This window comes from Schistocerca serialis, chromosome 1 (genome assembly GCF_023864345.2).
Source record: "Schistocerca serialis cubense isolate TAMUIC-IGC-003099 chromosome 1, iqSchSeri2.2, whole genome shotgun sequence".
NCBI classification, from domain to species: Eukaryota; Metazoa; Arthropoda; class Insecta; order Orthoptera; family Acrididae; genus Schistocerca; species Schistocerca serialis.
In genome coordinates this window covers 864,274,074-864,562,431 of record NC_064638.1, presented here as the reverse complement: position 1 = coordinate 864,562,431, position 288,358 = coordinate 864,274,074, and the positions used below count along the sequence as shown (strand labels likewise).

General features: G+C 42.7%; 1 protein-coding gene and 2 non-coding genes across 3 annotated transcripts; 2 read left to right on the top strand and 1 right to left on the bottom strand.

The window, feature by feature from the left end:
* Positions 1-69,527: 69,527 nt before the first annotated feature.
* Trnas-acu (transfer RNA serine (anticodon ACU)) lies at positions 69,528-69,599 on the top strand. Its single transcript has one exon. It is a non-coding gene; the product is annotated as a tRNA-Ser (tRNA).
* A 300-nt stretch (positions 69,600-69,899) lies between these two features.
* On the bottom strand, positions 69,900-203,824 carry LOC126440939 (follistatin-related protein 5-like). Its single transcript, XM_050090678.1, has 15 exons — positions 203,794-203,824; positions 195,632-195,876; positions 181,597-181,797; positions 171,634-171,774; positions 171,090-171,222; positions 158,673-158,963; positions 150,938-151,035; positions 143,907-144,105; positions 119,330-119,451; positions 114,958-115,095; positions 111,510-111,725; positions 98,728-98,878; positions 84,787-84,972; positions 78,685-78,831; positions 69,900-70,129 (listed from the first exon to the last, which is right to left on the bottom strand). The coding sequence occupies exons 1-15, from the start codon at positions 203,822-203,824 to the stop codon at positions 69,900-69,902; spliced, it is 2,529 nt and encodes an 842-aa protein (XP_049946635.1).
* Trnat-ugu (transfer RNA threonine (anticodon UGU)) lies at positions 85,672-85,743 on the top strand. Its single transcript has one exon. It is a non-coding gene; the product is annotated as a tRNA-Thr (tRNA).
* Positions 203,825-288,358: the final 84,534 nt, after the last annotated feature.

The following is a 288,358-nucleotide window of genomic DNA, read 5'->3' as shown; positions in this document are numbered from 1 at the left end:
TCACAAATTCTTAGATAGTCACTACTGCCGAGGCTCTCTGGAATAGGAGGAGCCTCATTTTTATCTAAGATAATGATGGAAGCTGAAGAAATAAAGTAAAATCTGTGCCACGTCCGGGTCCTGAGCGCAGGTCTCCTTTCTTGGTAATCACCACTTATAATTCATTTCTTCAGCTTCCATCATAATTGTAGATAAAGGTGGGACTCAAATGTCTGGAGGAAAGTTTAACTATAAGATTTTTAGAGTGTGTGGATATTTCATCGCTGTATTGGGAATACATTATGAAAATAAACCATCTGGTATCTGGAACAATAACTTCGACGACTATGGTGTGCTCATCGCACAACTAGGTCACTTTCGTTACTTTTAATCCCGAGTTGAGTACTATTGCTCCTGCGACTTGGCACCTCTCTTGCGTTATGACTTGCGCTATTGCAGACATGTTACAGATCCTTCCTCGTACTTAGTACGTTCCTTGCATACAGATTACATCGAATTTCTGTTATTCTGACAGCTTCTGTAATTGCCCGCATCTCGTGGTCGTGCGGTAGCGTTCTCGCTTCCCACGCCCGGGTTCCCGGGTTCGATTCCCGGCGGGGTCAGGGATTTTCTCTGCCTCGTGATGGCTGGGTGTTGTGTGCTGTCCTTAGGTTAGTTAGGTTTAAGTAGTTCTAAGTTCTAGGGGACTGATGGCCATAGATGTTAAGTCCCATAGTGCTCAGAGCCATTTGAACCACTTCCAGCTTCTGTAATTCCTGTAGGCACCGTCGCACTGCACATTGCACTCAGCTGTGCTACTGTTAACGACTGAATGGCGGGTGATGGGTATAAAAGTAGCGTTGTGGCCACAGTTTTGTATGATCAAAGGCCACGCGCCCGTGTGTGACTACGAATTATTTGTTGGTTGGTTGTTTTTGGGGAAGGAGACCAGACAGCGTGGTCATCGGTCTCATCGGATTAGGGAAGGATGGGGAAGGAAGTCGGCCGTGCCCTTTCAGAAGAACCATCCCGGCATTTGCCTGGAGTGATTTAGGGAAATCACGGAAAACCTAAATCAGGATGGCCGGACGCGGGATTGAACCGTCGTCCTCCCGAATGCGTGTCCAGTGTCTAACCACTGCGCCACCTCGCTCGGTACGAATTATTTGTATAGTTGTTGTAAATCTGATACTTTTTCTCGTCCGCTACACATTTTTTTAATTAACTCAGTAAACTTGTCTACGCAGGTCGGAGTTTTCACTGTTTTAACTGATTCTGTTTACTAATTCGGGAACAGGGAACTTAATTAAATATCGCATGGGTTGCCCTGTGCGCACTGTGTGTCTAAAGGCTGTATCTAGGGTAACGATCACCTCTAGTACAGACACTTTGAGCATATCCTTATAGCTATCGTCTAACTGTCGAGGGTGTACAAAGGTCTACAGGTGTTTTATACTCGCACTATTGTCACTTTGGGTGCTAGAGTCCAGCATCCACTTCCCGTAGACGGAGGGGAACAGCGTGTCAGTTGAGTGATTTGTCTGAGTAGCATAATTAATCATCTGTCTTTCGCCAAGCAAGCACAGTGCCGTTTTAAATTTTGCACCACGCAATTCAACTCTTAATCGTTTAGAACGGAGTTTGAGGGAAGTATTTTAACTATTTGTTAGTTTAATCATGAGTTATTCATTGCGTTATTGTAATTACCCGTAATCTGTCCTTTCTATTTGTCTTTTCAGTAGCATTTAATAAGTAAGACAATTCTTTCCTCTTGCTGTTCCTTCACCCCCTCCCACTCCCCGCCCGCCCGACATCAGTCCCCTGCTTCTTGTAGGCTATACATACTGCTGGACTCATTTACCTGGGACACTTACTCCTTTCATGATATTTTTCCCCAAGATACTCACATACTATCTTATGTGAATCACAGAACTTATACACGTTGCAAGCTAACATATCAAAGATGTTCGGGCTCACATGCGGTTCCTCTTCGTTGAAATGTCTTGGCTCAGACTCGTTTAAGCGTTGAACCGCATGCGTAGCATTACACACCCTAAACTATACACTTGTGACCCTTTGGCTAAATTGTCTAGCTGACAGCAAGTTTGCGAAACACGAAGTTAACATATCACATAATAACAGTAATAATAATATCGGGACCTAACTTAACTACCCATAAATGATGTAGGTCACACACTTACGATTTGGTTAGAACAATGTTTATTCAGAAAGCAAACTAATAGCGAAAGTGGTCGTATTTAGAGTTACTGTTACAGTCGAGCGCATATCAATTTGACACAGTTCGATCATTCACAGTCTCATCGTGAATTACAAGTTCGATACTCCACCTCGTTATCTATGCAGAGTTCACACTAGGCGCGCCGCTGCTCACCGCTCAGAGACTAAGTCCCGCGATAACACATAAAGCGAAATTTTCAAAGTCGTTTCACTTCCTAGCTAACTAAACACTGACTGTCCGCTTTCGCGTCTGTATCCGAACTGTACGCTTTGGTGTCTCCAGCCGAGCTGTACCTCTTGCACCAATGTGCTTTCTGATAAATAAATAAATAAACTACAAAAGTAAGTATTATGCACTAAACTTTACAACAAATATTCTATTACCTAATGATTCAATAAGGTGTCATGCTGTCATCGTTCAGTTTGTTTTTTGAGGAAGAAATGATGATGTGATGCTTAACTGAAAATACTGATAATTTAAATTTAATATATCTTTTAAACAAATAAACTTATAGAATTGATATTTACAACGTTTGTCCTTTTAATTATGCGCTTCTATATGAATTGTCGTACGTTAAGGTCGACCAAAGTGTTCAGATTTTAGCATTCAGGTCTTTGTTACAAAACTTGTTAATTTCACTATAACAGTAAGTCCTAAACTATTATAGATTTGATCACTATTCAAGTTTTATTGGGATCACCATGAAAATTTATGGAGGGTGGCAGATTAAAATTATTGTGGCTTGATTCCCCGAATTTCTACAGAATTATGTGGTGTCACCGCCAGACACCACAATTGCTAGGTGGTAGCTTAAATCGGCCGCGGTCCATTTAGTACATGTCGGACCCGCGTGTCGGCACTGTGTGATCGCAGACCGAGCGCCACCACAAGGCAGGTCTCGAGATACGGGATAGCACTCGCCCCACTTGTACGACGACTTTGCTAGCTACTACACTGACGAAGCCTTCTCTCATTTGCCGAGAGACAGAATAGCCTTCAGCTAAGTCCATGGCTACGACCTAGCAAGGCGGCATTAACTGTATCTGAAGATAGTCTTATTTGTATTATCAAGAGCGATGTACCACAAGGATAGAATAAAGTTAAGTATTCGAGGAGCTGCATACTTTTCTTATTTGAATTCACTACTTATCCTGTTCCAGAATTCACGCCCGTCTGCGTTAGATAGCGTGCATTTAGGCCGCCTCTATCTACAAGGTGTTGGCACATTTACCAACACATCAAATTAAATAGTTTCTGTGGTGTCACCGCCAGACACCACACTTGCTAGGTGGTAGCTTAAATCGGCCGCGGTCCATTTAGTACATGTCGGACCCGCGTGTCGCCACTGTGTGATCGCAGACCTAGCGCCACCACAAGGCAGGTCTCGATATACGAGAGAGCACTCGCCCAGTTGTACGGACGACATTGCTAGCGACAATACGGACGAAGCCTTCCTCTCATTTGCCGAGAGACAGTTAGAATAGCCTTCTGCTAAGTCCATGGCTACGACCTAGCAAGGCGCCATTAGCCTTATCTACTTTGAAAGTTATAGTATAAATGTCTCAAGAAGAACGCTGTATTCATCTAAAAATAAAAGTTAAGTATAAAGCAGCTACGTACTTTTCTTGCTACCATTCAATAGTTATCCTGTTCCAGACTTGACGCCAGTCGGCGTGTGTGTACGCGTGCCTTTCTCTCGGCTACTTCAGTGTGGCGTAACAGTCTTGTTACGTCACAACAGTTTCCATAAATGTTTCCCTTTATGGCCGATCTTAGGTCCGCCATATTTAACACTGCTACGTCTCCTCGGCCACAAATGGCTTCTACTGGGTTTCTCTATGACGTAGGTTCTCGTCTGTTTCGCTCGCACACTACCACGCTTAGGCCTCAGTAGACAATAAGCGCCTGTGAGTTTCCCCATCTCGTGGTGAATCCGCGCCGTTTGTGGCATGCTGTCTTGGACGACTGGGCTCGTTTCACAATTCCTGTAGGCTGACTCTTTCGGCCATATATTTAAATCAGAGCGCAATGCTCGTTAACTCACAACGTGTCCATAATTAAAGCACTTACGACATCTAGGTAGCATCGAGTAACCTTTAACAGATACTGGTAGGAACCCAATGTACAGCCTCCTGTGTTGTTCTACATCTACGTGATAACTCTGCAATTCACAGTTAAGTGCCTGGCACAGAGTTCATCGGGCCACCTTCAAGATATTTCTCTACCGTTCAATGACCACGCTGTTTAGCGCCCGAAAACCTCAAACCACACACACACACACACACACACACACACACACACACACACACACACACACACACGCACTCTACCGTTCAACACTCTTGAACAGCGTGAATGAAAAAAGAACTCTTAAATCCACACGTTAGAGCTCTGATTGCTGTTATTTTGTTATGATACTATGATGATCGTTTCTCAGTAAGTAGGTGAGAACCTACAAAATAATTTCACGTTGTGATGACAAGCCGGCCTGGGTGGCCGAGCGGTTCTAGGCGCTTTAGTCTGGAACCGCGCGACCGCTACGGATGTACAACCCGCCGGCCGCTGTGGCCGAGCGGTTCTAGGTGCTTCACTCCGAAACCGCGCTGCTGCTACGATCGGAGGTTCGAATCCTGCCTCGGGCATGGATGTGTGTGATGTCCTTAGGTTAGTTAGGTTTAAGTAGTTCTAAGTTCTAGGGGACTGATGACCTCAGATGTTAAGTCCCATAGTGCTCAGAGCCTTTTGAATCATTTTTTTGTGATGACAAAGTTGGTGACTGAAATTTCGTGAGAAGATTCTGCCGCAACGAGAAGTGGCTTTATTTTAATAAATGCCACCACAACTCGTGTTTCGTATTCGCAACACTCTCTCCCCTATTTAGCTATAATGAAAAACGAGGTGCCCTTCTTTGGACTTTATCGATGTCCTCCAATCTAGTAAGGATCCCACACCGCACAGCAAAACTCCACAAGAGGGCAGACAAGCGTAGTGTAAGCAATCTCTTTAGTCGACCCGTTGCGTTTTCTAAGTATACTGCCAACAAATCGCATTGTCTTTGGTTTGATTTTAAAACACCTGTTCGAATTTGCATTATTCGTAACTGTAATCCCTTTTAGATTTGTGCGATTTATTGTTTAACCGTAATTTAGCGGAATCCTTTTAGTATTCATCTGTATGAATTCGCACTTTTCGTTATTTAGAATGAATTGACAGTTTTCGCACCAAATAGATACCTAGTGTAAATAATTCTGCAGTTGGTTTCCATCATCTGATGACTTTACAAGACAGTAAATGACAACGTCATCTGCAGTCAGTCTAAGAGGGCTGCACTAATTGTCTCTTAAACTTTTCATGTAGTTAAGGAACAACAGACGGCCTGTAATACGTCCTTGAGGAACGCCAGATACTGCATATGTTTTTCTAGATGATTTTGTGACTGTTATTACGAATTGGGACCTTTCTGACAGTAAACGACGAATCCAGGCACAAAACAAAAACGACGCTTCATGGGCACGCAACCTCATTAGAAGTCGCTTATAAGGAACGATGTCGGAAATCTTCTGGAAATCTAAACTTATGGAATCAATAGGACATCCTCCGTCAATAGCACTCATTCATTCGTGAGAGTAAAAAAGTACTTGTGTTTCACGAGAATGACGTTTTATGAATACATCTTGGCTATTTGTCAATAAATAGTTTTCTTCGAAGTAATTCACTGTGTTTGTACATAGTGTATGTTCCAAAATCCTACTGCAAATCGACATTAGTGATATGTTTCTCTAGTACTGCGAATTATTCCTGTTTCCTTTCTTGGATATTGATGTGATTTGTGCAATTTTCCGGTCTTTGGGTACGAGTTTTTCTACGAGGACCGGTTGTATATGATTTCTAAGTACGGAGCTACAGTATCGGCGTAGTCTGAAAGTGATCTGACTGACATAGAGTCAGGACCGGAGGCCTTGCCTGTATTTAATGATTTAGTCTGCTTTGCTACACCGAGGATATCTGCCTCTAAGTAACTAACTCGTCTTCGTAGTCTGTTTTGATTACAATTCCTGAATATTTACTTCGTCTTGTTTCCTGAAGGAGCTTCGATTGACTGTGTTTAGTAACTCTGCTTTAATGTCACTGTTATCAATAATATCATCACTGTCATTACGTAGTGAAGGTACTGACTGCGTTTTACCGCTGGTGTACTTACATACGAGTGGAATCCCTTTAGGTTTTATGCCAGGTTTAGAGATATTGAGTTTGTTGGAAACATCTCGCACTGTTGTTTTCGCTAAATTTCAGCTTCTGTAATACTTCGTCAGTTTTGGGGATTTTGCATTTTTCAAAATTCAGCATGCCCTGAAATAATTTTTCAAAATAATTTTCTGAGAAATCATTTAGTAGATTTCGGCCGCCGTTTTATGTAACGAGGGGGATCAGTTAATCTGTTTGTAGTATATCTCTGTTGCCGTCGATACTATTTCTTTGAATTCAAACCACGTTGGTCTACGCTTACATAGTTGGTTTGGAAGGAGTGCAGACTGTCGCTGAGGAATGCATCAAGAGAACATTTTTCTGCTTTTGAAAACAGATGAATTTTGCGTTTATTTTTGATGGGTTTAGATGTTACAATATTCAGTCTACAACCACCTTGGGGTCACTAATCTCTTTATCTGTCATGAAGCTCACTATTTCTTCGTAATTATTTGTTGATAAGATGTTAAGAATATTTTCACAACCATTTACACTTCGAGTGAGCCCCTGAAATTATTTTTTAAAATAATTTTCTGAGAAATCATATAGTATGATATCGCCCGCCGTTTTATGCCTACCGCCGACTTGAAACATACATTTTCGCCAAAATACCAAGGGATAATTGAAACCATCACCAACGGGTATGAGTGGGGTACCTATTTGCAATGAGGCTGTTTTCCTTGAACCGTCTAGCAAGTGTATCCTCTGAGTCACGGGATCGATAAATTATTAATTTATTCCGGCTGTCAAGTATAACCTCTACCCATACTAACACATAGGAATTATGTATTTCAATTTCACGACAAGGTATACTACTTCTATCTGCAATAAACATTCCACCATCAACAGTATTTGATCTATCCTTTCTGAACATAATTAGGTCCTTTGTAAAAATTTCGGATGAACTGATATCACTCTTTAGCCAGCTTTGCCTACCTATAACAATTTGAGCTTCACTGATTTCTATTAATGCCTGGGGCACTGGTTCTTTTCCAATTCAATTACGACAGTTTAAAACTACAATACAGATTGTTGCAAGGTCTACCATGGTCCTGTGTTTGCCACGCGCCATTTTAGACTGACACCCTTTCTGTAGATTTCCGAGGGCCTGTAACCTAAACAAGCACCCAGCCCCCTCCACACAGCCTCCACTGCCAGTGTAGTCGTCTTACGTGTGTAGTGGACCCTTGACATACTAAACGGAACCCGAAAACACACCATACTATGGCGCAAGTCTCGCTCTTCCAGTCTCTTTCTCGTGGAGGAGATACTTATGCCACATGATATAACGTGGCTTTTCCCACACATCTTTTCTTAAATTTAAGAGGAATTCCTTCACTATAGTCTTCTCGAATCATTTCTCTGTCAACGCTCAGTTCGCAGGCGTTTCTCATCAGCTCTTCGTTTGCCATGTTGCTGAAAACAGCATACACAGTGACCGAGCGACGGTTTTTCTTTGTGACTCACAGTTCATATCAGTTTTCAGTTTCTCGTTGTCCATTAACTTTTTGCCATACTTTACGGTAGCCACATCCATTATTAAGACGTTTTTAGTTAAGCCGATGCTATTTATTTTTAGTTTTTCTTTCTTTGGATTTTCAACTTTCGAGGAGGTTTTCTTAACTTTGTCGATGTCTTTCTTTTTTTCGGTTTGGTAAATGCCTAAAAGCTTACTCAAATGGTTCAAATGGCTCTGAACACTATGCGACTTATCTTCGGAGGTCATCAGTCGCCTAGAACTTAGAACTAATTAAACTTAACTAACCTAAGGACATCACACACATCCATGCCCGAGGCAGGATTCGAACCTGCGACCGTAGCGGTCGCTCAGCTCCAGACTGTAGCGCCTAGAACCGCACGGCCACTCCGGCCGGCAAAAGCTTACTCACTTGGTTTTCTATATTTTTCTTCACGGTCTGAGATCGTGAGACCACTGTTGTTGCCACCGAGGTATACGATTGTTTATCTTTTTCCCCAGTCTCCACCCTGTCAACAGGCGTCGCCTGCGCAGTATCATACTATGATAGGCGTTCCTTACGTGTTAGCATCTTAGCTGCGATTGTCTTATGTCCGGCAACGAATTCCTCATCCAGAAAGTGGAAAAGCTCCTAGTACTCGCCACGATGCTCACGTCGCTCGACACAGAGGGTCACTCGACTCAGAGGCGGGGCCCGAAGGAAATAAGGGCCTTATAACGAACTTGTGACGTCAGAGTAGTCGGCTTGTCGGCCACACTTGGCGAAAGCTTGGCTCCGTGCAGGGCCCACGGGAAATCAATATGCAATATGTAATTGCAAAGTTACGCGATAAAGGTCTTTGTCGCATGCTATCAAGAGCATGCCTGCATTTTAAACGTGCATTCAAAAATAATTAAACTCGTCTGAAAAAGTTACTCCTCTTCCGCCGGAGACGGCTGCTGGCACTCGCAAGACCTGCAGTGTCACGTGCTGTGATGTACGCGCTGCGGCCTGACCTTCTCGTGGGCATCGAAGCAGAAGCATGTGACCTGCCCGACCTCCCCCTACCCCCTTCCAGCGTCCTAAGTGCTTACCAGCTGATGGACCGCGCTGTCACCGGCTGGAGCAGATGATGCGACACGACGCCCGCTGACGTGCTGCGTTACGCAAGTGATGTGGCGCTCGTAATATGTGACCACAGAGCGTAGAAGTAGAGTGACTTTTAGGGCCGCGCGAGGTGTGTCAAGCTTCGGCCCCCCCCCCTCCCTCTCCACCAACCCCGTCAACCTATCACTCCGCCCCCGCCCTCCGCCATCTGGGTACCCACAATCTCTGACAAGCTGGTCGCTCCACGCAAAACGCATCACGAAGTGCACGGGGTGTGAAATTTCATGCCATCCGATTTGCCTTTAAAAACTGTCCTACATAGATGAAGCAAAGATACATCGGTTTCTGTATTTAGTTTCTCGGTAAAACTTTTAGTTTTCGCGTAAAGAGATAAAAACCACTGTTTTGGGATTCGTGCCTGTTCTCCGCTGTGCAGTCTTTCTCATGCGATGTTGAGGACACTATTTGGCAAGGAAATATTTTGTTTGCGTAACTTACAGCCACATATTGCAGTTTGATAATGAACTTGTTTTATCGTTATGGCTCATAATTTTTGTGACACTCAGAAGTAAAGTAAAACACCGAGCATTTTGAAAAGATTGCAGTCAAAAATGCAGTGCTGGCCAGTTTACATTTGATGGGTTTTGGGACATGGGTTGCTGCGTACGAAGCGTAGCTAAGATATGAAAATTGTATTCAATGTAGGAGGAGGGTCGTGTCTGTTCCCATTCCCGAGAAAATACGTGAGATATGTTGAAGATTCTCCGCGATGAGGTTGGCTGCTACGTGCCACGCTCTCGTCCATTGCCGCCCTGTATGCGGAGTGCGGAGCTGCCTCCTGTTTCTCTTCTTCGTATGCTGCGAACATAAACCGAGGCTGGAGATGAAAGATAAATTTAATGACATGAAAATACATCAGGGACATCAGCTCATGACGCTGACTGTATGCTTTTTGCGTGTATGATGACTTATTCCAGAAAACAATGTTGTTACCTATATTACTGAATTTCTTCGCTCGTTTATGTAAAACCGGTTCACTCTGCAACTGCCGTTTTAGCTGAGCGTGCATCGAACTGTTGACATGTTGTGTTATTGTTTGTTTAGAACGACTCACGCCCTACGTAACTACACTCAATAAAAATGTAACACCGTTCCCAAACAGAAAACTTGTTTTGCGGCCTCACAATGCAGCTGTGCTTCTAGGAGACAACGGTACTTTCGCTTTCAATATATTGTAGAGGAAAGCGTAGGTAATGAAGAAATCACAATGAAACTTGTGTTACCGCCTAATAACTGAAGCGATCGTGTATTACAATGTTAATAAATTCTTCTAGAGAGAAATGGACGAAATTAAAATAAAATCGTTGCTTTACGTCTAATAACTGTCTCTTCGCATCTTCCTCAATTTTACATACTTTTTTTGATGAAGCAAACCTTTCCTTTCTCTTCTGGACAGATGTGAACTACATTATTTATCAACACTTTTCGATATGAGCATACTCTACTGTAATGTATGTTTGCGCGATGGCTGTCCATTTCAGCAGACGATGTAGAAGTAGTAATGCACTATGACTGTATCCCAACTGTACAATGCCGAGGCACGTCTGTCAGTCGCGTATTGTCGAGTATTGTAGGACGCCATCGGTCCCGCCTGTACGTAAAGAAAGGTTAGTTCCGCGTGCTGCCGTCGGCAATTGTAAAATGAACAAGTTACGTTAACAGCCAGAACATTATGACCACCTACCTAACAGCTGGTGTGTTCAACTTTGGCACGGATAAGACCAGTGACGCGCCGTGCGATGGATGCACTGACACCTTGGTAGGTCACTTTGGGAGTTGGTATCATATCTGTACACATACGTCACCTAATTCCCGTAAATTCTGGGGAGGGAGGCGATGAGATCTGATGCCAGGTTCAGTCGCATCCCAGATGTGTTCGATCGGGTTCAGATCTGTCTAGCTGGGAGGGCCAGCACGTGAATTGGAACTTGCCACTGTGTTCCTCAAACCACTCTATCACACTCCTGCCCTCATGACATGACGCACTATCTTATTGAGAAATGCCACTGTCGTCGGGAAATATGATCGTCATGGTCTGAAACCAGTGTACAGTACTCCATGGCCGTCATGGTGCCCTGCACCAGCTCTACTGGACGCATGGATGACCGCCTGAATATTCACCGGAATATAATGGAGCCGCTGCCAGCTTGTATCCATCCCACAGTACAGGTATCAAGGAGCTGTTCTCCTGGAAGACGACGGAATCGCGCTCTCCCATCGGCATAATGAAGAAGGTATTGGTATTCATCAGAACATGCAACGCTCCGCCACTGCGCCAACGTTCAGCGCCGATGGTAACGTTCCCATTTCAGTCATAGTTGCCGATGTCATGGTATTATCATTGGCACGAACATAAGTCATCGGCTGCAGGTGCGCATCGTAAGCCGTGTTCGGTGCACTGTGTGTTCAGACACACTTGTACTCTGAGCAGTTCTAAAGTCTGATGTTAGTTCCGCCACAGTTTGCAGCCTATCCTGTTTTACCAGTCTGTCCAGCCTACGATGTGCGACGTCTGAAATGCGGCGTGGCCGCCCAACACCACGACGTCTGGATGTGATTTCACCCTGGTTTCGCCACATGTTGAAGACACTCACCATAGCACACCTCCTACACCCGACAGGTCACGCAGTTTCCAGAACGCTCCTGCCGAACCTCCATGCCATCAAAATTTGCGCTCGATCAAACTCAAATGTATGGCACGCCTTCCACATTCTACACACGGACCCTGTATGCGACGTGCGTTTGTCTGCCTGGCAGTCAGTGATGCTACTACAGCCTGAACAGGTTTATATAGATAGTAGGTCGGTAGTTATAATGTTCTGGCTGATCAGTGCAGTTAACCTAAAAACTAGCAAATCTAAAGCAACCCAATAGAAAGGCGAGAGCCGGCCGAGGTGACCGAGCGGTTCTGGGCGCTTCAGTCCGGAACCGCGCGACTGCAACGTTCGCAGGTTCGAATCCTGCCTTGGGCATTGATGTGTGTGATGTCCTTAGTTTAGTTACGTTTAAGTAGTTGTAAGTTCAAGGGGACTGATGACCTCAGATTTTAAGACCCATAGTGTTCAGAGCTATTTGAACCATTTTGAAAGGCGAGATGAGGTAGTGAGTGAACAAAGAAACGCAGTGAAACAGCAGTGTGATTGATGCTGCGCTAGGCGCTGTAGATCCCAAGGGGTGGTGGGGACCCAGACGCACGCACTCTGGTCCTTCGCCACGGGAAGGCCCCTATACTTACTTCCACGTTCTGAGTGCGTAACGCACTCCTGCGGCTGCGGCTGCGGCCGGTTCTGCTGACTGCCTCAACACAGCGGGGTTCGAGTATGCTGCTTACACAACGTGGCAATTCGCGCTCTCGTGATGCTCTAAGCCGCCACAGGACAAAACACTCATAAAGTTCAAAGCTTCTTTGTATGAAAACAGAGCGTTTCCGGACAACGTTATTTATCTACGAAGCACAGGCACTTGGATAACAGTATGCACTAGGTAGGACACAGGTGGGCAAACTGCGTTCCATGGACCGATCCGGCCTGCGTTCGATTTCAGTCTGGCCTACGGAAGAAATTCGTGTGAGAGCGTGCTGCTTTCATTGTGCACTGTCAGTGGTCTGTTTTTGGATATTGGCAGTCCTGTGGCTCGCATTTTACAGGTTGGTTTCTGCTGAATACAGCCGATATATGTTAAGTTCAAGCAATGTAGACTTTTAAACTTTTTAAAATGAACAAAGACATGATGGCTTAATTTATTTCGTGTTGTAGAGACAACCCATGCTTATATGATCAGTTTTCAGAGACATTTCTGGACAAATATTAAAAAATGTTTGCTGATACTGTTTGTGGACATTAAGACACTAATTTTCAAACAATATAATGTGCTGCCTGTGCCCAATAATCGCAGAATTGCCTTGACTGCTTCCTGAACAGAACTTCCTGTCTCATTGCCAGATTTTGTTTCTCTATTCTTTCTCGTATTAACATTAGTAAATAATTATTGTCCATTAGAACACTGAAACTGTTGAAATTCAAGGTAATTTATAATGAATTTGCTGCAACCATTTGCTTTTATAGGTGTTCTTTTTTCCACGATGACATTTCACGATGTTCGACACCCCATCTTCAGGTGTTTACATTTATTTAAGTGCCGTAATCTTGGTTTCTTTACCAACGCTGTTGCACGATTTTGCAATGGCAGCATTTGAGGCAGATATTGAAAACGTCGAAAGTGAGGAAACCGTGTGCATGACATGTAAATAAATTGAAACATCTGAAAATGGCTTGAACATAAAAGGAAAGCACTCTCAAAAACGCATGTTTTGAGGCATAGTTTTTAGGTGTGGTGTGTCGAGAAAGGGATGCGATACAGGCCATTCATATCTGTGCCTTACCCCATAAACACTAACGTCACCGGCACTATAGTTTTGACTTTGCGCACTAGGAGCACTGCTGTCGCGTCACGAAATAGCCGACCTGCGAACTTAAGTAAGTATATGAATCAGGGGTCTGCGAGTCCTCATAGGCCCGCGGGTTCCCATAGGTTGCCCATTGCTGCGCTAGGGTCTTAAATGAACGCTGTCTTATTCACTTCGAAACCACCAGTTACTTGGGAGTGGAAGTTACGGTACATCTGACATGACGACCATCTTGTCTCAAGACCAAGTGCCTAGAATTTTGCCGGCAACAGCTTGGTGCAAGGCCCCAGTCCGTTGCATTGGTAGGATGAAGTTCCACATGCAGTGGCACAACGCTGTGCTTCCGCGGCCACCTACGTGACCGCAGATGGCATTGTCACAACGTAGCTGGTAGAGTGATAGTAAATACTTGACGCTAAGCCCCTAGGAGCACTTGTGTTCGTATTACAACTAAACTGCGCAACAGGATTAAATGATCACTTTTTTGAAACCCTGTAATTCTTTCTCATTCCGTCGTATAAGTTTAAATTTAGCTCAAAGGTGCCTGCGACCTTCCTCTGTAGGAGGAGCGATCCTTCACACAGCGAGTTGTCGACACCTGCGAAAAAAGGTCACAGCTCAAAAGCTCATCTGAAGTGTAAGGTGGACATTGGTGCACGATAATTATACTAAACACCATCGTGGACGTGTCACACGATGGAGTCATCACACCTTCTCTTACCAAAATTTCACCCCCTTGTTTTGATACCTCGTCAGTAGAAGTCAGGACGGCGACACCCAGTGTTGGAATTGAAACCCAGGTAACAGGTTCAGGATAGGAAAGGATCAAACATCAACACGTGAAAGGGGGACCCAGCAGATAGTTCGTCGTTTTTACCAAATTAACATTTATATAAGAAAAATATACTTATCAATTAAATTACAGATTAATAGCATGAAAACCATCAGCGTTACAGTGACATATAAAGTGACCAACTACTGGGATTTGCCAACATAAGCGAAACGAAATACTATTCAATAAACACATAGCGTCTGAGTTTATAACAATAAAAATGAAATTTGAATCGCGATTTACAAAGTTCATGAGTTAATCCAGTCAAACTCCACAACCTACAACCCGTCGGCCGCTGTGGTCGAGCGGCTCTAGGTGCTTCACTCCAGAACCGCGCTGCTGCTACGATGTGTGTGACGTCTTTAGGTTAGTTAGGTTTAAGTAGTTCTAAGCCTAGGGGACTGATGACCTCGGATGTTAAGTCAGATAGTGCTTAGAGCCATTTGAACCACTTTTGAGCCTACAACCCTGGCGGCAGTCGCTCAACGCAGGTATAACTCCACCTAGCTTTTACTAGGTACGACAGACGACTCCACATACGCCACAAAGCGCTCGAGCTGCAATAACAGTTCCCCACAGTCGTTTAATGAACAAAGTAAGAGCATATGGACTATCAGACCAACTGTGTGATTGGATTGAAGAGTCCCTAGATAACAGAACGCAGCGAGTCATTCTCAACGGAGAGAAAACTTCTGAAGTAAGAGTGATTTCAGGTGTGACGCAGGGGTGTGTCTTAGGGCCGTTGCTGTTCACAATATATATAAATGACTTTGTGGAAAACATCGAAATTTCACTGAGGATTTTTGCGGATGATGCTGAGGTATATCGAGAGGTTGTAACAATGGAAAATTGTACTGAAATGCAGGAGGATCTGCAGCGAATTGAAGCATGGTGCAGGGAATGGCAATTGAATCTCAATGTAGACAAGAGTAATGTGCTGCGAGTACATAGAAAGATCCTTTATCATTTAGCTACAATAAAGCAGGTCAGCAACTGGAAGCAGTTAATTCCATAAATTATATGGGAGTAGACACTGGGAGTGATTTAAAATGGAATGACCATATGAAATTAATTGTCGGTAAAGCGGATGCCAAACTGAGATTCATTGGAAGAATCCTAAGCAAATGCGGTCCGAAAACAAAGGAAGTAGTTTACAGTACACTTGTTCGCCCACTGCTTGAATACTACTCACCGGTGTGGGATCCGTACCAGATAGGGTTCATAGAAGAGATAGAGAAGATCCAACGGAGAGCAGCGCGCTTCGTTACAGGATCATTTAGTAATCGCGAAAGCGTTGCGGAGATGATAGATAAACTGCAGTGGAAGACTGTGCAAGAGAGACGCTCAGTAGTTCGGTACGGGCTTTTGTTGAAGTTTCGAGAACATACCTGCACCGAGGGGTCAAGCAGTATATTGCTCCCTCTTACGTATATCTCGCGAAGAGACCATGAGAATAAAATCAGAGAGATTTGAGCCCACAAAGAGGCATACCGACAATCTTTCTTTCCACGAACAACACGAGACTGGAATAGAAGGGAGAACCGATAGAGGTACTCAAGGTACCCTCCGCCACACACCGTCAGGTGAATTGCGGAGTATGGATGTAGATGTAGAACTTAGACCTCGGGCGTTGGGCAGCGTGCCGCCAAGGTAGCGGCCAGAAACCACGGTGGCAAATACCAAGGCAGAATTGCGTGTTTCGCAGTCAACTGTGAAGATAAATCACTCGCGAGGCAGCACGTTCAAACATTAACAGAATATACACTCACAAATGATGAGACTCGCTTCAGCAAGGTAAATGCAACCCTACAGATCAGGGGAAACTCTCTATGATTGACAAAGATAAATAGAATGGATTTGCTGTACACAATAAATAGATACGCCTCTGTCTAGGTAAGATGGTAAGCGAGTACAAGCAACTGACAATGTTGACGAAAAGCAGAGCAGCAGGAAAACAATCTTAAGAATAATTAGAAACTAAACAGAGGTAATGCTTATATCGTTAGTTATGTCATCCTAATGCCGAAATTGCGCCAGTAGCCTTGACGTAGAGGTGAAACTGGTGCGCCTCAGATCAGCGAAGATAAGAGCTGTTGGGTATGGTTAGCGCTTGTTGGGGGGTGGGGGCGGGGTGTTCGGGCCTACCTACCGCTGTAGACAAGCAGGGTGCACTCAGTCCAAGCGAAGCTGATTGAGGGAATACTTGACTGAGAAGTAGGGGCTCTGGTCATGAAAACTGACAACGGTTTGGGGAGCGGGGGACCGACCACATGCCCCTCCATATCCGCATCCATGACGCCCATAAGCTGAGGATGACATGTCGGTAGGTCGGTACCGTTGGACCTTGCGGGGCTTGTTCGGAAATTGCAGCCAAAAGTTTTCTACATACGTTTTTGCAAACTTCCTGCATTGAGTCACCCGTCAGCAAAAAGAAAAACACGAAAGAGTATTAACTAGTATAAGGGCCGATCATGAAGTTTCCGTTTAACAGTGTTGCTGCAGTGTGTATGTAACGTAGTGACACTCTGATGTGGGTATATATGCATCGATATGTATGCTAGGGATTAGTGTGACATTCCTGTCTTTTCAATATCTGTGGGGTAATTGCGAAAACGTAAACTACGGTGACTTTATTACCAAATGAATCCAAAGTGGACCTACGTGCTCTTATCGTGACTGCCTAAGGACAAACACCGGTAGACATCCGTAGGAGAACGGAGAACGTGTACGTGGCATCAAGTCTGTCGGAAACCACTATTACGGAATAGTGCTCCAAGCTCTGCGCTGTTGCTTCATGATAACGCTGATATCTGTATCGCAGATGTCGAAATGCTGAAGTTTCGCCAACTCACGTGAGAGACACTCGAGCAACTGCCCAATAGTCTTGGTCTCTCCAGATGCGACTCTCGTGTCTATAGTCCCCTAAAAAGGCACTGAAGGGTCGGCGATTGCTGTCAGACGAGGATGTGTAACAGGTAGCTATGAGCTTCGTCACACAGCAGGACATAGTGTTTTACCAAAATCGCATCATCAAACTGGTGCGTTGGTGGAATGATTGCCTTAATGCTCACCATGATTTTTCCTGATTGGAACACCGATTCTCGACTGTCCGACTTTCTAACATAAAGTTTTTTATCGCCCCTTATATGACGACAGAAATAATATCTTGCTGCTGGGAACATAGCGCATGACATGAATGCCGCAGCCACTAGATTATGTGCTGATACATTTACTTGGTTACTCTGCAATTCAAAATTAAGTGCCTGGCAGAGGGTTCATCGAATCACATTCAAGCTATTTCTCTACCATTCCACTCTCGAACAAGGCTTGGGTGAAATGAACACTAAAATATTTGCTCATGAGCCCTGAATTCTCTTATTTTATGACGGTGATCAACTAATCATGGGCGCCAAAAAAATTATTTCCACATTCAGAGGAGAAAGTTAGTGACTGAAATTTCAAGAGAAGATCCGGCCGCAATGGAAAACGCCTTTGTTTTAATGATTGCCATACCAATTCGCACATCATATGCGTGGTACTCTCTCCCCAAATTTGAGCTAATGCAAAACGAGTTGTCTCTCATCTAATTTTTTCGATGTCCTCCATCAATCCCATCTGCAGCGGATCCCACTCTCCACAGCAATACTCCAAAAAAGGGTGGACAGGTTTAGTGTGGGAAGCGTCTTTGATAGACCCATAGCATTTTCTAAGAGTTGTGCCAATAAATCTCAGTTTTCTTTTCGCTTTCCCCCGCAACATTATCTATGTGATCGTTCCAAGTTAAGTAATTGTAATCGCTAAGTATTTGGTTGAAATCACTGCCTTTAGATTTGTGTGATTTATCACATAACCGGAATATAATGGATTCCTTTTAGTATTCATGTCGATGACTGCACAATTATCATTATTTGGAGTCAATTGCCGCTTTTTACACAATACAGTTATTTTTCATAAATTATATTGCAATTGGTTTTGATTATCTGTTGACTTTACAAGACAGTAAATGATAGCGTCATCAGCAAACAAAGACGGCTGCCCAGGTTGTCTCCTAAATCGTTCATACAGATCAGGAACAGCAAAAAGCGTCTGACACTTCTTTGGGAAGCGCCACATACTGACTCTCTAGATGACTTGCCATTAGTTTCTATGAGCTGTGAAATTTCTGACAAGAAATCACGAATCCAATAGAACAACTGAGATGATACTCTGCAGGCACACAGTCCTATTAGAAGTCGCTTGTGAGGGAGAATGTTGAAAGCCTTCTGGAAATAGAAAACTACGGAATCAGTTTGACGTCTCCTATCGATACGACTCATTACTTTCATGAGAACAAAGTGATAGTTTCATAAGAATGATATTGTCTGAATGTGTGTCGGCTATTTGTCAGTAAATCATTTTCTTCGAGGTAATTCATTTAAAGACAGTATACGTTCCAGAGTCCTACTGCATATCGACGGCAGTAATATGGGTCTGTAATTCTGTGGATCAGTCCTGTCTCCCTTCTGGAGTATTGGTGTGACATATACAATTTTCCAGTTTTTAATTACAGATATTTTGATGAGAAACAAATTTCACTGGTGCAACTGCGTCCACATGTCTGACTGACTTGTTTTCATGTAAGTGATGTAAGTATATTCAATCAGGCCTGGTTAAGATTTGCGCCCCCAGAGCACACTCGAAAACTGAGAGCGCAGCCGAGTCTGCGCAGAGTTCCGGCTTCCCCCACCACTGCGCTATTCGGAGCAGGTGTGCAAGCGAAACGGCTATACGCTGAAGGCTGCACACACAGCAGATTTAGAGAGACATGTTTTCAACACAGCGCGCCTACTTCTAAGTGGTGAATATTGCAGCACACTTTTATTAGGACAATTTTGTCATTACAATTTATTTTCAGCTTCTTAATTTTCCCCCAGAACAATAACTTTACTACTTAATCGAACAAGTGCATTAGATAGTGGTAATACGGCACAGAAAACTACAATAAGCTTTATGTACAGGCATTTAAATTAAGTTGGAACGTTCGTAAATTTATATAAATTACAATTTTGAAATGTGTAATGTATCCGGATCTACGGTTGGTGATTAAAACGCATGGTCTTACAGTGTAAGACCCTTACACAAATGAAAAATCTGGGGATTTTCTCAGTTTCACAGCTAAAAAAAAGAAAATTATTCGCGCACATACATTGATGAAAGAAATGATATAACTTGTCTATGCAGTCCAAGATAGTACTGTCAGGGTAACATTTTTTAAGACCTTGTAAATTTTTGGGCTGGACAAACAGATCGTTGAGCTGGGTGCTACCCTATACACCTGTCAGCTGAAGTTGGAGCAGCCATAAGCGAGAACGTTCTGCCAAACGGACTGAAATCAGCCTTCAAAGTGCAAAGTCTTGGAACCTGTTTGAGAATTCATGTGAAACGCTTGTCATTAAAGAGTAATCCATCATGTCTGGTCCACAAAATGACTGCAGTGAGTTCCAGAAAATGTGCCGTGTCACTAACTTGAATCTAATTTTTCCATGGGATTAATTTTTGTTTCATACCATCAATCTTGTCTGCCATATTTGTTACCAAATTGCATTCCATTAAAAGATTTAATGAAATCAAATAATTTTGATGTAATTTAAACAACATCTTCGGGGACTTCACTTTGATAATGATGAAGCGGTTCAAAGAGACGTGAGTTTGTGGGTCCATCGGCAAACTCAAACATTCCACAGTGACGCTATCAAAAAACTGGTATCTCGTTGGGAGGAATGTGTTTGTCCCCAGGATGACTATGTCGAGAAATAAATATCATCAAGAAAAAAGATGCAGAATGCAAAAAACGTTTGTTTTATTTAAAGATCTGTAAGAGTTTTCACACTAAAAATTGGGAAGCATTACTTTTCATCACGTCCTCCTAATAGTCCAACATTACCTTCTGGCAGTGTTCAACACGCATCATTGACACTGGACCCCGCAAGGTATTCCGAGAGTAGCGCAGACCAGCACCCAGTTACACAGCGAAAATGTAGCTGTGTTTGTGACCAGGAGTGACTATAATGGACAGCTGAAAGTTCTGCCAGAGATACATATTCAGAGAAATTTTTTTCTGACATTATGTAAAATCATTCACAAATGGTTCTCTAAATGTTCTCAATTTGTCCACAGGATTTGATATTGTGTAGAACTGTTTCGTAATGTAAGGCTGTAGGATGGCTGCTGGTGATATGTGCATTGCCAATTTTGAGCTTGTCGGACTGCTTGTCTGAGCGAGTGATATCGAAGGCGTTAGTATGCGTAAGCCCAATAACGTGGCGACCGTTTATATTTATTTGAGTTGATAGAGTGCCACAAAAGTAATCAGTCACGCGGGAGACAGGACAGCCAATCAGTGTACAAGACTCCATAACAATGAAACTAAATTACAATGATAATTGAAAAGTTGCAAGTACTTTTAACAATCACTTTCTAAACATAGCAACAAAAATGGGATTAAAAGGTTCAGCAAGGTACCTAGACTGAAAATGCTATGTATATATTAACCCACAAAATATTATAAACCTTAAATGAGAAAATATCACCAATTGGTGTTTTTTTGGTCGTTCTAAAGCTTTTCGTTTTGCACAGATCGCCTTTACTTTCTTAGACAAACTCAAGTTTTATTGGAGTTGATAGCTTTATACACAGACGTTTTGGATCTCACTTAATGAAATGAAAGCAGAAAATGGTCTCTCTCTAAATTAAAAAAAAAGAAAACTATATCCAGCTCTGTACAACGAATAGAATCATACCAACAACGGACATAGCACATGAGCAGCAGTCAATAAATAGGGTAGAATGCTCCAAATTTCCGGGTGTGAAAACGTGATCTGAAAGAAGCATGTTATGTGACTTCTCAAACAATCAGCTCAACTACTTTTGCTCTTCGTATAATTGCTAATGTTGGGAATAAACGTATCGAGATCTCCATTTATTTTGCGTATTTCTACTCGGTTATGTATTATGGAGTTATTTTATGAGGTAACTGATCACTTAGAAAGAAAGAGTTGATTGCAAGAAAGGATTGAGCAGTAAGACTAATATGTGGTGTTCACCCGCGGACATCATGTAGGTATCTCTTCAAGGAGCTAGGCATTTTAACTGGGCCATCTCAATGCATGTGTTCGCCAATGAAATTCGTCATAAGTATTCCATTACGATTTGAGAAAAACAGTGATGTCCATGGATACCACACTAGAGGACAACATGGCCTATGTTACCCACTATTATAGCTGTCAGTGGTACAAGAAAGAATTCAATAAAATTTCGTCCGAACAGGCCTTGGAAGGACCAATGGTACGGATCGGCTGCGGTGTCATCCTCAGCCCACAGGCGTCACTGGATGCAGATACGGAGGGACATGTGGCCAGCACACCTCTCTCCCGGCCGTATGTAAATTTACGATACCGAAACCGCTACATCGCAAGAAGCTCCTCAGTTTGTCTCACAAGGGCTGAGTGCACCCCGCTTGCTAACAGTGCTCGGCAGACAGGAAGGTCATCCATCCAAGTTCTAGCCCAGCACTACAACGCTTATCTTCGGTGATCTGACGGGATCCGGTGTTACCAAGGCGGCAAGGCCGTTGGCAAAGAGTTCAATACGCAGCAACAAAATTTTTCTGTCGTATCTTCTTGGTATATGGCTACACTAAACTTAGCAGCTGCCTTTATGAATACAGGCAAGACTGGGAATTGTTAAAGAGAAGTAAGCTACCGTTCCGAATTAGCTGTTTTTCGAAATGATGCTTTATCTGGCCCACTGTACAGGGTGGTCCATTGATAGTGACCGGACCAAATATCTCATGAAATAAGCATCAAAAGAAAAAACTACAAAGAACGAAACTCGTCTAGCTTGAAGGGGGAAATCAGATCGCGCCATGGTTGGCCCGCTAGATGGCGCTGCCATGGGTAAAACTGATATGAACTGCGTTTTTTTTAAATAGGAACCTTCACAGTAAACGGTACATTTTAACACGGGTAATGTACCACGAAGCAAATACCGTCCGCACTGGCGGAATGTTACGTGATACCACGTACTTATACGTTTGTGACTATTACAGTGCCATCTATCACAAAGCGAAAAAAGTGGTCCAACTAAAACATTCATATTTCTTTACGTGCTACACGAATATGTAATAAAAATGGGGGTTCCTATTTAAAGAAACGCAGTTGATATCCGTTTGACCTATTGCAGCGTCATCTAGCGGGCCAACCACAGCGCCATCTGGTTTCCCCCTTCAAGCTAGATGAGTTTCGTTCTTTGCAGTTTTTTCGTTTGACACTTATTTCGTGAGATATTTCTCCCGGTCACGATCAGTGGACCACCCTGTATAATATACACTCGACTTCCTACATAAAATGGAAGTACAAACGTCAGTAAAACATTGGATGTCAAGAACGGTGTTCACATTAGGAAGCCATTAATTAAAAGCAGTTACATTAAAGTCTACAAACTTTGTGTTTGCAACCTGTTACAACGGTAGAGGCAGAGAATGACAGATTAGTCAGAAAAGTTAAATAACCTATTAAATTATCGGTCTAACTGCACTCCCACATTCTCCTTTGAAACTGATCGTTACCTCAGTCGGATGAAATTATGATTTCCTCTGGTTGTTGATCTTCTTAAATGTGGCAGTAGCGAATCGATACAGCATGTAGTGATGATAGAAGATATGCTATTTCCCCCAACGATTTTAGAAATTCTGACGGAATATTATCTGTCCTTTCTGCCTTATTTGAACTTAAGTCCTCCAAAGCTCTTTTAAATTCTGATTCTAATACCGCTCCTCTATCTCTTCTAAATCGACTCCTGTTGCTTTTTCTATGACATCAGACAAATCTTACCCCTGATAGATAGAGGCTTTCAATGTATTCTTTCCACCTACCCGCTCTCTCGTCTACACTTAAGAGTTGAATTCCCGTTGCACTCTTAATGTTATCACCCTTGCTTTTAATGCTTGTTTTGACTTTCCTGTATGGTGAGTCAATCCTAACGACAATCATTTCTTTCTCAATTTCATCGCATTTTTCACCTAGCCATTTTGTCTTAGCTTCCCTGCAACTCCTATTTATTTCATTCCTCAGCTATTTGTATTTCGGCATTCCTGAGTCTCCCGGAACATATTTGTACTTCCTCCTTTCATCGATCAATTGAAGTATTTCTTCTGTTACCCACGGTTTCTTCGCAGTTACCTTCTTTGTACCTACGTTTTCCTTCCCAACTTCTGGTATCGCCCTTTTTAGGGATGTCCATTCCTCTTCAACTGTACTGCCACTGAGCTATTCCTTATTGCTGTATCTATAGCCTTAGAGAACTTCAAACGTATCCCGTCATTCCTTAGTACTTCCGTATCCCACTTCTTTGCGTATTGATTCCTCCAGACTAATGTCTTGAACTTCAGCCTACTCTTCAATATTACTATATTATGATCTGAGTCTATATCGGCTCCTGGGTACGCATTACAATCCATTATCTGATTTCGGAATCTCTGTCTGACCATGATGTAATCTAATTGAAATCTTCCCGTATCTCCAGGCCTTTTCCAAGTATACCTCCTCCTCTTGTGATTCTTGAGTAGGGTATTCGCTATTACTAACTGAAACGTCTTACAGAACTCAATTAGTCTTTATCCTCTCTCATTCCTTGTCCCAAGCCCATATTCTCCTGTAACCTTTCCTTCTACTCCTTCCCCTACAGCTGCATTCCAGTTCCCCATGACAATTAGATTTTCATCTCCCTTTACATACTGCATTACCCTTTCAATATTCTCATACACTGTCTCTATCTCTTCATCTTCAGCTTGCGACGTCGGCATGTATACCTGAACTATCGTTGTCGGTGTTGATTTGCTATCTTTTCTGGTAAGAATATCCCTATCACTGAACTGTTCACAGTAACACACTCTCTGCCCTATATTCCTATTTATAATGAATCCTAGTCCCGTTATACCATTTTCTGTTGCTGTTTATATTGCCCTATGCTCATGTCAGGCTCGTACCCGTGGTCTAGGGGTAGCGTCTTTGAGTCATAATCAAAACGTCTTCGGTCCCAGGTTCGATCCCCGCCACTGCCTAAATTTTGATAAGTAATCAGCATTGGCAGCCGAAGACTTCCGGCATAAGAAGTCAGCCTCATTCTGCCAACGGCCTTGTCAAAGAAGGTGGAGGAGCGGATAGAGGTTCAAGGCACTCTCTTGTCCTAGGGGTGGGGAAATTGCCCCTAAAGGCGGAAGAATCAGCAATGGTCAACATGAGGATGCAGAAGGCAATGGAAAGACACGTAACGTGTATTAACAGGACATGTGGCCTGTATTTGAAGAAGTGTCATGATGATCTCTCCATTGGCAAAAGATTCCGGAGTAGTCCCCCATTCGAATCTCCGGGAGGGGACTGCCAAGGGGGAGGTTACCATGAGAAAAAGATTGAAGATTGAATAATCAACGAAAGGATAACGTTCTACGAGTCGGGGCGTGGAATGTCAGAAGCATGAACGTGGTAGGGAAACTAGAGAATCTGAAAAGGGAAATGCAAAGGTTCAATCTAGATATAGTAGGGGTCAGTGAAGTGAAGTGGAAGGAAGACAAGGATTTCTGGTCAGGTGAGTATCGGGTAATATCAACAGCAGCAGAAAATGGTATAACAGGTGTAGGATTCGTTACGAATAGGAAGGTAGGGCAGAGGGTGTGTTACTGTGAACAGTTCAGTGACTGGGTTGTTCTAATCAGAATCGACAGCGGACCAACACCGACAACGATAGTTCAGGTATACACGCCGACGTCGCAGGCTGAAGATGAACAGATAGAGAAAGTGTATGAGGATATTGAAAGGGTAATGCAGTATGTAAAGGGGGACGAAAATCTAATATTCATGGGCGACTGGAATGCAGTTGTAGGGGAAGGAGTAGAAGAAAAGGTTACAGGAGAATATGGGCTTGGACAAGGAATGAAAGAGGAGAAAGACTAATTGAATTCTGTAACATGTTTCAGCTAGTAATAGCGAATACCCTACTCAAGAATCACAAGAGGAGGAGGTATACTTGGAAAAGGCCTGGAGATACGGGAAGATTTCAATTAGATTACATCATGGTCAGACAGAGATTCCGAAATCAGATAATGGATTGTAATGCGTACCCAGGAGCCGATATAGACTCAGATCATAATATAGTAATATTGAAGAGTAGGCTGAAGTTCAAGACATTAGTCTGGAGGAATCAATACGCAAAGAAGTGGGATACGGAAGTACTAAGGAATGACGAGATACGTTTGAAGTTCTCTAAAGCTATAGATACAGCAATAAGGAATAGCGCAGTAGGCAGTACAGTTGAAGAGGAATGGACATCTCTAAAAAGGGCCATCACAGAAGTTGGGAAGGAAAACATAGGTACAAAGAAGGTAGCTGCGATGAAACGATGGGAAAATCAGGAATACAGAAATAGAAGTCGCTGAGGAATGAAATAAATAGGAAGTGCAGGGAAGCTAAGACGAAATGGCTGCAGGAAAAATGTGAAGACATCGAAAAAGATATGATTGTCGGAAGGACAGACTCAGCATAGAGGAAAGTCAAAACAACCTTTGGTGACATTAAAAGCAACGGTGGTAACATTAAGAGTGCAACGGGAATTCCACTGTTAAATACAGAGGAGATAGCAGATAGGTGGAAACAATACGTTGAAAGCCTCTATGAGGGTGAAGATTTGTCTGATGTGATAGAAGAAGAAACAGGAGTCGATTTAGAAGAGATAGGGGATCCAGTATTAGAATCGGAATTTCAAAGAGCTTTGGAGGACTTAAGGTCAAATAAGGCAGAAGGAATAGATAACATTCCGTCAGAATTTCTAAAAGCACTGGGGGAAGTGGCAACAAAACGACTATTCACGTTGGTGTGTAGAATATGAGTCTGGCGATATACCATCTGACTTTCGGAGAAGCATCATCCACACAATTCCGAAGACGGCAGGAGCTGACAAGTGCGAGAATTATCGCACAATCTGCTTGACAGCTCATGCATCGAAGCTGCTTACAAGAATAATATACAGAAGAATGGAAAAGAAAATTGAGAATGCGCTAGGTGACGATCAGTTTGGCTTTAGGAAAAGTAAAGGGACGAGAGAGGCAATTCTGACCTTACAGCTAATAATGGAAGCAAGGCTAATGAAAAATCAGGACACTTTCATAGGATTTGTCGACCTAGAAAAAGCGTTCGACAATATAAAATGGTGCAAGCTGCTCGAGATTCTGAAAAAAGTAGGGGTAAGGTATAGGGAGAGACGGGTCATATTCAATATGTACAACAACCAAGAGGGAATAATAAGAGTGGACGATCAAGAACGAAGTGCTCGTATTAAGAAGGGTGTAAGACAAGGCTGTAGCCTTTCGCCCCTACTCTTCAATCTGTACATCGAGGAAGCAATGATGGAAATAAAAGAAAGGTTCAGAATTAAAATACAAGGTGAAAGGATATCAATGATACGATTCGCTGATGACATTGCTATCCTGAATGAAAGTGAAGAAGAATTAAATGATCTGCTGAACGGAATGAACAGTCTAATGAGTACACAGTATGGTTTGAGAGTAAATCGGAGAAAGACGAAGGTAATGAGAAGTAGTAGAAATGAGAACAGCGAGGAACTTAACATCAGGATTGATGGTCACGAAGTCAATGAAGTTAAGGAATTCTGCTACCTAGGCAGTAAAATAACCAATGACGGATGTATCAAGGAGGACATCAAAAGCAGACTCGCTATGGCAAAAAAGGCATTTCTGGCCAAGAGAAGTCTACTAATATCAAATACCGGCCTTAATTTGAGGAAGAAATTTCTGAGGATGTACGTCTGGAGTACAGCATTGTATGGTAGTGAAACATGGACTGTGGGAAAACCGGAACAGAAGAGAATTGAAGCATTTGAGATGTGGTGCTATAGACGAATGTTGAAAATTAGGTGGACTGATAAGGTAAGGAATGAGGAGGTTCTACGCAGAGTCTGAGAGGAAAGGAATGTGTGGAAAACACTGATAAGGAGAAGGGACAGGATGATAGGACATCTGCTAAGACATGAGGGAATGACTTCCATGGTACTAGAGGGAGCTGTAGAGGGCAAAAACTGTAGAGGAAGACAGAGATTGGAATACGTCAAGCAAATAATTGAGGACGTAGGTTGCAAGTGCTACTCTGAGATGAAGAGGTTAGCACAGGAAAGGAATTCGTGGCGGGCCGCATCAAACCAGTCAGTAAACTGATGACAAAAAGAAAATACTCATGTGATTGAAATCCTTGACTTTTTTCAACTTCACTGACCCCTACTATATCTATACTGAGCCTTACATGTCAGGAGGTTAATACATTGCTTATCTAAGTTTCTGCCAGCTTTTACTGTTTACTCTTCAGTTAGTCTTGCTAGGATGGGTAGAACGTGTGCCTGCTGCGTACCGATGCAAGAGGAGCTGGCAGTAGTACGCAGACAGTTGAGTGTGGTTTTGGCTGCGATCTGTCGCCTTAAGACAACCGTCTCATGATGAACCGGTGGCGGACATAGCGGAGCGTCGCATGGAACACCTCAGGTGTCGCTTTTTCGCCCAAGGCCTCTACTGCCGAGGCACCTTCTAGTGCACCCGACGCGGTGGGCCCGCGAGGTGAGTGGACGGTGGTGACGCGTACGCATCGCTCGAGGAGGAGGGCCAATGTGGAGGCTGGCAGCAAGGCCCTGTGAGTGAACAGGTGGTCGTTCCTTCAGCAGGGTCCGAGGAGGAACACTTGAGCAGGCTTTTACTAGTTACTAGGAGCTTACATACGGGCTCCAACAGAACTCGCAATTTGCAGCATCGTTCCCAGAGTTGATCGGGGTCCTTTGGTCTGGAACCTAGTGGAGGGTCTTAACCAGAGGCTTCAGCGTCTCTGTGACCGTCTTGGCTGCAGATTTCTGGACCTGCATTATCGGATGGGGACTTCTAGCAGTGCCCTTGATAGGTCAGAGCTGCACTACACAAAGGAAGCAGCTACTCGGGTAGCAGAGTACTTGTCGAGTACACATGGCTGTTCTTTTAGGTTAGGCGGTAGTTTGAGGTACTCTCATGAACACTCGCTCGTCAATATGGATTTAGGGAATTCAGACCGGGTTCAGAGCAAAGACAGTTAGTTTGTAAACATTTTGTCAGTAAATGGTTGAAGTATTCGTAACAAAGTTCCCGAATTTACTGTCTTCCATGAAAGTTCTCAACCGCAAGTTATTCTTGAAACTGAGAGCTACTAAAACCCGAACTGAAAAGCTCTGCCATCTTTAGCGAGTCTTGGAATGTTTATCAGATAGACAAATTAGACGCCGTAGGAGAGGGGTGTTCACCACAGTCGACAAAAACATTGTGTTTACTGAGGCTGAAATTGAGTGTGATAGTGAAGCTATTTGGTCGCACATGGCAGCTCTAGGTGAAATCAAGATAATTGCTGGATTTTTTACCTGTCACCTGACTCCTCAGTGACATTTCTATGATCTATGGTCAGTTGCACGTACATACTCAGATCATGCAATACTACTCGTAGTTGGTGGCGATTTAACCTACCGAGTGTAGTTGGTGGCGATTTAACCTACCGAGTGGAGACTGGGATGTGTTTGGATTCGTTGCAGAGGGTACAGACAGACAGTCTTGTGAAGTACTTTTGAACACGTTCTCCGAAACACGCAATGGAAGTATCTTCGACCTTGTAGCTACAGACAAGCTGGACCTTACCGATGGCGTCAGTGTAGAGACGAGGATTAGTGATAATGATGTCATCATAGCGACTATGGTTAAACCAGTCAAGAGGTCTAGGAGAGTGTTTCTGCTAGAAAGAGCAGGTAAGCAATTGTTAGCATCTCACTTAGACGATTAACTGCAATAATTTAGTTCCAGAATGATGCCCATAGAGCAGACCCTTAGGGGTCAGCCGGCTCTTTCTAGGGGGACCGCGGCCACCTTTCACCAAATCATGTAAAATAATAAGTAAAATTATTGAATAAAAATATGAAAATCAAATATATCACTATTTTTTTGTGTGTGAAAAACATGTGTACTTCTACTTCAGGTCTTATCCCCAAGCAGCCTTTGCGGTTCCTAAGTGAGAACGCATACACAGTTTAGTGTCGGAGAATGCGGCTTCTATGATCGACTGTTTCTCACGGCGCTAGATGCGCTGAAACCTTTTACGCACACGCGGAGCGAGCTTTGTCGACCAATCACAGCGCTCGCTGGCATCATTAAATGTTAAACGTGCTTTGTCAGTGCACTACCTATTTCATAAGTAGATTTTTGACCAGTTTATTACTTCTAACATGGATCAGTGGCTGAAGTCAGGATCATTGAAGAAGGGTGCAGTTTCTCCATCGCCTTCAAAATAAGTTTACAGTTGAAATGAATGAGGAGGGAGACGACCAAAGGAAGAATAATCACAAGAAGCTCCACAGCCGGATTAATTATGAGAAAACGCTGCAAGTACTCTACTGGTTGCAATATCCTGTGGAAGTGGAATAACCAAGAAGCGTAAGTACAAGGAAAGCTATTTAGAAATGGGCTTTATGGAGACACAGGAGGGTAAAGCTCAATGTGTAATTTGTGCGCGAGTCCTTCCGAACAGTTCAATGGTTCCAGTTAAATTACGCCGTCATTTTGAAGGTACTCACCCGGATTTCCAGGCTAAAGACATCGATTTTTTCAAAAGGAAGAGTGCTGAACTATCTGCTTCTCAGCATTGCATGGAAACTCATTCAAAAACAATTAATGAAATTTCATTAAAAGCTTCTTTCTTGGTTAGTTATCGAGTGGCAAAAAGAAGCAAAGCCCATGACATTACAGAAAATCTGATAAAGCCTTGTGTTAATGATATTGTTTCTTGCATGCTAGACGAAAAGGTAGTAAAGCTCGTATCTTCGATGCCATTATCAAACAATAGTATCAAGAGACGCATTGTTGACATGTCAAATGATGTGAAAGACACTTTTGTTTTTCGCATCCAACACAATTCATTTTCTCTGCAGATAGATGAATCCACTGATGTTGTAGGATTAGCGATTTTTGAATATTCTGGATGTTAAAGCTTCCTGGAAGATTAAAACTGTGTGCCGGACCGAGACTCGGACTCGGGACCTTTGCCTTTCGCGGGCAAGTGCTCTACCAACTGAGCTACCCAAGCACGACTCACATCCCCTCCTCATAACTTTATTTCTCCCATTACCTCGTCTCCTACCTTCCAAACTTTACAGAAGCTCTCCTGCGAACCTGCGGAACTAGCACTCCTGAAAGAAAGGAGACATGGCTTAGCCACAACCTGGAGAATGTTTCCAGAATGAGATTTTCACTCCGCTGCAGAGTAAAAGTCTCATTCTGGTTGTTTTGAGGACCTCTTATTGTGCAGACCACTACCTGCCAACACAACAGATGCTGAAATATTCCGTCTATTGGATGATTTTTTTAAGGACTAAAGAAGTTTCATGGTCTAATTGCATAGATGGGTGCGCAGATGGTGCAAACGCTATGACGGGTCCTACAGTGAGAGCAATAACGAAAATAAAAGAAAACACCAAGAATTGCAGCAGTAGTCATTGTGCTCTCCACAGATACGCTATAGCTACGAAACAAATGCCTGTTTCGTTCAAGAAATAATTAACTACATAAAATCAAGGCCGTTGAAGTCAAGACTTTACACAGTACTGTGTGAAGATATGGGAAGCCTTCATCGTTCCCTGCTTCTCCATACAGAAGTGTGGTGGCTCTCACGTGGGAATGCACACTCTCGGTTGTACGAATTAAGATTGGAAGTCTTAGCTTTCCTTTTGGAGCATAACACCAAATTAGCAGACCTTATTAATGACGAAAATTGGCAGTGTATACTTGCCTATTTGTCAGATATTTTCTCCAAAATGAACGAAATGAATATATCACTCGAGCATTCAAGAGGAAAATCAATTTTTGGGCAGAGGGTGTCGAGGAGGGGGAGGTCGAGTGTTTTCCTCTTCTCAAGGAGTTCTTGAAAAACAAAACACTGGCGCTTGGGAAGAATTTGTTTCATCAAATCCTGGAACATCTCCGAAGCTTGATGTCATCGTTGGAGCATTATTTCCCAACAGCTGAAGATGAGAAGCTGCAGAAATAAGAATGGGTGGTCAGCCCATTCACTGTACCCAAAAAGCCGAACATTCTATCATCAAATCAATATGAGTTGTTGATAGAAATTGCCACAGACCCTATCTTGAAATCAAGTTTTGACATTGACGGTTACTCACGCTAACAAGAAATAACTATCCCCTTGTTGAAAAGGCAAAACGTGTACTTCTTCCGTTTGCCACAACATACATGTATGAATCTGGATTCTCGATCTATGCTGCCCACAAAACTAAGTACCGAAGCTGTCTAGATGCGGAACCAGACATCCATCTCCAGTTGTCAAGAACTGAACCCAAATTTTCAAAATTGTGTCAGCAGAAGCACCCTCAACCATCACATTAGGATTCCATTATTATTCCTACAGACTCAACTATAGTAAAGAAGAAACCATTTTTCTTCTTAGATGCTCAGTGAACGTGCCTGAACTATAACTCTGTAGGAATTTTGTTCCTGTCTTCTGTCATTTACAAAATAATTATTAATTGAATTCTGTTGGTATTAGTATTTTTGTTGCGAAAATTAAAATTCTCTGTAAAGCTAATTTCTTTTCTTTATAATATATTCCGTCTCAGTTTAAAATATGGCCTGCCTATACTTCAATTACAATTACTTGCTATTACTCTGACACTATATTGTGGCAACTGGCTGCGAGCGTAAACAAATGAGGACTTTTCACGTGCCACCTTGTAAAAGGTAAACCTCCTCTGCCATAATTGTCCCTTTCAGAAAAAAAGTCTTACGTTCTGTGAAATGCTTTGTCTTTTTATATAGAAATAAGTGTGTCTGTTTGTTTGTTTTCCTAATTTGTTTACAGTCGAGGCTGACTGCCACGATGTTGCACAACAGATGTCACAATAGCCCTTTAAAGGCAATTCCTTGGCCTCTTTTCTTTCGTGATGTGTTTGTATCCTGAATCATGGGTCTGCCTCTTTTCTTCACAGCCGCGCTGAATGGCCGCGCAGTCTAGGGCGCCATGTCGTCGTGGATTGCGCGGCCATTCCCGCCGGAGGTTCGAGTCTTCCCTCGGGCGTGTGTGTGTGGGTGTGTGTGTGTGTGTCTGTGTTGTCCTTAGCGGAAGTTAAACTTAGGTTAATAGTGTGTAAGACTGATGACCTCAGCAGTTAATTCCCATAGACTTTACATACATTTGAACATATTCTTAGGATTTCATGAAAAACCACACACACACACACACACACACACACACACACACACACACACACACACACGACTGTTACGAAATATGCGTGCTCCTTTTAAAGAAATATCTACAGGTTATGTTGGACTTAATTTATAATCAACATTTTGAAAATAAAAGTGTGTTTCTTCTTATGATCAGTTTTACACCCCAATGAATATGAAGCAAAAGTGAGTTATCACATTTTCTCGTATGGTTTACTGCATAGTTTGCCTGTTTGTTCGACAGGGATCTAATCCAGTTTCGCACTAAATCCCCACTCTAGAATAACATTATCGGTTTGACACCCCGCCTAGCCTCTCTGCCTCAGAAACATACGACACAAACAGGTAAAACGTTAATACCGATAGAACAATGTTTACACAGTTTTCGGTCAGATGCGTATGAATTTCTTGCCTTCGCTTAGCAGACAATTGTAGCGACAACATCATGTAGAATCAGAATTTTAAAAACAGTACTAGTAATAACACTGTGCAACAATGAAAATGTAAATCGAATGAAAATAGCCAATTCCCATCAATTCTAATGTGATGATCGCCAATATCACAAACACAATTCAAAATTAGCTCTAGTTTCCATTTTACATTGTTTTATTACGGTGATATACTTATATACGGATTTTACGTTAAGTTTAAAATCAAATAATGTAATGGTTTGTGAAAGTCATAATAACTAGTAACAACCGATTATATTATTGCTCCTGGTCTTACTTGTGTGCAATATTGTTGTTGTTGTTGTGGTCTTCAGTCCTGAGACTGGTTTGATGCAGCTCTCCATGCTACTCTATCCTGTGCAAGCTTTTTCATCTCCCAGTACCTACTGCAACCTACATCCTTCTGAATCTGCTTAGTGTATTCATCTCTTGGTCTCCCTCTACGATTTTTACCCTCCACGCTGCCCTCCAGTACTAAATCGGTGATCCCTTGATGCCTCAGAACATGTCCTACCAACCGATCCCTTCTTCTGGTCAAGTTGTGCCACAAACTTCTCTTCTCCCCAATCCTATTCAATACTTCCTCATTAGTTATGTGATCTACCCATCTAATCTTCAGCATTCTTCTGTAGCACCACATTTCGAAAGCTTCTATTCTCTTCTTGTCCAAACTATTTATCGTCCATGTTTCACTTCCATACATGGCTACACTCCATACAAATACTTTCAGAAATGACTTCCTGACACTTAAATCTATACTCGATGTTAACAAATTTCTCTTCTTCAGAAACGCTTTCCTTGCCATTGCCAGCCTACATTTTATATCCTCTCTACTTCGACCATCATCAGTTATTTTGCTCCCCAAATAGCAAAACTCCTTTACTACTTTAAGTGCCTCATTTCCTAATCTAATTCCCTCAGCATCACCCGACTTAATTAGACTACATTCCATTATCCTTGTTTTGCTTTTGTTGATGTTCATCTTATATCCTCCTTTCAAGACACTGTCCATTCCATTCAACTGCTCTTCCAAGTCCTTTGCTGTCTCTGACAGAATTACAATGTCATCGGCGAACCTCAAAGTTTTTACTTCTTCTCCATGGATTTTAATACCTACTCCGAATTTTTCTTTTGTTTCCTTTACTGCTTGCTCAATATACAGATTGAACAACATCGGGGACAGGCTACAACCCTGTCTTACTCCCTTCCCAACCACTGCTTCCCTTTCATGTCCCTCGGCTCTTATAACTGCCATCTGGTTTCTGTACAAATTGTAAATAGCCTTTCGCTCCCTATATTTTACCCCTGCCACCTTTAGAATTTGAAAGAGAGTATTCCAGTCAACATTGTCAAAAGCTTTCTCTAAGTCTACAAATGCTAGAAACGTAGGTTTGCCTTTCCTTAATCTTTCTTCTAAGATAAGTCGTAAGCTCAGTATTGCCTCACGTGTTCCAGTGTTTCTACGGAATCCAAACTGATCTTCCCCGAGGTTGGCTTCTACTAGTTTTTCCATTCGTCTGTAAAGAATTCGTGTTAGTATTTTGCAGCTGTGACTTATTAAGCTGATAGTTCGGTAATTTTCACATCTGTCAACACCTGCTTTCTTTAGGATTGGAATTATTATTATATGAATATAAAATTATATGAATATAAAAATTTTGATGCCAATTTTAGCGATCTTTTTGTCTCCCTCCTCCACAAATTCAGTGACTTTATTAATGCATGTAGTAATTTTTGCACTTTTGTTTTAGTTTAACTACCAGTTTTTCAAGTTGACTGCTAATGAAGTGAACAAAAATACCATGAGTTTGTGTCAACAGTGCTGACACATTCTGCTGTGTGTGTGGAGAAGTGACATTTGCTTCACAAAAATAGCAGATAACTCAATTGATAAAGCAGATAACTCAATTGATTGAAAAAGCTTACAGTTATTATTTTGGGTGCAAAATAGGTGATCAGGATAAACCCTGGGCTCCACATGTGATCTGCAACGCTTGTGCCAGCAACCTCAGGAAATGGATGCATGGGAAAGGACGTTGAATGCTCTTAGCAGTGCTCATGGTCTGGCGTGAGCCAACTAATCATGTCAGTGACTTGTACTTTTGTATGGTTCCTTCTATGAAAAAGGGAATATCTAAGGAGAAGAAGCGGACAGTGATCTGTCCTAACATTCCGTCCGCCGGACCTTCAGTTCTACATGGGGGAAGGATTGACAATACCTGAACCACCGACAGAGTTTGAGATTACTTCTGATGGGGATTCTAAATGTCCTGAACCATCCAGAGGTTCTTCCAAATATATCATCAACTGATCATCCACAAAAATGTTCTAGAAATGAGTTAAGTGATCTCATTAGAGATTTGGAGCTCTCTAAAGCTAAGACTGACGTTTTAGCATCAAGATTGCAGCAGCGCAGTTTTCTGGAAAGCAATATAAATGTTTCATTCTACCACAGAAGAGAGCTACAGTTCACTCCATTTTTTAACATGCATGATATTCTTGTGGCATGTGTAAACATAAATGGTCTAATGAAAGCTCTCAGAATTAATTACAACCCAGGTGAGTGGAGACTCTTTATTGATTCGTCAAAGTTGAGCTTAAAAGCAGTGCTTTTACATATTGGTAATGAGCTTTCTTCTATTCCAGTTGGGCATAGTGTGCATATGAAAGTCATGTCAAAACAAGAAAATTTTACTAGAAGCCATCAAGTACAATGACTCTGAATGGCAGATTTGTGGTGACTTGAAAGTGGTTGCACTGCTATTAGGTATGTAGTTAGGGTATACTAAATATTGCTGCTTTCTCTGAGAAAGGGATAGGCGAGATCGTGCATCTCATTACAGTAGACATGAATGGCCCAACCAGAAAATCGCATCAACCTGGTGTAAAGAACATTAAGAGTGAACTTCTACTAGACCCTAATAAGATCCTGCTTCCACCCTTGCACATCAAGTACGGTCTAATGAAAAACTTTGTTAAGGGAATGAACAAAGATGGTGACACGTTTAAGTACTTAAGGCAAAAATTCCCTTTCTTAAGTGATGCCAAAGTAAAGGAGGGCATCTTTGTAGGCCACAGATTTGAGAGCCTTTTGGAGACCTTCCTTTGATGGAATCATACAAGGTGATGAGAAGCATGCATGCGAATGTTTCAAGACAGTCTGTTTACAGTTCTTAGGGAACGAACGAGCAATAAATTGACAAGAGATTGTAGATAACATGTTGTCATCTTACGAAAAACTTGGTTGCAACATGTCTTTGAAAATGCATTTCTTACATAGTCATCTTGACTTCTTCCCCAAAGATTGTCGTGCAGTAAGTAATGAACATGAGGACCGATTTCATCAACATATTGACAAATTTGGGAAGAGGTATGCCGGAAAGTGGAGTCTTGCTATTTTAGCAGATTCCTGCTGGACTGTCATGAGGGATTCTTCCGAGTATGGGTATAAACGTCAAGCCAAGCGAAAGTTAATTTATATATTTTCTTTTGTGCTTTACAAAGCTCTGGTGCAAAATACACTTACAAAGTATTTTCATTCATGTAATCATTTCTTCTTAATATTTTACTTTTGTACTTCCAGAATGGCACTGAAATTTATCAGTGCATAACACATAACATAATTCAAGTAATTATTCACTTAAAATTTGTTATGTTGAATCTTGGAACATGAATGCATATTTAGTTAGTGAGTTATTTATACAAAAATGTAGATTACTTTGCCCGCATCTCGTGGTCGTGCGGTAGCGTTCTCGCTTCCCACGCTCGGGTTCCCGGGTTCGATTCCCGGCGGGGTCAGGGATTTTCTCTGCCTCGTGATGGCTGGGTGTTGTGTGCTGTCCTTAGGTTAGTTAGGTTTAATTAGTTCTAAGTTCTAGGGGACTGATGACCATAGATGTTAAGTCCCATAGTGCTCAGAGCCATTTTTTTGTAGATTACTTTTTTAAAAAACTAGAGCTAAATACTTATTAAGATGATGATTTTTTACCATTTTGTATTGAAATAAACATAACTAACTCAAAATCATGCAATTTACACACTTTCACTTCAAATTTGTTGTTCACTGTAATGACTGACAGACGATTACCTATGATTTGTGGACAATTTACGTTGCAGAAAGCCTGAAATGGAAACAAAGAACAGAAAATATGTTGTTAGGAACTTAGAAAATCTTATTTTTAATTGAGCTCAAACAGTTCCTCACCCCCTCCCTATTTCAGTTACTGCAGAGTCTGACAGCAATAACTTGCAGAGAAAGGGCTTTTGGACGCGTAATAGAATTGCGTACTGTTGTTGACAGGACAAGAGGAAGAGCTATGTTCGTCGGAAACATTTTCAATAAATGTACTTCAGAAGCAATTTCCTGTTAACTGTCTACGCTACAGTGGACGTTAAAAATTTAGACACTAAAATTGCTTCGTTAATATTAACGGAATTTCCCCGAGTGCAAACTGTCGCCAGTTCATTCATTTAACAAACATTGCAAAAGTTTAATTCTCTCCATGGAAAAGATTAACTCACAAAATACGTAACGAAGTCATTTCTGACAAGCATAGTAGTGAACTTAACAAAACTGCATTTTCACCACTAACAGTAGTCCCCGAGAATATTTAAAGAAAATAAGTGCCTTGAGCTATGTTTGGTCTGTCAATAGGATTGACCTGTTGGTTTTAGTGTTCTCATAGTCTCACGCTCTGAGTGAGGGCAGATCATTACTCTCTCAGACGATACTGTAGTCTTCTGAAGGACGATTCCTGTAGCTCACTTCATTGACGGGAAACTATGAAACTACTCGGTAGGATAACTCTGGGTGACGTTACGAAACTTTTTAATATTGTTTTATTGGCTTTCGGTTAACTTTATTTAGGCACATAAACACATCATTACGCTAGTTTAACAGTGGGTTTGAAATATGGCACACGTGATTAAAAATTCCAGCACTAAAATTGCTTTATCATTTCATGAATGTTACTTTTACTTCCTCTCAAAATGTATTACAGTGTTCTATACAATGAAAATAATGTCTTTTGATGCAAGAAGTACAAAATCGAATTACCAGCGCCGATGGCAAGGCTTTCTGGTACATCCACCAAAGAAAATGTTATTTTAGTCTTCCTCTACGACACAATCGCACAGGAAAAGTGGCATAATGTTGAACCCTTAGAGGAGATGCTTGGATCGCCGGTGATTAAACAGCATGCAGAATATAATGGCGCGACCGCTACGGTCGCAGGTTCGAATCCTACCTCGGGCATGGATGTGTGTGATGTCCTTAGGTTAGTTAGGTTTAAGTAGTTCTAAGTTCTAGGGGACTGATGACCTTAGAAGTTAAGTCCCATAGTGCTCAGAGCCATTTGAACCATTTTTTTGAATATAATGATTAAGAACTGCCGTTGACGGCTTAACGCATGGTATCTATGTCTTGTTGGTGTTACGATGGCGGAATGTAGTTACTTAGTTTTTGGCTATACGTTTCAGGTTTTGTAACAAATATTGCTGAAGAGATACTTTATCTCCGGAGTGGGATCTCTCGACAGTACCAATTTATGCTCTCCTTTGCTACTTTTTTTTTTTTTTTTTTTTTTTTTTTTTAGCAAAAGCGACAGCACTTCATTGCCCAGAATGTTGATATACGCTTTTATGCAATAAATTTTGTGTGGTCACACATTATAGCCAACTGATACTCGTGGGTCAGTATCAGTTAGACCATTTAGAGGGTCTTAGTGCACCTTATTACGCAGGTTTTTAAGAAACTTGATGGGAGGCTGAAGATAAGCAGGGAGTAGGTTATTACATGCTTCTCTGTTTGTAAGCGGACTTTCGTTGAAACGTCCCATATGAGTAAAGCCTACAGTCATGATAGTTGCGTCATTTTTAAATTTGTATTTGGCTTCTAAATATCGTATCTGGTCCCGAAATGCACCAATACTGCCATCCATATTCGCTGAGCCGCTTTCGGACGCTCTGCTAGTAGCTAAAGGAACTCAGTTATATTTAAAACTTTTGTAGTAAAACACGATTACTTTTGCATCTGGCTCAAGAACTGAATGGCAGATTTCTTGTTTGAATTACAGCTTTCGCCGTGGGGACATAGCCGCACACAACAATGATAGCATCTCAACATTCTCTTACAACAGGTGGAAGATTCCTGTTACACCAATACTCTTAACAAAAGTAAACCGAAAATAGTTTCGAACATCTCTAGGACACCACTGGAGAGATGCACCCCCTTCACTCGGAGTTTGTGGTTTAAGTGTTTCCACCACAAACGGGGTGGCAACTCGTTAGCCCAGGCTAATATATCATTTGCTACGGTCACAAGCGTAGCTAGAATTCACGTTCGTATAAGTTCAAACTAGAATTTATAGAGCTTTTCTGAAAAGTATCAGAGACTGACTGAAAATATAGATTTGTATAGTCAAGATATGCGCATATTCGGACGCGATGAGTAGTGATGCTCGTCTAGTGATCAGTTTACAAGCTGGTACCTAATATTACACGGAATAAGTTAATGTATTTTGTTTCACATCTTCCACTACTTGTTTTATGTTGCTAAACCATTTGATTTCTTGACTGATGAGAAGGCTCAGATAGGTTTCCACTCTTTACACTGGAACGTTATATGGCGAACCTAGTGTTCTATCATAACTAGCAATTACAAACGGAATCATCAGAGAAAGCTTCACGAAAATTATGGTCTCAAGTCCCTTCACCGACTGAACGATCAGCTGATGAACACGAGCTCGGATAGGACAAATACTAGGAATGAATTTACAGAAGTGCTTTTAAACATAGCGCGATCTCTTCCAGTCACATGTAGATTCGTGGATTTTAAAGAATGACGACTTCTACTGAAAACTCTGTACTTTTTTTGAAAATGCACAGACTAATATATTAAAGTCAAAACAATGTATCTCATTGTCTTCAAACAAACTACAAAACTTTCTTGTATGAGGGTCAACTAATGCTATAAAATATTGCTTGAAATAGAGATCAGTATGACGTATCCTTCTTTTTTAATTTCTAATAATCAAACCATATAATAGGCTGTATCGTTTTACATTGTCTAGCGTGATCAGAAAGACTCTGGCCAGCTTGAAATGTTCCTGTGTTTATGTATGATCAAAATACCATAAAATCTTTTTTTTAAATTAAAGAATGTAACTTCCGCATTCAGAAATCCGTAGCGTTAACCTTATTTCTCGGTCTTACCGTTGCTCAGTAGCGCCTGCCAGCGTATGTGAACTTCCCGTGCTAGCACACGCCAGACAGCTTTCCGTGCTGTATCATTGCAGCAACCGCAGAGTGTGTATAAATTATCGTCTCATGTTAATTCAAGTTATCTTAGTCCTTTTCTATGTTATAATCGTAAATTTCTGTCACATTCAGGTGTCATTTTACTTGATATAGTCTGCCTTACAAAAAATTTTAACGTATCAATTGCTAAGTCAGTTATGTTGCGCTTTTGATTTTATAAATTCCACACAGATACGGTTGTCGGCTTGTTGCTCAACCAGCCTCATTGTCTTGACATAAGGGGGAGTGAAGGGAGGGGGATGTGAGAAAGCGTCAAGACTAGGGGGAGTGGGTGGTTATTTACCTCGCTAGAGGCCCCAGTTTTGATCTCTCCTTATTTATATCTTTCGTTTTTACTGATTTTATTTACGTGTGATTTTTTTCTCGTAGTACGCCGCCACATTACTCCCTCCGTTTTCCTATTTGAATTATTTTGAAGACTTCCCAATTCAGGGTTTTTATTTTTGACTATGAACGTTGGGAGCGTCTTGATGTGCTGATGTCACAATGTTGTAAATAGTCTTAATTTGTTTTTCCGCCTGTTTAAGTACTTTGGATGCGATCTATAAAAATTAGAAAAGTTCTGGAAATTCTCGGAAAAATTTAGAATTTCTTGAGAAAAGGCATATCTACTACACAGGATTCTTTCCTTCTTAAGTAGTTCACCTGAGGATGCTGCTCTAATACAGCGGAACATTTTGTCTCAATAAGAAATCACCTATTACAGCTGTTAACAGAATCTTCCGTCGGTTCTTGGTAGAACAACATTATTACAGCTGTCTAGCGGTTCATTTTACATCCATTCATTATGAAGTTTAACGACTGTGGCTGCCCGCAAAACAAAGTTCTATGAAACTTCATTCATTCAAAATGGTAGCTCTGTGTAACTTTTAATCTGTATGCCACTACCTGATACTTATGAAGACACCTTGCTACAAAAAATGTTCGTTTCGCCGATAAAGACCAATAACAAATGCTATTTTTATTAAAATTACGCAAAATACACGAGACTTGCAATTATCTTCGAATGTTTTTGATCTCTCTAATAAGTTGAGCCGTTGTGGTGTTTTCAAGGTGGCAGAACATGATTTATTTTGGGTATTAACAACCGACTTTCCCACACACATTCCTCCTCGCATTCAAAATTATTGTTAGCAACACTTATTTGAGAGTCGATTTTGACGCTTCTCCATCAACGGAACAGTCTCACCGTTCAGCGCCAGCGAGTAGGAGTGGGCATCTAGATGGCTACAATCCAGTTTTTACTGTCGACATAATACAATGACGAAAAATAGAAAACACAACACCAAGAAGGAGTTGAGCGGCATAAACGAAAGTTGGTAGGGATGTTTCTACATGTGAAAGATAGTGTCTATTCAGATTAGGCGCCAGTCACATATGACGATAAAAATACTTTAAATACATGCTGTAACTGCCTTGAGTGTTAGTTACCTTGGACATTGAACGTGATGGGTTGATGTTACCCAAGGATGCCTTTAAGGCGACAAAGACGCCATTATCAGCATCTCACTGAGTTTGATCGAGATCGTGTAATAGGGCTACGAGAAATTGGATGTTCCTTCTGAGATATTGCAGAAAGACTTGGCAGGAATGTGGCCACTGTGTATGATGGCTGGCAGTGGTGGTCACGGGAATTTACAGTCGCAAGAAGACCCTACTGCGGACGGACACTTGGCACTACTGAGAGGAAAGACTGTCCTGTTCGGCATATTGCTCTGTCGCATCGTACTGCATCTGCAAAAGCAGAGTGGGCAGCAGCCGGCGCTACAGTGACACAATGAACTGTTGCAAACTACTGCGTGTTCAAAAAGTCTCTCCGCAGTGCCGCATGATTGTTAGCCGCGAGTGCCGTGTGCCACAGTGAATATGCCGAAATGAAACTCAGTGAAATACGTTATTAATTTATTGAATATTCATTTTTACTTACAAATTTTCACATCAAATGTTGAAAGTGTCCCCACTGTTGTTGAATACACAATTCAATTTGTCTAATCATGTTTCCAAACAAAAGCTGTAACATTCCTTCTGTAACAGAAGCAGTGAAAGTGGATATTGCAGTTTTCAATTCATCGATGGATTTTGGACGGCTTTTATAGACAGTTGCTTTCGCTGCACCCCAGAAGGAAAAGTCAGATTGTGTTAGGTCAGGCGATCGTGGAGGCCAAAGTCCCTGTGAAATTATGCGATAACCAAAAACATCAGCAAGCAGTGACAATGAAACGCGAGCTGTATGCGCGGTTGCACCATCTTGTTGAAAATAACCGTTCAGCATTTCACTTAACACAGGTTCTCCTTTGAATGGGTACAGAATATCACCGTAGTATTGTTGTGCGTTTATTGTTTCGTTGAAAAACCCAGGCAGGCGAACAGTCATACAGCACTGCGAAGAGACTTTTTGAACACCCCATAGTCACTTCAAGGACAGCGCCCTTCTTAAACCAACAACATTTAACGATTTCAGTGGGATCAAGCGAGAGCTCGTTAGAGGACAGGGCGGAGGTCTTTTGTGGTTTCTGTTGGAAGCTGGTTCTCCTTCGGTGCCAGTGATGGCTGTTTGTAGGTTAGAAGGAGCCAGCTGAGGGCCTGGAACCAACCTGCCAGCATGTTAGACACACTGCACTTACACCTGGAGTTATGGTCTGGGGTGCGATTTCGTATGACAGCGGGAGCACTCTCGTGGCTATCCCACGCACCCTGAATACTAATTCATGAACAGCCATTCATGAACAGCTTTCGAGGAGGTGTTTTCCAACAGGATAACGCTCACCCACATATCAGTCTTCTAACCCAACATTCTCTACAGGATGTGAATTTGTTGCCTTGGTCTTCTTGATCACCAGATCCGTCTCAAGTCGAGCAGATGTGGGACATCATCGCACGACAACTGCAGCGTCATCCACTACCAGCATTAATCATCCACGTACTGACCGACAAGTACAACAGGCTTGGAAATCCATCCATCAGATTGACATCCGACTCCTGTACAGCAAAATGCATGCATGCTTGCATTAAACATTCTGGCGACTACACAGATTATTGATGTACGAGCATTTCCTATTTACAATGGCTTATCTCGAGTTTACATTAACCTGTGAACTTGCAATGTTAATCGCTTTAATATATTACCTAGACAAATGTATTCCCAAAATTTCATTATTCTAAATTAATTATTTTGTGCTTTTCTGATTCTTTTTCCGTCTATGTATATTGTCTCTCAGGTCATATGATGTAGTTATAACCTAAGATTCACTCTTGAGCCCGCTGCTGATTTTGAACGTCGTTACATTGCTAATACGGACAGCTGTCGATTAGCCGGCCGGTGTGGCCGTGCGGTTAAAGGCGCTTCAGTCTGGAACCGCGTGACCGCTACGGTCGCAGGTTCGAATCCTGCCTCGGGCATGGGTGTGTGTGATGTCCTTAGGTTAGTTAGGTTTAATTAGTTCTAAGTTCTAGGCGACTGATGACCTCAGAAGTTAAGTCGCATAGTGCTCAGAGCCATTTGAACAGCTGTCGATTAAAAGTACTGTGGATTTTGTACACTCGCTCAACAGTCACATAAAAACTTGTGTTTCTTCGTCTGGACTGAATTTCGCTAGTAGCTTTAAAGAGATAACTACAAGCGAACTTGTTTGCAACATGTGTTACAGTTCAGATATCAGAAATTACAAAAGAGAGAAGTAGGTTTAACCCTTAAAATATTTTAAACGGAGTAGTGTGTGTGTGTGTGTGTGTGTGTGTGTGTGTGTGTGTTTGTGTGTGTGTGTGTGTGTCTGTGTGCATACAGGAGTTAGTTAAGTTTGTTATACATTTATTCAACAACGTTTCGACGTAGTATTTAATTTATAATGTAGTGAACACTTACACGTAAGATGTGCAAAGAAAATGTAAGAAAATGTAAAATATTACTGTGGGCTTGTTTATTATAAGATGATAAATGGATAAAGTGTTAAAAATACTGGACAAACATGAATAATTAATTTATTGCATACCGCAGCTCAAAATTGTGTGTTTTTCTATATGGTTCACTGGGAAATGCGAATGCAGCATAATTCATAAAGAAGGTACTCACCAATACGACCCAGCGCGGAATAAAACCTAAAAAGTAGCAGGAACTATGCCTTATATTCTTACAACAAAAACGTGGACATCAGATGTGGTGACACCCGCGGAAACAAGCGAAATGCCACGGCGTTCTTCTCTTCAAAAGTGTAAGCCAAGTTCATGCTACATAATGGATTGTCCATTCATACAGCATAACACACGTGTTTACATACAATTGTTAAAACTTCTAAATAGGAAACTAAATGGAAAGTCCAATAGTCCGCAATAGTAGTATTTATTGAAGTACGTTAGAGACTTTAACTGACACCAATAAATACAGTTATTGCAGATGATCGGACTTTTCATTGTTTTCTCTTTAAAAGTTCCAACGCTCGTATGTAAACGCCTCTGCTATACTGTATTAATGGTCAATCTATTATGTATAATAACTTTATCTGTGGCTACTTTAGTTTTAAAATTGTCTATAGCGAGTTCATTCTCTATGTTGAACGTAAATTATTATGATGGCTATGGAACGCCTGTAAAAAATTCACGGTACTTTTGAAGTGGATCTGTTTGTACTAGCCGTGAAATTAAATCCTAATTCTGCAGAGTGCTTACGAGTAAATCTGACGCCGCACCAGCCCCACTTGACAGTTGAAGTCAGTGTGCGTTGGCGACAAAATTTCCGTTCCGCAGATCTGAATGCTCACTTCCTACTTCTATTTCTACTGTATCATCAACGTTAGGGATACCTGAACTCCCTTGTCTTTTCCAGCAACAGAGTTTTCTTAGATGTCCATAATTCCTTTTTATTCTGTGTCTCAAAATGCATTACTTACATCAGTGTGTAGATGTTGGGAATAATAGGGAAAAGAAGAAACTGGGAAGCTAAAAGGAAAACAGTAACTGTAAATTTCATGCAGATTTTTTCTCGAACTTCAATTGTGCTATCGTATATATATAGCGCAATGTGCTGTCACATGAAATGTAACTAACTTAATAAGTAGAGATGTCACGCAACATTAACATAAATTTGCGGTGAAGCTTTGTTCGCTCAGAAAAGTCTTGAAGATCCTGTAAATACCGAAAGAGGCAAATAGGCATTTGATGAGGCCACCAAATGGAACATTCGCGGGATTGAGTTAAAGTTTTCCCATGTCCCAGGTAAGGCCGTGCCATGACGAATAAGCTAAAACATTATATGAAACCATCTCTTGAGACAGCTATACGTCATGTACCCACTGGTTCATATGTTACAAAGTCTGAACGGGAAAAGTTTGTTTTTTAGGTCTTCGCGAGTTACGATTATGTTCGAGAATTCTCTGGAACGTTTCTGAAATGTTTCTGGTGTTGTGTGCATAGGTACACACGTCGCACTTAAGAGAGGAGACCTCATATCATCCTATAGATACGTGACAAGTCCCTACCTCGAATTGGAACAGAGTCTGACAGTTACAGCACTGCATTATAGAATTACCAGAGTATTCCAGTCAATGGAGAAGTCATACTCAGATTACGGTGCGGCTCTAATCTATTCCTGTCTGCTTTGGGAAAGTGACGACAATTGCTGGTCGATGAGTAGCGGCAGCAACGACAGCCCATGGATGTAATCGGAATGGACGTTGTCTCAATATGTTAGATGTTTGCTATTTATAGGTAAGGGAATTATCATATGACATGACACCAAGTAATATCTCGTCACTCTAGCCAGGATAAAATTGCCAGTAGACCGTATGTGTGTCACTGGTCTCAGATAGATAATGCTTTTGTGGACGCCTTTCCAGCACCTTGAAACTCTTAGTGAATAAATGGTATGTAGTGTATAATAATATCGAGGTAACACATTTTGACATTGTCCTCAGAAATTTTAGCTAACGTCTACTCTCCTACCGGTACTTTTTTTTTTTTTACCGCTGTTGGTATTACACGGAATATCCCTCCTTCCTTGTCGCCAGGATCCGACTGTGCGGTAGCACCCTACCTCCCCTCTCCCCCCCCCCCCCCCCCCCACGCCCCTCTAGCTCATTCTTGTCTTTCGTCCACACGCCCTAGATTTAATTAATGAGGCGAGTCAACATTTGTCCAGGAACACAACTTTTGGATACTCAGGTTGTATATTAGCTGAGGACTTCCAGGATACAACAAGGCATGGTACGTAAGTATAAGGAGTAGCTGTGCTGTAAACCACTACTTCTCAACAGCGATTGAACTTTCCGTGTGGACTGAGTGTGGTTTCGTGGTGATATTAACAGCTTACCTCCACAGAGGCATAATCAGCGTTTTGTTTTTCAGAGTCCAATCCTTCAAAGCTCTGTAATAGACTACACCCATGCCACAGTCCCAGCGGCGTTAAATGTTGAAGGTTCCGAGACACAGGAAATTTTCGCCGTAGACAATTGTAGGGAGTGCAGCTGGAACCAATCTTAAACGGGACCAATCACTGGCATCAACTGCGCGACGAACTCAAACTGTTTCTGCAAGATGCTTACCTGCAGAACTTACAGCTGACGAAGGAGTATTAGTTTCTCTAAAACCGGTACGAGAACAAGTACAATGTGTTGTTACATCAACTTGGCTCGTCCTCATTAGGCTACAATGACACTTGTGTTTGTTACTATTATATCATAATGCTGGGAATAGAGCTACAGAAAGCTACTACGCACTTGCAAGAACGTGAAAATTACCCTTTCTCTTACAGCGATAGCTGCGTTAATTAACGCACGCGTCTTTCTTTATTATAACGCAGGTCACTTGAGGAACAACAATGATCGTAACTCGTAGCGGATATTAAAGCATTTCGTAGCAGCAACTTAAATGGTGCTTCGAAGTGGCCGTGCGGTTCTGGGCGCTGCAGTCCGGAACCGCGAGACGGCTACCGTCGCAGGTTCGAATCCTGCATCGGGCATGGATGTGTGTGATGTCCTTAGGTTAGTTAGGTTTAACTAGTTCTAAGTTCTAGGGGACTAATGACCTCAGAAGTTGAGTCCCATAGTGCTCAGAGCCATTTTAACCAAATGGTGCTTTTACACAAACCTCTAACTTACACTACAAGGTATCCTATCAGCTATCTCATTGTTGAGAGCTAACATACCATAGTAACTCCGAGGTGGAATCGCTAGCGAAGCACTGTATGAAGTACACTGATGAGCACAAACATTATTATCCGCTGCTGAGTAGCGTGTCGGTACATATTTTCGACAAGTCCTGCTTAAGTTTCTTGAGATATGTGGGACCAGATATCTACGCACAGGCCTACAGTTCCCATACATTACGGACCGGTAGTTGTCGTGCCCGGATCTAGTGCTGAGTGGCGCCACTAACGTGTTCCGTTGGGTTCAGATAAAGCGAATTCGGTAGCCTGACTTTCACGCTCTTCAATCCATCTTAGCATGATTATGATCTTATCATCCAGACAGTTATTCTGCTGGGAGATGCCATTGTTGTCAGAGAAGACATCAAGCATCACGGTGTACAGCAGGTGTTCTACAATAATGATCACGTAGTTCTGAGCAGTCATGGTGACTTCGGTTCCTACCACACTGTGAGGTAAAGGGCGAATTGTGGCGCTTTGAAAATCTTCTACGTTAGCGTGGCCGCACGGGCCGCTCGGCCAGCCGGGACCCAGCAGCAAACACGTGGTGGCGAACGTTAGCCGGACGAGATGGGTTGCTCCAGCGCATGGTCCAGCCGCGTGGCTGGGAGTTCCGCTGTGACGAGGGCGGTACTTTGCGTCGATGAAGGAGATGTCTATGCTGGGAGCGCCAAAGATGACGGACTTTGTGAAATCTCAATGGCAGACATCTCACCGTATAGAAATTAATAGTATCTAGATGAATCATGATTACTCAAAAAGAAACATGTGAATTACTATTATTTGCACGACGATTCTGATGGTGTAATCAGATTTTCAATATCTTTATTGGTTTAAAGTTTAGTATCTGACTGTAAATTATACAAGTAACACCCAGCAACGAATTTCCGAAATTTAAACGCTTCATCCGATTTCTTCGATCGACGCTTCTTTAGAAAGCTATTAGTGTAAACCTAAATTGATATATATTACAGGCATGTAACTTGAATAGTACATGAGTTATTGTAGGTCAAAGTGGCAAATTACTATCGATCGCGTAAGGCCATAAGTACTCCACAGTTACACCAAAAACGGTAGCAGCATGCTTTTAAATATATTTATTCGTCTATGTCTTTGTTTGTATCCAATATATACTCTTCATGAAGAAACTGGTTAAATATTTACTGTGTTTTAGAAAGCACAGAGACACTAGGCTACTGGCCTACCTTTTGTTTCTATTCATTTGATACATGTTTATTTAATTTGTTTATGAATCTAATAATGTGTGTTAGAGCGTGTTTATGGTCCAGCCGTAGGAATATTTATTTAATTTCAAGTTATTTAAATGTAACTCCAGTATTTCGTATGTGTTTAAATATGTTTGTCAGTGTACGTTGGATTGAAGACATGGCGCGAGCGCTCTAGCCAATCACAGCTCTCGTGAATGGGGAGACTGGATGGAAGCGAGTTTGGGCGAGGAGGACAGGGGCAGTTCTGGACAGTACGGCACAGAACGGGAAGTGCTGGACGTGGCGGCGCGACGGACGCGGAGAGACTTGGAGTGTGTTCAGCGGTTTGCGCGTGGTCGCGGCAGATAGAAATATTTTGGGGTGACGACTTGTGCACTTGTGAGATTTCCGTGGCTTCTTCAGTGAAGACGTAGTGTGCGTTTAGAAGTGAATATCTCGCGAGCTGAGTTGTTGTTCATAACTAATTACGTGCAGTAGGAATCTACTTTTTCCCCGTTATTCAACTTATATTTCATTTAATTGCTGGACCATCGACACCAGTAAGTGTTTTGCAGAAATATACCGCATTCTCAAAAGTACTTCTACTATTTTACTCATCATTTAACGTCGTTAAGATAGTACCTGCAGATTTTATTTAATTGCAATCTTTCATTTATAAATTTGTATGTTACATTCATAATTCGCCACTGCCGAGTGATAGAAACCTTCGACCGTTCGATTCATGTGTGTATTCTTATCTATACTATAGATTCAGCAGTATTGGGCCTGTAATGCGGCAACTACATATCCCAGCCCCTAGATAACGAAACTAGCCAAAACTTGTAATTTTGCAACTCTGAGTAGGAGGGTACGTAGTTCATGGATATCACACCATTTCATTCGTTTTCATTTATTATTTTGAAAGCCCGCAAGGCGGCCCATGGAAACCCACGTAAATGTATCCAATCCTGCTTCCACCAAGCCTGTGTCTATAGTGTAGTGCATGGCTTGAGCTGGCATTCAAGTTTTTGGCTTTGTACCCTGACACGAGCATCGATCTGGTGTAACAAGAAACGTAATTCATCAGCTCAGCAGACACGTTTCTACTTATCCTCTGTCCTAATTTCGATAATCCCTTGCCCACTGCAATCGGCACCTGTTGAGCAGGCAAACCGTTAATCTCCACGTTGTTTGAGAAGGCGTTGAGGTCCAAGATCTTGTCAGATACTCGTGGTTTTACCGTTCTTCAACTATTTTCCTTCGATGCTCACGACAGTTGCATTCGAACAGCCGACCAGCGTCGCTATTTACGAGATGGCGGTGCCTAGTCATCGGATCCATAACATTCTGCCCTTCATCAGAGTTCCTTATGGGACCTTTTCATCGCTAGAATGATTCTCCATTTGTTGTGCTCCGCTTACGTACTTTCGGTACCTTCTCATGTGCCCAGAGCGTCACCAGACGACGTTCAATCTTTTGGTGTGCAGTGATCATAATGATTTCGCTCACCAGTGTTCCTGGAGTTCTGTCAGAAGGCTTATTCGGGCTTTCTAAGGTAGCAGCAGCAGCAGTAACGCCAGTGACACAGCGAGAAGCGCGGTCGGCAGTTAATACTGTTTTCGTAGCGAGTGCTTCCGCCCCTTTGTCACACGCGACAAAGCCTGGCGGCGCGCTGCGCCTGCGGGGCGGCAACCCGCCGTAATCCGGTCTCCGGCGCGTAAGCTTCCGCCAAGTTGTGCCGGCGCGGCCCCCCCGTGGCCTGGCGAGGCACGACGGCGAGCGGGCTGGCTGGCTGGCTGGTTGGCTAGCGCCGCCTCACAGTGGTCGGCGCGGCCACCGCCGCTTTACACCCGCTCAGCCGCAAATGCCCCTCTCGCAGCAGTGGCGCCCGCAGGCGGCCGAAACCAGTCTGGAGACCACTGCGGGCATCTCCGGCACAGAATGTCTAATTTAGGTGTTGCCGCTTGGGGAAGTCTCATGCAACTGCGCTGTGCCAAGCAGGAGAATGCCTGAGATTCGAAAGTTTTCTCCCTGTGCTTTGCGTGTTACGCTCCTTAACTGAGCCACAGGCAGCTCGCTACACATTAACGAATAGTGCCTGCACGAATACTGCAACAATGACGCGTTGCTGCGCATATGCGGATCGGCCAGCGGACATCTCCGTTAATTTCAATTTACCTATCTACACCTACCTCCATACTGTGCGAAACACTTTGAATTGCTTGGTAGAGGGTACATCCCACTGTCCCAGTTTTAGGGCTTTTTTCCCATTCCATTCACACGTGGAGAGCAGGAAGAATGATTAAATGCCTCTGTGCATGCTGTAGTTACTGTGAACTTGTCCTCACAATCCCTATGGGACAAACATGTAGGGAGTTGAAGTATATTACCAGAGTCACCACTTAAAGCCGGTTTCTGAAACTTTATAAGCAGGATTCTTCTGGATAGTTTACGTCTATCTCCAAAGTCTGCCACTTAAGTTCTTTCAACATCTCTGTGACACCTTCTTCAAGGTCAAATAAACTTGTAACCATTCGAAAATGGCTCAAATGGCCCTAGGCACTTTGGGACTTAACATCAACGTTCAATCTCTTGGTGTGCAGTGATCCCCTGGACTGTAATGTAATGGCGTGTGGCGAGGGCCTCCCGTCGGGTAGACCATTCGCCTGGTGCAGGTCTTTCGAGTTGACGCCACTTCGGCGACCTGCGCGTCAGTGGGGATGAAATTATGATGATTAGGACAACACAACACCCAGTCCCTTAGCAGAGACAATCTCCGACCCAGCCGGGAATCGAACCCGGGCCCGTAGGATTGACATTCTGTCACGCTGACCACTCAGCTACCGGGGGCGGACTCCCCTAGACTTAAACCTAACTAACCTAAGGACATCACACAAACTCATGCCCTCGGCAGGATTCGAACCTGCGATCGTAGCAGCAGCGTGGTCCCGGACTGAAGCGCCTAGAATCGCTCGGCCACAGCGGCTGCCTGTAACCATTCATTCTGCCCTTCTTCGTATACGTGCAACATCCCCCGTCACTTCTATCTCGTGCCAGTTCTACACAGTTGAACAGTATTCTCGGTTGGGTCACACGTTTGATTTGCAATCAATCTCCTTTGTACACTGATCGCATTTCCCCAGTATTCGTATAATTAATCTAAGTCTGCTACCTGTTTTATTCACGACTGAGGTTGTTTAATTGTTCCATTTCACGTCCCTACAAAGTGTTACACTTTTGTATGAGTTTACCCATTCCAGTTGTGACTCACTGACATTAGAGTTGTAGGATACTAAGTTTTTTCGTTTTGTGAAGTGCTCAATTTTACATTTCTGAAGTTTAAAGCAAGTTGTCAATTTTTGTATCACTTTGAAATATTATGGAGATCTGACTGAATGTACGAGAAGATTCTTCCAGACTGTAAGCCATTGTAGATAACTGCATCTTCTGCGAAAAGACTGTTGTTACGAGGTGCATTCAAGTTCTAAGGCCTCCGATTTTTTTTCTCCGGACTGGAAAGAGATAGAAACATGCGCATTGTTTTAAAATGAGGCCGCGTTCATTGTCAATACGTCCCAGAGATGGCAGCACCGTATGGCAGATGGAATTTTACCGCCAGCGGCGAGAATGAGAACTGTTTTAAATACTTAAAATGGCGACGTTTACCTTACTTGAACAGCATGCAATCATTCGTTTTCTGAATTTGCGTGGTGTGAAACCAATTGAAATTCATCGACAGTTGAAGGAGACATGTGGTGATGGAGTTATGGATGTGTCGAAAGTGCGTTCGTGGGTGTGACAGTTTAATGAAGGCAGAACATCGTGTGACAACAAACCGAAACAACCTCGGGCTCTCACAAGCCGGTCTGACGACATGATCGAGAAAGTGGAGAGAATTGTTTTGGGGGATCGCCGAATGACTGTTGAACAGATCGCCTCCAGAGTTGGCATTTGTGTGGGTTCTGTGCACACAATCCTGCATGACGACCTGAAAATGCGAAAAGTGTCATCCAGGTGGGTGCCACGAATGTTGACGGACGACCACATGGCTGCCCGTGTGGCATGCTGCCAAGCAATGTTGACGCGCAACGACAGCATGAATGGGACTTTCTTTTCGTCGGTTGTGACAATGGATGAGACGTGGATGCCATTTTTCAATCCAGAAACAAAGCGCCATTCAGCTCAATGGAAGCACACAGATTCACCGCCACAAAAAAAATTTCGGGTAACCGCCAGTGCTGAAAAAATGATGGTGTCCATGTCCTGGGACAGCGAGGGCGTAATCCTTACCCATTGGGTTCCAAGGGGCACTACGGTAACAGGTGCATCCTACGAAAATGTTTTGAAGAACAAATTCCTTCCGGTACTGCAACAAAAACATCAGGGAAGGGCTACGCGTGTGCTGTTTCACCAAGACAACGCACCCGCACATCGAGCTAACGTTACGCAACAGTTTCTTCGTGATAGCAACTTTGAAGTGATTCCTCATGCTCCCTACTCACCTGACCTGGCTCCTAGTGACTTTTGGCTTCATCCAACCATGAAAGACACTCTCCGTGGCCGCACATTCACCAGCCGTGCTGCTATTGCCTCAGCGATTTTCCAGTGGTCAAAACAGACTCCTAAAGAAGCCTTCGCCGCTGCCATGGAATCATGGCGTCAGCGTTGTGAAAAATGTGTACGTCTGCAGGGTGATTACGTCGAGAAGTAACGCCAGTTTCATCGATTTCGGGTGAGTTGTTAATTAGAAAAAAAATCGGAGGCCTTAGAACTTGAATGCACCTCGTATTATTAATATTATTCACAAGGTCTTTAATAAATAAAATAACAAGGTACACGAAACACATTCTTGGTTTACACCAGAATTACCTTAATAAATCTATTAGTGGAGGGTCTACATGTATTAATAAACAGCCAAAGGGCTGAAAGCGATCCTTCCTCTTAGTCGTATAGCCTCCAAGCCCTCTCTCCAGCTCCCTGGGTCTCATATGATGAATGACGAGAGGCTTATGACGAGAAATAAAGACTTTAACAACTGTATTTGTGCTGAACATCAGTCAGAGAACTGTACTCACGGTCTTAGACGGGGCCTATTCAGAAAGAAAGGTCCGACGGCCGCTATATGGAAACCACAGTGAAAATGAAAAGTGTTCTATCTGCAACAGTTTGGTACACTTCCCAACTAATTCTCTCCTTAGACGACGCTCTGAATTAGGCATTTGTCGTAGCGTTCTACTAACTTTTCAATGCCCTCGTACTGCAGCCGCCTGTGCTTTCCACCACTTCCCTACATTGGTCTGCATTTCGTTGTTTCTGCCAAAAGCGTGTCTTCATTGCCAGCAGTTCATGTGAGCATAGACGAATATTGCAGGGAGCCAAGTCCAGGCTGTATGGTGGGTGATCAAACACTTCCTATCAAAAACGCTGCAGGGGCGTCCTGAAAAATGAACTGCATGACAATTACGTTAGGTCAGGTAGCATGAAATCAGCGAACTCTCTCAGCACGCACCCGTACTTTGTGGGAAATAGTATTTTTCTAGGCACATTTACGTGCTCACTGTGTGCTCAGAACTGAAAAGAGCGACATAACTCGATCGACAGGCGTACTAGAGACACTGCACGACACATCTGTTCAAAATGTCATCAGATTTTCAGTGTCGTTTCTATTTGGCGACCTATCGGACCTTACTTTCCGAATAGCCCTCGTACATACATAATGGAAATCGGGTTGCGAGTATTGAAAGGATGAGAGAAGCTGGTCTAGGGCTGTCGTTAACCCATTGCATGATAATCATGGGATCCTGACCATGGCGACAGCAGTATCGCTGAACGATAAAGTGCTGCCACGACAGGTCACGAGGCATAACACTATCTTCCCACAGTGAACCAACATTGAGATTCAGTTTATAAATGGGAAATTCCTTCCATTGTCTTTACATATATACAGATTATAAATAGCATTTCTCCTGCCTGCTTGCGTGGCTGCGCTGAAATACTAACCATTTCTATACATGCGTGTTGTACAGTTAATGCTGTGATGCCTCCGACTGCTGCCACTTTCGCCAGCTCACAGCGCCAGTGGCCGAGGAGGAGGAGGGAGCTGGATACCCTGCGGCGAGAGCCCGAAGAGAGGACACTGCAGCTATTCTGCAAGCACAAAGCGGGAAGCTGGGCTCACGCCCTCGCCTCGCTCAAGAAGAGGGACCTGGCTGACAATGAGAAGCGTGCTGAGGACTGATGGACACCTGCAGCCATTAGGACGGAACATCGGGAATGTTTGGAAGAGGAGTTGAACTGATGGCTGGATGTGGAGCGAAATCCCGCGGATTGGGCGGAGGGGGGGGGGGGGGGGGAAGAGGGAGGCGAGACGCCACGGAAGCGAAATGAGGGCTCTTCCATTCACCGCTGACATTCCCTTCCGACAGCATGATATCACAGCCACACAAGCAGGCAGGGGAAACGCCATTTATAATCTGTATATATGTAAAGACTATGGAGCGGGATTCCCATTCATAAACTGAATCTGAATGTTGGTGTACTGTGGGAAGATCGTGTTACGCCTCGTACCCTGTCGAGACAGCAGTTTATCATTCATCGGGAATGTACGAGTTTTTCTGGCCTGGCGGCAGTCATTTTACCTCCTTTGGAAAGCAGAAATGTGGCGACAGTTCCAGCACCCGTCGGACACAGGGAGGAGCATACACAAAACGGGGAGGATTTGCGCAGGGACGCGTGTGAAAGAAGTCAGGGTTCTTAAGATGTTTTTCTCGACAATAAGGACGTACCTCATAAATCACTGGCGTCAAAGGGCTTTGGGACGAAGTCCAAACGTGAGTCTGTCCAGGCCTCACACAGAGAGAACAGTTACAAAGAAGCTTTCTGCAGCTGCTCTCACAACAGCTTCTGACTGCAGGAAAACATCGTAAGTACGTGAAATCGTGAGAAAGATGCCGATTCTCAAGGCACACACCACCTCACGCCAGATAGGAAATGTCCACAAAAAAAAGGTTCAAATGGCTCTGAGCACTATGGGACTTAACATCTGACGTCATCAGTCCCATAGAACTTAAAACTAGTTAAACCTAACTAACCTAAGGACATCACACACATCCATGTCGGAGGCAGGATTGGAACCTCCAACCGTAGCGGTCGCGCGGTTCCAAACTAAAGCGCCGAGAACCACTCGGCCACAGCGGCCGGCGAAATTTCCACACTACACGGAGAGGCGTGGCTGTGAAATGGCGATCTGTCATTGGGCTGCATTGAAAATTTTGTCCGCCAATGACAACACCGCAGGGAAGACAGTTTGGAAGAGGAGTTGAGCTGATGGCTGGATGAGAAGTGAAATGGGGTGGAGGGGGGAGGGGAGGGTGGCGGAGAGACTGTGCGGAAGCGAGAGGAAATGAGGGCTCTTCCATTCACCGCTGATATCCCCTTTCGACACCATGATATGACAGCTTCGGTCACGCAGTCGACAACAGGCAGACAACACGGAGATCCTACTAGGACATCGCCGCACAGCCACAATTGCTGAGGGCAGCCGGCTCCCGCCGCACAGCTCCGAGGTGATGCGTCGTACCGACACAGCGCCTCCCGTCTACAGCAGTTCAGGGCGAATGATCGCGAATAATGGCGAGACGATACGTCCCCTCGTCATCCCCTTAATAACTTAGTCGTGTCGACGCCCAATCAAAGCGGCCCTGGCATTTACAATTTTGTTTTGGTCTGTGCAAACAGCACTGAAATAAAAGCATTTATTCCATGTTTTAATCATCAAGTAGTCTGTTAGTTTCATATATCAACACCTTAATGTTATAACATTTCGTGTCTGGTTTCATTTAATAATTGATGTCACTTAATTATTGGCGCCCAGCGTGGGGTAGTCTCATAAATCATCTCTTCGCCATTTCATGTCCGACAGCAGACAAGAATTCTCAGTTTACAACAATGCCTATTTAACGTTTGCTGGTATTCCAGTTTTAATGGCCAGATGTGTGCAAGTGCAGAAAGCTTCACTCCTGCGATATCGACGAGCTTCGATATCTGAAATTCTCTGAGAATGCTGTTATCTTCTTCTGGTATGTCGGACACAGCATGCATAAGGGTTAGAAATCAAATAATTGTGTAAGAAGGACCATATTTGTACTATAAATATTGTTACTGTAGAACCCTAATATGAACGCCGACCGCGGTGGTCTCGCGGTTAAGGCGCTCAGTCCGGAACCGCACGACTGCTACGGTCGCAGGTTCGAATCCTGCCTCGGGCATGGATGTGTGTGATGTCCTTAGGTTAGTTAGGTTTAAGTAGTTCTAAGTTCTAGGGGACTGATGACCACAGATGTTAAGTCCCATAGTGCTCAGAGCCATTTGAACCTAATATGAACACAGATGGTAAAAAACAATCATGAAAATGTCCGAGGAACACGATGAAGGGTTCTGTTGATATGTAGGGTACACAGTCAGAGTATAATTGAACTGAGAGATCATTATAAAACTACGGAAGGCCCGAAGTGCGGATTTTCGGGGAAAGACATTACAGTTGCCTTCAAGGGAAGAATCGATACACACTGGTCATTGACTGTTACTGTCTCTACAGTTACTACTACAGAAAGGTTACCAGAAACCCAAGTCGCAGCTTAATCTTTGGCCTTCGAGTCTGGAAAAAGAAGTCTTACTTTAGATTTTGGGGAAATGACTGTTTTAAGTGTGGAGGCAATGTGACAAAGCCGTGATAAACTCTTTGTAAAAATGTGGTATGGCATTAAGATATAGGACATGACTCTGTACCTTTGTTCGTCCAGTAGGATAATTCCAATCTTTGTTTACTTACGAGCTCAATAGCTTACCTGAAAGCTGGAGATTGCGTCGGTGGCCAGCCAAAATGTGGTCGTTACGGGTGCTAACTCTGCATCCACTCACAATCACACTGCGGAATCTGCAAGAACTGTAACGAAGCACCCATGGAGTAGAGTTGCTTTGTCACAGAATACCTCTAAAATTGCAGCCTGCGAAATCTGCCAGACCGTTTTCACCGTCAGGCCGTCCGAACAACGTACTGAATGTGTCTTCGTAGCTGTAGCTGCACTTAATTAAATATTTGTCCTAACAGTGTCAAACGGAAATAATCACAATTAATAGTGTCCTCTGTCTCATTTTGTCACAGAAAGTCTTGAGTTATAGGAACTTTATTAAAACGGCTCTCCACCTACAGCCATTGGAAATTTGCGCAATGTCATGGTGGACGAGGCCGTTTTTTCTTCTTTACAGTTACTTCACTCCCTTGTCCCTCGATGCGGACTAGTATTCCTCTCTTCATTCAGACAATTTTAAAGAACAAAATATGGTGCAGAATCTTTAAAGAAGAAGAATTTTAGTTTTTTTTTGTAAATGATTAAAATATACACTACCTGAGAAAAAAAAAGAATCATCAAGAAATGCGGCGGATGTCAGTGAAGCTTCGTACATGCACACACCATCGCCTGGTACGTAAACAATTAGCGTTACAGTACTTTTTTGAGGGGTAGAACAACCAGCAGTGTGCATTACAGTTGTTCGTGTGTAGTGGCGTCAGGTTTGGTGTGGTATACAAGAGGCATTAATAGTGTCAATTGTTGAGTGATCACTCTGAAGGACTATGAGATGCCAAGCGCTCGTGCGAGACAGCGTTATCGATACTTGACAGAGTATGATAAGAGATTCATAGTGGGTCTTCATTATACCTGTTGTTCGAATCGTGCAATAGTCAGATCTATGTAGCATTCGCATGTGACAATGGCCCGGTCAACCACGTCTGACCACCGCAAGGGATGACCGCTGTGTTGGGAACCAAAAACATCGTAACCCCGTCACGTCCGCACTTGCCATATGAAAGGAAGTAATGGAGTCGTTGCAACATTCTGTATCACTCTCCATCATTATTTGGAGACTGACAGCAGCCGGTGTAGGGAATTACCATCCGAGGCTTAGGTTGCTGTTAACACAGCAGTGTCACGGCTTTCTTTAGAGAGGTGGCGGGACTGGGAAGCAACGACTGCAGATGAAAGGCGTTTCTCTGAGTTGTGAGATGAATCACGGTACTGCATCACTCCGGATGAACACCGTCTGTATGTATGGCGCCGACCTGGAGAGAGGTCTCATTCTTCCAACATTTAGCAGAGGTACATCAGCCACAGTGTGGGTAGTCATTGGGTATGAATTCAAGTCACGTCTGGTAGTGATTGGCGGCACCACTGCACGTCAGGGATATGCTGCATCCTCATGTGTTACCTCTCATAACACTGTATCGTGGTGCCATTTTCCAGCAGGACAATGCTCGGGAACGTATGACACCTTTCTCTGTGAACTTTCTGCGTGCTGATAAGGTACTGCCGTGACCAGCAAGTTTCCCAGATTTGTCGCCGATAGAACATGTGTGGGACCAGTTCAGACATCATCTCCATACCAGTGCTATTATGCAGGATATCAACGACCAGTTACAACAGTTGAGGGCCAGCTTGTCTCAGGAGATTGTACAATGGCTTTATGACATCCCTGCAAACCGAATCAGCACAAGCATCCAGGCCAAAGCAAGTGCAACGTCATACTGATAAGTGGGCCGATACTGTCAAGTTCTTTGTAAATATGATTGTATTTTGTGAGCACTGAAACAACATCACATAGCCTCTCACCCCCGAAGTTTTATTTCGTATGCTTGTATTTTGTAAGCACTGAAACAACATCGCATAGCCTCTCACCCGTGAAGTTTTATTTCGTATTATCGATGATGTTTCATTGAATGGTTCGCACGTTGACACTTGTTGATGGCCCAGCATTGAAATCTGCAGCAATTTGAAGAAGGGTTGTACTTCTATCACGTTGAACGATTTTCTTCAGTCGGCGTTGGTACGGTCCTTGCAGGATCTTTTTCCGGCCGCAGTGATTTCGCTGAGATATTATGTTCTACCAGATTCCTGATATTCACGGTACACTCGTGAAATGGTCGTACGGGAAAATCCCCACTTCATCTCTACCTCGGAGATGCTGTGTCCCATCACTCATGCGCCGACTATAACAGCACGTTTAAACTCACTTAAATCTTGGTATCCAGCCATTGTAGCAGCAGTAACCGATCTAACAACTGCGCCAGACATTTGTTGTCTTATATAGTCGTTTCCGACAGCAGCGCTGTATTCTGCCTGTTTACATATCTCTGTATTTGAATACGTATGCTTATACCAGTTTCTTTGGTGTTTCAGTGTATAACAATGGGAGAACATAGACGAATAAAACAGTGATGTAGACACTGAAACGAGTTGCAGCAAACTTCAGATTTACCAACTGTACGGTGTGCGGATTATCCATGAATGGTTTGGCGATTAAAACAGTTTAAAATGCTAGTTCAGGTTAGAATACTCTGTTGTCATTGTGATACATGTTTTATATGCACACTGACCCACTTAAGTGCATTGGCCTTTTATTAGGGTATGCAAAAAAAAAAATCATTTTTTGTATGACGATGTTCTGGCTCGGGAAAAGAGAACCCTTATCAGGAAAAAGTGAATGTGAAACACAAGACGATTATTTCCCAAGAGTAATAAGGAATACAGTGCTTTCCAAGTTAATATTGTAAATAAATTACGAGTTTTCGATGAGTAACACGTAAGTAATGTAGTGGGAATTGTGACGGTACGTCACATAAATGGACATTTGGAGAAAGGGAAAGGAAGTTTTTGTTATGAGACGTGTGAATTATAAATTATTTCAAGACTGTGTACGTGTGCGCGATGTATAGCAAATAGTAAAGAACGTAAGCTATTATTTTCAAAACACAAATATCGATGTAATTAACAAAACACAGTTTTTTTTGGTATAATCTCTGTGTAACATAGGCCATGAAGATCAGAGACAATGCTTCGATTAAACTGGCTCTCCTGTTTTGTTTCGTCTAGCGGTAGGCCGCCATTGTTGTGCTGTCTGATAATTAACGTAAGTTTTATCTGTATTTTGAAAAATATAATAGGAATTGTTATTAGAAAGTGTCTATTATTGACTTAGTTGTCACCTCTCATGATCGCAACCATTAATTATAATTAACAAAGTTTTTACAGAACTTCGCAGTACAGGGAGCTCAATTCCCCTAGCAGAATTTGGTCGGCCATTACGCTGACTGTATTATTTAATTAAAATATCATGTCATAATGTTAAATGCAAATGCGAGAGGCTTCTCAATTTTGATCTTTCATTAATTTCAAAGTTAAAAAGAGTCAAAATAGATTTCGTTTATTAATATTTAGAATACTGAGTGAGTTCAGTATGTTTCACTTTGGCCGCCTAACGGCAGATGAGATTCTCTTCAGTTTTGCCTTGCAAATAATGAAAAATAAATATTAAAAATCATTACATTACGCAATATCTCAGTTAATCTTTGTGTAATTTGGTACATAAATAACCAGTAGCCCCTGAGACTCGTATTAATAATTACAGTTTGCGTAAGAATACGCATAATTTCTTTTCTAAATAGCAGCGCTCACGCAAACTATTTATTAGAAGGCGGTGAGTCGCGCGCTGTGTTTAAAAAAATATTATATCGTACATACTTCGGGCAGCCGATATCCGTACGAGTGTTATCGCGGTATAAGTTAATTAAAAGTCTCATGCTAGCCCACAATATTTAAAGCCACCTCAACCAGAATCATAAAATATATAATTATAAAAATAAAAAATATACACTTATATTATTTCCCAAGAGTAGTAAGGAATACAGTGCTTTCCAAGTTAATGTTGTAAATAAATTACCAGTTTTCGATGAGTAACACGTAAGTAATGTAGTGGGAATTCACATTTGATAATACAGCAAATAGAAGCTTCAGGGGAAAACATGTTACTTTTGATTATCCGTGACCTATGTGTAGCTGGGAAATCTCAAATCTGCGTTAACCAGATAATCTGGAGCTTGCTGTTCTACAAAGAACATTCATAGTATGCAGTGAGCTACAGTTATTAATTTCGCAAATGTGGCTGCGATATATGACTCATGATTAATAGAAGTAAAGAATAAATAGATGTATGCTTTCATTCATGAGATATGCAATATAAATTTAGATTGATGTAGGATTGGAAGTCAAGGGAACAATGGATCACTTTTCTCTTAAACTATATATGTGTTGAACGCTGTTCTCGTTTTAAACACTTTTTATTAAAATAACAAAGGCATATAATATGTTGTGAGAACACTTGTAACAGACAGATTCCATCCATTTAAAAAGGATATTTTACCAAAGCATGCATGATCTACGCAGTCTATACGGTTGTCAATCTGAGAATGCAGGCTATTCTGGCATTTAGCACATTTAAGTAGATGATCTGTAGTACGAAAATTTTTCCAAATATTCGTAAATTAATGTACATCGTCACTCAAGTAACTTCCTTGGACACAATACACACGACAACTGTGAAACACATGCTGTAAGTAGAAGACAAGTACATTGACAATAGTAAATTTAACAATGATAAGATGATTATTTTAAGTGATTCTTATGATTGTTCTGATTTATTTTTAATTATACATAAAATAAATGGAAATCAACTCTTGTGCAAAGCTCTCAGCTTCGTTCACTGGCTTCACTGACTGTCAGAATAAAATGATGGACATTCAGATGTGGGAATTTTTCTGCTTTTTCATGGTTTCAAACAGTCAGTCTCACCCACTGCTTTTCTCATGCCCTCACTGACGTCATAGTCCAAAGTCATAATTCTCCCTTCGATTCCATTGGCAACAGCAGGGGGAGGTAGTAAGCTAAAATTACGCACGTGTGTGCCAGTTCCACGTGTATCATACTGGCGCCGCCTTTGGTGCTGTCCTGTGCGTTATTATAGCATTTTAATGTATAGTGTACTCTTGGAACACCTATGCACTGAATCATCTGAGGTAATAATTGCGTCTTCCTCTACAGTATTTCAGCGTCATAATCAGGCAAGTCTCGTTCCAATTTCTCCCTCGCCTATACATAACCTGTAGGTATGTGGGGGCAGCGAAAGCTGTTCCTGCTTCCACTACGTAATTATGCAGTGGGTGGAGGCCTTCAGGACATGACTTCATGCATTGCTCCGCTTTGCCACAATTGCATTTTTCCTCCAGCTCCCGTCTCTCCTCCCTATCAAACGTTAGATGTACGCTGGTATGCTAAGCAAGCTGTGTTGTAATATGCGAATATTATTATTCTTTTAGATATGTGAGTGTGTGAAATCGCTATGTTAAGTACAATGCTGTCCTGTTTCTTTCCAGTCGACGACTTTGATCTTTATTACATGTGTAAACGATTAACAAATGCTTCATTCTATAACTTAGCTACTTATGTACAAGGCAGTGTAACATGTCTTACATACAAAAATCAGTATAGTTTTTTTCATTGTTGTACCATGTAATTACGCTATAGAACTAAACTTGTGCCATGACGTACAGTACTTCACAATAAGGAAAATTTTAAATCTATGTAAAAATATTATGTACACATTTGTGAATTGTAGAAGTTCATTTCTTCTCATTTGCTGTACATCACATGAACACGCAGACAAAACTTTTAGTGAGGAAAAGAAACACAGTGACTAGACAACGAAAGAATTGCGGACACCAGTTGCGCCTGCAATCGGGACGAGATGGCCAGGACTGCACGTCTCAGCAAACGGGCGCTGCGTTTCCACCCACACGCTCTGGGACCCAAAGAATGGAGCTGTGAGGTCCTCGTAAAACTACCACCGCGGACCTTTAATGGCGACAGCTCATATTCGTTCACCATTTTCATATTTTAAGCCAACTGGGTACATAGCATTACATTCAACCTCCGATTAGAAAACTGCGTTTTTGCAGTTGATACTATAGAATAGTGCAAGAAAAATTGTCATCACTACTCCAGTAAGTGCAATGAGTAGGTTAATTTCTTTGTAAACTGACGTTTCAACTCTTCAAGGCAATCTCACTTGTAAAAATTTAACAAATACGAAGTGAGTAACAGAAACTTAATATCTTTACACATTCCTTCTAGGTTTCCAAAATAGAAAAATTGTACTGTAAAAGTACAGCAATTACGGCAGCTAATCCAGTACCAGGTATTAAACATAATGTTTTCACAAATATTTTAAAGTGCTACGTTACTCTGAAAACATAATTTTGTTTCAATGAAAGAGTCAGAGTCCACGCAGTTGGGCTCATAGTAATAGAATGAAAATAATTTTAAAATAAATAAAAATCTTTGTTGAAGGAATATGGGTGCCTTTAGGCGTCTGAAATAGTATGAGATACGACTGTCAGATGAAAATTTCGTCTTACGTTAGTTGAATTAGCAGCATATTTCGGAGTTAAGTAACCATGGCTTGAAGGTAACGTAAAGGTGTGTCAGTACTTATTTGGAAAATTGGCTAAAAGTAAGATGCTGATTCTTCGTACGAAAATACTACGCTAAAGATTAGATGGGTAGATCACATAACTAACGGGGAGGTATTGAATAGAATTGGGGAGAAGAGGAGTTTGTGGCACAACTTGACAAAAAGAAGGGACCGGATGGTAGGACAAGTTTTGAGGCATCAAGGGATCACAAATTTAGCATTGGAGGGCTGCGTGGAGGGTAAAAATCGTAGAGGGAGATCAAGAGATGAATACACTAAGCAGATTCAGAAGGATGTAGGTTGCAGTAGGTACTGGGAGATGAAGAAGCTTGTACAGGCTAGAGTAGCATGGAGAGCTGCATCAAACCAGTCTCAGGACTGAAGACCACAACAACAACAACAACAACAAATCCACATAGCCCATCACACAGTACTGTTATCATACATGCAAAGAAAACAAATTATAAACTCAATACGTTATTGTGAGCGCGTCATTCATCAGTAGCAGCTCAGTTATTGCAGTGTCATCCAACCAGTCAGAAGGTACAAAAGCGAAAAATGAAATTGTGTGGGGTATGAAATTACTTATTTTTCTCTGCATGTAACAAATTTGACAACTGCGACAGATGTCAGTTTCTTACACGCTCTCTATTAAACCCTTTTTTATTCTTTTTGTCAAAGAAGTGTGTCACTATGAGGATGTGAGCGAATGAAGAAGTCTGCAAGGCTCTACACTCTGTGATAGCAATATGGAATCCACGACTAAGTATTTAACACTTTCTGAATTTCACGATCCACAGTCACTCACTTGTATAATAAAACTTCATTTTATAACCAGTTTCGGTCTTACATTTTTTACATCATCAGATACCTGCGTAAAAAATGGTATTACAACATTGCGTATTGATACTGTACGTATAAGTTCGAAGTATATTTCGTCATTAGTTGTCCTTCGTTATCTATATATGGTTTCAGGCATTGTTGGACTAACAATGTCAGTCTTTGTATAAATATTCAATGTTTAGCATGAAATCGCCTGAGCATATTTTTCACATTTTGATTTTTATTGCTTGTTACAAACTGCAAGACTGAAACAGGTTACGAAATAAAAGTTTGTTATACAGCTGAATAACTGTGCAAGAAATCTTATTACATCTGTTGATCGTCGCATACGAAAGTGAAAGCATTATACTGCCATTCTGGAACTGAGACATTAATGCTACAGAAGCCACGTGTAACACCAAACGGATATATAAAAGGCTGTCACAGTTTTCAGCTAAGGTTTCCGTGTAGATATTAATAGTCTACGCTGACGTGACGAAAGAGAGCGATCTGTAAATGGTTCTGGTTTTGTTATAAGAGGTAATATTAGTAAAGATGCCCCTATTTGTCTCAATTTACAACACTGTCAATGAATGCACATTGCTGTCTTACTCATGTAATGGTCTCTACGTGATTAACGACCATCGTGTAAAATACTAAAAACCGTCGACTAAAGCTTTTGAAGACTCATTTGACTGAAAATTGTGAGGCGATTCGCTCTATCTGAAATGTGTGAAGTGCTATTAAGAAACACTAAATCAGCAACCATGGCTATTTGTACGTCAACCACCGGTTCACGGAGACAAAGTGTATCTTTCTTTATCGTTTTGTATCGTTAATAAAATAAGTCTTCATTGTACCCCATCAAGCATGTGGTTTACAGTTTTTCCTCAATTTTTGAATACCCAATGCATTACGCATCTCTGTTAGTTTGTTCAGAAGTTAAAGTGTTAGCGATAAGAAAAACGATCCGACGAAGTAACAATTAACCCGGCCTACACATTGTAACTCTCAAACCACACAGATATTTTGGTCAGATAACTCGAAGAATCAGTTGACTTTACTTTTTCATAAAATTTCATCAAATTCATTAACAACTAGACACTGCGGATAGATGTTGTGATCAGAGAAACTACTAACATCCGAGGGAGATGTCCATGAAACTACACTATTGAATAAAATTAAACGAACATTTTTACGAAACCCCGTCATTGTCTCCCATTGCTAAGCAGAAGTTTGAAATTTAGCTCAGTGGTGTCTATAAAATTCCTCTGTAACTTTGGAAAAACGTGAGGCCCTGCTACGCCACCCTTGGTCTCTGCGATGCTTCAGACAGCAAGGTGTCGACATGTAGGACAGAGCTCAGAAGTTCATGTAAGGGCAAGGTGGGTTAATGGTCTCACACTGATACCAAATTTCGCCACTATTCTGCCCAGTGCCACCATAGGTGTGTCGCATGATGGGGAGGTCTTCACACCCCCTCTTATCCACATACCACCCCTTGTTGTAACGCCTGTGCGGTGGAGGTCAGAGCCACGACAGCCGGCGCTGGTATCATCCGGTTTTCTCATGGGTGAACGAGAAAACATTCTAGACACACCGCTGCTCAGAATCGTCATAAAGGGCACATAAGGGCGCCAATTAAACCACCATTTCCGCTGGGGTGTTGAGTCCCAGACATTTCTCGGTCACTGTTTCCAGTGTGACGAGCGACAGCATGACGTTCTTGATAACCTTTGACACCGCTGACACCACCCGGACGATTCAGTCTTTCTCAAAGGTCATCAAGTGGCTGAAACACCACTGAACGTGATTCGTCCCTTTGGACTGTAGTGCGACCAAAATTTATGCTCTGTCGTACAGTGTGTAACCTCTACAAACCGTTCAACGAAGTTTGAACGTGCTCCGAAACAGCAATGGTTGTTTGCGCTTTTTGAGGCGTGGGCCGGCGGTGGGGGGGGGGGGGGGGGGGATGGGGGGAGTGGAGGGGGGATGTGGACATTTACACTGGCATATGTCTGAAAAGAATGGCGAAGGGTTATTCTAAGACCCCAAGAATGTGAACACCCGTGGTACTACGTGCAAACTATTCTTCAGAAATGTAACACGCAACTCTACAGAGACAAGCTGTGACAGAACGCTAGGTACCTGCAGGGAGGCAATCTTTTGAAACCTTTGAGCTTAGTGGCGCTGCACTGCTGCTATAGGGCCAGCTTGCGGGCATAGCGAATCTGAGGAGTGTCTAATGGGTTGCCTACTTGCTGGCGCCAAGGAACCGTCACAGTTTAGGGTGTTACAATGCTTGGGGTTTTAGAGGAAGCCTTTGCTGTTTTATTCATGCACATGTGAATGTGACTCACAATCCTCTCCAGTCCATGATCACGCTAAAAGTTTGTGCAAGACACAAGGACTGAAAAAGCATAAACACCCTTCTCTGGTTTGGAGAATGTTCACAATTCGTCTGATAGTCTTGAACGGTCGCTAGTGGCTCTTCACAGTACACCAGAGCAAAAATTGGGGTCGCGCATCGCTTCAAATAGATGCAATTATTTTCTTTGTGGCGGCTGGCCAATGACGTCTTTAGAAAAGAGTTGAATGGTCATAGGGATGTCAGCAGCTTCAAAAGTGTTCAAGAACGTCGTCCTGTTGCTCATCATACTGCAAGCTCTAGTTTTTGACTACAAATGTGTGGGAATCAGCACCCCAAGGGAAGGGATGTTTTGCATGACATGATTTACGCCTCCCACTGCCGCCCTTTATGTCGGTAGTGAGCGGCGGTGTGTCCGAAATATTATTCTCGGCTGTCCATAAGAAAATCGCGTGATTTTTACGCTGGGCGTCGTTGTTCAACCCTCCATCGCAGAGGCGTCATGAAAAGGTGTGACATGTGGGTAAGAGACCAACGACCTTCCCCTCGAGTGGCACCTCCATGGTGGCATTGGCAGAATAGGGGTGAAATTTGATGCCAATGTGACACCACTAACCCGAATTACACCTCACATGGACTTGTGAGCTCTGCTCTTTATTTCGCATATGTCGCGCACCATGCTATTTGAATCGTCGCCAAGCCCGAGGATGCCGTCATAGAACGCCAAGTTTTTGCACGTAGAGGAATATTGTAGGCACCGTTGAGCCAAACATGAAACTTTTGCGTCGCAGTGCAAGACAATTACGGGGTTTCGAAAAAGTGATAATTTAATTGCGTCAGACAGGGTAGAATAATGACACTGATCATTCCGCAGATTCTCGCTTCCCAGTTTTATCTCTTGATTTTTTTCCTGTAGAGTTGCTATAAAGTTATAACGCTTCTCTCACGTACAATGCAGATGTCTCTGACCTGCACTGATGAAACAATGTCACAATAGTGGAAAAGAGGTTCTAAAAGAGTTAGTTGGAATAAGTTACATGAAACGTTCCAAAATGGTAAACACATTATCAGAGGGCAAAGATATAGACTACATTTAAAGCTCGCTCTCAAACTCCTGAAATGAATATAGTATACGCTATCATAAAAGGAAATGAGGCATAACTGTATGTTTAAAGGTTTCGCAAATGATTGTTAAGAAAGCTGTCACGTCAGGCAATAGATAGTGTGTAGGGCTGTGAGTACAATGAACGTTAGATTCATGTAGTCTAAGAATTCCAATTCATCGTCATGTAACCACTCAGAAAACAATAATAGAAGATAGAAAATAGACTTACTATAAAGTAAAGCATGTTTCTGTGTCTACTAGCGAAAAAAGCCTGCGTACATTGACGAAACATTCCGTTCGGCAAAGGCTACATGAATATTTCACGGAGACTTGCGTAAATGTTTCCTTTAAAAAATATTGCGTTTTACAGTATGTAAAGTAAGAAATGTGTACTCGTAAAAGTCGTGTGGAATAGTCTGTAAGTAAAACGGAGATACGTTGCCGACTTAAAAAACGGCGCGTCTGTTCAGAGTGTGCTTCGGGCTGCACGATCTGCGTAGCGCAATTATCATGTGGCATAGCTCCATATAGCTGTCTAATTTTTTTCTGGACGCAGCAAACATATCAACAGAAAATTGCCTACGATGCTAAAAGTAATTTGTAAGAGGGTTTAATGTCAGTGACGCTTTAGAGACCCGGCCCTTTTACCATGGTGATAGTCAATAATCTCACAGCCAAACAGAAGAGATCAAATGAAACTACGTTGTTCGGAGCCGTTTTCTAGTCCGAAACATCTATGATGTGTATATGCAGACTGAAGTAACGAATGAAAATTTGTACCGAAGTCAGAATCCGAACCCGGATCTCCTACTCGCTAGGCAGGTGCTGTAACCACTACGCCACCCTGGTTCAGCGGCTTTGCACAAGTGCACGGACTACTATCGCTCGCCTCACTCCTCAGTCAAAATTCCTATTCACGGCTCAGCTCACTTGGGATTCCCCCTGGAGTCGAACAGTATTACTAAGGTGATATTCCAATAGAGTTGGAGAGTCTCTGCAATTCTGTTCGAGTTTCGCGGGAATACCTGGTGGCTGAGGAGTGAATTTGGTTTGAGGAAGGAGGCGCGCTGTGGCAGTCCGCGTGGTTATGCAAAGCCACTGTGCCAGGGTGGCGTAGTGGTTATCGCGTCTGCCTACTGAGCTGCAGACCCAGGTTTGAATCCTGGTCTTGGTACAAATTTTCATTCGTCGCTTCAGTCTGCGTGTATACAATAGGGAGAGTTACGTGAAGGGGCGATGGGGGAAGGGGGGAGACGCTGCTGTGACGACAGCTAATTGCATATTACGTGGACTGTAGACGAAATTATTCATTTGACAGTCTTGAGACACGCGGGTTTAGGCGGGAGAGTCACTGAGTACAGCGAGGGAGGAAGAATTCTGCCAGTCTGGTGAACGGATGCTGCGAGTCGGAGGCCGGGTGGCAGCGGTGAGTGGCGGAGGACGTGTGCGCCGCGCCGAGGCGTGCGGGCCGGCGTCACTGCAGGCGCATCGTGACCCAGACGAGCGCGCGCGGCCGCGCCAGCCCGCCGATCTCGCAGTTGACGGTGCGCGTCTCGCCGTTGATGACGAAGAGCGCGCCGCTGGCCGACGTCACCATGTAGTGGCCGAAGACGCCCGAGGCGGCGATGGGCCGGTTCGGCGCGCCCCACTGCGACAGGCGGGCCGGCATCGCGCGGCCCACGCCTGTGATCATCTCCACCTTGCCTGCGGGCACGAGCGAGCTCGCTGCACACGGCTGCACCCTGACCACTATGCGGAATCAGGCTACTGGATGTGCAAGTTAAACCTCTTATATCGACTCTCATTAAGGTAGGAAGTCCCCTCAAACGTCAGATGCTATAAACCACAGATCATCAATTTTATAGTGATAGAGAAGTTTCGCCTATCACTGAGAACTTTGTCGCTTACACGACGTATCGTGAGGTATATTGTTAAATTAATAATTTTGTTACAATATTTGAACAGTGGTCAAAATAAATGTTGAATATTGCTTTATTGTCAATTTCTGGATATAATAGAAAACAAAACTGATTTTTTTCTGTCATGTACAGTTGTAAGAAAACAAAAATAAAGAAAATAGACACACTTCCGCGTGATAAACACAAAAAAGAACAAAAACAAACCTTACAAAATATTCCACTGCAAACACTAAGTTTCTTTTCATTGTCATCTTGAAAAACACATTGTTCATTAACCAGTTGGCCCTCGTAGTTTGAGACACTTCTTATTGGAGTTAGGCCTACGCCTTAGGAAACTGTCCAGATAAGGCCGTAGAATATTGCCTCACTGCTGCACAGTTGCCTCTATGATGCCGTCCTGAAGAATATGGAGGCCACTCCATGGTGCTCATTCTATGCTCCACTTGGAAGGTTTTTACAAGATTATGACATAAGAGCGTGCATTGTCATCCTCTGTGTGAATCCCATTCCAATATGTTCACCAAATGGGGCCAATGTGTATGCAAAGATGTCGTCCCGATACTTCACACCAGTCATCCTCCAAAATATTTTCACAAGGGGTGTCCTGCGGCCATATACACTATGTGATCAAAAGTATCCGGACACTCCCAAAAACAAATGTATTTCATATTAAGTGCACTGTGCTACCACCTACTGCCAGGTACTCCCTATCAGCGACCTCAGTAGTCACTAGACATCGTGTGGGAGCAGAATGGGGCACCACGTGGAACTCACGGACTTCCAACGTGGTCAGGTGATTTGGTGTCACTTGTGTCATACGTCTGTACGAGAGATTTCCACACGCCTAAACATCGCTAGGTCTACTATTTCCGATCTGATAGTGAAGCGGAAACGTGAAGGGACACGTACAGCACAAATCGTGGAGGCCGACCTCATCTGTTGACTGACAGAGCCCGCCGACAGTTTAACAGGGTCGTAATGTGTAATAGGCAGACATCTATCCAGACCATCACACAGGAATTCCAAACTGCATCAGGATCCATTGCAAGTACTATGGCAGTTAGGCGGAAGGTGAGAAAACTTGGATTTTATGGTCGAGCTGCTGCTCATAAGTCACACATCATGCCGGTAAATACCAATCGACGCTTCGCTTAGTGTAAGGAGCGTAAACAATGGACGATTGAACAGTGGGAAAACGTTGTGTGGAGTGACGAATAACGTTACACAATGTGGCGATCCGATGGCAGGGTGTGGGTATGGCGGTTGGGCGAATGCCCGGTGAACGTCATCTGCCAGTGTGTGTAGTGCCAACAGTAAAATTCGGAGGCGGTGGTGTTATGGTGTGATCGTGTTTTTCATGGATGGGTTTGCAACCCTTGTTATGCGTGGCACTATCGTAGCATAGGGCTGTTTTAAGCACCTTGTTGCTTCCCACTGTTGAAGAGCAATTCGGGGATGACGATTACATCTTTCAATACGACCGAGCACTTGTTCATAACGCATCGCCTGTGGATGAATAGTTACACGTCAATAACATCCCCGTAACGGACTGGCCCGCACAGAGTCCTGACCTGAATCCTATAGAACACCTTTGCGATGTTTTGGAGCGCCGACTTCGTGCCAAGCCTCACCGAACGACATCGATACCTCTCCTCAGTGCAGCACTCCTTGAAGAATGGGCTGCCATTCCCCAAGAAACCTTCTAGCACCTAATTGAATATATGCCTGCGAAAGTGGAAATTTTTTTGAAATTTGTGGTAAGGTCTTATGGGTCCAAACTGCTTTGGTCATCGGTCCCTAAGCCTACTCACTACTTAATCTAACTTAAACTAACTTACGCCATGGCACAACACACACACACACACACACACACACACACACACACACACACACACACACACACACACACCATGCCCGAGGGAGGACTCAAAATTTCAACGGGGGCAGCCACATGGACCGTGACAAGGTGCTAAGACCACGCGGCTAACCCGCGAGGCTGCGAGAGTGGATGCTGTCATCAAGGTGAGTTCCAGCATTACCAATGGATGGCGCCACGAACTTGTAAGTTATTTTTAGCCAGATGTCCGGATACTTTTGATGACATAGTGTATGGTTCCACCACAAAACATAACTGAACAACCTTGATAAGGATGGCTGTCTGCGTACAATTAGGGTGTAAACATTATCCTCGTTGCGTCCACAAACGAATAGCAGTAGCGTCAGAGAGGAGACGGGTACCGGTCTGAGAAAAAAGAACGATGTGGCCCACTGCTACCTCGTCCACAACGAGTGTTTCCATGCCGTTGCGACACGAGCCCCTCTCCAAATCCGATTTAGAGGAGGAGCCTTGAGAGGTCTTCTGGCACGTAATCCCTACTCATGGAGCTTGTGTTGATACCTGCACCCCCAGAGCTGTTTGGAACTGCTGCTGTAGACGTGGAGTGGTGTGTTGAGGATTTCTACTTGGTGTCATACACAGATATGGGTCCTGCACACAGGTTATTTTTCTCTCATGGACACTTCTGTGACGATCCGGAACTGATCCTGTCGCTAGAAACTTGCTCTGGAAGCTAGAGACATCACTTTGTGTGACTGCAACATTGACTGCGATGTTCTTCTGTCTCATTCCCTGCTCCATTGAGTGACGGTACAGCGCCTCTCATCTTACACTATTCCTGTCTGAACCATTCTGAAACAACCCAACTCTCCTAATGACTGAGTTTTCGAAGACAGCCACAAATCGCACTTTGTATTTCATATTGACCTGTTTCGCTCTTCAAATGAACAAGAGCATCATCAGAATACACAGAATAGCGTTAGAAGACAGCATTAAAGATTGGCTTTAGAATTGCCTAACATCTCTAAGGAGTAATCTGGTAGTACTATAGTTCTTAAACTTATGTTTAAACTACGAGGTGAATTCAAGCTCTAACGCCTCCGATTTTTTTTCTCTGGACTGGAAAGAGATAGAAACATGCGCATTGTTTTAAAATGAGGCCGCGTTCATTGTCAATACGTCTCAGAGATGGCAGCACCGTACGGCAGATGGAATTTTACTGCCAGCGGCGAGAATGAGAACTGTTTTAAATACTTAAAATGGCTGCGTTTTCCTTACTTGAACAGCGTGTAATCATTCGTTTTCTGAATTTGCGTGGTGTGAAACCAATTGAAATTCATCGACAGTTGAAAGAGACATGTGGTGATGGAGTTATGGAGGTGTCGAAAGTGCGTTCGTGGGTGCGACAGTTTAGTGAATTCAGAACATCGTGTGACAACAAACCGAAACAACCTCGGGCTCGCACAAGCTGGTCTGACGACATGATCGAGAAAGTGGAGAGAATTGTTTTGGGGGATCGCCGAATGACTGTTGAACAGATCGCCTCCAGAGTTGGCATTTGTGTGGGTTCTGTGCACACAATCCTGCATGACGACCTGAAAATGCGAAAAGTGTCATCCAGGTGGGTGCCACGAATGCTGTCGGACGACCATATGGCTGCCCGTGTGGCATGTTGCCAAGCAATGTTGACGCGCAACGACAGCATGAATGGGACTTTCTTTTCGTCGGCTGTGACAATGGATGAGGCGTGGATGCCATTTTTCAATCCAGAAACAAAGCGCCAGTCAGCTGAATGGAAGCACACAGATTCACCGCCACAAAAAAAAATTTCGGGTAACCGCCAGTGCTGAAAAAATGATGGTGTCCATGTTCTGGGACAGCGAGGGCGTAATCCTTACCCATTGCGTTCCAAAGGGCACTACGGTAACAGGTGCATCTTACGAAAATGTTTTGAATAACAAATTCCTTCCTGCACTGCAACAAAAACGTCCGGGAAGGGCTGGGCGTGTGCTGTTTCACCAAGACAACGCACCCGCACATCGAGCTAACGTTACGCAACAGTTTCTTCGTGATAACAACTTTGAAGTGATTCCTCATGCTCCCTACTCACCTGACCTGGCTCCTAGTGACTTTTGTCTTTTTCCAACAATGAAAGACACTCTCCGTGGCCGCACATTCACCAGCCGTGCTGCTATTGCCTCAGCGATTTTCCAGTGGTCAAAACAGACTTCTAAAGAAGCCTTCGCCGCCTCCATGGAATCATGGCGTCAGCGTTGTGAAAAATGTGTACGTCTGCAGGGCGATTGCGTCGAGAAGTAACGCCAGTTTCATCGATTTCGGGTGAGTAGTTAATTAGAAAAAAAATCGGAGGCCTTAGAACTTGAATGCACCTCGTACGTATAAAGTACAGTAGTAGATGATGAAATTGACACTGACAGCGCGAAACCGGTCAATAAAATATACAATTCGGCTGTCTTCGACAATTCGTATTAATATTTGCTCCCCCTGCAGGCAATACCTGCTCTTGGCAAATCTCGTAATGACACCCAGTACGATTACTGCAATATTTACAGGTAACACGACTACCATAGACTGCAGAAACTGCCCCCTCACTACAGGAACGTGGTCTGTTTCCGCCAGAATTACATTACAAAAAATTAATATGTACATATCATAACATATTTCTGGATCAAAAAGTTGAACATTACAGTTTCGACACTATGCAAAATTTATATTGACCACTGTCTGTAATGAAAACAACATGTATGTCACAAAGATACGGAAAGCGCTGAAGACTATACTTCACATGGCCTAAGTTTATCACTTCGCCGGATTCAGTACACTACTCGTGAACGGCCGTCCACTGTGTCAAGTAGACTGAAGCTATACCTGTGGTGACTATGGTCTTATAAAGGAACAACTGAATAAAGAATGCTTGAAACGAAATTTCAACCACTAACTGAATGAATCACAGATGAAATACGAGACGGAAATCGGTAGATGTCGTATACATGTCCGCACAAACAAATGATTACGATTTCAGAAAAGCTGGATGATTCATTAAAGAGCAAGCCCCTCACAACTTGAGGACGTCAATAATGCGTTGGTCCAACTGTGGTCCTTATAAAAGCAGTTATTTGGTTTGGCATTGATTGATAGGGTTGTTGGATGTCCACTTGAGCGATATCATGCCAAAATCGAACAATTGGCGTGTTTGATCGTCAAATACCCGAGTTGGTTGGAGAGCCCTGTCGGTACATACTGCCCCAAACGTCCCCCATTGGGAATAGATACAGCGACCTTGCTGGCCACCTGTTCGCAAGCACGAAACAGGCAGTAGGAACTCTCGCCATGTGTGGACGGGCATTATCTTGCTGAAATGTAAGCCCAGATTGGCTTGCCATGAAGGGAAATAAAATGGTGCGCAGAATATCGTCGACCTACCGCTATGCTGTAAGGGTGTCGCAGAGGACAACCAAAAAGGTCTGCCTATGAAAAGAAATGGCATCCCGTCCATGACTCCTGGTTGCGGGCCTAACGGCTGGCGACAGTCAGGTTGGTATCACAACACTGTCCTGGTCGTCTCCATAGGCGCTCAGTTCGAAGCAGGTCTCATAACTGAAGGCAGTTCTACTCCAGTCAATGATACTGCAGGCTGAAGACTTGTCTGGAGACGCCCCAGACAGCGATAGAAGGCCAACCTGACTGTTGGCCGCCATTCGGGCAGAAATCTAGGAATGATGGTCTGGGATACCATTTATTTTCGTAGCAGAACCCTTTTGGTTGTCATCTGCGCATCCTTACAACACAGTGGTACGTCGACGATACTATACGCCCCGTTTTGTTGCCGTTCAGGGAAAGCCACCTTGGGCTTATATCTATAATGCTCGCCTGCATACGGCGAGAATTTCTACTGCTTGTCTTAGTGCTTGCCAACAGGTGGCCAGCAAGGTCGTCAGATCCCCCCCCCCCCCCCGCCCCCCATTTGAGAACATTTGGTGCAGATTGGGCAGGGCCCTCCAAGTAGCTCGGGATTTTGATGATCCAACGCGCCAATTGAACAGATTTTGGCACGATATCCATAGGAGTACATCCAACAACTCTGTCAATTAATGCCAAGACGAATAACTGATTGCATATGGGCAAGAGGTGGACCAACGTGTTATTGACTTCCTGAATTTGTGAAGCTCTTTCTTTTGAATAAATCGTCCAATTTTTCTGAAATTATGAACTTTTTCTTTTCTCTGTACGTGTACATCACATCCAGCAACTTACGTCCCATTCGGATAAATGTTTGATTCAAAATTTAAGGCGCCTGTAAATACTTACCATCTTATGCTGAGTTTACGGTGACACCAAAACTGACTAACGCTCAAATAAAAGTTGTAAGAAACATTATAAAGCCACTGGTCGCACTTTCCATACATACCGTTCACTGCTGCAACGTTATCATGTCCCTAACACATTCTTAAAGAAAGAAAAAATTACTTCCTTTGCACTGACCAATTAGAGCTTAAAATGAATTACAATACACTTCACAAAGCAAGAAAATATTTGTTCGAAATGCATGTCTGGCAAATAATTTTTAAATTGTTAGTAAATAAGAACTCTTAAAATGCGTAGTAATAACACATAGAAAAATGGGGAGAAACAAACTCACAAAGCGGGACACAAGTAATGTACATTAGGAGAATTTATGTAAGAATAGGAAACTATTCTAGAATGAAAGACGAGTCAGGTTTAGCCTCTAGTAAAATGCAGTTTAAACAAACGTAAAAGTACGCATACTTAGCAACAGTTCTTTGAGGGGAAATAAAAGATCATCTGAACTGGAACTAGGAAACAGTTAAAGAGTAATCGAGAGTTTTGGCGATACATCATATACACATAATAAAAAAGTATCATGAATAATGACAATAATAATAATAATAATAATAATAATATCTGTTCAGAAATGACACCAAGAGATTGTGAAAAGGCACAAGAAAAATTTAATAAGAGAGAAAGAAAACTTAAACAGTACGAGTATGAAGAAAATAGAACAGAGACATATTTTGGGTAGATATACCCGTAATATTTGAGCTGTCAACACGACAGGTGACGCAGAAGCTGAAACCGTGCAAGGTTTTGATGATTTCCTTAAACATTTACAGAGTGCAACAGACGAATCAGAATGATAGAAAATATAAAAATAAGTAAGAAATTATGACAGGAACAAGAAATGAGACGTATAGTCTTTAACTTCTGTAGTTCACATGACAAAAGAGAGATAGACATAAAATAGTTGCAGACGTATCAACACTCTTTCCATACTTTAGAATATTTCATTCAGCCAAACAAACATTCAGGCCTGAGAAACGGCTATAGTACATCTATGACTTTATTTTGCCTCTGTATGTCTTATTTCTGGGATTCAGAAAAGAATATCCCTGACACATATAGTAGCCTTTTCCCACACACTTTCAGTTATGTCTTCCACTACAGCCTACTCCATGACCTCTTTCTTTTCCTGTGTGTCCTAGTAATTCTACACATGCAACTCTCCATAATTTCCTGTGCAACCTTGAGAGTCTGAAATAGTTTTTGCACTTTAAAATCTATGTCCCGTCGGTTAAGTCCCTACTGGTAATACACACCGATACTAAACTTCCCGACTGAGAAACTTCGGAAGCAATGTGGTTTCCTTGTTGTCCCTCTTGTTTGGAAAGTTGTGTATGTTGAAGCGGATGTGTCTTTGGGTCACCCCACCAGAAATGGCTCTCCTCTGAAGGAATCAATTCTTCATGCGATTTGTGATTGTGTAATAAGAAAACTGAATGCGTTGACAACAAGAGAGCCGTTCTAGGCGTATTGTTAATGTAGTTAGTTACCGGCGGGTGCAGAGCTCGATTCAGGTTTAACTCATTTCGCACGACTATGACCCGTGCTTCTGCTGTTCCCGATCCCAAAGAGAGCTGACATAAGTCTCCGATGGAAATTAATAGTTTTTTATTATTATTTTGTTCGTTTCGTTTGCTTGAATAATCTACTTGCTCGTCCAGAATGCATCATTTTTAACTAACACTTGCTCCCCATTAGTTTCTTTCGTTTATGATTTCTTCGTCAAATCTGCGATTCGTTTCCTTACGAAAAATTCATCCATAATGTTTTCCAAAATATTTTAACGGATTTCTTTCACTTTTGAACGGAAAGACTGACAACGAAAATTTAATTTGTTAAGAAGCGAGTAACACAGTTATTTTTGTAAAACATTTTATATAACTACTAATCAAGCTGGGAATGTAAAGCGATGGAAGTCGTGCGAGAAGAAAATGCCAAGTTTTCAAATAACACATACGCAAAAACGAACACGATTCATTACCTTCCCAAGAGGGTTATTGTTTTGTTTCATTGTTTAGCCTGCTTTTACTTCTCTGGTACACAGCGTCAACAAATTAAACAAGAGGATGCACGGAACTAGAGTAACTACAAGAGGTGTGTGACGTACACGTCAGGCAGCTCACCTGTGACTAGATTCAGAAAGAGTATGTCCTCCTTATCGGTTCCGCTGGCGTACAGGTCGTATCCGTGGTTCGTTCTCGACGGGTAGAAGGCGATGTCACTGACGTTCAACGTCGTCTTCACGTCGAACAGAAACTTGAGGCCGTCGTCTGAAAATGAGGTCGTATACTGATCGTACAGGGAACGTGATTTATGGTTAAACTTCCTCCACTAATTAGGAATCGTTGTGGATTGCTTTAGGTGACGGTAGTCGTTCCAAGTTTGTTAAATTATACTATAAGAGCTTTAAAGTCTTCTTTCGTAAACACTAACTATAATATTTCTTTTATAAGTAAATAACATTCAGATAATACATACTAGTTCAAGTTTAATTCCTATTTACACTAAACATAATGGTGTATTGCATATACGACTGTCATACAGATGCACAACATTGAGATTACTTGCAAATTATTTATAAAATCTAAAGTGCAGTGTGAGAAACCTCTAAAAAAAATTGCACGCTACACAGAAACAATAGGGAAGACATTAGATAAATTTTTGGTGAAGCCGATATCACAACCTGTCCTAAGATACCCATTATTGTTCACTGCCCTAAAAAATTCTAATTGAAAATCATTTATAGCTATTTGCAAAACGAAAATCTAAAATTTTCGGACAGTGATGTAGTGTTAAGCAAACGTATGTAGCGTATTTCAGTTTGGTAGAACGCTTTCAGTTTGACGCCATGTCTGCAGATTCTGCGTAAATTATTTTTTTATTTTGTCATCTACTCATTTCACCTGAAGAAGTGGAATCAGTTCACATCCAGTTCATCCAATTCCAGGAAAATCTCATGTGATAACCAGGAATCGAATCATGAATTCTGTACGGGCCGACCATCAATACCATGGCTGTACAATCCTCAGGTGACCAGTTAAACACAATATCATACGTAAGACATCCGCTGAATAGCCAGCCACTAAGAATATCAAACAATTATATTGAAGGAACCTCAGATTATAGTCTAATTTAATTTGAAAAAAAAAAAATACAGTGCTACAACTGGACATTTGTCCAAACTGACGTGGCTCCAAATGTGGAATTGATGTAACCATGAGGGTAGAAACATTATTTTTTGGTCCCACAAGACCCAAGCTTTTGCTTTTGATTTGTGGTTTCGAATACCTCTTATCAAACATTGATTTAGCATGACTTTCAACACACTTCAGAGGAAAATAAGGTGGCTGTACTATATCGATTGATGGAAATGTTTTCTTAGATTAGTGATGACTTGATCACTGACTTATATGATTTTATAGCTTCTCGAAGGGAGTGTTTATGATACATATATTCAATAACTGAAGAGTAATGGTTCAAATGGTTCTGAGCACTATGGGACAACTACTGAGGTCATCAGCTCCTAGAACTTAGAACTACTTAAACCTAACTAACCTAAGGACATCACACACATCCATGCCCGAGGCAGGATTAGAACCTGCGACCGCAGCGGTCGCGTGGTTCCAGACTGTAGTGCCTAGAACCGCTCGGCCACTCCGGCCGGCAACTGAAGAGTAATATTGCTCTCAAAAGCTGCCTTGACCCAGATGTCTGGTGATCCTATAATTGTAGCCAAGGGGAGAACGTCTTACAGTCAGCTGATGAAACGCGTTCTCTATGACGGATTTAGCAAAAAGACAAGATCAAATATAGAAAGTAGCAGTTTCTACTTTACACCACCCACTGAACTCTTTCATCATAGTCATCAGACTGCTACTAGCCACGAAATAATGGTGGTACACATGAATAATTGTTTCATAGTCGTGGTTATTACTACCATCATCATTGGCAGCATACATGCTAGTTCCAAAGCATGAGCCCACATTTTGCCTTGTCATCTCGTTTTCCTTTTTGCCTATGATAAGTAGCTTAGAACCAGCAGTGACAAATACGTTTTCGCCATTTGTTTCTTATCTTGGTGGGATTCATATAACCATTCATGAGTTCCATTTTTATCTGTGATTAGTAGCTTAGAACTAGCATTGATAAACACGTTTTCGCCATTTGTTTATTAAGTTGGTGGGATCGTTATAACCATTCATGAGTTCCATAACATTTTCAGATCTTCTCCACACATTTATTGAGAATATCGTCTTGGGCAGTCCTTATCTCCTATAAGAAAATTTAAATCAGTTGTCTCAGTTCAGATATTTGTGTTTGGTTTTCCTGTCCTTGTAAAGTGGCGTACAATAGTAAAGATTTCACTTAATATCGTTTTTGTGTAACTTCAATAAGATATCTAAATGATTTAGACGTCTTTGAAAAGTTTGTTTGGTTTTACAATGTTTACCCAAGCTGTCAAACAAAGTATTGAAAGCATATCGGTTGCATTACTAGTTCGAGGCTAGAGAGATACAGATATATTTCGCAATGCAATATCGATAGCTCTTCTTCTGATAATTTCAGGTGTTTGTCTGCACTGCCGTAACTGAACAGCGGAATGTTTAATCATCACAGTTGTTAAAATTATTTATTTCTAAGCAGGAACGCGCAATCCGGTTTCAGGGCCTGTGTCCCATCTTCAGGTGCATCTGCAAATTTATAAGTCAATAACACCAACCCACATTGTTAAGATAAGAAACCCACATTGTTCACATAAGAAAAACTGAACAGAACCAACATAAATTCTTAGAAAAAATCCCTATACGTGCATTAAAAAGAGAGGCCATAAATGATGCTTAATTGAGGTTAAAATAGATTAAAATACGTTAAAATAGTATGTCCGTGGTACATGGGATGAAACAGGATATCCTGTTCAATTCTATGGATGCCAGATAGCCTCTTACAGAGGAGGACTTACATGAAAGGACGAAGATACCCAATTAAAACAGCGAAGCCATTGTTAAATGGAATCAGTTATAAAGTATTAACTGTCCGATATCTCAAATGTCCATCACAAACTGAAAACAGACTGGGCTTAACGGTGTATCACAGATGGATCCGCATGAAGGTAGGTAGGATGTCTTTCGAAGAATGAAAGTCAAAGAAAGGGAATTATATATAATTTATACCTGTAGACGTAACCCCTTGAGTAAAATTTGCGACTCACTATTGCTACATACACACTCATCGGAGCCGTTCCCAGCAGAAACCAATACTGAAGTATCGGTGTGATCGGCCGTGTATCCGAAAACGTAAGGCCGTTGGCACACGAGACGAGTTAGCTAACGCTGACGTGCGCGCTACAAGTTTTGTGACGCCACTTCGCGCTATGTCATGTTGAGAAGCCATTCCGTCAAGTGAAATAAAAAATGAGTTCTTCGATATTTCGGCAACGTGTCATGTAAAGTAGAACCAATAGGAAGTAAGAACATTCCCATACGAAACAAGCAGAAAGTGAGGTGCCGTATTGTATTTTTCGCGTTCAGTAGAAGCATATTCACAGGGTTTTATGTTGTATTTTATACCATGAAAATATAAACTGTTTCTAAGCACGAGAACATTGAACGTCTCGAGAATAAATCGTGAATCGTTATAGATATGTTTTGTTGCAAATGCAAGGATATGCCATTGTAAGGCAATGGACCATTGAAGATTAATGAAAAACCTGTCGATCCTTTCAGAATTTCTTGTAATTAAAAGCCAATTAACAACATTTCGACAATTGAAGCCTTTAGGAGGCTGTAACAGAAAATGTAAGAAGTATACCAGAGGAGTTTCAGCAGAGTGTAGTTGGGAGAGGCTCCACGTTATGGAAGCAAAAAAAAAAAAAAAAAAAAGTGAAAGAGGGTTAGCGCCCTGCTTATGCAAATGTTTTCCCACCTTCTCATTTTATTAAAGATTGTCAGACTTCCCTATGAAATTAGTAGGTATGATTTCTATAATGTTTGGTGTTACGTTGATATAAATACACTCTTTGTCAGAAGTGAGTTTGTTCATTTTGGGGAAGTTTTGTGAGATGATGTCCATGTACCTTTTCTTTTTGTGTAATTACATGTTCACAGATACTGATGTTTTTATTTGCGCACCACATAGAGAACGTTATTAGCTTATGATAGAGGGAGGAAATTTGGGTTTTAATAGAGCTAAACGTAGGAATTTTGTTCACGTCCATTTTCGTGAACAAATTTCATGATTTGCTAGCCAAATAAAGCCTGCAACTGCCGTTGGAGAGCGCTGAGAGCGCAAAATCACGTCAGCCAGCTCGTGCCGTGTGACGACGGCGCCGTGTCTCGCGACGCTGGCTATCGTGTCTGCGTGCATGTCAACATTGCCTGCCTCATTCCATGTGCCAACAGCTTAAGTCAGTGGACTACTCACACAATCTGAAGGTGAAAATTTGAATTAATGTTACTGCTAACCCCAGGTCTAATAAACCACAAACTAGCATCCGTTGCAGTGAAAGATAACTTCTCACACGTATCAGTGAGACTCTAATTACAGATTACCAAGTTTGTGCTAGGCTTAACTGCAAACCAACTAATAGGATCAAACCAAAATAAATAGTCATAGTTCTTGTATTGCGACTCAAGAGTTCGTATAGCTCTCTTAGGGAGCATATTCCCAAACTGTCAGCATTATTTAGTGATGCAAAGTGGTGGAACAACTCGGCAAGAAGAAATCTATAAAACACTCTTAGTCTACCAGAAATTATAGCAAAAGCAGCTACTCATGCGTTAGAGCAATACTGATCATATTAATAAGAGCCATTACAATAAAAATCATAATGAATAATTTTTAAGGAACACTGCTCATAGCAGTACTGACCATACGAATAAAATCTGAAATAAAACGAAAAAATCACTGATAACAACCACATGCCTGAGGTACACAGTATGGTATAACCGTCTTTTTTGGATGTTTCAGTGTTTGAAACATCGCCTACCTACCTACAAGTGGTTCCATCTGTGGTACACGCGCAAGCCCAGAGTGTTGTAAGTTTTGTAATGAGGATTTGGGATGTCGAACTTTTAATACTTCGTATTTGATTCCATTTAAGGGTGGTTTCGCTCTTTCATTTGGGGACTTTTGTCCTTTTATCTAGGTCCTCCTATGCGAGAAGCTTTCTCGCAGGCTTAGGATTGAAGAGGATAATATGTTTCATGCCACGTACCAGGTATGCACTATTTTACCATATTTTAACCTATTCAAACTCAGTTAATGTGTGTGCAGGGGTTCTTTCTAAGAATTTATGTTGGTTCTGTTTAACGTTTCTCATTTTAGCAATGTGGATAGGTGTTATTACTGATTTTTAATTTTGCAGATGCGCCTGATGATGGAACGCAGGTCCTGAAACTGATTTGTGCTTTCCTTTTTAGAAATAAATAATTTTCGTAGCTGTAGAGGATTTTATCGGTGGTGATGGATATCAAATGTTGTCAAGAGAAACATTTGGAATGCTGAATGTTTTACTTCTGGGTGTTCTGCAGAGTTGTTTCCGTTCTCTTCACAATATTTCCGCGACCGACCTATTCGTCTTGTTTAGGTGTTGTGACTTTCACAACTATGTGTACTCGTTCCATATGCTCAAATGACACTGTTGTTCTAAAAACTTCCAAGTTTCCTCGGCACGCAGCTAACTGAGCTGGTGAAATGATTAATAGTGTACTTCCACAGTATCAAGCAATCACGGCGAGAAAACCTAAGATATCACAGGTGGAATGCTGCTTACAGGTCTTCATATTTTTCGCATAGCTTTAGAGCAGTGCAGATTAGCGCACTGAATGATGAATGTCAGTATGTCTCATTAGGTGCTTGATTGTCCTATTCCTTGATTATGTATGTGGTTAGGCACTATGGGACCAAACTGCTGAGGTCATCGGTCCCTAGGATTACACACTACTTAATCTAACTTTTAACTGTAAGGACAACACAGGCACCCATGCCTCAGACTGTGTGGCTATTCCTTGATTAACTTATACTAATAAAAGACGAACAAATCGGGTGACAGGCGACGTTCTTTTGTAACATCGTGGTTGAGTGATAATAATTTTCGTTTAACTATGGAAGACGACAGGAAAGAGGAAAAACTGATAGATGTAATGAAAATGATTTGTAGGAGCTCCAGTATTCCAGAGGCAGAACAGTGAGCGTTCTGGTGGCTTACAGGGCCAGAGAGTGCTTACCCTGCACGCGCTGCACCACGAGCGTGACGCCGTCGCGGCCTCGGTCCAGCGTGACGACGGCGCGGCTGTCGGGCGACACGTAGGGCCGGCCCGAGACCTGAGCCCTGTGGGACACCACGGCGTCCGTCAGGTAGTCCAGCAGCAGCTGCCCCGCCGGCTGCTCGCACTCCACGATGACCAGCCCGTCTGCGCAGCACACGACATGTGGTTACCACAAATGGCGGCACATGGCTACCTACGTACAGGCCAAGTTTTACAGAAGCACGAAGTTAAGCGCGATCGTCAACGCGACATGTTTTAGACCGTTTCCGCATCTAAACTATGTCTCGAAATTTGACAGGAAACCCAAATAGATTCTGGTCGTAAGCAAAACACGCCAGTGGCAGGACGCAATAAATACCTTCACTGCGCAATAACAGCGGTCATAGTGCTGATGACAGTGCCACTAAAGGAGAGTTACTAAACATAGTGTTCTGAAACTCCGAACAAGATTCATTAAATGTTCAAGAATTCGAATCAAGAACAACAACCGCTATGAGTAACTTACAAGGAGATGTCCTTGGTGTAGCCAAGTAGCTTAAATCACTCAATAAGGCCAAGCCTTCTGTTCCTGATTGTATACCAGTTATGTTCGTTTCAGTGTACGATGATGCAATAGCTTCATATTTAGCAAACATATATAACCGCTCAACCGCCGAAAAATCTGTACCTAATGACTGGAAAGTTTCACAGGTCACACCAACACCCAAAAAAAGGCAACAGGAATAGTCCGCTGAATTCTACATCTATATCTACATTTATATTCCGCAAGCCTACCACAGGTGTGTGGTGGAGGGCACTTTATGTGCCATTGTCATTACCTCTCTTTCCTGTTCCAGTCGCGTAGCCTCCTTAGCTCAGGGGCAGAGCACTGGTCTTGTAAACCAGGCGTTGTGAGTTCGATTCTCACAGGGGGCAGCACAATTCTAAATGCCGGCCAGAGTGGCCGAGCGGTTAAAGGCGCTACAGTCTGGAACCGCACGACCGCTACGGTCGCAGGTTCGAATTCTGCCTCGGGCATGGATGTGTGTGATGTCCTTAGGTTAGTTAGGTTTAAGTAGTTCTAAGTCCTAGGGACTTATGACCACAGCAGTTGAGTCCCATAGTGGTCAGACCCATTTGAACCAGTCGCGTATGGTTCGCTGGAAGAACGACTGCCGGAAAGCCTCCGTGAGCGCTTGAATCTCTCTAATTTTACATTCGTGATCTGCTCGGGAGGTATAAGTGGGGGGAAGCAATATATTCGATATCTCATCCAGAAACGCACCCTCTCGAAACCTGGCGAGCAAGCTACACCGCGATGCAGAGCGCCTCTCTTGCAGAGTCTGCCACTTGAGTTTGCTAAACATCTCCGTAACGCTATCACGCTTACCAAATAACCCTGTGAGAAAACGCGCCGCCCTTCTTTGGATCTTCTCTATCTCCTCTGTCAACCCGACCTGGTACGGATCCCACACTGATGAGCAATATTCAAGTATAGGTCGAACGAGTGTTTTGTAAGCCACCTCCTTTGTTGATGGACTACATTTTCCAAGGACTCTCCCAATGAATCTCAACCTGGCACCCGCCTTATCAACAATTAATTTTAATGATCATTCCACTTCAAATCGTTCCGTACGCATACTCCCAGATATTTTACAGAAGTAACTGCTACCAGTGTTTGTTCCGCTATCATATAATCATACGATAAAGGATCCGTCTTTCTATGTATTCGCAATACATTACATTTGTCTATGTTAAGGGTCAGTTATCACTCCCTGCGCCAAGTGCCTATCAGCTGCAGATCTTCCTGCATTCCAACTACGGAACTATAACGCTAACGTCGATTTGCAGTAGGACTCTGAAACATAAACTATACTCGGCCGTTATGAATTACCTATAAGAAAAGCATTTATTGACAAGTGGACAACACATATTCGGAAAATATCGTCCTTGTGAAACACAACTAGCTCTTTATTCTCACGAAGTAACGAGTTCTATCGACAGGGGATGTCAAATTAATTCTACATTTCTGGATCTCCAGAAGGCTTTTGGCACCGTTCTTCACAAGCAACTTATAAATAAATTGCGTGTCTGTGGAGTATCGTGTCAATTGTGCGAGTGGATTCCTGACTTACTGTCAGAAATGTCACAGTTCGCAGTAACTGAAGGAAAATCATGAAGTAAAATAGAAGTAATATCTGGCGTTCCCCAAGAAAGTCTTATTGCTCCTCTGCTGTTCATGATCTACATAAACGTATTATGAGACAATCTGAACAGCCCTCTGATTGTTTGCAGCTGATGCTGTCATTTACCGTCTTACAAAGTCATCAGATGATCAGAACAAATAGCAAAATGACTTAGACAAAATATATGTATGGTGCGAAAAATGGACTTGACAGTAACCAAAAGCAAGAACTCATCCACATGAGTAATAAAATAAATGCACTAGATTTCGGTTGCACGATAAATCACACATATCTAAAGGCTCTGATTTCAACTAAATACCTATGGATTGCAATTACAAATAACTTTAACTGAGGCGATCACATACATAATGTTTTGGGGAAAGCAAACCAGTAAATAATGGTAGTACACTTGGAAAACGCAACAGTTCGGCTATAGAGACTCACAACGCTATGTTTGTCCGGCCTTTCCTGAAGCATTGGAACTTGGTATGGGACCCACATCAGAGAGGGTGGACGGAAAACATCAAAAAAGTCCAAGGAAGGACGGCTCGTTTTGTATTATAGCGAAATAGAGGCGACGGTGCTACGGATATTATATGTGAGGTGGCAGTCTTTAAAACTTAGCCGTTTTTCGTTGCGACAGGAACTTCTCATGAGATTTCAATCACAAACATTCTCCTCAGAGTCTGAGAATATTTTGTTGCCGTCCCACTACATGTTGTTGTTGTTGTTGTTGTGTGGTCTTCAGTCCTGAGACTGGTTTGATGTAGCTCTCCCTGCTACTCTATCCTGTGCAAGCTCCTTCATCTCCCAGTACCTACTGCAACCTACATACTTCTGAATCTGCTTAGTGTATTGATCTCTTGATCTCCCTCTACGATTTTTACCCTCCACCCTGCCCTCTAGTACTAAATTGGTGATCCCTTGATGCCTCAGAACATGTCCTACCAACCGTTCCCTTCTTCTAGTCAACTTGTGCCACAAACTCCTCCCCAATTCTATTCAATACCTCCTCATTAGTTATGTGATCTACCCATCTAATTTTCAGCATTCTTCTGTAGCACCACATTTCGAAACCTTCTATTCTCTTCTTGTCTAAACTATTTATCGTCCATGTTTCACTTCCATGCATGGCTACACTCCATACAAATACTTTCAGAAACGACTTCCTAACACTTAACTCAATACTCGATGTTAACAAATTTCTCTTCATCAGAAACGCTTTCCTTGCCATTGACAGTCTACATTTTATATACTCTCTACTTCGACCATCATCAGTTATTTTGCTCCACAAAAAGCAAAACTTCTTCACTACTTTAAGTGTCTCATTTCCTAATCTAATTCCCTCAGCTTCACCCGCCTTAATTCGACTGCTTTCGATTATCCTCGTTTTGCTTTTGTTGATATTCATCTTATACCATCCTTTCAAGACACTGTCCATTCCGTTCAACTGCTCTTCCAAGTCCTTTGCTGTCTCTGATAGAATCACAATGTCATCGGCGTACCTCAAAGTTTTTATTTCTTCTCCATGGATTTTAACACCTTCTCTGAACTTTTCTTTTGTTTCCTTTACTGATTGCTCAATATACAGATTGAATAGCATCGGGCAGAGGCTACAACCCTGTCTCACTCTCTTCCCAACCACTGCTTCCCTCTCATGCCCCTCGACTCTTATAACTGCCATTTTCTTTCTGTACAAATTGTAAATAGCCTTCCGCTCCCTGTATTTTACCCCTGCCACCTTCAGAATTTGAAAGAGAGTATTCCAGTCAACATTGTCAAAAGCTTTCTCTAAGTCTACAAATGCTAGAAACGTAGGTTTGCCTTTCCTTAATCTTTCTTCTAACATAAGTCGTAGGGTCAGTATTGCTTCACGTGTTCCAACATTTCTACGGAATCCAAACTGATCTTCCCCGAGGTCGGCTTCTACCAGTTTTTCCATTCGTCTGTAATAAATTATCAGTGGATCATTCACACACTAAAATACTTTCATTATCATCTTTCCCACAGAAATTTGTACTCTAAACATTCATACTTCATGTGAAGGTACGAAACTGTGCCGCTTAGTCTGTGATTCGATGTAATGCACCGACGTCTTCATCAAAGGATTTTATTCCACCGATAAAGTCGTCTCCTTCCTCTTAAAAACGCGTCAAATATGACTTGAAAATCTGTCCCCGTTTGCGCTTGTCTGTCATTTGATGTGGTATACAGTGAGCACGGGCACTGCAACGATTTACAGCACTGTGGACCACTGCAAACGCTGAACCTCGGGTAGTGTTCAACTTGCACAAGACCATCAGTTTTGGGACGAAGATCACCACGAATCATTCGCTCAGTTTTCTCACTGGTACTGCTAGCTTTCGAAGTGGATGGCCCACCTGAACGTTCGCCGTCAAAGACAGATACTCGTCCACTTTTGAAACAATTTTTGCATTAGAAAATTTTTCATTCAATAAGGACATGCAGCTACATTTGCGAATATTAAACGCAGAATTAGACCCTTAACAACGTTCTATAGAATCACTACGAAAGAGCTACTGAGTGGAACAGCACTGCTAGCGCACAAGTACAACATTGACCTTACGGTCTGTAGACGTTGAGCCAGCTCTGTCACCTTATGAACTAGAAAAAACTGCCATTGCTTACTGATTTTCCCTCGTAATTAAAGGTATTTTAACACTTCAGCTCTAGCCCTTCTGCATGTTGTCCGCCTGATTTACATGGATACCGGTACATCTTCTCGATCAAGAGTGCATTTCGTACGATACACCGTCCCTGTAGGAGTGAAACTAAACACACCGGATGACGATGAGGGGAACCTGCAGTAAATCAATGCGAGCGCTAATGGAAACCATGTGTTGTGACGGCAGGACGTCACAGGTGGACAGGGCGCAACGTGCGGGATGCGGCGAGGGCGGTGATCATGCATTAGGAAAGTAAATAACGCCCGACAGAAATGATTTACGGCTGGTCCAGTCGCGATAATTGAAAAATGATGTTTGTGGCAATGAAACGGCAACGAGCTTCGAAAATACCAGATGAGTGGGTGGAATCGCAGAAATTCTGCGGGGATAGGGACAGCTCCACGTTGGCGTAAATCTTTCAGTAAAGTCACAATACCACGGAAGCTTGCTTTAACTGGACTGTAAATCAATTATCTGTTTCTGGTTTCCTATGTACGAGACAATTCCTCAGAGTAACAATGCTGAAGCGGTGTTAAGCTACTGCAAGAAAAAAGAATTTGCATAATATGAAAACACTACCGTCGACGTCGTTGCGGTAGGGTAGTTAAAATGGCAATTTCAATCACGGAATTCTCGATACATACTAACAAGTGTTGAATTCTATGGCAAGCTAGAGAAATTTGGAAACAAAGGGAAAGGCAGGATGATCAGGGTTTAGCGTACCATCGACGAGTGTGTCATTAGAGACGAAGAACTAGCTCAGATAGGGGAAGTAAAGCGGCAGCCTCCTACAGGATGGACACGACTTAAACCTCTGTGGGAGCGAATCTGCAGCCCAGATGGAACTTTTCTTATTATTTAAAGACCGTAACCTGCTTCTAGACTCCTGACTAAGTTTGTCTGTTTGCCAAGTCTACTGAAATCTACCTGATAGGAAGGAAGGCTTTCTTACTTAGGGGTCACAGCCTAGATGTCATCCAGAGCACTTACTTGTCGACGCATGGCGGGGAGCTGAGCTACTTGCCAACTATTTGAAAATTCATTTGCCCTACTGCAGACAACTCAATCGTTCAGGCTATATCTGCGATTTTGCGTAACTCGGTGTTGGACTATTTCATAGCTCTATTCTCGACCTCCTCGTCCAGTGATTATCATACAACTACCTAAAGAATCATCGTATGAGACTCTGCAATTAGTACAGTAAAACATCAATTTATGGGCGATCCCTTGCAGATCCATTGTCTACGCCACATAAGACCGTTTTGCTTAGCTTATTGTATGAGTAAACTGCAATCTCACAGTCACGATATCTGTCGATCGCAGAAATGCTCTCTCAGCAAGTTACACAATCAGTTACATTCCAATACTTCGAGAACCGGGGGCTGAGACAGTTTGTGCACAACCTTGCACAAACTACTCCGTGATATGATATGTTTATTACCTTGTAATACAGCACAAATCTACGCATGTAGTTCCCTCCGTCTCTACAGCTTCGTCAGCGAACGGTTGAAGTGGGGGCAAAGATTACCCGGCAGATGATCTTCCTGCCGGCGGCATGCTCCCGTTTCATGGTTCAAATGGCTCTGAGTACAATGGGACTTAACATCTGAGGTCATCAGTCCCCTAGAACTTAGAACTACTTAAACCTAACTAACCTAAGGACATCACTCACATCCATGCCAGAGGCAGGATTCAAACCTGCGACCGTAGCGGTCGTGCGGTTCCAGACTGAAGCGCCTAGAACCGCTCGACCACACCGGCCGGCCTCCCGTTTCATATCACCTCGAATCCTGCTTGGGCAGCTGCTGCACCTGCTCTTGCTATTGTAGTTGTTGCAGACACATCTGTTCCTTTGCTGTCATTGCCGCCGCGTCTGTTCATGGTGTTGTTCCTGCAGCGTTATTTGATGGAGGCAAAGCTACGGACGTTTTTGATTGATCATTACTTGCTTATTCGCACGCGAGAGTATGCCTTGGCGCCTTTTAACGACGCATTACCCTGGTGTGGGACTGCCACTCATCGGTTTTGAGGAAACAGCGAGTGGCTGAAAGGCCCAAGAACTCAACAGCAAAAATTACACATAAATACGAAAGGACAAAATAAAAGAAAACATGAATGTAAATAATCCTTAATAGTATACAAAACAAAGCTACAGAAGCAAACCGAGAGAAAAGACAAGAGCAAGTGAGTAGCGGTGCGAAAGTAGTGTCGGTGATCGGAAAGCTTCGAAAACATCAGCACACACTTTCGTCCTAGCTTACGCCGCCAGAACGCCTATCCAGCAGACATGAAGTCCCCGCCTCTCGCCGATACTGATGTTTGAGTCCGGCAAGGGCACAAAACTTTTCGTATAAAATGGTTTACAGTTTCTATGCATTAAAAGTGTTATGAGAATTACAACCATAGCGTTCTAACATTTTTTAGTCATCCTGTTTCAGTATTGTATTGATAATGAAGGAAAAAAACTAGATAATCTCAAAATGCTGGCGGAGACAAAGTGAACAGTGTTAAACCCTCTTGGGAACATTCGCAAATCGCACGAGAACGTTAGGATAACAAATGCTCTTTGAGAAACACAGCAGTTCGTTTGTTTCAAATCATCACGTTTTCCACTGTTATATGTGTGGGGTAAGTACTAAGAAACTAGAATGACGTGGAACCATTCCCAGTTTAGATAGACTTCAGAAACAAACACAATATATCGCTTTCATTGAATTAAGCTGAATGTTGCTCTTACCCCGTACTATACTATTTTTATCTGCTCTTTATATTAAGTCTCCTATTTTTAATTAAAACCTTTCAGTCGGTTACAATTCACAATACGCAGTTTACTCCACAAATACAACAAACAACAATTTTCCATATGTGGGAAACCCACGACCACTAACACAACCGTGTACGAAGACTCAGACCTACTTACACACACAAACAAACCTGAAGATGCTACACACATTCAATAAAACTCCAGCCAGTGAGGACAACTACAAAAATGAGCTACAGAATGTCAAACAAGCACCTGTAGAGACAAATATGATAGACAAAATGAACCACAACAAGAATTAAAAAGACATCCAATCCAACACACAGCTCGACAACAACTTACAAACAAAAGCGCACAGTACTTAAATACACATAACACAAACCGAGACAACAGGTCTGAACAAGGATCAACCATAACAACAAACAAATGGCAGACACTCGCCCACAACAACAAAGCATCTCGCATGGTTGGAAACAAGAAAGCAACAAGAACTGAAAACAGAACAATCTGGAATCTGTTAGCTCACATCTCAAGAGTGCAACTCAATTCACATTTGGAAAGACGGGTAGAAAGTTTAGCGTTGGAAGCAGTGAACATAGAAGGGTGCTTCAGAGTCACAGCAATCATTCTCCGTTTGCAGAGTCGATATGGATATCAGCCACTGACCAACAGATATAAACACCAATGCGATATTCTTGAATGGAACAAAAGCCCTCCACATAAACTTATAATATAAGAAAATTACCATGTACAAGAAATCATAGTAGAATGAAAACAGATAATGAATCTCTGCAATGGTACCCTGTTCTCCGCTCTAAAAGAACGATCAAAGACCCAAGCACGTGACACACAAACACACACACACACACACACACACACACACACACAAACAGACAGACACACAAACGCCTGCTGTGATTACAATATATGAAATTACTGGTAAAAGACATAAAGCAAGACAACAGAGGTGATTATCGGATAAACAGTGACACAGTGCATATTAGAAAGCACAGTTTACATACCACAAAGAAGCATAAAAGAGCATAAGTACATTCAGTTTATATACAGAGCCCCATCCCAACTCACCGATATACAAACCCACTCACAATCAATAAATCTCGTATTTTCAACACAGCGGAAGCAGTTCTCCAAACGTGCACATTAATTGTCAAAAATTCGACTCCGAGTAGCAAACTGGAGGAAAATAAGATTGTAACAATGTGATTTCGCGTATGTTAGTAGCCAGAAATGAAACATGATTAGAGTAGCAAATTGATTGTATCGTTATCACGTCTTCAGCAAGTGATTTTAGAGAAATATGGAATTTGAAGCTAGCGCTCAGCACTCCGTCTTCAGGCCACAAGTGGGCCATTGGTACCATCCGACCGCCGTGTCATCCTCAGCTGAAAATGCAGATAGGAGGGGCGTGTGGTCAGCATATCGCTCTCCCGGTCTTTATGTAGGTTTTCCGTGGCCGGAGCCGCCACTATTCGGTCGAGTAGCTCCTCAATTGGCATCACGAGGCTGAGTGCTCCCCGAAAAATGGCAACAGCGCATGGCGGCCCGGATGGTCACCCATGCAAGCGCCGGCCACACCCGACAGCGCTTAATTTCGGTGATCTGACGGGGACCGGTGTGTTCACTGCGGTAAGGCCAATGCCTAATTTGAAGCTAATGATCTGAACATCTCTTCTCCCTAACGTGAGTCTATAAATTAACATTTTTATCCCTAATATGAACATGAAATACCGTCCAGAAATATTTTTGTATGACATGTGCCATGATCAGTCAATGACAGATGTACAGTAGACAGCTCAGAAGAATTTCTGCGCGGGGTGAGACAAGGTGTGGGAAAGGAATTCTTTTTTTGCATTCCTACAGTCGAGTCGGTGTAAGATGAACCCTGATTGGTGGCGCTGTTGCCACTTTCAGCTGCAAAACGCAACCGGCAGCAGGCGAAAACAATAGCCGTCTATAAAGCTCCGGGGACACTGAAGCGTTGCGATAGAGACGATTACAGAATCCCGTTCCGTCACTGTTGGAGGTAAGTGTGCGAAGCAGCCCCGCTTAGCCCACTGCAACTGTCTGGGATCTCCATACATCGACTCGACTGTGGCAGTCTTCACTGCCAGCCTTGCTGTGTTTCGTTGATTGTCTTGTATGGTTCTGAGAGTACCCATCTGTTGGTATCTGACTGAGATTACTGCATTACCCAAGGCGCCAATTGCGGCTGTTTGGCATTCTGAAACGACTGAATGAAATTCGCTCATCAGGTTTCTATAGCTCAACGATTCCTCTGAATGAGTCAACCCTCAGAAATCGATGTGCGCTGGATCAAATGGCACCAAATCCTGGTAAAAAGTGCTGATATTCTTATCGTATTTCAATGATCATGCTGTAATGGAAAAAAAACACGGAAATTCGATGAGCCTGGAAGAAAACAAAGGAGCAATTGTGCCAGGGTTTTCCCACGAACGGATAGTTTACCTTCACAGTGACTGCTGTGGTAAGGATGACCTCATTGTCCGGCGTTAAAAACAGAGGCTCATCCGCTGTCGAGACGGCTGCACAACTGTTCCTCTGCTGTGCTAGCCAGACTTCTGGTAGCATTGGAAGTCACGAGTGGCTCCTTTGGCGTATTTCGTGCTTTTCTTTACAACCACTCTCTGCAATGATCGACGGTCGCCCCCCGACACCAGATGGGGTCTGCCTGGTCTTGTTTTAGCTATGGTTATTACTTCGCGTTTCTTCTTCACAATCATTTCACGACAGTCGACCGAGGCAGTTTTAGAAGAGTTGGAAAGTACCTTGTAGGGTTTGTTACTCATCTGACATCCAATCACTAACCCATGTTCGATGGCACTATCTCTCCTGAGTAACCCGTTCTGCTTTTTGCTGCTCCCTCTACTGATAGCACAGCACTCCCCGCGGGTCCCCTTCTCTTGACACGTATTGTAAGTAGGTTGTTTAGGTTTTTATGTTGCTAACGCCACGTAGCGCTCTATATGAAAATCACTGACTGTGCTGTGTGAAGGCTGTGGTTGGTTTGCATTGTTGGAGTATATGCTATTGTAGTGTTGGGCAGTTGGCTGTTAACAGCGCGTAGCGTTGCGCAGTTGGAGGTGAGCCGCCAGCAGTGGTGGATGTGAGGAGAGAGACTGCGGAATTTTGAGAGTGGATGATCTGGACGTGTGTCCATCAGAGACAGTAAATTTCTAAGATTGGATGCCATGAACTGCTATATATATTATGACTTTTGAATACTGTTAAGGTAAATACGTTGTCTGTTCTCTATCAAAATCTTTCATTTGCTAACTATGCCTATCAGTAGTTAGTGCCTTCAGTAGTTTGAATCTTTTATTTAGCTGGCAGTAGTGGCGCTCGCTGTATTGCAGTAGTTCGAGTAACGAAGATTTTTGTGAGGAAAGTGATTTGTGAAACGTATAGGTTAATGTTAGTCAGAACCATCGTCTTGTAGGGACTATTGAAAGTCAGATTGCGTTGCGCTAAAAATATTGGCTGTTAGTTTAGTGTTGATCAGAATAGGTAAAGAGCGAAATGTCTGAGTACGTTCAGTTCTGGTCAGCTGTTTGAAAATCAAATAATGTAAGAGGTTTATCAGCACAGTAATTCAAAAATTTTTCTAAGGGGACGTTTCAGTATTGATCAACTCAGCATTACACAGAATCTCCGGATACTTTCGATCACAAAACGTGTACGCAAACGTTATATTCTCACTGTAAGGAAGAAACGGATGAGAAACCTTACCGCTGATGATGTTTTGATTGACTGAAGCGAAATATGTATCGTAAAGGAAAAGAGTACTTCAGTAGTGCACACACAGTTTGAAATTAATAAACTATATATACTCATACCACACATGCTGTAGCCGCACAAATGGGAAGTCTAACATTATTCTGGTAGTATTAGTACAATGCTGAAAGGTTGGCCCATTTAATACATTTACATCGTTCGAACTTTGAAATGTTGACATAGTTGCATCCGTGAAAACGTTACTGTGTCGTCCGAACAAGACACAAGAACGCAGCTAGCTCTTTATTTGCACGAAGTAATGGCCGCTATCGACAGGGGATCTCAAGTTGATTCCGTATTTCTAGATTTCCGGAGAGCTTTTAACACCGTTCATCACAAGCGACTTCTAATCAAGCTGCGGGCCTATTGGCTATCGTCTCAGTTGTGCGACTGGATTCGTGATTTCCTGTCAGGAAGGTCGCAGTTCGTAGTAATAGAGGGCAAATCATCGAGTAAAACTGAAGTGATATCAGGTGTTCCCCAGGGAAGCGTCCTGGGACCTCTGCTGTTCCTGATCTATGTAAATGACCTGGGCGACAATCTGAGCAGTTCTCTTAGGTTGTTCGCAGATGATGCCGTAATTTACCGTCTAGTAAGGTCATCCGAAGACCAGTATCAGTTGCAAAGCGATTTAGAAAAGATTGCTGTATGGTGTGGCAGGTGGCAGTTGACGCTAAATAACGAAAAGTGTGAGGTGATCCACATGAGTTCAAAAAAAAAAAAATCCGTTGGAATTCGATTACTCGAACTGACAGCCTTGAGAATTGTTCTATTTATCAACTAAGTACCTGGGTGTTAAAATTACGAACAACTTCCGTTGGAAAGACCACATAGATAATATTGTGGGGAAGGCGAGCCAAAGGTTGCGTTTCATTGGCAGGACACTTAGAAGGTGCAACAAGTCCACTAAAGAGACAGCTTACACTACACTCGTTCGTCCTCTGTTAGAATATTGCTGCGCGGTGTGGGATCCTTACCAGGTGGGATTGACGGAGGACATCGAAAGAGTGCAAAAAAGGGCAGCTCGTTTTGTATGATCAAGTAATAGGGGAGAGAGTGTGGCAGATATGATACGCGAGTTGGGATGGAAGTCATTAAAGCAAAGACGTTTTTCGTCGCGGCGAGATCTATTTACGAAATTTCAATCACCAGCTTTCTCTTACGAATGCGAAAATATTTTGTTGAGCCCAGCCTACATAGGTAGGAATGATCATCAAAATAAAATAAGAGAAATCAGAGCTCGAACAGAAAGGTGTAGGTGTTCGTTTTTCCCGCGCGCTGTTCGGGAGTGGAATGGTAGAGAGATAGTGTGATTGTGGTTTGATGAACCCTCTGGCAAGTACTTAAATGTGAATTGCAGAGTAATGATGTAGATGTAGATGTAGACACAGCCACGTAAAAAGCGACACAGGCGCAAATATGCGAGCTGGTGCCGGTGCCGTAGAGACTCGCCACTTGCGCGAGTTTCACCAACGCCACGGGAGGCGCTGAGGATGAAGGTATCGCCTTAACCTCGTTCAACTGCCGGCCGAGTACAATCCGCCAACGAGTGGACGACAACGGACAGAAGCCTACTCGAAAGATAGAAGAGCAGCTCTCGCCCACTTGGTTGTAGATCATCGTCCAGGACTGACTTACACAGTGAGGGTCGTTTGGTGAACTCTTGAAAATGGTTCAAATGGCTTTGAGCACTATGGGACTTAACATCTATGGTCATCAGTCCCCTAGAACTTAGAACTACTTAAACCTAACTAACCTAAGGACAGCACACAACACCCAGTCATCACGAGGCAGAGAAAATCCATGATCCCGCCGGGAATCTAACCCGGGAACCCGGGCGTGGGAAGCGAGAACGCTACCGCACGACCACGAGCTGCGGACATTGACTCTTAGAAGTGAACAGACAGTTATCGTAAATGGCATTTGCTATTTACTGTGAAGTCTAGCTACTATTATTTGCACTTCACGATTGAGAGCTTTATTGTGTTCTATTGCATGCAGTGTTGCAGACTTCATATTTCAACTATTCACAAAGATAAGTAAACCATTTAACTGATTTGTGTGACTTCGTTACTAATTTGTATCCTCTTACCTGCCCTGGGGCATAGCTGTGTAATAGTAGCAGGGAGAAATGTCTTATCGGTGTACTGCACCAGAAGATGTTACACGAACTCACAAACTCGGCCTACCGTTACAGTAGTAGCGACGTGGCCTTTACAAAACTGACTACGAGGGGTTTACAAAAAACATTGTCAGAACAACGTGAACTGTTATTCCCTAGAGTATGTCACAATACACATCCGACTCCTTGCCGCGTTCCTGTTACTTGCATTCTTCTCAGCTGTGGGCAGTACACGCCAGGTGTAGTATTGTGACATATCTGTCACAAACCGTTAAAAATCACAGAAGTCAAAATAATACAGAAAGTCCTACGGGTAAAAATAGTGAGAGCGTGTTCGTAGCAGGTACTTACACAGAGATGAGAATTGCAGATGGCGTGGTACGCAGTTGTAGAGCGAGAGGTCGACGCTTCGGACGTATCGCATGTTGGCCAGGTCGATCTTGTAGAGGCCGCGCTGCTTCCAGTGCGACACGTAGCCGTACTGGAACTTGTAGCGCAGATCCTGCAGGCACAGCGTGCGCTTAAAGTAGCCATCACGCAAGTTCCCTACAGCTATCTAGCAGTTTGTCAGCGGAAATACTCCACGAACATGCGAAGAAACAGTTACGAGTATACTACGACATATCACTAACATCTTGCAGTAACGACCACATTCTCTATTAATTCTTTAAATGACGCCACTTTTCGCTTTTGGTTGTAACTGTTTTTATTGTGCCATTGCTATTTCGGCTTATGTGCATAGTCAAGCGTAAGATTTGATGCCATATTATGGCGTAGACATAGAAACAGATTCATAATAAGAACGCTCCTGTAGGGCTATCTCACTCTTGATGATAATAAAGTCAGTGTTTGTTATCCATGACATGAGTACATGAGCAACGAGATACGTAGATTTGTGTTATTCGCTTGCTGCGTGTACATTGTTATTTATAACCTACGTATGTCGTAAGATGACATCGAATCTTATACTTGATTATGACATGTAACTCGAAACAGCAATACCACATTAAAAACAGGTACATCCAAAAGTGGACAATCATATCATAAAAAACTCATACTTCAGAATGAGAATATCACTCAAGAGCTTTCTCAGAAACCGAGCTATGTGTGTGTGTGAGTGGGGGAGGGGGGGGGGGGGGACGGGTTGCTGTTTATATTAGTTTCGTGAAAGCAGAGGCGTGGAGGGAACTCAGCACAATTAAATGCAGATTTTCAATCACTACAGCATTATTTTTTTATTACCCACTAAACTTGCTAATACATACTTATAATATACGACCAAATGTAGATTATGAGACTTTGGAACATATTATTTTTCTGGCAGACAGATAACATTCAGATGGATCTGAATTCTTGCTGTACTCAAAATCTGGCAGTTTATTTACACTTCCTTGTAACACAAGGAAAACATAGTGAACTGCATCTGCAACGCTACTGTAAGCTTAGATTTCATAACGAATTGCTGTGGGTACACTCGCTGTTAGTCAATACCCATTGCACATTCTGGCTTTCTTCAAGTTTGGCGACGAGGGATGCGATGACGCCGTACGAAGACAAATGTTTTTCTAGTAGGAAGAGGAGAGGTGAGGCAGTTAAGCTGCTTTGCCCTGCCCCTCACTGGGCATGCCTTTGACATAACAAGTTGTCTCCTCTCGTGACACTCTGGTTCAGTTTTTTGTGGCAAGGTCTTATGGGACCAAACTGCTTGGTCATCGGTCCCTAATCTTACACTACTTAATCTAACTTAAACTAACTTACGCTATCGACAACACACACACTCATGCCTGAGAGAGGACACTAACCTCCGACCGGGGGAGCCGCGAGGACCGTGACAAGACGCCTAAGACCGCGCGGGTACCCCGCGCGGCCTGTCCAAGTAGTCTGTTAACGTTTATGCCCATGGGAATGGGTGGTTAAAGACGATAGTCAGTCCAGTCAAACTCTGAAGTAAGATTGTTGTCCACTAAACTGGTGTTGAGTTTAGATTTGTCATATTACACACAACTCTTATCTCTCATGATGTACAGATCTTTAGCGTAATCGATTTTCTCGGTAAATTCTCTAAGCACCAACAACAGCCACAATTTCCTAAACTGTGTACATAATCAAAGCTCTTCATTGCGGGATTGTGCCATATCCTCCGTGTCTATATGTTCTCGAAAATTTTCACTTTTTTCAAATAGTCTACGTGTACGAATAGATTTGCACTGCTTTTGTGACAATATCCATGGTGTCCATAGACCTCAATTTATCTCAGAACCTACGAGTATAAACGTTATCAATTTTTGTGATAAATTATGACATTTCCAGACGTTTTACAGCCTGCTCTTTGTGAGGCCAGTGCACAATTAGCTTGGAACACTACAGTGTTGTACGGGTGGGTCATTCGCTAAAGATCTGTACATCATGAGAGAAAAGAGTTGTGTTTAATATGACAAGCATTTACTAAAAAAGCTTCCATTAGGTAGCTATAAAGTACTAGATTGGTTACCGAAATAATTTAAGTTAATTAACTGTATCATTAATAATGTTTTTGAAAACAGGATAACTATCATTTAAATCAAATAAAGGTTTATTGCAAATAATTCGCACATTTATGGATGGTGGCCTTACAAAATAGCGGATAAAGAGGAACCCAAACATTGTCGCACACATTACAAAATGGTAGACATCGAAATAGACGACAGAGTGATAGAGAAACAATTAAAATCGCTCAAAAGAGGAAAGGCCGCTGGACCTGATGGGATATGAGTTCGATTTTACACAGAGTACGCGAAGGAACTTGCCCCCTTCTTGCAGTGGTGTACCGTAGGTCTCTAGAAGAGCATAGCGTTCCAAAGGATTGGAAAAGGGCACAGGTCATCCCCGTTTTTAAGAAGGGACGTCGAACAGATGTGCAGAACTATAGACCTATATCTCTAACGTCAATCAGTTGTAGAATTTTGGAACACGTATTATGTTCGAGGATAATGACTTTTCTGGAGACTAGAAATCTACTCTGTACGAATCAGCATGGGTTTCGAAAAAAACGATCGTGTGAAACCCAGCTCGCGCTATTCGTCCATGAGACTCAGGGGTTCCCAGGTAGATGCCGTGTTTCTTGACTTCCGCAAGGCGTTCGATACAGTTCCCCACAGTCGTTTAATCAACAAAGTAAGAGCATATGGACTGTAAGACCACTTGTGTGATTGGATTGAAGAGTTCCTAGATAACAGAACGCAGCATGTCATTCTCAATGGAGTGAAGTCTTCCGAAGTAAGAGTGATTTCAGGTGTGCCGCAGGGGAGTGTCGTAGGACCGTTGCTATTCACGATATACATAAATAACCCTGTGGATGACATCGGAAGTTCACTGAGGCTTTTTGTGGATGATGCTGTGGTATATCGAGAGGTTGTAACAATGGAAAATTGTACTGAAATGCAGGAAGACCTGCAACGAATTGACGCATGGTGCAGGGAATCGCAACTGAATCTCAACGTAGACAAGTGTAATGTGCTGCGAATACATAGAAAGAAAGATCCTTTATCATTTAGCTACAATATAGCAGGTCAGCAACTGGAAGCAGTTAATTCCATAAATTATCTGGAAGTAGGCATTAGGAGTGATTTAAAATGGAATGATCATATAAAGTCGATCGTCGGTAAAGCAGATGCCAGACTGAGATTCATTGGATGAATCCTAGGGAAATGCAATCCGAAAACAAAGGAAGTAGGTTACAGTACACTTGTTCGCCCACTGCTTGAATATTGCTCACCAGTTTGGGATCCGTACCAGATAGGGTTGGTAGAAGAGATAGAGAAGATTCAAAGGAGAGCAGCGCGCTTCGTTACATGATCATTTAGTAATCGCGAAAGCGTTACGGAGATGATAGATAAACTCCAGTGGAAGACTCTGCAAGAGAGACGCTCAGTAGGTCGGTACGGACTTTTGTTGAAGTTTCAAAAACGTACCTTCACCGAGGAGTCAAGCAGTATATTGCTCCCTCCTACGTATATCTCGCGAAGAGACCATGAGGATGAAATCAGAGAGATTAGAGCCCACACAGAAGCATACCGACAATCCTTCTTTCCGCGAACAATGCGAGACTGGAATAGAAGGGAGAACCGATAGAGGTACTCAGGGTACCCTCCGCCACACACCGTCAGGTGTGTTGCGGAGTGTGGATGTAGATGTAAATAATAATTAATGTAGTGTAACAGAGAAACGTAAGTGCAAAACATGCTTGCAAAGACGTTTAAAAACCCATTACTCATGAAGCAAACACGAAAAGACCAACAGCAGGAATTTTCAGAATCAATCACGACATAAAACTAAATTTCTTTGTTCTAAGTAATCACTGCAATTACAAGTAAACATGTTTATCACAAGCGAGTCTCAATATTAACTGCAAGAAAATGGTTCTTAGTTGCCTCTAGTTTCACAAACGAAGATGAAGTTCGTGTGGGCGTTCATACTCAATCACCGTAAACTGGTGTCAGACACTCTAAATCGAATGAGAAGTTAGAGATCGCACTCACCCGAAACGGTATTTAACTATCGTGGGTGCTCTGCCACCCAGACTATCTCAACTACTACCAGGCACATCCATCAACACAGTACCACTCGCAACAGACGGAAACCTCCAACAACGACAGAGTACTAACCAAGAGCAGACACCATAATTATGCGTGCCTCGATCGCCTGTAAATATTTTCTGTTAGTTTATACACTAATTAATCTGCTTTAACTATTCAGCAAAGACCGTCATCAAAACTAAGATCGTTTGCACGCATGTACACAGTGTTAGAATAAACCCACAATTACTACGATCACTTTGCGTCCTATTATTATAAAAACAATATAGTGTGACACATAAGTTATTAGGAAAATGCATAAACGTTCATGGATCTGGTTTTACTATATGAGGTAGGTGGGTACGTTAAAATTACAAAGTACATCTTATCAGCTAGAAAGAGCGTACTTCCGGCCTCTAGATACATGTTTTTTCTTGCATATCCCCCCCATGAACCATGGACCTTGCCGTTGGTGGGGAGGCTTGCGTGCCTCAGCGATACAGATAGCCGTACCGTAGGTGCAACCACAACGGAGGGGTATCTGTTGAGAGGCCAGACAAACGTGTGGTTCCTGAAGAGGGGCAGCAGCCTTTTCAGTAGTTGCAAGGGCAACAGTCAGGATGATTGACTGATCTGGCCTTGTAACAATAACCAAAACGGCCTTGCTGTGCTGGTACTGCGAACGGCTGAAAGCAAGGGGAAACTACAGCCGTAATTTTTCCCGAGGGCATGCAGCTTTACTGTATGATTACATGATGATGGCGTCCTCTTGGGTAAAATATTCCGGAGGTAAAATAGTCCCCCATTCGGATCTCCGGGCGGGGACTACTCAAGAGGATTTCGTTATCAGGAGAAAGAAAACTGGCGTTCTACGGATCGGAGCGTGGAATGTCAGATCCCTTAATCGGGCAGGTAGGTTAGAAAATTTAAAAAGGGAAATGGATAGGTTGAAGTTAGATATAGTGGGAATTAGTGAAGTTCGGTGGCAGGAGGAACAAGACTTCTGGTCAGGTGACTACAGGGTTATAAACACAAAATCAAATAGGGGTAATGCAGGAGTAGGTTTAATAATGAATAGGAAAATAGGAATGCGGGTAAGCTACTACAAACAGCATAGTGAACGCATTATTGTGGCCAAGATAGACACGAAGCCCACACCTACTACAGTAGTACAAGTTTATATGCCAACTAGCTCTGCAGATGACGAAGAAATTGAAGAAATGTATGATGAAATAAAAGAAATTATTCAGATTGTGAAGGGAGACGAAAATTTAATAGTCATGGGTGACTGGAATTCGAGTGTAGGAAAAGGGAGAGAAGGAAACATAGTAGTTGAATATGGATTGGGGGACAGAAATGAAAGAGGAAGCCGCCTGGTAGAATTTTGCACAGAGCACAACATAATCATAGCTAACACTTGGTTTAAGAATCATGAAAGAAGGTTGTATACATGGAAGAACCCTGGAGATACTAGAAGGTATCAGATAGATTATATAATGGTAAGACAGAGATTTAGGAACCAGGTTTTAAATTGTAAGACATTTCCAGGGGCAGATGTGGACTCTGACCACAATCTATTGGTTATGACCTGTAGATTAAAACTGAAGAAACTGCAAAAAGATGGGAATTTAAGGAGATGGGATCTGGATAAACTAAAAGAACCAGAGGTTGTACAGAGATTCAGGGAGAGCATAAGGGAGCAATTGACAGGAATGGGGGAAAGAAATACAGTAGAAGAAGAATGGGTAGCTTTGAGGGATGAAGTAGTGAAGGCAGCAGAGGATCAAGTAGGTAAAAAGACGAGGGCTAGTAGAAATCCTTGGGTAACAGAAGAAATACTGAATTTAATTGATGAAAGGAGAAAATATAAAAATGCAGTAAGTGAAACAGGCAAAAAGGAATACAAACGTCTCAAAAATGAGATCGACAGGAAGTGCAAAATGGCTAAGCAGGGATGGCTAGAGGACAAATGTAAGGATGTAGAGGCCTATCTCACTAGGGGTAAGATAGATACCGCCTACAGGAAAATTAAAGAGACCTTTGGAGATAAGAGAACGATTGGTATGAATATCAAGAGACCCAGTTCTAAGCAAAGAAGGGAAAGCAGAAAGGTGGAAGGAGTATATAGAGGGTCTATACAAGGGCGATGTACTTGAGGACAATATTATGGAAATGGAAGAGGATGTAGATGAAGATGAAATGGGAGATATGATACTGCGTGAAGAGTTTGACAGAGCACTGAAAGACCTGAGTCGAAACAAGGCCCCCGGAGTAGACAATATTCCATTGGAACTACTGACGGCCGTGGGAGAGCCAGTCCTGATAAAACTCTACCATCTGGTGAGCAAGATGTATGAAACAGGCGAAATACCCTCAGACTTCAAGAAGAATATAATAATTCTAATCCCAAAGAAAGCAGGTATTGACAGATGTGAAAATTACCGAACTATCAACTTAATAAGTCACAGCTGCAAAATACTAACACGAATTCTTTACAGACGAATGGAAAAACTAGTAGAAGCCAACCTCGGGGAAGATCAGTTTGGATTCCGTAGAAACACTGGAACACGTGAGGCAATACTGACCTTACGACTTATCTTAGAAGAAAGATTAAGGAAAGGCAAACCTACGTTTCTAGCATTTGTAGACTTAGAGAAAGCTTTTGACAATGTTAACTGGAATACTCTCTTTCTAATTCTAAAGGTGGCAGGGGTAAAATACAGGGAGCGAAAGGCTATTTACAATTTGTACAGAAACCAGATGGCAGTTATAAGAGTCGAGGGACATGAAAGGGAAGCAGTGGTTGGGAAGGGAGTAAGACAGTGTTGTAGCCTCTCCCCGATGTTGTTCAATCTGTATATTGAGCAAGCAGTAAAGGAAACAAAAGAAAAATTCGGAGTAGGTATTAAAATTCATGGAGAAGAAATAAAAACTTTGAGGTTCGCCGATGACATTGTAATTTTGTCAGAGACAGCAAAGGACTTGGAAGAGCAGTTGAATGGAATGGACAGTGTCTTGAAAGGAGGATATAAGATGAACATCAACAAAAGCAAAACAAGGATAATGGAATGTAGTCTAATTAAGTCGGGTGATGCTGAGGGAATTAGATTAGGAAATGAGGCACTTAAAGTAGTAAAGGAGTTTTGCTATTTGGGGAGCAAAATAACTGATGATGGTCGAAGTAGAGAGGATATAAAATGTAGGCTGGCAATGGCAAGGAAAGCGTTTCTGAAGAAGAGAAATTTGTTAACATCCAGTATTGATTTAAGTGTCAGGAAGTCATTTCTGAAAGTATTCGTATGGAGTGTAGCCATGTATGGAAGTGAAACATGGACGATAAATAGTTTGGACAAGAAGAGAATAGAAGCTTTCGAAATGTGGTGCTACAGAAGAATGCTGAAGATTAGATGGGTAGATCACATAACTAATGAGGAAGTATTGAATAGGATTGGGGAGAAGAGAAGTTTGTGGCACAACTTAACCAGAAGAAGGGATCGGTTGGTAGGACATGTTCTGAGGCATCAAGGGATCACCAATTTAGTATTGGAGGGCAGCGTGGAGGGTAAAAATCGTGGAGGGAGACCAAGAGATGAATACACTAAGCAGATTCAGAAGGATGTAGGTTGCAGTAGGTACTGGGAGATGAAAAAGCTTGCACAGGATAGAGTAGCATGGAGAGCTGCATCAAACCAGTCTCAGGACTGAAGACCACAACAACAACATGTTTTAGTGTTTATTATTGCCACTTCCACAGCGATTTAGTGTAACGTTTATCAATGGCCATTGACATACGTAACCATTTGAATTATTTTTCATAATAATCTGGGATGATTAGGTGAGGAATTGCCTTAAAGCTATTTGTAGCTAGTGAGAGATCTGGAGAATGTGCTGGCCAGGGCAGCAGTCGAACATTTTCTGTGTCCAGAAAGTCCCGTAAAGGAACTGCAACATGCGGTCGTGTATTATCCTGCTGAAATGTAGGGTTTCGTAGGGATCGAATGAAGTGTAGAGCCACGGGTCGTAACACATCTGAAATGTAACGTAATCAAAGTCGGAAACGTGATGGTACGCATTTCTTCTCCTTACCGAGGCATCACAACAACGTTTCACCAGGCAACGCCGGTCAACTGCTGTTTGTGTATGAGAAATTGGTTGTAAACTTTCCTCATGTCAGCACGTTGTAGGTGTCGACACCGGCGCCAACCTTGTGTGAATGCTCTGAAAAGCTAATCATTTGCATATCACAGCATCTTCTTCCTGTCGGTTAAATTTCGCGTCTGTAGCACGTCATCTTCGTGGTGTAGCAGTGTTATAGGCCAGTAGCTTAAGATTTTGATGTTGTGCTTGTTTCTGTTGTGTTATGTATGTAACGTGTGTAATGTAGTATCCCTGAAAATGTAACATCCATCTTATATTTAGCTGACTTTAGCCACAGCAGCGCCTCACCTGCGCTTGCACGGAGCCACGGGGAAAAATCCCGCGCCCACCTGTCACTCTGCTTAATTGGAGCCAGACCTGCTCGGCAGTCGAGCTGAACGTTGCAGTTATCTCCGCGACCTGAATACTCGTAATGTCATAAAATGTCAGTCGGCATGAAGTAGGGAAAGAAGCTTAGAGCTTAAAGCCCTACCGACGTCGAGGCCATTAGAAATGGAGCACAAGCTCATATGAGGACAAAGCACAGGCTATGTCTCTATTTTAAGGAACCATTCCAGTATTCATTCTCAATGAATTATAGAAACCATGGGAAGACAAATTTTGATTGCTAATGGAAACTCAAACCACTGTTTAGCGAATCCAATTCCATTCTCTTATACCACTGCTCCACCACGCTGCTGTCAACATGACGCTGATTTAACAAATTAGTACAAAATTAAGTATGACTGCGTAATTGCAGTAAGCTCCATTATTTCGTTCTCTGCGTCTTTTGCTAGTGTTTATGTGTATTCAGAAGTAATACGTATGACAGAAAGGAATACTAGAAATGTGTCGTGTTACAGAGCCACAGTGGGATTGTGGAAATTGAAACAAGAAAGAAATGCAAATGAATTGAAAGGCGCGCCTCTGTTTTTTACGCATTTCCATATCATTCCGGAAGACTACGCAGTTGCTCCTTTGGTAAATACAACGAAACTTAAATTACTTTAAAACAATCTGTATTTCATTCGGATGTTATAAATCTCTAAGAAACGGGGAGGAAGGCTTTACTTTCGGAAGGGAACTAATATTACTCACTGGCAGACATAAAACAAAAACTCTGATTATTCACTTTAGTTTTATACTGTTCGTTGAAGTCGTCACAGATACTAGACGGATGCTAGAGTGTGAGTTACATGAACTACTGTTTTGTGACATTTAGATCCAAACTGTCGTACATGTCGGAGGATGCGGAATCTACAACATTATACTTGATTGTTGGTCGAGCACCCAAATGACGATGTGGTGATCCCCAATGTAAATTTCGAACATCAAACTGAGTTAAAAGGTACCTTTTTGTGTTAGCAGAGAGGAGGAGTTGCACGCTCTATAGATTTAACCTAAAAGACAAAATTCACATACTCACGGTCTTTACCGCTGAGTTAAGCAAATGTGTTTGGCTTGTATACAGTGCCCAGTTATAAAGGGCATAAAAATCTTACGTTCTAAGCGCAAGTTCCTAACCTAGAATAGATATCTGCAATGGAAACCTACAGACAAGGTTTTCTACAGATTTATTTCTGGTATGTCACGAAAAGTATCGTAATGGGACTCGTATGATGCGAAATCACCACAGACGTCAAATAAGTAGCAGGAGACTTCAAACACTAAGTTAGACATTTCGTCCCACGCTAAAACCTTTGCGCAACAAGCGTGGTGCAGGCACACTTCAGCGGTGGTGCTGATAAAAGATGCATCACGGTGTGGGGTAAAGTGGTGCGGCAACTGGGAACGTACTCCACAGCTGAAGCGCACAGAGCAGTGCGATTCTTGTTGGCATAGCGTCTAAATTGCACAAACGTTCAACGGAAAATTGTGGCGATATAGAGACCAAATGCAATATCGTATCCTGCCGTAGTAAAATGGTGCTAATCATGTGGCAAAGGCCGTACAGTCGAGGGCTGTGCTAAAGACGTGGTTAATACTGATCGGGAATGAAGGCAATCGACCTCGACCACAGACGCAGTTGTCTAAGCAGTCGAGGAACTAATTCGCAGCAATCACAGGCTTTCTGACAACGTGGATGATCAGAAAGTGGTGCTCGAATGGTTCCTTGCAGATATCTATCGTCGAGTAACTGAATCATTGATAGTACGATTCGATCGTTCTTTACCGTGACCTGGTGACTATGTAGGAAAATACTGTCGTGTATCTGTGTTAATTTGTGGTATAGTGCAGCATTCAATAAAAGTTACTTGGTCTGCCACATTACTGTGTAACACACTTTTTGATGTCCCTTCGTACTAACTGCAACCAACTTCATAACTTTACATTTACCTAATCTGTACATATCTTTCTCCACTCTCATATTTCATTTTGGCAACCGTTCCCTTGTAGTGTGTCGTCGAGCGACCTCGTTTGGACATTCTACATTTTTCAACTTTCATTTTCGGAGGCATTCAAAAGTCACTGCAGGCTCTTCGATAACCTGTGAGGTGGAAAACTAGGCTATTAGATCCAAAGAATTCGATGACAGCATTGCCAAGTGATACACAATGCCGAATCGTTGCTAAAATAGATGCAACCAATCTCTGTCGGTTTCAAAATTTGATAACTGGACATCTGTACTATAAGTTCACGATGTGGATGGCCGTTGGTCAGTCAACATCAGAAATCAGCCTCCTCTGTAGAAGCAATGTGGTCTGCCTCATATGCGGAAGAAAATGTTTTCCCGCTACTTCTACAATGCAGAATGAAGACCATCGCACCTATATTTGCTCCTCAAGCGGCATTCCTTCTCGACCAGTAATACGTATATCTACCCTATTACCAATATTCATCTAAGACATTTGATGATGGATGCCCGGGTGTGTAACCAACGGATAAAGGATGGGAAAGAGAGATGAAGGAGATGATGCAAAACTAGTATTTTCTTTGATTTCTAGTATTTTTTTCGATTTATCGTCTTAAGTCTTGGCCAGCTGTGCTCTTCCGAACAATACCTATTGCAGGTTCTACATATACTCACCAACCATTCTCACAGGACTACGTTAGGACATTGATTAAACTAATAACGTAATGTATTCTCAAAGCGCGAAAAATAAGTCGTATTTTAGGAACCAGAAGTTAATGTTACCTTGGCAAAGCTTAAGGAATGAAACTCAGTACTTAAAGGCAAAGGTACTACTCTGTGATTCCTTACGAGACAAAATTTTACTGCCTTTGTCTGTGATGCGGAAATTCAATGTTATGTTTTGCACGTATCAATCTGTAGCGGCTTTTAGTCTCCTTCGAAGTCCGTTAATAATTCACCCACATCCGACGAAACTTTCCATTTTTGGTAGCAAACTCGGAGCCGCACGCTGTAGCTACTGAAGCCAAAGGGCACGAAGACTTGACACACATTACTTCGTTTCCAGAGAGGTGATTCTACAAGTAGTGAGCGTGATTGATGCTTGTGAGGATATTGAGAGTTAGATAGTGACGTTAAATGAGTAAAAGGTTAATTGTCACCTTATTCTACACACCGCATCACAATTAGAAGGTCACTTTTTTGAAACCACATAATTGTCTTCAGTCGCGATACAGAAGTATGAAATTTCGCTGAAGGGTTCCTACAGCCTTCCTATGTAAAAGCGCAAAGAAGTGGTGCCCTGGGACGTCACCCTCGGGCACGGCGACGCCTCAAACGGCAATGTGTCGACACACGGGAAGAAAATGGTCAGAGCTCAGAATTTTTTACTTAAGGTGTAACATGGATAAACTAAGTCACATTGGCACCAAATTTCACAACAATTCCGCCCAATGGCACAGAGGACGTGTCACACAATGGGAAGGTCTTCATGCTCCCTCATACCCACATTTCACCCTTTGCTTTGTCCGCAAAATACAGCACGTTAGTAAGAGCAGATCTCAAGTTCTTTAATTAACTTGCCTTAATTAATTATTTTTTATTTAATGTTCTACATGAAACTTGGGGAATTATGGAGTAATGGCTACTCATTTTTGTATATCCTGTATCTATCCCTTACTCACATTACACGAAAATGCAGTAGTTTCACTTTGTCTGTCCTTATGGTTTTTTTATTTAGTCCCTCCTCTTGAGCTTTTTCCTTTTACTTCCCTCCTGCTGAATCTGTTACTGAGCAAGTATTTTAGGCAATCTTCTACAATATTTGTGTACTTACAATACACCTTTTCAGTACCTCATCACCTGTATCTCATTCTGTCCAGCACGTGCCCTCCATGCACACCGTCAGACACGGCCCTCCCCCCCCTCCCCACAAACAAACACACCATAAGCCACTAATGAAATGAACTAATAAAAGGTACACAACGTATTTGTAAACAGTTTTAGCAGTAACAGCATCAGACTACACAAAAACAATATCTGTCCCACGAAACCTACGATCCTCCTAGTGTAGAGAGTACTCAGGTACAGACCTGCAGCGGCGGCACGAAGAGCCCCTGGACGAGGTCGAACTGGCCGTCGATGGGCTCCGGGTGCACGGTGTGGTGCTTGCGCTTCTGCGAGGCGTCGCGGATCACCTGGATGGTCTTGATACCGCTGTCGTGCTCAGCGCGCCAGTTGAGCACCCACACCTGGTCCAGGTGCGGCACGTAGTGCAGCTCCACGGGGAACTTGTCCGTCACCACCACCTGCAGCCCAACACCTCATCGTTACCCACCCATACCACTGAGGACAAACTGTTATGGATTCATCCTGAATGCAGCCACAATCACATGACTAGTTAGGGATAGGCCGAAGTAAAATAGGTTTTAGCACAGAGGGCATCTGCGGTAGCGAATTATCACCAAAGTGGCAGCCTAGCAGTTTTAGATTACCGCTACATGACACCTGAGTGGCAGTTTGCGTCTATAGCTGTGCAGTACATTTGGTAGGCTCCCTACAGAGGAGTTTTTTCCCTTAGTAGGACATGAAATTTATCCTTGAACTGGAAATGCTTTGTTCACTCGTGAGGAGAAATGAGGAACTATCTGAAGGAGAATCAGCGGGTGGAGTGTCGTAATCTGATATCAGCGGATGGGATAACATGACACTAAGGTATGGACTTTCAATAATGGGTCCGATGGTGCGTTAGGCACAGTGTGACAAACCAACTGGCAGATTCGTGTGTCTCTCTGGACCTGATTGCGGAGTCAATCTGTAAAGGAGGAGGAGGAGAACGAGATGAGTCTTTAACGTACCGTCGTCAACGAGGTCATTAGAGACGGAGCACAAGCTCGGACTATCGAAGGATGGGGCAGGAAAGCATCTGTGCCCTTTAGAAGAAACCATCTCACCATTTGCCTTAAGCCATTTGGGGAAATCTCGGAAAAACTAAATCAGGATGGCCGAACGCGGGTTTGAACCGATATCTTCCCAAATTCGAAGCCAGTGAGGTAACCACTGAGCTGCCCCACACGGTGTCACTCTTTAAGAACCCGCATGGCTCATTCACCAGATCTCAAACATTTTGTGCGGTTTTTTTTTTTTTTAAATGTGCAAACATTACATTCACCGGAGGCGACAAAGTGAGTTAAGCCGAAAGTAAGGAGACCTCAGCTTACACTAGCAATCTTTCTACACAGCCGCTGTCTAATAATGCCTTAAAATACGGAACTGGTGACGACAGTATGCGATAATCTTCGCACTTGTTGCTCTAAAACAAAGCAGACTTTCCATACGGCCTGGGCTCCATAGCCGCAGAAGAAAATGAAAGTTACTCTATCAGGCCTGAAGATGATTTACTTTCCCAACTTCAACACTAAACAGATAATTTTGAATTCTCTAATCCCAAACCCTACAGTGAAAAAATCTCGAGATCCTTACTTCTGAATTCAGTGATTTCCTAATGCCATTTTGGAGAATCTACTTTCATTTTATTTGGCGGTAAAACTCATTTAACTTACTAATGTTTCGTTTACTACACTTTACCTTTTAGATCACCTTTCCCAGTCTCTTGTTAAATTTCGTTGCAAGCAGTAATTTACTGATTCCATCATAATTTCACTTTCATATTAAGCATGGGATTGAAAAGTCATCTGAAGGTGTATGTCTCTCATACTACAGAACAAAAATTGTATCTACAAGACTATCTTTTAAATTCACTTGTTTATCGACTCAAGAACCTTGTAACCTGGCACTCATCCCTCCTTAGCTGTTGTGCGACAAAGAAAATTATCAGAGCAAATATCGAAGTACTGGCAGATGAAAAACTTAATTTAGATGTAGCTGAATACATGTAAATCCAATTCTCAGTGTTTTCTTACGGAGTTCTTCCGGTGCAACTTACAACAGTTTTCTAAAATGCCCCAGTCGTGAGTTAAATTTTTGTAGTGAGCTGTGTTTAAATTACCAAAATACTACCAATATAGTTTGAAGTATGGTGTTACATATATGTAAAGAAGGCTCGAACATATGATACTCCACCAACGTGGGACGTGTCGCCCAACGTGTAACACAGCTTTTTAAAAAAATGTTGTAACGGAAATATGTAGTTTATGAAGCGAATTATCTCTTGGGAATGTTTATGAAAATATCCAAGGAGCTCAGGAAAATTTATTTTAGAGACATGTTGCCTTTACATTTTATTATGAACCATAGTCCTAAAGTTAAGAAAAAATAAAATTATGCAGTTAATTTTTTGTTTGCTTGCTGGTCCATATCTGCAGTCCTCGTACACACAGCAGAGTGCCGTGGGCCGCCACAAGAGGAGTCAAAAGAAAATTAAGCAGCCCGTCGATGAAATGGAGCATTGTACGGTAATTTATTTTGTGAACTTGAAGGGGAGAAAAGCTGCAACAACCCATTCTGAGTTTATGAAAGTGTGCGGCAACAATTCACAATCGTTTGAGCCAGTCGTTTGCTACCATAGACGGTTCCATAGTGGTCAAACAAGTCTGAATGACGAAGAACGAACCAGGAGCAGCAAGATATGTGGAGACCCTTGTGATCTACGACCGACACACCAGAATCGAGGCGATAGGGGAAAACTGAAGAGAATATGTCTTGGATGAGCTTGCAACATCTTGCACGAAATATTGAACATGACAAAGAGTCACGCGACTGCTCACACTCCTTAGAACTGATCACTGAACTGAGGTATCAGCGGAAATACGGCATCGCTGTCACACCAACAACTTCTCTAGCAGGCCAGTCACTATGGGCGACTGCTACGTCTATCATTAAGACAGAGAAAAAAGCAAACCAAGCAGTGGAAAAATAGGGATTCACTAAAGCCGTAAAAGGCGAAGACTCAACCATCATCGGGCATGGTGACGCTGGACATTTCTTGGGAGTGTCATAGAGTGATGTTAACAGATTATGCTCATAAGTGACAAACCAACACAGGAGCACACTACAGAAATCTCATGGCGGAATTACGGGTCATTGTTAGGGCGAAGCGCCCTGGGATTCGGTTCAAGGAGGTACTTCTGCCCCATGACATCGCACCCGGTCATTCTGCACAGCACACAGTCAGACATGCTGCTTTTTTGGGCTACCGCATTTTGCCTCCCTGCTGCATTCTCCTGACACAGCACGCAGTTACTTCTTCCTCTTTTCTCTTGTGAAGACACCATTGCGTGACAAGAATTTCTATAATAACAACTAGATAATTTTGGAGGCGGAACGTTTGTTTAACACCCAAGATGCAAACTTCTGCTACCAGGTCACGGCCAAGTCATGCATGGTTAAGAAAAATGTGCCACATTGAGGGCTGAATTGTGGAGCAGGACTGGCATCATTACCTTTCAAAGTCGCAAGTTAATTTTGTCGAGGTGAAAATTAAAACTCCTTGACAGTCGCCAGTACGATTTCTTTGTACATTCGATGTAAGATCTGAGAGTACTAGAGGGGAAGCAGTGTGCGGGAGCAAGGCTTACTCACGTCGACGACGACCATCTGTATCTTGCTGATGACGAGCACGCGGTCGTTGCGGGGCTGCGCGACGTACACGTAGCGGTTGGCCACGTTGATGGCCTGCCCCCAGCTGCAGTTGGCGCCCTTGTCGCCGCACACGTACTGCTGCTGGCACGGCACACACACACACAAACACACACGTCTCGCCACCACCAGCTACCGCGCACACCAACAGCTTTGTGTTAAATACTTAACTGTAGCATGTAAATAACAAATGTTATTAACTTACTTCTTTTCTGTTTACTTACGTATTACATATAATTTTGTTTATGTGCGTACTACACATAATATATTAACATGATATTTTAATTACAATAGTGCAACTCACAAGGGGAGGCCACGACGTTTGGAACGCGGATTTACTGCAAACTTCGTACACTCGTATTACCCCTGAGGACAACAAAATGTGTAAGCAGTAGTGCGTACTTCTCAAGCGTTATTGGGCAAATCGCAAGATAGTTTCGGTCGTCAGATATATTTCTGTGCGTGGCTATTTTAACCATGAAGCGGCTGCAGCTGAGTGGTGCCGGCATGAAAGCTCAGCGTGTTCGGTCAGAGCGTTAGCTTCCGTTTCTAATTAAAAAAATCTGAGCGAACGGATGAACGAACAAACTGAGCCAGTGTCATCGGACGTCCACCCTGAACAAATTCAGCGAACAATATAGAACAAATTTTTTTTTTTGTTAAGTGGTTGGCGTTCAAGCCGCTGGATCGAGTTCCGTTCGTCAGTTTTTTTTTTATATTTTCAACACAGTCATTTTCTTTACTATTTATATTACAATTGATATAATGGAAAAATACGTGTAATCGGATGAACTTTTATTAAATTTACAATGTTATTTGGCAGTCTAATAATTATTATGGTCACAAATAATATAATATTCGTAACTATCGACTAATAAACGACCAAACGCATAAAGTGATCCAGCGGCTTGAACGCCAAACACTTAAAAAAGAAAATTGTTCTATATTGTTCACTGAATTTGTTCAGGCCGGACGTCCGATGACACCCGTTCAGTTTGTTCGATGATCCGTTCGCTCAGTTCTTTTATTATAAAAGGTGGCTAACACACTGGCCCAACACGCTAAGCTACAGTGAAGGCACCACTCGGGTGCAGCCGCTTTATGGTTTTAATGGCCACGCACAGACATATATTCGACGACAGAAATTATCTTGCGATTTTCTAAATAACACTTGAGAAATACGCGCTACTGCTTACACATTTTGTTGTCCTCATGGAGTACTACGAGTGTACGAAGTTTTGCAGTAAATCCCTTCCAAACGTCGTGGCCTCCCCTTGTCAGTATATGATCTTAACGAAAAGCAGAAATGTGTGGACAAAGGAGGAATCTTGAGTGGAATGAATACAGAATGTTTGTTTGTTATTTTTGTTTCCGCGGTGGAAAACGCAAAATTAAGGACGAGATCTTGTCTTTTATGGAGATATTTGACGTCCTCAGTTGGACCAACTTCAGTAACCATAACCATACTGTTAAGAAATGAATGTCTGCAGTGAGCAATAAATTAGTTATTTTCTACTTACTGAAAATAAACACTACAGCTGGTAATTATGTTGTTGATTTATTTACACAATCGGTTTCGATTTAATTTCCGAGTCATTACAGTTTGTGTTAAGTACTAACCACGAACAGCACAGTCACATATCAAAATCTATAAGTTTCGAAGGCCATGCACGTTTTCAAGTGGATAATGACCTGGGCTTAAGTCGAAATCATTTGTATGAATAAAACTACAGCGTAACTGCCAAACTCATCATTTCGTTGTAGCACTTGCACCCAACATCCTCAATTATTTGTTGGGTATATTTTAGCCTCTTCCTTCCCATAAATATTTACCCTCTAAAAGTCATATGTTTCAGTCTCTGCCTTCTCCTACAGTCTTATCCTCTACGATTCTCTCTAGTATTATGAAAATTATCTCCTGTCGTCTTAAACCACTTTCTGTCATCTTGACCCTTATTTCTGTCAATGTTTAGCAAATATTCCTTTGCTGAGCAATTCTGTGGACAACATCCTCATTTTTTATCCTTTACAACACACACAATTTTCAGAAGCATTCAGCAGCACCACATCTCAAACCGTTTCATTCTCTTCTTTTCCGGTTTTCCCACGGTCCATGAGTCACTTCTTCCTTAAAAATCTGTATTTTATAGCTGAAGACTTCTTTTAAAGAGTTATGCCCTCTTTGTTTGTTTCTTATAACCTCCATGCTTTGTCTTCATGTGCTAATAGCTTCCAACGAAGTGGCCGTGCGGTTCTAGGCGCTGCAGTCTGGAACTGCGAGACCGCTACGGTCGCAGGTTCGAATCCTGCCTCGGGCATAGATGTGTGTGATGTCCTTAGATTAGTTAGGTTTAACTAGTTCTAAGTTCTAGGGGACTAATGACCTCAGAAGTTGAGTCCCATAGTGCTCAGAAGCATTTGAGCTTCCAACGTAGCAGAACTGCTTCAGTTCGTGTACTGTTAGGTCGAAACATTTTATGTCAAATTTGTCGCTAACTTCATTTCTGCTACTCCTCATTACTTTCGTCTTTTTTCGGTTTTCTCTTAATTCACATTCTGTTCGCGTTAGACTGTTCGTTCCATTCAACAGGTCACATGATTCTTACTCACTTTCAATGAGGCTACCAACGTCATTAGTGAATACTGAATCCTTTCATTTTGAGTTTTAATCTCATCCCTAAAGTTTTTTTTTATTTGCGTCACTCCTTCTACGACATAAAGACTGTAAACTCTGGGCAAATGACTATATCATTGTCTTACACCTTTTACAATCCAAGTACTTCGTTGTGTGTACCGGAATGAAATTGAAACAAGAGAAAAAATTCAAGACAAGACGTTACTTGCTACATGTTCCGCAAATATCACTCCCCTTGAACACTATCCAATCGTCCTCAGTTCGCTGGGAAGCAAATTGATCCCTGAAATGCCCACTCACATTCACTTACGTTAAGAACATGTCTGTTAATGAAACTGATTTTAGGCTCTTTGCAATCAAGTGTCTACTTTTCTCATGAAATGTGCAGTGATATTGTATGTTGAAAATAGAGTGCGTTCATATAGTCCCGATGCCATTTCAAAAAATAATAACATCTCAAAGTATTTTTCCTTTGTAATTCATTGCAGACATGACTTGGAGTGCATCAAAATGGCGACAGGCCAGGATAAGTTGCAATGTGTCATCTGGTATGCAGAATCCAAATCTGTGGAAAGGGTACTGCAGAGTTATCGACGCCAGTGTGGGAGCACACCCTCGCCAAACACAAGCATAATATGGTGGTTCAAAAACCTTAATGATCCAGACAATATCTGAGACTTTCCTCGAAGTGGACGTCCCCCCGTGTTTCAAGCACTTGCTGACAGAGTGCAACCTGCATTTCAACGCAGCTCACAGAAGTCAGTTCATCGTGTATAACGCGAATTGCAGGAAGCAAGATCAGCGGTCCGTGAAGTGTTACAGATGCGGTTACACCTTTTTGCCAACAAAGTGCAAATGGTCCATGTACGGCTGCCAATCGATCGTCCTCTGCATTATGTACTCGTGTGGACAGTACTGGCCTCCACTGATGCTGACAATGACTACCTGAAGAAGTGCTCGTATTCAGACGAAATACTTTTCCATATTTCCGACAAGTGAATCGCCAAATTAGGATCTGGGGCTCCGAAAACCGACACAACAGACATGGATAAATCTTGGACAGCTTAATGTTTGATGTGGTCTAGTACAAGACAGCGTGATAAGCCCATTTTTCTTCCCAGAAAAAAGCGTAACGGAAAATATTTATCTGGATATACTTGAACAGTTGCTGCTACCACGGATCAAGGAGCTGCAACCGTCCATCATCTTTCAGCAAGAAGGTGCACCCCCACACTGGAGTTAGAACGTGCTGGATGATCCAGTGACACATTTCCTGAGAAGTGGATGGGTGCTGATGGTCCCATCACATAGTACCCTGCGCTCTCCCAGTGTCACGCCATTAGATTTCTTTTTTGTGAGGTTACGTCAGACTGCTGCTCATCGTACACGCATCAATGAAGCAATCAGGACTGTTGATGCTGCAATGCTCATATGTACGTAGGCAGAACTGGAATAGCGCGTTGCTACTGTATGAGGGACGAGTAGAGCCACACACGGAAATTCTGGCGTAACAGAAAAAAATCTTTGAAAACTGATAAAAGTTTTGCAGCAATCCGAGGTGCTCTCTCTCTCTCTAATGGTTCCCAAGATAAGATTTGTTGGCATGATATCTGAACTTCACGGACACGCTGTAGTGTGTTCTCTAAAGCGTACGTCGTTGGTGCTGAGTGGCGGCAGTACCTGTGTTCCTGGGATGATGTCGGTGGCCTGTATCTGGTGGTAGAGGCGGCAGGCCGTCGGCTCGTACACGGACACGCCCCAGTCGTGGAATGAGAAGAAGCGCCTCTCCTCGTTGGGTGCCGCTGAAACACAGCACTGACGATCAGGTGATGCGTAATACACTACAGCTCAAAGGTGCTGCACTACAGCCAAAGGAATCTGAGCGTGATTAGGCGCTTACAAAAGTATGAAAATAGAATGTGACATTTAAATAAGTAGCTACAAAGCACAGCAGGCGAGCGTTTTGTGATCAGCTGAATTAGGAATAAATACACTAGAAGAAAATAAAAAAAAAAAACTGAACGTCCCTATACACACTGCAAATAAACAATATAAACTGCCGAAAAAGAAATGCACCTGGAAAGACGACGTCGATTTTAATTCGATGATTTCATATGCCACCTGGTGGAATAGTAGATGTACTGATAACAGCCAAGCAGATAGCGTACTGATTTAGCTATCAAGGCACCAGCTGCGTGTACCCTTTAATAGGGAATGCTCACAGTTACGAGGCCAGTGTGGTGCAAGCGTGTTAAGAAAGCAGGCATACACGCCATGGAGGTGCACTCATGCTTCCCTTAGCCAAACGGAGCGAGCTTGAAAGGGGTCAAACTGTGGCCACCCGAGTGGCGGGACAGTCCTTTCGGAGAACTTACATACAAGTTGGACGTACTGGGTGAGTTGTGCAAAGACGCTGGTATCATGGTCACGTGAACATTTTCCCACCCGTAGACGAGTTTCTGGACACCCACGCAGCACAGTCGCTCACCACGATCGTCGCATTGTAAGGGCAGCAGTGGCAGATCGTACAGCCACCACACCACACATTAGAGGGCTTGTGAGTCCAGACGTGTCAATATGAACTATTGTGAAACGGTTATTAGCTGCGGGACCACTGGTACGGACACCTCTAGCCCGTATTCCACTCACACCAGAGCATCGCCATCATGCATCGAATGGCGCCGTCAGGCGATCGCTTGGAAGACGGAATGGCGCGCCATGGTCTTCAGCGACGAAAGCAGATTCTGCCCGCACGCATGTGATGGTCGTTTCCGCGTTCGGCGTAGCACTGATGAGCGTTGTCTCGTAGAATGCATTCGTCTAAGACAAATCGGCCAACACCAGGCCTTATGATCTAGCATGCAATAAGCTACAACTGTCGTTCAGCTTTGATGTTTGTAGAGGTGACGCGAACGAGCGCTCGGTAATTACAGAATGTTGTTTGACTCGTCCTTTTGCCGTTCTTGCAACAGAAAGCTAATGTGTTGTTCCAAGAGGATAATGCTCGCGACACACTGCCCGTGTAACTCAATGTGCATCGCAAGATGTGCAGCAACTTCCCTGTCCGTCACGATCTCCGGACTTGTCTCCAACCGAGCGCGTGTGGTAAATGATGGGAGGAGAAGCGGCTCGTGCGACTCGTCAAGCAACAACTCTTACGGACCTAGGTGAACAGGACGAGCAGGATGGGCATAACAGTATTCGCAATCTGTACGATCGACTGGATGCCAGAGTCAACACCTCCATTGCCGCCTGTAGAGGGTACACAACGTACTAATATGAGTGTTGCAGCATGGATGGTTACCTGGTACCTCAGAACCGCTCGTGCTACTCATGTGTAAATGTAACCATATCCTGTACTGCATGTCCACTGTTGCAACAATAAATCATGACCGAGTTGGAAAAATCTAAAAGGTTACTCTATTTTTTTCCGACAGTGTATCTCATGGGATACTGACACGGGGCAATAAAGGAATAATAGCAGCGCTGCTCACAGAATAGGGAGATATGTTGTTGTTGTTGTGGTCTTCAGTCCTGAGATTGGTTTGATGCAGCTCTCCATGCTACTCTATCCTGTGCAAGTTTCTTCATCTCCCAGCACCTACTGCAACCTACATCCTTCTGAATCTGCTTAGTGTATTCATCTCTTGGTCTGCCTCTACGATTTTTACCCTCCACGCTGCCCTCCAACACTAAATTGATGATCCCTTGATGCCTCAGAACATGTCCTACCAACCGATCCCTTCTTCTAGTCAAATTGTGCTACAATTTCCTCTTCTCCCCAATTATGTTCATTACCTCCTCATTAGTTATATGATCTACCCATCTAATCTTCAGCATTCTTCTGTAGCACCACATTTCGAAAGCTTCTGTTCTCTTCTTGTCCAAACTATTTATCGTCCATGTTTCACTTCCATACATGGCTACACTCCATAAAAATACTTTCAGAAACGACTTCCTGACACTTAAATCTATACTCGATGTTAACAAATTTCTCTTCATCAGAAATTCTTTCCTTGCCATTGCCAGTCTACATTTTATATCCTCTCTACTTCGACCATCATCAGTTATTTTGCTCCCCAAATAGCAAAACTCCTTTACTACTTTAAGTGTCTCATTTCCTAATCTAATTCCCTCAGCATCACCCGACTTAATTCGACTACATTCCATTATCCTCGTTTTCCTTTTGTTAATGTTCATCTTGTATCCTCCTTTCAAGACACTGTCCATTCCGTTCAAGTGCTCTTACAAGTCCTTTGCTGTCTCTGACAGAATTACAATGTCATCGGCGAACCTCAAAGTTTTTATTTCTTCTCCATGGATTTTAATACCTACTCCGATTTTTTCTTTTGTTTCCTTCACTGCTTGCTCAATATACAGATTGAATAACATCGGGGATAGGCTACAACCCTGTCTCACTCCCTTCCCAACCACTGCTTCCCTTTGATGGCCCTCGACTGGTTTCTGTACAAATTGTAGGTAGCTTTACGCTCCCTGTATCTAACCTCTGCCACCTTCAGAGCTTCCAAGATAAGTCGTAGGGTCAGTATTGCCTCGCGTGTTCCAATATTTCTACGGAATCCAAAGTGATTTTCCCCGAGGTCGGCTTCTACTAGTTTTTCCATTCGTCTGTAAAGAATTCGCGTTAGTATTTTGCAGCCGTGACTTACTAAACTGATAGTTCGGTAATTTTCACATCTGTCAACACCTGCTTCCTTTGGGATTGGAATTATTATATTCTTCTTGGAGTCTGAGGGTATTTCGCCTGTCTCATACATCTTGCTCACCAGATGGTAGAGTTTTGTCAGGACTGGCTCTCCCAAGGCTGTCAGCAGTTCTAATGGAATGTTGTCTACTCCCGGGGCCTTGTTTCGTCTCAGGCCTTTCAGTGCTCTGTTAAACTCTTCACGCAGTATCGTATCTTCCATTTCATCTTCATCTACATCCTCTTCCATTTCCATAATATTGTTCTCAAGTACATTGCCCTTGTATAGACCCTCTATATACTCCTTCCACCTTTCTGCTTTCCCTTCTTTGGTTAGAACTGGGTTTCCATCTGAGCTCTTGATATTCATACAAGTGGTTCTCTTTTCTCCAAAGGTCTCTTTAATTTTCCTTTGGGTGATATCTACCTTACCCCTAGTGAGATGAGCCTCTACATACTTACATCTGTCCTCTAGCCATGCCTGCTTAGCCATTTTGCACTTCCTGTCGATCTCATTTTTGAGACGTTTGTATTCCTTTTTGCCTGCTTCATTTACTGCATTTTTATATTTTCTCCTTTCATCAATGAAATTCAATATTTCTTCTGTTACCCATGGATTTCAACCAGCCCTCGTCTTTTTACCTACTTGATCGTCTGCTGCCTTCACTACTTCATCCCTCAGATCTACCCATTCTTCTTCTACTGTATTTCTTTCCCCCATTCCTGTCAATTGTTCCCTTATGCTTTCCCTGGAACTCTGTACAACCTCTGGTTTAGTCAGTTTATCCAGGTCTCATCTCCTTAAATTCCCACCTTTTTGCAGTTTATTCAGTTTTAATCTACAGTTCACAACCAATAGATTGCGGTCAGAGTCCACATCTGCCCCTGGAAATGTCTTACAATTTAAAACCTGGTTCCTAAATCTCTGTCTTACCATTATATAATCTATCTGATACCTTCTAGTATCTCCAGGGTTCTTCCATGTATACAACCTTCTTTCATGATTCTCTACTACTTTGTCTCACTTGTCGAAATTGTAATGTTCACTTGCTCGACACAGCAAATCAGTCAGATCATGAGGGCTGAAGCATATCATTTCGTGGAGTGAAATGAATTTTGTTGAGGGCCTATCTTGAGTTAGGCAGACGTTGGAGAGTTCCTCAAAAGAATAACATAGCGTATTAGCACGAAGTCTGCTGCTTTCCACCGTGGATGCTGGTGGTCCAAGAAAGGTAAACAGCCTAGTCGATCTGCTTCGGACAATAACACTACATTGAGTGAAAGATCCAAGTAAGACGAACAATGAGGGTTCATGGTACGGCGACCGCAACTACAATTATGGACAACACTGGTCTCAGGGCGTTAGCTGGTACCATCAGGAAGCGTTGCTAGAAGCTGGCCTACGAGCGAAGGATCCGCTCACTTGGATTCCTCCCCACATCACCTTGCAGCCAGCTTATAGCAGTGCAGAGTAACCGGCAACTTGAGGGATCAATGGCACAGAGTTGTGTTTACTCATGAGAGCAGTTTCTGCTTTAGCGTCAGTGCCGGTCATTAGCGCGTGCCGCGTTTGCAGAGAGAACGGCGATTACTGGAATCTATCAGGCAAAGGCGAACTATATCGACTAGGAGTGTGTGGATGGGGGATGGGCGTAGCTGATTATGTCCATGCACTGTGTTGACAAAACAGTGACGAGTCGAGTATATACCCAGCACGTCATACCGCTCTTTCTGTAAAATTTTTGTCGACGCCTGGGTGAAGAACAGTACACACATCTCATGGCACCTAAACTACTTTGGCAAGATGATCGTCAGCTTCTGACAACGAAAGAGCTGATACGGTCATCATTCCTGTTCCTCAAAAGGTAATTGTGGCACGTGATGGTTTCTCTCTTAGTTGGTTAGTTACGTGTTCCATGGATCATTCGAACGATTCTTTTATCTAAATCATGAGGTCGAGTCGGTTTACAGAATATGCATACATGATTAGTGTTAACATTAACGACCACTTTATTATTTTTATTCCAACCCATGCAACTACATTTTTTTGTTGGCTACCAGTTTTTAAGTAAAAATTCATCAGTGAAAGAGAAGGAGTTGTCTACGAAAAGTGTTATGAATTAGATTTAAAACTTGATTATTGGGGAAATGATCAAAAGACCTTTTTTTTATATACTGCGCTTTGCGGAGGGTACCCCCTACCACTACTAGTCAGTTCCTTTTTGATCCACTCGCAAACAGCATGTGGGAAAGACGATTATGTGTTTCTCTATAAGCCCCAATTCCTCCTGTCGTATTTCGTGGTCCTTATGAAAGTATTTGTATGGAGTGTAGCTATGTATGGAAGTGAAACATGGACGATAAATAGTTTGGACAAGAAGAGAATAGAAGCTTTCGAAATGTGGTGCTACAGAAGAATGCTGAAGATTAGATGGGTAGATCACATAACTAATGAGGAGGTATTGAATAGGATTGGGGAGGAGAGAAGTTTGTGGCACAACTTGACTAGAAGAAGGAATCGGTTGGTAGGCCATGTTCTGAGGCATCAAGGGATCACCAATTCAGTATTGGAGGGCAGCGTGGAGGGTAAAAATAGTAGAGGGAGACCAAGAGATGAATACACTAAGCAGATTCAGAAGGATGTAGGTTGCAGTAGGTACTGGGAGATGAAGAAGCTTGCACAGGATAGAGTAGCGTGGAGAGCTGCATCAAACCAGTCTCAGGACTGAAGACAACAACAACAACAACGCGCAATGTATGTTGGAAGCAAGAGACTCCTTCTGCAGTCAGCCTCAAATGCAGGTTCTCTAAATTTAATCAATAATTTTCCTCGAAAACAACATCGCCTCCCCTCCAGGGATTCTCATTTGAGTTCCCGAAGCATCTCCGCATCATATGCGTGTTGTTCGAACCTGCAGTAACAAATCTAGCAGCCCACCTGTGAATTTCTCCGATGTCTTCCTTCAATCCATCTTGGTACTGATCCCAAACACTCGAGCAGTACTCAAGAATAGGTCAAACTAGCGTCCTATATGCGGTCTCCTTTGCAGATGAACCATACTTTCCTAGAATTCTCTCAATAAACCGAAGTCTACCATTCGCCTTTCCTGCCACAATCCTCACATGCTCGTTTTATTTCTTATCGATTTTAAACACCGTGATTGTGTCAAGCAGCACAATACTAATGCTGTATCTGAACATTACGGTTTTTTTCCTATTCATCAGCATTAACCTACATTTTTCTACATTTAGAGCCAGCTGCCATTCATCACACCAATCAGAAACTTTATCGAAGTCTCCTTGTATCATTTTACAGTCACTCAACTTCAACACCTTACCGTACACCACAGTACCATCAGCTAGCAACCGCAGATTGTTGCCCACCATGTTCGCCAAATCATTTACACTATGTGATCAAAAGTATCTGCACCCCCCCCCCCCCCAAAAAAAACATACGATTTTCATATTAGGTGCATCGTGCTGCTACCTACTGCGAGGTACTCCATATCAGCGACCGCAGTAGTCATTAGACATCGTTAGATAGCAGAATGGGGCGCTCCGCGGAACTCACGGACTTCGAACGTGGTCAGGTGATCGGGTGTCACTAGTGTCATACGTGTGTACGCGAGGTTTCCACACTCCTAAACATCCTTAAGTCCACTGTTCCCAATTTGATAGTGAGGTGGAAACGTCAAGAGATACAGGCCGACCTCGTCTGTTCACTAACAGAGACCGCCGACAGTTGAAGAGTGTAGTAATGCGTAATAGGCAGACGTCTATCCAGACCATCACTCAGGAATTCCAAACTGCATCAGCATCCACATCAAGTACTATGACAGTTAGGCGGGAGGTGAGAAAACTTAGATTTCATGGTCGAGTGGCTGCTCATAAGCCACACATCACGCCAGCAAATGCCAAACGACGCCTCGCTTGGTGTAAGGAGCGTAAACATTGGATGATTTAACAGTGGAAAAACGTTGTGTGGAGTGACGAATCACGGTACACAATGTGGCGATCCGATGGCAGGGCGTGGATGTTTTACTGTGTGGTCATGTTTTTCATGGAGGGGGCTTGCATCCCTTGTTGTTTCGCGTGGCACTACCACAACAAAGGCCTACATTGATGTTTTAAGCACCTTCTTCCTTTCCACTGTTGAAGAGCAATTCGGGGATGGCGATTGCATCTTTCTACACGATCGAGCAGCTGTTCGTAATGCAGATCCTGTGGCGGAGTGGTTACACGACAATAACGTTCCTGTAATTGACTGGCCTGCACAGAGATCTGAGCTAAATCTTATAGAACACCTTTGGGATGTTTTGGAACGCTGACTTCGTGCCGGGCCTCACCGACCCACATCGATACTTGTGCTTAGTGCAGCACTCCGTGAAGAATGGTCTACCATTCCTCAAGAAACATTCCAGCACCTGATTGAACGGATGCTTGCGAGAGTGGAAGATGTCATCAAGGCTAAGGGTAGGCCAACACCATATCGAATTCCAGCATTACCGATTAAGGGTGCCACGAGTTTGTGAGTCATTTTCAACCAGGTGTCCGGATACTTTTGATCACATAGTGTATGTATATAGAGAATAACATCAGTTCTATAACACTTCCTTGATACGCTCCTGACGATACCTTTGTCTCTGGGTGAACACTCAATTCCATAGTTTAAGAAGTATTCGACCCACTGACATATTTGTGGACTTATTCCATATTCTCCTACCTTCGTTAACAGCCTGCAATGGGGCACCATACAGCATACTGGGATTGCATCCAGTAATGATGACTTACTTGATTTCAACTCCTCAGCGGTTTGTCTCTGCCGGGAATGCTGACTACTTTGTCGTTCACACGGGAGTCTGTTCGATGGGCAAACGACGGTATGTTTGTACAATTCTCCTGCGTGAACGATCTCTTGAACGTGAAATTTAAAACCGCGGCTTTTCTGATTGCTGCTAAAGGTCTTTTTTTCTCAAATTATGATGGATTAAGCACCTCATCTTCGTGGTGTAGCAATTTTAATGGCCAGTATTGTACTTATTCTGATCATCAATAAACTGACACAGAATATTTTTAGCGCATCACAACCTGACTTTCAAAAATCCCTACAAAATGGCCCTGACTAACAATAACCTATACCTTTCATGAATCACTTACGTCACAAAAATCTTCGTTACTCGAACTACTGCAATACAGCGAGCGCCAATGCTGCCAGCTAAACGAAATATTATAACTACTGAAGGCACTAAATTCTGATAGGCATTGTTAGCCAATGAAAGATTTTGATAGAGAACAAACAATGTATTTACCTTAATAATGTTCAAAAGTCATCATATATATGACATCCATCTTTACAAATTTTCTTTTTCTGGCGGACACACGTCCAGATCGTCTTCTTATAGTGACCTCTCAAAACTCTGGCATCTTACTCTCCACATCCACCACTGCTGGCGGCTCACCTCCAACTGCCCAAGGCTACGCGCTGTTCACATGCAACTGCCCAACACTACAGAAGCGTATATTCCAACACTGAGTCCAACCAGCCACGGACTGCACACAACGCAGTCAGTGATTTTCGTACAGAGCGCTACGTAGCGTTACCAACATAAAAACCTAAACAGCCCACTTACACCGTTTCCTGCCTTTTATGTTGTCTAGAGGACCATCATGTATCACGGCGAATTCAATGCAATAATTTTTATCTTTGAATAAAAGTGTCATTTCTGTCCCTCTCACTGCGTCTTTCTTTCAGTTATCTTGTGTACTATTTCTGGCTGCGTATGGTCTGTGTTTCATCACGCTATATTACTTATCAGTGATGCATCATGCGAAAGTATTGCATACTAGTGTGTAACTGCTAATATAGTGTATTGTTTATTACATAGTTTAGCCAACTTAATACGTTAATCATCGTCATGATTACTTCTGGGAACAGTTAAATGTATTCAACTTCTGTCCTGTCTTGTAAAAGGTTTACGAAAAAACTACCGCTTTATCTTGTGTGTCCATCTCTAAGAGTAAGTTTATTGCCAAAGTGTTCTGCCAAGTATAGACCATCTGTTGTTTATTATCAAGTAACTCTCACTGCTTTTCTGTTTTCTGCCTTTAAACACAAACAGAGCCTGACGAACATCGCTACGTCCCCCACTCCACCCCACCTCACCCCTATGAACTGGTGAAAATATCATCACATTTCTCACTAATCCACCACAGCAATGAAGGGAGACTTCACGGCATATGCTCTGCTGGCCCGTGAACACCTGTTTCGTGAAACAATGAATAAAAAGTGAGGCGGAAATACGGACGAAACACTGGCCGCCCGCACAAAGCAAGTTACCGGAAGAGATAAGCTGTGGTTATCTCTGAATGCATGCCGAATTTCAGATAACATCGTTCCCATATCAGTCTCACAGGCTGCGGTTTCCGCCATATCGGGACAGCGATGATGCGTATTTTTGAATATTTTGCGGAATTATTGTTTACTTACTTCGCATACCTACAAATTGTGTAGAAACCAAATTGAAATTATAAAAGTCGACCGTGACGAACGAGACGCAGTGATTCAGAATGGAGTGAGACAGAATTGTAGGATATCCCCAATTTTATTCACTCTGTACATAGAGCAAGCAGTGAAGGAAGCTGAAGAAAAATTTGGAAACTAAATTGAAGTTCAAGGCGAAGAAAGGAACCTTTAAGGTTTGCCGAAGAAACTGCGGTTTTCTCGTATACGGCAACCGACACTGAAGACAGATTGAGAGGAATGGGTGTTGTAGTGAAAAGACGTTAAAAGATGTACACGAACAAATATATAAAACAATAGTAATGGAATGTGTTCGAATTACATAAGCCTATGCTGAGCGGACTGAAAGAAGAAATGAGACACTAAAACTTCTGGCCGGGTTTTGATATTTTTGGAGAAAAATAACTGTCGTTCTATTTTAGATCCTCTAGTTGGAAACAGGTCTGACCTTAGCTGCACTGTCGGTTCCGAGATGTGGGATTAGTGCTAATGATATCTTCGTAGCGACGACGGTTACTAAAGCTAATATATCCATCGAGAAGACAAGGAGAATTTTTGTGGTAGAAAGAGCAGATAAGCAGTTCTTAGCATCCCACTCAGACACTGAATGGACATCATTTAGTTCCAATATTATGGATTAAGAGAAATTAAGGGCAAAGCTTAAACATATCACAAATCGCGCTCTGGAGCGGTATGTGCCGAGTAAAAGGGTTAACAACGAAAAAGACGCAACGTGGTTTTAATAGCAAAATTTGGAGAGTGCCGAGGAAAGAGAAATTGTTGCACTCTCGGTTCAAAAAAGAACGTAGAAATGTCGACAATCAGGAGTCAGTAGAAATTCGTGCTGCCTGTAAAAGATTGATTCGCGAAGTCTGCAATAGCTTCCATCGGCATACGTTAAGGGAAGATTTTGCCTAGAACCGAAGAAAAATCTAGTCATACGTAAAATCACTAGACTGGTCGACGTCTTTTATTCCGTCACTCACAGACCTGCCTGGCGTGGCAATAAGGTAGAGTGAAAGGAAAGCAGAAGTGTTGAATTTCGTGTTTAAAAAATCATTCACGCAAGAGCATCGTACGGATCGTTTGGCCGTCGCACAGACTCCAGCACGGAGGACGTAGAAATAGCCCTTCCTGGCGCTGAGAATCAGATGAAAGAGTTCGAAACAAATGAGTCGCCTGGTCCAAATGGAGTCCGAATTCGGCTTTATTGAGAGTAAGCTTCGGCGTTGGTCCCTTACTTAGCTTGCATTTACTGCAAATTTCACGCACAATGCAGAACTCCAAGCGACGGGAAAAAAGCGAAATTCCCTTGAGACAGATAAACTCCTGTCCACAAATCAATTCGGATTTAGAAAGCCTCGCACTTGTGAAATTCAGCTTGCCTTTTTTTCGCATGATCTCCTGCGAAACAGGAATGAAGAGGGAATGACGAAATTCATGTTCCTACATTTCCGGAAAGTGTTTCACACAGTGCTCCCCTGCAGGTTGTTAACGGAGATTCGAGCATATGGAATAGGTTCACAGATGCGTGAGCAGCTCGCTGCCTTCTTAAGTAGCAGAACCAAGTACGTTGTCCTGCACAATGCGTGTTAAGTGGTGGCGAGGTTGGGTTAAAGGAGAACAGTCTAGCAACTGGATATTTTCTGCAGCCAGGAAATCTGATATGACCACGCTTCTTCTCTATGTAAGTAAACGTTCTGACGGGTAGCGTGGGCATCAATTTTTGAAGCTTGCTGATGACCTGTCGGCACGAGAAAGTGTCATGACTTTAGAAGGATACATGATGACTTAGACTGTGCTTATATTTAGTGTGATAAATGGCTGCTTGTTCTAACTGTAGAAAAATATAAGTTAATGCAGATGAGTGCTAAAAAAAAACCCGTAATTTTCGATTACCGTATTAGTGGTATGTTGTGTAAAGCAGTCACGTCGATTAAGTATCTAAGTGTAACGTTGCAAAGTCAGCGGTAGGGAATATGAGTGGTCGACTTTGAGTTATTGGGAGAATTCTAAGAAAGAGTAACTCTTGTGTAAAGTACACCGCGTACAGAACACTTGTGCGATCCGCTCTTGAGTGATAATCGAGTGTTTGAGATTCCAACCAGGTCGGGTTAAAGGAAAACAGTCTAGCAATTCAGAAATTTTCTACTAGATTTGTTACCAGTAGTTTCGATCAACACGCGAGTATTACGGAAATGCTCAGTGAACTCGAATTGGAATTCCTGGAGAGATGGCGACGTTCTCTTCGGGAAGCACTGATGAGAAAGTTTAGAGCATCAACATTTGCGTTCGACTGCAGAACGATTCTACTGCCACCAACGTTCATTTCGTGCAAGGACCGTGAAGACAAGATAAGTGTGTGTGTGTGTGTGTGTGTGTGTTGTGGCTTATGGGCGCTCAACGTCGAGGTCATCAGCGCCCTGACACACATTAAAGGGAGCGAATGTGGACAAGATAAGAGAAGAAAATAACTTATTGATACACAACCAACACGGATTCAGAAAATATCGTTCTTGTGCAAGACAGCCAGCTCTTTTTTCCCATGAAGTAATGAGTGCTTTCGACAAGGGATCTCAGATCGATTCCATATTCCTAGATTTCCAGATACCGTTCCTCACAAGCGACTATTAATCAAATTGCGTGGATATGAAGTATCGTGTCAGTTGTGTGACTGGATTCGTGATTTCCTCTCAGAGATGTCACAGTTCGTAGTGATAGACGGTAAATCATTGAGTAGAACAGAAGTGATATCTGGCGTTCCGCAAGGTAGTGTCATAGGCCCTCTACAGTTCCTGATTTATATAAATGATCTAGGTGATAATCTGAGCTGCACCCTTAGATTGTTTGCAGATGATGCTGTAATTTACCGTCATTTAAAATCATCAGACGATCAATTTCAATTACAAAATGATCTACAGAGAATTTCTGTATGGTGCGAACAGTGGCAATTGGCACTAAACAAAGAAAAGTGCGAGGTCATCCACATGGGTACTAAAAGAAATCCGATAAATATTGGGTCTACGATAAATCGCACAAATCTAAGGGCTGTCAATTCAGCTAAATACCTTGGAATTACAATTACGAGCAACTAACATTGGAATGAACACATAGATAATATTCTGGGGAAGGCGAAACAAAGACTGTGCTTTGTTGGCAGGACTCTTAGAAGATGCGACAAACCCACTAAAGAGACAGCCTACATTACACTTGTCCGTCCTCTGCTGGAATACTGCTGCGCGGTGTGGGATCCTTACCAGGTAGGATTGACGGAGAACATAGAAAAAGTGCAAAGAAGGGCAGTTCGTTTCGTGCTATCGCGCAATAGTGGTGAGAGTGTCACTGATATGATACGCGAGTTGGGGTGACAGTCACTAAAACAAAGGCGGTTTTCTTTGCGGGGAGATCTATTTACGAAATTTCAATCACCAACTTTCTCTTATGAATGCGAAAATATTTTGTTGACACCCACCAACGTAGGGACAAATGGTCATCATAATAAAATAAGAGAAATCAGAGTTAGAACGGAAAGATTTAGGTGTTCCTTTCTCCCACGCGCCATTCGAGAGTGGAATGGTAGAGAAGTAGTACGAAAATGGTTCGATGAACCCTCTGCCAGGCTCTTAAGTGCAAAATGCAGAGTAATCATGTAGACGTAGATGTAGGGCTCGCATGGAGGCGTATAGACTGTCGTTCATCCCTCGCTCCATTTGCGAGTGGATCGTCAAAGGAAATGGCTAGTCGTGGAACGAGGCAGCCTCTGCCACGTACCGTATGTCTGCTTGCGAAGAACGTATATAGGTGTAGACAAACTGCAGTTCTATAAGCCTTCTGAAAAAGAGGAATATTTTAACATCTACTGCAAATTAAACTTACAGAACGCGTTTTATCAAAGTATTTATGTGCAGCGCAGCTTTGTACCGAAATGAAAAATGCTACAGAATAATGCTGAAGATTAGATTGGTAGATAAGATTACTAATGAAGACGTGCATAATCTAATCGAGGAGGAAAAAAAAATTAGTGCATCTCGACTGAAAGAACAGACTGATAGGGTAGGTGGAAAGAAGTAATTAATTTGGTAACGAAAGAAATTTGAGGAATATAAACAGTAAATGGATCCCAAGGTTTGACTACAATAAGACAGTTGAAGCGGATTTGGGTTGCAGTAGTTATGCAGGGATGAAGAAGTTTGCGCGGGATAGATTAGTGCGAAGAGTTGTATCAAACTAGTCTTCTGGTGAAGACCATGAAAACAACTCATATCAGTGTTTAACGAAATATTGGCAATAGAACTTGATTTTTAAATATAAAACTTCATCCGCTCCGCTCGCTGCCCCGGGAGTAGCTACACCCCAGGTTGGGAACCGTTGCTCTGTGATATCCGACTCAAATAGCTGGAGTAAGACCTTTGCACATGTCATACCCCCAGTCCATCGACAGACATGCTGAGTAAATACACGTCATTTCGATCGTCGTGCGGTGTATCACCGACAGTGTAGCTGTCTACACGTGTATCAAACGGGTACGACACTGTAAGCGGAGTCTGTCATACCGATGCTGATCGTATTACGTGTACCGGTTACATACTTCCTCATCAGCCGTCTAATCGGCTCCTTGTTCACGTGAGTACTTTTCGTACCACTAACTCATTGCCCCATTCCTGCTTCACTCGCGTATGGCACTTGTGAACAATGTTTGTCGGTAAGCTTGACGACTACTGCACCCCATCTCTTTTAACTCCTTACTCGCAGTCGTTTTACTAGCAGGAGGTGTGGTAGCCCTCGGTAGCTCACGAGTATCACCTCCATTCTCTCATCTTTTCTCGTCGTGATCGTTTCTCGATATTTATGTGGGAGAAATTACAGTGTTTCCCGACTATTCTCGAAAGTGCTGGAGATTTTAATAGTAAACCTGTCCGTCACGGACAATGCCTCTCTTGTAATGTCTACCACCGGAGGTTGTGAAGCATCTGTGTAACGCTCTCACGCCGACTAAGGGAGCCCGTGACGAAATACACCACTCTTCGTTGGGTCTTATCTATCTCTTCTGTCGTTTATACAAAGTAAGAATCGCTGATTGATGAACAGCACTCAAAAACTGGTCGAACAAGCGCCTTGTAAACCACTTCCTTCGTGGATCAGTTACGAGGGTCGCTCCAAAAGAAATGCACACTATTTTGTTAAAATAAAGTTTTCATTCTGCGTGTGTGAAAGTTTTACAATGTGTAGACACATCCTTCCCGTTTGTTTTCAAACTTAGTTCAACCTGTTCCCGTGACTGGTGCCGTCACAGCATGTCTTCAAGATGGCTGCTACACTTGACGTTCGTCAGAAGCAACTCGCTGCCATAGAATTCCTGTGCTGTGAAAACGAGACAGTGGGAAACATCCACAAGAGGTTGAAAAAGGTGTATGGAGATGCTGCTGTCGATCGCAGTACAGTTAGTCGGTGGGCAAGCAGGTTACGTGATGAAAGCGGGCACGGCAATATTGAGGATTGTCCTCGCAGCGGCAGGCCTCGTACTGCACACACTCCAGACAATGTGCAGAGAGTTAACGAATTGGTGACTGCTGACAGACGCATCACCGTGAACGAGTTGTCACGCTACGTTGGGATAGGGGAAGGAAGTTTTGCAGAATACTGTAAGTGTCGGCGTTAAAAAAGCTTTGTGCTAGGTGGGTTTCGAGGATGTTGACAGTGGCTCACAAAGAAACTAGAAAAACGGTATGCAGCGAACTTTTTGGAACAGTACGAGAATGGTGGAGATGAATTTCTTGGAAGAATTGTGACAGGTGATGAAACATGGCCCATCATTTTTCATCAGAGACGAAGAGGCAATCAATGGAGTGGCATCATGCAACTTCACCCAAGGCGAAAAAAAAATCAAAACCACACCTTCTGCTCGAAACGTTATGGCTACGCTGTTTTTCGATTTCGACGGACTCCTGCTTGTGGACATCATGCCAAGTGGAACCACCATAAATTCTGATGCATATGTGACGACACTGAAGAAACCACAAGCTCGACTGAGTCGTGTTCGAACACATCGGCGAAAGCATGATGTTGTGCTGTTGCACGACAATACACGGCCACATGTCAGTCAAAAAGCCATGGAAGCGATCACGAAACTCGGATGGACCTGGCTCCATGTGACTATCATCTCTTTGGGAAACTGAAAGACTCTCTTCGTGGAACAAGGTTTGAAGACGATGACTCCTTGTGCACGCTGCCAAACAGTGGCTCCAACAGGTTGGTCCAGAATTTTACCGTGAGGGTGTACAGGCGCTGGTTCCAAGATGACGTAAGGCAGTTGAGAGGGATGGAAATTATTTGGAGAAATGAAAATATTGTTCCTAAAGGATGTATCTACACACTGTAAAACTTTTAGACATGTAGAATAGAAGATGGATTTAAAAAAAATGGTGTGCATTTCTTTTAGTGACCCTCGTACATTCCGCCGCAGGGATCACACATTTATGGGGTAGCTGTTGTATACTGCACAATTAACCGGAGCAGTCTTCAAGTCGTCACTTTCTATTCTCTCAGCACAGTTCCAAGGAAACTGAGTCTGATCTTAGAATATTCTTCTACAACCTTTTAACGAATAACGAAATTTCACAAAATATTTTAACGAAAATGATAACGGATTAATTTTTGCGGCCAATTTTCTTCAGTGTCATTATTGTTTTGGAGTGGTCCATTGAGTTCCTTGGACACACCGCCGATCAGGTGTATCCTGTGCGGTCTGTTCACTCTTCGACGTTAAGTTTGATGAGGAATGGTAGACCTTTCTTTCTCAAGTGCTGAAACCAGACGACGGCAGCAAGACAGTGTTTGCTGTTGGGATCCTATTTTCTCTATTTTATAAAGTGGAACACGGAACTTTTGTTCCACAGATAACAAATGGTGAAAGGTTTATTGTACGCCAGAAGATGGAATTATATTATTCCGAAAGAGGAGATAATGATGATGGACGCTTGGGTCTGCAACGTAGTCAACGTTATAGTTTATCCTAAAGGAGTTCCATTCCCTTCAGCTCAGTACTCTGGACAGGACAGTTCATTTCAGGGACGTTATTGTCCACAGATGCTGCATTGGCAGGGTGCGCTGTAAAGCAAATACAAACGTTAATCATCTCCTAGATGTTCCTGTGTTGTACGCACTACATAATGCTGTAAACTGTTTTCCTATCCTCACGCATTAAGCATTCTCTTAAGTCCAATAAGGAACCACTCTCTAACCACGGAAAACACTACCACCACAGCCGTTCTTCACTGTTGCCAACATACGAGATATAAGTAACGTTCTCTAGGCATTCGTCATACCCGAATGCTTCCATCTATTTGTGATTCGTACTTGCGCAATCCGTGAGTCGTCTATTGTCCTACAAAATTACGCCAAATATATGTCCGTCATTCGTATCAATAAATTTGTAAGAATTTTCAAAGTTGTAAACTCATTTTTGTAACATCTTGTACTTATTTACGTCGAAAAGCGTTTCTGCTTTTGTATTAAAGGAATCTTCGCTGGATTTAATAGTTATTCGTTTGTCTGATGGCAGGAAACGCATATTTTAGCAGAACAAACGATCGACTAAACATCGACTGAAGACCCTTTTAATACATTAGGAACTTCTGAAAGAAAGTTGCAGAAGTTGTTCCACGCTAAGACGTTTGCACAACAAGACTGGTGCATTTTCAAAGAAGTGTTCAAGTTCCGAGTTTCCTGCTGACACCGTACCGCAGCCCTGGCAATATAGACGTCCCTCCAGCAACGGAGAGAAACGGGGCAGCATAGAAGCGCAGGGGAAGCGAGTTTTCCAGCAAATTCTCTCGGTCGGATGCAGACGTTTCTAGCATCGCGGGACTGTGTTTACGGCACGCATTACGTGCAACTGTTAATGAGGCGCTTAATATGGGTGCACGCTGGGATGCAAGCCGCGCTCCGCAGCTTAACCGGTTGAGTTACTGCGAAGCGCATTCGAGAGGATGCTCTAGATTTTCAGCGAGGTTTTCAACTAGAGCCGGTTCCAGTCGTCGCTTTAGAGCCACTCACATCAAACCGTCTTGCTCGAAGAGAATTCGCCGCTCTTCGACAATACCTTCACTGCGCGATAACAACGGTGAAGTCGCTGATGACAGTGCCACTAAAGCAGAGTTATTAAACACGATTTTCCGAAACCAAAGAAGACGAAGAAAATATTCCTGAATTCCAATCAAGAACAACTGCCAAGATGAGAAACATAGAAGTAGATATCATCGGTGTAACAAAGCAGCTTAACTCACTTAATAAAGGCAAGGCCTCCGGTCCAGACTGTATACCAGTCAGGTTCCTCTCAGAGTATGCTGATATAGTAGCTCCATATTTATAGCAATAATATACAACCACTCGCTCACAGAAGGATCCGTACCTCAAGACTGGAAAATTGCTCTAGTCACACCAATACCCAAAAAAAGAAGTAGGAGTAATCTGCTAAATTACAGGCCTATATCAGTAACGTCGATTTGCATTAGGGTTTTGGAACATACACTGTATTCGAATATTATGAAGTACCCCGAATAAAACGATTTATTGACACATAGGCAGCACGGATTCAGAAAATATCGTTCTTGTGAAACACAAATAGCTCTTTATACACATGAAGTAATAAGTGCTATCAGCAGGGGATGTCAAATTCATTCCATATTTTTAGATTTCCAGAAGGCTTTCGACACCGTTCCTCACAAGCGTCTTCTAACCAAATTGCGTACCTACGGAGTATCGCCTCAGTTGTGCCACTGGATTCGTGATTTCCTGTCAGAAAGGTCACAGTTTGTAGTAATAGACGGAATGTCATCGAGTAAAACAGAAGTAATATCTGGCGTTCCCCAAGGAAGTGATATAGGCCCTCCACTGTTCCTGATCTATATTAACGACACAGGAGACAATCTGAATAGCCGTCTTAGATTGTTTGCAGATGATGCTGTCAGTTACCGTCTTGCAAAGTCATCAGATGATCAAAACGACTTGCAAAATGATTTAGATAAGATATCTGTATGCTGCGAAAAGTGGCAATTGACCCTGAATAAAGAAAAGTGTGAAGTTTTACACATGAGTACTAAAAGAAATCAGCTAAGTTTCGATTACGCGATAAGTCACACAAATCCTAAGGCTGTAAATTCGACTAAATACTTAGGGACTACAATTACAAAGAATCTAAATTGGAACGACCACATAGATAATATTGTGGGTAAAGCAAAGCAAAAACTGCGATTCATTGGCAGAACACTTAAAAGCTGTAACTGGTCTACTAAAGAGACTGCTTACACCACGCTTGTCCGCCCTATTCTGGAGTACTGCTGTGCGATGTGGAATCCGCATCAGGTGGGACTGACGGATGACATCGAAAAAGTTCAAAGACGAGCAGCTCGCTTTGTATTATCGCGAAATAGGGGAGATTGCGTCACAGACATGATATGGGAACTGGAGTCGCAATTATTAAAACAAAGGGGTTTTTCGTTGCGACCCGATCTTCTCATGAAATTTCAATCACCAGTTTTCTCCTCCGATTGCGAAAACGTTATTTTTGCACCCACCTACATAGGGAGGAATGATCATCACGATAAAATAAGAGAAATCAGGGCTCGCACAGAATAATTAAAGTGCTCGTTTTTCCTGCGTGCCTTTCGAGTGTGGGACGGTAGAGAGACAGCCTGAAGGTGGTTGAATCAACCCTCTGCCAGGCACTTTATTGTGAATAGCAGAGTAGTCACGTAGATGTAGATGTAGATGTAGATGAATGCACGGCACTGACCCGCCAGTGCCTACCCTGTAGAGAGGACAGTAGTGTGCACCAACTGGATTTAGCCTCAGTCCAGGAGTGCCACAGGCTAGGGGTATTGTCCTACGATCTCCTCAAGTGGAGTATGTATGTGTGGTAGAACACTTGTGTATTGTCGTGAATACATTTTAGCAGTTGTGTTTATAGGCATTCGTGCCTTATGTTGCTCTTGAGTAGCGCCCCTATTTTACACTTACATCAGCAGCACATAGGCATTTATTGCTAACATCGTATGCTCTCGACTAAGTGTAGCTACAACTCCTGTAGACATAGTGTGCTGCGATACAGATAACAGGTGCGTCATAGTGTGAAATTGACATAGCGTTGTTTCTGGAAACGAACCTCAAATTTAAAGTATCTGGGACAATATGATTCTTTCGGGGGAAAATTTCACACAGATTCTCCTTGAAATTCGGGCGGTTGACGGACCAAATACAATGTCACGTCCAGCCGAAGTGAAATGATATGAACAATGTGACCAAGACCGCATAGACGCAGATAATGCTAACTCGCCATACAGTTCATACCTTGGAGCACGCTATTTCCATCTTTTCGGGAACCTGAAAGACAGTCCGGGGTTGGGGGCTGGGGTATGTGGGAAGAAATTGTCCAACGATGAGGCTGTTGACTCAGTGGTTCTGGAGTGACGCCATGACCAAGAAGCGGATTTCTATCGTCGAGAAACTGAACCACTAGTAGAACGTACCGGCTATTGTTTACAGAGACTTGGTAATTATGCTGAAAAATATTGTCACGTATCTGTGTCACTCTGAAGTGAGCTGCAGCATTCAGTCAAATTTGTTCGGGCGGCTGTGATTATATACAGCTTATACTCTTCGTAACAGGCGGAACCTCGTCTAAAACGTAAATAAATATTAGATTGTACCAAGAAATGATCGTTTAAATTTATTAAAGGAATGATTGCACATCATGCCAACGTATACAGTGGGATGTAATCGGCTAACGGACAGTTTAGAAATAGCTTTCCACAAGTGGTAGTCATGGTGCCGTGAGTAGGCTATTTCCAGTGCAAGCCTCGCCAACTGCGTGAAAGACTACTAAGTACGTGACAGTTACGATTTTTGACAGACAGCTCTCTCCAGCTGCAATGGTGGTCCAGCTAAAGTCCCGGAAAAAATTCTGGGGGTTGTGGCACCTGTCTGGAAGAGCTGGAACAGATTCCACGTGGTATGTGCCTTAATTACAAGTTTCTATACGTTTACAAAAGAGTGTGTTGTTCGTGTGATAACGTGATTGATATAGTCACCTATGACTTCACTATATCCATTGCACTGAGAAACCTGGCAAATCTGTATACTCATCTGAATAATATCAGCTAAAAACTGCCACCTTTGGCAATTGGAATTGTTTGTTCATCCGGGTTTTGTGAGCGTTTATATGAGAAATTGTTCATTCGACCAACTACATCATTGCTGCTGAAGCAGTTATTACAAACAATGACAAATCTGGACGACAGGACAGAACCACCAATGAAGTGTCTACTGCCGTCACCACTCTCGTTGATGAATAGGCCCCTGTCTCCACCTCCCTTAATCACCACCCAGGACCTGCTGATACGCACGAGAATTACCTGTATGTAGTTGTGAAATACTGTGATATAATGTATCCTGGGCTCTGACTCTCTGCTCCCGACGAGATAGGGGAAGCACCAGTATGAGCCATGGCCAAAGTAAGAAAATTCTGGACGTGGTCGATCCTCCTGATGTCGTTCGCCGGACAGATCCACCTCACGAGATCACAACAGGTATCTTTCTTACCGACCTGAAGCAGTAGATTTCCCTGTTCATTGGCCTATCTTTTATATGTATGTGTTCTCTTACAAAAACCATTCATTTATTTTTAAGATTTTTATCCTAAAGTTTATTTTTCTGAAATCTTGTAGGTTGAAATCGACAATTTACAGCAAGCAGAATGTGTAGATGTATGTAGATTCCAGTAAAGACACTGCAACAATGTGACACACCCTAATAAATTTGGACAACCTGGTCTAGGAGAGCAACAACGATCTGATGATACTACTGGGATCACAGTAATCTTTTATTAATGATCGGTATCGACTTCAGTTAAAAATCCTCATCAGAATATGAGCACTGTAAGACCAATAGTACAGCAACAGAAAGTTTCGTGAGTGTGGTGTCAGAGCAAAGTATAATGATGCAGCGATGTAGTATTTACCCATCTAACTGCTGCTGGATGTGAACGCGGCAACACGATCGTAAACTGCGGACTGATGGCTGTAGAGTGACGGGTTAAACAGTATGCAAATTTCTGGCCGAAAACGGATTATGTCAGTCCTGTCCAATGGTAAACGCTTCACAAAATGTGAGACATTCATGTTATATGGAATTTCCAAACATGTTATAGCAAAATGGTTCAAATGGTTCTGAGCACTATGGGACTTAACATCTGTGGTCATCAGTCCCCCAGAACCTAGAGAACTACTTAAACCTAACTAACCTAAGGACGTCACACACATCCATGCCCGAGGCAGGACTCGAACCTGCGACCGTAACAGTCGCGCGGTTCCGGACTGCGCACCTAGAACCGTTAGACCACTGCGGCCGGCATGTTATAGCAAACTAGGTGTAAATATATAAATATGTAAATAGTCACGGATCATCAGACAAGTAGGCTTTTTATGTCAAATTGAAAGAAGATGAAATGCCACATAGTGGCATTGGAACGAGTTACAAGGACGTCGTTCTTAGTAGTTTCCAGCCGATAAGGAAAAGAACAAAAGGAAGTTTTTTTTTCTTTTTATTTGTAAGTGCTGGCTTAACATGACACACAACCAGAAAATAATTGCATTAAATGACAAAAACACTAAAATATGTAGATATCGCTGTAAAGCCGCTAATCACCGTCATCTAGTGAGGACTAGAAGTGATGCCGTTGTCAAGATAAAACAGAGACCAAGGTGGGAACTAAGAAATCACAGAAATATACACAGGGCCGCCGACTGTAGTCATGGTAAAGGCACAGGTCGATATCTTCAAAGACCATTGCGTGGACGACTCATGGGACACATTACTTGAAAATTAAAGATGACATCCAAATAGAGTCGAAACCGGTCACTGATAAAATTTTATTGCGAGCTAGGCTGTTGTTTTAACCCAAGGTGAGACATCCACTGTGGATGAGTTTTGTATGCATTAGGTTGATGGAAAGTTCTTAGCGTTTTTGTTATGCATATTGTATCTGCTTGCTTTGGGTTTATTTATCGATTTCCCTTTCTTATTTGTAGTTTATTTTTGCTACTGAGTTTACATAATTTCATTTTGTCATTTAGAGATAGTGAGTGGAGCTGCGGACGTTAGAAAATGGATGCCAAGTGGAGAAATCAGACCATTTGCGACATATTATTTTGTTTGAGTTCAGCAGAGAGGTGACAGAACGGAAACAGCCAGAAACATTTACGTCGTGAGTGTGGATAACCCTGTTTGACGCAGTATGGCAAGAAAATCGTTTTGTTGTTTTAAGGAGGATCGTTTAGACATTGATCGCTTTTCACTCTTAGGAAGATCTTCGAGATTTGATGAAGATCGTTTAAACGCATTAATCCACAACGATCCACGTCAGTGTACTCGAGAACTGGTAATTGTGAGGAAGTGTGATCATTCCGCCACAGGGCGAGACTTAAATGCGACGGGGAAGGTTCAAAAATCAGTAGTGTACGGGTACCTCATGCTCTAAGCTAGTAATACAAATACCAGTGGGTGGCCATGTGCGCAGCTCTGCTTGCTTGTCATCAATTGGCTCGTGAACAACACCGACCATTCGGACCTTGTATTGTTAATGGTGAGGAGCAATGGTATCTTTATTTTAATATAAGGAAAAGAAAGGAATGGCTGAGTGCAAAGAAAGCAGCAGACCTCCGTACAAAGAGCTCCAGCATCCACAAAAGATAATGTTATGCACCTGATGGAACAGAGATCGTGTGATGTGCTACGAATTGTTTCCTCGAGGTTGATATTTACTGTCAACAACTGAGACGTGTTCCAGACATAGTCCAAGACATGATGCTGCTCCATGATAAAGCCTACCCGCGTTCTGTAAGACTGACAAAATACAGTGTACGGGAGAAAGGTTGAGAAGTCATTCCATACCCACTTTACCCACCTTATTCATCTAATCCTGCGCCCTGAGATTTCGACTTTTCCCACTCTCTATCGAATAACGTTGAAGGAACTTCCACTCCGGTTGAAAATACGCTCCGATCATGCGTTGACAAGTTGTTAGCCTCAAGACCACGTGCTTTCTATTGTCGCGGAATCTAAAAATTACTCCAGGGTTGGCAGGCTGTTGTAATAGTGAGCCGCGCGGCATTAGCCGAGCGGTCTAGGCGCTGCAGTCATGGACTGTGCGGCTGAACCCGGCGGAGGTTCGAGTCCTTCCTCGGGCATGGGTGTGTGTGTTTGTCCTTAGGATAATTTAGGTTAAGTAGTGTGTAAGCTTAGGGACTGATGACCTTAGCAGTTAAGTCCCGTAAGATTTCACACACATTTTTTCTAATAGTGAAGGAAAATATATTATTGTTGACTAAACGCTCTGTTACCTGTTGAGGTTACGAAATTTGTGGGAAGACTCTATGAACTTAGTTACCGCTCTAATAAAATCAAGAGTGTCACACATTTGGGCAACTTACGCTCCCATCATTATGAGGCGCAAATGAAATTTTTCATCCACTCTTATAAGCGACAGATTATTGGAAAACTGGTATTTGGAAGAAGAGATATGTAGCTATATTGAGTAAAATCCTCAGCCTTCCATGGGAAATATCAAAAGAGTTATGTTTAAAATTCCTCAAAGACTGGAACTTCCGGGCAGATTAGAACTGTCTGCTGGACCGAGATTCGAACTCGGGTGCTTTGTCTTTCGCGGGCATTAGCTGTACCGAGTGGGCTGCCCAAGCGACGATCCGAAGGCTATTGCTAAACTATGTCTCTGCGGTAACCTCTCTTCGAGGAGTTCTAGTCCTGTAAGTTCCGCAGGAGAGCTTGTGTGAAGTTTGGAAGGTAGAAAATGAGGTAAAGGTGTAAGTAAAGCTGTTAGGACGGGCCACGAGTCGTGCATGAATAGCTTAGTCGGTAGAGCAACTTCCCACGAAAGGCGAAGGTCCCGAGTTGGGGCCTGTCACGAGGTATGGGAATCGTACGGTGCGCAGCGGCGGCTCGCGCGCGAGGTTACTCACTGGGCGTGGGCTCGTCCTGGACGACGAGCGAGGAGATGTCCCTGGTGAGGCCGCCGACGCTGCGCGCCTGGCACATGTAGGCGCCGGTGTCCGCGTAGGCGATGTGGCGCGTGCGCAGCTCGGTGCCGTTGCCCACCAGGTCGTACTTGGGCGGCCACTGGCGCGCGCGCAGCGGCTCGTCGTTCTTCAGCCACTCCACCTGCGGACGTCCCACCCACTCACTGCCGGCCGTCTGCCGAGCGGGCGCTGCACGGCGCTAAGAGGATTTGTGTCTGCCAGGGCAGTTAAACGGGGACGAAAGACTCCAGAAGGAGAAACGTTCAGGAGGTTGGGTGAACAGTGTAATGGCTCGCTACTGGGGCACGGTTCGAGGCAAAAACACATGTTCTTGTCTTACCGTCCAAATGAATACTATGCTTTTCTTTAAAAAAAAATTAATACCTCAACTTTCATTTCTATAACCAAGGCGAAGAGGAGTGCCGAAGCTTAAGGATGAAATTCTCGTCAGGAACAGGGTGCCGAGTACCGAGAGGCGTAAAACGAATATTTCTCTAAAAGAGATGGCTGGAAAACATATTTCGTAAATACGAGGGTGGATCAAAAAGTAATGCACCTGTGCCATAAATGATTTAATACTCAACATACACTAAGACGGAAGTCTGTATTAACGCTTTAAATATTCTCGCTTTAAACAAAGCCTTCTTCACACAGCAAAATAAAATCACTTAATTTGTTTTCTTATAATGAGCACTCAAATCTGTCTATAACTGCAAATAGGAACACTCATTGCTTTCTTCAAGCTTAATCTGTCGTCCAGTGTTCGGAAAAAAATAAAGCAACAGAGTCATCGACTTTCCTGATTCGTCAGGTTTTAAGTCGATAAAACTTTATTTTCCGTTCGTAGCAAGAGGACATTAAATAAAATCTCTTTAAAGTAAAGGCAAAATTTATCATAAAAGTATATAACCGAATAAATGTAGAATTCTGTAAATCAATCAAGATGAGGAAATCAAACGTGACATCAATAGTCAGTCGTGATAAAACACGTATGTATTCAATGAATCATGATTAGAGTAAATTAATTAGGTAGGGATATAGACACCAATGGGACTTGTGAACAGTTACCTACAAAGGCGAATAACGTATTTTTCTTTGCCCTTATGGAGCTATTACCATACAGTCTGGGTATTATATTGCTCCAGGTACTATAAATGAAATGGATAACATCTGATTTTTTGTTACAAATTTATTTCATGTAAATTATTTCGGTACCTTACAGTGAGGTAACAAAAGTCATTGCTTAGCGATATGCATTTATAAAGATGCCGGTGGTATCGCGCACACAAGGTATAAAAGGGCAGTCCATTGGTCGAGCTGTCATTTTACGCCGGCCGGAGTGGCCGAACGGTTCTAGGCACTTCAGTCTGGAACCGTGCGACCGCTACGGTCGCAGGTTTGAATCCTGCCTCGGGCATGGATGTGTGTAATGTCCTTAGGTTGGTTAGGTTTAAGTAGTTCTAAGTTCTAGGGGACTGATGACCTCCGCAGTTAAGTTCCGTAGTGCTCAGAGCCATTTGAACCATTTGTAGAAGTGAAGTAAATCTACAGACAAACAAAGGATTACAATTTCAGCAAAATTGACAGATTTATTCAAGAGAAAGAGCTTCACAAATTGAGCAAGTCAGTAACGCGTTGGTCCGCCTCTGGCTCTTTGCAAGCAGTTATTCGGCTAGGCATTAATTGATAGAGTTGTTCGATGTCTTCCCGAGGGATATCGTGCCGAATTCCGTCGAAATGGCGCATTGGACCGTCAGACCTCCGAGATGGTTGGAAGGCCCTGTCCGTAGGGCTACAAACGTTATCTGTTGGAAAGAGATCCGGTGACTTTACTGGCCAAGGTAAGGTTTGCCGAAAACGAAAACAAGCAGTAGAAGCTGTTGCCACTTGTGGGAGCTCATTAACTTGCTGAAATGTAGGGTCAGGATCGCTTCCCATGAAGGGCGACAAAACGGGGCGTAGAAAATCGTCGACGTACCGCTATGTTGTAATGCTGTCGTGGATGACAGCCGAAGAGGAACTGCTGTGAAAAGAAATGGCGCCCCAAATCGTCGCTCCTCGCTATCGGCCGTATGGCACGCGACAGTCAGGTCAGTATCCAGTCGATGTCCGGGGCGTGTCCAGACACTTATTGGACCTCGAATCACATTGACTGGAGAAGAATTGACTTCAGTGATGAGTCCCACTTCGAACTGAGCCCCGATTACAGGCGAGGAGGTGCCTAGAGATGCCCCAGCAGGCGGTGGGATACCAACCTGACTGTCACTCGAAATGCGGCCAGACAGGAGAATCGGTCTGGGGTGCCATTTCTTTTCCCGACAGGATCCCTTTGATTGTCATCCACGCCACCCTTGCAGTACAATGGCTCGTCCATGATATTCTACGCACCTTTTTGTTGCCCTTCATGGAAAGCCATCATGGGATTTCATTTCAGCAAGATTATGCCTCCCCACACTCGGCGTGAGTTTCTATTGCCTGTCTTTGTACTTTTCACTCCATACTTGGGCAGCAAGGTCGTTGGGCCACTCCCCAACTGAGAACGTTTTGAGCATTGAGGGCAGGTCCTTCCAACTAGCTCACGATTTTGACGATGTAACACGCCAATTGAACAGAATTTTACATGATATCCCTCAGCAGGACATGCAACACCGCTGTCAATCTATGTGAAGCCGAATTACTGCTTGCGTAAGGGCCAGAGGTGGAACGCGTTATATGTGAAGCTCTTCAATAAACCATCCATTTTTTCTGAAAGTGTAGTTACTTTGTTTGTCTGTAGATCTGCATAACAGCTACGGATTTGCGTCCCGTTCCGTAAATTCCTTCGTGATGCATCGTTTTATTGTGTTGTAGTGTATAACAGCAGAATTAGTGCAGATCATACCCTGAATTCTGAACAATACAACCGTTCAACATTGTCAGCATGCGTTTGTATACATTTGTACCATCGTCGAACCCAGGCAACAAAACCAGTTTGTAAAAATTCAGCTCCTTGATCCATGGTTTTAAAGCTCTTTTAGCCTCATCCATAAACAAAATATATTGAGATGGTGTAATGGACATCAGCAATGTGAGGCGTTGGGTGAAGAAGCTGGTAGTGGAAAAAATGACGCTGCAGATAGACCGTGCGGCCACCGTTCAATTACGTGTATCAATGATGCCAATCGAGGACGCGCTGAAGAGGTGATTCGCGGAGACAGGCGCGTTACAGATGACAGTCACCACCTTTAAAATCATTAAGAGAAAAATGGTTCAAGAAGCCAATCTGTGACTTTTTCAAACTCATTTTGATGCCTGGGTTCAGCGATGGCACAAATGTGTACAAATGCATGACGACTACGTTGAACGTCGTTGTTGTGTGGAGGAGACTTCAGTTTATGACCTGTACTAATTTGACAGGTATAAATTCTTTATTAAAATTTTATGACACAGGAGACATTATTTTTTGATCCACTCTCGTGTTAATTACTGAGTAATGAATATGCGACAAGAGTCTAGGTATCGGTTCGTTACTATCTCAGAGATTTAGTTACTCGCATTTTTTCCTCATAGCACAGAGTTCCTGCCCGATTCGGATAAGGTCGGTAGTGTTCAAATTCTTCCAAGCCTTTGCCTTCAGCGGAATCGGAGAAACCGAAACAATTCGTTACTGGCCTTTCTGCTTCCCACACGTTCGTGCTGACTCGCTAGTTATCGTAGCCTTCTTATTATCAGTGACACGTAGTACCGACTACGTTTAAGTCACTCACCACCATCTTTCCTCGCATGCATGTCGTGTCCGACTCAGGTGAAGTCTGCTATTCGTAATCCTCCAATTCCTTTTACACTCGCTACAGTTTCCACCGTACTACAAATTGCCGCCTTTAGATAGCCCACAACGTTAGGGGGCGGGAGTGTTGAACGGGGCTGCGGCCTTCTGCTGTCCGACGACCGCACTCCGCCTCGCCTTGTCGCTCCAGAGGAGGACAGCCAGGTGGGAGAACTGCCGTGTGTGTGGTAACGGCCTACCAGAAGTAGCAGCGCCGCGATTCAGTTTCGAATAATTTTGACGCAACATAGTTCTACTCTTGCAAGTTCATCAGTAGAGCCACGGTGTGTGTTCATCAGACAGCAGAAGAGAAAAATCGGTACGGGAAAATATCCCACTCAAACGGCATATTCACGAGCTCGGCTATACACACAACATGATAGGTTGGCAAAAAAGTATTTATGTCTAATGACTACATCTTGAATGATGTTCAGTAAAGTATGAAGTGAGGAATACTTCTGTTTCTTGACAATACTGAATAAATATAATACAAAATTTAGTCTTTATTTTTACAGCCCTAGATCCACATAACCTACTTTTCAGTGTAGAAAACAAAGAAGAATCGTTAGTGTTTATTGTCTTGGTGATGACGAGGTCATCGGAGACGAAGTACGTTAGATAGGGCAAATCGCCCACTTTCTTTCCATAGGCATCTGCGTGGCCTTTGTGGTAAGCAGTATAGGGAATACACGGGAAGCCTAAATGTGGTGTCCTACCGACTGCAAACCCAAGATCTTAATCATCGCACCACCTCTTTCAGTCCCATACGCAGAACAGGATTATGAACGCCGACTGGAAACAACAAAACCATAAGTAGCTGCAATATTCAGTGCTGGATAAAGCCCTCTGTAGACATTCCCATGCATTATAGTCTTCAGTAATAAACAGTCAAGCTGATCCTGCACATTGTCTAATGTCATCCATTCACCTCCCATTAGGTCTTTACCCTATACGTTCAAAATAAATGGAATCCCAATATTACAGTATTGGGAGACAAGTGAAAAACCCATATTGCTTCTAGTAGGCAATGTAAATCGTCTGCCATAACAGCGCTTTTAACATGGGGTTGAACGGCTACAGCAAAGAAAAGTAAGATGGTCAATGGGAATGACACAAACCATTCATGCGCCAGGGGAATATTCGGCGGCCGTCGTGTCATCGAACTTTTGTTTACGTATTCTTCTTGTTTTGCTTCTTTTCCCCATCTTGTACTTCACCCTCCCTCTTCCCTTTCCTGGTCGCCTTACTTGATATTTTTCGTCTGTTAGAAAACTGCACACCCTCGGGAATGGTGCCCAGGCATGTATCAACATTACTAGCGCTGTAGCACTGTTGTCAGTTACTCGTTGACTAAACAGTTGAACCACGCTCTGTATCCACATACTCCTCTCATCATTGGATAACTCCAGTCCTACCCTCGTTTGCTATTAGCAGCCAGTACTGTTGTGGCGTGGTAGACAATACGCGGAGCGTCGAATGCCGCGAACGCCACTGGCCACCTCGTACAATAACAACCCAGCTGCTTTGATTATGAAGAAGTAATTCTTGTTTTGCAACGTACTCATGACGAATTTTCATCCAGAATTGTAGCTTATGATGCAGTTCTTGTATTTAATTATGGGAAGGTGGGGAAGATGAAGGTATTAGATAGAATGGGCTTGAAGGTAGAAAATTTCATTCAATACTTCCTGGGAAAAATAGATTTACATTGCCTTTCTGCAGCCGGAAAGGCAGTTGAAAACCTGGTAAAGAAAAGAAGGCAGAAAGCAAGATACCAGATGAGAAGCCTTGAAGGAACAGCGGGCGCTGAGTAGATTTCCGGGACCTTTCAAAGAGGCGACATAATAAAAAACCTTACATTTAACTTAGTACTGAATTTCCTGAAAATTATATTTTTTAAAGTTTATATACCTTTTTCTTAGAATCTGTGAAGCCTAGAATCATGAATTTTTTTAGACTTATTTCTATAAACCCAATAAACGTTATCCCAAGTGTAAACTTTGAAATTATTATTGCAAGCTGAGTGAGATACCGAGCAAAGTACTTGGATTTTTGTATGAATTTTATATTATACTTACAGAATTATAATTGAAAATTATTAAAATTTTCCTGTTCGACGTATTCAAGAAACTTCATGAGAGTAACTTACTACATGTAAGAAAAACAGAGAAATTTTTGTAGAAATATTTGAACAGTTTCTGGGAAAAAAGTCCATATGTTACTTTTGAAAATAAATTTTTTAAGGTCTCTAAAGACGTTTAATATATAGAATACAAGAAACTAAACTGGAAATGAGCTACTTTCATGCAAAGCATGGGACAAAATTTCATACTGTTTCTTCAGAATTGTGGATTTGGATCTTTTAAATAGTGTGTGTTTTTAATGGAAGTCCCTCCTTAAGGGAGTTACAATATCTCATTTTTCTCCTGTTTATAGTCTTATACCCTTTCGCCTGAAAAAGAGACCCAACTATGAAGTTAGAGATTGTACCACTGAGGAGCGGCAGATAGAAGAGCCTATTTCGTAGCGCCCCTAGGACACCAGCTCGTATCTGAGAGAAGTCTGTGCGAAATGCCAGACAATTCACAGGCAGACAAGTCCGCTACGAGATCGTTGAAATACTCGAATCGCATTCAAGACGACAGATGTTCAAATGCCCGTGCGGACGTTCTCATTTAGGTTGTCCGTAACTTTCATAAATCGCCTGAGGCAGATGCCTTTGAATAAGACACGTCTCATCTCGAGCTCAAACTGCATCTCTAATGACCTAGATGTCAACTGCTGATTAATCTTCAATACAGGTTTCTTTTACTCCATAAATAGCAGATGGGCCTTTCACATAACGGCAACTGAGGGAAAGGAATTCCTTCACTAACCAGAAACAGAAAGCACGCCGCAGGACACTAATAATTTTTCCCTACCGCGCTTTCCACGTCAATAAGCATGAATTTTTGAAGAAATTTTGGAAGTCGTAGAGTGTGTGAAATGTATGGGTTATTGAGATATGTGCTCTTCGACTTTATACGTCTTTCGTATATTGAAGTGTGTTCTGAGTCTTGCAAGAAGCATTTCGCAATTTAGCAACTACTACAAGGCCTTTAAGCCACTGCGTAATTCGTAGTAATGGACGCTTCTGCGCAGTTACAGCACGTGTTGGTGTTGCTCTTACCTTGGGGAAAGGCTCTCCCACGACGTGGCAGAACATGGACGCCTGCTCACCAGGACGTCTGTACTGTATCTTCGGCATCACCTTCACTTCCGGTATTGCTGAAAACGAAAAAGAAGGTCCAAAAGTGGTAGAATGCCACTTTCTTATCTAATGGACAAGTGCCATTAATGAAGACAGTTATGTAGTATATTGCGAGGGCAGAAACTTGCAGTAACACTCTAAACAATCTTGTGTGCTTTGTGAGCGAGCAATATTGTCATCCAGTTGAGACAATGACGATGTGAGGTCTTGGAACTAAGCAAGCTTGCTGTATGTTATTAGAGAATAACAAAACTTCCTTTGAAGTACTTACAGAATAGAATATAAGGCTCCAAGTCACTGCTGAGAACAACGCAAATAGTCGATGAGACACGATTTTCGGCTGCCACCGTCCTTCACTTACGTCCACTTTCTTATGATGATGCTAATTATTATCTCTGACTTGGTATAACATCGTATAGTGCAGTGAATTATCAACATCTCTTGTGATCTTACCATTTACATTCAATTATTATTGTTATTAACGTTGATATTATTATTATTGCACTGCCTAACCGATGTAAAAACAATCTACGGCCCCTTCACCCACCAGCCCTTACTGCTTCATTACCTAATGCAGGAGTGACCTCTTGTAAGGACGGCATAAATGTCTGAATATTCGATATTTCACTGACTTCAGCAGATAAGCTGTTCTAATTGCTGCTGTTCCTGCATATGTCTGATGACGATCCAACTCATCCACTACAACGTTATCTGTTTAGAGGCATGCTGATTATTACAGACATACAAGGATGGTCTTTTTCCTGAGAAGGAAACAGTCAAAATCACTGTAGATATTTACGGCCTCTCGTCGGGATGTGTATGGAGTACGAAACCAAAGTCTTGACAAGTGGTGGCCAGAAGAGATATATTATTTGTAGGGTCAACCCAATACTCTGAGTAATTTCTTACAAATGTGTAGGGGTTCAAACAGCAGAAGTTTACACTACTAAGCTTGTCAACAGTATCGAAGGTGCATCAGAACTCTACGGCTGTTCGGGGATACCTTCTGACTATTTTGGTATCAGGGATCCATGGTCACCGGCGACTCGTTACAGAGCTTTTGCATTTCGTTTTGTTTCTTGCCACAGTTAGCCTTATGTCTGTATAGTACTGTAAACAGTGCTCAGCAGTGATAATGTCGACGGTGTGATTATGAATGGGTTTTGGTTGTAGATCAGGCTGATATGCACCTCGTTATGGGTTCACAGAATTCAGTGGGGGGGGGGGGGGCTGGGAGCATAGAGAGCGGTGGGGGTGGGGGGGGGGGAGGGGAGGGACGCACAGCGTCGCTAAGCTCAGCTGTTCCCATAGCGACGGCAGCTACATCACAGGACTTTTGTGCCTGTCTGAGAATTGTTGTATTACTCTGTCTTGTGTGGCCCATGTTTTGGCTGTTGCATATTGCAGGCTTCTTCGCTGTTATGATGATATTTTCACAGGAACAAGGGTGATTTCAGTAACAAACTGAATAAATCACAATTACGTTACTACTCTGTTACGAGCTGCTTGGAGCATGGGTCCCTTGTAGCAAAATATACAGAAGATATCCTCGAACAGCCTCTGAAAGTTTGTCAGTGGTGTTCTGATTCGCTCTGTATGAACACCAACATTAGTTTCCGAAAGACTAAATTTAAGCCTACATTTAGCTTACATACTAGAGGTTAGAACAGTGTCCATTACTATCAGCAAGAATTTATTTTGGCTAATGACTGCCGGTTTCGGTAGCAAGAAACATCATCAGGCTATCCTATTTTGAAAAAATCAGAGTACGTAGTTCTTCAAGAAAGATTTACAAAATATTTTTCTCTGTGATAGCTAACTCATGGTATAAAGTGCAGTCTTAAAATATTGTCAGCTTCTAAACCATCAAGTGCAGTTGTCAAGCTCGCTTACTCAAGTAGTCATGTCATTCACTAAAAGTACTACCGAATACAGTGATTTCTACAGGCGCAAGTTGCGGTCTCAAATGATATAACTGCCCGCTAAGCACAGAGTTCTTTTTTATTTCGCAAAAAATAGTCAGAATGCAAAAGATATCTAAAAATGAAAGTTGCATCAAACTATGGAATGTAAGAATGTAACTAACAAGACAAAAAAAATGAAACAGTCAGGCGGAACTGTAGTGAATCAATAAAGACAGAATTATATATACAAACTGCTATGTTTTCATCCAGCGTTTGTATACGATGCTTTCCGCTACAAAACATCGCTCAGACCATTTTAAGGCATAGAAAAAGCCTCTGCACATAAGAGGCACTTTTATCATCACTGGCCGTACTTGCTTCTATTTAAAGGATAGCATTGACACGTACTTTTAGTATTTGACACACTTGCTTGGGTAAGTGAAGGTGACAACTGCGAACCATATGTAAGAGGCTGCCTATATGTATTTTAACGTTTCACTTGACACCATACTTCAGCTACCATACAGAAAAATATTTAGCAAATGTTTTTATTATAGCGATGCTCTGTTGATAGCTCCTATATTGTAGTCAGAAGTGTTTTTAAAATACCTATGTCGTCTGGCCTCTCTAATCGCCCAACATCAGCAAAAATCACTTCACGATTTAGCCATCTGAGCATAGTCAGATACAATAATAAGCTAAAATATGTAGGTGTCACTTCAAACAGAGCGCTGAAAACCATAGATACTTTTCCAACATAGCTAAGAAGGTGCAAAGACGAGTGAACGTGAGAACCTGGTGAGGAACTGGTAAGTAGAACATACGGAGCAAATGTATCGCTTCACTACGGAGCATCCCCTGCATCGCTATACTCTGCAACAGAATATAGCACACCAGTTTCACTCTGCAGAGCTCATGCGAAGAAACCTGACGTTCATTTGACAAAGGCTATGATAACTGTCAGTGAATCAGTAAAATCTACGCCTGCATGTTGGTTACCAGTACTATCAAAGATCTGTCCAACTCTTCTTCGTCGAACGGTGTCTCCTTACAACCTCTGTAGCAAATTCCTAAAAATAACTCACCCCCTCTTCACGAATATCTACTTTAGCTGGCTAGCAAACACCATAAATTTCTGAATACCAGCATATGAAGAAGATGTCGAAATGATCTCCACTGAGTGCAATTGAGATGCTGAATGGAAACGTCAGTGGCAAGTCACTAAACTCGCGAACATCGACCTTACTGGCACCACAAATGTTCAATTTCCAGTCTTTTATCATTCTGGAGACGTTTGTATACAGCTTAATAGAATATGAGTGCCCTAACAGGCGTTTTACTGGAGATACAAAGAGCCTACATGAAACATCAGCCGAGATGCTCAGCTAGATTGAGTGTTCCGACATTAGTGTGTAATATGGGCTGTTGATTGTTTATATACACTACTGGCCATTAAAATTGCTAAACCAAGAAGAAATGCAGATCATAAACGGGTATTCATTGGACAAATATATTATACTAGAACTGACATGTGATTACATTTTCACGCAATTTGGGTGCACAGATCCTGAGAAATCAGTACCCAGAACAACCATCTCTGGACGTAATAACGGCCTTGATACGCCTGGGCATTGAGTCAAACAGAGTTTGGATGGCGTGTACAGGTACAGCTGCCCATGCAGCTTCAACACGATACCACACTTCATCACGAGTAGTGACTGACGTATTGTGACGAGCCAGTTGCTCGGCCACCATTGACCAGACGTTTTCATTTGGTGAGAGATCTGGAGAATGTGCTGGCCAGGACAGCAGTCGAACATTTTCTGTATCCAGAAAGGCCCGTACAGGACCTGCAACATGTGGTCGTGCATTATCCTGCTGAAATGTAGGGCTTCGCAGGGATCGAATGAAGGGTAGAGTCACGGGTCGTAACACATCTGAAATTTAACGACCACTGTTAAAAGTGCCATCAATGCGAACAAGAGGTGACCGAGACGTGTAACCAATGGCACCCCATACCATCACGCCGCGTGATACGCCAGTATGGCGATGACAAATAGACGCTTCCAATGTGCGTTCACCGCAATGTCGCCAAACACGGATGCGACCATCATGATGCTGTAAACAGAACCTGGATTCATCCGCGTTGGCATCCAGCACGGCGTTCCGTATTACCCTCCTGAACCCACCGATTCCATATTCTGCTAACAGTCACTGGATCTCGACCAACGCGAGCAGCAATGTCACGATACGATTAACCGCAATCGCGATAGCCAACAATCCTACCTTTATGAAATTGACAAACGTGATGGTACGCATTTCTCCTCCTTACACGAGGCATCGCAACAACGTTTCACCAGGTAACGCCGGTCAACTGCTGTTTGTGTATGAGAAATCGGTTGGAAACTTTCCTCATGTTAGCACGTTGTAGGTGTCGCCACCGGCGCCAAACTTGTGCGAATGCCTTGAAAAGCTAATCATTTGCATATCACAGCATCTTCTTCCTGTCGATTAAATTTCGCGTCTGTAGCACGTCATCTTCGCGGTGTAGCAATTTTAATGGCCAGTAGTGTATGTAGGCCGTTCAATAAGTAATGCAACACTTTTTTCTCGGCCAATTTCAGTTGAAAAAATGCGTAATTTGTTTTGGGACATCGCGGAATGTCCCCGCTTCAGCTCCTATATTTCCATGAAATTCCAATAGTTGGTGGCGCTATACGTTACCTTCAAAATGGCGTCTGTAACTGTAGTGCGTTCCAAGCGAAGAGCTGTCATTGAGCTTCTTTTGGCGAAAAACCAAAGCATCGCTGATAGTCATATTCACTTGCAGAATGTCTACGGAGACCCGGTAGAGAACAAAAGCACGGCAAGTTGTTGAGCGAGGCGTCTATCGAGATCACAACAAGGTAGCCCAATCCTGTACCATCTCCCGCCTGCCGGTCAGCCCCAGACGGTTGTGCTACTCTCAGGGAATTGCAAAAATAACTTCAGCGTGTTTGTCACCACAAAAATTCAAAGGAACTTCTCCTTTTCCATGAGAACGTAAGGCCTCGCACAAGGCTGCCCACGCGAGAGAAGCTCACAAATCTTCATTGGGCTGTTCTTTCCCATCCACCCTTTAGCCAAGACCTCACACCTTCCGACTTTCATCTGTTTGAGTCGATGAAGGATGGTGGGTAGGTTGTTGATGCAGCAAGACGTTGGCTCCCACCAGTAGAGTAGTACCATGGATGCACACGAGCCCTTCCAGTAAGGTGGCGTACGTGTGTCGTATTGATGGAGATTACATTGAAACATAGTGTTTTGTAGCCATAATTACTATAATTATTAATAAAGTGTGATCCTTGACTCCTGTAACCGGGGAGCGTACATCGCGAACCGGGGCGGTCAAGGATGCAGCAGTTTGAAAAAATTCAAAACATAGTGCCCCACTGCCCGCTGAGCTCCTAGCGGGTCGGTGACGCAACCTGCCCAATTCGGCGCCAGGCCGGCGCACATGGGGAGGCGTGCCGCTAGTGCGACTACAGCACGCGTACGGGATAATCCCCGCCTGATGGTGCCTGCAGAGTCTAAGTCTGTTATCAGCGCGTTACGTAATGAAAAAATGGTTCAAATGGCTCTGAGCACTATGGGACTTAACATCTATGGTCATCAGTCCCCTAGAACTTAGAACTACTTAAACCTAACTAACCTAAGGACAGCACACAACACCCAGCCATCACGAGGCAGAGAAAATCCCTGACCCCGCCGGGAATCGAACCCGGGAACCCGGGCGTGGGAAGCGAGAACGCTACCGCACGACCACGAGATGCGGGCCTTACGTAATGAAGGTCACACGTCTCCTATACAGGGTGTTACAAAAAGGTACGGCCAAACTTTCAGGAAACATTTCTCACACACAAATAAAGAAAAGATGTTATGTGGACATGTGTCCGGAAACGCTTAATTTCCATGTTGAAGCTCATTTTAGTTTCGTCCACCTACGCTCAATGGAGCACGTTTCATGATTTCATACGGGTTACTCTACCTGTGCTGCTAGAACATGTGCCTTTACAAGTACGACACAACACGTGGTTCATGCGCGATGGAGCTCCTGCACATTTCAATCGAAGTGTTCGTACGCTTCTCAACAACAGATTCGGCGACCGATGGATTGGTAGAGGCGGACCAATTCCATGGCCTCCACGCTCTCCTGACCTCAACCCTCTTGACTTTCATTTATGGGGGAATTTGAAAGCTCTTGTCTACGCAATTTGGGTACCAAATGTAGAGACTCTTCGTGCTCGTATTGTGGACGGGTGTGATGCAATACGCCATTCTCCAGGGCTGCACCAGCGCATCAGGGATTCCATGCGACGGAGGGTGGATGCATGTATCCTCGCTAACGGAGGACATTTTGGACATTTCCTGTAACAAAGTGTTTGAAGTCACGCTGGTACGTTCTGTTGCTGTGTGTTTCCTTTCCATGATTAATATGATTTGAAGAGAAGTAATAAAATGAGCTCTAACATGGAAAGTAAGCGTTTCCGGACACATGTCCTCATGACATATTTTCTTTCTTTGTGTGTGAGGAATGTTTCCTGAAAGTTTGACCGTACCTTTTTGTAACACCCTGTATAAGCGGGCAGTGCACGCCTGCGGAACCATTCCGCTGTGAGCTATACCTGCAACAGCATTGAAGCAGTATGCCTCGTCGACGTGTGTATCGTCAACGCCGCCACCGCACACTCCCGTCTACAAACATATAATCAGCTTCGAGAATAAACTTGAAGGAAATGGAACTGCCCAATCTGTTATATTGAATGTACCTATATTCTTTCGTGGGTGCAGAGTTAATTTTACGCTGGACGTTGCTGCTGGAAATTCCGCCGACGAAAGATGGTGGGGAGGTTGTTGATGCAGAAAGACTTTGGCTCCGACCAGTAGAGTAATACCACAAGGTGGAGTAAGTGTGTCGCATTGATGGAGATTACATTGAAAAATAGTATTTTGTAGCCATAAGAGTGGGGAATGGTTCAAATGGCTCTGAGCACTATAGGACTTAACATCTAAGGTCATAAGTCCCCTAGAACGTAGAACTACTTAAACCTAACTAACCTAAGGACATCACACACATCCATGCCCGAGGCAGGATTCCAACCTGCGACCGTAGTAGTCCCGCTGTTCTGGACTGCAGCGCCTAGAACCGCACGGCCACTGCGGCCGGCTGGAGTGGGGAATAAGATGGTGTATTGGAATCCTGAGTAAACCCAACCTGCTAAAAAAAATTAATGTTGCTTTGGTTATTGACCGCCCCTCATCGTACAAGTAGTTGCACATGAGCATTTTTTTCTTGTTTTTGTAGCTGACGCATATGATAATGACCTTAATAATAATAATAATAACTCCAATCTTTAATCATAAGATGGTCTGATGATGGTACTTTGATCCGAAACCGATAGTCACTAGACAAAGTAACAGTTCGAAAGAGGGCTAAATCAAATAATTTGGGCTAAGTTTAGTATATTTCACAATTCACAACCAAATCATTCATTGTATTAAGAAATATGAAATATAAATGAAGGTTCGAATTTCTTATACGTTTTCGTAAATACATGGTAAGGGAAAAAACGTTGTACTGAAATTAGTATGTAGTTTCTCACTACTCCGTGAAAGTAAGTAATCAAAGCTGCAAGGTTCTGCCCAGAATTAGTACTGAAATCTGTGTTTGTTTTGAAAGTACTTGATAGGAAGAATGGGTCTGGACTCACTGTGCACGGTGAGCACGTGCGTCTGCACGACGTCCTTGTTGCGCTGCGCGTGGCAGGAGTAGTTGCCGGCGTGCACGAGCTGGACGCGCGTCAGGTAGAGCGAGCCGTCGCTGAAGACGCGGACGCCGACGCCGTCGCCGGCGAGCGCGGCCAGGTCGGCGCCGTGGCGCCGCCACACGATGGGCGGCGGGGGCGTGCCGCTCACGTCGCACTTGATCTCCACGTTGTCGCCCACGCGCGCCGACAGCCGGTTCACCTGCAGCGCCTTGTCCAGCGACACCACCGACACGCCTGCGGAAAGCCGACAGGGTGCCCAGCAAGTAAAGAGCCGCCTCTTCTTTTGAATAGAGTATGGCTTATCCTAGACTATTAATTAAATATTGCTGGTTATTAAGTCATAGTCAAATGAACGTCACATTAAAACCTAGTGTTTCGTCCCCACCTACAGTGGACATTTCCAAGGAGGATCTTACTTTCTTTGAGTGTCCGATTCACACCCTGGCTCTCTATTGGCTTGCTCTCGCGCATTGGCGTGACATCACTTGCTTTGAATACCCGAGCGCAGTTTGCTGTTGTCGTTTGCCGTCGTCCGCTGTTGCCATCACGCCACAGTGGAAGACTGGTACCGGGTTCCAGATATCATTCAGTTTCACTCCCTCCTCCTTTCTGTCGATATTCCTGTGGTGTTTAATAATCTCTATGGCCTCTCTGTATAATCATTCATGATGTCTTCTTGTACTTGCCAGCACTTGAGTCCCATCAATTAGAATGCCGTGATATCATGGCTGTAAACCATGCCCCGAAATAGCTGATCTGTCAGTATCCTCTTCCACAGTGCCCCTGTGCTCTTCTTGTCGTTTTTCGACTGTTCTTTTTGTAGTATCCACAAACACCGCCCCCACAACTATATGGAATCCTATAAATTTCTACATTTCTAGGGGTTTTCCAGCATTCTTGTCCAATTTGAGGTGATAAATAACATTCCATCAGAATTTCTAAAATCATTTGGGGAAGTGGCAACAAAACGACCATTCACGTTAGTGTGTTCAATGTATGAGTCTGGCGACATACCACCCGAATTTCGGAAAAATATCATTCACACAATTTCGAAGACTGCAAGATCCGACAAGTGCGGGAATTATCGCACAATCAGCTTAACAACTCATGGATGCAAGTTGCTGACAACAACAGTATATAGAAGAATGGAAAAGAAAATTGAGGATGCGCTAGATGACGATCAGTTTGGCTTTAGGAAAGATAAAGGCGCTAGAGATGCAATTCTGACGTTGCGGTTAATAATGGAAGTAAGACTAAAGAAAAATCAAGACACGTTCATAGGATCTGTTGACCTGGAAAAAGTTTTCGATAATGTAAAATGGTGTAAGATGTTCGAAAAACTGAGAAAAATAAGGGTAAAATATGGGAAGAGATGGATAATATACAATTCCTACAAGAGCCAAGACGGAATAATAAGAGAGAACGACCAAGAACGAAACACTCGGATGTAGTCTTTCGCCCCTACTGTTTTATCTGTACATCGAAGAAGCAATGATGGAAATAAAAGAAAGAAATGTTCAGGAGTGGAATTAAAATTCCAGGTGAAAGGATATCAATGATACGATTCGCTGATGCCATTACTATCATGAGTGGAAGCGAAAAAGAATTGCATGATCTGCTGAATGGAATGAACAGTCTAATGAGTACAGAATATGGATTGAGAATAAATAAAAGAAAGACGAAAGCACTGAGAAGTAGCAGGAATGAGAACAGCGAGAAACTTAACATCAGGATAGATGGGCGCGAAGAAGATGAAGTTATGGAATTCTTCTACCTAGGCAGCAAAATAACCAATGACGGACGGAACAAGGAGGACGTCAAAAACAGAATAGCACTGGCCAGGAGACGTCTACTAGTATAAAACGTAGGCCTTAATGTGAGAAATAAATGTCTGAGATTGTAAGTCTGGAGTACAGCATCGAATGGTACTGAAACATAGACTTTTGGGAAAACCGGAACAGAATCGAAGTTTTTCAGATGTGGTGCTACAGACGAATGTTGAAAATTAGGTGGACAGATAAGGTAAGGAATGACGAGGTTGTGCGCAGAATCTGAGAGGAAAGGAGTGTGTGGAAAACACTGACAAGAAGTACGGATACGATGATAGACACTTGTTAAGACATCAGGGAATGACTGCCATGGTACTACAGGGAGCTGTAGAGGGCAAGAACTGTAGTGGAAGACAGAGATTGGAATACATCTAGTAAATAATTGAATAACTGAGGACGTAGTTTGCAAGTGCTACCCTGAGATGAAGAGATTGGCACAGGAGAAGAATTCGTGGCGGGCTGCATCAAGCCAGTCAGAAGACTGATGTTCGGTTTGTTAAGATTTGTCCTAAGCGGTAAGTAACGTCCTTAACGAAAGGCAGGAAGACTTTCGATTTCACAGGGGCTTGTGCATCACTATGATTTTTGCGCGGCAGTCTCAACGCTCTTTTTACCTCATCGGACGAGTAACCATTCTTGAGCAATGCATTGATGAGACATTTTAATTATGCGTCAAGGAGCTCTGGTTCGCAAACGTTCCTTGCTCCATGCGCCAATGTTTTCGTGATGCCTTGCTTTTGTTTTAGGTGATGGTTAGAGTACCGGTGTAGGTAATGTTTTGTATGCGTGGGTTTTCGGTACAGCGTGTGGTCTAAGCTACCATCTTCTTTCTTATAGCATTCCATGTAGTTGTGGGGATGTGAAGTGGATAATACAAAAAAGAACGGCCCAAAAACGACTAGAAGAGCGCAAGGGCAACTGAAAAAGAGGGGAGATTGACATGCTTTGCATCCAGGAAACCATCACATTCATTTTCGTAGGAGTTAAATACTGGTAGCCACAAGTGGACACCATGAAATGCTGAACAGAGTGGCCGTAGAGCTGATATCGGTGCTGAAGAATATGTGAAAGAGTCTTCCAATCAACGGCGGACGTCGGCAACAGACAACGGCCAGTTGCGTTCGGGTATTCAAAGTTCTAACGGCACGCCACTACGCGGGAACACGCATAAAAGTAATTTTGCAGCAGTCAGTAGTGAGCCAGGGCGTGAGTCGGACACTCAAAGGAGCTACGATCCCCCTTGAAAATGTTATCCGCACATGGGGACGCTACGTTTGATTTTGATGTGAAACCCATACGTCCACGGCATAATACGCCAGAATATTTTATGAATTATGGCTTATTACAGCCATGAAAGGTTACGTTTTACAATTATCCTGGGCTACACAAATAAAAATAAGTTAGTCTTTTATGTCAAATTAGTTAAATTTTTTGGTTGCACGCACTTTGATTTCATCCCTTGCATGGTGTTTCGCCTTCTCCGAATTAATAAAGTGTGTCGACATTTTACTGATATATAGTCCCTAAATACAAAATTGCTGAGTGTGTCCACGATATCTTTCGCGACGTAGTCCTTGGATAAAAAGTTCTCGGTAAACGTGCCGCTTGAAATTGGGATAAGATTCTAAGATTTTGATGACTTCTTCCCTCATCGTCGTCGGAGGCTGGATTACGTAATCCAGCCATCCAGATGCCGTCTCTTGGATATAAAAGAGTAAGTCTCGCCGGTTTCACGACAATCAGACATAGGGGCCCTGACGATGACGATCAAGGCTGTAATCGAAAGATTGGGATTTTATCGGAATTTGAAGCGACAAGTTTACAAAGTACTTTTCATCAGAAATTGTTGAGGAATTAGTGGCAGCTCATTGAATTGTTGGTTGTTAACTTTTGTCTCGGGATCCTCCACCGACCTTTGTTTTATGATTTTTCTTACGTTTCGCCAACAAGATTGGCTGACGTTGTCAGAGTTTCACCATCCATTTTTGGTGGCGTACGGAGATTAAACATCACCTAATAGAAGGTGTCTGGACAGCCCATTGTAATTCGAATCGACCATTCCATGGCACGAGAGACGGACCGCCAGTATAAAAGGAGGCGGGGAGTATTATACTGTTGGTAGAGAAGTGTTAACAACAGAATGGGTAAGTCAATAGAGCCCAGTGACTTAGAACGTATGGTAATCGTTGGATGTCCCCCCCAGTAGCAAATCCGAGAGGAACATTTCAACCCTTCTCATGCTAGTCAAATCAACTGTTGGTAATGTGATTGTTAAGTGGAACCAGAGCTAAAATAAGACCTACCAGATCTCATAACATAAACAGTCAATCATCGTGAACAGTAGTTGTAAAACACCGCATGAAGTCAGCGGAAGTAATTGCCCGTGAGTTCCAAAGTGATACCCCGATTCCAGCTAGCACAATGACTGTGAATAGGGAGTTACAAAGAATGGGGTACAATGTTGAGCAGATCCTCATATGCTATACATATCTGTACTCATTATTAAGCGACGCCTGAAGTGATGTAAAGAGTGACTTCACTGGACAGTGGATGATTGGAAATGAGTGATTCGAAGCGATGAAGCTCGCTATACTCTGTGGCAGTCCACTGGAAGGGTTTGGGTTTGACGAAAGCCTGCAGACCGTTACTTGCCACTACGTGTAGGTGCCAGCAGTGAAGGGAATGTGAGGTGGTGTTACGGTATGGGTGTGATTTCCATGTTTTGGGTGTGGTCCCCTTACAGCGTTTAAGAAAATGTTGAAAGCGGAAGGATACCAACATAATTTACAGCACTGCATACTGCTCACAGTGGAGGAACAGTTCGGAGACGTGGTTTGTGTCTATTAGCGTTACACTGCATCCCGTCTATCCTGTCAGACAGCAGCATCCGCGAGGGAAAGCTTCAAGGACAGTAACATTCCTGAAATGGACTGGTCTCCTCGGAGTCTCGAGCTCATTCCAATGAAATACTTTAGGGATGACTTACAACGCCCACTTCGCTCCAGATCCCAGCGTTCTGTGGTTTCAGCTCCTGAGGACGAATCGAATGTCTTTCGTGCTCAAATATTCAGGCACGTCAATGAAATTGTCCCCGGGACAGTCCAAGTCATCACAATGTCCACGGATACTTTTCATCAGATAGCGTATGTCTTATCCTCCATATCGGTACGTCAATCAGGATGAGTAACCCGCCTTCTTAACAAATCTCTATTTGCAATGCGAATTGTGTCAGACATAGGGGATATAAAAATGAAAAAGCTGGCATACTACGCTTACTTACTTCCATAACGTCATATGGGATTATTTTTTGTGGTAATTCATCAAGCCAAGCTAAAGTCTTCCGGGCACAAAAACGTGCCGTAAGAGTTATATGTGGTGTGAACTCAAGAAGCCTGTTTAGGGAACTAGGGATACTAACTACTGCTTCCCAATATATTTATTCCTTAATGAAATTTGTCATTAAAAATATATCACTTTTTCAAACCAACAGCTCAATTCATGAAATCAATACTAGAAATAAGAATAATCCGCACAAGGATTTAAAGTCACTTACTCTTGTACAAAAGGGTGTGCATTATTCAGGAACACACATTTTCAAAAACTTGCTAGCGGCCATAAAAAGATTAACAACAAATGAAATTCAGTTTCAGAGAAGCCTAAAGGATTTATTGGTGGCCAACTCCTTCTACTCCGTTGATGAATTTCTCAGTAGAACCAACTGATTTGTGTGTGTGTGTCTATATATATACATAAGTACAACATAATTTCTGCACAATTTCAGTGCAGTAATGTGTTCATTGTAAATAAGTGTATGTGTGTGTGTGTGTGTGTGTGTGTGTGTGTGTGTGTGTGTGTAAGTACAATCTAACTTCTGCACCATTTCAGTGCAGTGTTCAAATGGTTCAGATGGCTCTGAGCACTATGGGACTCAACTGCTGAGGTCATTAGTCCCCTAGAACTTCGAACTAGTTAAACCTAACTAACCTAAGGACATCACAAACATCCATGCCCGAGGCAGGATTCGAACCTGTGACCGTAGCGGTCTTGCGGTTCCAGACTGCAGCGCCTTTAACCGCACGGCCACTTCGACCGGCTTCAGTGCAGTAATTTGTTCGTTGTAAATAAGTATTATAGTAGTTCTATTATATGTTTATTACCTTATAAATAAATAAAAACTTTTTTATTTTAAATTCAGAGCATTAGTGTTTGTAAAATGATTCTTTCATTTAGCGTTCATTAAAAAAGTGATGATCGTTCCACTTGGGACCTGTGGAAGGTACATTAGCGTATTTGTTTCAGTTGTAAATATTTGCCATGTATTATTGTTTTTATGACATGTTCTATATCCTGGAGGACCTCCTCACTATGGATCAATTGGAATGAAAGTAAATCTAATCTAATCTAATCGAAAAGTCGTTCCATGACGACCAGTTACTCCGGCTGCATGCTTGAGAGACTTTCAGGGAATGTCGCCCTCCTTCCAACTGTTCTCATTTAATTTCATTCAGCAGTTTCGTTAACGGTTAAACTGAAAGAAGAATGTCAGTGCTTTTGCGATCGCTTCTCGTTGGTGAAGTAAATTAGAGAATTAGTACTCTGAATAAATGGGGTTCAGTGTATAGCGTGGCGATCCTCATTTAGACTTCCCGTGTTCCGGAATTACTTGATGTAAATGGTGTGTTGGTTTATGGAACATCCACCCTTTTTCCAGACGAAATAGAGCTCCATCTCTCATTATCTACACATATATGGCAAGCTGCTAATTTAGGCTATCCTTACTTCTCCTCTTCGACCACTTTCCTTTAGGCCGATCATAAACATTCTAACAGCAATCACAATGAGGGCATATATGAGGACTGTACGATCAGATTTTGTATCATGTGAGTGAAGGCCGTTTATTGCTCTACTCGATAGCATCTACGAAATATTTCATCCGGAAAAAAATGTTCCATATTCTTACTTGAATTCTCACATGGCGCTCTGTACATTGGTGTGAAATTCAGACAAAAGGTTTTTTTTTTGTCAGTGGTATAGAGAGGAAAAACAGAACTTAGAGTTTGGATTTATTGACTACTATAACTTGATGATAATTTTTGGTAGTTCAAAGTAACTGTTAACGAAATAGCGTAGCTCCTTTTTGCACAGTTTTGTTTGTAGCTCTATGGGAAGTCTCGCTCAACTTGTCCTTTCCTGAGCCTGCACCGAGTGACGTGACGCGGTGATGCGGTATTTAAGGTAATGAACCTTCATTTGAGAGGAGCCAGGTATTAATTATGGTTCTGCCGCCCAGATGAAAGTTTTCCGTGAGTTACCCAAACCGATTAAGGCGGATGCCAGGCAGTTCATTTGAAAAGAACGAGGCCAGATTGCTTCCTCAGCCCCGTTCCTATTGTGGAATTTCAATTGCTGCCATCACTGACAGGACATTAAGCCCTAATCTTCCTCTTTATTCGTAATTCAGCATACATAATGCTGTGAACCATTCCCGGTGTTCAGTTATTGAATCTGTTTTGACGTTCTTGCACAACGCTGATAGGTTTCTCATTATCGCATACCGATTAGCTCTTATTTTATCTGTACACTGTGCCACGGAGTAGGAATAGTAATAGAGTGGCCAATGAGATGCACAGAATAGAATTTTTGTGAGAAAGTACCGTTTATATGGCGTTTCTGAAAGGTTGCCCGTAAGCGGCCTGCTGATTTTGAACGCCATTACATCTCTAATAGAAACAGATCCAGCTCAGAAATAATGTGGCTTTCATACACGCTTTTCATATGCAGCTTAACAATTTTCATTCTATTTTCGTATGTCCGTCTTTTTAGCAGGACGTCTCTGGGACGACGGCCGTTTACTATCGTGACAAAAAATAAAAACACCTACAGCCGCCCTTAATATTTTATTTTATTTTGTCGCTACCAGTTTCGACGCTTCATTGCGTCATCTTCAGGTTGTTTTGATGCGGTCGGTACAGGTTGATTGCTGACACATTATCTGCGAATCCAGTAATGCTGGCAACTGATAGGCTATGCATGGGGATCGTATCAACCTGTACCGCATTAAAACAGCCTGAAGATGACGCAATGAAGCGTCGGAACTGGTAGCGACAAAATAAAATAAAATCTTAAGGACGGCTGTAGGGCATTTTTATTTTTGTTTTCATTCTATGTCTATAATGAAACGGTCTTGAGCGTTTGAATAGATACATGTAAGAGTATATTCGTTTTTTTTTTTGCGTCAAATGTCTCAGTTCAAGGGGGCTACTTTTGATGTTGCAGAAAAAAATGATAGTCTCTTTTTTTTTGCAGTTGAACGTAGTGAGGAGTCTTTCCTTAATGAGCTGTGCTGCGGCAATGTTGAGATATTGGTTTCCAATGAGCCCATTATCGTATTTCATTGGCGTATTTACGTACAAGTATCGACTTCATTACAGAATAAAAGTTATGCGAAACAAAGGGAAACTAAACTAATACTCATGTATAATCTTTCATGTATTCATCATCTGTAAGCATTTTCAGGCAGACGATGTCTTCACGAGTGCTTCAAGAAATACTCCTACGGTGGGGACCTACTTGATAGAAAAACATCGTTCAGGTCATAAGTGCTAGTAGCATACACCGATGAGCCGAAACATTATGACCACCTGTTTATTAGCGTCCTGTTCCACTTTTCAAACTACCATTTTCAAACACAGTACAACAGAGATTCTGCTTGGCACGAATTCGACAAGTCCTTGACAGGATTCCAGAAGTATGTGGCACCATATGTCTATGTATAGGTCAAGCAGTTCCCGTAAATTACGGGACTGTGGTATACAGACAAGCAGCTTGCACCCGATATGTGTTCCAGTGGGTATAGATGAAACACATTTGCTAGCCCAGACATCAATGAAAGTTCACTATAATGCCCCTCGAGTCACTATAGAATGATTATAACCTTGAAACACGGACAGTTGTCCTGCTGGAAGATGATGTCGCATGAAGTGATGCAGGTGGTCCGCAATAATATTCACGTAGTTCACTGCTGCCATGATGCCTTACATTACCACCACAGATTCTATGGAAGTCCAACTCACTGTACCCCATAGCATAGCTCTGCCCCCACCAGCATGGATGTGTGGCATGGTGGATATTTCGTGCAGCTATTCGCCTGGATGACGGCTTGTAAGGAACCAACCAGCGATCTGGTGTAACAAACGACACGTTTCTGTTGATCCACAATGAAAACTCAGTGATGCCGTGCCCACTGCAATAATAACTGACGATGTCGATGGGTGAACACAGGAACACGTAGGGTTCGTGTGATATGGAGTTCCGATTTCAACAACGGTCTTCGAACGGTGCAGTCCGAAACACTTGTGTCTGCATCAGCATTGTACTCTGTCGTCATATCTCCCACAGATCGCTGCCCATCTTGGATCACACAGTGGGGGGATCCTCCGACTTCTACGTTGTACGATGAGACGTGGCCACCCAATACCATAAGGTCTACTCGTTATTTGGTCATCATTCAACCACTTTCCACAGGCGCTCGCGACAGAAATAAGCAAACACGCGACCATATTCGCCGTTTGAGAGATTCTCGCTTCCAGCCGCAGTGCCATAAGAACGTGCCCTTTGTCAAGACCGCTTATAGTAGTGAATTTCCGCATTTGCGGCCTGTGTCTTCGCTAAGATGACTGACTGCCCATTCGTCTCTCTTCCGTTTAAATGATTTCCTAACTTCGCCACGTGCCCGTAACACTATCAGGAGGCACTCAACTTCGCGGTGGGTACTGATCATAACGTTTTGGCTCATTTATGTCGTTTCCTATTCTGACTGTTTTATTGGAGGATCGTCTGAAAATCCGTGAAATACCTTCAGTTGAACATTGCTCGAAATGGACGTACATTCAGCAGACTGACTGCAGTATATTACACCCGACTGAATTTATCTAATATATCTTTGACTCGTAAATAAATGTTGATACATTCACGTAAATTATCTCAACAAAATTAACAATTTTTTTGAACTGTGATTATTTATCTTACAGTAAACAAAGCGTCTCTTGCTATTATTATAACTATAATTAGATCTTTCAGCTCACGAAGGGAACTAATTATTTGATGTATTTCAATTTAAAACCATAGGAGCCAAAATTATTGGTGTTACTAATAAATTATCTTGAAAAATTTGCAAATACGTGTAATATAAAGATTCCGTTTTAGTCCAAAGGTAAGCAAAGACCGTTGTACCAGGCTGATTTTGACAACATGCGGAATACGCTGTTTGTCACTCATTCCTTCTCTGTGGATCTCGCTTTACATATCCACAACTCTCATAAGTAATATTCTAGAATCGTATAGGCGAATAACATGATTAGTGCGTATAATACTCCTGTAGACAGTTCAGCATGATAATTAAACCAATAACCACTGCACAGATGCGCAAAAAAATTTTCTGTGATTGTGTGTGGAACATTGTTGAGCTACAGGTATTCGTAAGATACCTGAACTGTTAATATGTTAAAGTTCTGGGTAATTTTTTAAAATTGAAGACGTTAATATAGACAGAAATTATCCACATGGAAAATTTTAGTCGTATTGTGACATACTTTCGTGCAGACACTCACCCTACCCTTATCAAGCCGTCATCTCTATGACTGTCTTATATAGATGCATACTTTTGTGAATACTTTCCTCGAATCTATTGAACTTGCTGTCTCCTCAGATAGTTTATTCCATACTTCCCATGGCATTATTCACACTACTGGACGTTAAAATTGCTACACCAAGAAGAAATGCAGATGATAAACGGGTATTCATTAGATAAAAGTATTATACTAGAACTAACATGTGATTTCATTTTCACGCAATTTGGGTGCATAGATCCTGAGAAATCGGTACCCAGAACGACCACCTCTGGTCGTAATAACGGCCTTGATATGCCTGGGCATTGAGTCAAAAAGAGCTTGGATGGCGTGTACAGGTACAGCTGCCCATGTAGCATTAACACGATACCACAGTTCATCAAGAGTAGTGACTGGCGTATTGTGACGAGCCAGCTGCTCGGTCATCATTGACCAGATGTTTTCAGTTGGTGAGAGATCTGGAGAATGTGCTGGCCAGGGCAACAGTCAAACATTTTCTGTATCCAGAAAGGCCCGTACAGGACCTGCAACATGCGGTCGCGCACTATCCTGCTGAAATGTAGGGTTTCGCAAGGATCGAATTAAGGGTAGAGCCACAGGTCGTAACACATCTGAAATGTAATGTCCACTGTTCAAAGTGCCGTCAATGCGAACAAGAGGTGACCGAGACGTGTAACCAATGGGACCCCATTCCATCACACCGGGTGATACGCCAGAATGGCGATGACGGATACACCCTTCCAATGTGCGTTCACTGCGATGTCGCCAAACACGGATGCGACCATCATGATGCTGTAAGCAGAACCTGGATTCATCCGCAAAAATGATGTTTTGCCATTAGTCGTTGAGTGCATCATTGCAGGAGCTCCTGTCAATGATGCAGCATCAAGGGTAACCGTAGCCATGGTCTCCGAGCTGATAGTCCATGCTGCTGCAAACGACGTCGAACTGTTCGTGAAGATGGTTGTTGCCTTGCAAACGTCTCCATCTGTTGACTCAGGGATCGAGACGTGGCTGCAAGATCCGTTACAGCCATGAGGGTAAGATGCCTGTCATCTCGACTGCTAGTGATACGAGGCCATTGGGATCCAGCACGGCGTTCCGTATTACCCTCCTGAACCCACCGATTCCATATTCTGCTAACAGACATTGGATCTCGACCAACACGAGCAGCAATGTCGCGATACGATAAACCGCAATCGCGATAGGCTACAATCCGACATTTATCAAAGTTGGAAACGTGATGGTACGCATTTCTCCTCCTTACACGAGGCACCACGACAACGTTTCACCAGCTGTGTGTTTATGAGAAATCGGTGGGAAACCTTCCTCATGTCAGAACGTTGTAGGTGTCGCCACTGACGCCAACCTTGTGTGAATGCTCTGAAAAGCTACTCATTTGCATATCACAGCATCTTCTTCCTGTCGGTTAAATTTTGCGTCTGTAGCACGTCATCTTCGTGGAGTAGCCAGTAGTGTATTTTTAGGAGACTGCGTTTTGTGAAATGCTGCCAGCATTTGATTTGTACAGCAAGATGTCGCGAGTGGTCCTTCAAATAATGTCCATCAAAAAATGGTTCAAATGGCTCTGAGCACTATGGGACTTAACATCTATGGTCATCAGTCCCCTAGAACGTAGAACTACTTAAACCTAACTAACCTAAGGACATCACACAACACCCAGTCATCACGAGGCAGAGAAAATCCCTGATCCCGCCGGGAATCGAACCCGGGAACCCGGGCGTGGGAAGCGAGAACGCTACCGCACGACCACGAGCTGCGGACTAATGTCCATCGAGTGAGGAGCTAGGGCAGTGAGAAATATATAAGAAACGAGCGTTCTAGCATCGTGTGCGTACAGTTTAGCGATGAAGTGTGCCGTGGGGCAGTCGCCGACTACTCACTGTAGAGCTTGCTGAATGCCATGTAGAACTCGTTGATGTCGAGATGGCCGTCCTTGTCCGCGTCGTCGAAGTCGACCATGTGGCCGAGCGTGCAGCCTTTGGACAGCTGCCGCAGCTGCTCCTTGGTTGTGATCTGCGGCAAAAGATGGTTCATTCCTCGCTGACGTTACGAGGTCGCTTTCAGATCCGACAAGCTAACAGCCATGTGTGATTAAATAGCTACAATTTGTGGCCAAGATCCTTTTTCGATGCTGAAATAAGACACACACTTAAAATCATGCATGAGAAAATCTAAGGTTCTCTTTATTATCGACCGGAAATTTAAAGTACTACTTCGCACCTCTGAACTTTTGTTTTATAGTAATGGGATGCACTCTGTGTTACGCGGGGTGGGCAAAGAGGCATGCGGTGTGCTGCCTGCCGTCGCCACTCTATCTCAACCTTTCTAAGATGGTGCCTCTGCTAGGCCCTTGATTGTGAATTTCAGAGTAATCTTGTAGAAGTAGATGCAGATGTAGATGAAAGGAAAGGAGTGCACCCTTACCTCGTCAAGCTCCTCCTTCTCCAGGGCGCCGTCGTTGTTCTGGTCGTAATGGCTGAACATGATGCTCACCAGATACTCCTTACCAGAACTGCGGTTGTCTTCTGCCATCAGCCTGGCGTGGTTGTACAGAAGCAGATTATCCTGAAACAGAGATATGTAGGTTTAGGTCAGATGAGAATTTCTCAAGGACTCCATTGAACATAGGCCATAGATACTGTTTACAGCGCCAGGTTTGGGGTTCGGGCGCAGTCCCAAGCAGCCCCAATTAGGTTATAGAGAGTACTTACTTAGCTTTCATTTATCGCGAGTCTCTTGCCCAGCGCAAAATTCCAATCGAATGGAAAAAAGCACACGTGATTCCTGAGTTTAAGCAGGGTCAAAGAACGGATCCACGAAATTACAGACCTACATTCTTGATAAGAATATAAGAAATTACATTGAGATGAAGAATCTTCTGTCCACGAATCAGCATGGTTTCAGAAAGCATAGCTCGTTTGAAACTCAGATTGCCCCTATCTCTAATGATATGCTGCGAACCATGTATATAACGCGCAACAGGCAAATTCCAAATTCCTAGATTTCCGAAAAGCTTTCGACACGGTGCCCCACTGCAGATTGTTAACGAAGGTACAAGCATACGGTATAGGTTCCCACATATGTCAGTAACTTGAAATCTTCTTCAGCAACAGAATCCAGTACGTTATCCTCGATGGAGACTGTTTATTTGAGCCAAAGCTATTGTCAGGAGTGACCTGGGGTAGAATGATAGACGCTGTTATTTTCTGTGTATACAAACGATCTGGTGGAATGGGTGAGCAGCAATCTGCCGCTATACGCTGATGATGCTGTAGTATACGAGGAGGTATCGTCATTGAGTGACTATAGGAGGGTACAAGATTACTTAGACGAATTTCCTGGTTGGTGTGACCTGTAGCAGCTAGCTCTAAATGCAGAAGCAGGTAAGTCAATGGCGATGAACAGGAAAAAGCAAACCCGTAATGTTCGAATAAAGTCTTAGCAGAGTGGTGCTTGACGCAGTCACGTCGATTAAATATGTAGGCGTATCGGCGCAAAGTGACGTGAACTACAACGAACAGACAAGGATTGCAGTAGGCAGGGTGAATGGTCGACTTCCGTTTATTGGGACAATTTTGGGAAAATGTGGTTCATAGCTAATGGAGGTCGCATACAGGACACTAAGTGTGGCCCATTCTTGAGTACTGCACGAGTGTTTGGGATCCACAGCAGCTCGAATTAAAGGAATACATCAAACCAATTCAGAGGTGGGCTGTTACATTTGTTACTGGTAGGTTCTAACTACGGGAATCCTTAGTGAAGTCAAATTTGACTCCTTGGAGAGAAGGCGACGTTCTTTTGGAGGAATATTATTGAGACGACTTAGAAAACCTGCCAACGTACGTTTCTCGTAAGGACTGCGAAAATAAGAGAAAGTGGGGCTCGTATGGTGGCATACAGACAGTCGTTTTCCTCTCACTCAGTTTGCGAGTGGAATAGGAAATGAAAAGACCAGTAGTAGTAGTACACGATACCCTCTGTCACGTACTGACAGTAGTTTGCGGTGTACACGCGGTGAATCACCTAAAACTTGCACCCCAAATATTGTGGAAATGGGAAATGCTATAGGTGTGTGGTTCTAAGAGAGTGGAGTAGTAGGCAGGGGCTCTTATTATTAGAATGCGTACTTTTGTCGAAACATACTCCTTTCTAAATGGAACAATGCCTATAGAAATTACCAGACTAAAAGACTGGTACATTAGAAAGTGAGTGGTGTGTGCTTCAGGATTCAAATGCAAGTCGTTTGCGTGATATTTATTTTGAAAAGTTTTCACATTGACACTTATTTGTGTCATTCAGTTTGCGGAGTTGCTAGGTACGACGTTGTTACCTTTGATTACAGTGTGCTTGTATGTTCCTTGAATGCGTTGTGACTTGTTAGTGACAGTGTGACAATCTAAGCAGTGGATTGTGAGTGGACGATGGATTTCCCAATGCACAAAAAGCCAATATGCTCATGGTGTATAGAGTGTGTAGGAAGAATTCAGTTCATTCTTGTACGATGTATGCTGCAAGGCATCCCAATAGACGTATCCGTCTTGGCAATTAATAATTACCCTCTTCTATCAGTTACGTGAAAGTGGTAGTGTAACACCTAGACAACGTAACAAAGGAAACAAACGACGACGTAAGAGGGGAGGTGGATGGGTGGGATTAATGTTCTTGCTGCTGTCGCAACTGATTCGCACTTAAGCCCCCACGCAATCGCACGAGGAAGTGGCATGAGTCAAATAGTCCTACATCGACACAGCTCCCGTTAAGACGGGATACTCCAGACGAATCATGTGACTTGTTTAGTGAAGAAGCCACATTTACAAATCGTGGGCAAGTAACCGATCGAAACATGTGCTATTGCCTGTTGACAATCCCCGTTGGCTTCGTCAGGCGGAACGTCAGCATCCATAGAATGTAAATGTGTGGTGCGGGATAGAGAGCCATCAGCTCATCGGCCAGTTTTTCATGGGCGGAACACAGACCGTACACAAGTATTGTAGCTTCCTAACATACCATCTTCCACAGACGCTAGAAGAAGTTTCTCTACGGACTAGGAGGAACCCGTGGTATCAACACAATGGCTATCCAGCCCATACTGCACGAAGTACTGCAGCATGTCTTGACGAATTGTTTCCAAATTGTTCGATTGGACACAGAGGACCTGTTTCTTGGTTGGCCCGTTCCCTGGATTTGATGCCTGTGGACTTTTTTCTGTGGGGAAATCTGAAAGACGCTGACTTAAAAGCAATTCCAACTACATCCCATGATTACCGCAGCCTGCCCGGACATCTCCGCTGAAATGTTAGCATGTGTGCAGCAGACTGCAAGCGTTTACTGCCACTGCCAATGGTTAATTGTTCAGTTGTCTCGTTACTGGTCAGAATCCACATAACTGGTGTATGAACTTGTGCTGTTCTTCAGTGTGTGTTACCACAGGTATTGCACAGATGTCAGTACGTGAACTTTTAAAAGTACAGTCTCACGTAAACGACTCCCACTAGACTCCTTCAGCAGGTACCACTCACCTTCTAATTCACTCTACCTTTAGTTTGTTAACATCAGTAGGGACTGTTCTATCTAAAAAAGTGTATGTATGCACAAAAATACAGTTTCAAAATATTTAGACACTATATTGGTTGCTCAAAAGTACTAGCCCCTGACTACCGGTCTATTTCGTGAAAATCGCACATCAATAGCACTTCACATTTCCGCAATATTTGCGGTGCAAGTTCTAGATGATTCACCCTGTATATGTAGATGTATTTGCAGTGGAACACCAGAGCATCGCAGATCCATAGGCGCTTGCAGAATGCAACGGAAACCTGATAGTGAACAAATGCACAGTTGGTCGTTGGGTGACGCGCCTATCGTCGCAACAAGATCACGAAACCTGCCCGATCTCCAGTGCACGACGGGCTGCACATACTCTCAGCAAACTGAAAAGAATACTTCAGCATGTGTCGCAAAAAAAAAAAAAAATGCAAACACAAGGCCTCACACAAGTCTGCGCACCCGAGAGGAACTCAACTTCTTCCTCATCCGTCATGCATCCCGGATCTCACATCTTCCGACTTCCATCTGTTTGGACCAATGAATGATGCACTCTGCGGGAAGCAGTGCGTGGATGCTGGGGAGGTTACTGACGTAGCTAAATGTTTGCTCCGACGTCGGTTAGTAGAATGGTACCATGCTGGCATACAGGCTACATCTACATCTACATTGATACTCCGCAAGCCACCCAACGGTGTGTGGCGGAGGGCACTTTACGTGCCACTGTCATTACCTCCCTTTCCTGTTCCAGTCGCGTATGGTTCGCGGGAAGAACGACTGTCTGAAAGCCTCCGTGCGCGCTCTAATCTCTCTAATTTTACATTCGTGATCTCCTCGGGAGGTATAAGTAGGGGGAAGCAATATATTCGATACCTCATCCAGAAACGCACGCTCTCGAAACCTGGCGAGCAAGCTACACCGCGATGCAGAGCGCCTCTCTTGCAGAGTCTGCCACTTGAGTTTATTAAACATCTCGGTAACGCTATCACGGTTACCAAATAACCCTGTGACGAAACGCGCTGCTCTTCTTTGGATCTTCTCTATCTCCTCCGTCAGACCGATCTGGTACGGATCCCACACTGATGAGCAATACTCAAGTATAGGTCGATCGAGTGTTTTGTAAGCCACCTCCTTTGTTGATGGACTACATTTTCTAAGCACTCTCCCAATGAATCTCAACCTGGTACCCGCCTTACCAACAAGTAAGTTGGCGTTGGGCCGTCGTATTGAACGGAGATTATGTTGAAAAATAGGTTTGGTAGCCGAAAGAATGGAGAATAATATGGTGTACTCGAAACCTGAATAAAGCCATCCTGTTTTCAGGTAGACATGTGCTGCATTTCGTATTGAACGTCCCTCATGAACACCACACTTATTCTGGCCTGTGTAGCAGACATTCAGTGTGTGTCAGAGTTGACTCTGAATCGACAAACTGCATGTTTGGGACGGTAAGCGAGTGCAAGATAACTGCATAGCGTTCATGTCCTTCGATGTCGTGATTTTGATTATGTAGAAATCTAGGTGATGTTTGCATGGTGGAAAGAAGTGGCTGAATGAAGTGTTTTTATGCGTAGAACATAACGAGGGTATGGTAGTAGGGACTTTCGTCGATTCAATTGTGGGCTTGCTGCCAGAAGGTTAGTAGCTGGTTGTTTCATGTTAGTTTACAGCCAAGGATTTGTTCACTGTACATTAACGTGTCACGTTGTTGGACAGGACTGTTGAACTCCTGTATGGTGATCATCAGTTCCACAATTATTACACAAGTTTTAGGAAGAATATCGTAAGCATCGAGTGGTAACATCATTTTACAATGAAGTAACCAGTTTGACCAGCCAGTGGTCGTCAACAGAATAAAAAAGAGGAGGCAGAGCGAAAAGAATCATCAAAATCTAGCAAATAACTATCTTTATAATGATAAAACAAGAAAAAAAATGTGCCATAAAGCATGTGGCACGCGGCGTTATAACTAGAGAAATATTAATGACTTCTATATAATGTTTGAATAAAATTTAAAAATTAAGAATAGTTTTTAAATTTCATTGTTGGCAGATTGAGGAGGAGAATGAATGTGGTGAGAGAACACTTCATAGCACATCATGGTGTTGGAGATGTTAATCAAGGTTATTTTTGGATTGGACCTCTACCTTCTCATGCTCATACTTAAATTGAAAACAAGATAGGAACGTTAGGTCATTGCTTGCAGCATGCTTTTAGGTACGATTTTATTCTTCTCTTATTATAACATATAAAGTTATTTGGCAGTCTTCATACAATTTATAATGATTCGATGTCTCCTTTTTTTAACCATTTATAGTCCCATGATGAACACTCGCTGTTCGAAACCGGTTTCTGTATTTTAAAATGCAGTTTTGGCTTTGTAGTAAGAGAATAAAAGAATATAATCAGTCAATCACATAATCTCCATCGACAATACGTCATTTTTCGAAAGACTATGTAGGAGTATAAGTAGTGTCATCATTGAGAATCGGTGTGGAGAAAGACTAAAAAAAAAATTGCGTGTGTTAGATATTACGGTTAAATGGACGATTGGACGGTAAGATATCATACAGCAGATCAGGCTGTTAATGTGTTAGATTCAACGTGTTTCAGTCTGCTACCAATTTTCTAAACCCAACAAACGCTCTGCTACAGATTGATTACCGGGTACAACTTACTACTGTCTTACGATTTCATGTTGCTTGAAGAAATGTTCGGCCACGGAAATTCTTAGTAACGCCTTTCCCAGAAAATTTTACTTTCTCGTACAGGTACACATTTACTAAGATGATTCATATTCCGAAGTCCGCCTCCGTAGCGCAGCGGTAGCGTTACCCCCTACCACGTAAGGGGAGCCGGGTTCGATTTCCGGGCTGTTGTGTGTCCATCATCATCATTTTCATCATCACTGACACGCAAGTCGCCGAACTGGCGTCAAGTCAAAAGACTTGCCGGCCGGAGTGGCCGAGCGGTTCTAGGCGCTACAGTCTGGAACCACGCGACCGCTACGATCGCAAGTTCGAATCCTGCCTCGGGCATGGATGTGTGCGATGTCCTTAGGTTAGTTAGGTTTAAGTAGTTCTAAGTTCTAGGGGACTGATGACCTCAGAAGTTAAGTCTCATAGTGCTTAGAGCCATTTGAATCAAAAGACTTGCAATACGGCGGCCGAAACCCGAAGGGTATATCCCGGCCAACAAATGCCATACGATCATTTTTTTTTCATACTCCGTAGGGAACAGCGAATTTAGTGGAAAGCACATTCAAGGCGCTACTTAGACATATATTTGAAAAGAAAAGCTGTAGAAATATGCGGCCACAATAAAATAATAATTAATAAGACATAATGTTGTGTTGGAAACTTGATACTTGGATATAAGCATCGTAAACACATCTAATTTAAAGACCCAATTGTTTTTATCTCATCCGAAACACCATTACATTTTGACAGATTACGTACATTGTAACAGTACAGGGCACAGAAGCGTCTATAGTATGTTTTATTACTTCTTTGTCATATTTTCCGAAGTTATAAAGTTGAGCGAAATAATGTCCACCTAGTGGCAGCTAAACTAGCTATTATCGTAATATGAATACATTTCAATACTTATTTTTATGTATGTACAAATTTAAACCCAAATTTTAATATCTTTTAGATTAAATGCGTAAGGATTTTGTATTTTACTTTTATAATTTTTGTGTGGGAGACGTCTGCCAAAATTCATTTTACCGTTATTACCATTGTAGTAAGGAGTACATTGCCTGAGTAGAAGTAAGGACTCGTATTCAGGAAAGTATGGAATTGAACTGTGTGAATGGTAGTACATCTACGACCTGCATGAAAGACGGATGCACTCGAAATGCCAAGAGTAAAAGAGTGAAAGAGTTCTCAAGTGGTTTGCGACGAGATCAGCGAGAGTAACGTCGAGAAGGTATATGTGAATTCGTGAGCTTTAGCGTGACTGTGATCGTATGTTTTTGGCTCCTTTGAAGAACAGACAATTTAAATATAGGCCAGCAGCGACAGTATTTAATTTTAGTGATAATGGTTACACAAAGTCACTCCGAACAGAATGGTCGACGCGAATCGTCTGTGAAATTTTATGAATAATGAAAATACTTCTGCCCTTGATTTTAAAAGTTCTTTTTTTTTATTCATTGTCTTGATTAGCCAGTATTATGATTATGACAGTGTGAAACTGGTATAAACTACAATTCTCTTTATAAATGGAATCTCTCAACCCAATTAAATATTACATGACCGTAAAGTAATTTAATTTTGTTTTGACACGACTTTTCTGAATTGTTTCAGCTTCGCAGGATTACGTTAATTGAAATTTTAAACCAGCTCTCACCATTTAAAATTATTATGTTAACAGAGCTTAAAGTGAAACAAATATTGCAAAATTTGAGAATAATGAAAAATTTTATAGTTCGTAATTAATGTTGTGAGAAGCGCCTCCAGTGTGCAAGGTAACAGTTTTCTAATTAATACGATGGTGATAGTTCGACAAGAATAGAAACAGTTCCTTAATACTTTTACTTTGAGCAGTGAGACTACAAATACGACAAAGTACGATAAGCAAGTGTTCATAAAAGTGGTTGGTGCGATATTTTAACAAACCGTAACTTATTTCTAACCAACAACAATGAAATACACGAACTTAAAATAGATTAAATAAGTACAGAAATACATACTTATTTTCGTTAAATTAAACAATAACAAAACTCTGTCCGTCGCTATAACTTTTCATAATCTAACATTTGGAATCAGTGCAAATTTATCTAAGTGCTTTCTGTCATTTGTGAATGGATTACTATGTGTGCAAGCGTGTGTTAATGTTTTGATGTAGTTTCTCATATGGAATTCCTTAGAAGAGCATTTTGGCTACATGGAGAACAATGTACTGATTTTCCGAAAATGTTAATTATAAACTAATTGTAGATATTCGCTGAAAATGCACTTTCAGATAGTAAAATTTATAATTAATTGTATAGGAACTCCGATGTTAGGCTACCAAACTGTCATTCTATCAGAGAATTCGTATAGAAGTGTGTGTATTATAACATGGTACGTCAAAACAAATTATTCCACTGTTATTTACACACTCAGGTACATAACAATTCTGATTATTCTACTTGAGGATAGATTGGTTTCTATATGTTACGTTTCACAATAATCTTACGATTTGAATAAATCACTAGAGATAATTCAAATAATAAACGATGTTGTTTACTTTAGATCTGAGCACTGTGCAACACAGAGTTAAATTATGCAATATCCGAAAAGAATCTCTGACGTATTGCAGTGAAGTTACAGCTCGCGTCTTTCGCTTTTTTTGTAGTGTTTACAGAGGGGAGGAAAGTAGTTGTTTGAAGTGATCGGTCCTATTCAGAAGTAAACTGTAATTTCGAAAAATGACATGGTTCCACCTGGTGGTGTTTTGAAAACTTTATTAGAATTACTAGTTTCAAACACTGTCGGTTTTGAAGTTCATCTAATGGACATAAAACATACCAAAGTTAAAATTAAAACAATTAAAATTTTTATAAAAATGGAATAAAAATACCAAAGTAATATAATTTCGTTGGGTGTAGCGATAAACAAACATAACAGTTACCTTTAGAGATGGTTTGTGCTGTGCTATCAACAACTACAAATAATTACACACACATGCCTAAACGCACATGCTGTGCGGTGTATACATATAGACCAGGTACAACACTATATACATTTTGAACTCTAATGCTTTTTGCATTACCTTCGATACACTATATTTTACCTTAATTATTTTCTTTATGGACATAGGTTATATATGAGCCCTAAAAAGCCTGTTTTCCCAGCGCTTCATTTCCAGTGCCTACTCCACATTATGATGTGCTACAATTGTGAACGCTTGCTTTGCAATAAAAGTCATGGGAATGACTTCAAACAATTCCTCAACCTTTTGCTCTAAGATATGAAGTTCGAGATTTGACTCTGTATGTGTCGCTTACAAACAGAGCCCGAACATGTATCGTATAAATATTTGTGCTCTATCTTGACAATTACACTAAACTCCTCTGTACTTGTGCTTATGTGTGACATCGATTTGTGTATGTAAGTATCAATGTCTCCCACTAACTGTTAGTACAAGACAGAGAAATACTCTGGAATCGTTTCCGTAGTACATTCAGTTCCTTTCATATTTATTCGTTAACTGTCAGTTAAAATTTCCCTGTGCACTTATGCAAATGCGACATTCAGTGTGTGATTAGTAGTAAACATTGCATGGTTCGCTTCCCTGGTGCTCGGGCTGTATATGACGTCTTAAAAAGGCAGTAATATTATCGTTCTCGAAAGTATATAGCATGTCATGCACCTCATGTTTTAGAAGATGACCGTTGACAATTTTGCTGCGCACAGATCTCATGGCACACGATTTTTCAACAAACTGACGACGACGTGTCCACATCGATTGTTGTTGGTGACTATTATGTTTGTTCAGCGCTACAGACAGTGTTATATATATAACTTTCAAGTTTTTGCATTCTTTTCTATATATTATAATTTTTTAATTTTTATGATGAAGAAGAAGACGAGATTACACTCGTCGTCTTTTTAATTTTTATCATCGTGTGTTGCATGTCTTTTAGGTGCACTTGAAAATGGACGGTGTCTGAAAATAATAGTGCAAATAAAGTAATTTTATGCACAGCCTGGTGGAATCATGTCTCTTTTCAAACTTATTGAGGATGTGTGGCCCACCCAGAAGAAAATAAATGTATTACCGTGTCGAAACACTTTGGGGTGAATGTGACAACAGTAGGTGCGATGTGTCCCACGTCGTTAGGTGCTCCCTTACCTTCATGATCTCGTACTGCTGCAGAGTGCACACGCGCGGTCCTGGATCGTCCGGAACGGAGTTATTGAGAAAGTCCAGGTCTGAACCAGATTCCTGCGAAGCACTCAGCTCCTGCGAGGCATCCGCAGCAGGTGTCGTCTGCTCCTGTTCCGTCCAGTTCCCTGCCGCAGCACAAAGGTTAGCAGTAATGAAAGTGACATCCTGGAACACAACACAATGAGAGACGTAACGTGCAGTTGACGAATTATTTACAGCCAGGTGGTCTTTCAGAGGTGTACTCATATGCTGAAACATTCTCGGCACGATGAGCAGAATTTGCAGTGTGCATCGTTGAAAAGTAATAGTCGAAGCGATATTCGTGCAAGTATCTGGAAGCTATAATAATGACGGGTGTTTAGGCCATGGCGGTTTTCTTTACGTACGTTACACAAAGTGGCCGAAGTCAAGGGAAGGCAGTGTATGACTTTGGTCGTCGGCCACTGAAGCCTGTGCCGAGCATTTGGCCTCGTACGGTCTTGGCAGAAATGGATTCTTGACGGCCCATGTCGAATTACGTTGACACAGTAGACTATCAATCCCTCTGTATGGGTTTTTGGTGGCGACGTGATGTCCGTTCGTGAGACACTTGTGGTCATACTGCACGGCTAATTCTCCGTGTGGAAACATTGTTTCAGCGATGCGTAAGAACCATCTTAGAAAGGTATAAAACGATGTAGACGATTGTAAAAAAAAGAAAAAAAGGAAAGACCTACCTCTTGGTCCTGTAATGTACACAACTGTATGAGATGTGTATCAGTATTGAACAGAAATAGTCGTTGCTCTGACAACGTCCAGTTGCTTAGCAACAGCCGTTCTACGGAAGTCGACATCAAATTTCGCGCCCTATGAATCTCAGATAATTGGAAAAGTGTTCATATGTACTTTTTTTCCTGAGCATAGTTCGGTACTAAGGTACCTTGGCGTCGCAGGAATTACACAGCATTGGAACTTCGGCACCGCAACAACCACCGGCACCTACGACAGGCAGTACGGCGATGGTGGAGTAGTGTACAACAGGGACGCCCGTATGGTGCAAGTGCACCACCGAAGCTGTCCACAGTCGCGGGCGCTCTCGTTCAGATTGTACGACGAACGACGACGCGGTAAAAGAATTGCGATGGACCTTGAGACTCGGAAGGTAGAACGTAGCATGGGCTGCAAAAGACCAGCTGACGTGGAAACATGGGTGGCTATAGCTAACAGATAAGCAGTAGACCTGGTATGATAGATATTGACGCACGCATGGTGTCGCTAAGACGTGTGGTAGTGGGTAATTAGAGTGATCCTTTGTCAACTTGTTCAGATGTGTATCAATGTTCCCCTCCACTGGATCATACAAAGAAGGAGGGGTAAAAAACCCCGAGTACATTTTTCTGCTTTGGGTCACATTCACGCTTCGTCGAATAGTTTTGAACAAACCGTAGTATTCCACCTTTTATTCCAGAGCAAAGCTGCCAGTCGTGCCACACTTCAAAGGGGTGAGGTTATGTTCAATGAGTTTGCAGCCCAGTGATATCCTTAGGGAAGGACTGAACCGCCCGGGAGTGTCAGCAGTGTGAAAGATTGTCAAGAACATGATTCCCTTGCACGTCACATTGTAAACTGTTGCTTTCGACTGTGAAGTATGTAAAATGAAATCCACAGTTGAAGAGAGGCTTTTCTTTCACGCCGTATATCACATCTCCACCTCTCCATCCTCTCTCAGGCCTTTTCGTTTCGACTCTTAACAGTGATGTGTCGGAAATGCTTTCCTCTGCCACCCATAAAAGAATCACGTGATTTCATCAGTGGGCGTTGTGGTCGTAACTTACGTCACAGAGGCATCGAGGTAAGGAGTAAAATGTGCGCAACTGTTGGTGTGACGACTTTCCCATCGTGTCAAACGTTCGCGGTGGCATTGGGGAAAACTGTGGTGACGTGTGGTGCCATTGTTGTAGTGACCATAGTTCACTTACATGAAAATATTCAGAAAATAAAACGTGAAAGTAGACCCATGATCAGGAAGAGAGCACAGGGGAGTGGATGTATCGCTGTAATAGCAAATATCGTTACGGGGGTGATTTGCCGTTACTTTCCTCAGACTTGTTATGAAGTGTTCAGTGTGTATCTGTGCTGTTTGGCTGGCTATGATGAGTGTTTGTACAGTGTAGTCTTGGGCTTGTGCTGTGAATGAAGGGACGGGAAAAGCTGGAAACCAGTGACGGCACACACCTTATTCGTCACGGATACCGCCAAGGGGTCACCAAACGCAACATCCCCATCCGACAAACAGATCACCATCATCAGTATCACATGAACACACTTTATAACAAATGCGGAGAATTCTGGAATTTAATCCTAGACATTGGCGCAAAGACTGGTCATCAGGAATTTTACGCCACCACCACTCCTCTCTTGCCGGCCTACTGGTAGCAGTGAAAATTATATACCATTAGGATTTGAAATGATGTCTCTCCGAGCCGAGCGTTAACGCACAGTCAAGCATTACCGACCTTGGCTATAAGGGCGGGTACGTAAAATATCCTTGAAAAAATTGTGTATGTAGGATTAGGGTTCACACTGCAGATGTTGTGTCATTATGGCCATCAGCATAGTAGTTACAGGACACTAATTATTTAAATAAAAATGACCTTTTAATATACCACATTTTAAAATCAGACTCAAAAGTATAAAAAAATTTCTCCTAGCCCCGTATATTGGCCTCACGTGATACATAATTAACGTGTGAACAGTTAATCTCCTGTTATTAGTGCATGTGCCCCGCCTTTTCCGTTACAAATCTTATAAACGTCGTTATAGGTACTAAAATTTCGCAAACACAAATTATGAAGACTGTCCATATAGGGCTACCAATTGTGAGAGGCCAGGGGAAAGTCTGTGAAATTTCTCAATGGATTGTAAACACGTTGATGAAATAATACTTTTATTTGAACAATTATTTACGTATATATTAGCTTCATATCCACACTTTTGCCGATGTACGCTCTTAGACATAAAAACTGACCGCTGGCGGGCTGCTACAGAGACTAAGTCCGAGTCGTTCGCTTAAGGTGGCCAAAAAACCGACCGCCCCTGATAACGCTAAGTCCGGCCATCTGCACAATGTGTCAACACTGTAATATACGGAAATGTCAGGAGGAAGTGTTGTCTACTTCCGAGATGTTGTGCGGTGCGAGTCCGTGATCTACTGGTAATCATCGCGCATTCTAAAGTTACATTATGAGTCTGACTGAACATCGAAGATAATTCGCTTCACGTTCTACTCAACAGCAATAACAAATACTTCTAGACAGAAACAGTTCCGCCGGACAGCTCGTGGCTCCATAGCGATCAGAACAGCTTACGACAGCGACGAGCATTTCGTCGCTCTGCAGCGGCTATCGGCCACTAGCCACACGCCACACGCCGCGTGAAATAGGGCGCCATCCAAGTGAACGCGGGGCGACGATGTCACTGTATATATCAACAGTGATTTTCGGATTTGAAGTTCTAGTTATCATCTTGCAATTAAGCACTGGATTTTGCATACTTGAAAATCATTAACTGCAGTTAACCGTTGTAAAACTGAGTTGCAAGTGGAGAAAGGTGAAACATCTGCAACGCATTATTTACTATTTGTATAATAGAGGGCTGAATGCAGAGGAGGCAGCTCGAAAGATTTGAAATGTGTGTGGAGCGAGTGCTTTTGGGAAAAATACGCCAGAAAAAGACATTCTTGTTTCAACAAAGATCGTTCTGGCACGAATGATTTTCCAATTTAAGGATGCCTCGACTACAGATATAAGTGATGAATTACCACTTAACCATCATGCGACGTTTGCATTCAATAGGCAAGGTTCAGAAGTTTGATGTACGAGTACTGCATGTTCAAATTCGAAACAACGAAAATCAGTGGAGTGACTATTACTGCAGTTTTGTTTGAACGTCATCAGGGCGCTCACATAGCATTCCTATCCAATACTGTTACTGGTGACAAGTTATGATGGCTTTACCGTTAACTTATTAAAAAGAAATAGAGGGCTGAGCCCTACCAAAAGACGTAAACTCGAGCAAAGAGTAGTGTGAACATAATATTTTTTATCTGATAGCTCCAAAAGTGTGTTTTGCACTACGAATTCTTCCCCAAGGGTGTGTCCATCACAACTGGAATTTGTTGCCAACAACTGACACCTTTCGGTCGAAGTGTAAGAAAATCGACCTACTAAACATCACATGCGCTACTGCATAATGACGCACTCTGTGGCCGTGCGGTTCTAGGCGCTTCAGTCTGGAACCGCGTAACCGCTACGGTCGCAGGGTCGAATCCTGCCTCGGGCATGGATGTGTGTGATGTCCTTAGGTTAGTTAGGTTTAAGTAGTTCTAAGTTCTATGGGACTGATGACCATAGATGTTAAGTGCCATAGTGCTCAGAGTCATTTGAAGCATTTGCCTACAGTAACGTTAATGGTGGCACATCTAGTCTAGCGCTGACTGCCCAAGTAGAGTAGTGTGGTGGCGTCATCTCTTTGTTCGCCTTTAACTTGAATAATCTGATTTAACGCACATAGTACTCAATTCACCAGCTGCTAATGATACATTATGACTACAGAGATCATCGTGCGGGTATTACATTAATTCTGCAGTGAACTGATTGGCAAATAATAACGTCAGGTATGCAGCTGAAATGACTCACTACACAGGTAATCTATGTTGCACTTGGTTAAATTATCAGCTCGCTGCAATCCTGCTTCTACTGTTAGTAAATACTTGTACAATGACCATTAGTTATTTGACTAAATACGCGCTACAATCTGATTCGCAGGTATATGACATGGGTTAGCACCATGACAAAGCAATGACTAAGGAATGGATGCCGGTGAAGTCCCGTTACATAGATGGCAAGACAAATATTCGCAAGTCACCTATATTACCTCCAAAAAAATTTCATCATAAATATCGAAGAACAGACGTCCACACTGTTACAGGGCGTTGTAATACAGAAACGGCGGCAGATGAAAATTTGTGCTCGACCGGGGTTCGAACGTAGACCTACTGCTTACTCAGCCGACGCGCTGACCATTACACTATCGAGACACAACGCCCAATCTCCCTAAAGGACCTATCTACACACGTTCCTCTTCAGACGCAAATTTCCATCTTTGCAGCGTACCAAATACGCGGTATCCCCACGTCCATTATTCCACTCGCTCGCAGCCATTCCCGCGAGGGTTCGGACGATGACGTGCGTCTAGCACTGGAAACTTTCGATGGCCCATCGAGACCTGAATAATTATACAGGATGTTTCAGGAGGAATAGTAAATATTGTATGAGATGGTAGTATAGACAAATTGCAGAGAAAATGCCATATACGAGTAACAAATGTCCAATTTTTATTGCGTACATACAGCTGGGTTGTTGATCCTTACAGGACCCCGTTGTCTGCACTTCCTTGAAAATGAGCTTCCAGCATTATTGGAAGAGGTTACTTTGGCTTCAAGAATGCGTATGTTCCTCCAGCATGGCGGGGCTTCTGCACATTCTAGTCATCAGGTGATACATCATCCAAACTTAACATTTCGCGGAAGATGGATCAGTAGATATGTGCTTTTTTCTTGGCCACCAATGTCCCCGGACCTTATCTCTTATTTTTGCGTTTGGGGATGCTTGAAAGGCGAAGTCTACAAAGAAAAAGTAAACCCAAGAGCCAATTTGATCGCTCGAATTATGAATAACGCTGCCATCATAAAAGAACGCAAGGACGACCTCATAAGAGCTGTGCGTGGTGTTATCAAGAGAAGGCAAAAATGCATTGAAGTTGCTGGGGGAATTTTTGAAAATCAACTTTGAACGTCCTTATGTGCCTTTGCTTTGAGTTTGTTAGGGTTGCATACTAACAGCTGTATCTCTGTACTGAATAAAAAGTGAACACATACATATGGAATTTTGTATGCAAGACGTCTATACTACCACCTGCTGAAATATCAACTGTTCCTCCTGAAACCCCCTGTATATGCATATATGTATGGTGTCTGTCCTTCAAAACATGTCCGAAAGAAAAGACACCACGAATCCAGGTTCAGATCTGGTCAGCCACAAATTTTCATCTGTCGCCACAGCTGTATTTTAACGCCCTGTGACAGCCTGGACATCTGTCCCTCGATATTTAATTGATTAACAAGGCTGTTTCGACTGGTAGAATCTGTTCTTTCGGACACAGACATATTTATATCTCAAGTGCTATTCGGAAAACGTTTGGCAACTCATTGATAGTGACGCACTGGAGCTGCATTAACCTACTCATTTCGCTAGATAAGCTGTTACTTTCTGATTAATTCATATTTAATAAATGAGAGCGATTTTGAAAATTTACGTATGCGAGAGGGTTACTTTAAGCGTTAATTACAGTGTCTCTCATCGTTTACTTTGTGGGAAACCTGCTTCTTTCTGCCATAGCCTTTACTACAACAATGAGTGAATGCTCACACTCATCCCATTGGAAAAGTATATTACCAGTCAGATAGTTTTTCTCCTCCTCTACTGTCACTGAAAACGGTCACAATGATATTGAGTATAGGAATCCTACGAAACCCTTGAGATCATACTGCTGTGCTGTGCAGATGAAAAAAGTAGTTTTTCAGAGTTATCATATGACAGATGGAGTTGGTCAGATTCCACTAATTATGACTGTACTATTAATTTTTGGTTTCCTATCAGTTATTGTAACAATTTTTTGAATGTTAGAGCTGAAAGAATAGAAACATCAGATTTTCGCCATTGGAATATTCGAATTCACCTTAAATCTTCACGTTTCGAGCAACGGCAGAATATCCTTCAGAAGAGCTGACAACAGGAAGCCAGGTCATGCCTGTATTATTGTGAGTGTGCCAATGACTGTGATCTCAATAACAATATTGTATAGCAAAGATACGTTGCTAACTCAGCCACTGGAGAAACTCCAAAATTGTGAATCGAGTCTGGTGAATACGCTTTCAAGGTTTCAGTCCGATTAAGACAGTAAAACACAAATAACTCTAGCAGTTATTAATTTATGGCGTTTCGTTTCACTCACTACATCGATGTATTACAAGTAATTACAGTCTAGCCCCTAAAACTAGTTACAGAAATGCGAATAACACTCACTGACATATAATGAGGAATTTTCCGGCCATTGCCACCCACAACTTTGAGACGAAGCTATAGTCACATCAGAGATCAGTCTCAGAACATATCAGCTTGTATCCTTCCTGGTAGTATAACTGAAACTTATCAACAACACAGAGTATGTTCGGCAACTCCGTGACCGACAAGTTACTTCCTTGATGGCATAGAACTATCCTTCTAAATTATCTTGATATTATCGTGTAATTTCAATTGAATAATGTGATTTTCTATTGAGACGTGATATAAGGATATCCGTTAATGCTTTTGAGTACACGAAACTCGTTCCAAACGAGAAATACAACTACTCTCGTCTCTTATGTTGCGATTTATCTCTATTAGCCCGCAATAAATGACGCACATGCCGCATCTCTTCACTAGCGTCACGGTAACGTGTTTGCCTTCCAGATGCCAGCTGCTTTCGAGACTCGCGGAAAGCCAAATTTTTATTTATTTTGTAGCAGAGCTAAAAGCAGGCAGATAGAAACTCAATAAGAGGTTCGTAAGACAACGCTCGAGCAAAATTCGTCTAGCTACTTTCAGTACTCGTTAGTGCCAGAGCGAAAATCTTGTGGTACTGTAAAATTCGTAATGCCACTTTTTTTTCCTCCGACATATTTTTTGTTTTGAATACATCATTTTTTCCATGAACTGCCACATTTTCATAATACTTGAGAATGATATAGGACAAGAACTAAATACAGACTTTTCAAAGTCAAAAGTCGGTAATATCCTACAAAATCGTGTTAAAATAGGCGCAATCGTCTTACAGACGCTTAATGCTTTACTAAGATAGACTGCCGTCGTGATGTTTCTGTAGTAAGTTCAATTTAATTTGTATTAGTACAGTGAATATTATAATTGCGTTTTCCGTTAGTTTACTGAACTCAACAGAAATAATCAAAGAGAAATTAATCAGAAACAGTCTATTCTTTCACAATATCTAAAACAATCGGACAATACTAAAGTGGTTTACAGAATCAACGCCTGTACAAACCAACTGGTTCTAACGATGCCATAAAACCAATGTAGTTTGACTAGCATTTTTCTCTAAAAATTATTTGCCTTGACGGTTTATCGATCAGGTGTGGGAAAGGTAAAAGTTTACGAGTAATACGATCAGAGTAGCAAGCCCCTGAGAGATGACTTCCCTGTCACTATCCTGGATAGTTTTATTTCTCAAATCAACAGAGTGCGTTACCATGCAGTAGCACACGTGATGTAGTTTTGTAGGTCGATTTTCTTACACTGCGACCGAAAGGTGTCTCAGTTGTTGGCAACAAATTCCAGCTGTGATGGACACACCCTTGGAGAACTTTTGGAGCTATCAGATGGAAAATATTATGTTCATACTACACTTTGCTCGAGATTACGTCTTTTGGTAGAGCTCAGCCTTTCATTTCTTCTTAGTAAGTTAACGGTAAAGGCATCATAACTTGTCACCATTAACAGTACTGCATAGGAACGCTCAGTGATCGGCATAGGAATGCTCAGTGACTGTACTGATGACATTCAAGCAAAACTGCAATAATGATCACTCTCTTGATTTTCATTGTTTCGAATTTGAGCAGCCAGTACTCCTACACCACACTTCTGAACCTTGCCTGTTAAATGAAAACGTCGCATGATGGTTAAATTGTAATCCATCACTTATATCAGTACTCGAGATTTCCTTAATGTGGAAAATCATTCATGCCAGAACGTTGAAACAAGAATATCTTTTTCTGACGTATTTTTCCCAAAAGCACTCGCTCCACATACAGTTCAAATCTTTCGAGCTGCCTCCTCTGCATTGACCCCTCTATTATACCCAAAGTAAATAATGTCTTGCAGATGTTACACCTTTTTCCACATGTGACCCAATTTCACAACGCCTAACCGTAGTTAATGATTTTGAAGTATGCAAAATCCAATGCTTAACTGCAAGATGATAACTAGAACTTCAAATTCGAAAATGACAGTTGATACACACACTGACAGCGTCGCGCCGCATTCACTTGGGTGCCGCCCGATTTCAGGCGGCGTGTGGCGTGGGGCCGGTGGCCGATAGCCGCTGCAGCGCGACGAAACGCTCGAGCTGTCCTGCGGAATTGTTTCTGTCTGGAAGTATTTGTTATTGTTGCTGGATAGAATGTGAAGCGAATTATCTTCGATGCTCAGTCAGACTCATAACCTTAGACGAGGGCCGAAATGCCAAAAATCAAGGAGATACTGTTGGACACGAACACACGACTGTAAGTTTGGAATGCACGATGATTACCACTTTTTTTTTCCCCTCACAGCCCTTCCAAACGCTCAACTTGTTTTGCATTCTTCGGCTAGCTTCTAGGATTAATTTTTTAAATATTATTATTATTAAGAGAGGCCATCGGTGTACCAATTTTTTTACCTTTTTATTTTTGGTATTTTTTGTATTTTTTATGTTTACATTTTTAACTTTTTAAGCGCGATTTTCATTTTTCTTACCTTTTTTTGCAGATTTCTGTCACTTTTTGTTCTGGTCGGCTTCCTATTTTTCTGTAATCCCAACGCCCTAACCACTTTTGCTAACATAAATGAGATAAATATTTCTTCTTAATATTAATTAGAGAAAATTACTCTTCCTCCTGAGAATAGAAAGATAAGTATGTTAAATTAAAATGAACGCGAAGTTCTCATCTTCACAGGATGACATAAAATCTTGTATCCCCTGGAAGTAAACTTTTTAGAACGTAAAACTTCTCTTCTTGTCACAAAACGTGATTAAAAAATGAAAGAAATTTTTTGTCTAGTTTCTTCATGAGGATTTAGTCCTGTGCTTCTTGCCAAGGACTGTATTTCTTTTCTGAAATGTCTCGTGAAAGGATCTAATATGTTCTTGTGTAATCGTGCAAGACTATCATCTCCGAAGTCCTTATCAATCTTTATCTATAGTTATCCTCTGCAGCATTTTATTCCACGATTCTGTTTAAGAAGCATGCCTAATTTTTTGTAGTCTTTTGTTCGCATGAGATGATGATGCTGAGTCGTTAGGTACACCCAGTAATCTTCTTCGCTTTTATTTTCTGCGTTCAAGATATAATGCATCGTGTGCCCTTTTAGCCAGTTAAAGGCGTTTCTTTTCGTATTAGGATATGGAACTGCGACTGGAGACAGAATATCTACGGCAGTGGATATGGTTGGAGATGTTCTGTTGACGGTCACTAACTTCTGCTTAACTACATGCCAAGTTTTACTTTTTCACACACAAATCGGTGTTCTTCAGTATCAAGAAGGTTGTACAACGCGCACATGGTCGAATTTGTGAGATGTATAGCATGCAGTTTGGAATTATTTGATATTTTCCTGTATACTGCGTTATAACAACTTGCTTTTATCTCGGAGGGTATGTTCCGATCGTGGATGTTTTCCCAAATTGCTGACTGGTCGTTGTTAGGGTATTTTCTTTAAATGATATTTCCTTCCTTCGGTTCCATCAAATATGTATAGGCGTCCTTTACTTTCGTCAATTGCTGTTCTCAGTGCATCGATGAGATATAACTGTATTCAACGAGAAAAGTTATTAGGTGACAAAGACCAGCTGGTATATGCTCCACATCTATTGGCGGCTGCATGCTTGCAGGAGCAATTTCATTCAGCAAGTGGACCGCTAAGCTGTCCGGCAGCTGTTTACGTTGCTTGTACATTAGACACAAGTATAACGCTCATGACTTGGAAGTGACATTAACGAGATTTAAACCTGCTTTCCTTGTGGGGAGTATTAGTGTGTCTAACTTCACTTAGAAAATGTTGCCTTGGCTTACAAAACTTCCTATCGTGGACATGATTCTTCTGGCTGTTTCTAATGGCATCAACAAAGCTTGTGCAACTTAGTTAAGTTTGGATGTTATATACAAATTTGCTAGAGTAGTTTTCTGTATCTTGTCCAGTTGCCTCATACTGTTCCCTAGTACAGATGCTCGTATACTTGCAAGTATTTTTTTGTTATTGATGGCAATGGTGTATTGGATAGTCATCTTTGCCGGCCGAAGTGGCCGTGCGGTTCTAGCGCTGCAGTCTGGAACCGCGAGACCGCTACGGTTGCAGGTTCGAATCCTGCCTCGGGCATGGATGTGTGTGATGTCCTTAGGTTAGTTAGGTTTAACTAGTTCTAGGTTCTAGGGGACTAATGACCTCAGAAGTTGAGTCCCATAGTGCTCAGAGCCATTTGAACCATTTGATAGTCATCTTGGGATTGAAGCTCTTTTCTTCCGTGTTTGCTTTAACAATACATATGTTTTTGGATAGGGTCCGCCTTTAGCAAAAGACAGTTTTGTTTTTAACCAAAACATGTTTCACTGCAGTTGCAGGATCTTCAGTGGGCATTTATTTTTCATCTGTTAAAGATAAAGAGTGTTCTTTGCTGTTTGTATACATGTAGCTGTTAGTTTTTAAACCGTAATTACAGATATTTGAAGAAACACATAAATTACGAAATCACATCTTTTTACCACATGGTGTGGTTTTTCTGATGTGTTGAGTTTCTACAGTGACCGTTTTGTTGCGCAGTTTGTCATCTGCAACCACTTATACCTTAAAGTAGACAAATTTTGGCTTAAACAATTTAACTACTTTAAGGTATAAATATCCGTAATTACGATTTAAAAACTAATAGCTACATGTATACAAACGGCAAAGAACACTCTTAATCTTTAACAGATGAAAAATAAAAGCCCACTGAAGATGCTGAAACTGCAGTGAAACATGTTTGGGTTAAAAAACAAAACTGTGTTTTGCTAAAGGCGGACCCTATCCAAAAATATACGTGGTGTATTGGGTGTTGCTCTTGAATTCAATACCCAAACAGTTGAATTTGGATACTTTCTCAGTAGACCACGGGCTCACTTAGCACAATAACATCTCGGAAGCAGACAAGACTTCCTCCTGATACTTCTGCATATTCCAGTGTGGTCAAATTGTGCAGATGTCAGGACTTGGCGTTGTCAGGTGCGGTCTGTTTTATTGGCCACCTTAAGTGAATGACTCGGACTTAGTCTCTGTGGCGGCCGGCCGATGGTCAATTTTTATGTCTATGACTGTACATGTATTCCAAATATAGTGTACATTCTCTTCCTCCCCCTCTCTCTGTTCATCTGTGCCCGTCCGCTCGCGTATCGCCTGGAATGCATTCCAACACTATCAACACAAAACACTGGTTATTCAGGGCAGCTGAGAAGTGAGGTACTGGCAAAATTTTTCACCGGCACCCCATCCGAAAAGACCGACAAGAAAGCGAGTTAATACGGCACAGTCATCCATTTCTGAGTTGTGTTTAAAATTTAAAGTCACTAGCTTACCAGGAACATACACTACTGGCCATTAAAATTGCTACACCACAAAGATGACGTGCTACAGATGCGAAATTTAACCGACAGGAAGAAGATGCTGTGATATGCAAATGATTAGCTTTTCAGAGCATTCACACAAGGTTGGCGCCGGTGACAACACCTAAAACGTGCTGACGTGAGGAAAGTTTCCAACTGATTTCTCATACACAAACAGCAGTTGACTGGCGTTGCCTGGTGAAACGTTGTTGCGATGCCTCGTGGAAGGAGAAGAAATGCGTACCATCACGTTTCCGACTTTGATTAAGGTCGGATTGTAGCGTATCCCGATTGCGGTTTATCGTATCGCGACATTGCTGCTCGCGTTGGTCGAGATGACTGTTAGCAGAATATGGAATCGGTGGGTTCAGGAGGGTAATACAGAACACCTTGCTGGATCCCAACGGCCTCGTATCACTAGCAGTCGAGATGACAGGCATCTTATCCGCATGGCTGTAACGGATCGTGCAGCCACGTCTCGATCCCTGAGTCAACAGATGGGGACGTTTGCAAGACAACAACCATCTTCACGAACAGTTCGACGACGTTTGCAGCAGCATGGTCTATCAGCTCGGAGACCGTGGCTGCGGTTACCCTTGACGCTGCATCACAGACAGGAGCGCCTGCGATGGTGTACTCTACGACGATCCTGGGTAAACGAATGGCAAAACGTCATTTTTTTGGATGAATCCAGGTTCTGTTTACAGCATCATGATGGTCGCATCCGTGTTTGGTGACATCGCGGTGAACGCACATTGGAAGCGTCTATTTGCCATCGCCATACTGGCGTATCAGCCGGCGTGATGGCATGGGGTGCCATTGGTTACACGTCTCGGTCAGCTCTTGTTCGCATTGACGGAACTTTGACCAGTGGACGTTACATTTCAGATGTGTTACGACCCGTGGCTCTACCCTTAATTCGATCCTTGCGAAACACTACATTTCAGCAGGATAATGCACGACCGCATGTTGCAAGTCCGGTACGGGCCTTTCTGGATACGGACAATGTTCGACTGCTGCCCTGGCCAGCACATTCTCAGATCTCTCACCAAATGAAAACGTCTGGTCACTGGTGGCCGAGCAACTGGCTCGTCACAATATGCCAGCCGCTACTCTTGATGAACTGTGTCATCGAGTTGAAGCTGCACGGGCAGCTGTACCTGAACACGCCATCCAAGCTCTGTTTGACTCAATGCCAAGGCGTATCAAGGCGGTTATTACGACCAGAGGTGGTTGTTCTGGGTACTGATTTCTCAGGATTTATGGACCCAAATTGCGTGAAAACGTAATCACATGTCAGTTCTAGTATAATATATTCGTCCAATGAATACCCGTTTATCATCTGCATTTCTTCTTGGTGTAGCAATTTTAATGGCCAGTAGTGTAGTTCAAAAACCATTGCAAAACATGGACAAGAGGTAGATATGAAGGCGACCTAATAAAAACGTGTTGACAAAGTATCGATCTAGTAGAGTACTGACCAGCGTACGCGTCGGCGTCGGCTTCGGCGGAGGCGGCGGCGGCGGCGGCGGGCGTCGGCTGCCGCAGACAGGCGAGCTTGTGGTCGAAGGCGATGCGGCGGCGCTGGAGACAGGCCTGGCGGTGCAGGTCGCAGTGCGAGGCGTAGCGCCGGCCGTCGCTGCCGCAGACCGCCAGCCGCGCGCGCGCCGGGCAGCGGCGCCGGCACTCGCAGGAGGCGCGCCCCGCCCCGTCCAGCCGGCACTCGCGGCCCGCGCCGCACGACAGCAGCGAGCACGGGCCTGCAGTAACAGGTGCACTCGTCACCTCAGGCTGCCAGCCAGAAGGGTAATGGTGGGCGCGGGGCGGGACTCATGCCCCCATATCTCATCCGGCGTATGTTTGTGTTGTTGTGGTCTTCAGTCCTGAGACTGGTTTGATGCTGCTCTCCATGCTACTCTATCCTGTGCAAGCTTCTTCATCTCCCAGTACCTACTGCAACCTACATCCTTCTTAATCTGCATAATGTAATCATCCCTTGGTCTCCCTCTACGATTTTTGCCCTCCACGCTGCCCTCCAATACTAAATTGGTGATCCCTTGATGTCTCAGAGCATGTCTTATCAACCGATCCCTTCTTCTAGTCAAGTTGTGCCACAAACTCCTCCTCTCTCCAATTCTATTCAATACCTCCTCATTAGTTACGTGATCTACCCATCTAATCTTCAGCATTCTTCTGTAGTAACGCATTTCGAAAGCTTCTATTGTCTTCTTGTCCGAACTATTTATCGTGTATGTTTGACTTCCGTACATGGCTACACTCCATACAAATACTTTTAGATACGACTTCCTGACACTTAAATCTATACTTGATGTTAACAAATTTCTCTTCTTCGGAAACGCTTTCCTTGCCATTGTCAGTCTACATTTTATATCCTCTCTACTTCGACCATCATCAGTTATTTTGATCCCCAAATAGCAAAACTCCTTTACTACTTTAAGTGTCTCATTTCCTAATCTAATTCCCTCAGAACCACCCGACTTAATTCGACTACATTCCATTATCCTCGTTTTGCTTTTGTTGATGTTCATCTTATATCCTCCTTTCAAGACACTGTCCATTCCGTTCAACTGTTCTTCCAAGTCCTTTGCTGTCTCTGACAGAATTACAATATCATCCGCGAACCTCAAAGTTTTCATTTGTTGTCCATGGATTTCAATACCTACTGTGTTACGTACTGTGAAAAGGCACTAACTAGATACAGTAATGGGAGCATACTGCTGAGATTTGAAAAGGCGTTGGCACAGACTGGAAAGGTAGAAAGGTTTGTAGAAGACGTACACAAATCAAAAACTGACAGAATATAGAAATAGGAGATGGAAGAGATAAGCATTGAAAGAGGAGTAAGGCAAGTATAGCGCTGTCACCGAAGCTGTTCGACATACAGGATGATTCAGCTGCTCCTACTGCTAGGTTTTAGGCTTTAGCATTCCAATACCACACACGAGATTATCACATTCTCTATATGCAAATTAGTACTCATACAGATCAAAATGAACGGGACCTTTTTGTACAAAATTTAATGTAGTTGTATTCTGTGCCGGAATCCGTTTTCAATAGGTAGCGCAGTATTAGAATTATTCACGAAAAAGGTAAAAAAGTGAGCTTAAAAAGCGTTTCTCTTGAATAACACGAAAACCATGGCCTCTACCGAAAAAGTATCCCAGTACAAAACTTAACTACATAAAATTTCCTATGTAAAGATCCTGTTAATTTTTCTGTAGTTTACGTATGTTAGTGAGCAAGACAATACGAAAATACTGAGCATGGTGTTTTAAGGCGTTGTAGGTTGCATAAAACTCAGGGATAAGGACAGTTGAATCACTCTGCATATGAAGAAGAACATACAGTTAAGGCCATAGAGGTCGCGAAAGGCATTGTAATTGGAGGAGAAGAGTAAATACTATAGACCTGTGCTGGCAGAATCAGATGATGAGCTACTGCAGGTGTTGATGAGTATTGCGAGAACGGGTGCAGGCTTGGAATGAGGGAAAATATAGGAAAGAATAAATATGATCAAGACAGTCAAGAAGGTAGCGCCAGTAACACATTCTTAGATGAAAGAATGATGGAAGAAGTGAAATCCTCTATGTAACTGGGAAGTTTAACAACATGGAATGGAAGCTGGAAAGAAGAGATAAAGAGAAGAATATCAATGGAAAACCGAGCCCCTTCAAAAATCAACTAGCTACTGACAGCTAGAAGAGCTCCAGCATAACTCAAGAAGAGATTTGCTAAGTGTTATTTCTGGATTGTACTGTAATGCAGCAGTGAATCACGGACAGTGAAAAAAATGATTAGCAACTTTTCAAACATAAAGGTATGCTTAAGGTGAAATGGGCTGAGAGACTTACGAATGAATAAGTAATGAATAAAGTAGGGGAAATGAGCAGAAATACTGCATAACTATTGTCTGAAGAAAATAATTATAATGGCAAATGTGGAACGAATAAGAGGAAGAGTGATGTGGTCTCCTGACCTTCATTTCATACATATTCCGACCTCTCCATCGTATTCTGCATATCAAGACGTTTCATTTGGGGCCAAACTCGATAGGGTAGAGCCAATTTTACATATTTCCATTTAATCGATATGCAAATCTAACAAATAAATCGCAAGTGCGCACTGAGATTAAAAACTCGAGGCTGACGTACACAAATATTCAAGACATGACAGCCACAGGAGTTTTTTTCGGTGGAGGCAACCAGTCCGCTGGAAAGTCTGTAGGAAGGTGCATTAGCACACAGCTGTGCCGGCTGGCCGACCACCCACAGACCAAAACAGTTAATGTCAGAGGAAAGGGATAATGGTCTGTGTGTTCACCCTAAAAGCAAAACCCACTGTATTGTTTGGGAGAGCCCCAGCATACACATCTTTTTGATGAACCTAGTGTGTTCTTTCAGAATTCTCACAAGTGGACAGTAAATGCTTAACACAGATGCTATATATTTTTGGATTGGTCTGCTTAGCCATTCTCCTGTTTAAGAGTAACGCTGATTGGTGGACTATTTCTGACACAATGAGCCGGAGGAGTGAGGGAAAGACAGCGGATGATATACCCTTTCTCTATACTCGACTAGGGGCAGGCAGGAGTCCTTGACTTTATCAAGGCGTAGTGAAAATTTGATTGGTGAAGGTCAATCCAAATAGAAAGAGATAGTTTGTTATTTTTCAGTGGCGAACGATACAGGCAGCAGTCGTCACACCTCAAGGTACTGTGCGCTACAGCGTAGGCGAGCCCCATCTTCCCTCCCTTGGAAATAACATACTTTATTCACGTCACTTCATTACATTTCTTACGTGACAGCCTCGACCAAACTTAGAAAACTGCAATCGGATAATCATTCAAGTTGAGAAGGTGCGGCTCAGCCATTCTGCCGAGTAAATGACATTCATAAAGAAAAGGGATAAAAGAGTTTTCCCACACTTTGTATATAAATGCCATTAACAGGATTCCTGTCCATAAGAGGTAACCTCCTATTCCGAAAAGAACCTGGAAATTTGTGTATCTGTTTATAAATAGAAGTTTATTTTGATTTTTCTTAAATTTTGCAATAAATAATATTTTCCGTTCGTTTAATGTTTTTCTTACACTAACCAGCAATTCTCCAGTACCCAAGTATCCCACTAGTTACGTAAGAAAATAGAATATTTTTGTGTCTTTTCCTTACAGCGGACGACTCCAGAAGATATTTATTGCTGAAAGTTTTTCAGGCATTTCATTTTGGTACATCAGGAGCGTCTGCCTGACTTCTGTAGTAGTGTAGGGTGGAAACTGCTTCTCGGAGGATTCAAAGGGTACTTGTCAGATCAATCCGTTGCACAACTCGTCAACATAACACCCACATACTGACAAATGGTAGGAAGAGAATTACAATATTGGATGACATTATAAATGGATAAATGTAGAGGCAGATGAAAGATGGTGCTCAGTACAGGGCCCGATAGGGAGCCTCCATTTCAAGCCTGTCATAAGTCAGATACAGTAAAGAAAAAAAAAGGAAGAGCATTTCCCACGAAAGGCAAGATGAACACTTGCAGTCTCACTCTGGCATATGTTTTAATCTGACAGAAAATTTGAAATGGCGCACACTCAACTATGTAGTAAAAAATACTGTCCGGTAACTTGTTATTTGAAATAATTGGAAATTTGTGGTAAGTACTATGGGACCAAACTGCTGAGGTCATCGATCCCTACGCTTACACACTACGTAGTCTAACTTAAACTGACTTACACTAAGGATGACACACACACACACACACACACACACACACAAGCCCGGGGGAGAACTCGAACCTCCAACGAGAGAAGCCGCGCGAACCATGACAAGACGCCACAGACCGCGAGCTATGCCGCACGGCTTGTTATTTGACATTTATATTTATTTCCACTGCAGACATCAGCTATTCCTCTGTTAAGACTCAATCAACAGATATCTAACTGTCAGTATAGGCCATTGGCGCCGGCCGGTGTGGCCATGCGGTTAAAGGCGCTTCAGTCTGGAACCGCGTGACCGCTACGGTCGCAGGTTCGAATCCTGCCTCGGGCACGGATGTGTGTGATGTCCTTAGGTTAGTTAGGTTTAATTAGTTCTAAGTTCTAGGCGACTGATGACCTCAGAAGTTAAGTCGCATAGTGCTCAGAGCCAGCCAGGCCATTGGCAGATTGCAGATATACTCCCAGTGGCCGGCCTCATTTAGATGGGGTGCTGTGTTGCTGATAACCTCTGTACATCACACTGCTCGAACGCTGCAAGCGAAATGACTCTTTGTACCGGCGTTTTTCAACGGCGAACAGTTCACGTGCAACACTTAGAGCTCTGGTTTTAGGAAGTAAGTTTCAAAGCTTGAGATACCAACTAACAAGTGATGCTAATCTATCTCTAGTAGAAGTTTTTGTTTTTGCCCACTTCCAAAAAACTGTGGGATCAGGTACCAGCTGTTGCGGTGGAAGTGCATAGTACAGCTGGTAATTAACAATCAAATGAACATGAAACATAAAAAATTAATTTGAATGCAAATTACAAAACATAGGTGCCCAAAAAAATATAAGGAAGAGTGAATACATGAAAGTTTGTAAGGGTTGTGATGTTAAAACGACCAGTACGAATATCCTTCTTCACGAATATTTTGTAGAATAAATGCAAAGAGGATTAAAGTTTACTTGGCATTTACCGCTCTCTATGTCACTATCTAAAACTGTGGACAAGATTCACAATAAATTAGATATTATCCTCTGCTCGTTAAATTGAGTGTACTCTTTCCAAAACGTAGCACACAAATGTTCACACGCCACACTGATTGTACCTGTCACTAGAGTATATTTTCTTTTTATTTACTGCCTGATATGTACATTTAAGATATAACCATGACCCCGCTCGTATTATAGATCATGTATGTTTGTCACTAACTTACAGTTTAACTATTTTTATGCATGATCAAGGTTCAAAGAACGTGAGGATATTTTTGCTATTTTACATTAATGCGCTTGTATAACATTCATTTTTTGAGAATGCGACAGAGTGTTGATATATCTAAAATAGTTTCAGGTTGTAAGCTAAGTAGCCTATATTTTTATGTCCCAAATACGCTAGCTTTACAGCAATTATATTTATCCATAAATCACACTAGGTTTACATTAATTACGTTTATTTATGACTTTATTATAACTGTATTTTACTTATTTCTGTAACATTAAGGCCACATTAATATTCAAATGCCTTGCATATCTAATCCTACATATGTACTCCTGAAGCCACTTTACAATTCGTGATGAAGGGTACAACAATTGCTATTTTATGTAACTCCAATCTCGGACATAGTGATGAATAAATGTCTGCAACAGGTCTCAGTATGTGCCAAAATCTCTCGTTTTTCTCGTGATCCCAAACGAGACATATGATGATGGCAGCAAAAATTTCTCGAGCAACTTTGTTACACTTTAGATTGGGCTGCACCTTTTTCTTGCGATCCAACAAATCTCTGAATTCATTCGTTGTCTCTGTCATGCCTACTTGATAAGGATTTTAATGATTTGACTTGCTCTAGATTTTCGCCATTAATGGTATAATCCGTTACAGTTGAGCCTTTCTTTTTGTTATAGGTATTATGGCATACATTTAAAGAGAGCTGTCACTCATTTCGCCAGTAAAAAACTTTGTTCAAGTCTACTTGCATTTCCTTACGATAGTCTCTCGGCTATCTGGACAAAAGGCCTCAATGTCTCTTGTCAGCGAAGAGCGTGAAATGGAGAGTAGTTGTTGCTGCATCTAGAGCACAATTTTCAGCCATGACCAAGGTCAAGAGAGACCTTCCTCTATCCCATCCACCCAGAGCTTACTGATCTAATGCTGAGCCCAGTTGGTACCGAGTGGTTGTAATTAAACTGACGGTGTTTTCAGAACTGTACTGCTGGTTGTATATATCGCAGGACGCTGAAACATTGCAGGTATGTTCGTTAATCAGAGCGCTTGCGGAGTGTGCTGAAAAAAAAATAATAATTCAGTTTTCTGTCACCAGGCGAAAATCTGGGACTGTAAAGAGTCAGAATGTGGTGTAGGTGCAGGAAGGATCAAACACATGATAACGATGGTTGTGGCATGTTTCTTAGCATACGGTCACAACTCACAACATGTGTTCAATATAGTCTCCCGACTCAGCAACAGGCTGCATACGTAACACGGCATGGTCGACAGTTGCCCGTAGCACATCCAGTGTAATCAGAGCGATACATCATCGTATGCTATCCTTCAGATCAGGAAGAGACGGATACATTCCTGACAGACACGGTCTTTCAGATATCCTAAGACCCGGAAGTCACACAGATTTGGGCTGGAGGATCTGTAAGACGACACATCTTGAAATTGCCTAGAGATGATGTGGTCGTTACTGAAGGTTTCTCGGAGCAAATCTTTCACCTGGCAAGTGTGGTGTCGCCCATTTTGCATGAAAATAGTAGTATGGATACAGTTGCGTTCTTGAAAATCTGGGCTCACTTTCTGCACAAAGAAGGCCTTGTAATGTGCAGATATCACTGTATTCCTAACAGGCCCGCGAGGTATCATCGCCTCGAAGAAAAACGTACCGTGAATGAAGGAACTTATGAAGCCACACCACACAGTAACAGAAGCTGAGTGTAGTGAATGTTCTTGCACACCATGTGGCGGAATAGAGTCCTGTGTATCACAGTTCTGTGCATTCACGACACTGTGCAGAGAAAATGTGCCTCTTCTACCGAAAGAATATTCCCCAGCTACATTTCATCCATTTCCAAGCACGCTAATAGACGAAGGGCTAGTTCATAGCGTTGTATCCTATTTTGGGGCTTCATTTTCTGCACATTCTGAATCTTGTATGGATACCAGTGTAAAATCCGCCGCAAAATCTCTTGAACTTTTGACCAAGGGAGAGGCACGTGCTGTACGGTCGGCTACAGCTATAGCAACTTCATCAACAACTGCCATGGGGCTGGCCCATCTTCCTCTCCCTGCTGCACCATCTAATTAACTTGTTTCTTCATATTTCTTGACTATTTTCTATAGCTCATTTATCGACGTGGGGCCGCTTCGCACTTGTTTTTATCGGCGACATTCCTGCAATGCAGCGCTGCTGCTGCTGCCGTTTCGACGAAACAACCTTACCAGAAGTGCAGGTCGTTCTTCTCAACAGTCATTGCGTTTCGTATAGAGAACTTCAGCCTTCTCAACATTTTACACCGCCACGTCACAAAAGAAACCAACAGATGTCGCCAAGTGACGGACAGCATACTGATGTAAAACCTAGAAATATTTCATGTTCTGGCTGCTTACAGCGCCATATTCTCACCTGGTGGTAGAAAGTGAAACTATTTTTTTTTTCCGGCATAGTCCACGATACGTATACAGCACGCACTGCAGCACTCGGCAGACCCTTAGTTTAATTGTAACCACTAGGTAGGTGCATCTATCAAAAACTGCCACCAACACCTTCTCACCTCCCGTCACAGCATTTATCTCCCTCTTCCGTTCCTAATGCAGCTGTAGTATCTGTCTCCTTAGGTCTTAGGCAGAGTCCTAGAATAATGTTTCAGCAGAGCTGCACAACCACGGTGGGTTGGTATCCGAGGTGGTAAATAAATAATAGTCTTGTGTCGTGTCTCTCCACTTATCTGATACTCGTACTTTTCATGTCTACAGCAGGAGGTTGCTTCATATGGTCACTGCAGTAACTGACATTCGAGTTCACTCCTGTCACTGCGATTCGTAGTCCTCACTGTACTATGCTGCAAAGTATAAGACAGTTCTTTTCTTAGTACTCCTCTGCAAGACTTCTTAACGTTTCTCATGTTTTCCAAACGCACCTCTTCCAAAGCATACATTCATGTGATGGTAAACTTGTTGCATTTAAAATAAGGATCGCCGAATCAACAGTGAAAAATAACCTATTATGGGGCTCGTACGTTATCGTACAGACAGCAGTTATCTCGTCTTCGTTCAGCTTTGTATAAACAGTATGGGTTAGCCAATGACTGGGGTAAGTGTATCAAGCTCTTGTTGAAACTAAGTGTTTCATCCTCCTTCCGTCGTTGAGCTTTGTATAAACAGTATGGGTAAGCCAATAACTAGTGTAAGTGTATCAAGCTCTTGTTGGAACTAAGTGTTTCATCCTCCTTCCGTCGTTAATACAGGTCGGGCATGAACGCCGCATACTACCAGTATTTTCACGCAATGATTACTTCTCCCCGTCCAGTAGCTGCCATTTATTGTTCGCGTCTCGAAGCCAGCACAGGTTTGGCTTCTTTCACGTTATAAGTTTACGATTAGGCGTATAGCTGACGTAGTTCTGTGTGCATCTGTGTGTCCTAGGACAATTCTGCCTTGCACTTGCACAGAGCCTTTACCGCTTCTTCCTGTTTATGTGACCTGCTACTGATTCCCGATGAACTACACCATCTGATCAAAAGCTTCCTGACACCCCTATGTATGCAGAATAGACCGCTGGAATCACGAGCGGAGGACCCGCCAGGATAAACGGAGGCGGAGCGTATTATGTTGTCAGCAGAGAAGCAGTCACAGCAGTATGGACCATTTGGGAGAGCTCACACCCAAACCACCAGATGTTTGACACTCCGATCGGTACCAAACGTTGTGTGTCGATAGAGTATCAACTAAACTACCGATTTAGTTTATGCTGTGGTCCAGTAGAAGATGCATGAACGATAATTAAAAGTAACACCAGAACTACGGCGCATAGGCAAAATCGTGTCCATGTGCTCTGAATGTGAAAATCTCTGTTAAAGGAGTTGGTAGAGCGTCAGATTGTCGTGCTGCAGGTCATGAGTTCGAAAGCTGCTGATGGCGTTTTTTTTAACAGGTTACGCCTAAAACTATTATGTGGGAAACATTTTTCTCTCAGTAATAGGAGGTTTCGGAGTTTGTTTCAATTTATTTTGGCCGTCTGCTGTCGCTTCGTTGGCTGAAGGTAGCAAATCTATTGCGTACATTTCTATAGATAACACCACACCTATTTATCGACCTAAAACTGACGAATTAGGAAAGTCGATGATTCTTTTGCTTTATTTTTTCTACGCACTGAACGACGGATTATATTGGAAGAAAACAATGAATGTTCCTATTTGCAGTTATAGACAGATTTGAGTGCTCCTTATAAGAAAACAAATAAAGTGATTTTATTTTGCTGTGTGAAGAAGGCTTTGTTTAAAGCGAGAATATTTTAAGCAATAGTACAGACTTAAGTTACATGCTTTACCCAAGTCAAATTTCAAACTCTTACACAGTTTGGGTCAAAGTGTGATTGTCGACGGCCCGAATACAGACAGCAATGTTTGTAAAGCCGCAACTCGAGAAGTATTGTCTCTCTAGAACCACTCTAGCTAAAAGCTGCCACGTGCATCTATTGTAGAAACTCAATATAAAATAAGTGGAGATGTATATACTAAGCGAAGTATGTAATAAAGCAGCGTTGATACCATGGAAACTTTAAGATGAAAAATAAGCGTATGTCCAATTTCTAATGAGGGTGAAATTAAAGGTGTGACTGGTATGCTGAAAATAAATCTTACAAATGAGGTCAAAGGCACACAAAGAATTTATGGAATCAAAGTTTTTACTCCAAAACACACGAAACCATTAAAAGATTAAAGCAAGAATTCGAAAATACCACCAGCCACTTCGTATTGTGCCTCTCTCCACTTCATTGCTGTTATTTCAGAATCTCTCGATGTAGTTTCATGAAGATAACACAGTTCGTCATTGTCTGCATGTACTTTATGTACTTAGCATTTTACCCCTTCCCATAGACTGAAAACTTTTGAAGTAATGTCTGGCATCTTGATGACCAATGAATATCAAATTTAGCAAATATGTTCCATGACGCCAGAACGTGTAGTAGCCACGTCACTTTGGGCGAACGTACCTTGTGTTGTTGCTACAGCAATCTCTGCCGAGAAGGGTTACAAATCATACTACAAATAGTCATAATTTCTACGCCCCGGAGGACGCTTCACTCATAACGGATGTCAAATTGACCAACTGTTGCTGACTCATTTACAGAGAAGTAATGCTGGACGTCAGCGATGTGTCTCAATAAAGGCATCTGTAGTTTCAATGCTCCATCCATGTGAGTTGCAGACGTTGTTAATGCCGATAATGATGCAGTATCGTCGGTAAGCTGCACGAGTGGAATTGACCGACATTTAGGAATTGCTCATCGAAACAATTGGTACCGTCCAACTACATCGCCCGCATAAAGTCGTTGTATACGCTAATGGTAAAAGGGGTACAAGCACGGTGACACATCAGCTATCACACAATTTGTGTGTGGAACATATGGGAGGACTTTCATACAATTGTCGTAGTTCAGACGTAAGAACGACTTCCATTTCCTTCTTGTTTTGTTTATTTGTGCAATCAGTGTCTGCTTTACTTCTATGAATTTTCTTTAGCTGTTGCCATGCGGTCAAGAAAGGAGCTACGATAACCTCAGAACCCGGCAAGAACTGATACATTACGAGCACATCAAATAAATATCATATTAATATACACAGCAAGGGTGGTGGTAGAGTACGTGAAATTACTTCAAATACCTGTATTACATTGTTGAATTGGTTGTGCTGATTCACACAATAGAGTGAAGAGTGCTAGTCATCTCTTTCCAAAGTTGAAACCAAATACAAATAAATTTATTACTGAAGATGCCTTCTGAAATGCTGAATGCTCCTCTAGCAATAGCGTGTACATGGTATATATGACATCAAGTGTTAAAATAATTAAACTAGATGAAATTTAGTTGTTCTTCATTTAAAATATTTATTAGAACTTCATTGCGTTTAACGTTGTCAACCAGATTTTTCCAAGCCATTTCTATGTCTCATTTAAACTTAGTGTTCACAATCACTTAGAATACTATCTGCGTATGATTTGCAAGTAATCGGTAGCCATAATATGATGGAATACCGCATTTACTTCCTCAACAACTTTCCAGTGAAACATCTGTTCAACATAGTTGCCACAGTACTACCGTCGTATCTACTGATCCTAAGTTCGTACATTTATGAGATCAGTGTCGCAATACTTACAGTTCTGAACTTGTTCTTCCCGACGGAAATGATGAGGATGGCAAGGTCAAAATGGGACTTATATGAAATGGACTGTTCTCTATAAAATAATAAGGAAATGAAACCAGGCGTATCGTCCCTACATCTGCATTTATACTGTGCTAGCCACCTTACGGTGTATGACGCAGCGTACTTTGTGTACAACTGTCACTTCCCATCTTTTCCTGTTGCACTCATGGATGGCTCGCGGGAAGGACAATTGCTGGTAACCTGCCATGCGAGATCGAACCTATTTGAATTTATCTTCATGGTATTTTTGCGAGATGTGCTTAGGAGAAAGAAACATATTGGTTGACCCTTCTGGGGACGCACGGTATTGGAATTTTAACAGTAAGCGTGACCGTGCTGCAGAACGTCTCTCCTGCTGTGTCTGCCACTGCAGTTGAGTGAGCATCTCCGTGATGCTTTCACGCTTACTGAACAACCCTTTAACGAAACGTGCTACGCTACTTTGGATATTCCCTATTTCCTCTATCACTTCCAAGAGGATCGGATCCTAGACTGACGAGGTGCATTATTCAAGTATTGGTCGAACTAGGGTTTTGTAAGCTCCCTCCTTTGTGAGCAGACTATATTTCCTGAGGATTCTTACAATGAACCTCAGTCTGGCATCTTCCTTACTTGCGATTGGTTTTGTCTGATCCTTTAAACTTCTTCGTACGCATATTCTTAGCTATTTTATGGGTGCAACAACTCCCAGTGATTGTTCTTCAGTCGCGTAAACATGCAATAATGGGTTTTTCTGCATATTTAAGCACAACGCGTTACATTTATTTACGTAGAGGCCCAATTTACAATCCTTGCATGACGCACTGATCATCTGCAAGCCTTCCTGCATTTCGTTACGATTTCCTAGCGTTGCCACTTCGCTGTATACAATAGCATCACACGCAAAAAGCCTCATGGAAGTTCCGACGTTGTCCACTAGATGATATGCACGGTGTCACAGGACGAACGGTCAATACTCAGGAACGATCATTTGAAGCTAAATATTTCATGTGGACATATATCCTATCAGAATGATTTCCGAGACAGAACACATTTATGCACATTCTTATTTATTTTCTGTATTATTCAGTAGATTCTCACGTTAACGCATGTACACATACACAACAGTTAGTACACATTACAACATGCGTTTTACAAAGTATCATTTGAAAAATATATATTTATTTTTAATACGTCCACCTCTAATAATTATTATTCACATCACATTACAGCTGTTGCACAGTTCACAACAAATACCCGAATATCCCGCCATCAACTTCACTGTATTCGTGTATTCTTGCGAAAACGTGTAGTGTTGCTTGTTGCTTGTGTGAGTGCCTCTTCACGTTTCCTAATAAGGACAGCAGCGTCCATAATGTGACAAGGCAGTTTATCTCCCTTATTCATCTTTATACTTATAATTCCAATCCCAAAGAAAGCAGGTGTTGACAGATGTGAAAATTACCGAACTATCAGTTTAATAAGTCACGGCTGCAAAATACTAACGCGAATTCTTTACAGACGAATGGAGAACTGGCAGAAGCCGTCCTCGGGGAAGATCAGTTTGGATTCCGTAGAGACACTGGAACACGTGAGGCAATATTGACCTTACGACTTATCTTAGAAGAAAGATTAAGGAAAGGCAAACCTACGTTTCTAGCATTTGTAGACTTAGAGAAAGCTTTTGACAATGTTGAACGGAATACTCTCTTTCAAATTCTGAAGGTGGCAGGGGTAAAATACAGGAAGCGAAAGGCTATTTACAATTTGTACAGAAACCAGATGGCAGTCATAAGAGTCGAGGGGCATGAAAGGGAAGCAGTGGTTGGGAAGTGAGTGAGACAGGATTTTAGCCTCTCCCCGATGTTATTCAGTCTGTATATTGAGCAAGCAGTAAAGGAGACAAAAGAAAAATTCGGAGTAGGTATTAAAATCCATGGAGAAGAAATAAAAACTTTGAGGTTCACCGATGACATTGTAATTCTGTCAGAGACAGCAAAGGACTTGGAATAGCAGTTGAACGGAATGGACAGTAACTTGAAAGGAGGATATAAGATGAACATCAACAAAAGCAAAACGAGGATATTGGAATGTAGTCGAATTACGTCGGGTGGTTCTGAGGGAATTAGATTAGGAAATGAGACACTTAAAGTAGTAAAGGAGTTTTGCTATTTGGGGAGCAAAATAACTCACGATGGTCGAAGTAGAGAGGATATAAAATGTTGACTGTCAATGGCAAGGAAAGAATTTCTGAAGAAGAGAAATTTGTTAACATCGAGTATAGATTTAAGTGTCAGGAAGACGTTTCTGAAAGTATTTGTATGGAGTGTAGCCATATATGGAAGTGAAACATGGACGATATATAGTCTGAAGAAGAAGAGAATAGAAGCTTTCGAAATGTGGTGCTATACAAGAATGCTGAAGATTAGATGGGTAGATCACATAACTACTGAAGAGGTATTGAATAGGATTGGGGAGAAGAGGAGTTTGTGGCACAACTTTACTACAAGAAGGAATCGGTTGGTAGGACATGTTCTGAGGCATCAAGGGATCACCAATTTAGTATTGGAGGGCAGCGTGGAGGATAAAAATCGTAGAGGGAGACCAAGAGATGAATACACTAAGCAGATTCAGAAGGATGTAGGTTGCAGTACGTACTGGGAGATGAAGAAGCCTGCACAGGATAGAGTAGCATGGAGAGCTGCATCAAACCAGTCTCAGGACTGAAGACCACAACAACAACGCTTGTACACCTCAGACTTCTTTGAAACCTGTGAAAAAAATCTAATGGCGTAACGTCTACCGATCTTGTTGGCCACTTGATTGTACTACCACGACCGATCCAGCGATCAGGGTAAGTGTTGTTGAGTTGTTCCCTTACATGTCTGGTAAAATGTGCAGTAGCTCCATCATCCTGGAAGTTTATTAGAATTCTCATGGTCAAAGCAACGTCCTCAACATGTTCAACAAACGAAATTCCTAAAAAACTGCAAGTGATTCCGTCCCACCATTCGCTCTTCTAAAGTAACTGGACCTATCAACACGTTACCGATGAAACCGCACCAAACACTAATAGAGAAACGAAACAAGTTTCTAGCGCAGCGTGTGGATTTTCTTGCTGCTGTCGACGATTATTACGTGAGTTGTTGATGCCATTCTGTGTAAACGTAACTTCACCAATGAATAGTGTTAATGGAAGGAAGTGAAGATTGTCATTTAACCAGTGACAAACTTCACGTTGTGTGCCATTGTCGCCAACGTGAAGATTGTAAAAACGCTGTGTGTGAAACGGGTACAAGTTTTCCGCATGTAATGTTCGCCGTACACGTGTTCGTTGCACACTGACGCGTGCGCTGGTGGTAGGACTACGCTGCACCATTTCAACAATATGTTGCTGTTCATGTGCAGAGTGCTGAATTAGACGTTCAGAAGTAGCACGGGAGCATGGAAAAATACCTGTTTCCCGCAATGTGCCGAAAGCTCTGGCAAACACTCTACGTTCAGGAATTTGACGAGACGGATAGCGGCGACGGTCTTCTCCGACAGCATCAGAAGCACTACCATCGCTTTACAGCCAGCGTGCCTACAAACACAGTTAAGGGGACATTGTGTGTCCTATGCCGCCAATGTTAAATTACCGAATTTTTTAACCCATTATCTTGGCAACTTTTTAAGACACCAACTTACAATTTTCAATAATTATTGAATGCACCTTTCTAGATACACTGAACTAGAATTATTACTAAAATTGTATTGTGGGGCATGTTATCTTTTTTTATGGCACTCAATTTTTTTTCAGAATTTTGTAAATAAATGAACATAATAACAAAAGAACTCAGGATATTTTAGTTATTCTAGTTCCATATGTGTCGAATCTCACACTTGGCATGCTGTGAAAATTTCATGTCTCTACCATCAATATTTTTTTAGAAAACGGATCATTTATTGCAAAAAAAATGTAGTTCAGATATAATGAGGTTTAAAACCTTTTGTATTACAAATTCTTATACAGACTTACATTTCTGCGTCTTTTATGCGCTATAATTGCCCTGGCAGTGTCACAACAGCCCACTGCTTGCCTCCTCCTTTTCTTTCTTGCTTCTTTTGTCGTTTGCTGAGCAGTTAACTCTGCTTCACGTACACGAAGGTCATCCAGTTCCCGCAGTCCTTTAGCTGTGTTCTGTCCAAATCTTACCCGTAACTTCTCCAGAAGCTTCAGTCTTCCAATATTCCCACCATTAAAAGTTAAAATCTTACCCCTAACTTCTCCAGAAGCTTCAGTCTTCCAATGTTCCCACCATTAAAAGTTATTACAGCATCAGACACTGCTATCTTTAGTCATAAGGTCAACAAATACATTTTTAGGCATCCGGAACCGCCCCCCCCCCCCCATCCGGCACTACACAACTTTATTGAAGGACTCATTCACATTCTGGGTCTTCCCATGTAAACACACCAAACCTCTGTAAATAGGTTTGATTGCCTCCATTATTACCAAAGGGAGAGAATGTTAACGTGTAAATTGATGCAGAGTGCCAGAAAATTCGGCCTGCCTGTATTTACACCAAGTGTTTGGCGGAGGTGGACACAAAACATCACACAGCTTTTCATCAGTTAATGTTCGATGAAAGAAAGTGCTCCACACAGCTCTTTTCATCTTCTTTTAACTGTCACAGTTATCTCTAATGGCCTTCCCATAATATTCCTGTAATTCATCAATTACTTTGTCCGTTAGTCTTTCAGCACATTTTATTGTCTTGCCATCACACAGTTTTGTGTTACCCAGCTTGGTTTTGCAAGGATTTGCTGATCAATAATGAAGTTGTCCATAATATCATTACTTTTACCACTGTCACCCGTTTCTAAAGTTACTTTCCTTTGCGATGCACTACGGAGCGTGGTCACTTCAGAAACGTTATCGTGGCTTCCTTCACTGCTAGCACACGTGTTTTCAAGTACTTCAGAAGAAAATGCAGGTCTCACATATCTGTTACCCCAAAAATTGCGTTTCTTGAAGTTAGTTTTACGCTTAGTCATTTTATTTACGCATAAAAAGCAATAGAAGTTAGGTTACTACAAAAATAGCCGATAATCACACTACTTTCAACGAAAACTGGTATTAGAAACAAAGGACTCATTTGTTTATTCGTAATGCCAACTTCTGAGACGTAGCAGTAGGTACAAAACAAAGAAATTCACAGCCTTCTAGACTGTGTAGTTCCCAAGATATGACTGCTCAACTATGGCAGTATATGTGTAGCCGCGAAATTTGACAGTCACATGTCAACATTCAAAATATTATTTGAAGGTCCCACAATTGTCTGATTTTAATGTCTTATATACCAAAATGCTCAGGAATGTCCGAAGTACATTATGTAATAGAAAACAGAAAGTGTCAAATTTCAACGAATTTCACGTACAATGTCCCCTTAAGCGATGCTTCTCTGTGGTACGCTCTCAATGTCTCGCGCTACTTCATTCACAACACTCCATAGACAAGTGCTCGTTCAACGGGGCTAGTTTACTGGCAGAAAGACATCCCAAGCTAAGTGGTTGAAAGCAACGATGTGCGCTGGTCTAAAATAAACATCGAAGTCGTTGGGTGGGAAAGACACACACGTCCATGTCACTAGCTCGAAAAGAAATCCATATTAAATGTGCTCATTTCGGAAAACATTCGGACAATGGTATACGTCCATATGTTTTTACTTCAAATGAGCGTTACTGTCATCCATGGATATTGAACAGTCCTCCTGGGACATCCTGTGTACAGGTGGTCAGAAACACCGCGCAATGCTTGTAAGAGCGTTTCAGTATTGATTGTGATAAGAAACAATTGTTAAGAAAAACAGTCTGTCAGAAACAGTGTGCAGGGCTTGCAATGATGTTGCAGGGTAGGCTGTGCTAAAAAATAACTGTTGAGAAAAAGACTCGACATGTTGCGCCGTTTCCGGGTTAATTAGCTCTGAAGTTATCTAGCCAGGCCGATGCGCGCAAATTCAGTCACTCCGCCAGATACAATTAGCGTCAGTTGCTCTCACAGCGTAGATGATAGCGCACGAGATAGCTCAGCCTTTGGCTCGGGTTCGATACTTACTACCATCCCAAGCACAAATTTTGTGTGACTCTCTTATTCGGTTTTAGGAAATCAAACGAAGAACACGTTTCGTGACCACGTCTCTGGCGGACCGCCTACGTTTGCGCACTCGACGGCCCGACTAGCTAACTTCAGTGTTATTTACCTCGGGAACGGCGCAACGTATCGAATTTTTTATTAAACATTATTTCATAAGATAGCCTACCCTGCAACATCATTACAAACTTTTCAAACTTTTTTTATTTTTTATTTATTTATTTTTTTACCGTCCCGTAAATGTAACCATTTTAGAATTTAAAACGATAGCAGACTTTCCTACAATACTGAATGTAAATAACTATAAATCTAGAAAGATAGAAAGAGGAAATTAAAAACTTGGAGTGCGAGAAGTTATTAGAAAATGAAGTGTTGTACGAGGTAAGGTAACGTCCACTACTTGGTTGTCAACAGACGACAGTTTTAAACATGTGGGTATGGTCGTCACAAGTCGCTTGGAAAGTCAGATAGATGAGATTTGTCTCAGCGAGCAGAAAGTCCGGCGGGGCACCGGAACATCGTGGCCGTTGCAGAAGGGTAGCATGACTAGCTCTGAATCGAGTGAAAGCACCATACTGTAATGGCAAACTTTGTGTTACGTTATAAATATGGCCGCTTCCGAGGTTACAGAAGTCTAGTTTCACAAGTTGAATCAATCCTAGAAAAATTCCAGTTGCACGAAAGTGCTCCCGTCAATGAGACCAATCCATTGTAATTCAGTGATTGCACTCTAAAAATTAACAAAATTTGGACAGTATGCATAAATCAGAACTCATATAACATATATGCAAAAATTAATAACACGCAAATGCATATAACAACGTTCATAAACGAGCCCTTAAACAATAACCGAAAGAGTCGGTTGTTAACACATCTATAACAGTTTCGTGTACAATCAATATTACTGCTTGTTTCAGTTGAATCTGATTATCCAAATGTGCTGGAATGCCGAATCACTCAAATACACACGTAATATAATTACAGCATTGTGTAGCCCTGACCAATCATTTTCCCCGAATCTATCATCCGCGTGGATTTATGATGAATTGAAGTAGATTAAAACTTGTTTAGAGGTTCTTTGTGTAAAGCTGACAAACATTTTGGAAAAAGTTTATTAAAACACAAAAAGGAACGGTAGTAACTAATTAAGCATGAATAAACGTGGCCTTCTTATATTCAGCCTCTTTTATGCGCTCTTCTTAGTGGTAATCTCAGAATCTAGGTAAGTTACGCAATGTTTTAATGACATGCGCCCTTAGGAAATGGAAAATTAAGACTTACTGTGAAAATCATATTTTTAAGATTGGTATCTGGTGAATGTTTACCGGGCGATTTCGGTTGTGGCCATTCTGTAATAGCAAAGCAGCACTTTTCCTGGACACCGGAATAGCAGTTTTTCTGTATCCGGCCAGCCGACCGGAATCACAACACTCAATGCATTTTTCAACCCACAAGGCACTCTATCGTCATTCGGTGGACATTATGTTCACCCAGGTTTGGCCTTGAATCGTGTCGTAGATTTTCAGTTTTTAGGAAAAATTCTGAGCTCAGTGTTAATCGTTTGAAACTGCTGAAGGAAGTCTATACCCTCCACGCCTCGTTTCTGTCATCGGCAAACTTTATTTATTCATCCATTACTGCCATAGAAACGACGACGCTGATCGACGTACCACTAAAGCTTCATTACTAACCAAATGATGGTGATTTGTTAACATGTGTGGGCATTCTCAGTGTCATTATAATATACTTGGTGGTTTGGATAGACAGCACTGATTACGGTACTAGTGATTATAGGAATAAACTCGAAAGTTTCGTTATCAATCGGAAAATATAAAAATTTCTAGCTCACTAATGGTAATGTGTGCATGAACTTACGAAATCATATCAGTTTTTAATAAGAACTCATACTGAGTTAAGCACTATTCTTGGTCTCACGGCTTCTTCTCTAATGTGATAATACTGATAGTCTGATAAATTATGGGTAGCCCATAACGAAACAATGGATTATGAGAACAGTGAATTAAAACATTTAGTTCCCATCGCAATCGTGTGTTTTTTTGGTGTATTCTCATTTTCTTCTGATCATTTGTGAAGGTTTTTGGGCTGTTCGAACGCTGAATTGAATGGGTAACGTGTGGTCTCTCTTTGTTGTTCCTGTGGCTCCGTACATGACCTCTCGGCGCCCCATACGTATACTACTCTGCATCCCACACAATACTGGTTGCTTTCTGTTGTTGCTTACAATGAGTAGTCGAGTTCCTATTCGCATTCGCAGCGTGCAATGCAAGGTAATAACACTTATAGAGAGCAGTGAATCACGGCCATTGTTGGTAGGACAACACCGACAAAACGCGCTGTGTTCCCTCTGTTTCTCCCAGCTACACCTCTTCATTTCTCGCTTTTGTTTCGCGGTAGTACGTGTATCAATTGCAAAGCCCTATAGAACAGAAAGATGGGATGAAAATCGATCGGAGTTCATCAACGAAAAGGGCACCGGTTAAGACTTGTTTATCAAGTTTCCTACAAATGTATATTGCCTCTTTTATATTTTATTTTACGCATTGCACTACACACAAACACGCATATTTGTATTGTGTGTGTGTGTGTGTGTGTGTGTGTGTGTGTGTGTGACTGAGAGAGAGATAGTGAGCGAGAGAGTGAGTTATAACGCAATAAAACAAAGAGAGTCACTGCTTCTCCTCCAAAAGGTGAAGTTAACGACTGCAGCTGAATTTGTGATTTTTATGACGATTTCAGTCGGCCATTGTACGGCCATTTATCAGAAATTTTTGGGTGCGTACGTAGTAGAGCATGTGCGGTGATGGTGTTGGGGTGGGAGGGATGAGCTGTAATTCAGTTAAGGTATAAGCCGGCCGAAGTGGCCGCGCGGTTCTGGCGCTGCAGTCTGGAACCGCGAGACCGCTACGGTCGCAGGTTCGAATCCTGCCTCGGGCATGGATGTGTGTGATGTCCTTAGGTTAGTTAGGTTTAACTAGTTCTAAGTTCTAGGGGACTAATGACCTCAGCAGTTGAGTCACATAGTGCTCAGAGCCATTTGAACCATTAGTTAAGGTATAGCACACGATTGTGTAAGTTAAGAGAAGTAATATGTAAATGTGTACAGTGTATTTAGTGTTATCGAATATTATGTCACCCCAACAAAGAGCTTTTGAAATCCCATACACAGGGTGAATGACCTACAACTTCCTACGCAAATACTGAAGAAACAGAAAGCGCTAACGATGTACGGTTTTCACAGAATTGAGTAGTAGTCGGGGGCTCGTATTGTTAGACAATAAACAGATTGTAATAATACTTAAAAAGTGTATTTTGAAACTGAACAATGCCTATTGATATTAACTAACTGAAAGTATGGCATACTAGAATCTTAGTAACATTTTTTGTAAGATTCTAGTGCGAGTCGTTTACGAGATATCGTATTTTGGAAAGTTCCCACACTGACACTCGTTTGTGCCATTCAACCTACATAGTTGCTAGCTGTAGCAGAAGGAAACAAGAGACGACAGAAGAGGTTGGGTGAGTGGGGTTGGTGGTGGTGGGGGGGGGGGGGGAGGGGAGAAATTAATGTTCTTCCTACTGTTGCAGTTGATCAGCACGTTAGCACAGCAGCGCGAGGAAGTATCACAAGTCATGCAAGTATTCAACCCATTCTCCATCAGCATAGGTTCCATGCCTATCACATCTCTCTTCATCAACAGCTGCATGAAAATGATTATAAGAATCGTGTTAACTCCCGTTCATAGGTATTAAGACAGGATATTCCAGATGCGTTATGTATCTTGTTTAGTGATGAAGCCACATCTACCAATAACAGCCAGGTAAAATGCCGAAACATGCATCTTTGGTCTGTCGACAGTTCCATGGGCTTCGTCAGGGGGAATGTCAGCGCCAACGCAGTGTGGACGTACAGTCAGATTCGAGGTCTTCGGTGATCAGAAAAGGAGAAGTTGATCACATCTATGGCGGAACCATGCCGGCATTCATCTTAAGTTATTTAAGAAAATAACGGAAAACCAGAATGAGAATGGCCGGGCGATGATCGAACAGTGGATAACCAGAAAACACGTGGAAGTCGTAAGCCCTATAACGCTCCACTCTGCACGAAGGTAGAATGGTCACAGCAATGGCATATTCTACACTCAATCACCACTCTCATGGAGAACTCGAAAATATATGTGATAAAGTTTCAATCGCACTTGCTGAACAACGTACGAAATTCCTGTAGAAATCTGTTTCTGGTATGCTATAATAGGAAATTAAGCGTATATAGACAGAGGACTCTATTATTGTTCGATTACATTGTCGGAAACAGTAATAATTGTAAAATACGTAGAAGTAACTGTTCAGGAAGATTTCGAGTAGCATTGTAACATAAAACTGATTGCGATTCGTTGCAAGAATTGTGAAGAAATGAACGCTTTCCATGAAAGATGATGGTGATGAGGTCCCATACTCCGAGGAGAGTAGGGGACGATGCGGGAGACCCTCACCGCCGTACTAGGCAAGGTTCTAGCGGAGGTGCTTTGCCATTGCCTTCCTCCGACCGTAATGGGGATGAATGATGGTGAAGAAGACGACACAACAACACCCAATCATCTCGAGGCAGGAAAAATCTCTGACTGAATCGAACCCGGGACCCCGTGCGCGGGGAGTGAGAACGCTACCGCAAGACCACGAGCTGCGGACTTCCGTGAAAGAAGAGGTGTAGAAAATACTTGTTCGAAAAAATGTTGAGTACAGATTATCAGCGTGCGACCATCCGATTAACAGACAGGATAGAGAGGATCCAATGGAGATCAGCTCATTTCGTCACTCGTTCCGTTAGTAACAATGCTAGCGGTAGAGAAGTGTTCCTCAAAACCTAGCGGCAGACACTACAAGAGAGGTACCCAGAATGAAGGTTCCCAGTTCGACTGTAGCCCAGCACACAGTTTTAATCTGTCACGAAGTATCACTGTAGGAAAGGCATTGAGCGTTGCAAATAGTCTTACCGCTAAAATTCCGAGAGCGTACGTTCCAAAATGCGGCAGGCAACATGTTACTTTTTTCAATATATATTTTGCGAAGTTATCACCACCAGAAACTTAGATTAATCAGAGCTCATACGGTGGCTTGTCGATAGTCGTTCACGAATGGAGCAGCAGAGGCAGAAATGATGGTGGCAGAAGATGTACCCTCCGCGACAGATTATAAGGTGGCTTACGGAGTGAAGTGGTAGATACAAGTGAAAACTAAGGCCTCCGAATTTATATGCGAAATTTCTTAACGCTTTTTAAATTAAACAAACGTTATCAACTTTCCACATCTTTATTCTTCAAGTCCAAGTTTTTATTTCTTAACGCAGTCACCCTGGCGTCGAACACATTACAGGTTTCTTTATACCGTCATTGTAGGATGTTTGACTTTTTGGACGGAGCCGCAACCTCACCTATGCTTGCACCGCTTAATCACAAACCAAAGTGAATTCCTCGGAAGTTTTCGTTTAGTTTTGGAAACAGATAAAAATCGGATGGGGCAAAGTCGGGATTGTATGGAAGATGTTCGATGACAGTGAACCCAAGGCGTCGGATTCGATTACGCACGCTGTTTCCCAGTCACCGATGTTCAATGAAGCGCCAAACAAACAAATTTTTGAATAGAAATTCGTTGTCAAGGAAAAATGTTTCACATCACTATTCTTCTCAAATTGTGATGGATTATTTGTGGCGGCCGGAGTGGCAGAGCGGTTCTAGGCACTACAGTCAGGAACCGCGCGACCGATACGGTCGCAGGTTCGAATCCTGCCTCGGGCATGGATGTGTGTGATGTCCTTAGGTTAGTTAGGTTTGAGGAGTTCTATGTTCTAGGGGACTGATGACCTTAGCAGTTAAGTCCAATATTGCTCAGAGCCATTTGAACTATTTTTTTGTTATTTGTGACGAATGTCATTAGCGAATATACATTGAAACGTTAATGGAACTGGTATAGGCATGCGTATTCAAATACAGAGATATTTAAACAGGCAGAATACGGCGCTGCGGCCGGCAACGCCTACATAAGAGAACAAGTGTCTGGCACAGTTGTTAGATCGTTTAGTTCTGCTACAGTGACAGATGATCAACATTTTATTGAGTTTGAACGTAGTGTTACAGTCGGAGGACGAGCGATGAGGCACAGCATCTCCGAGGTAGCGATGAGGTGGGGATTTTCCTGTACGACCATTTCACGAGTGCACCGTGAATATCAGGAATCTGGTTAAACATAAAATCTCCGACATCGCTATGGCCAGAAAGAGGTCCTGCAAGAACGGGATCAACGACGACTGAAGAGAATCGTTCAGCGTGACAGAAGCGCAACTCTTTCGCAAATTGCTTTAGATTTCAGTGCTGAGCAATCAACAAGCGTCAGCGTGCGAGCCATTCAACGAAACATCATCGATATGGGCTTTCGGAGCCGAAGACCACTCGTACACCCTGTGCGCGTCAACACCGACATTGGACAGTTGATGAGAGGAAACATGTCGCCTGGTCGGACGAGTCTCGTTTCAAAAGTGCAAAGAGCGGATGGATGTGTACGTGGATGGAAACAACCTCATGAATCCATGGACCCTGCATGTCAGCAGGGAACTGTTCAAGCTGGTGGAGGCTCTACAGTGGTGTGGGGCATGAGCAGTTGGAGTGATATGGGACCCCTGATGTGTCTAGATACGACTCTGACAAGTGACACGAATGTAAGTACCCTGTATGATCACCTCCATCCATTGATGTCCACTGTGCATTCCTACGGACGTGAGCATTTCCAACAGAACTGTGCGACACCCACACGTCCAGAATTGCTACAGAGTGACTCCAGGAACAGTCTTCTGAGATTAAACACTTCCGCTGGCCACCAAACTCCCGAGACATAAACATTATTGGGCATATCTGGGATGCCTTGCAACGTGTTGTTCAACCCCCCTCTTACGGATAGCCCTGCAGTATTCGTGGTGTCAGTTTCCTCCAGCACTACTCCAGACATTAGTCGAGTCCATACTACGTCGTGCTGCGGCACTTGTGCGTGCTCGCGGGGGCCCTACACGCTATTAGGCAGGTGTACCAGTTTCTTTGGCTCTTCAGTATATACGCTGTGACAGCGCAGTTAAAATTTCTAGCTGCTTGAAGGGACACCTACATGACGTCCACGGGTGAACAACACATATTATTCTTACTGTTCTCTTTTGTGCAATCAGTACTTTCCTTCTAAGTGACGAGTTACCCCACAGACTTAACGTGTAAGTTATTAATGAGTGGAAATATGCAAGTTATATCAGGAGGTTTGCAACACCAGTAATTAAACGAAGAGCAAAAGCAGGAGAACTTAAAGTACAAGCAAAGTAATATGCTTCTTTCAGTTCAAGATTTCATCAATAAGTATAACCAAAATTTTCGAACATTATGATGTAAAATGTTTATAAAGTTTACAAAATTGTTAAGGCTTTCGTGGCCACTTGTTGACAAACTGCCTATTGGCTTCTGTCTCGGGTTCTTCGGCAGACGTTCAACTAATGATTTTACTGACGTTTCGCCAGCACGAGTGGCTGGCATTATCAAAGCTTCACAGTTCACCACCGCCAATGGAGGGTGAAGCTTTGACAATGCCAGCCACTCGTGCTGGCGAAACGTCAGTAAACGTCAGTAAAATCATTAGATGAACGTCGGCCGAAGAACCCGAGACAGAAGCCAACAGGTAATTTGTTTATAAATTTTGTTTTATTTAAAAAAGCTTTCGGGGATTCAACATAAACAATTCTGAGGTAGTACTTTTCACCGCGCACTGGCAGATGAAACAACTGGTGAAATATAATTTATGGAAGATATACAAAATTAGAAACCTGCAGTGATGGATTTTTAATACAGGCAGCACGAAGACTAACGACAAAGGTAAAAAGTAAAATAGATAAAAATAAAGAGAATACAAAAAATTAGGAAAGCCACACAAGCTGCAATACGCGGACTGTTTCCATTTATCATTCTCAAAAGCTCTCTCTCAATAGACGACCCCTATCGTTAGCGTTTGTTCCATTTCTTCTGCTCTGTTTCGCCTGCCCAGTTACCTTTTCAAAATTTATACATATTTTTTAAAAGAGGATTTATTAGGCAGGAAACTGTCAGAAGCACTTTTGGGAGGTTGCGGAAAAATTTGCGGTGGTAACTTTAGACGAATGAGCCTGTATGATTAAAATAACCTGTTGTGTTTCTGCTTTATGAAATTGTTTGAAACGTCGGAAGTTTTTATTGGACAGAAACAGCAGGGCTCAAAGTTGACAGCTATTGTTATTCGGTACGGGATGAGCCGCGGGGCTTTGCTCCGGCTACCGGCGCCCCGCCCGCTCCACGGCGGCAAATGTCAAACACGTGCGGGACGCGGCCACGTGTCCCCAGCACGCACAGCACGCGTGCGCCCAGGACGCGCGCCCCGCCCGTGCAGGCATGCCAACCTCGCGTCCCAATTTGGAGTAACTGCTGCCCGGATGACGAGGAAATGTGAGGTAACAAGCTCTCAGTCGCTGCTCGGTCTCCCAAACAACAGCACCTGCTTTCACTGCTGTGGCTGAAAGTTGTTCTTCCTCAGGAACAAACAAAATAAGAGTTTAAACTTAAAGAAAAGTCAGATAATTAAGGGGTTGTTATTCATATTAAGGCAAGACTGTTCTCTCTATCGAAACTTTCAACAACTTGCTGTTGTATATACTATTTAAAAAAGTGCTTCTGAGAAGAAACGACATGTTCTAGGTACAAATCATAACAGTCATTTTCGAAAAACATAACTACGATGAAGCTACCACCTCTACTCTGCCCTCTATAGGATACCAATCTACATCCCCATTCCTACTAGGTTACATAACCGGATTAAAATTTCGCAGAGTGGCAATAAACGAACGAAATGTTCAAAATGTTCAAAAGCGTGTGAATACTTACGGGAACAAACTGCCAGGTCATCCCTAGATTTACACACTACTTAAACTAACTTATGCTAAGAACAACACACACACACTCATGCCCGAGGAAAGAGTCGAACCTCCGGCGGGAGTGGCCACGCAGTCCGTGACATAACGCCTCAAACCGTGCGGCCACTCCGCGCGGCGCGAACGAAATCACTCTGCACAAATCCGCTAATCATTAATTCACAGCAACAACCTGTGGCTGGCCCGCCCAGCGGACTTGTGTCGAGATCCGGTGAGCCGGCCAGTCTGGGTGGTTTTCCATCTGCCACGGCGAAGGTGGACTGGTTCCCCTTATTCCGCCTCAGCTATACTATGTCGGCGATTGCTCCGCAAACAACTTCTCCACGTACGCGTACGCCACCATTACTCTACCACGCAAACATAAGGGTTACACTCGTCTGATGTGAGACGTTCCCTGGGCGTCCACCGGGAGCCGAACCACACAATAACCCTGGGTTCGGCTTGGGGCGGCGGAGAGGAGAAGTGGACTGCGGTAGCCGTCGTAGGGTTGTGGACCACTGCGGCTGTGTCGGGGTCGGAGCCTCTCCGTCGTTTCTAGGTCCCCGGTTAATACACAATACAATACATACTATAATTGTGATTCCTGACACTAAACCTTGTAATGGTACTTGAATTACGTAACCATTACGGCACCTCACCTCAACCTCTCGATACCAGCAATATTCTACTGTGTTTCTGTAAAATAGTTAACATATTTCTGTGACAACATTCAGATTTGATTTCATTAATGTTGAGGTACTTCGATACATCGATATGTATATATTGCAATGATATTATTCTATGTGTATTCTTTCTTTTGTCACTATGATCTTTGAGGTAACTCTGATTTTTGGGCGCCTAAGCGGTTATTAGAGAGTCAAGCTTTGGTCGTCATATTTTAAAAGACGCAAATTGTAGACAGTTTATGAAATGTGAACTTTAACAGTGAGGAAGATATTTTGAAATATGTTTTATACTGCGAAGTGATGATTTGTAACGAGTTACGTAATATTGCAACAAAAGTAATAAAAAAGAAGTGTAACTTAAATTCGGAGTGCTGATTACTTTCTTACATCACCATCGTCCTAACTTGCAAAAGTTTAATCTTCAAGAATGGTTTATGAAACACATCTATAAAACTTTTGAATATCGCAGAATAACACCTAGGACTCTTTGCATCCGAGCTTGGAATCATCACTACCCAGATTTTCGACGATTGAGCCATGAGTTCACAACGTGACCAGCGTGGGTGCACTTGCCGGGATAGGCAGCACCAAATATTCAAAAATTAACTGTAGATGTGTTTCAGGAAAAGTACACAGTGAATCTGTTATGAAAAATATCGACAAAAGCCTGACAATCAAATATTAAGGAGCCACAACCACATGACGAAAAATGGACGCAAAAAACAATGGGACAATAAAGAATTTAAAATAAACACTACAATCTTAATTAATTTTTGACCTTTGTTATGGTTATTAGAGCCTTCTATTCAACCAGCAGTGGCTCATCTTCATCTACATCTACATGGATACTCTGTAAATCACATTTAAGTGTCTGTCAGAGGGTTCATCGAACCACCTTCACAATTCTCTATTATTCTAATCTCGAATAGCTCGCTGAAAGAGAAAAACCCTTATTATATTTCCGTGCTAGTTCTGATTTCCATTATTTCGTCATGGTGATCTTTTCTCTCTAAGCAGGTCGACGTCCACAAAATATTTTCTCATTCAGAGGGGAAAGTTGATGATCAGAATTTCGTGAGAACATTCCTCCGCAACGAAAACCGCCTTTGTTTTAATGATGTCCACCACAAATTCCGTATCATGTCAGTGACACTCTCTCCCATCTTTTGCGATAATACAAAACTCTCTGTCCTGCTTTGAACTTTCTTGATGTCCTCCGTCCATTCTATCTGGTAAGGAGCCCACACCGCGTAACAGTTTTCTAAAAGAGGGTAGACAAGCGTAGTGTTGGCAGTCTGTTTAGTAGACCTGTTCCATTTTCTAAGTGTCCTGCCAATAAAACGCAGTCTCTGGTTAGTCTTCCCCACAACATTTTCTATGTGTTCCTTCCAGTTGTTCGTAATCGTAATTCCGAGATATTTAGTTGAATTTGCGGCCTTTAGATTTGACTGATTTATCGTGTAACCGAAGTTTAACGGATTCCTTTTAGCACTGATGTGGATGACGTCACACTTCTCGTTATTTGCGGGCAACTGCCTGTTTTCAAACCATACAGATATCTTTTCTAAATTGTCTTGCAATTTGCTTTGATCTTCTGATGACTTGCCTCGTCGATAAACGACAGTGTCATCTGGAAACGACCTAAGACGGCTGCTCAGATTGTATCGCAGATTGTTTATATAGATAAGAAACACTACCTTGGGGAACGCCAGATCTCGCTGCTGTTTTCCTCGATGACTTTCAGTCAATTACTACGAAAAGTCACTGTGTAACTGGCTTTTTCCTCCGAGGCCAACATTTTGTGAGGTGGCGGGTGTACTTACATGGTTTGCTATTTAGTTTATAAGATGAAATGTTTGGTGATCTTGTGCGATTTTCGGATACCACAGCGTTTTACAAGGTCCTAAAAACTATTTTTACGAATAGCCAGGAAACGATGAAGCACATCTTGCTCAATACTCTTCACTCCAAAGGTTCACTACTCAGCTCACGAAAACTGAAATAAAATGTTGTATTTGTCTAAGAATATTGCAAAGAAGTTAGGAACCACAACGATAAATAAAAGTCTACTGTCGTTTAATTCATCAGTATAGTGTGTCAAAATTTCACTTGTACAAATATCAGCTTTGTAAAACATTAACGTTTGTCTTATGCATACTCAGCACTCGACACAGTCCAGAGGCGATTACGACCCTTTTACTCCTAGTTACGTAAAGTTATTAGCTCGTCTTAAGAGCTGAGAATAATCACCGACACTTGCCATGCGGTTTTATGTAATATAATGGGCGTCACACAAAGCAGAAAGCAAAACACTGAGAACGAAACAGACAAATTCTAAATCCGAATTAATTCATTTTTAGACGTTTCCACTAGATAAACTCGATATATCTTTCGACCTAAACGCAATAATCCGAGGCTTGGGTGGCCAATGTAGAGGACAAAAAATTATGGCACATTCCGTTGCGGAGCATAGAGCATTCCCGTATGACTGACAACTATGGAATAATCTCCCAGGTGCAGACACCTCGTGCTTCCAAAATTTCGAGAAAAGTGGAGTAATAAAAAAAACTTAAGTACGTACTGGCTGCTTCATAGTCCATGCTGCATACATCTGGAGGTTGTAGAGGGGACTTAGTGGATCAAGTTTTACACAGGAACCTAAGTCAGGAAATGTCACCTACCGACGCTACAGAGCGTCAAAGTTATAGGCGCCGGCGCCTGAAAATGTATGTGTATACAGGGTGGTTCCTTGATGATGTTACAAAACTGTCAAGGACGATGGAGAAGCATCAGTGTATCAGTCTGAGATAAGAGCCCCTGGTTCAGAATTGAACGAGTCGAAAGTTATAAGCGAAAACCGTTCTGATACTTCTCACAGTGCAATAATATAGTGGTACTGTTTTAGTAAGATTGTAGGGAAGCCAACTTTCAGAGGTGGTAATATGTACCAGAACAAGAAAAACTGTATAGTAAACATGGGCCCTAAAACGCTTAACTTGGGGACTATAAGCACTTACTCAATAGACGAAATGTGTTTCATACTACCGAAGATGAGGAAGTGCTCACAGCTCCTCAGGTATGCATTTTAGAGCCCTCGTTAATGGCACATTTTTCTTGTCTTGGCCCAGACTACCACACCTGAAAGTTGCATACCTCCCATTCTTAACAACAACAATACCAGTACAGGTGTAGCACCGTCAGAGGCATCGGAATGATTTTTGCTTGTAACTTTCGACTCGTTCGTTGCAAACCAGTTACTCTTATCTCAAACAAATACATTTATGCGTCTTCATCATCCTTGAGAGTTTGTAATATCATAACGGAATGACCCTGTATGTACATACAGTTATAGGCGCCAGCGTCTACAACTTTGATGCTCTGTAACGTCGTTGGATAACGTTTCCGGACGTGGGTTGCTACGTGAAACTTCATCTTCTAAGTATCCTCTACAACCTGCAGAAGTGTGTAACAGGAATTTTGAAACACTCTGTATGTAGATAGTTCGTCCACCCTGGGAATCGAGTATCTCAAAGACTTTTGCCCTGTTTCGATGTCGATACTAGTAAGGTATACGTGCCCGCCAGGTTAGCCGTGTGGTCTAACGGACTGCTTTCCGTGCGGGAAGGCGTGCCAATCCCGGCACGAATCCGCTCGGCTGATTAGTGTCGAGGTCCGGTGTGACGGTCAGTCTGTGGATGGTTTTTAAGGCGGTTTTCCATCCGCCTCGGCGAATGCGGGCTGGTTCCCCTTATTCTGCTTCAGTTACACTATGTCGGCGATTGCTGCGCCGACACTGCCTCCACGTACGCGTACACCAGGGTCCACTGGGGGCCGAACCGCACAGTAACCCTGGGTTCTGTGTGTGGCGGCGGTGGGGTGAGTGGACTGCTGTAGCCTGTTGTGAACCACAGAGGGCTACGACGGGGACGAAGCCTCTCCGTCTTTTCTAGGTCCCCAGTTCCATATAATATAAGGTATATGTCTATCCATTCCTGAGGAAAAAGGGTCTTAACAGAAGGACAGACAGACAAAAAAATGGTTCAAATGGCTCTGAGCACTATGCGACTTAACTTCTGAGGTCATCAGTCGCCTAGAACTGAGAACTATTTAAACCTAACTAACCTAAGGACATCACACACATCCATGCCCGAGGCAGGATTCGAACCTGCGAACGTAGCGGTCACGCGGTTCTAGACTGAAGCGCCTTTAACCGCACGGCCACACCGGCCGGCGACAGACAGACAGGCGGATAACAAATGACAACTTTTCTCCATGTGATGTAATTACAAATTAATAATTTTCGGATTCTTTTCCTTGTCTTGTACCGTGAAATTTTTCTTTTGGCCAAATATTGATTCCAGTTCTATGGAAAGCACCCCATAGGTCATGATAAGTGATTTTGACAGTATAAATATGTGAATGAAATGGCTGTGTGTTTTTATTACATTGACCCAGAAGCTTTGAGTTTTTACACCGCAGATGGATCATTTAAAATTGATAGATCAACCCTTTCCTGAGAAAAAGATGCTTTAATAGAAGTGCGCAGAGACGATCGGATAACAAATGTCAAAAACAATTATCATGTGATATAACTGCAGATTAACAACTTCCGGATTTTTCCCTTTAGTCGTAGTGCGTAAACATGCTTCTTACCAACTTTCGAGATTCTAGGTCAACGGTAAGTGCTCTGTATGTTGTTGTGTGTTAGTTTGCGAATTTCAAAATATGACATAAATGGCCGTATTTTTGATTGCAGTGACATAAAGGATTAATTTTTTTACACCGCCAAGGGACCGTAGTCCTTAATATGCTACATTCGTCTACTCGTTAATAATCGGACAGTCAGACAGAATGACAGGCGGAGAACAAAGCGATACTATATGGTTTCCGTTTTTACAAACTGAGGTACGGAACCCTAATAAGTAAACATTGACCAAAACATTTTGTACGTTGAAGACTGTCGGTGCGGTGACAGGGATGAATTTACTTTAAATAAAGTGGCACCTCTGCACAGTGAGAAGAAACGAAGTCTCTTAACCCTAGTAGTGCAGTCCTCTGAAATTGTCACACGTACTGTACACGAGGGTCACAGTGATCCTCAATTATTTGCCAGAGAAACTGTTTGAATATAAAATATGTTTTGTAGTGAAATTGAACTGTCGTATACTAAACGCATTTTATTTCACCCCCGATCACGTACTTTCTCAATCAGTATTAGTATTAACACATCCAAAATTCGAAACTGAGTAAAAACTTCCATGGAAGATTTTCAATAAAGAAACTTGTAACTTATCCGAATATAAAGACTTTATTTGCAGCTTGATTAGATGAAGATGCTATTCATTTCTTAAATGCACAAAATATACAATACTTTGAGGTTTCCTCAGTTATTCATAAATTGATTGATTCTTTAGTTCCACAGTCTTGGTATAAGGACTACAGTGTCACAGGCAAATGGCAGGAGGCATTCTCTGTTAGGGGTAGTTGTGTTCCAACATGACCGATATCACTGTGGGAAACTGTATTTTCTTTATCGTTGTCTGAAATTCGGCAAACTGATAAGTTTCGCCATTGTCCGTAACTGCTGCAAGAGCATCAGCTTCAGAATCACTTACATTACTAAGTCGCTTACGTTACTTTCACGATTGAATTCTTCAAACAATGCCTTCTGTAAAATATCGTCCTTCAGTAAAATATCATTCCTACGTGCCATTTTCACATAAAGGTAGTTACATGATCTGTACTCCAGGGTCACAGCGTGCCTTGGAACAAGAATTCTCTCCAATTAATTAAACAACAGTGTTTCATAACTTCAAACGTCTGTCCTCCACTAGGTATCACTCAGTATGAATTTGTAGTAGTGGCAGCTGGCTGTGTATGTGCAGTGATGCATGCGTAGTTGCAAGAACTGCAGTGTCATAGTGACCCTGATGTACACTTTTACGGTTAATAAGAAAGGAATCTAAAGACGCAAGTTTCTCTTGTCGAGCGAAGATTTATCGCCCAATAATTCGTGACTTAGACAGACTTCAGTATTCTCTGTACATTATAGTGAATTAAGTGTAAATTAATATTATGGCATTTATTCTAGCATGTAAAAGTGAGATAACTATTTTTAGTTGAGTTAAAAATTTCACAATTTTGCTGTGGATATGTTTTGCACTGGAGTGCAGCGTTATATTACTGATAAGGGCGAAGAATTCCCTTTAGGCTGCATCAAATCTTCATTATTAATTTTTTCAGTTATACCATATATGAAAATTAATATCATTTATGATACTAACATTGTTGAAAGACATTAAAGAATATCAGCTTGCTATATACACCTAATGATCTACATAACACGAACATTTCGCGTCTCTCCGGTATTTTAACTGGAAAGATGTATTTTTGTAGCAGTATTCGACAACACGTGGAAAGAGGAGTTAAGATATATGACGATTATTAATGTCTTCAACGATATTTTCTCAAAAAAATTAGCTAAATAATTTAAGTTATGACGGTAAGCGTCCCCGATTATATTACATCCCAGCAGCTGTTTCGTGGCTTCTTTGGTATCGCTATCACATTTACTGTAAACCAGAAGAGTGTTAGATTTTACTTCATTACGGAAACTGATTCTGCTCGCGCTGTCACAAAGGCAACCACATTAAAAAGAATACTCGTATCACTGTTAATCATTCCATTACTTTAAAATAACAACAGCAACATAGCAGCTTCAGTATCGCTTTAGATAATATACATTCAAGAGGTGCCAATGGAGCAAATTAGTGGCCCCTTTTTGTTCTATTTCTGTCGTGTTGGCGTTGATATCCAGAACCGCTTACGAAATATTGATGGTGCCCAAGTTACATAGTTTATCCTGTATATTGGAGCTGCTCGGCTCAAGCCACAGGACGTGTCAAGGCAATAAAACGTTATTGGCAAAAAGATTAGCGAATAAAAGTTTTATATTATGACTTCAACTCTGCTCCCGCCGTTTTTTAATAGATAGCAGGAGAGGCAAGTGGTGGTTGGCAGGTGGAAGGTCGTAAATGTCATACAATAAGGTCAGGAAATTGTAAACATAACGCCACCACAACATTAGTCGATTTGTGATTGCATCATGTAGTTCTTTTCGACTGAATACGTCAACTTACGTGCCCAACTTTCTTCATTTGCGGATAGTTTTCAAAAACAACTGATGCGTTTAAGTCGAGAACTGAAATACGGACGGTCCACAATACAGCAACAGGCTTGAAAAGGTGAATGTGCAGCATGATAATGCTAGACACCATGTCACAAACCCCGTCAAAAAGTACGTGGAAACTTTGAAGTGGAAAGTCATACCCCATCCGCCGTATCCTCCAGACATCGCTCCCCTTGACCACCATTCTTTTCGTTCAATAGCACGCACCCAGACCGACCACCGCTTCCAGTCATGTGAAGAAGTGCATAACTGGATCGATTCACGGATTTCCTCAAAAGATGCAGAGTTATTCCGGCGCGAGATTCGTATACCACCTGAAACATGGGAGATAGTAGCGGCCAGCAGTGCCCAATACATGGAATCGTAAATCTTTCTTAAGTTTTTCGCAATAAAGCTTCAAACTTCGAGAAAAAAATGGTGGAAGCAAAGCTGTAGACCTAACAACAGCAACAGTTTGAATGAGAGTACACTTGACTCAGAAGCAATGACACACGCTATAAAGAAAAACTCTTGGTTGGCCAGGGCGACTTCATATACAGGGTGTTCGGGAATTCCCGTCACAAACTTCTAGGATCTTTAGAGGAGAGTGTGTGTATAATATTTCGAATTAGAACCCATGTGCGGAAACGTCATCCAACGGCGCTACAGGGTTGCAACGTTACAGGCGCCGGTGCCTGTAAATGTACGTATATTGGCTTACAGGGTACTTTTGTGATGATTTGAGGAACTCGTAGGATGATGGAGAAGCATAAATGTATCAGCCTGAGGTAAGAGGCCGTGGTTCGGAAAGGAACGAGAATTATAAGTGAAAACTGTTATGATATCTCTGACAGTGGAATAATGTAATGCTACTGTTTTTGCTAAGATTGTAAATAGGCAACTTTCAGAAGTGGTAGTATGAACCTGTGGTACTATGGACCAAACCAAGGCAAACTGTCTGGTAAACATAGGCTCTAAAATGCTTACCTTGAGAGCTGTGAACACTTGTTAAATAGAGGCGTTGTGTTTCACAGTTGCGAAGATGAACAAGTGATCCTCAGGTATTCATTTTAGAGTCCATGTTTATTGGACATTTTTCCTAGTATTGCTCCATGTTACCACCCCCGAAAATTTCCTGCCCTACAGTCTCAGCAACAGTATCGCTACCCTGTCAGAGGTTTCAGAACAGGTTTCGCTTATAACTGTCGATTCGTTCGTTTCCAAACCAGGGATCCTTACCTGAAATTGATGCATTTATACTCCTCCATTATTCTAGAAAGTTTGTAACAGCATCACGGAATCATTCTATATATACACATATAGATTAACAAGCGCCAGCGCCTATAACTTTGATGCTCTGTACCGTCGCTGGATGGTGTTTCCGGACATGGGTTCCTGTTCAGAATATTACGTACTCGCTGCCCTCTAAAAGTCCTAGAAGTTTGTAATGGGGATTTACGAACATCCTGTATGGACTTCAATTAACTTTTCAGCCACACATACCCCAATCGGAATACGTGTGCATGACGGGTTCACCCACTGCAATGAATGTTGGGGACAGAAAATAAAGGAGGAGTAGTGCGAATAAGGGAGAATGAGACACAGAGGATAACAAATGTAGAAGGAGAAGGGATAAGGAAAGTAAGGCGGTATGGGGAGCAGGACGCCGGCAGGCCGCAAGTTTTTCAGCAGGTAACTGCCTCGAGGGCCGCAAAATCCTGGAGAGAAACCCCCGTGCACTCGGCCTCTGCTGGTGCTCCCGCAGACAGCGTCCACGTACCTCGCTCTCGAGAGCAGAGCAGAGGCGGCGAGGAAGGCCGGGGCGGGCGATATTTCTTGGCAGAGCCGCGGGAGGAGGCGCTGGCGGCGTGCGTTTGGCAGCCGTTATGCTCCCCACTCACGTCCCCACGAAACAAGATTTCCTCCCGGCGAGGTAGCCGTCGCTCTGCGCCACGCAGCGCCGCGACGTAACCCCGCTGCAGTCTTTGTGGACACTGCTTTCGGATTTGTTGCACTCGGGGCGTCCTACATACGGCAACTGAAGACCTGTTTGCCCGGAAAGTCATCTTAATTTTTCGAAACAGTAAGAGTTCCGTGATTCTCTATTATTTATAAGAGAAAAACCATTATTCTGAGGAGAAATATCAATTACGGGAAAAAATTTGCTCCAGTTTTACATTACTGAAATCACAGATCATTTTCAGTGTCCACCGTAGACGGTGGGAAATTTTTATGTTGATGAACTTCATTGCATCCGTATTAAATTACTGGCCTGCTTCGGTCTGTAGCCATTTTCGGCCGGTAATGTAATGCGAGGAATGTTCAATAAGTAATGCAAAACATTATTTTTCTCGGCCTTCGGTTGAAAAAAATACGGAATTTGTTGTGGCACATCGTGTGGTATTTCCTCTTCGGCTTCTGTAGTTTGATGAAGTTCCGATAAGCCTCTGTAGCACTGGCTCCGACGTTGACCAGTAGGGTGGTCCCATGCGGACATACAGGCCCCTTCAACAAAGAGGTGTAAGGCCATGGCATTGAACGGAGATTATGACGAAAAACAGGGTTTTATAGCCAAAAGAGTGGGGAATAATATGGTGTGTTGGAATACAGAGAGTTGGTATCGAGCGAGTTTGTTTTGGCGGAAAAACAGGGTACCATAAATATTCATAGGTGCCTGCAGAATATCTACGAAGATGTGGCAGTGAACAAAAGCACGGTGAGTCATTGGCCGAGGCGTCTATTATCATCGCAACGACATTAAACAAACCAGTCCGATCTCCCACTTGCCGGCCGACTGCACACAGCTCTGACTCATGCAATGTTGGAACATGCGGGCGCTCTCATTCAAGTCGATCGACAGATCATAGTCAGACACCTCGCTGCTCAACTGGACGTCTGTGTCGCTAGTGCTGACACACTTATCCACCTGTTTGGGTACTCAAGGGTGGGTGCTCACTGAAACTGGATTCTTCGTCGCCTAACAGACATGTGGAGAGTGGCTTGCGCGTTAAGATGCTAAACGTGACAATTTTTTATCGAAGATCGTCACAAGCTGTGAAACACTGGTCCATCGCTTCGAACGGGAAACAAAACGGCAATACATGGAGTGATGTCACACTACCCCTCCTCCGAAGAAACATTTCAAAGCCGCACCCTCAGCCAGTAACGTCATGACGTTGGTCTTCTGGAACTCTAAAAAGAGTTATTATGTTGATGTCCTCTCTCATGGTGCAACGATCAACTCTGAAGTGTACTGCGATACCCTCAGGAAGTTGAAGATACAACTTCAGCGTGTTCGACGCGGCAAGAATGCAAACGAACTTCCCTCCTCCATGACAAAGCAACGCCTGACAGAAATATGCACACTCGAGACGCGCTCACGAAACTTCATTGGATTGTTCTTCCTTATCCACCTCACAGCCCGGATCTCGCACCTTACGACTTCCGTTTGTTTGGCCCGATGAAGGATGCATTCCACGAGAAGCAATACATGGATGATTGTCTCAGACGTTGACCAGTAGGGTGGTGCCATGCGGTCAAACAAGCCCCTCCAATAAGGAGGCGTAATGCCGTGGCATTGAACGGAGATTATGACGAAAAACAAGGTTTTATAGCCAAAAGAGTAGGGAATAATATGGTGTGTTGGAATCCTGAGTAAAACCGACCTGCTTTCAGAAGAAAATTTGTTGCATTACTTGTTGAAAGCCCTCGTCACACTAAAGTTGACGTTCTGTCCAGGGTGTGGAGCTACGCATGAAGAAATTAAGTTTTACGTTAGTTGACAGATAATTATCAAGATATTTGCGATTTGTGTACAGCTATTCCGATGTAAGTTTTCGATACGTCCTTTACCTGAACAAGGCCAGTATTAGGAATGGCCTTTACAAGATTTCTGCCCATCTAATGTAATCACGAAACATATCCAGCATAGTCAGGCAGCATACCACCAACTGTAATTAAAATACATTTTTCATGAGTTGGCGATGATTTGTAAGATCTTTCCTGAGTGCGTCTTGGTGGCTATTATCCGAATACACTAAATGATCAAAAGTACCCAGACATCTTTCTCTTTATGACGGTTTCAGCTTTGCAGGAGATACCTTCACGGAGGTGTCTGAGTGTGGAGCAATGTTGGCGCAGTCTTCCTCAAGTGCCGAAATTGGAGAAAGCAGTCATGATGGACGCTGGGGTCTGCTGTGAACTAACAGTCTAACTCATCCCAAAGGTGTTCCATAGTTATCAGGTCAGATCCTTAGGAGGTCGGTCCATTTTAGGGACGCAATTGTCCCAAGCTATTGCCTCATACATCTCGCACTATGACAGGACGCATTGTTATGCTGACACCAGCAATGATTGTCTTCGAACTGTTCCTCTTCTGTACACAGCATACAGTGGTATAAAAATGAGCTTATTCCTGCATACTTCATTGTTGGCACTACACATGCTGTCCGATAACCTTCCCCAGCATTAGCCACCTCCAAACCATTCCATCGTACTGCCGTAGGGTATAGCGTGATTCATCGTTCGAAATCGCTTGTTTCCAGTCATCCATTGTTCAGTACTGTTGCTCTGTACACAACATCAAGCATCGTTTAACACTGATTTCATAAATGTGTAGCTTATGAGGAGCTGCTAAACCATTCTACCCCCTTATTTTTATCTCCTTAAGCATAGCCGTTGGACTGCTTATAGCATTCTGGAACTCAAGAGTGATTCCTCCCGCTGATTTCACGAGTCTTTTTACAACCATCTTTCACAATGACCGAAGGACCCTGTCCGTCCATACATGAGGTCTGCTTGGCCTTTCTTTAACTGCAGCTGTTTCTCTGCGTTTCCATTTCACATTCACATCACCAACAGTCAAAACGTGCAGGTTCAAATGGTTGAAGTGTCCTTGATGGATTTGTAATTCAGGCGACATCCAATTACTAGTCTACGTTCTAAGTCACTGAGAACTCCTGTCCGGTCTACTCTGCTGTTACTGCTTGTGTATTACAATAAAATTAATAAAATGTCCTGAGCTATTACACTGTGGTCGAATGGATTTCACTTTAAAATCGGACGTTTCGTCCTCATCTGCGGAGGACATTTTCAAGTTTTGCCAGTCGAGTCCTAACCGAGTGTGAGAGATCGTACTCGGTAACTCAATTAGAAGGATTAGCAGTTGTGTGGGCTTTTCGCCGTTTTAATTACTGTATTCATGGGCATAAAATCAAAGTATACTCAGATCATCAAGCGGTGAGCTTTTTACTCTCCTCCAAACTTGATCATCCTAGTCTTAACTGGATGTTGCCTTTTTTTACAAGAGTATGATTTTGAAATTATTCACGTAAAGGGCAAGAATAACATTATTGCTGATGCATTTCCACGTATGCCCGAAGGATTGCCGGAGCCTACTGAATTAATATTGAGTTTCTAATAATAAGGTACTTCTCATAAAAGATCCTCACCATCGGAGTTACTTTCTTCGTCTTTGCTGTCAAATGAACACTCTACAAGACAACGATCGCAAATGGTTAAAAATTAACCAACTTCTTCAAAACAATACTGATCACTCATTGTCAAAATTGTATAAACTTCACAATGGAGTTTTGTTTCATCGATCTTCTCTTTTAACAGGGAAGTGGTGTGTCTGTTTTCCTGAAGATTATGTTGAACATCTCATCTGGTATACTCACCTCTCCTCGGGTTATTACGGCCTGGAGAAATGTAACATAAAGTTTCAGCTTATTGTTACGTACCCAATCCTCACAAGAAAGTTCACAAACTGTTAAGAAATTGTTCCATTTGCCAGACGGGGTAACCTTTTAACCTACAAAATGCCTTACCCTTGAACCCAGTATGGACTGAATGACCAAACCAAATCGTCAGTTTAGATTATGCAGGTCCCCTTCTTTAGGGGAGAGGAGGTGCAAAGTATCTGGTCGCTTTGTTAGATCTTTTTACCAAGCATGTAAGACTCTATGCTATGAAGTCACCTAACGTACTTCCACTGATCAGAAGAATTGAAAAGGACTATCTTCTTCGCTTTGGAAAGCCTGAAGCCATATTGTCTGACAGCGCGTCAAATTTTGTAGGGAGGCAGTGGAGAAATTTTCTTGCCGCCAACAACATCGTATTCAAAACATGTGACGTCAGGCCACTTCGCGGAAGCGGATTATTGCTGTAGTCAGTAGCGATCCAGGGTGTGAATCGGACATTCAACAAAGCTACCATCCCCCTTGAAAGTGTCCTCCGCAGACGGATACGAAAGGTCGGATTTTAAAGTGAAATCCATTCGACCACGGTATAAAAGCCCGGAACGTTTTATTATTTGTGACATTTCCGACCATGAACGTTTACATTTTACTGTCTATGTATTGGGAATACAATATTCCCTGCCGCCTTTTGTACTGGTGGGTCGGGTTTCGTGACATCAGTTCTGCATTATATACCGATATGCTGATACTTCTGATCCGATGTTGTATATTGGAGGAGCCTCTATATGGGGAATGAGGTTCTCTTTCCTTTGCAGGTGATGAAACAGGTTTTCCCTGATTGTCTTGACTGGGTTGTTGCTGTAACGGGCACGGGTGAATCAAAGGCTTGCGACTTTCCATTATGGCCGGTATTTCCCAACACCCGCTGGAATGACGATTCTGAAAGTCTGGAAAGAAGCAGTAACTTCACGGCGAATGCTGTTAGCTCTAGAAAGAAGTGACTAATTTGTTTACCTTCTGCTCCGAAGGATAACTGGGTATAAAGCCTGAATGTTACAAACAATTTCGGGGAGCGTTTTTGGAGCTTGCGGAATTGGGAGTCCGCTGGCAGGCGACGGTTGAGATGGCAACGGTGTGCCACGTAACACGCTGCTTGTGTTTTAAATCTTTTGACTGTAGTCGTTAGTGACCTCTTGTGGACAAGAAAACTATTTTTCAAACATGTAAAGGCTATAAGAATCGTAAGGGCGTCCCATTCTTTTTAGTCTTCTCCGGTTGACTGTTGACTTTCAGTGACCGTAGAAATTCTGTAGAGGAAGAGATATCAGAGTGTGGAGCCATCTAGTAGCTGCAAGCCGAATTTCTCTGAACAAATATATAGCGTTCGTTTCCACAGAAATTTGAGTGCGCTGTTTTATCTGGCAGTTTCCCTCTTGGCTGTTAACTGTATTTGTGTTGTGTTGTAGCAGTCTTTCCAACCACACAACCCTCTCTCCTGCCCTCTCGTAGCCCTCCCACGGCAGCAAAAATCACAGGTTTTTATTTTTTTAAACTTGTGATAGAAGATAAAATGAGAAATCAATTTTTACAAAACACTGTTTTGAAGCTCAGGGTTTTAAAACGTAATTCCTTACAATAAAACCACAAGATTTAATAGAAAACACAGGTGCTACCGTCTTTCCCCCTAGCAATGTCACTTTGCTCCCTAGCCCTGCTCGACACATATCGGCGCAAGTCGCTATTCTCCTTACCTTATTTATGCCTCAGCGACACACACACACACACACACACACACACGCCCCTGTGTATCGCGTTACGTTGGACACCTACTGTCACGCAGCAGCAAATTATAGTCAATTTGTGGTATTATCCTGTCAGTGGTTGTAGTTTCTCTCTGAAACCACCATTTTATTAATTTTGTTTTGAAGTACCATTGTCTTTAGCATGAAACCACTGATGCTGCTGGAAGAGAAAGACACCCATTGGTACAATGAGGCACTTCTACGAATGTAGTGCATTGTAGCAATTCACTTATAGCGTTCATAGCAACGGTCGGCGCGTAGCCTGCGCTACCTGACGGAATGAGAGTATGACACGCGTTTATATACGTATAGTGCTCATATTGAGGAGGTAATTTGTTTTAGGCGTTATGAGTTCATGAAGTTTCGAGATGTGAGATTGTTTCTAGGAAAAACACGAATTTGCTTTCAAATATATCACGTGAAATGATGGGTGGTTGAAAACTGTATGTCCAAGTGGTTCCAAAGTGAAACCACCTCCTTAAAACAGCTGATTATTTACTTTTTGCCAGTTTCTTCTTGTATTCATCGCTTACTACGATGACAAAATTTAATTTTGTGAGAAATTTTAAAATTAAATATTTTTTGTATTGTTGGGACTCAGATTGTAAATACTTGTGTACCATTTTAAATCTCCGGAGCCGAGATGTGCCGCTGAGTTAATATATATATCCCGGGAAGTGCCAGCACGCGCATTCCGGCAGAGATTAAGCCACGTATTGCTGTGGAAATTATCAACGAAACTTGCTACGATCGCCTAGAGGTCGTGCGTATAATGGTTGTGAAGGCACCTCCCAGACTAGTGGTCGGATCTTGAAATCCTTAAGAAAGTATTGAGATAGCTTCTGGGTTTTGATTGGTTACTGAAATTCGAACAGTGAGTACTTCAACCCTGTCTCGCAGGTTAAAGAGAGCCTACCACCCGTTGTCTAGTTCGACTTCAGAAGTTTAGCAGTGTATAGAGTTAATCGAGATCCGTCAATTTACGTTCCCGATTGAATCTGCGGAGCAGTACACGTGTAGTTTGTCTGACGCGGCGCACGTCGCCCAGACTGATTCCTCTCTCGCTGCAGCGCTGTGATTTCGCTCGACGCCACGGAGGCTCCGCGGTCTAGTGGAAGTAGCTTTCCACATACTCCTCTCTTCATCAGTCCAGGGCTTTTTAGCAAGTACAATTAACTGAAGAAATAGAGAAGATGCGACGAAGCGCTGCGTATCTCGTCATGGGATCGTATATTCTATGCAATAGGTTTACGGTGAAGCTCAACAAACTTCAGTAGCGGACACTCCAAGAGACGGGTTGTGCATCGGGGAGAAATCTACTGTCGAAATTTCGAGAAGGTGCCTTCCGGTAAGAGTCAACGATCATTCTACTTCTTCTCACATACGTCTCGCGAAATGACCGCAGCGATAAAATGATATAAATTTAATGTTGCGTTTTAACAGCAAGCATTCTTCCCACGAGCCATTCGTGAATGGAACCGGTGCAAAGGTGCAGATGCCGATCGAATGTACCATTACCCTCTTTGCTACATCATAGCGGCATCGCTGTCGGGGATGCTCCGTCGTTCTAGAAGGACTGATTGCCGCCTGGAGATCTTTTGTTGCCAAGGAGTGAGCCAGTAGAGCCGGAGCATGGTTACAGGGCAGGTCCCGAGTGCCTGCGCTTCTTGCGATCGCGCATACAAGTGAAGTATTGTGAGGAACCATTATACTGATAGTTCCACCAGTGATATAACTCGGGCAGATATCTTATATGTGTGAGCAAAGTTAGAATGTTGAAGCTCAGATCTAAGTTTCGTATCCCGGGTCGTTGTTATGGAATGAAAGGCGATCGTACAGTACTCGGTCGGCAATGGTAATCTCATACCAGCAACTGATAAATGAGTGATTTCAACTGTAGAGTGAGTGCAATCAGAACAAGTTGGAACGTGTAACCTGAATTTAAAGTGGAATAAAATTAACTACACCGTACAAAACTGTTCACATATTACAACCTATTCATTATCAGTAGAATATTTTGGAAAGGACAGAATCACGTAACACTGTGGAAAACTTTTGTGAAGCCTCCTCGCCAGTTTTGTAAAGGCGTCTTCGCTATTGGTGTGGAAGCCGAGTTTCTGAGTTCCGAAAACGGCTGCTGGTGCGGTACACCGCTAAGAAAATTTGTCCCTGCCACTGAAATGAGCGTATGGCATCGTTGGCCGGGAAGCCCCTATTCGGGGAAGTTCGGCCGCCCAGTGCAAGTCTTATTTCCTTCGACGCCACATTACGCGACTTCCACGCCGGTGATAAGGATGAAATGATGATGAGGACAATACAACACCCAGTCCCTGAGCGGAGAAAATTTCCAACCCAGCCGGGAATCGAACGCGGGCCCGTTTGTATCGGAGCCGAGCACGTTACCTCCAAGCTAAGCAGGCGGACTCCCTGCTACTATTACACAGCTATGCCCCAGAGCCTGGCAATGAGATAGGAGAACGAATGTTCCACGACACTCCAAGAGATTAGTAACAAAGTCACACAAATGAATTAAAAGGTTTACTTACCTTTGTAATAGTTACAAAGCTGTCGAATATGAAGTTCACAACACTGTTTGTAATATAACACAAAGAAGGCCCTCAATGGCTAAGAGAAAATAATCGTATGTAAACTACACAGTACATCGCAAATGAAATTACAACTATCTGTTCAATTCCATGAGTCCACTAAGCGACGTTCCCTGTCTAAGTAAAACGTCAGCCCTGGACTATGATCTATAAGCAAGTGGGCGAGAGCTGCTCTTTTATCTCCCGAGTAGGATTTTGTCCGTTGTCGTCCGGTCACTGGTGGACTGTACTCGGACGGAAACTGGCCCAGGCGAAGTCGATATCTTCATCCTCAGAGCCGCCCGTGTCGCTGGTGAAACTCGCGCAAGTGGCGCGTCTCTATGGCACTGGCGCTAGCTCGCATATTTGCGCCTGTGGTGCTTTTGCCCTTTCTGTGTCTTGTTTGCACTAAACAGCACAAACAGATGGGCCATGCGTCGTAGGCTTATGGTCAGAGTTTTAGGTATCGGCGCACGTACCTTGGAAGTAAATTCGCCCTTTGTAACTGGATACTTCTGAATGTCCGATGCCTAATGTTCCAACCAGCCAGACTACAGCAAGTATCAGTTATATATAAAAGCAATAAAATAATACCGGCGGATTACACAGCGGAGGGGGTAAAAGATAGTGGAACCAGAAAAATCCTTTGTCACAACTATAATTTGGCTTTCGGAGCATAGATGTAGATGAGAATGAAACGATAAATACAGCTACAATCTTAAGAGTCATGACGTCGAATCAGGAATGCGATGAGGTGACGCAGTAGTTAAGACAATGGATTCGCATGGCGCAGAAGATGGGTCATCCGGAAAAAGTTTACTGAGATTTTCCTGCGTCAAATTAAAAATTTGTTAGCCACGCACCTTAGAAAATGGATGAACTAGTTCTGTCCTAGCTTTGTACAGTGTTAGCGTACGCACCGTCACAAATAACGCCTTCACAGTCGAGACATTCAAACGTAGACTTCCCCAATTTCGAAATGTGCCTGTGCTAGAATTTACTGGTCAACGAGCCATAGCCGACTAGATAGAGCTACTGCTTAGCGACGGAAATGGTACGTAGGAAAGTAGTGTCTCTCGTCTACTATTTGAGTAAGGAAAGGAAGTTATCAGACACCCTTTAGGACTGCGAATACGGCAACAGCTGCACGTTAGCATCACGCGATTTTAAATGTTGGTATCATTAGATAGAACTTCAGTTTACAATATGTATCATTGAACCTGACCCCAAGTGACTACCACCTATTGATGTTTTCTGCAGCATATCACACTGATGCAGGCGCATACCGGTTGGAATTTCGGTTTTCATGCGGCTTGTCACCCGACTGTTTTCACTCGAGGACTGCCTATACTACTCTTGTCCGTCCTCTTCTGGAGCGAAAGAGGGGAGAGTGCCACGGATGTAATATGCGAATCAGGTCGGCAATCATTAAAACAAAGGCGTTCTTCGTTGTGGCAGGATCTTCTCATGAAATTTCAATCACCTACTTTCCCCTCAGAGTGTGAAAATCTAGGGAGAAAAATATATATGGTATCCGTTCTTTCAGAAATGTCTGAAAGAACAGACACCATTTTGATCCAGCAGTCGATATCCGTAATTTCTCTGTGTCTTAGGAAGAAATCATCATCATAATAAAATAAGAGAAATCAGAGTTCCTACGGAAAAGGTTCGTTTATACCTCGCACTGTTCGAGAGTGGAACAACAGAGAAACAGCTTGATGGTGGTTCGATGAACCCTCTGCCAGACGCTTAATTATGAATTGCAGAGTAGTTATGTAGACGTAGATATAAATGGTTGCAAGTAACTGTTGTTAATGCGCAAAGTATAAATTGCCCTAGCCTGAGCAATATTATACAGTTGGATGCACAAGTGAATTTTGAACAGTCCCCTTCGTGGAATGACGCCATTTTCCCAATATCGTGCCAGTATACCGAAGTCTGAAATCTGCGTCAGCTACAACTGATTACGTGATCATTCCGTTTCTTGTTCCTACAAAGTTTTACCTTCAAGTATTTGTATTAGTTGACTGATTGATGTTGCAGTCACAGTGTAGGGGAGAGACTTGTCCCATGCTACACATTTCAGCCTTTCAGCTCTCTCTGTAAAATACATTCTTATTCCATTCTTAAATGTTGATACTCACTTTTTATGTGCTACAGTCTTTTCCTGAAATTATTGTACAAAAATTACTCCGGAAAATTAAGGTTTTTCCAGATATGAGAACATGTTCCAAGGAACACATGGTCATTTACATAGGGACAAATTTTCTATTCAAATTTAAAAGCGCTGCAGTCGAAATTTAGTCGGCTATTTGTTGCATTATTACTGTACTACTCATTAATAATCAGAAAGTCAAATCAAGTGGGGCCGAAGTTTAATGAAAAACCAGTTATAAGTGAAATACATTTTGAAATTAAAGCTATTAGGAGTTAACACAGATTTCAATAATCAAGACAGGTAAAATTGTTGACATACTAGTGCTGTCAAAAATGAAAGCAACAAACCCCTATTCCCTCTTCTGTGTCTAATTCACGATATAGTCGTACAAACTGTCAACAGATACCCGTAGGATCGTGTTTTGCACTGAAGATGGCATTCCGATCAACGGACAACCACGCCAACAATGACGTCAGGGTACCTATCGAACGGGATAGCGTTCGCCGCGTAGTCCCACAATCACAATCGCTGTGTGCGCTATCGGAGACGGTGCAGTATGGCACAGAGAAGACGCCTAACAGTCGTTCTGCATTGGAGGGCCGTAGGACGAGTGAAAGCAGGACTGTCGCAGACTGACGAGGCGCGATGGCTTAATGTGAATCTTTCTGTTGTTTCTCGGATGTTGCGACAATTTATAGAGACATAAACTGTATCCCGAAGACCATGGCAGGGCCGACCACGTGTGACATCACAGAGAGAGGACTGTTGTTTGGCTGTAGGGGCACGACGTACCGGCTTACTACTGCACGGCAACTGCCATCTGACCTCGCTACACCCACTGGACGTGTTGTACCGAGGCAAACGGGGTACAGAAGGCTTCGGCAAAGTGGCCTTTATTGTCGGAGACCTGATGTATGTTTGCCTCCAACGCGTCTTCACAGAAGGGAACGCCTACATCGGAGTAGTCAACATGACACGTGGACGGTCGAACAGATGGCCAATGTTCCTTTTACAGGTGACTGCCGATTTGGCCTAGAGAGTGATTCGCGACGTATTCGCATCTGGAGGGTACGTGGAACACGAATTCGGGACCCGAACAGTATGGAAAGAGATGATTATTGAGGGGGATCCCTAACGGTGTGGGCAGAGATTATGTTCACCACATTAACACCTCTTTATGAAATTGTACGGGTGAATCGCCAAGATTTAATTGTTGTCACGTTTCATGATGAGATCTTGGTACCTCATGTTCGGTTGTTGCAAAGTGCTGTGGGCTCAGACTTCGTATTCAAGGATGATAATGCTCGACCTCTTAGAGAACGGGTGATTGATGGTTTTGTAGTATCCTTCCCACTAGTCTGATATACGGCGCCTAGGAAGCTGTTTCCTCGGATCGCTAGACAACAATTCAAGCAAATCGTCTTAATGGAGTTTATTACAGTACGATTAACTGACAATACTTTTCATATTTACAAAGGTGAGTCGCAAGCAAATGACGACATGCAAATAATCAATGTCCTTCGTTATATACCATTTCAATGCAAGCAAAACAATACAATTCATAAGTCACTGCCGCAGCGTTTTTATGACGGGTCGTCGGCCGCGTGAGGTAGCGGCGCGGTCTAGGGGGTCTTGTCACGGTCGGCGCCGCTCGCCCCTTCGGAGTTTTGAGTCCTCCAACCCTCGGGCGTGGGTGTGTGTATCGTCTTTAGCGTAAGTTAGTTTAAGTTAGATTAAGTGGTGTGTAAGCTTAGGGACCGATGACCTCAGTAGTTTGGTCCCATAAGACCTTACCACAAATTTCCAGTTTACCACGGCTGGTCGTCTACTCCGGCCGCAGCTGTGCGGCGCGGCGCTTATGTTCTCTTCTGTTCTTCCGTTCCTGACCATCGTGCCGGCATTTGTCGCCACGCAGGAACAGTTTTCTTTGAAACAGTAGATACTGCACGCATGGCATGGCCTGCTCACTCTCCTGATGTGAACGTCATAGGGCACGCCTGTGATGCACTATGGAGACGGGTTGCATCACGTCAGCATTCACCAACCACTCTCTAAGTCTTGCGACCAGCTCTGCAAGAAGAATCGGCCTTATTGCCTCAACATGAGAAGGATGACGTCATTCACAGCAATCCCCGTCGTTTTCAGGGCTGTATTACTTGCCAGAGGTGGCCACATCACATACTGAGCACATTAACCAGTTGTCGGAATGTGTGCGCAAACCCGTTCACTTGGAGAAAACGAAAAACTTTTTTGTTTATCTCTATACTTGTTGCAGTTGATTACGTTCTTTATTCTATACATTGTCCCTACTTTACTATCACTTGTTTATAGTGGTTTTGGTAAAATAAACGCAATCTTGCAAAACTCCCGTTTGTTGCTTGAATTTTGGACAAAAGTATGTTAACTAATTTCAGTTAATTTCCAAATATCATATGTTCCAAGGTAAAAGACTTTCTCCTTGTGCACAACCGACGAAGAATCGTATAGAACTAGTTTTAAAAAGGCAGAATTTTACTTGTCATGGAAATCGGTAACTGGAGAACCAACAATATAGTTCAAACAACTTTGAAGAGTCACTATACTGAAGTATCGATCAAAAAAACATCAAGTGTTCCTCCAGGTACGTGCGGGATTAGCCGAGCGGTCTCGGACGCTGCAGTCATGGACTGTGCGGCTGGTCCCGGCGGAGGTTCCAGTCCCCCATCGGGCATGGGTGTGTGTGTTTGTCCTTAGGATAATTTAGGTTGAGTAGTGTGTAAGCTTAGGGACTGATGACCTTAGCATTTAAGTCCCATAAGATTTCACACACATTTTTTCCCTCCAGGTACAGTACTTCGCCCTATTACTTTTCTGTATTTTGTGAAGTGTCCAATTTCACATATCTTTACGTTTGGAGCAAGGTGATTTCTTTACACCATCTCTAAATCTTATCCAGGTCTTACTGCATATTTGTGCAGCTTTTTTTCAGAAATGCTTCAGTAGAGACAACATTATTATCTGCAAATAGTCTGAGGTTACTATTAATGCTGCCTGCAAAGTATGGTGTGACTACCTACTTTTATGTGAAATTTGTGGGAATGTGTCAGAAAGCTGCCATGGAGAACTGCGTTAGGTATTACTGGTAGGTATGGGCAGTGTGGCAAAATATAGGTTATAGCGACATGTACGCAAAAGGATAGTGAGATGAGCTAGCCATGCTCAGCGAAATCTGTACTGTGCCAGCAGTAATACTCAGAGCACGCAGGATGGTGTCTCCATCACAGGGCAAGAATCATGTTATGAGCTACATGACCAGGATCTGATTAACAATGCAACACGTAGCCCCCGGAGCCTTGTAAATTGCTGTGAATTTTGAGGCAGATTTATTCAGAGTCCGACAGACCAGGGATACGCTACATGACGAGACGATTGGGCGTCTCCGGTTACAGGTGTGAGTTCGGGACCGGGTGGGAACCTGGGAACAGCCGCCTCCCGCATCATGTCGAGTCTGTGTTCTCGATGTCTCCGACCAGCCGTCCGCGCCTGCCGCCGCCGGACCCCTGCCACAGGATTGCGGGTCGTGTCTCATGCACGGCAGCCTTGCCTTGTCACTGCAGAACATGCGAGCAAGGCCTGAGTCGCAGGCGTCCTACAGCAGACAAGCAGACAACAGTCGCAGCACGAGAACGAGGACGGTGCTGACGTGAGGACCTTGGCCGACTGACGCCAGCTGGATTGCTGTCCTCCTCATGTCAGCATCGCAGGGCACTGATGTGTTTATCTCATGGCCAGAGCGGAAGCCATGCGTCTGCTGGCCATCGCCGGACTTTGCGCCGGAGTGGGGCCATGTATCGTAAACAATGAGATGTGTAATTGAAGTCTAATAAAATACTTCTCTCGACCATCAATCTGTCACTGGGCCCCACCTACTCATCACTCCAACTCTCAGCTTACTGACTGGCCCCTGAAACCGACGTCACGTTATAGAAGTCATTAACATGCAGCATGAACAGCAAGAGTCCCTACACATACTTCCCTAGAGCACGCCCACAGTTTCTTCTACTTCTGTGGACAACTCTCCATCAAGGAGGATATGGTGTGCGATCGCTAAATATCACCGACCTGGGTATCGGAGTGGTTAGCACAATGGACTCGCATTTTGGCGGAAGGTGGTTGAAATCCGCTTCAGGTCATCCTGCTTTATGTTTTCCGAGATCCCCCTGAATCACTTAAGGCAAAAGTCTGGGTAGTTCCTTCGAAATGGGCGGCCGCTTTCCTTCAGCATACTGAGCTAATCCGAGCTTGTGCTCCGTCTCTGATGACGTCGTTACCGACCGGACATTAAACTGCAATCTCCTCCTGTTCCTCCTCCTCCAGATCCTCAACATAACCGCAAATTCTGTTTAGTAACTATTATGGTCGTTTGCCTGTTAATAAACGTTGGCATGCTAACTAGTTCAATACTTTTCGGAAGTCAACAAGTACTGCATCCACCTGATTGCTTTGATGCATTGATTTTAGCCTGTCGTGTGAGAAAAGCGCAAGTCAGATTTTGTAGGATTGAAGTTTCCGAAAGCCCTGGTGATTGGTATCGAAGATGTCGTTGTGTTCGGCATTTATAATTATGTTTCAGGATGCTACAGCAGATGGACGTCCAAGGATTGGACGGTAGTTCATTACAGCGGATATTTGAACTGTGAACAGTCTTGTTACGATTGATAAATATTTGTTTATAAGTGGCATTTTGTTCAAATGGTTCAAATGGATCTAGGCACTATGGGCTTTAACATATGAGGTCATTAGTCCCCTAGACCTAGAACTACGTAAACCTAACTAACCTAAGGACATCGTACACATCCATTCCCGAGGCAGGATTCGAACCTGCGACCGTAGCAGCCGCTTGGTTCCAGACTGAAGCACCTAGAACCGCTCTACCACAAAGGTCGGCAGGCATTTTCTGGCTGTCCATTTACAAGGAGAGATGTGCTACTTTTGTGCTACCTTCTACAAGTACAACCAAGTGCATCTATGTGGGTGCAAGATTAAGTGAATTATGGAGCTCCCCAAAAGTTGAAAGTTTAGCTTTCATCAAGAACAGGTTTCATAATATGACGAGTTGTGTTGAGTAAACATGTCTACAGTTGTACACTAAGCGTTGTGTATCAGCCTCTCAAAACGATTTTGGTATAAGAATTTGCCTACTGGTACAGAAATCGCTTTCAATGAACTGTAAGAGTGCGAAGAAGCCTCCGTCAACAGCTACATCGGAAAATAATAAATATTTAAGATTTTCCGTCTATGAGATTACAATTTGTCACCGTGTTCTTCTTCTCTTGAATTCCTATTTCACTGTTAGTAAAGACTTCGCTCAATAAGTTTATCGTATAACGTCTTGTAATAGTATGACAAAGAAACTTATAAATACAGGGCTCACTCGGGGCAACACAACTCTTTTCTTCTGAGTGGTGTCCCTTGGTGTTACGTCTATCGCTAGCAATATTTCTCGCTCTGCGAAAGGTATGGAGCAGCGACGACGTTCCTTAAGTGACAAAATGCTCTTTATGGGAATGAGGAGCGAGATTTAAATTCAGTAATGGATTAAACGCCCTGGTATGCGCTTCCAGCATTCCGAACTCATTTCAATCCGTCGTAAATTCTCTAACAGTAATTACCGCGCTTTCCCCCAGCAGTGGAGAGAAAAGAGCAGCGTTTAATTAATGGACCGTTAGTGGAACGTTTTATGCACTTCCTTTCGTCGAAAGTAGTTCATAAAAGACATTGGAAAACGGAATCCTCAGCAAAAAGGATGGTACTTAAGCACTGCCTCTTTCTTAACTATTGCGCTTTCATTGGCAATCACCGCTATACAGAACTTCAATGCAACCTTTGATTTTCAGATAGTGCAAAATTAAATACCGTTTCCGGAGAAGAAGCTCATTAGGGTAGCTTTATTCCGAAAACCTGAATGAATGGTAAATCCCTACGGCTGCTGCGTGTACACTTTCGGTATTTCATCAACAAACTGAATTCATGACTTTAAGAAATGACACCATGGAGGTCGCGATGTCCATGTCACATGATTCGAACATTAGCGCTTTTTAGCTTCATTGCCAGTGAAAAATCTATAGTTGATAGAACGATGTTCTATTTTAGCGGTACATAGCGTCTCCGGTAAGATGCTCGTTGGTTAAAGTTACCTACATCTACATCTACATCCATACTCCGCAAGCCACCTGACGGTGTGTGGCGGAGGGTACCCTGAGTACTTCTATCGGTTCTTCCTTCTATTCCAGTCTCGTATTGTTCGTGGAAAGAAGGATTGTCTGTATGCTTCTGTGTGGGCTCTAATCTCTCTGATTTTATCCTCATGGTCTCTTCGCGAGATATACGTAGGAGGGAGCAATATACTGCTTGACTCTTCGGTGAAGGTATGTTCTCGAAACTTTAACAAAAGCCCGTACCAATTTACTGAGCGTCTCTCCTGCAGAGTCTTCCGCTTTCGCGATTACTAAATGATCCTGTAACGAAGCGCGCTGCTCTCCGTTCGATCTTCTCTATCTCCTCTATCAACCCTATCTGGTACGGATCCCACACCGCTGAGCAGTATTCAAGCAGTGGGCGAACAAGCGTACTGTAACCTACTTCCTATGTTTTCGGATTGCATTTCCTTAGGATTCTTCCAATGAATCTCAGTCTGGCATCTGCTTTACCGACGATCAACTTTGTATGATCATTCCATTTTAACTCACTCCTAATGCGTACTCCCAGATAATTTATGGAATTAACTGCTTCCAGTTGCTGACCTGCTCTATTGTAGCTAAATGATAAAAGATCTTTCTATGTATTCGCAGCACATTACACTTGTCTACATTGAGATTCAATTGCCATTCCCTGCACCATGCGTCAATTCGCTGCAGATCATCCTGCATTCAGTACAATTTTCCATTGTTACAACCTCTCGATACACCACAGCATCATCCGCAAAAAGCCTCAGTGAACTTCCGATGTCATCCACCAGGTCATTTATGTATATTGTGAACAGCAACGGTCCCATGACACTCCCCTGCGGCACACCTGAAATCACTCTTACTTCGGAAGACTTCTCTCCATTGAGAAAGACATGCTGCGTTCTGTTATCTAGGAACTCCTCAATCCAATCACACAATTGGTCTGATAGTCCATCGGTTACAGTTAGTTAAAAAAAAAGGTGGAGGACAAAGTTGGATAAACGCGAAATCCCAGTCAGATAGCGCAACTTCTTTTTGACGAATTTGTCACACAGACATCGCTTAACAGAGCGGGAACTACGCCTGATCAGGCGAAAAGTTCACTTCCAAAAGAAGAAACGACTGTACCACATTCGTCTTTTCAAGAGGTATGATGTATTGTCAGAATTCATATCGTGCAACTAACGAAAGAAAAAAAAAGAAACAAAAATGCAGCTGCTTCAGTACTTCGGCAGACGGAAAAACGGCAATGTGCAATTGACGGGCACGTAAGTGCATACTTCCTTCTACTTCTGCCTCAACCTGTTGCTGTGTTTGGACACATTGGCCACTTTTGGAAATGTTAGGATTGTACACATTACGTGTACTGCGACACATATTGGTACCATGAAGCAGACTTCAATCAAGTCCTCCCTACCCGCATCCTTAATGGAAGTACAGCAGTTTTACAATACGACGCTTTGACTACGATAAACCGGAAATACTTTGGCCACTGTGGTTACCCACGGCTCTCTGCTGTCTCTCAGTTGGCTGTTCAGGATACACTGTTACGTTGTAAAGTTCCGTCAACACACGCTACATGGCACCACGTAGTGCCGATTTTCTTGCACGCCGGTTGGCGAACCTGTTGCGACTCACAGTTTCATACGAATATGTGTGTTAAAATCTGGTTGTGCAAAATCCATCGATATCATTTATCTGGAAAGTCATAGGTGTTTTTAAGTGAATCATGCATGTTACTCGATTAATTCTCAGAACAGACCACTGAGTGGTTTTTTGTTCACATGCATAAATATGCCAACTTATTACGATTTCCGAGGGGATGTGCATGATTTCTTTGTTTCGGGGTTACTTTGATCACTGGTCATTGTTTTCCCAGGAGCACAAATACCCATTCTGTTAAAGAGTGTTGATACCAATTACAGTGCGGAACTAAGGAATACGAACATTAGCCATCGGTTTATAGACAAAGGCTCATTTGCAATTTTTAATGTTCACACAACCAAGAAAAACAAATGTTAGTCACATATTACCCAAACTGGTAGCTGTTGCTGTTCAGGCAGAATGTCAAATATTTCCAGAAACAACGAATGAAGCTTGTTTGGCCACAAGTGACAGATATTGACTCAATAAATAAAGAACAAATAACCTTAGATCTAAATGGGGGAGGCGTAAAGAGTGACGCCACTGGACAGCGAATGTTTTATAAACCTTCGTCGCCAGTTCTGTAAAGGCCTCGTCGCTGCTACTGGGGAGGCCGAGTTGCCACTGTTGTTACTGTAGGCCGAGTTTGTGAGTTCCGGAAACGGCTTCTGGTGCGGTACAACACTAAGACAATTTCTCCCTGCCACTATTACAAAGCCATGCTTCAGGGTCTGGCAATAAGATGGGAGAACGAAGGTTCTACAACACACCAAGAGATTAGTAATAAACTCACACAAATTAGTTAAGGGTTTACTTATCTTTGTGACTAGCTGAATATGAAGTCTGCAGAATTGTTTGCAATGTAACACAGAAAAGGCCCTCAATGGCAAAGTGCAAATAATCTTAAGCAGACTTCACAGTACATAGCAAATGCAATTTACAATAGCTGCCTATTCACTCCTACGATTTCACTAAACGACGTTCCCTGTCTAAGTCAGAGCTGCATTTCTATCTTCCGAATAGGCCTCTGTCCGTTGTCGGCCGGTCATTGGCGGACTGTGCTCGGCCGGCAGTTGGCTGAGGTGAAGTCGATATCCCCATCTCCAGCGCCGTCCGTAGCGCTAGTGGAACTCGCTTTAGTGGCGAGTCTCTATGATACTGGTACCAGCTCGCATGTATACGTCTGTGGTGCTTTTCCTCTGGCTGTGTCTTGTTCGGACGACACAGCAGAATGACTGAAAACTAGTGATTTGGAATGATGAATAACACTATGAAGAGTGACAATCTGAGAGATGGGTTTCGGTTTCGAGAATGCCTGGAGAACTTTACCTGTGAAAAAAAAAGAAAAAAACGTGAAATGGCTCTGAGCACTATGGGATTTAACATCTGAGGTCATAAGTCTCCTAGAACATAGAACTACCTAAACCTAACTAACCTAAGGCCATCACACACATGCATGCCCGAGGCAGGATTCAAACCTGCGACCGTAGCGGTCGCACGGTTCTAGACTCAAGCGCCTAGAACCGCTCGGCCGCAACGGCCAGCACTTGTAATCATGTGTATTGTCTATGGAGGGAGGAGGTGGTGTTACGGTCTGGCAGTGGTTTTCGTGGTTATGGTGTGATCCTCTTAGTGCACTTAAAAAAATTCTAAATGCGAAAGAATAATAACACATGTTACAGCTCCGTATTATGAAACAGTTCAATGACACTGATTGTTTGTATCAGCATAACAATGTACCTCATCTTAAAGCAGCGTCTATGAGGGGATGGTTTGTGTACAGTATCATTCCTGAAACTGTATAGATCTTAAATTACATTTTCCCTGAAACATTGAAGTCTCTATTTTATCTACGATAACGTTGGAAGCTGAAGAAGTGAATTAAAATTTGTAAAGGGGCCAGAGCTCGAATCCGGGTCTTTTTCAGTGGTGTAATGGTCAGCATATCTGCCTAGTAAGCAAGAAGACCCGGGTTCGAGTCCCGGCCGCAGCACAAATTTTAATTCACTTGTTCAGCTTCCAACGTTATTCCTGAAACTGACTGACCTGACCCAGTGGAGCATCTTTACGATGAATTAGCACATCGACTTCGCTCTGGGGTCACGTCCAACAGCGCTACCACCTTTATCTTCCGCTCTTGAGGAATAATGAACAGCCATTCCTCCACAAACACTACGACACGCCACTGAAAGAGTCCACAGCAGAGCTGAAGCCGTCATAGAGGCGGAGGGTGGACACACCCCATACTACTGTGCACTAATAGGTGCAGATAGAATACATGTAGAAATACGTGCTGTCCATAATTATAAGTTCCAGTTTCAAAACGCTATGGAAAGAGAGCCACTGTTCAGAATGACGTCAAATTTGAACAGGATATTACTGACGCATGGGGAAAAGTCATGAAACAAAAATATTTAACGAAAATTTGACAAATAGACGGTGCTATAAGAGTCAGAATAAGCACACCGAGAGAAACGCGGCACAGCACTGTTCCTGTTTGCGTCCGAGACGCACAACATGGCTGTCTCCATGAAGGATCACGCACTGCTGGTTAAGCTATTTTAGAAGAACAGTGACTGTGCCCCAGCAGCTCTGCCGAAGTTCTTGACAATCAAGAGTATGATAAATGGCACTGGTCCTACGTGTGCTAAGCGTCTGGAGAAAATGGTTACGAAATTTGAAAAGACGGGTTCTTTCGTGGTGGAATGTGGCGGACGGAGCAAAGTAAAACCCGCCAGGTTAGCCGAGAGCACTAATGCGCTGCTTCCTGGACCCGGGTAGGCGCGCTGCCCCAGATCGAATCCGCCCGGCGGCTTAACGACGGAGGCCGGTGTGCCGGCCAGCCTGGATGTGGTTTTTAGGTGGTTTTCCACATCCCACTAGGTGAATACCGGGCTGGTCGCCACGTCTCGCCTCAGTTACACAGCTTGCAGACATCTGAACGCGTTCGCACTATTCCATGGATTACACTAGACACAAACAGTTGGGGTACAGTAATTCTGTTCCGGGGGGGGGGGGGGGGGGGTGTACGGGGTGTCGGCAGGAAGGGCATCCGGCCACCCCTTCAACTAACATTTCCAAATCCGATTAACCATGCCGACCCTAAGTCATGCGAGAAAACGGTACTAGCAAAAGAAAGAAAGTGGCGGACGGAGCAAAGCAGTTGATCCGACGTCAGTCGAAGATATTTTGCAGGAGTAGCCGAGTGGTGGTGCACAAATATGCAATGCACAGAGAATTTCCATGCATGCCAGAACGGTACATAAAATCCTACGAAACATCCTGCATTGCTATCCACATCAAATCATTCACATTCAGGAATTACTTCCTGCTGACCAGCCAGCAAAAGAAACGTCCCCTATGGAATTTTCTCTCTCATAGAAGTGGACAACGAATGGCCACGGATTATTCTGTGGGCAAACGAAGCCCATTTGCTGCTCCAAAGACATGTGTATGCACACAGATGCAGAATATGTGTAATGGAAAATCCTCACGCACATCAACCGGTACCGTAGCGCGGTGTGGGTTGACGGCAAGTCCCGGGTGTCCTGTTATCTACACCATCACTGGTAAGCGCTATAAGAGTCTTTTGCATACCAACGTCGTTCCGAACCTTTAACAGCGTGGATGTGTGGGTAAGATCATTTTTATGCCATATGGCGCTCCTCCGGACATTACCCTGCCAATAAAGAGGCTGATGCAGAAGCATTTCGAAAATCCTTCGATTATCAGTCGTCGTTTCCATACACCGTGGCCTTCTGTATCACATGATCTTAATCCGCGTGACTTCTGGCTGTGGGGTTAATTGACTGATGTCGTATTCAGTGCTCCCATTACGAACGTAGCTGAATTGAAAGTACTCATTGCACAACGCATTTTGAGCGTGACACCTTATACACTCCGATTTGTTGTGAAGATATGTTTTCGATTCAACTTCTCGCAGAAAACAGAAGACAGCATGTTGAACGTGTCTACCACCACGCCGATGTCATTTTGCTTTTCAAGCTGTTCAGGCTGCAGAAGAATTAAAACCCGATGTCATTTTGCTTATTAAGTGGTTTTTTGCCCCAGAATAATCGAAAACCGACGTCATTATCATTTTATGCGGCTTTTGGCCTCAGGACAGATAACAACCGATTTTTCCCATCCGAAGTGGAACGACCTTGCCGTGGTGGATGGCCTTACCTAGCTAACAGCGCCACTACTGTTCACTGCCGAAGTTGTGCAGCGATTCACATTGAAGAATTCGGATGGAGTAATGCGCATCTCAAATGATAGCCGTCGTATTGTGATTCATCTGTCATTTGTAGCCGACTCCATTTACGCTTACAGTTCTAGCTAATGGAAAAAAACTTTCGTTGATTTCTTTTGTTCCAGGAAGTTTTACGTCAACCAATAATATGCTCTTCAAATTTGACGTCATTCTGAGCAGTGACTCACTTTGTACAACTCTTTGAAACTGAAACCTTAATTATGGTCTCCCTGTATTAAAAGGAGGTAAGGCAAAGCAAAGTCGTGAGCATTCACAGCTTTTCTAGTTTGTGATAAATGGAAGTAAACCGAATAACAGGAAATCTTCAAAGCACCAGCATCATATATTGAAGAATTTGCTTCCTCTTCGACAGACGCACTTGCAAGAATGTGCCTAGCGCGATTCGAATTATTTCACACGCTGCATATTTCTCGGGAACGAAGCCCATATCTCATTTCGCAGAACCATCGGAAATCACAGCTTGGAAATGTACCCAGAGACAGAAGCGCGATCGATGCAGCCGAACCACACGGCCAGGCTTTGATCCTAAATATTCTCTGCTCAGTAGCGTCGCTGGATGAGACTGTCGGAAAGGAAATACTATTTTACGATAGGATCTCACCGGCTCGCCCTCTTCAGTTATTCATAACTAAGGAATTTAGAGCTCAATGCTGCAGTGGGATCTAATAAAAATGTAATTAAATTATAAAAATGAGTAATAAAGAGATGTTATTTAATTACATAAATCAAGGTATACGTCTATACTTAGATGTGTTGTAATGGAAGTTGTGATACCAGTGGATACTGTCTTACAATACCATCATTTAGTTCCCAGTCGCAAAGTAATTAAACCGGCTTCCTACAGAGTATTATATAATAAAATTACAATGAAATGAATACCCCAAGCTTCATACAGGCGTTGATATAAGTCAACGGCTACAGTTGAAAACGTGTGCCCCGACCGGGACCCGAATCCGGGATCTCCAGTTTACATGACGGATGATCTATACATCATTTTTTTATCGCATTTTTCTCGTTGTTGATCGCTGTGTTTGGTCGTTGCGAACGTCACATGACACCCATTCAAGTTCGTTTGTTGATCCTTCCTCTCAGTTTTTTACTACAGAAACCAACCTGCTGTCTGACCGAACACGCTGAGCTACCGTGCCGGCGGTCTATCTGAGCCACCGAGGACACAGAGGATAGTGCGACTGTAGGGACTTATCTCTGGCACGCCTCCTGTGAGATCCATATTCCCAACTTATTGTGCTGCACTATAATCATAGTGCCCCTGCCCATTATACTCATTACTCGCGGCTTTTTGCCGATTCCCGCTAGAGTTGGGGCACTGTTTGTGCATCTGCACAGAAGAAGATAGTCAAATATATATATATATATATATATATATATATATATATATATATATATGTATGTATATATATATATAATACTCTGGAGGAAGCGGGATCTAACAAAAATGTAACTAAATTATCAAAGTGAGTAATAAAGAGATGTTATTTAATTATATAAATCGTAACTGTTCTCTATTGTTACAAGTTTTGCTAACCAGTTATGACAGTAACCTGGGTCTTTATTTTGTATAAGAGGCGATGACGTACGCCCTTTTCGTCGGATCCTGTGGAGAAGTCCAGTCGCTTTGCAGTTACATGGACTTCATTTCCTTGCTGCAGAATTCTTTTCTGTAAGACTCCTTTGGGACACAACTTGCAATAATTTCTGATTCGTATTTTTCTCTTCTGTAACTCAGTTATTATTTCACTTCATGGAAGTACACATTTTTAACATGAACTTCAGAACAGAACGCACAATTGCAGTTATACATAATACGAGGTGACATTGCCTCCTATTCCATGCTGCCCTGATGACAACTCATAACTGACACTCCGTGACGTCTGCCTGGGTTCAACAACCACAACAAGAAGAGGGCAGCTCAGAGATATACCTGTCTCAGTCAGTGACTCCTCGTAACTCGTTCTTAACCGCTGACAGCACGGTTTTCTCTGGCGTCCTCACTCAAGTTGAATATATTTAGATACTATTTTGAATTGCATTTCATTGAGGAAATGAAAGTAATTAAAGAATAAATTGCGTAGATAATTTGTCCTTCAGGTCCATGCTATTATTTCTTGTCATTGAGACCTGGTCCCACTTCAGTGCCTAGAGATCAGTTTAAAACATTATAATGCAATTTTCAAAAATACTGGAAAAAACGCGCTTTGTCAAGAGGAAGATTTCGAGTGCTGCTAATTACAGAACATTTCCATCTTCTTTTTCTACTGAGTCATTGGTAACTGAATGCGTAGTGTACGGGTCTTGTAAATACTGAGTCGCAGCTTCGATTCTCGGTAGGTGCAATTTATTCCACTTTTGTTTCAGATCTTTATTTATTACCAAATGTAAACTTTAATTAGCAGATATTGAGTCATAAATCTTAATGAAAGTAGTATCTTCTTTACTTTTAATTATTCTTATCTCTTATCTCTAAATAGAGACGGTACTTTTCGTTTAATTCTGCATGGAATCCTGCTCTATCCCTTGTCAAAAAGCAGAGGGGCAAAGTTTATGCTGCCTCACCCGCTAATTATTAATTTCGCTATAGATAACTTCTGATCTCGGTCATCTTTTGTTTGTGATGGCGCTAGTGTTAAGTGTATGCGCGTGTATTGTCCTTCCGGAGTTTCTATGAAAATTAGCGGTATTAAACTCCCTTGGACAGTGCTTACTTGCTGCTGTTTTACCATGAAAATGACAGGGTGTGCTCATGTCCGAAACATCGGCTGTTGTCGACGACGTCACCCGGCTGCATGCCAGCAAGTTATTTGAATAATCTTATCGTTCTTCTTCTTCCGTTATTTTTTCCTGTTTCTCTACTGTGTCGGCTTGTTATATGGGCGTTGGCCATGTTAGTGACAGTTGGTGGCCTGATGCCATCACTCCTCCCAGGACAGAAACTGCGTACCCCATCCGTCTGAGATAACGTCATATTCAAATGTCAGAATGTTTTTTCAATGTTTTTGTAGCGTGTATGCGAGGCGCCAAATTCGAAGCAGCCCTCTACTTACCAAGTTGGTCGTGAGAAACCGTGTGAGAAGCACAAAGATGTTGACTGTCTCCACAACCCTCGTCGTCAATCCGCAAGGTGTATCATACCTGTGGGTATGCACGTCTCCTCGAATACTGGAAGCGGTGCGTTAGCGCCCACAGTTTAGCTGGTGGATCTTTATTTTTAATTACTAATCATTTGAAAATAATTAAAATTTGATAGAAACAAATAAAATTCATTATTATTAACTGAAAACATTACTTACATCAATCATACTGTTCACCCTATAGAAACATTTAATTTTTAGTTTGATGTTTGGCATTTTTTATGAAACAGTAATCTGTTATTAAGACTAGCATTTTAACGCCATTACTAGCTAAATGTAGTAAGATGTTATTTTTACTGAAAATAATGATTCAATATTTTTAGTTAACGTTTTAAACTGATAATATAAAGGAATTTTAAAAAGTTAGAAAAGTTGAACGTTCCGAGGATCGAAACAGCGTTTTCACAATTTCAAGACCTATCATATACGCAGTCATCTATAAATGAACCTGTTAGTAAGTTGGCTATGTTTTCATCTAAACATCACTCGGAAACCATTTTATGTTCAAAGGTGAGTATTTCGAGTTTTTGTGAAAACAGCAACGTGCTGTATTAGGGGTCTGTATCTCCGAGCGCTGACCTTCATATGGTACACGGCTGAAGGAAATCGAAGATGGGCAGTCCAGCCGCATCATCACTTGATTAGACATGCTTTTTCAGAAATCCTTCACAAAAATTTGTAATATTTACATTAAATTTTATTTTTTTTGCATAGCTATTCACTGGTGGCCGTAAAGGACTGTAGAGCCTCATTGAAATGATATGTTTTCGGAATAATATCCACTACAGACGTGCTAAAAACGTTGTTCCTGATAAAACATCTATTTTAGTTTCAAACATGCATCTGTACTGTTAAAAAATTTCTGTCTAAAACTGCTACAAAAACATCAGAATTTAGTTCACACATTATGTGCTGGAGTCATGTATTATGATTTACTACCCGCTTCTTTTAGTGCACCATTTCCGTAATTATCTTTATTACTAACGAAAACATTGTGTTGATATGAACATTAACACCATTTGGGAAATATTTGGCGCTGAAAAAAGAAACAATCACACTCTTCCTCCTTTACGGTTTCGTGTGCTGAAGGTGATCTCTTCTTTCAGTGTCTGATGGCTGGCATGTTGCTGTTTTCCATTACTTTGTGTCATATGTAGGTTTTTCCTACCCTTTAAACTCAACACCTGGACGAAATTATACTGCTTATTCTATTCAGTGCCATAATTGGCCGTTTTGTCCCTGCAATACCCCCATCGTAACGTTAACAACAACGTTAACAACACATAATCCTGAGTTAATAACCAGCATCAAAACCGATACAGCGATTAGTGAACACAGGGTTCTTGTAGCGAGATTGAATATTTTAATCCCCAAATCCTCGAAAAATAAGCGAAAAATATATCTATTCAAAAAAGCAGATAAAAATTCACTTGACGCCATCCTGAGAGACAATCTCCACTCATTCCAAATTAATAAAACAAGTGTAGACCAGATGTGGCTTAAATTCAAAGAAACAGAATCGGCAGCAATTGAGAGGTTTGTACCAAATAAACTAACAAACGACGGAGCTGATCCTCCTTGGTACACAAAACGGGTTAGAGCGTTGTTGCAGAAACAACGAAACAAACATGCCAAATTGAAACAGACGCAAAATCCCCAAGATCAACGATCCTTTACAGAAGCTCGAAACGCCTATAACAGTTTCCACAACGAAACTTTGTCTTTAAACCTGGCAGAAAGTCCAAAGAGATTGTGGTCGAATGTGAAGTATGTTAGCGGGAAGAAACAATCAATGCCGCCGCGCGGGATTTGCTGAGCGGTCTCGGACGCTGCAGTCATGGATTGTGCGGCTGGTCCCGGCGGAGGTTCGAGTCCTCCCTCGGGCATGGGTGTGTGTGTTTGTCCTTGGGATAATTCAGGTTAAGTAGTGTGTAGGCTTAGGTAATGATGACTTTAGCAGTTAAGACCCATAAGATTTCACACACATTCGAATAATCAATGCCTTCTCTGCGCGATAACAATGGAGATACTATCTAAGACAGTGCTGCCAAAGCAGATTTACTAAACACAGCCTTCTGAAATGCCTTCACAAAAGAAGACGAAGTAAATATTCCAGAATTCGAATCGAGAACAGCGGCCAACTTGAGTAACGTAGAAGTAATTATCCTCGGAGTAGTGACGTAACTCAAATCACTTAATAAAAGCAAGTCTTCTGGTCCAGACTGTATACCAATTAGGTTCCTTTCGGAGTATGCTGATGCATTAGCTCCATACTTAACAATCATATACAATCGTTCGCTCGACGAAAGATCTGTACCCAAAGACTGGAAAGTTGCACAGGTCACACCAATATTCAAGAAAGGTAGCAGGACTAATCCACTAAATTACAGGCCCAAATGGTTAACGTCGATATGCAGCATGATTTTAGAACAATATTGTGCTAGAACATTATGGTTCAAATGGCTCTGAGCACTATGGGACTCAACGGCTGAGGTCATTAGTCCCCTAGAACTTAGAACTAGTTAAACCTAACTAACCTAAGGACATCACAAACATCCATGCCCGAGGCAGGATTCGAACCTGCGACCGTAGCGGTCTTGCGGTTCCAGACTGCAGCGCCTTTAATCGCACGGCCTAGAACATTATGAATTACCTCGTAAGAAACAGTCTATTGACACACAGTCAACATGGGTTTAGAAAACATCGTTATTGTGAAACACAACTAGCTCTTTATTCACATGAAGTGCTGAGTGCTGTTGACTCCTGTTCCTGGATTTCCGGAAGGCTTTTGACACTGTACCACACCAGCGGCTCGCAGTAAAATTCTGTGCTTATGGAATATCGTCTCAGTTATGTGACTGGATCTGCGATTTCCTGTCAGAGAGGTCACAGTTCGTAGTAACTGACCGAAAGTCATCGAGTAAAACAGAAGTGATTTCAGGCGTTCCCCAAGGTAGTGTTATAGACCCTTTCCTGTTCCTCATCTATATAAACGATTTGGGAGACTATCGGAGCAGCCGTCTCCGGTTGTTTGCAGATGACGCTGTCGTTTATCGACTAATAAAGTCATCAGAAGATCAAAACAAGTTGCAAAACGATTCAGAAAAGATATCCGAATGGCGCCAATAGAGGCAGTTGACCCTAAATAACGAAAAGTGTGAGGTCATCCACATGAGTGCTAAAAGGAACTCCTTAAAATTCAGTTACAGAGCAAATTAGTCTAATCTAAAAGCCGTAAATTCAACTAAATGCCTAGTTATTACAATTACGAACAACTTAAATTGGAAAGAACACATAGAAAATGATGCGGGGAAGGCTAACCGAAGACTGCGTTTTATTGGCATGACATTTAGAAAATGTAACAGACCTACTAAGGAGACTGCCTGCACTACGCTTGTCCATCCTCTTTTAGAATACTGCTGCGCGGTGTGGGATCCTTACCAGATAGGACTGACGGAGTACATCGAAAAAGTTCAAAGAAAGGCAGCACGTTTTGTATTATGATGAAATATGGGAGATAGTGTCACAAAAATGATACGGGATTTGGGCTGGAAATCATTAAAAGAAAGATTATTTGGTTGAGACGGAATCTTCTCACGAAATTCCAATCACCAACTTTGTTCTCCGAATGCAAAAATATTTTGTTGACACCGAGCTCTTGTCAATACCAGGTCTCCGTAGCCATCCTACAAGCGCCTATGAAATAAATATCTGCGATGCTCTGGTTTTCCGCCAGAAGAAACTCAATTACAGCTCCCTGCTTGGAACGCACCTCCGTTACAGACGTCATTTGGAAGGCTTCGTATAGCCCCAACACCTATCGGAACTTAATGAAACTATAGGGACTGAATCGAGAATATTCCATAATATCCCGCAACAAATTTCGCATCTTTTCAACTCAAACTGGCTGCGAAAAGAAGTGTTGCATTACTTACTGAAAGCTCCTCTTATATACCTTCTCTTTCTGTCATATAGCGCCTGCTTCATTAATCAGTCGGAAGCTCAGGTACATTTATACCCGCTGTCGAATACAAATTGCAATAAACTTCGCTGCAGAACCAATCTGCCACGAGAATAAATGCCTCTCAGCTTGATTAGATATGTGCGTGTTACAGGGTAATCGTACCCACTGTCTGAAATTGGAGTAAAACAAATGAGCAGCAAAGGCATCAAGCAGAGATAGTCATCGGAGAGAAGACTGCGCAGGTAATGAAAAAAATACCTGCGGGAGGTTGCAAATGACGCTGTGATGAGCGTCATTCATTCTGGTAGCGTGTCACGCAGCGCCCGGGGGAACGGCACCTCGTCCAGGGACTGCAGAGTGCGCCCCTGCATGTTGCTACAGCAGTGGAGACCTCTTCGCACAACGGACAAAATACTGGACAAGTCGACAGCGTCGTTAAGAACTGTGAACTGTTGCTGCTGTTACGAGGATACTGCAGTTTAATATTTGCAGAAAAATGATAACAGTATGCAACGTAACGACCGTTCACCGTAAGTTATGACGTTCAAATACTAAAAATTACAGTGCAAAAGCGGATGCGAACCTGGGAAGACTACTCTGAATGGCCATTTTGGTCTTTTGTGTAACAACGAACGTTGTGTATTGTTGTTGATATGTTGTTGTTATTGTTTCTGCTGCTGTTATTATCATCATCGTCTTTGCGATCATTTGTCCAGTGACTGGTGTGATGCATTTTTCCATAAGAGTCTACATTGTGCAAATATTTTCACATCTACGTAACTGCTGCAGCCTACAACAAACTGAATCTACTTCGTATACTCAAACCGTAGTCTCCTTCTATAGCTTTAACTCCAACCCTACACGCTTCCATCCATTACCAAATTACATACTTCTTGGTGTCTCAGAATGTATCGGATCAAACTATCCCTTCTTTTAGACAAGTTGTGCATTTGAGCTCTTTTATCCTCAACTTGACCCAATACCTCTTCATTCGTTAACCAATTTTTCCGTCTAATGTTCGACGTTTCTCTGCAGCAGAATGTAGCGCATGGATTAATAATTACATGTGACAGTCAAAAGCCGTGTGGCTCAGTCGCAAAATCATATCACTGGCAGGTCATTCCCTTCCACCTGATCTGGATTTTCAGGCGAAACTTTGACTCACCAACGTGTCTCCCTTATTTTTCTAATCTGTACCCCACCAAAAACAAAAGAGTTTCACCTCAATTATACATCGAAGATATCTAGTGGTAACGACGAAAGAGAAATCTCTGCTTGTTGCCGACGTGATCTTCATCTCTACATGATTTCTCTGCAATTCACAATTAAGTGCCTGACAGAGAGTTCTTCAAACCACCTTCAAGATATATCTGTATAGATCCACTCTCGAACAGCGTGCGGGATAAACGAGCACTTACAGCTTTCTGTGCGAACTCTGGATTTTTTATTTTGTCATGATAACCATTTCTCCCCATGTACGTCGGCATTTTAGCAGTCAGAGGAAAAAGTTGACCGGCCGCTGTGGCCGAGCTGTTCTAAGCGCTTCGGTCCGGAGCCACGCTCCTGCTGCGGTCGTAGGTTCGAATCCTGCGTCGGGCATGGATGTGTGTGATGTCCTTAGGTAATTAGGTTTAAGTAGTTCTAAGTCTAGGGGACTGATGACCACAGATGTTAAGTCCCATAGTGCTCAGAGCCATTTGAACGAGTTTTTGAAAAAAGTTGGTGACAAGATTTCACGACAAGATTTGCTGCAACGAACAACGCCTTTGCTTTAATGATTGCCACCGCAATTGATGTATCATATCCATGACACTATCTCCCCTATTTCGTGATAATACAAAATGATGTACCCTTCTTTGACCTTTCTCGATGTACTCCGTCAGTCCCATCTGATGCAGATCGCACACCAATATTCCAGAAGAGGGAGGATAAGCGTAATGTAAGCAGTCCCTTTGGTAGACATGTTGAACATTCCATGTGTTCTGTCAATAGATCGTAGTGTTCGATCCGCTTTCCCCGCAACATTGTCTATGTGATCTTTCCAGTTTAAGCTTAATTTTAATTCTTAAATACTTAAGTGAATTTACATCCTTCAGATCTGTGATATATCATGTAACCGAAATATAACACATTCTTTTAATATATCTAATGATATATATTACAGTTAAAAGTTAAGGAATATATGAATCAATGTCAGACCTATAGTTAGTAATATATGTAAGCCCATATATTTAAAAACTGGGCGATGAGCTGGTATCAGGATGTCAGTTGCGCCCTCATTCGAGTCGGAATCTACGTAGTTCACCAGGATATTGTGAAATTTGCTAATCTAGTATGGTAGACTGGAGCATGTGATAATGGGTTCACAATCAACGATCGGAAATGAATATTTACTGTATTATCGACATACACAGCATAGCAAAAACGTAGCTCATAATAATTGTTCAAAGTGACGACCACAGCATCAATGAATGCATGGCAATGGTGCGTGAAGTTCTGCTGACCTCTCTCAAAGATCCCTAGTGTCTGTTGTACCAGGAAACAGGCAGCTTGGGCCCTAGCAAGCAGGTCTTCATCCGTTTCTATGGCGTTTCGTACACCAAGGTCTTGACGTAAACCCAGAGGAAAACGTCGAGAGGTGTGAGGTGAGACGAATGCAAAGACCAAGGTACAGGACTTCCACTTCCAGTCCAACGACGAGAATACATGCTGGTCAGGTGCTCGGGGACATTAACATCATAGCTGGCTGGTGCATCATCGTGTTGAAACCGCATCCTTTCGTGGGAAACAAGGGGTACAGTCTCCAAGAACTGTGGCAGCACATCTCGCAGGAACAACAGCTAACGTGGTCCAGTCAAACGGGGAGGCATCACAGAAGGTCCTATTAGATGACGTTAGAGAATCGTTGCTGGTGGCCACCGATGTAATAGGCGTGGGGATTGTCCTCACTCCAGACATGGCTGTTGCGACTGTTGAAAACACGATCATAGCTGAATGAGGTCTCGTCCGTGAACAATACAATGTGTACGAAGTGCTGCACTACAGCACTGCGGTGGATAATTCACTGACAGAAGTAAACGCAGTACTCATACTCCATTGGTCCAGTGCCTGCGCACGTTCTTTGTGATACGGATGTAATACCTGTCCCACCAATACTCTCCCCTACGAAGCGTGCGCTTCACGACAAGTTACAGGTTCGTATCACTGGGTGGTTGGTCACAAGCTTCAACACTATCTCCTGAAAGTTGAATGTTCGGACATGTCTTTGGCTGGAACCTTGGCCTGCTCTCTGTGGCGTGAAAGACCCTGTCTCTTGTAAACTGGTGTCCAGGGAGATAACTTATTCCAATTAGGATGATGTCTGCTGGGAAAGCGCTCTGTGTACAGTCGTGCTGATTTACAGGCACTCCATCCTGCCGCACCGTATATTAAATGCATGTCTGCCAACTCTCGTGACGAGTAATTCTATCTTCGACTACGAGTCGTGCACTGTGCACAGTAACACACCTCCCCATGGACACATCCGTTATGAGACGGACAACTGCTGTAGGGAAGAGAGGTGTGGTGCGGCATAAGTTAATGTACCGGTGCGATGCAGGCGGTCGTCACATGACACACGTGCTATGAGCTAAGCTGTGTACAGTATGTCTGTTTGCTAGTTAGGGGTTTATGATGTCTGTCACTCACTACCCGTGTACTACAGACACTGGGATCTTTGCGAGAATGTGAGAGAACTACATGCGCCGTTGCAATAGACGCACTGAGACTGGTGACAGTCGCCTTGAAACACTACTATGAGCTATGTAGTTCTTATGCTATGTACTCTGTTTATGCCCGTAGCGCATTGGTTCCCCATTTCAATCTAATCAGTTGTGGACTCTCTGTAACCTGCTTTAGTTTGACTCAAAAGGTTTGAGAGACCTTGTATATTCATTGCCCCTGACCTAGACTGACCTCTGAATGGTGACACCTTTGACAGGAGCAGACCTGATGAAGCGAGTCACGGGGAGCACAGCATGGAACCATACTAATTCCAAAGTCGCGGAGAGTAGACGGCAATCACAATAGGTGGGTATTGCTGAACATCTTAATTATACATCTCTGGTCCATGGCGTCTGTGTAAAATGGGGCACTTATATGAGATGTCGAGCGGTGCACTCTTCGTGAGATTTATTAGTATCCGTATATCCTATATGAAAAATGTAGCTCTTGACTGCACGGCGATTACACAATCAGCGTAAGATGAGTAATGGAGTTCGTGGAAACATCTTAGGCGATGACGTGTCGAGTGTAGTAAGAAGAATGTTGTAAAAACAATCAACAGCTGATGTGATGTGAAAGCCTGGAAACATTTCAAATTAATGGATGGAAAGAGGTAAACACTGGGATACACTTTAGAGTTGTCAGGTCACGCAATAGCGTGGCACTCGAGTCCATCTGCGGTTACAACGAAGTTTCCTGGCCGACCACGCGGTGCTCACCCAGAAAAAATATCGCAAACTATCCAATTCCTATGGCCTAAGGAAGTGGGAAATCTTCAGTACAGCGAAAGACAGGATGAAGACAACTCAAAAGGCTCATCCGTGACAGTGTCTCGTCAAATGCTGTCAGAGGAAACTTCCAAATAAGAGTATATATGGGTACAAAAGAAACATACGTAATTCGCTTGGACAGCCGTTCGAGGTGTTGGGCCAGGCGTGGAAATACCTAAAACGTGAGCTCCCTCCAGGAACTTGGTGTCAGCGTCTTGACAGACTGCGAGAAGATTACTAAGAAAACATTTAGCGACTACCTAATCCATCGTTCCTAGCATAAGGAGCGTTAGCAAGCAGTATGTGATGCCTGAAAGGGGTAACGTGCAAGCGACCATGACGGTGCGTCCACAAATGTGGTGAGAGAAACCACACCGGCATGAATAGTAAACACAAAAGCGTATCAAATCTCGACCATCTTGAACATCTGGGAACATGGTTAAGAACTTGGGGGAACTCGGATGCAACTAGGCTGAAACCCGGTGGTCCAATGGAACTTGGGCTCGGCAGTGGGCAGGACTGGCAAAGTGAGTTCCGCAGCACCTGTTACAGCCTGAATTTCCACGGGGTGCTCACTTTACGGATACCAGAGCGGGGTTACATTGATTCATGATACAGCGCTACTCGACCGAGAAGGTACCACTTTACAGATGTTTTCTCCGTGGACACTGGTCAGCGGCTACAAGTCTGAAGACAGTGGCCAAGCGTACTTGAGCAGTCATCCCCATCCTCTACTAAGCGGTGGATTTTCCTCGCCACAATGCTTGAGGCAAACACAACGTGAGTATTTACTAAATTATCATGGAAAGTATTAATAAATGACACAGAAGTATAAGGTCTAAACTGCTTTCACCAGTAGCAACATACACTGTTATGCGTACGTGTCAACTCATAAGGCTTCCAAGTCATTTAACATTTAGGCGTTTCGTCACTTCTGAACGTCCATAACAACTCTTCCAAATGTTTCCCAAGGAACACTGAAACTGAGTTTCATGAACTTACCTCGTCTCTGTGGCACTATTAATTCTGCGTGTAACTTCGTCTCTCCGTTCCACGAATACCTCCACATGACAAAGAAAGAAGTAGAGGCAGTACATGCTGCTTCACCGCACATAGGAAGAAAAATAATTCTATTCGATATGCACCTGCTTTACATAATATGTTCTTGATTTATTCCAGTGGCAAACTTCACATAGTTTAAATATTTAGGAATAAGCCAAACAAGTAACATGAGGTGGGATAAGCACGTGGAAACAGGAAGACGGGATAGAATACCAATGCTAGGGACCGAGTGAGGGGGCGTTGTGGTTATTAAACCGAACTCTCACGCATTAGAAAAAGCTCTGAATTCCCCGTCTAATCGTCAATATTTAGAGTTTACGAGATTGCCTTAACTCTTCATTCAATACTTTTTATAAATGACCCTTAATAACTATTTTAATGGATAGTGTTAGTCAAGGAATATAGGAATCATGTTTTAAAAATTATTTCATTTACATATATTTTTTTAAAAATTGCTATATTTTGTAACTTTGCATTCCTGTAGAACTGCAAGCATTTGGCCACATTTACTAACACCCGTTTATATACCTGGAAACTCAAATAAGCAAAGCAATCGGCAGTATTAAGCTCTGCCTGACAGCAGAGAAAATCCAGTTAAAACTGTACTTCGTAGATGTGCAAAGCAGTGCAGTGAAGGGTTAAATAGTTTAAGACAAAAACCGTGATGGTCCCTTTCAAAAGAACTACAGAAACCTTGTTTTATTCTAGTATGTGATCTGTCTATAGTGATTTCTCGACAATGTTTGCCGTCGAATACAAAACAGATTTGTAGGAAGGATTCTGGGAAAAGTGCTTCGCACACGCAAAGAAATTCCCATACTAGACGTTAGTGCAACATACTCTGTAGTATTTCTCAAATGGCTCGAGCCCATATCACGTACCTAGATAAGACTGTAGATATTGGACGAATGCAGAAACCAGCAGGTATGACTGTTATCGGGCAGTCAAGACCACATAAAAAAATCTCATGTGTGTTGCATATGAATTCTTAGAAGAATGGCGACGTTGTACCCAAGAAACTTGTTTGGATAAACATTGAGACTCTGATAAAAGTAGAGGACCCGTATTTGAGGAAGACTGTATCCGTTGTATGTCTCGGGTTGGGATCGTGAAAATAAGAGAACAGAGATTAGGGTGCATACTGAGACACATAGTGCTCAACAAAGGGTTCCATGGCATGAAATTAAATAACATGAAAACAAAGTTCGACATAAGAATGCAACAAACGACACATTTATTTTGAAACCTGCAATAATATCGTACAGATGTTTCAAAGTGATAGTTACAAAAGCTGCTAACAGATAGCTCTGTAATCGCGGCACGTAGTGCTATAAATATTTCTCTTTAGCCCAGTGCCATCAGTTCTGTCATTGAAACGCGAAAAGAAAGTTAGCGTACTGAAGTAAAAGTCTGAAATCATTTATCCCATTGAAAAACGTGTCTTACTGGAGTATTCCACGTTGGAAAACAGCATTACGCAACAGTGCGTAGTTTTCAAAATAGTTAATGTTCCAGGAGGATCCGGTACGAAAACCACTCGCAAGCTCGACGCAAATTCGGAATGACAGGCTGCGTGCCTGATGGTCTAGTGGAGAATATTGACCCAAGGTAAACTGCAGCTATTCCTGAAAGTGTCGCCACAGTTTCTGGAGTTACTAAGCAACATTTACGAGAACACGCCCGAAGAACTACAGCAGAGACTAGTCTGGAGCGTTCCAGCACGCATACAGTATTAACACACAGTCTACACGGTTCTCCATTCTAAATCCAAAGTCATAGCCGTACGCACTGTGCTACAATGGTCTTACTTTACGAAACAGATTTCCAGGAGGATCTTTAATGAAAGATTTGATGTTGGCAGCATCTGATTCACAAATGAAACACATTTTCTCCTGAATGGATTCGCGAGAAAACAAAACTGGCTATTCGGGGGTTCCGAAAAATCCCCATGTGTGTGAAACGAAACCACAGCTTTCTCCCAAAACTATTCTTTGGTCTGCGGTTTTCAGCGCAGATGATCGACCCTTTTCTCGTGCATGTGAACATTATATTGCAATTCTGTTTCGATTGTCACCACACAGCAAAGGTTGAAACTTCAACGAGGCACCGAAGAAGAGTTTCGCTTTTTCGATGAATACTTCCGGAAGAGGCACTGGGTTGAGTTATCCCATATGTACTGGTGCAGGTATGTATTGGCCTCCACATTCACTCTTTGACGGCGAGACAAGGCTATCGTTAGAAGCGTCCCAGGGAAGTGTGACAGGACCAATATTATCCTCTATATACGTAAAAGATTTGATGCACAAGGTAGGCAGCAGTCTGCTGTTGTTTGTTGATGATACTGCGGTGTACGGTAAGGTGGTGAAGTTGAGTGAGTGTACGTGGATACGAGATGACTTAGACAAAAATGTATAGTTAGCGTGATAAATGGCAGGTAGCTCTAAGCGTTGCAAAGCGATGTGGAATGGAATGGTCATGAGAGGATATTGACAGGAAAGGCGCCTTGTTGGCTTCGGTTTATTGGGAGAATTCTAGGAAAGTATGGTTCATCTGTAGAGGAAACCGTATGTAGGACGCTAGTGCGACCTGTTCTTGAGTACTGATGGAGCGTTTGGGGTCCATACCAGATCGGATTAAAGAAAGACACCGAAGCAGTTCAGAGGCAGGGTGCTGAATTTGTTACTGGTAGGTTTGAACAACACTCAAGTGTTACGGAGATGCAAGTGTTACGGAGATGCCTCCGGAATTCAAATGGGAATCCCTGGAGGGAAAGCGACCTTATTTTCGAGGAACACTACCGAAGAAAAATAGAAAACTGGCGTTTGAAGCTGACTGCGGAACGATTCTGTTGGCTCCAACGACATTGCGCTTAGGGACCACGAAGGTAAAATAATAGAAATTAGGGCTCATGCTGAAGCATGTAGACAGTTATGTTTCCCCGTTGAATTTGGGAGTGCAACTGGAAAAGAAATGGTAGTGGTAGTGGTACGGCGAACCCTCCCTTACGCGCCGTAAGCTAGAGTGCGGAGTGTCGATGTAGATGTGGTACAAACTATACAGCGTACAGCAGTGTCTGTTAGAAGCTTGTGTAAATGCTATTTCGAAACGTCTGTATTAAATTTGAAGCATTCTGTTGCTTCTTTCTTCTTCTTCATCGAATTGCATATTTATCAAAGAAGCCAAGCTTGTAGAACTCTGTGAAATCGCTTCATTATATTGTTTACAACAAACCAATATTCATCAGTTCATATGTCTCAGAAACACGGTTGCACTATTCTTCCTGTGTGAACTCAGAAAGATCCGACGTAAATGTATTATATTCCTGTTTGCTGGCTACCTATTTATTATACTTAGGTTTAATTATTTCAGATTCTGTTATCTCTCCCGTTTCCTTTGTCATGAACTTAATTATCGTTGTATTTTAAAACCTCCAATGGCCGATGATGAGAAATTGGAAACGGATTGTTCAATGACGAAACGATCGAACACTATTCGTGTTTAAGACAGAACTCCCCTGGGATTAATTTGCTCATCGTTTCTCTTTGTCCTGCGCACTTTTGTGACTGCGTTGTAGTGTCGAATTTTTGTCTGTCTTGATATGGATTTTTGTTGAGAAGTTTGGGGCTAACCCTAATGCGTTTTTTACTTTTTGGAGGCGATTCTGCTGTGAGATTTTTTCAAGACCTGTCTGTTAGATGAATTATTCTATCTATTTAAAGTACGAAACCCTATTTATGTTACCACATTTGTTTCAGACACGAGATTTCTGTCTTAGAACATAAGAATTCAGTTTTCTCGAACTAATTTGTAACCCTACTTTTTCTGTACATTCTTTAAGTATCTCGAGTTATTTGACGGCAGTCTAGTCATCCAGTCTAAATATCGGCATGTCGTCTGAAAATGCGAGGTTAGTATCGTATGCAGAGGTTCTTTATGGGATTGCCTATTAGGATTGGCTGCCAAACCCCACGTTTCTTGAATTCATTCTGCCATTCTTCGATAACCTTGTATAGGACGATGTTGAAGAGAACGTTAAAGGGTCCATCGCCCTGTTTCACACTTGCGCTATTATTATTACTTTTTATAAGAAAGTTCTTAAATAGTTTTCAGAATAATTCTATGCGCACTTTGTGGTATTAGCAAAATCTGTAACAAATTTTGTTCCGTTGGATCCACCACTTACAGATGCTGTGTATTTAGTTACTCGAAGAATAAATTAAGCGTAAGGGGTGATGAAGAAGTTTCCGTTCGAAGGTTAAACTAATAACCCCTTGCCTACTTGTCGCTGTTTATATACCCGCATCAGAGTCATGCTGGATGACATATACACTGGAGAAACGCTCTCAATTTATTGATCCCCCCTTTCACTGAGGTGAAAATGAAGTGTTGGGATTCCGATATACAGATATAGAGATGGTGGTAGTATTGCATACACAAGGTTTAAAAGGACAGTGCAATGGCGTTGATGTATTTGCACTCCGATAATTCATGTGAAACCGTTTCCGATGAGATTATGACAGCAGAATGAGAATTAACAGAATTTGAACACGAAATGATAGTTGGAGCTAGAGCATGGGACATTCCAACTCGGAAGGCATTAGGGAATTCAATATACCGCAATCCACAGTGTCAAGAGTGTGCCAAGATTATCAAATTACAGGAATTACCCAACACCGTGAATGACCGGGTCCACCGGCGACTGCGTAGAGTTGTTGGTGCTAACAGGCAAGAAACAAGGAGTGAAATAACAGCAGAAATCAATATAGGATGTACGACGAACGTATCCGTTGGGACAGTGCAGCGAATGGGCTATAGTTGGAAATGACCGGCGTGAGGTCCTTTGCTAACAGCACGGCATCAAATGCAACGCCTCTCCTGGTTTCATGACCATATCGGTTGGACCATAGACAACTGGAAAACCGTGGTCTGCCCAGGTGAGTCCTAATTTCAGTTAGAACAGCTGATGGTAGGGGTCGTCTATGGCGTAGACCCCACGAAGTCATGGACACAAGTCATTATGGTGCGGGTTGTGTTTACATGGAATGGATTGGGTGCTCTGGTCCAACTGAACCGATCACTGACTGCAACTCGTTACGTTCGCCTAATTGTTGAGACTATTTGCTGCCATTCATGGACTTCATGTCCCCAGACAACAATGGAATCTCTCTGGGTGACAATGCGCCATGTCACAGGGCCAAAATGATTAACGATTGGATTGAAGAACATTCTGGACAGTCCGAGCGAATGATTGGGTCATCCAGATCCACCGACATGAACCACATCTAACATATATGGGACATAATCGAGAGGTCAGTTCGTGCATAATATCCTGCATCGGCAACACTGACAATTATGGATGACTATAGAGGCACAATGGCTCAAATTTCTGCAGTGGACTTTAACGACCTGTTGAGTCCATGCCATGTCGAGTTTCTGCACTATGACGGGTAAAATGAGGTTCGACACGATATTGGCAGGTATCCCATGACTTTTGTCACTTTACTGTGTAAGAGAGTGGATATGACATCATTGCAAAGGAAGCGATCTGCGCGAGCGTGCTACAGCAGGAGAAGCAGGAAGACAAGTATGTGTGTACTCACTGTCCTCCGTGACAAGGTCGTCGAACACGGCGATGGCGTAGCCGGCGTCGTCCGGCGCCGGGGCGGCGGTGGCCGGCACGGGGGGCGGCGGAGGCGTCGCCGTCGGCGTCGCGGGCGTGGCCGGCGTCGAGTCCCGGTGGTGGCGCGAGTGCTGCACAAGAGAGGAGGGCCGGGCTGCCAAAACTTTGTGCTAGCTTTGCTCTCAATATACACACGAAATGTATTCGTACGTAACAATTTACGCTACACCAGAGACATGCCCCAATGCAGTGAGGAACTATTTTGTTTGAAATTTTCTTTTGATAAAGAGGAAGAAAATAAAAAAAAAGGAGGGCACTCGTATCTGCAAGAGAATCTGGCACGCAAGTCACTCTGTCATCACCGCTTTTCCAGCAGATATAATTACTCCCTTCAACAAATTCTAAGAATACATTTGCATCAGAACAAGTAAAAGGTTATAGTAATGCTACGAAATAGAGATGAACAGTTGCCATGCTGAAGTACGTGTGCCTTGTTATGTAAAGCGGGCTATTTCACAAAATATTTTGGAAGGTAATGACTTGCGGAGTTTCAAGAACATTGTGTTAAGGAGTCAGTACGAAGATATCGGAAAGTAAGATCCGATAGATAGCGAAATGGAGACGAAACTTTGCACCGATGTGCTGGGCGGGATCTCTTCTATGCCTGTCGATTCCATCACGGCGGTCATTTTAGTTCTGAGCACACAGCGAGCACGTAAACATGTCTACAACAGTAGTGTCTCACGCCAAGTTTTGCCTGATTTCATGCAAGCCCACATAACGTACCTTTCATGCATTTTTTTTCTTCATGACAATTTCCGGTCGCTTACTGCAGGGGTAATGAAGATACTCATGCATCGTTTTTGGTGGGAAGCCTTTGATCACCCACCATACAGTCCGAACGTGATTCCCTCTGATGTTCATCTGTTATCACATGTACCGCTGACTACGAAGACAACATTTTAGCGCAGACAACGAACTGCAGACCAGAGTACAGAAATGGCGGGAAGAACGGGCAGCTGCCTTCTAGGACAAGGGTATTGGAAAGTTGGTACGACGATTGTCTAAGTCGGAGCGGCGGCTGTATAGAGAAGTGGCTGGAAGTTGTAGCTAACTGCTGCAAATGAAATATTTCTGATTTTCACTATGGTTTCCATTTCGTGACCGATCGGACCTTACTTTCCTAATAGCCCTCCTAAAACGAGGCTTATAGGGCAACATTTGCTAATAACATCATAGTGACAAAATCCGAATGAGAAAGATATCACACCGCACGTTTCTGCTGATCCCTTTCGTATATTGTCTCGCTTAAGTTATAATATCAAGACCGACATGATCGCAGCTGAGAACGATTACCGTGAGCCATTTTGCTGCATATTGATGGAAATAGAAAGTGATCTGCTCACAAAGCGTAATGCGCGGCGGGCTAACTTTCTACGGAATGAATCAGGAAAATGCCCAAACCAGGATCGAATAGGCATCGCAGGTGAATGAACGTGGGCTTGTACACTGGTCGGTCTGAGTGGGGTCTTTATGCGGTTTCTCACGTATGCTTAGGTAAATGCTGCTATGTGCACCAAACGCCGGCACCTAGAATAATTTAGGCAAAAAGTTAAAATACCAAAACATGCAGAACACAGCTTACACGATTCCCTGACAAATGGCATATACTTTCTCTACATTATATTACCTTGACGACCATACCTTCAGGATTTGAATCCGGCCACAAAGTTAGATAATGAAATTAAGTGTGCCAGACCTCGAAAAAAAAATGGTTCAAATGGCTCTGAGCACTATGGGACTTAACATCTTTGGTCATCAGTCCCCTAGAACTTAGATCTACTTAAATCTTACTAACCTAACGACATTCCACACATCCATGCCCGAGACAGGATTCGAACCTGCGACCGTAGCGGTCACAGGGTTCCAGACTGAAGCACCTAGAACCGCACGGCCACACCGGCCGGCAGACTTCGAAAAAGCTGACCCCATATCAGATGGGATAAACCCTGGGAAAAAGAAGACGGGAACAGAAAGTGTTACACTACGAAGTACCACTGCGATATTTATCAAAATATATGAATACGTTCATCATATAATCATCGTCATTTGCCATTTCGGTCACTTGGTGACATGGCCTCTTTGAGCCGGCGTGCAGCAGAGTATCCCTGAAGGTTATTCCGTTTCTGCCCATCTTGAGCTTCTTGTTGCTATTTAAATCCTGTTGTTCTTCTTAAGTCTCTGTCCCATCTATTCGGTGGTCTTCCCTTGGTCTCTCTTGTTAAATGGGCTCAATCTAGTATGTGTTAGTACGTGTTTTGACTACCTGCCATATTTTTCTTCGAGCGACATGACCACCCCACTCCCATTTCTAGGTATTCTCTGTTCCCATTATTTCAGTGATCTTTGCTGTCTGTCTGATATCAGCTGCTTTCTTACTGTCTTTTTCTGTGTAACCCAGCGCTGATCTTTCAGTTCCTCTTTGAATGTATTAGTTTTCTAACACTGAATTCATTTAATGTCCATGTCTCGCACCCATTAGTTTATTACTGGTTACATTACTGGTTTACATTGGTTAAAAACTGTTTCCCTCAGCTCAACCGACGTATTAGATTTCAAAGTTCATAACAGATATTAAATAAAGAAGCATTTATTTCGTTTGTAACCGATGTCCATCATCAACACCAAAATGAGGCGTTACCCCAGGGACAAGAATGCACAGATGTACAGTGTTTCTTGAGGCAAGGGAATGAATAGTCTCCGGACGTAATCGCGAGAAATTTATTGCCATGTCTGAAACACTTGCTGTGTCCATGGCGACTGCTGGCTGGCGGCTGGTACGAAAGCATACGCCCTCCCAATGCATCCCACACATGCTCTACGTTTGAGATATGACGGGACCGAATAGGTCAGTCAAGGATATGTACTTTACTCAAGGAATTCCTCGGAAGGATGTTCCCTGCATTCTGCAATTTTTTGACTTGATTGCCGACCTCTTGACGCCTGAAATTTTTATTACAATTGGACAGAGATAGTTGGGTCGTCTACTGCTTATCACTTGAACCATGTTATGGAACAAATTTTCAGCAATTCCTCAAGGCGTATGTGATGTGAATTGGGTGTCGGGTCTTGTATTAGCGAGCTGGAGTATATCCTGGTTACGAAAGGCATGGCAACACTGTTTAACAATGTTGCCACTACTGGCGATTATTCAGTCTCACCTCAACAATTGCCAAATCGATCCTGTTGCCATATCCAGTACCAGCGCACACAATGATTTGAAATCGGAGGAACATGGTTCTCAAGGAACGCTGCTTCCAGTAACTTTTCACCAAGTCGTCTGTAGACACATTGTCGTCTATATGACATGCCACAGGCTAAAAGCCATATAATGTGACTCAATGTACCAATAGACTGGGATTCTACGCTGTGGGTCTTCGTTGTATGGTGTCAGTGGAAAGCGACGCCTGATAACCAACTCGAGATCTCAACCCAGCTTCCATTAACCTGTTCTCATTGGTTCTTGGTGGAAACCTATCTGTAGTCTCTGCCCGGATTTTTGCTGTTGTCGTCCATCTATATATCTGAGTCAGCCAGACAGCCCTACGACCCTCTCGTGGTGCAGTCCGTCTGGAAGGTGCCGTGCTTACACTTCTTGCCAAACTGTGGGCCAGAGCTAATTTTGTGACGTCTCGTTTTGCGGTTATTTCACAATAGTGATCATTTGGTGTGATGATTAATTTCCCAAAAGCGAATGATCCAATCTTTCTCAAACTGTGAAGGATGGCTATAATCTACACGTAAACCTCCTCTCAGAGTGCTGTGTTGCGATCCCCACCTGGAAAGTTCCTGTAAGTTTAGACACACCATTGTTCGTCTATGGGACTGGCATTTTTTTTCCATTCTGAAAACAACTTTTCATAAGGTGTGGAAGTACTAGAGTACCAGTTTGGTAGCATTCTAACAATAAGATAGTTATGTTCGTGATATTTTCGGTGTACCATGCGCCTTCTTGGCTAAATAACGTGTCTCTGTATAACAGAAGCTTTCACAGTCAGGCTATTGTAGCGTAGTCGAATCAGTTTCTTGGAGAGACGAACAAAGATACATGTATAAAGTGGAGATGTTCTCAAAAACGAACTTTTGCTAACATTTCCGTGGAGACAGGTGAAGAGCCAACACAAGATTTGACTATACGCTGTCCAGTAACGTTAAATTGACCACCTGAACGAGGAGCTTTCGCAATAAGGACAGCTCCGGGACGTGAAGGAAGACAGTCAATGAGGTTCTGAAAGACACCGGCGAATTGGGGTGTCATGTCGACTTCTGTGTTGTGAACAGCAGCACTAAGTTCCTCGGATAACGATCCATGGCACAAACAACCCGCTCGAGTTTGTCTTAGAAATTCTCAATTCGGTTTAAATGCGGGGAGTCTGGTGGCCAGAGGAGTACGGAAGACTCATCCCGATGCCCTTCGATCCACGCACGAATATCGCGAACTGTGTGACAAATTGTACTGCCTTGCTGCGAGGTAAAACAAACTGCATGCTCCCCAAGGATAGTTGCAACTTGTGGGATCGACTGTGCCTCCCATAATGATAGGTCACACTGGGAATGCCCCAGACCATAACGCTCCCTCTTCCGGTCTGGTCCCTTTCGGTGATTCTGGCAGGGTATTTGCTTCCTACCGTTTCACGCCGTACACACAGACGGCCAATAGAACACAAAACGGATTCACACAGTAGACTTCCAGTTGCGGTATTCCCGTGCAAATTTCAGCTTTCGTTGCCTATGAAGAGCTCTCCGCATGGATGGATGAAACAGGCGCCTGCTGCTGAGGCCCATACGCAGCAACTTTCGCTTAACAGTCGTTGAGGAGATGTTGTTGGTAGCGCCTTGGGTCATCTGCGTGGTCGGCTGTTCAACAACTGCACGTATATTCGAGTGTACACATTTCCGCAGCCGCCGTTCAGCCCTGTCACTTTTTACTTATTACAAACAAATAACACAAAACGTGTTTGTAAATTCACTGCCAGAAAGGAATATTTGTGTAGTACTTTGGGCTACTGTGTCACAGAACACCTTTAGTTCTTGCAGATCACGATACTTTTCCTTGGTGATAGGTAGCAGTCCTGAAAGATTGGACATGCGGACTCTTATTAGCGTGGTATCTCAATAGGTTTGTTTTAATAAAGCAGAACCTGCTATTTCACACACTGATATGATCCAGTTTCATTTAATTACAGTGACTAATGTCTTTACCAGCCTACCTTCGTAACAGGTGAAGGGAACAAAAACTCTCCTTCTGCGAGTTCTGGTTCTTCTTCCATTCGTCCGGCAGGAGCAGTAACAACTGATGTGATCCAAGATACTTTGCAAGTGTCTCGATGTATGACAAGCCTTTGATGGTGATGTTCTATCTTCATCTCCTTAATAAATCGAAATGGGAATGGACATCTTGGTTGCAAGAAATCAGTCCAGTCACGTATCATTAAGCCATCAACTTCAAAAACCTGAAAAGGAGTGGGTTTCGCACGAACATCTTTAATTATGTCTGTCCAGTCCTTTGGGAGCCCATGTCTTTGTGACTTTCCAGGTATGAATGTCCTCTTACTAGGAGTGCTACACGAATTGATTCACATCGCTTTGCATGGTCGACAAGATAATGAATCAATCTGAAAAGGGTGTGGTTTTTGTTTTGATCACCACATGAGTAACAGAAGATTTCCAAATTTTTAACCCCATAATTCATTAACGAAGTAACATAATGATGCAGGAAAGAAATTGCTTCATTTGAACCTTTCTTCCCTATAGCTTCAGGATAAACATAAAACACCCCGTTACTGTCTGAGAGTCGATGTATATCAAATAGATATAGAGAAAGCTGTCGCTTATAATATACAATATTGGTGCTGATGTTTGGACATGGAAGATTTCGTTGGAAATCCATATATATCGATTCTGTGGTTGCAGACTTTCTGCTTCTCTGTCGCGACGGTCTTTTACGCTGATAGAGTGCATCAACTTTACGGCGGTGCGGTTCATATTCAATCTTCTCTCTCTTAATATTACTTTGAATGTCTGATCTTTCCTTTCGATATTTTGCGTTTGGGAGTTATGCCTCTAGAGCTTTGTAAGCTACAGAAAACTTATCACAAGTACTGCACTTATCACTTCGAGGGAAACCGAATGGGATATTAAATTTTGTATTAAACGTTTTTCGATAAGTTTCATATGACAAGGAGCAAGTCGAATGTGTATCTTGAAACATCTTGAACATCTTCTTGGTTGTGAGTCTTCTGGCAAATACAATTTCTGTGTTTCGTTTATGGTGTAATGACTGGACCGTCCTTTAAATGACTTGGTGTGTGAGGAGATGTTTTGCTCTGTTTTTGTTGAAAGTTTATGAATTTGGTATCCGTGTTAACCTCGTTTATCAGTTGGCGCCATGCCTTCATTTTTTTAGGAATACCTGACAGTTTCTAACCTTCCCTTTGACATACCATGCAATGATATAAAGGCCTTTTGACAAACAGACAATTCTGTTACAGTATTGTCTCTCGTTATTCTGACTTTATAACGGAATATATAATCACGCGAAGTAGCTACTGTCTCATCTCTGCGAGGCCTTCGGCGGTGTACATTCTCAACAGGAATCAATCCTGTCAGGTTTGATCATTCCAATCCTTCAGCAAATTGAAATTAGATATCAAGTGGACTTCTCTGCAACAATTAGCAAATCAGTACAATTCTTCTTGCAGTTACAATGCTCTCCCATTTCATGTGACATAGTTCTTAGCTTTTTAGATACTTCAGATTGTCTACCATAGCTCGTCCTTTTCTAGACTTACCACTGCAGCCTGACTCTGGATACTCCATCATTCCATCACCAGTTGAAACTCCGATCTCAGTTGGATTTTACACGAAATTCACTTCTATCTACCACACCATAAAGAGCTGAAGCGATTGTCAAGGCTGCTCTGTGTTAGAACAAATCACGGCACAAAATTCAGTTCCACCACAGCACAAAATAAAGAAGTTAATGTCAAATCTGCTCCGTCTTAGCTTCGACAATTCATCAGTAAGATCAACAATGACACTGTATTTAACAATGTCAAGAATGAGACTTCCATAGAAGCAGACCAAAAAACAATACAGCTCAGAAGTTCGCACCTGCTGGACTTCACCCTTTCTGTCCGTGTATTGGACAGACTTGACCCGTTTTCTGTGTTTATGCAATATTTCAATCTGGCGACAACTCCCTGACAATACCTATCACATTCATTTGAATTCACTCAATTGAAAGTACATCTAATGAACTTCATAATGATACCACTAACTCGTTTGCGTGATATTTGTACATAACCCTTTTCCGTGTAGTCTTCGTATGCGTTTTTAAGAATGAAATTTGGAATAAAATTTACGATTTTAAAAATATGTCGTTACTCTAGAAATATTTTGAAACAGTTACTTACCTGAATAAAAAAAATCGCCACGGATGTCGTTGAAATATCTTATTTACGAGATTCTATTGAAATATTACTGCACTATAACTCAAAACAAACAACTTGTCCCTTTCCTTTGTTTACAGCCGAGGTCTTCAATAGTATGTAGTAGTGAGTTTTTTCAAAATTTATTATTTACTTATTTGCCACTGAAGATGTTTTCAAATACCTTGTTATCTGCTTTTTCAGTAACAGCTCTGTTGCTACTTTTCATTGCCATACCTGTGCCATTTGCAAAAAAAAAAAAAAAAAAAGATCCAATTTCGGTCTTCTAGGTGATTATCAACCTGTATTAAATAAAAGGAAACGTTGATCGTTTCGTACAAATGTCGTCTAACTGAAAACAAAAAAACTGTACCATAACGGTCGTTTGCAAAACACAATATAGGCAATAACGGCTTTCCGCCAACTGGGTGTTTGTTATGTAAATCATACAGCGCAAATGGTATATTTGCTCAAAGGAATATTAAACAACGAAATGAATTTCGCATTTTCCTCTGGACGAGAAACAGCGCAAACAAAGTCGGTGGGTGCCCCCAGCCAGCGGCTGAAGCAGACGACGGCCTAGGGGTGCGGAAACGAAATTGGGGCGGGCGGACGCGGCCGTTTGGCGGCTTATTGCGAGCCTCCCCCGCGGGTAGTGGTGAGAGGGGTTGGGAGGGGGGGGGGGGGGGGGCGCTCGATACCCGCCCACTCCCTGGCCGTACTCCTCACGGTCGGCTGCGAGCGGCGATAAGACGTCCGGAGAGCCAGAGCGGCGACCGGACGTTCGATAGAGATTCCCTCCGGAGGGAAGGCTGCCGCCGCCGCCGCTGTTGTCTCTCGTCTCCCACACGGCACAGTTGTGGGCCCGCTCTTTGTGCTCGCTCGCTGGCACCGACATTCTTCCATTCTGAAGGCGATACGAGTAAAAGGCAATAATACAGCAGCTGCCACGTAGGCAGCGGAAAACGCCTTTCCTTTGGCGCTACGGTTCAGCTTCCGTTTGGTGCTCCGTCATTAAAAAAAAAAAAAAAATCGCCTCGCAGTCGGTTGGTCGTTGTTCCACTAGACGCTACACACTGGTCCTATTCTCCGTAAACTTTATTGTGTGTTCTTTATTATCAATTACTAATTATTATTATATTATTTTATGGTAGAATTGTGCAATCTTGGAACACATTTTATGTTCACGTATTGTAATTTTTTCGAAGAACGAATGTCTCCTCTATAAAAACCAGTATGGGTTCTGTAAACAGAGTTCTTGCGAATCACAGCTCGCTCTCTTCGTCCATGAAATATAGAGCACAGAAGGCAACGGTGGCAAGGCTTATGCCGTGTCTCTTGATTTCTGGAAGGCATTCGATATGATTCCGCATTGTCGTTTGGTGAGCTAAAGGCGAATTTAGCGATTATCGGCCCTTATTTGTAACTGTTCGTTTTAGCAGACAGAATTCATCACGTTGTTCTCAATGGGACGAAATCGAGAGATGGTTACGTAATTTATAAAATATCCCAGTTGAGTGTTTTAGGGCCGCTACTGCTTACAATTTATATTAAAGGTGTAGTGGATAACGGCAGAGGCTGTGTGTAGGTTTTCAAGGAGCATATTGGTGTCCATTAGAGGTTTTCGACGTCAGAAGACTGTAGCGGAATTCAGTAAGACCTAAAAAGGACCCACGATTGGTGTACGGACTGGTAATGATCATGAATGTAAATAAATCTAACGTATTGTTGATAAACAGGCGATGAGATACAGTACTGTTCGATTACATAATGGAAATAATAACTTATATTAAATTTCAGCCTCCAGTTGCCTAAGCAAATGAACTTTACCTATGTTTCGGCTATAATAATGTAGCCTTCTTCAGAATGTCACAATACAAAATTAAAATTAAACGTGCCAGATATTGGTCTTGTCAAACTTAAAATGTTAGTACCACAGTACATAGTCATAAGACTGCGTCACTTCCACTAATGTTTTGCCGACAGGCCGCACCAACGGGCCAGACAGGTGGGCCGCGGGCGCTGAGTCGGCTAAGTTTGACAAGGCCAATATCTGGCATGTTTTAATTTTAATTTTATATTGTGACATTCTGAAGAAGGCTACATTATTATAGCCGAAACCTAGGTAAAGTATTTTCTTATGTAACTGAAGGCTGAAATTTAATATAATTATATTTTACAGTTGCTGACTCTGCTGCACCATGCTAGGAACTATAACTACCGTAAAATACCTACGAACAGCCGTTACGAGCGATCTAAAATGGAATGACCATATAAAAGTAATTGTAGAAAAAGCAGATCCAAAGCAGAGATTCGCTGTAAGAATGGCGGGGATATGTAATTCGACCACGAAAGGAGTGGCTTGCAGAACAGTTTTTTTAGCGATTCATGAGTTTCGCTTACGAGTCTAGGGCATTCACAAAGTTTTATTAATAGAGGAGGGAGAGAGAAAAAGAGAGAGAGAGAGAGAATATCTAACGAATGGAGTCATGTTTAATTTGGGCATCTTTACAAAACGTGAGAGCGTTAGGTATCTGTTCCACAGATTACATTGGCAAACGCTACAACAAATTCCGAGAGAGTACTTTCCAGGAAGAAACCTACAATACACAATGGTGTGCGAAATATAAAGACGAAAATAGCTTAAGAATGTTGTGTCAGTGCCAAGCAACACAGATCGATCAAACTTGGATCATACGTAGAAGGAAATGCCACAATATAGTACAGAAGGTAATGGAAGGATATACGCAGTGAGATGATCCAAAACAACAGCTTCGTTCAAAGACAATAATTACACTGAGGTCACTGCATTACGTGATAGTCTCATTGACGCTATAAAAGGCGTGACACGTTTGTCATCATGACAGACGGCAGAGCATGCCCTGCAACGTGCTCCCATGCGGGGCACACGGTTGGGAAGGAGTTCTCTTGGCAGGGCGTTCCATTCCTCCATCAACGCATTTTACAACTGATGAATGGTCGTTAGTGCACGTGAACGTGTTGCGATGCGTCTCCCCAACGCATCCCAATTGATCGATGGGATTTAAGTCGGTGGAACGGGCAGGGCAATGTATTGGCCAAATATCATCCTGCTCCCCGAGTTCCTTATCCTGCGCAGTCGTCCATAAAAATGGGGTGGGGCGGAATGCAGCCCTGAAAAGACGCAAGCAGTACAGTGTGACAATAACGTTGATCGTTGAGTACACCGTGTGCAAAGATTTGAAGGTCAGTACGCCCATGCAACACTATGCCTCCAAACACCGTAACACCTTGACAACCAAAACGATCATGTGGACGTATCCTCATATGGTGACATCTGGAAACATGTAATAAACCAAGGAATATTATCGAAGATGATCGTTTTGGAGGTCGAGGTGTTACGGTGTGGAAGGCATAATATTGTGTGAAACTCGTTACTAAGCTCGTCACCAGCATGTGAGGTAAATTTTGCACACCACTGTAGCAGTTCTTCCTGCATACGTCTTGCGAAGTGCCCACGACGAAAAAAAAAACAAAAAAAAACAGAAACATTAGAGCTCATGCAGAACTTTATCGACGGCCGTTCTTCCCACATGCCATTCGTGAATAAACAGACAGGGTTTGAAACAATACTGGTACCATAAATATCGTCGGCCACATATTTTTAAGTGGCTTGCGGATTATACGTGTAGATGTCATTGTACATTTAATATTTTACACGTTATTTCCAGACAGCCTACACAGAACGATGGAAGGAAGATTAGGGTTTAGCATCCAGTTGCCACTACAACCAGCCTGACAAGTCGGACTACAGAAAGGTGGGAGACCAAATAGGATCGGCTGTGTGCTTTTCGAAGGAACCATCCCGGAAAATGATTTAAGCGAGCTATAGAAACCGCAGAAAATCCAACAATGAATGGCCGGACGGAGATTCTAGTCTCCATCCCGCACAAAACGAGCCGACTGTCTTCCCGCTATACCACCTCGCTCGCTTCCATACGCTCTGTTCTCTCGCAGGTCGCTGATCGCGCAGGTGGTAGCTTTTGCCTCACTCAAATACTGCCTACAGAGCCCAGTATCAGTAGTGGAAGGACCCCATTCTGCGGAAGATCAGAGAAAATTATAGACAATGCAACTCGTTTCGTTGATATGCAATGTAGTAACATACCAAAGCTGATGAAGACTGCGAATTAGCAAGGTCTCCTCGATTCAAAAAAAGAAATTGAATCACCAAAGATCTTTTGACTGGCACAAAGTTGTTAGCCGGCTAGCCGTCACTGACATTTTTCAGTCAATATAGCAGAGCATAAAAAACAAAAAAGAGCTATCTTAAGAAAGCTGTGTAGAAATTGTTGTTCTAAGTAAGCAGAAAACATTGTTTTAATGCGGTTAGCCTGCTCTGTAAACCGCATCTACTGTCCGGTCTACGATAGCGGTAATTTACGTGTACAGAGCACAATTTTTTACGGCAGCTGAGCAAATATTTTGTGCAGTGTATTGTTTATAAATGTTTTTAATAATTATCTGTATTTCTTATGTGATTCTTGAGTTTCTCCCGGCGGATTTGATAATCAAAATATCCACGGGTATGCTGCCGGTCTATAGTGTCCAACGGGCACAATATTTCGGCGATCATACATGTCGCCATCATCAGGTGAACTGACGGACTGAGCTCCTGTGAACGTGCCGGCACCGAGATCCATACGCTATGGCTGCTCAGAGGGAACTGGGTTCGGTCGCGGCGCGGCCGATTTAAATACCCTCCGCCCGCGGCGCGCTCCCTCCGCCGTCCGCGCCCCGCGCCACGGTCGCGCGGTGGAACAGATTTCGACGGCGTCTGAGATGACGTCGGTGTGATGGCTCTGTCCGCCGTGGCCGTCACAACTATACGTTTGCTCGATTTACTCTTGATTAACCCGATCGCTGGTTCCCAAGCCTTGCTAAGATTATAGCCACAGACACGGTTTACGAGGTCGTCATTGGTGCGAATTTCGATGGCCTCTCTAACAACGCTGTCCCAGTATCTCGACGTCTGTACCAGAATCCTCGTGCGGTCATACTCCATGGCGTGATTTTCCGACAAACAATGTTCAGCGACCGCCGACTTGCTCGGATACCTCAGTCGAGTGTGCCTCTGGTGTTCACGGCATCGATCCTCGACGGTACGCATCGTCTGACCAATATACGACTTGCCACATTGACACGAAATCTGGTACACGCCGGCCTTCCTCAAACCCAGGTCATCTTTGGCGCTCCCCACCAGTGCACGAGTTTTATTTGGGGGACAAAACACAGTTCTGACCCGGTGTTTCTTCAGAATTCGGGCGATTTTCCCCGAGAGTGCGCCTGTGTATGGAATAAATGCAGTGCCTACCTCCTCCCTCGTGACTTCATCCATCTCAACAGGTTGTGCTGCAGTGGTTGGGCGGAAAGCACGTTGAATCTGCCACTCTGAGTACCCATTTTTTCGAAATACAGTTCTCAGATGTTCCAATTCCTGGGGTAGACTCTCTGCGTCAGAGATAGTGCGCGCCCTATGTACTAAAGTTTTAAGTACCCTATTTCTCTGTGAAGGGTGGTGGCAGCTGTCTGCGTGCAAATACAGATCAGTGTGCGTAGTCTTCCGATACACCCCATGACCTAGGGTGCCGTCAGCCCTTCTCTTGACCAAGACGTCAAGGAAAGGTAATTTACCCTCCGTTTCAGTCTCCATAGTGAATTTGATGTTGGGGTGTATGGAGTTTAGATGTGTAAGGAAGTCAAGGAGTTTATCCATACCATGTGGCCAGATGACGAACGTGTCGTCCACGTAACGGAAAAAGCAAGTAGGTTTCCATACGGATGACGACAGGGCTTCCTCCTCGAAGTTCTCCATGTACAAATTCGCTACCACCGGTGAGAGTGGGCTACCCATGGCGACTCCCTCCGTTTGTTCGTAGTATTCTCCATTAAAAAGAAAATACGTGGAAGTCAAGACATGCCTAAGTCGGCGGTCGCTGAACATTGTTTGTCGGAAAATCACGCCATGGAGTATGACCGCACGAGGATTCTGGTACAGACGTCGAGATACTGGGACAGCGTTGTTAGAGAGGCCACCGAAATTTGCACCAATGACGACCTCATAAACCGTGACTGTGGCTATAATCTTAGCAAGGCTTGGGAACCAGCGATCGGGTTAATCAAGAGTAAATCGAGCAAACGTATAGTTGTGACGGCCACGGCGGACAGAGCCATCACACCGACGTCATCTCAGACGCCGTCGAAATCTGTTCCACCGCGCGACCGTGGCGCGGGGCGCGGACGGCGGAGGGAGCGCGCCGCGGGCGGAGGGTATTTAAATCGGCTGCCGCCGCGACCGAACCCAGTTCCCTTTGAGCAGCCATAGCGTACGGATCTCCGTGCCGGCACGTTCACAGGAGCTCAGTCCGTCAGTTCACCTGATGATGGCGACATGTATGATCGCCGAAATATTGTGCCCGTTGGACACTATAGACCGGCAGCATACCCGTGGATATTTTGATTATCTGTATTTCTTATGTTTTTTCGGGGGTACTTTAAATAATGACCATATTACTATTATCTACTGCCAATTAATGTCGATTACACAATAAATTTTATTTCTTTAACTTAAGATTAATTACTTCTAGGTCTGTAACCTGCCCAGTGTTCAACTGATCGTCACGATATACACTTTTGTGCTCAGAGCCCCTGCCTGCCACTACTGCCCGTCATGCGTTGGCATGTTACCCCGAAAATCCCAGTAAATCAAAGAACAAAGATTTACACTATAGCGAATACGTATAAAAGTCAAAATAGCGGACTATGCCCTTTTTATTGCGAACACGATGCTCAACTTCTAGGTTGATATCATTCCGTATATGAGCAGAATATTTAATAGAATTTATAACGCTTTTCGGAGCACTTATCTCTTGATCTGATCTAGTGAGTTACGCGGGAAACTCCACGACGCTGTTCGCGGACGATGCTGTTCGTTATAAGAAGGCAGTTACGCAAGAAGACTATGGCAAAATACGCGAAAACTTGATGAAGAGACACAGTTAGAGGAGGGTTTAGTAGTTGAAACTGAATGTGAATAATGTAATGTGATGCGGTGGAATATGCGGAGAAATGAAATACATTTGGTTACACAATCTTGAACATGTTTTAGGTAAAAGAGGTAGGTACTAATGTGCAATATTCTACATTCGCAGAGTCATATCATGAGCCAAAAACTGAGAGCCTACATAAAGAAAAGAATGGTTGGATATTAGATATATTAATTGGAGATCCTTAGACACATGGTAAGGAAAGCTGGCTTTTTTTTAAATGAACGGTTACTATTGAGAAATAGAGGGATCTTAAATGCGTTCAAACCTTCGATACGCGACCACTATATTAATGCACTTGGGCTTCGGTGGCCCTTATCAGAAACAAGCGGAGACCTTACAGTAAAAAAGTACAGTGATAACTAAGGAAAGCACGTATTGCTCTGAATGACTTTAAAAAAGCTGAGCACGTGTTATCAGGTGGCTCAGCGTGATCTTGTGAAATATAACGAAAAAAACTCGTGATAAATCGACCGATGCGCCCTCACTTACAAGTGCAAAAAATTGTGGTCGACTAATACTCGCGACTGTGAATTAGTCGAGCACAATATTATTGCATCTCGAAGTAAGGGCGCATCGTTTGGCTTATTGTGAGTTTTATCTCGATATTTCATGGGAACACTCTCATCCCTTTCATAGATTATTCACAACTGTCATAAAATCATTCATATTCCGATGAGCTTTCCTTCGTCACCATTGTACTTCTTTACTGTAACGTGACCGCGTGTTTCTGATAAAGGCCTTGTAAGGTCAAGTGCACTAATATTGTGGTCGCGTAGTAAATATTCTGCCGCGGTACCTTGTTTCAACACCATTTTCTCTTCAGAAGTCTTGTTTTATTCTTACAATGTGTCACATAGTTTCGCTATAAGGCATTATTCTT

What these genes read in the sequence shown, in the direction of transcription:
- LOC126440939 (XM_050090678.1), bottom strand. Translation starts at nt 203,824, where the DNA reads ATGAAGCAACCTCCTGCTGTAGACATGAAAA. An exon ending in AGCAGTACGAGATCATGAAG is followed by an intron (nt 171,775 to 181,596) that starts GTAAGGGAGCAC and finishes TCTCTGTTTCAG; the next exon opens with GATAATCTGCTTCTGTACAA. An exon ending in TGGGAGAGCCTTTCCCCAAG is followed by an intron (nt 144,106 to 150,937) that starts GTAAGAGCAACA and finishes GGACGTCCGCAG; the next exon opens with GTGGAGTGGCTGAAGAACGA.